Source organism: Eupeodes corollae, chromosome 1 (assembly GCF_945859685.1).
Source record: "Eupeodes corollae chromosome 1, idEupCoro1.1, whole genome shotgun sequence".
NCBI lineage: Eukaryota > Metazoa > Arthropoda > Insecta > Diptera > Syrphidae > Eupeodes > Eupeodes corollae.
The window spans coordinates 10,141,595-10,378,249 of NC_079147.1; the positions used below are offsets into that span (position 1 = coordinate 10,141,595).

Here is a 236,655-nt window from a genome sequence, read left to right on the forward strand (position 1 = left end):
TTGCAAAAATATCTATAAGGCCTATCACAGAATTTGTTTCTCTTATACAACGTGCAAATGGTTCGTTCATACTATAATTTCTTCTAAAGAAGTTCTCCCGTAAATGAAAATTTACACGTGTAATCCGGCAAGGAAAAAAGAAATTTATGCGCTCCAATAATTGAGGACAATTAGTACGATTATTAATTAAGTCTTTGATAAGCATTATACAAAAGTACTTTCTTCTAAGATCAAGTGTTTGAATATTAAAAAGCAGACATCTAGTAGCATAAGAGGGAACTTCAATAGACCAGTTCAATTTGATAAATAAAAATCTGGTAAATCTTCTTTGAACACCTTCCAGTCTTAAAGAGTGGATTTCATAATAAGGGTTCCTAATAATGCAGCAATAATCAAGAACTGGCCTAACTAGCGAAACGTATAATATTTTCAATGTGAAAGGATCAGAAAAATCCTTTGAGTTTCTTCGTATGAATCCAACCATTTTGTTTGCCTTATTAACAACATAATCAATGTGACTCGAAAAAGAAAAACGTTCATCCAAAATAACTCCAAGATCTTTCTTAACAAATACTCTTTCAAGGACTATATTGTTAATAGTGTAATTGAAAATGATGGGCGACATTTTCCGATGACAAGTGAAACTTTGACATTTTCCAACATTCAGAAACAATTTATTATCATCACACCATTTTGCCAGCTTGTGAAGATCTTCCTGAAGAAGAAGGCAGTCATTTGAAGATTTAATAGACCGGTATACTTTGACGTCATCAGCATACATCAGATTTTGTGAAAATTTAAAATTGGAGGGAATGTCATTAATGAAAAGGATGAAAATCAACGGTCCAATATGGCTTCCTTGAGGAACACCTGAAGTAACAGAAATTTGTTTGGATAAATGTGTTCCAATTTTAACATACTGAACACGATTTTTCAAATAAGAAGAAATCCATTTGATGAAGCAAGAATGAAAGCCAAGTTTCGATAGCTTAAAAATCAGGATCTCATGGTTTACCCTATCAAATGCTTTAGCAAAATCTGTGAATATAATGTCTGTTTGCAAGCTGTTTTCAAAACCATTAACTACCGAGTCACATAAAACTGCAAGATTTGTTGTTGTAGACCTACCGGCAATAAAACCATGTTGGGAATCAGAGATTATGTTTTTAATAGTATAACTCAATTTTTGGGAGACTAACTTTTCAAACAATTTTGGAATCACTGAAAGTTTACATATTGGTCTATAGTTCATTACATTCTGTTTGGGCCCAGATTTGTGTATGGGAGATATATATGATATCTTCCAATTATTCAAAAAAGTTCCAGTCAATAAGGATTTATTGAAAATCAAGCATAGTGGTAGTGATATTGAAATAGCACAGTTTTTTAACACAACAGGAACCATTCCATCTGGTCCTGCGCTTTTATTAGTGTCCAAATTTAATAACGCATCAAAAACATCTGCTTCATCAAAAATCATGTGTCCTATATCAACCACATCAACCGGTGAAAAGGGAGGAAGTTCACATGAATTTGGAATTGAGTAGACAGATTTGAAATAATCAGCAAAAAAATTACATATAACATTCAAGTCACTGGAAATGCTTCCAGAATATTCCATACAATTTGGAAGACCAGTGGTTTTTCTTTTAAGTACACTATTAGTGTTCTGTCTCCTTTAGGCACACCTGACCTTCAAATTTCTCATGTCAAAACTCTCCAGTTAAAGAAAGAGCTCCTAGGAGAACCGTTTTGGAAATACGAGAACGCCAACTTGGAGGCTCTCAATAATTATTTCAGGATCTTTAACTGGTCACTATGCTTCCTCGATATTGAGGTTGACACCAGCAATGATATGGTCACAAGTTTGATTCTCCTGGGGATGAGAACTTTTATCGCGAACAGGTTTAAAAGCATTCGACTTTAGGAAAACGCATGGTTCGATGCGAGTTGTAAAAAGACTATTAGGGCAAAAGAAGTAAGTTCAAGCAAGCCAGCAGGGCCTTTTATGCCCATATTCGACGGACCAAATTTTTGCATGACCAAAAATCACTTCTAAAAATACTGTCCCGAAAGCAGTTAAAATTTGGCCATTTGTAAAAACCTCTTCCTTAGTTTCTATGTCATTTTTAATAAAACTCCATTTGTTAGCTCTTTAGAGAAAGTTATCTGTTTGCTAGGCAGTTCGCAGCCAATCCTTCGCTGAATGTGAGTGTTATGACTCCAACTGTACTTGAGCGAGTTAGTGATTCTATGGGACCAATCTTTTTTCGCACTAGAACTGTACCACTGCGTAATCATTTCCATCTCTCCTATTCTACAGGTCTCTTTCCGAGTGGATGGAAAACAGCATTTGTCCAGCTTGTCCCTAAAAAAGACAAATCCTCCTCTCCCTCTAACTATCGTAAAATTGCACTCAAGTCAGTTCTTTTGAAACTCATGGAAACTGTTTTTAATTATCAGCTCAAGAAATGACCGTCAGTACAGCTTTCGAAGCAATAGCTCCATTAGTGATCTTATGCTTCATCTCAAGAGTGAATCAAATCTTACATCATTTTGGAGAAATTAAGATTATATGCACTTGGTATTTCAAAAGCATTTGAAAGGGTTTGGCATCAGCCTTTCTTATTGAAAAATGCGTTATTTTGATTTGTATGAATAAATCCTCCATTGCATTACCTTTTACAAGTATTATTAGATGAATCCAAGTCTGAAAACCACAAAATGAATTCTGGTGTGCCACAGGGTTCTGTTCTATCTCAAACAAATTTTTTCATTTTTATTAATGATTTCCTATCTGCAACTCCTAATCCAATACATTATTGCGCTGACAACAGTACTCTAAGCTTTTCATATTCATTTTCAAACTCACATCTCCCTTTTTCGGATGTGGAACTGCAACGACAAAATATGATAAGCTCATTAAATTCCGACTTAACCGCATTTTACAATGGGGAATAAGTAACCGAGTGTAATTTAATGCTTCAGAAACCCAATGCTGTCTTGTATCGTTAAAGTGAGATATACCCTCCTTGCCATTATCCATGGATGGCACTTGCATCAATGAGACTGAACATCTCGATATCCTAGGTATGTATGTCATATATACATAGATCGAATTTACCTCTCCTTCTGATCTGGCTGTTATTTTCACGTCCAAGACTTGAGTATAACTCCCATCTGTGCTGGTGCTCCTGCAACTTACGTAAGCCCTTTGGAAATAAAATCCGCAGAGTTCATTTACTTCGCTTCAACATTGCCGTAAGGATTGTTATCTAACCTCAAACAGTTCAACCGTAATACTCGCGGTCCTAGGAATGCTCATCAGAATACCCTCGAGCCCAACTTTGGTTGTAGATGTGTTCTTTAGCCGTGCAACGCGAATGTGGAATGCCTTATTCTGTCTTAATTACTTAAGGTGGCGCTAAAGTCCGGGGCGGATCTGGGCCTCAACCAACATGCGTCTCCAGCCAGCTCGATCCCTAGCTAGCTGTCTCCAGTTTCGCACGCCAAGTTGGTTGAGGTCCTCTCTTACCTGGGTGCGCCACCTGAGTCGCACCCTCTACTGCGCCGTCCCTCGGGATTGGATTCGAAGACCTTCCGGGCTAGAGCGTTGATGTCCATCCGCTCTACATGACCTAGCCATCTTTGCCGTTGGACTTTAATTCTGCTAACTAGGTCAGTGTCGCTGTACAGCCCGTACAGGTCGTCGTTATATCTTCTCCTCCATTCTCCATCTATGCGTACGGGACCAAAAATCACCCAAAGAATTTATCTCTCGAAGCATCCTAAGACGCTCTCATCTTTCTTTGACAGGGTCCAGGCCTCAGAGCCATAAATGAGAACCGGGATGATGAGTGTCTTATAGATGGTGACTTTAGATGCTCGAGAGAGGACTTTACTTCTCAATTGCCTTCTAAGTCCAAAGAAGCAGCGATTTGCTAGAGTTATTCTTCGTTTGATTTCAGCGCTGTTGTCGTTGTCTGTATTATTAGCGGTGCCTAGGTAGACAAAGTCCTTCACTACCTCAAAGTTATAGCTGTCCATGGTGACGTTTTGCCCAAGACGTCGTCGTTCAGTGTCCTTTTTTGATGACAGCATATACTTGGTCTTGCCCTTATTGACCACTAAACCCACCTTCTTCGCTTTCGTCGCAATGCTCAAAAAACGCTCCACTGACATCACGCTCTGATCTTTCAATTATGTCAATATCATCTGCGTATCCTTTGGAAGATTGTGCCTCTAGTGTTGACGGTTGAGTTTTGCACAATTCTTTTTACAACGATGTTGAAGAAGTCGCATGACAGTGCATCGCCTTGTCTAAAACCTTTTTTGACATCAAATGCATCGGTAAGATATTTTCCGACCTTGATAGAGCAGCGTGCATTCTCCATCCTCCATCTCTTTCCTAGTCATTACAATATTCCGGATTTCAAAACCAATTTATACCGACATCTTCACTTAAACCCTCACTCCTCTCCGTTTTGGTACCATAAATTCCTTAAATCTATGTAATAAATAATAAAGAGATAATATTACCACGGATTTATAGTTACAAAATTAGCGAGCCTAGAGTCATTTCGTCGCATTAAGAAAGGGAATCAGGCCTTTAGTTTTCATTTTTTTTTCTTGTCTTTTATACCCATCCGAAGCTCGAAATTCTAGGAATGGCCAGGGCAGGACATTTGCAGAGAAGGTGAATTACAGTTTCCGTTTCATGTTGGTTTCCGCAACTATAGCAGTGAGTATTGTGAGCGATACACAGCTTTGCTGCATGCTTTCCTATCGGCCATTTCCCGGTGCATATTCCAACGACCCTGGCTTTATTATGCCTGGGTCTGCATAGAAGTTTGGCAAGTGGACTATTAGGGGTCCCACGCACTCATCAGCCCGTTCATTTCCATCAATGCCAATATGACCAAAAACCCAAATAAGAATAACACGGGGGTTGATGTCGAAGCTGGATAATTCATTCCGACATTGTTAGACCAGTAAAGACGATGTTGAGGCCGAATTGATAGCAATAAAATCCATCTGGCTGTCAGTGCATATAGCCGTGTTTCTATTTTGGTTTAAGTTTGATTTGAGAATCTGAGTGCTAGTAATTTCGCTTGAAATACACTGGCAGAATCAGGCAGCCGAAAAGACTTAAAAGCTTTTAAGGACTCATAGAAGATTCCCAACGCTGCACTCTCCATTTTTTACCCGTCAGTAAAGATAGTGGTATCGAAGTCTTTCGTATACATGTCATCCTCTCAATCCTTTCTGGCATAAAAATGTACCTTAAAATCTTTACTAAGGTTCAAAGCAGAGGTGAAGTAGTCGGAGTCCGTCAAAAAAAACATCCGCTGGGGCCAGTTCGTTAGTGTTGAGATGTCCATAAAAATTAAAAAATAAATTATGTGGCGCAACAGTCCGTTGAGAACTAGGGCCTAGTGACTTCCAATTCTCAACCATTTCTGTGTGCGAGTTATGTCGTCAGAGATAAAAGGAACCTACAGTTTATATGTCAAATCCGATCGACTAATTTGAGAAAGCACTTTTTCATGACAAGAATAACACTTGGAGGATTTGTCAATTCCTCAAGAGGCAGTACCCGTGAAAAGACTTTAGATGGCATAGGCAGGAATCGAACCCAAGATCTCTGGCATGACAGTCCAACGCACTAATCATTATGCCACGGGTTGAGATGTCCATAGGGTCTGGAAAACCAACAGTTTGGTTCTTTAAGCCTTAGCACGATGCCCTATACTAAATATTTTATGTGCAGGTCTACTGGTACGAAGTGCAGAATAACGAAAATCAAAGGGCCCCTGTACAGTGCGGACTCTAGTTTTTTTTGGAACCTTCCTTGGTTACTCGTTTATCCTAATCCTAAGTTCGTTGTCCTTAAATCGTTTGACTGGGTGGTTAACATTGGATCCGTCCTTATTTTAGGCTAGTTGGTGCTTCGTAACTAACTTGTTTTTTTTATCGTTAGGGAGTCACCTTGGCGCCTGACTTTCAACCTAAACGACCAGGTCCTTGATTTGAACTCCAAGACTGCGAGCCCGCATAACTCCTCCAACTGAAATTCTGACTGTTTCTACTACTTTAACTCATTCAAACTTTCGAAACTTAATAACATTTATTAAATGAAAACCAAAGACATTTTAATACACTTTTTTAATTCAATAATTATTCATATTAAGTGGTACTAGTTTAACCCGGAATCCACCCTTCGGCATCAAATTTAAACCGGTAGCAACTAATTCAGTTGGTAGTATGGTCTTTGGAGAAATCTCGATACGGAAATGGCTCAAAATATAAAACAACATGGCCTTGGCTTCTATTAAAGCAAATCTACTCCCTATAAAGACAAAAAGAACATTGTTCAGTAAAACACGACCTCCTTAGAATTATTAACAAACATACCTATGCAATTTCTTGGTCCAACTCCGAATGGCAAATAGGTGAAAGGCTTGATGTTGGACTTATTCTCATCGCTAAATCTCTCTGGATCGAATTTCAACGGATCTGGAAAGTAGTTCTCATCGAGGTGATAACCAACTATTGGAATCCAAATTGCATCACCAGCCTTAATAGTTACATTCACATCATTGTCCTTGTAAGAAAAGTCCTTATTGCAACGCCGATCCACACTTTCCACTAAAGGCCATCTTCGAAGTGTTTCAGATATCACCATATCCATGTACTTCATCCCATGAAGAGCTTCGTAAGTGAGAGGCTCTCCGTCGAGAGCTTCTATCACATCAAGGACTTCTTGACGAAGTTTCTCTTGGCAGTCGGGATTTTTCATAAGTTCAGTGACAGCAAATGCCATCAAATTTGAAGTTGACTCAAACCCGGCAAAGAAAAACAAGAAAAACTGTGCCACAATTTCATAATCACTCCACTTTCTGTTTGTTGTTGGCTTATGTTCAGCTTCATCATCCTTATTCTTGTCAATGAAGATACCATTTGCCTCCATCATCATGTTGACCATATCGGGTCGCATTATTTTGTTCTGTTCCCTGTATTTCATTGCATCCAGCACAAGACGCACAAAATAATCCGAATCATTTCTGTCAAACAGTTCGATTTTCAAAAACTAAAAAAACACAAAAAAAAACAATATTAATCATAAAAATTTTGCGATATCAGAGTCGAAAACTTACACGCATGATGGGTTTGAAGGTGAAAGATAAGAAAAACTTAATATTCTGCAAGGCTGTGAATACTGTCACTCTTTTCCCCATCTGATAAAACTCATTTTGTTCTTCCTTAAAAGAATTTACTTTCAAGCCGAAAACTGCTGAAGCAATTGTGTCGTTAGTGAATTTTGTGAAAAAATCTTTGATATCAAAATCGATTTCCTTTGGGCGTTCACATTTTAATTTCAAGAAATCAATTGATTCCTTTGCGACTTCATTGATAAGGACAAACATTTGACGCATTTTACTCCCGGTAAATATTGGTGTTAAAGTTGAGCGCATATCTTTCCATCTGTCATTTCGCATAAAAAACAAGGAATCGCCAAAAAGGCCACCATCTTCCGGTTCGAAAGTCGGTCGGTGATTTTTGAAATGATCAAAGTCTTTTACGGTAATGCTTTTCAGCAGAGCTGGGTCACGGATGACAAAAACTGGATAGCGATGTTCAAAAATTCCAAATATGCTGAAAAGATAAGTCATAAATTTGTTTTTAACAGTAGTTTCAATCTATAATTTATGGAAGAAGCACTTTGAGATCAAATTGAGATCAATTTTATTTTGAAACTATGATTTTGACATTTGGTGCATTTATTTCTAAGAACAACTCCTTGATACACTTGAAATGACCAGTAAAGTTTATTCTATAACTTTATTTTTTTATTCCTTGAGGATTAGTTTGAAAAACAGATTATGGATCAAATTGGAGAAATGACAGAAGTAAAATATTCGTACAGAAATAAATATTTAAAAGCAAACTTTCTGTCAAAAAATGTTAATTAAAATTTTAATATGGAGGAAAATACATCTTTGCATCATGTCTCATAATGAAAGATTACCACAGATTTTTCAAAGTTAAATCATTTATTAAATATGATTGTTAGTTAGTTAAACATTTCTGGAAGTGTTTATTTAACACAAATTTGTTTTTAAATTGATTAAAATTCAAGAATTAGGTGCAAAGAGCTCCAAATGAGAACCACATTGCAAGTTGTCTTCTGTTTTCAAATAAGCTTATCAATGACCTTTTTTGGTCGATATGACATCGCGACTGTGATAATTACAAAAGTAACGATGTTTAGATTTTTGTTAAACTTATAAAGATTGGACAGCATCTTCTAAATTTGACTTAATGGTGTAGAAAAACTAATTACTAAGCACTTTCAGACTTACCTTGTGTTAAATTTCTTATAAAGATTATTTACACAATCGAACATAGAAATTTTACGAAAAACAACATTATTTAAACATCCAAATGGAGGAAATGGTTTAGCATAAGGAATCCCGATCTTTTCAAAGAATCCATGGTATGCAGTTAACCATTTGTACAAGAGAAACAGAGTTAAGCCCAAAAGAACCAAAAACTCGAAAAGCATTTTCAAATTTAAATTAAAATCACAAAATTCAAAATATTGAAAAGAAACACAACTTATAAAACCAAATCAGTGGTCTTTTATATTTAAACTAAGTTCTTTGGATAGGGCAGACTTTAAATTTATAGAAACTTCAAAGCTTTTTGTGGAAGACAAGCAATCTTTCATTCAACGAAAATTATTAATTGATTATTATTGTTTAGTACTCATTTACCTGAATATTAAGATAATGTCTCAAGAGAGCGAGCGATAAAGTTAATATATTAAAAATCCCTTTACATTATCAAAGCGTACGGTCAGTGACATTTTATAAACAAATTATAAACTATGAATGTTTATCTAATTGTTGTATCTCAATCGAAAACAAATTGCCTGTTGCAATAAGGCAGCTAGAAAAGTCAGCTAAATACCTTATTGAGAAAGATAAGGGAAATATATTTCATAATAATTTCAAAACTGAAAAGAGACATATTCGTACCACTTCAGAGTAAAATTTTAATGTCCAATTGTATTTGAATTTTATCAGTTAAATCCAACTCTAAAGTGTTTTGTTAGAAATATGGAAATGGTTGCTAAATAAACTTTCTGTTTCTCAAGCAAATATGCTTGGCTTCAATATAAATTTGTGGCATTGTTTTTTTGGGAGACTGTTTGTGCTTTAAAGGCTGTTTTTTAACTTTCAATATTGCTCCTTTTAGTAAATAAGGACTCATACTTGATTTGAAATTGAAATGAATTTGAGGTTTTATTTCGTAACTTTCGGTTGTAAACTTATTCACTCGAAAATGTCATTTACAACTCAATAAGGTTTTTACCTTTAAATGTTCTCAGCTTTAAAAATATAAGATAATAAGCTACTTAATGTTTAATAAAATACTGCTTATTAAGATGTGAAGACAAAAATCTTCCATGCTTAGAAGTCGATAAATAAGGCGACCATACTTTTATTTACACAATTTTCCTATAAAGTCTCTTAAATGTGGTTAAATTTTAAGGGTCCATATTGATTTTGAATAAACCACAAATTATTTAGGATATTATTGTCATTTCTTTTTATTATGATCGTGTTCTGAGCTTGTTCAAAGCGTGCTCTAAGAGCTCAGAACAAAATAACTGAGCAGACCGAGTTGAATGGTGAATACAAACATTTGGCAGGTGAAATCGAAGAAAAAAAATCAAACAATTAAAATGGCACAAGAAAATAGTCGGGTTGGTGCATAATATAAGTTTATAAGAAATAACAAATAAAATACATTTTGTTAAGTCTTGGTTTAATTTCAGGAGGTTTGAAATGGACGAGAAATATGACTGCCCTTTTAATGCCTTTAGTAAAGAAAATTGATGTTCAAATGGTAGACATGTACATTGAAGAGAACACAAGAGTCCACATGTTTTTCTCACAACCCTCCTCTGTCTATCTCCCTACCCGTGGTGAACATTGGGTGCCTAGTACCTCAACTGGAGATTGGGTTCCAACCCCAGTGGAAAGTAGTTGGGGGCAGCAAACTAGAGAAGGTGGAGAGGTCTTTCCAATAAGGCACCTTTCCTTATCCAGACGGTAGCGAACGAATATACCCGTCCTTGGAGTTATACTAAGGATCTTATCCTCCAGGTTGGGGGTTGTGCCGACGGGGTAACTTCCTGACCACGTACAAAATAAATTAGTTGCGAAGCAAAACAAGCCTCGGATACGGACGGATTCACTGTTGACAACCCACGCAAACGAAATAAGGACAACGAACTTCGGATCTGTACGTGGAAAGTTAGGTCCCTTAGCAGACCACATGCAACCGAACAATTATCGGAGGCTCAAGACTGCTATAAAGCAGACATCACCGCCATGCAGGAAATACGATGCAAAAAGATGATGAAAGATGACAACACCAAAGATATGTTCTTCGAGCTCTTAGACAAAACATATGAGCGGGGTCCTAGCTACGATATTAAAATATTCCTGGGCGATTTTAATGCCAAGCTAGGAAGGGAAGACATCTTTGGTGGAATAATCGGGAAGAACAGCCTGCACGACAACACTTCCGACAATGGATTCAGGCTCATAGATTTTGCTGCGGGGCGAAACGTCGTGGTAGATAGTACGCGTTTTCTACACCTCAAAATCCACAAAGGAACTTGGAGTTCTCCAGATCAATCTACCGTCAACCAGATTGACTGTTACACCCTGTAATTAACATCATATAATTGCCCATGCAAATTCAAGTAATGACAATAAGTCAAAATATGTAAATATTATTTCATTGGTATAATACTTGTCATATATTCTTGGAGATTCGTTTTCCCGCGTATTTTGTACTATATAAGAAAACTAAAATTGTCAATCTTCCTATTATACTTTAAGTCGTTGAATTTAATAAAGTTCCTGAATTTCTTAAGTATATAAAACTCTTCTAAAATTATGTCATTGACCATATTGCTATCGATGCAAGACACGCTTCCAGCATCATGGATGTACGAACTTTCCGAGGAGCTAACCACTACCTCGTTGTAGCCAAGGTAGCACTTCAGATTTCCAGACCCAAGGCAAAACAGGGAGGTGCTGGGAGAAGGTACAACGTCGAACGGCTACAATCGCAAGAGATCGCCAAATCCTTTTCCGACCGAGTTACAAGCAACCTCTCCCGAAGTTCTCTGTCGCCAACACAATGTATAGAAAACCAATGACAAACATTGCCAAGATGCAATTAGAGAAGTCACCTCTGATATTCTAGGTTTCAAGAAATCACTAATAAGGAACCCCTGGTGTGATGAGGAATGTCGGCAGTCAAATGCAGCCAAACAACAAGCACGCAAAGCGGCACTGCATAAAAGGACGAGAGCTGCTCATGAGCTCTATGAGCAGAAGAGGCGAGAGGAACATCGACTTCTCAGAAGGAAAAAGATGGTACATGAGAAGCGTGCGGTCCAAGATGTTGAGACGTTTAAAAGCAGGAATGAAGTTCGAAAGTTTTATGAACAAGTGAAACGAAATTCACAGGTACATAAACCTAGAACCGAAGGTTGCTAAGACGAAACATCATAGTGGAACCGCAGTCAAGGCTGAGGATATGGAACGACCACTTCTGTAGACTGTATAACGGCGACGGAGAACTGAATTCCGCTGTCAGGCAGGATGATCCATTCGATATAGACGACGAAAGCCAACAATCCCGTCCTCCCGACTTAGACGAAGTAAAGATTGCCATATCTAAGTTGAAGTCTAGTAAAGCCGCTGGAGCACATGGCTTGAATGCCGAGCTCTTTAAAGCAGCTGGAGATAAGTTGGTTAGGAGCATGCACCAACTTATTTGTGCGATATGGTCGGAAGAAAGCATGGCAGATGAATGGAACCTCAGTATTGTTTGCCCGATCCTGAAGAGAAAGAAGACCCTATAAACTGCACCAACTATAGAGGAATAAGTCTACTTAACATCGCCTATAAAATCTTCTCTGCCATAATATGTGAACGTCTAAAGCCCATCGTCAACAACCTGATAGGTCCTTATCAGTGTGGTTTTAGACCAGGAAAGTCCAGTAAGTTCACGTTACGGCAGATCCTGGAAAAAACTCAAGAGCACCAAATCGACACCCACCATCTTTTCATCGATTTCAAGGCCGCATATGAAAGCATCTACAGGGACGAGCTGTATAGAGCCATGTCTAGTTTTGGCATTACTGCAAAACTCGTTCGTTTGTGCAGGATGACCATGGAGAATTCACGCTGCTCCATAAAGGTTGGAAACAACTTAACAGAACCTTTTGATATCAAAAAAGGTTTTTGACAAGGTGATGCGCTGTCATGCGATTTTTTTAACATCGTGCTTGCTAGCTCACACGTCAACACTAGAGGCACTAGCTTTCAAAAGTCTGTCCAATTACTGGCATATGCTGATGACATTGAGGCAGAGGCGGCAAAAATGGGTTTAACGGTTAATGAGGGCAAAACAAAGTACATGCTGTCGTCTAGAAAGGACATACAACACCGACGTTTTGGTCAAAACGTCACAATCGACAGACGTAACTTTGAGGTAGTCAAGGACTTCGTCTACCTAGGCTCCGCTGTAAACGCAGAAAACAACACCAGCTCTGAGATCAAACGCAGAATAACTCTTGCTAACCGCTGTTTCTTTGGACTAAGAAAGCAATTGAGTGGTAAAGTCCTCTCTCGAGGGACCAAAGTGTTGCTATATAAGACCCTTATCATCCCCGTCCTGCTATACGGTGCAGAAGCATGGACCATGACAAAAGCGGATGAAAGCAATTTGGGTCGCTTCGAGAGAAAAGTTCTTCGTGTGATCTACCGTCCCGTATGCATCGAAGGGGAGTGTAAGAGAAGATGGAACGACGAACTGTACGGGCTGTACAGCCACGTAGACTTAGCAAGAAGAGTAAAGGTCCAACGACTAAGATGGCTGGGTCACGTAGAGCGCATGGAAACCAATGCTCCGGCCCGGAAAGTCTTCGAATCCGCACCCACAGGACAGGGCAGTAGAGGAAGACCGCGGATCAGGTGGCGCGCACAAGTGGAAGGTGACCTCACCCAACTTGGAGCGCGAAACTGGAGACATCTAGCTAGGGACCGAGCTAGATGGAGAAGTTTGTTGGGTGAGGCCCTAGTTCACACAGGACTGTAGCGCCACCTTAAGTAAGTGATAGATTGAAATTTGAATTTATCAAACACGTTTTTCTTAAACTCACATGAAAATACTATAAATAATAATTTTGAATGCGTTCCGAACCTTTAGAACCGAAGAACCTATGTTTAAGCTTTTTCTAAATCAAATATAAACAAACTGATTGGGTAAATCAAGTTAAAAGACATTTTATTTGGAAACTGAAAATCGAAAATTAAAATGTCAAAAGACTTAGGTAAGCACACACATATAAGTACTTTGATATTTTGCTGCATGTTGGAATGCTACCAATTAACAAAAAACGAAAGCTCTACCGTGGCATGATGGTTAGTGCGTTGGACTGTCATGCAAGGGGTCTTGGGTTCAATCCCTGCCTGTGCCACCTTAATTAAAAAAAAATAATTTTCGCGGGTACTGCCTCTTGCGAGGAATTGAAAAATCCTTCAAGAGTAATTCTTGTCATGAAAAAGTGGTTTCTCAAACTAGCCGTTCGGATTCAGCCTAAAATTGTAGGTCCCTTCCATTCCTGACAACAGTACTCGCAAACAGGAATGGTTGCGAGTTGTAAGTCACTAGGACCTGGTTCACAACGGACTGTTGCGCCACCCCATTTGATTTTTGAAAGCTCTACTTAGCTTGATTGGATCCCTTTGAAATACATAGATGAAGACGATTTGGATAAAAGGTATCGATTCCAGAAAAAGTTTATGATTGATCTTCTAAATATTATAGATCGAAATTCAATGAAATGTTTGCTAATATCTGCGTGCTTCCAAGTCTTAAAACCACCAGCCCGACTTCAGAAAATTTCTCAACTAACAGCAAACAAAATATTTTAAAAGGTTTCAAAGATTTTAGCAATTCATTTTGTTAGCCTGTACAAGCGATTTTGTATAGGTTTAAGTGAAATTTTTTTAAATTGTAGTAGAATATGCCTTAAACCTATTTCTAACTTAACAGAGCTGACAAATCCTTTATGAATGTGTCTAACCTATATGTGGCGACATATTCATAGATGTTTACTAAACTCTTGCTAAGTTGCTAGTGCAGAGTGCAGCTATTTATAAATAAATTTAAACCTTAGTTTAGGGCTTAACCTGTAGATTAACTATAAACATAGGAAATGCTGGGTTTAAGTAGTTAATATCACAGACAAATGTCATATTTGATTTCTGTTTGTGAATTGAAAAGCTGAAAAGTAAATTATATCAAATAAATTGTATGTAAACTTGCTGTCCGGAAAAATGTCGATTGATATCGCAATTGAAGAAGATATGGATAGAGGAGTTAGAGTTATTTGGTGATCTGCAAAATATGCCCCCAAGAAAATGAAAAATATAAAAAACACGGCTCAATCCAATTGAATCAAGCGACAAGAATTTTAAGGAATACGAGTAATACCTATCGTTTGGATAAAGAAACAGTCACATTTTTTAAATATTATTATTATATTATACAACCAATTTGAGGAATGACAGCACAAAATAACATGTTTAAAAATATAACATTATTTTTTTGCTTTGACCTGTCATTTGAAGTATAATTACAGTAGAATACAACCTTAAACTGGGGTTTTACTAAAAACATCAGGAAAATTGACTATGAATAAGAGCTGTGTTTATTTAATCAACAAGCCTTAAACTACAGATCAAGAAATCACGATTTTATTAATTTTCTATGAATACGCCCCATATTGTTAAGTCTTGGTTTTCTTTCAGTAGGCTTGAAATGTTCTTTAATTTCTTTGGTAAAATTACAAATTGAAATGTCAAATAGTGATAGATAGCTTAAGTGTTCAAGTGTGTTTTAAAAATGATTCTGAACGCTCAGAGCATACTTTGTTCAGAGGATGTTCGAAGCATGCTCGATGTGCTCGTACTCTGTTCAGAGCTCTATTCTGAGTTATAAATGAAAAACAGGTTATGATAACATTGGATTTGTTCAATTATGTATGCAACAAAATATCGGCCAAATAGCCGTGCGACCTCAGCCGCACACCTCAATGCGATGGTCCAAATTTTCGAAGCCAAATTTTCTTCCTCACTTCTCACTAATCTACTTTAATTTTTCTTATTTAAATAAGCAAAGTCTGCGTCTGCTCATTTAAACAAATTATTCCCTTTACGGAGAATACTCAAGAACTTGAAATCGAAATTATCTATGTACATACATACTAATTTACTCAATAATATTTCTTAAAACTTATAGTGACGTTATTTGTATTTAAACGATTTTAAATTTGTTTAATTATTTACAAAATACATAAATGAAACTTTCACGGAGCCATAATGAACTTTACTGACCTTTTTGCATATAAAACCTTTGGTACTATTATCGAAAGCCTTTGCAAACGGGGCATCGAGTGGCTATTGCATAGACTATACAGTGGCCCTCAATGGCATTTGCTATAAACAGCAACGAATACCGTACCGTAGAAGATATGATGTCTTATTTCGAAAAAATCCTGCAAAGCTGTACATAGAAGAGCAGAAAAAGGTAGAGGAACAACGACTTCTCAGAAAAAAAACGAGAAGGCATCAGAAGCGTGCGAACGAAGATTTTCAGAGGTTTAAAAGCAGAAACGAAGTTTGAAAGTTATATATATAAGCCAGGCGAAACAAAATTCACAAGTTCAACAAAATGGAACCGAAGGCTGCAAAGACACAAGTGGAAAAATCGCAGTAGAACCGCAGAACTGCAGAATGTATAACAGTTGACGAACCAAATTGCCCTGCCCTTGATCCATTTAATATCTACAACGAAAGCTTACAATTCCTTTTCCCCGACTTAGACAATGTAAATATTGCCATATCTAAGCTAACAACAGCAGCTGGTAATAACCTGGTTGGGAGCATGGACCCTCTAATCTGTAAAATATGGTCAGAACAAAGCATTCTTGATGAATGGAACTTCAGTATTTTTTGACCGTTTCTGAAAAAATAGGACTTTGTCTACCTAGGTTCCCCTGTGAACAACAAAAAACAACACCAGCGCTGAAATCAAACGAATAACTACTTTTCCTAACCGCCGCTTCTTTCGTCTAAGACAACGGTTGAGTAGTAAAACCCCCTCTCGAGCAACTTAAGTGTCGATTTATATGGTCCTTACCATCCCCGTTCTGCTATCCTGTGCAGGAGAATATGCTATGACGAAAACGGATGGAACCACTTTGGGTCGTTTCATGAGAATGGTCATTTTAAGCAAAAATCTTATTCCTTAATTTTATTAAAAATTAAATTAAGTGGAAAAAAACGGTTGGATAGATTAAATCTCCTTAAAGTTTTTGAGGATATATTAAATTGTAGAAAGCATACTTAACCTCAGTGCTTTTGGTACTATTTCTGTTTGATTTTCCAAAAACTACGCAAAAGCCTCTCTTAAATAATACCCGGGTTTTTTTATGGAAAATCTATCAATAGTATAGTAAGATTTTACACGAATAACAAAAACAATATTCGCTGTATGCAAACTACCGATAAAAGTTAAAGTAGAATCTTACTACGGATAAGTTTTGACATTAAAACGAGTCTCGAATGGATCTTATTTTGTTTCGTTCTCAAATGTTGGTACGATTGATATTGCATTTGTATCTCGATGGCTGTGTTCGTTGAGTAGTTGTGCATTTGGAATCATTTGTTTCCCATTGGGGAAAAAATCAATCTGTTACTGTTGATATTATTTAGTTTTGTTAATGAAAATGGACTAACTGGGCTCATTTTGCAAGAGAAAACAATAGAAAAATAGTTAAGTTTTGCTATGTTTACACCATAAGTTTATCTCAGTTTAGATTATATACATCTTTTTGATGTTTCCACCGCACAAGAAGAATTAAAAAATTCTAACTTTGACAGCTTTTTCTAAAATGCAAATGGTGTTTCGATGTTTCTTATGGAGTACAAGTGAGATAGATTGATTCGTGTTCAACAATGAAGAACTGAATAGTTCAGCACCATATAAGAATATGATACCTACTCCATGTGCAATTTTTTTTTAATTTGACTAAAACAAAACTATATTATTAGTCTACGAACAAACCCGCTTCTTGAAGTTTTTATTTTATGTCAAATTATTTTGTTAAAACTTTGAAATCGACCTCCAAGATGTTTTCTTACCATTTCTTCTTTAAAAAAATTACATTTTATTAGTTTTAGTTTTTTTTCTGTTGAAGTTAATTTTAAATTTGTATTTTCACAAAACTTTCGTATATTGGTGTTTTTTTTTATTATTATTCTGATAGGTGTTTTTTTCAGTTGTGCCAATTTTAAAATACAAAAATCTGGTTACTGCCGATAGATTTTTTTGGGAGTTTTCTACTATATTATTTATAGAACGCAAAAAAAACTGGTAATTTATTCAAGTTTTCAATAATTATCTTCAATTTGTTTTTAAAAAACAAATTATACTTTTCTCCGAAGTCTTCCAAAAAGTTACTTAATTTCTCATTTTTAACTATTTTCGTTCCGTAATATTAAAAAAGTCAATAGATTAACATTCTACCCTTAGAATTTGTTACAAAGTTCTTGAACAAACTGATCTAACACTTTTTATTTAGAAATTCTTGAAAATTTCGAACAACATTTAGTTGTAAACAAGCTTGCCAAAAGGTTGTCTATTACACATTCAAAACATTCCCAAATAACAGTATACACAACTCCATGAGTTGGAATAGTATTCACCTTTTCTCAAAGCTCAATTGGCTCGTTCACGAGCTTAAAATTTAAAAAAAAACGTAGGCTCTGTTATTTTATCGATAAATTTTATAAAAATTTAATTCATAAATATGTATAAATAAAGAACAAAACTTAAGATTCATTTGAAAGTTGCACCAGTTTCATCCAAAATCCGTTTTTCGGTCCCAAATTGATACCTCCAGGAGTAAGTTCCATTGGAATTGATGATTTATGCGAAGGTTGGATCTCAAATTCACTTAGCAGATAGAATAAAATAGATTTCGCTTCTAACAGAGCAAATCTATTGGCTGCAATGTTAAATAAATTAAATTTTGAAATACTAAACAATTTAAAAAAAAACTTACCAATACAAATTCTGGGTCCAATGCCAAATGGTACATACGTGCAAGGCTGAATGTTTCCCTTATTTTCGTCGCTAAACCGTTCAGGATCGAATTTCGTTGGATTTGGGAAATATTTTTCGTCCATATGATAACCAGCAATAGGGATCCAAATATAATCACCAGCTTTGATGGTAACATCAACATCGTCGTCCTTATAGTGAAAGTCCTTATTGCATTGGCGGTCGGTTACGGTAGCTGGAGGCCATCTGCGGAGCGTCTCAGAAATAACCATATCCATATATTTCATTCCCTGTAGAATTTCATAGGTTAGAGGTTTGCCATCCAACGATGCCTTCACCTCTCGAATTTCCTCACGGAGTCTCTCCTGACAATCGGGATTCACCATAAGCTCATGTGCAGCAAAGCACATCAACACTGAGGTAGGCTCAAAACCAGCGAAGAAAAATATGAAGAATTGAGCCACGATTTCATCATCCGTCCATTCGTTAGATTTCGAGCTCTTCTTGTCCTCATTTACAAACAGACCCCTGGCTTCCATCATCATGTTCACCATATCAGGACGGAAGATTTTATTCTTCTGACGATAACGCATCGCATCCATAACAAGATACAAAAAGTAGTTGGTGTCCTTCTTATCGAACAATTGAATTTTGAAAAACTAGATGAGAAAAGAAGTTAAAACGACTTTGAAAACAAGACCTTACCGCGCATTTTTCTTACCCTCATAATTGGTTTAAGATTGTGAGCCACAAAAAATATCATATTCTGCCAAATGCTAAAATGTGTGATCCTCCTACCCATCACATAGAACTCATTGGTATCCTCCTTGTAGGAGTTAACTTTGATACCAAAAACCGCCGAGGCAATGACATCGTTTGTAAACCGGGTAAAATAGTCTTTGATATTGAAATCGATCTTAGCTTCTCGGTTCTTTTTCAAAAACTCCATAGACTCTCGAGCGACTTCGTTGATAAGCACGAATATCTGACGCATCTTACTACCAGTGAACACCGGACTGAGAGTCGATCGCATATCCTTCCACCGTTGATCTCTCAAATTGTTTACGGCCTTGTCCAAGAGGCCGCCATCTCTGAAGGCTATGCGATGATTTACGAAATGATCAAATTCTTTGATGGTTATTCGTTTGAGAAGTTCCGGATCACGAATGGCATAAGCCGGAGAGCGCAGATCGAAAAGACCAAATATTCTGAAAAACATTTTCAAAAATCGTTTACATATGGTTAGATACTTTATCTTTTCGTTCTTTGTTGTTTTCTCACTCACTTGGTATCGAATTGATTGTAGTGATTTCTCACATTGTCGAACATTGACACTTTTCGGAATATGAAATCCTTTTGGTTTCCAACAAACGGCAGAGGTTTCTTGTAGGGAAGATTGCGTTTTTCAAAAAAATCAAATGTCGACGTAGACCATTTGTAAATTAAAAAGGCTGCTAGCCCAACAAGTACGATTAATTCAGCAATCATGATTTAGTTATATTTATTTTACTCAGAAAAACTATCAACAACTTTATTATTGCAACTGAAGTGAATTTATTTGTAAACAATTAATAAAAATAAAACCATAAACAACCGTGGAAGCAGGTGGAAATATATAAAGCTCAAGTTCTGTCGTTACGATCATTTATATTTCATTCAAAAATACAATATTCTTCTGGATTCTCGAGTGGTAATTTACTTATCAGCTGCTCATCTTTTATCATTATTTAATATGCATAAAAATGTACATCAGGAAATTAAGTCTAAAGCTTAAGATAAGAATTTTGAAACAAAATATTGCAAATAATGCAATGAAGCTTTTCTTCATTGTTAAACAATATTTCGTCAGAATGCAAAGCTTGAAGTGGTTTGCTAGAGTGCATAGGAGAATATTTTCGATTGCAGTGATTTTAATTTCACAGGAAAGCCAGAAACAACGTTAGATTCAATCTGAAGTTTTAAAAAATAATCAAATTGAATTGGATATACAATCATATAATTCAAAAGTTTAGTCAATCACCCATTTTCCATATTACGAGTAAGAACTATTTCTTTTCAAAATTCTACACATTTTTTAACTGTTTGAGTTTTCTTGCAAAAATTCGGTTTGTATCAAAAAATTGTTTAAGCAATGGTTTTGACAGTAATTTATTTAATGTTCAACCCTATCAAAAAGTCCATCATGGGCTCATATCAAGGAACTTGTGACAGCAAATCATGGTGTGTCTTTTATTCGAATGTTCAAAGCCTGTCAGCCTTATGCACTGCCCGCCCCCTGCAGGCTTACATTTTGTTTTGTTCTGTCTTATTTGCCTTTGGTAAAGGTCGGCCGGAATTTTCCTGATGATGACTAGCTCGAGTTGCTAGACCTACAAAAAATCCATTGATATTGGCAGCCACCACCACGTGAGATATCATCATCATTGAATTTTTTTTTCGACTATCAATCTTGGATTATCATTTGCCCAAATGCTGCAATTTTGCTTATTTTAATTGAGGTGAAAATTGCCTCATCACTGGCCATTTCTTGCCAACCTTCTGATCATAAACAGCGGTGCGGTACTTGAAATGGTCAAGAGACTTCAGTTCTTGAATCAGTCGCAGTCAGGTGCCGGTGTGCATTGATTTTAAATGTCTGAACATTGCAATGACAGGGAAGGATTGAGCGTGGCAAGGTGTTCCACATTCGCGTAGTACGGCTAAAAAATAAATCTCTGTACTTCATAGTACGGCCGAAGTTGGGCTCAAGGTTAAACTGACGGGCATTCCTAGAATTGCAGGTTACGGTTAAGTTGTTGTAAGGGGAGGAATTTAACTGGCTATTTCAGTAGAGCATGGTCCTTTAAGATAACGGTAAAAAAGGGTAAGACAAGAAACCTTGCGCCGATGTATAATGTTTATCAAAGATGAGCGTAAGAGGTGCAATTGCAACTGAATTTAAATATAATTTAGTTTAATTTTAATTTGAATCAAAATAACTCCTCAAATTTAAGTGCATACAAAGTACAAACACAGTGGTTCCTCACATAGGTCGAAAGTCAAAATTTCAATCAAATTGTTTATTTCTAATGCAGTAATTATCTACGATAACGGGGGAGTGAAATTAAGTGGTTTAGTCCAGTTAATAAAGGTTTTCACCTCAAAAAAAATCCAACCGTTTTGAAACTTGGCACATTTACTAATGCCTGGTGATGGCCCAAAAAAAAGTCCCCAAGAATGTCACGTGAGCTCTAGTGGCAGTTAAGAGAAACATGGAGATAGTTTCAGTTTTTCATGTTATCTCGAAAAATGTTCTTCCACAAAATTAAAGCTCATTAAATTTTATAAAAAAAAAGCTTTGATGATTTGTTTCGTGTCTGTTATAGTTTATAAAACGGTTTTCGGGTTTATCGAGTTAATTTTGAAAACTATTTGCGGTATCAAAAAATAATATTCTACAAAATTAAAGCTTATTAAATTTCCTAAAAATTATGGTATGCATTTTTTCGTGTCTGTAATTATCAACAGACAAAACTGGAGTATTCAATTTGTATGTCCCTTCTTACTTCTGAAACTCGTTGGCCCACTGGGTCATTGCCTGCATGCCTAGAGAATAATGCCACTCGCTATTGATATGATTTCATTTGTAACTTGAAATGGAGGATGACTTTGGAACCAATTTGACAGCTTTGCAATGTCTGTTTTATCTCTCATTTAACGTGCCTACCCAAAATCTTCATGTTGCTCACTAGTAGAAAAAAGAACGTCAGTGAATTCTTCGAGTGATGAGAAAATTTCATAAGAAGCAGTCAGCCCTAGAACCCATTTGCTAAAAAAAGCCACCCATACTCTTTATTCCAAGCATTATAGTTTGTTCAATCCGACCACACCCCTGTCCAAAACCGGTCACTTCTTCTCATAGTAAAGTAATCCTTTTGCACAAAGTTTTTAAATTCATCTGGCGTCATCACAGAAGGCACAGGTGACATAATTTGGCGTACGAGAAGTGTCCGGCGTTATAGAAATATGGAATCATATACTTCACACAGTTAATATGGGCATTCCAATCGCCAGACCGCTAAGCGTGAATAAAATCTTTAAGCAATGTTATCATATTAGACAACAGGATCCATAAGGCTGCTGTTGATCCATTAGATTTGAGATTGTCAAGATTTGTTTGTAATGTCTCACTATTGGATCAAATGAGGGTTGTTTTAGTGCTCATAATGAAGGATACTCATCAAATTTTTCATGAGATTTTGGATTTCCTCTAATTCATGTTGGCTTATGTCGACTTGGACCATTATTACATTAGCTAAAGATGTTTGTATTAGTATTAAAACACGAACTGCTCTAGCGAAAGCTTTTCCTTGCAGCATCTTTTCAACAGAAACCGGGCCGTATATAGTACTCATTAACTCTTGCAGGCCACTTCAACTCATCAGAAAATCTATTCGAACAATATAGAACATTTACAGGTGAAATACACCCAATTTTGACTACGCATTTTCATAGACGGGACTCAGATGAAGCTGCGGCAACGATTTCTTTACTTTGTATTTAAAGAGGCTGGTCAAATGTTACCACCAGGCATTTTTGGTCAAATTTGTAACACAAACTGCCAGCATAGTGCAATGCATTGTTTTATAGTCGGACGGTGGAGACTTTATGTATGATTTTAGTGTTTGCACTAATAACGCCTGTTTTTATTGAGTGCATGTACCCTTTCCATCCCGGAATATCGAAAATGCCAATAAAGTTTGATGCCAACCAAAGAGTGACGTATAGTTTTCGCTGTAATATTTCTTTCAAACACGCATTCACATTCTCAAGCACTAAATTTTGTAATCCGCCATATTTTTTCTGAAATGTTTCCAAAGGAAGTACTCCAAGCTATCCAGTTGATTTAGCACAAGGTTGTTTTTTTTGCTTTTGCCTACGTGTCCGTTTCTTTCCCTATGTGTTCAACGTGAACAGCTTTCATTTAGGACTCATTTCACGGTGGGCCTACTCACAATATCAGGGCCAAGAAAAGTGTTGGTCAACACCCCTATACAATTTCACAGTCATTTGTAAGGCATCAACTGCACCCCTTGTTGAAGAGCGAGGTCTATCTTTCAATTCTTGTATTCTTAGGGCCATAGGTGTAAAAAAGAACCCTTAGAACACCTTTTAGCTCCGCAAACGGCGACCACACCACACACTAGGTGGCCTACCTCTTAGACAGGCTGAACCAGTCCTTCCCAAAATTTAACGCTTTTAACCATCACAATAAGATAAATAAAAATCATATTTTTTTTCTTCAACTTTACAATAATAATAGCATAACTTTATTACATTGTAAAAAAAATATATATATAAACACTGTTACGATATACTTAAGTTATAAATTAGTAACATAAGTATCTTTGTATAGTTTAAATATAAAGAAATTTAAATAAGAGTAATTAATTAAAATTGTTACTTTATTCTTAGTCAAGTTCAACTAAAGTTGACACAAATGAAAGCTCTGCTCCATTTGAGAGCAAAATCTGGAAATTCTTTTCAGTCCAACAAAACGTTATGAAAGTAACCCAAATCTTAGCTTTTTTCTCGATACAATAAGGAATGAGATGCAATATTATCGAAATAAGTAATCTTTTGAGTATTCACAAAACAAAAACAATCTTTTTGAGGAAAGAATAAACCGCTTCTTAGACTCATGTTTAGATAAGTGATACTTTACTTAAGTTAAGCTCCAGATCTTCCTGGACATATTGTATCAACATTTTTAAGGATATCATAATTTGTTCCTCCTGGTTGAAGTTGTGCAATAAACGCCGAATAGCTGCGGTGTCGAATTCGTCTATTTCAGTTTTCTACTTCGTATGCTGTATTTTTTAGTTGGCGACTGCAGAATTCCTATCTCTTTGTATTTCTTAATAATCCTTTTGATTGAACGTTCGGAAATTCCAGGAGTTTCCACGGTTTGCGGGTTGCGTAACTCACAGGGTTTTCATAAAACGAATTTTTTGCTACTTTCAGTTTGTCATTACATATCTTAACAACTATCTTACGCGCCTGGCTTCCAATTAGTTTTCTTTTTCTGAATGGATCCATTAAAATTTCTTGTAAATGTATTTTGATGTATAATTCTGGTTGTTTTTTTTTAAATTGAATTGAAAACCTAAGCAAATATCATTTTAATATCTTAATACCCTCTGATGCAAATATTCATTCTTAAAAACTCGTAGGTAAAAATTATTCAAACTCGTAAACACTAATCTATCTGCTCAACCATAATCTACAATTATTCCCGACCCCACAGGTCAACAAAAAAAAATAATATACTAAGACCAGAAAATAAATATAAACATAACGCCCCCGGAACCTTTGTGTTGCTAAGCCACAAATCATAATATACAATTTACATCCACACTTTATATACAATTTTTACAGGTCACTTTAAACTTTTACTTGAACAGCATATTCAGGAATTGGTTTGACTGAGTTATCACTGATACAGTCTTCCATCCACTTGACACTTATATGTCGACAATCTTTACTATAATTTAATCTAAAAATATAAAAAAAATTAAAGGAATAAAATAATTAAATAAAAAAACATAAACGATGATATTAACTCATTCTAAACTATACCTGCTTTGGCTAATTGATTCGACAAAATTATCATCCTCATAGAGGACAATATTGGCTTTTTTCTTATTTAGCGTCACGCTCCCAGTGTTCTCTTCGAATTTTTTCAAATACTCATGCAAGGTTGGACCTCTTTTAACTTGAAAATAAGCCGTATAGCCAAAAAATATGCCACCTTTTCGCTGTTTCTTTTTAGGAAGTACTGAATCTTCATCCTCATTTGAATTTTCTCTCTTTACCGTTGGTTTTTCTGTTTTTATTGGAGTTTTTTTGATTTCACAAAGTGCTTTCTTTGAAGTCACAGGTTTAACATCATCATAATCGTCTGCGTTCTCCATTTTTATTTTCAGTTTTTCTTTTGATTCGGGAGATTCAAGTTTGACTTTTTCCAATTTAATTTTCTTGTTGGGACTTCCGGCCATACTTGTTTTGATATCGATTTCCGTATCATCGTCGCAGGTCTTTAAAAGCAAATCAACATTCACGTTGTTCTTAGATGCTGTGTATAGATTTTGCAATTCTTGCAAACTTGTCGCCTCGTTGGGTGACTTATCGTCTCGAAGCTTTGTAATGCGTGGAAATCGTATTGAAATTCCATTTGCAGTGTGGGCATTTGAGTTGGTAAATTCAGCTCCTGTTATTTCCCAAACTGGCATTTTTGAAGGTGATATGGCAATGTAATCCGGCACCAGGGGTTTATTACAAATGAACCAGGAAGGCAACTTTTTCACATCACTACGTTCCATTTGGGGCATAAGTTTGTCGTGAATCTCTTCCATGGTTGCATCATCCAGCCCTGAGTGAACTTTTGTTACTGTTTTCCAGGCATCGGTTTTCTTATCCAGACAGCCCATTAGATAAATACTAAGCATGCCACCTTTCTTACCAGAACCAAACCAACCACCGAGAACTACCAAATCCGCCGTATCTGCCATTTTACCTAAGGCAAAAAGATTTTGAGCACTCAAACTCTAAAAGACAAGCTTTTGACCTTACCTTCAAAAAGATAATCCTTTTTTACTTTAAGCCATCCTCTTTTTCCCGGTTGATAAAGTCCATTGGCACTTTTAAGTACAATACCTTCCATGCCAGCTTTAAGGACCTTTAAATGAGAAGAAAACATTTTATGATGCATTTAAAAAGTAAGCCACATTGTTTGGTTTTTACCTTCGCTGTCATTAAGGACAGCTCCTTTTTCGTTGATAAAAAATGACTTTCGGATAATTGAACATAAGATTTTATCGGAATAATATTAGCTTCAAGGATTTTTCTTCTCTCACGAAAGGTTCTGGAAATACATACATTTTTTTAAATGGTTTTGAATTTCAAATATATACCACAGTCTTACACATTTTGGAGATCTTTTCCGTTAAAATATATGCAATCGAAGACAAAAAGACAAACTTCCGAGTTTCTGTGTTGTTGCTTCTTGTGGACACCTAGCGTTCCAAAGGGAAGCATTTCTCCAGTATCAGTATCGACCATTATTATTTCTGAATCAATTATTATATCCGATGCAGTTGGAAAAGCCTATAAAATAACTTATAACCAAGATGATCATCTCCCACACGTCATCATCAGACTTACCTTTGGAATTATTTCTTTGAATCGACGAACCTTATGATCCATAACAGGTTTGAGATTCCTCGAGAAGAAAAGATACTCATTGCCTTGTTTATGAATTTGAACTCTTTCACCGTCGTATTTTATTTCACTGAACAGTCCACCTGGGTTCTTTTTGAAAGCTGTATCTACCGAGTTACAGGCACTTGCAAGCATAGGACTTATCGGGGTCATTATTTGGACACCTACCGAACCAGCTGCAGCCTAGAGAAGTGGATTATTAATTTAGAATTTTGAAATTTTTAAAGTCTTCTTACCTTTTTGCCTTTTAGTGGGCTTTTGGCGGGAGTTTTTGAGGAAAATTGAATGACAACAGCATCAAGATCACGCGAGGATTGGTATGCGGGATAAGCCTCCGGACCAAACGCGTCCAGTACGTGCCTCTCTTTCGCATTTATTTTTAAGTCTTGTTTAATCAGGCGAATTACCTTAAGAAAAAAAAATAAGTTTTAGCACTTTATTGTAATATATAAAGTGGATTAAGTCAACGTTTATGGTTGAATTAACTGGGTCTGATTTAGTATACTTTTGGGGTTATGAATACAGTTAAAATGTTTAACCCAATGCGAGCAATCAGCAAAGTGGGATATGATTCCAAAGATTTACCTATGCATATTAAATTTCAATGTTTTTAATGTGAATATGAATTATTGAGACATGCAAAGCATTCCAGATTCGTATAGTGCGGCTAAAAAAAGAATATCTGCACTTCTCATCCGTCTTAAATTTGGGTCATGGGTAAACTACTAAGCATTCTTAAGGGGACGGATTTGCCGGTTGAATTGTTTGCGGGGGGGGGGGGCTGAAGGTGACAATGCAACTTCAACAGAGCATTGATTATGCTAATACTTACTTACTTACTTAACGTGGCGCTACAGTCCTGTGTGAATTAGGGCCTCACCAAACAAACTTCTACATCTAGCTAGGTCCCTAGCTAAATGTCTCCAGTTTCGCTGGTGAGGTCAATTTCCACTTGTGCGCGCCACTTTATCCGCGGTCTTCCTCTATAGCGCTGTCCTATGGGTGTGGATTCGAAGACTTTTCGGCCGGAGCGTTGGTTTCCATGCGCCTTACGTGACCCAGCTATTTTAGTCGTTGGACTTTTACTCTTCTGGCTAAGTCTACGTAGTCTATGCTTCTGCACCGTATAGCAGTACGGGGATGATAAGGGTCTTATATAGCAACACTTTGGTCTCTCGAGAGAGGACTTTACCGCTCAATTCCTTTCTTAGCCCAAAGAAACAGTGTTTAGCAAGAGTTATTCTGCGATTGATCTCAGCGCTGGTGTTGTTTTCTGCGTTTACAACGGAGCCTAGGTAGACGAAGTCCTTGACTACCTTAAAGTTAAGTCTGTCGATGCTGACGTTTTGACCAAGACGTCGGCGTTGTATGTCCTTTCTTGACGACAGCATATACTTTGTTTTGCCCCCATTAACCGTTAAACCATTTTTGACGCCTCTGCCTCAATGCTGAAAAAAGCCCCATTGACATCGAAAGGTTCTGTTTCCAATTTTTATGGAGCAGCGTGAATTCTCAATGTTATACTGCACAAACGGACGAGTTTGGCAGAGATGCTAAAACTAGACATGGCTCCAAACAGCTCGTTCCTGTAGATGCTGTCATATGCGGCCTTGAAATCGATGAAAAGATGGTGGGTGTCGATTTGGTGTTATTTATAGGTTTTTTCCAGGATCTGCCGTAATGTGAATATTTGATCGACAGTGGACTTTCCTGGTCTAAGACCACACTGATAAGGACCTATCAGGTTGTTAGACGTTCATATATTACGGCGGAGAAGATTTTGTAAGCGATGTTAAGTAGACTGATTAATCTTTAGTCCTTTTAAGGATCGGGCAAACAACACTGAGCTTCCATTCAACGGGCATGCTTTCTTCCGACCACATCTTACAGATAAGTTGGTGCATGCTCCCAACTAAATTATCTCCAGCTGCTTTTAAGAGCTCGGCATTCAAACTATCTGCTCCAGAGGCTTTTTCATCTATGTTGAATGGATCATCCTGCCTGACAGAGGAATTCGGTTCGTCGCCGCCGTTATACAGTCTGCAGAAGTGGTCCTTCCATATCCTCAGCATTGACTGCGGTTCAATTATGATGTTTCCACTTTCGTCTATGCAGCCTTCGGTTCTAGGTTTATGTACTTGTGAATTTCATTTCACATGTCCATTAAACTTTTGAACTTCATTCCTGCTTTTAAACCTCTCAACATCTTCGACCGCACGCTTCTCATGCTCTGTCTTTTTCCTTCTAAGTAGTCGGTGTTCCTCTCGCCTCTTCTGCTCATAGAACTCATGATCAGCTCTCGTCCTTCTATGCAGCGCCGCTTTGCGTGCCAGTTGTTTGGCTGCATTTGCCTGCCGACATTTCTCAACAAACCAGGGGTTCCTTGTTGGTGGCTGCTTGAAACCCGGCACGTCAGAGTCGGCTTCTCTGATTGCATCTTGGCAATGTTGCCATTTGTTCTCGATACATTGTGTTGGTGGTAGAGAAACGTCGAGAGAGGTTACTTGTAACTCGGTTGGAGAAGGATTTGGCGATCTCTTACGATTGTAGACCTTCGACTTTGTATTTTCTCCCAGCATCTCCCTATTTTGCCTTGGGTCTGACCATCCAAAGTGCTACTTTGGTTACAACGAGGTAGTGGTCCGAGTCGATGTCAGCTCCTCGGAAAGTTCAGACATCCATGAGGCTGGAAGCGTGTCGATCGCAATATGGTCAATCTGGTTGACTGTAGATTTATCTGGAGAACTCCAAGTTCCTTTGTGGATGTTGAGGTGTGGAAATCCCGTACTGGCTACCATGACGTTTCGCCGCGCAGCAAAATCTATGACCCTGAATCCGTTGTCGGAAGTGTTGTCGTGCAGGCTGTTTTTCCCGATTATTCCACCAAAGATGTATTCCTTACCAGCTTTTCATAAAATCGCACAGTACAATTTTACTATCGTAGCTAGGAAACTTCATATGTTTTGTCTAAGAGCTCGAAGAACATATCTTTCGTGTTGTCATCCTTCTCTTCTGTGGGGGCGTGTGGGCATATTAGGCTAATGTTGGCAAAGTTAGCCTTGATGCGGATGGTCATGAGTCGCTCGTACTTTGTATTTTGTTTCAAAAAGGAAAATTTCTAAAAAAAAACGAATATTGTGCTCTCTCTATTTCGAACGCGGAATGAAATTTTCTACTTTCGAAATGGCAATTCTGAAAGAGGTATTTTAGTACCTGGCAACTCGTTTTCGAATTTCAAAAGCTGTCTCAACCGAAAAATTTGTTTCTATATCTAATTTGATAACGAAATTGAAAGAAAAATTTAAGTTTTTGTTGAAAATCTTAATTAAAATAACATTTTAAGCAAATAAATTTCCCTGCAATAGAACTCGATGTGGTTTGCTGTACTATGCCTACTTGCCCTAAACATTTTAAGGTGGCAACAAGTTTTCAGATGGCTAGAACGTCAGTTGACTTTAACGGAGTAGAAGTTAACTTTGTATTGTATTTAAGACCTACTTCGTGTCTAGAAGGGTGAAAGTTCCGTACAAAACTAAAATAATTGACAATACTAATTTGGAATCTTTTTCAAGAATAAAATGTTACCTTTAATCAAATACATCCATAATATTTGATTTTTTAATTTATCAATTAGACCTCAAAATCTGAAGAATTACCACTTTCGAACGCTCACAACCGGGATAAAATTATCAAATTAAGAAGTTACTAACCATTTTTAAATCATCTGCAGTAGCTTGCTTGCATAGTTCAGTGAAGATATCAACTTGATAATCTTCCTTTCCCGAGATTGTCAAATCTATGAGTGTTTTATCAACTTGTTGCAGGGTAAGGGTACTCTTAGCGCTTGGTGAAATTCCTTTGGATAACTCAAAGTACTTGCGTATCGTTTCAGAGACATCGCCTAAGAGAATGAATGAGATGAATGTTACATTAATATACCAACTTTTCTATCCTTACCTTGCTCCAAATCAATCAACATATCCTCGGTATTTGTACGAAATATCCTCGAGAAGAGTTTGATGATTTGTTTGTTTTGCAGATTGTAAACCCTTTGGCTGGCTTTTGGTAGGAGCATATTTACCCACAAATTGATATCTCCTTTGAAACCTTTCCCACTGGATCCCTGCAGGAAGATACATTTATTTATTCTCCACATTATAATCAAATAAATATTATATTTTATTTAAAACCTTTTGAAAGAAATCCTGCAAAATATTTGATTTACTGATGTAACTCGAAACATTTGCCACTTTGTCACAGACTTTTATAAAAGTCTCTAAGAAATTATCTTTGTTTGAAGACATTTTGATGAACAAAAAAAGACTTATAATAAACAATTAAAGCAAAACCAAATTAAATCTAATTTCATAATATGAGAATAACTTTTGATGACAACTTTATGTAAACAACAAGCAACCAAAGACACTCTATATGAAGAGCGGCATCCTATCTGTCATTCTGGTTCGCCGACAAGTTGAAATGTTGATTTACACACACACATCTATAGCTAAAATCAATATACCGCACACGTTGCAGCTTATATCAGTTTCTACGAGTTTATAACAGATTCATGACAGTGTTCAAAAAGTACGAAAAGGAGAACAACGAATTTAAAAGTGCTTACCTTACCTTAAATGGACAAGTTTTGTGCAACAATTTGTGTATAAGGAAAATGTATTAAATATGGCGATTACAAATTTCTTTGGATGGGCTTCATTTTGTGTTATTTTTGTACAATATATTAATATATATGTTTTCTTTTTAACCTACAAATCGTTTTCATTATGACGGGTAGATGGCAATTGGGTGTTTTAAATTGTAACGTAGTGTGAACTGTATTTAAAACAAAAGAGGCAGAAAATGTTTGAAAAGTAAACAAGCATAAGGAAAAAAGAGATAGCTGAAGAAAATGAGAAAAAAGTAGGAATACAATCACATATCAGACAATTTTGAACTTTTATTTTACTTTTTATTTATCGATATATTATAAAAACCATTTAAAAATTTCAAATTAAGACCTTGTTACTATCCATGTGACTAAAACAAAACAGGGAATTGTTATAACCTTCTTCGGAAAAGCCACCATAAAACCTTGCAATATAAACTTAATATTAATTCCACATTTTGGTTCTTTTTCAAAAAAACCTAGGGGTATGACAAACAACATCAAATAAAAACGATAAAAGCTTGTCCCTTTCCATGTAATACACGAAGCGTATACTAAGCTTGGTGGTTGTCACATTTGACTACAAAATGTAACTATCAGTTATCACGTATGCCGATTCTATGTAGAATTATTTATTTAATATTAATATTAATATTATAGAACTGAATTCCGCTGTCAGGCAGGATGACCCATTCGATATAGACGACGAAAGCCAACAATCCCGTCTTCCCGACTTAGACGAAGTAAAGATTGCCATATCTAAGTTGAAGTCTAATAAAGCCGCTGGAGCAGATGGCTTGAATGCCGAGCTCTTTAAAGCAGCTGGGTATAAGCTGGTTAGGAGCATGCATTGTTTGCCCGATCCTGAAAAAAGGAGACCCTCTAAACTGCACCAACTATAGAGGAATAAGTCTACTTAACATCGCCTATAAAATCTTCTCTGCCGTAATATGTGAACGTCTAAAGCCCATCGTCAACAACCTGATAGGTCCTTATCATTGTGGTTTTAGACCAGGAAAGTCCACAGTTGATCAAATATTCACATTACGGCAGATCCTGGAAAAAACTCAAGAACACCAAATCGACACCCACCATCTTTTCATCGATTTCAAGGCCGCATATGACAGCATCTACAGGGACGAGCTGTATAGAGACATGTCTAGTTTTGGCATCCCTGCCAAACTCATCCGTTTGTGCAGGATGACCATGGAAAATTCACGCTGCTCCACAAAGGTTGGAAACAACTTAACAGAACCTTTTGATGTCAAAAAAGGCTTTAGACAAGGTGATGCGCTGTCATGCGATTTTTTTAACATCGTGCTTGAAAGAATAGTGCAGAGCTCACACGTCAACACTAGAGGCACTATCTTTCAAAACTCTGTCTAATTACTGGCATATGCTGATGACATTGACATAATCGGAAGAACTCAGCGTGATGTCAATGGGGCTTTTGTGAGTATTGAGGCAGAGGCGGCAAAAATGGGTTTAACGGTTAATGAGGGCAAAACAAAGTACATGCTGTCGTCTAGAAAGAACATACAACACTGACGTTTTGGTCAAAACGTCACAATCGACAGACGTAACTTTGAGGTAGTCAAGGACTTCGTCTACCTAGGCTCCGCTGTAAACGCAGAAAACAACACCAGCGCTGAGATCAAACGCAGAATAACTCTTGCTAACCGCTGTTTCTTTGGACTAAGAAAGCAATTGAGTGGTAAAGTCCTCTCTCGAGGGACCAAAGTGTTGCCATATAAGACACTTATCATCCCCGTCCTGCTATGCGGTGCAGAAGCATGGACCATGACAAAAGTGGATGAAAGCACCTTGGGTCGCTTCGAGAGAAAAGTTCTTCGTGTGATCTACGGTCCGGTATGCATCGAAGGGGAGTGAAGGAGAAGATGGAACAACGAACTGTACAGGCTGTACAGCGACGTAGACTTAGCCAGAAGAGTAAAAGTCCAACGACTAAGATAGCTGGGTCACGTAGAGCGCATGGAAACCAATGCTCCGGCCCGGAAAGTCTTCGAATCCGCACCCACAGGACAGCGCAGTAAAGGAAGACCGCGGATCAGGTGGCGCGCACAAGTGGAAGGTGACCTCACCCAACTTGGAGCGCGAAACTGGAGACATCTAGCTAGGGGCCGAGCTAGGTGGAGAAGTTTGTTGGGTGATGTCCTAGTTCACACAGGACTGTAGCGCCACCTTAAGTAAGTAAGTACGAAAGAAAAATATAAAATTTTAACTAGACTCGGCTAAATTTAAGCTTGACTAAGTTTTGGAGAGAATTTGATATAAAGAAGCTACATTTAAGTTTGAGGCACGTACCATGCTTAAGCAAACAAAAGTATCCGATTAATATTTTCTAAAAAAATTACTTTAAAATTGTTGACAAAAATACTAATAATTGTTCATCATAAATGTTTTAAGATTATCAAAATACATCAATATTTATCATTCCAAAATAAAAAATGTCTCCTTGGATTTTAAAATTTTTTGTAGAAATTTAAATTGTAAACCTTATATCAATTTTTGTTTGATCTTTTATTTATTGTCATTTCAGAATATGAATGTGATAAAATTTTCGACTCAAAAACCACCAAAAATGGCACAATCAACTCTCCACTTTACTCAGAATCAGGCTTCTTAACATGTCGTTACGAATTTAAGGCAGAGGAACTTGAAAGAGTTCAGGTAAAAAACTTTGGGTTAATATTATGTGTATGAATTAAAACTATTCTCTTTTATGTTTCAGATCAAATTCTTCGAGTTCAGCTTACCCAAGCAGTCAAATCGAAGTGATTGTGAAAATGCCGATATTTTACAATTATTTCTGCCTCAACGAAGCCGATACGAATTAGAAGATACATTTTGTGGGTCAACTATACCAAAGCCAATTATGTCTGATGGATCACTTATGCTTCTCAAATACATGAGCCGACGAATTGGCAAAGGGACTCGTGGCTTTAAGGCTGAATACAGGTTTCTAAAAAGTAAGCTGGAAGTGAAAAAAGACAGATATATTCTCACAGCGTTTTGTTTTTTATAGATTTTGGCATTACTACTGGAGAACAAATGTCAACTCACTGTGTTTTCGCGTATAACAGTTCAGTTGATAAAACTGGTTGGTTTACATCTCCAAACTTTCCAGGCTTCTATCCGAAAAACTTAAAATGTAATTACTATTTCTTTGGACAGCCTGGCGAGCGAGTGAATATAAGATTCACGTATTTTGATGTGGAAGGCATTTATCCGTAAGAAATATATTTTGACATTTGGAAGGTAATATTTTATTTTTCTCCAATCTATTGACAGATGCGAAGACATCACAGCCAGTGATTATGTAGAGTTTTCGAATTTCATGAGTACGGATAGGAAATTTGCAAAAATGTGTGGCAAGAAGGACGAAATCAATGTTCGATCGGATGGACGATTCTTTCGGATATCGTTCAATGCCAATGACAGATTTGATAAAACTGGATTTCGAGCTTCGTATGAGTTTGAGACAAAAATGGTCACCACCGAGAACACCTCACTTAAGGGTTCACCATCCAGAGGATCTCCCATTTGTTTAACAAGTAAATATTCTATAATAATGGATTTATGGACGACATAAATATATATTTTTGGTTTGTTTAAAACTTATAGGTCTCTTATGGGCAATGATGTCTCTGGTCTTTTCTCATATTCACAGCAATCATTTGAAAGGGAATCTCTGACAAGCATTTGCAAAAATCAAAAGTCTAGGTTTCAATTTAGTTTAAGTCAAGTAAATAGTAAAATAAAAGTATATTGTACGTACACTTAATGTACATAAGAAGTCTTAGAAAAAATTGTAAATGTAAATATAAAGTAAAATAAAGAGTTTTGTGTTTTTATAGCTGTAAGTTTCATGTGTTTTTATTAAATGTTTTGTGTAGGTTTTCTATTGGGAGTTGAAAATTTTAAATCAATGTTAACATACCTTTAAGACAATGGCCAAACTCTCACTAGTGGACGCTAAGATTGAATTAACATAAACAAATGCCAAAACTCATTCCACAAAAAACAACAAAAATCAATACAAATCCAGTTACAGTTACATTACCATTAAACAGCGAAACAGCTACATTGAAGACCACAATTAAAACTGAAGACACTATATATGGAGTAAATTTGATTAAAATAAAGAATGCGACAGATATACAATATCAAAAAGCAATTCATAAATGTCATCAAATTAGGCGCCTATAAAAAAGTTTGACAGAAATTATTAAGTTTTTTCTTTGAGTTACGCGGGTTTTGGTTTTTAGTATCCTAACTAAATTCTTTAAAAATTTCAAATAAAAATGTTTTATAAGGACTTATTTTAAATGTTTTGAATGGAACAAATTAATAAATTCATTCATTTCTATGAAGTATAAATATTGTATTTAATCTTATTGATAACAAATCATTTTATTTTTTTTACTTTACCTACTTATCTTGTTCTGACATTTTCCTGCAGAGCGGCAAAAAAAATTTGATGACTGCAGGTTGGATCACATTTCAGCAGTCAGACTGTTTTTTTCGAAAAGAGTTACCGACTGCAGTAATGCAGTGTATTTTTATTTATGAACGCAAATCTTGCATTACTGCTGCATTTTTCCATTAATGAACTTACCCATTTTTATTTTAAAATGGCCAATAAATGTCAAAACTGCTTTTGCAAACAACTAACCTGGCAGCTCTTTTATTATTATTTGAAAATGTTGATATTGTATGACGTTAAACAAAGCACATTTTACATAATATTTACTGTCAGAAAAGTCAACTGATGATAAAATGATGACAGGCCTTACAATAAATTTCGGAAGTACACGATTATCATCTAGCATACGCTAGAGTTCTTTACAATTAATTGTTGAAATGATTATGGCAATCAAATTATAGATCTTTCGATGACATTTGATCCTTCAATTTAAATCCGACTCCAAAATCACTCTTTTTAGTCAGATTTTCGATATATTTCCTTTTTAAATTAAAAAAAGCACTTTAAATTAAGGCTTTTGAGGCTATCTTAATTCATAAAGTTTTTTCTTTTCGAAAAAAAATTGGTGATGTTTTCTAATATTCAGTTTAGAATTTTAAATATTTCATAAAATGTTCTTAAAATCTTTATAAAGTTTTTTTACATATTTTACAAAAAGAACTCACGAACTGTTTATTCGCGATAAACCGGATTTAAAATCAGCACTAAAAATTTAATTTAAAAAAAGGTTTTTTTCAGATTTCTCAAAACCTCATATAGAGTCAACTAAGAACTAAGTTAAGTTGAGCTCAGAACAACTTAAAATAGATAGATAGATACATAATTTTATTTTCAAAAAGATTTTACAAAAAATGAGTATTGCTAGTTTAAAATTAGTTTTTACAATAACTTTTAGTTGCCTGTCAGGTTATAAAGAAAATTTAAAAAATATATAAGCTTAGTATCAGATCAGAGATGTAAGTTTCCGGATTTATAAGGCCAAGCTAGAAAGACTTGCAACGGCTACATTCGACAAACCAAATTTTCGCATGAACAGAAATAAAGGCAAAAAGTACTACAATGTCCCAAAGGTTGTAAAAATGTCTGGTCATTTGTAAAAAAACGTACGAAACACCACGTCATCCTCGGTTTCAACGCTTGTCCACAATGACAAGCTCCCTATGTGAGCTCGATCGATAAAGCCAATTCGCTTGCAGCACAGTTTGCTGTTACTTCGACGCTACCGGAGAGTGCCATGAGTCCTCCTGTCCTTGAGAGTGTAAACGATTCTATGGGACGAATCTTCTTTCGCACTCGTGCAGTTGCAAAAGTACTGAGAGACCTTGACATACACAAATCCGCTGGCCCGGATAGTATTCCCCTTATTGTTCTGAAGAGATGTTCTTCAACGCTGGCAAAACCACTGCGTAAGCTTTTCCATCTATCCTATTCTACAGATCTCTTCCCGAGTGGATGGAAAACTGCATTTGTCCAGCCTGTCCCTAAAAAAGGTGAATCATCCTCCCCCTCTAGAAATATCTTGAAGTACGGGAGCTTCTTAATGACCGGCAGTATGGCTTATCTCACCGAACAAATCTTTACATCGTTTTGGAGAAAGTAACAATATTGCACTTGATATTTCAAAAGCATTTGATAGAGTTTGGCACCAAGCTCTCTTATCGAAAATGCGTGCTTTTGGTATAGAAGAATCCCTTCTTCGTTGGGTTAGAAATTACCTTTCGGACCGTTCAATTCAAGTAGTGTTGGACGGGTTAAAATATGATATTCACAAAATAAACGCTGGTGTGCCCCACGGCTCCGTTTTGTCCCCGACGCTCTTCCTCATTTTTATAAATGATCTTTTGTCTGAAACTTCTAACCCACTAAATTGTTTCGCTAATGACAGTACCCTCAGCTTTTCATATTCGTTTTTAGATTCTCATCCTTGTCCTTCGGATGTGGAACTTCAACGGCAGCGTATGATAGGCTCAATAAATTCTGATCTCAACAGCATTGTACAATGGGGAATCAAAAACCGTGTAGGATTTAATGCTTCGAAAACTCAATGCTGTCTCCTGTCGTTAAAGCGTAACCCACCACCGATTCCGCTATCCATGAGCGGCACTTGCATCCAGAAAACTAATCAACTTTCAGTACTCGGTATGCATATCACAGATCACATATTCGATATTGCAAAAAATGCTGTTAGGTGCTTAGAATTTCTATGACAGTACAAGAAATTTTTCACCTCTTCTGATCTGGCTGTAATTTATAAAACCTTCATTCGTCCAAAACTTGAAAATAACTCGCAAAACTTAGGCAGGCGTCCCTGAAGCAAGTTTAAGTATCTTGGACAGGATCCAAAAAAGAGCTTTGAAAATGATAGGCTATAGAACTAGAACTAGAACTATAACCGAAACAATTACGTCACTTGAACACCGCCGCAATGTTTCATGCCTTTCGTGGTTCCACCGATATTTTTATAAACAGTGTTCTATCGAATTAGCCAGTTGCATTCCCCCCTAAAACAATTCAGCCGTAAAACTCGTATTTCTAGGAATGCACATCAGTTTAACCTTGAGCTCAATTTCGGACGTATTTTCAAGTATAAAGATTCTTTGTTTAACCGCACATCGAAAATGTGGAACGCTTTACCCAGCTGTGTTTTTCCCCATCATTTTGATATTCAAAACTTTTAGACCAATGTGCATCGGTATCTCCTCTTTAATCCTTCCCTATTTTCCTAACGCTCGCAGTGTGTTTAAACTTTAAACATGTTAAGGGTATTAATAACCCCTTGAGTGCCCGTTTATTATAAAAAAAAAGTAAGTAGATTACGTTACATACATGTGTTATGAAAATTCATTTATTATAAGATTGCAATATTTAATTGACGCTTGTAAAAAGTAATATAAGTTTGAGTAGCAGTAGCCATTAAGAATGTTGAGAAGTTGAGAATGAGAGAGTATATTGAATACTGGATAGGTTCCTATAAAGTGCATGGTATTTTCCGATTCATCCATATTGCATAATGTACATATTCCATCAGTATCTTCTTGGAAGGCTCTTCCATTGATATTAAGGAGCCCGCGGCGTATTTCTAAAATTATGGAAATCATATCACGTGAATTGGAGTCTTCAAAGTAGTTCGATATGCCAGAGTACATCAAGTTGCAATATTCATCGTGATATTGAGACTGTGTCGCACTAACTGTAAATTCAGTCCAGTGTTTTTCTTTCATTTTCAGTAAGAGAATGTTATGTAAGCTGGGCCATTCCAGTAGATTCATATCAACAAGAAAAATCCAACATCCATGGAAAATATCCAACCATTCCTTAGCCCAGAACATTTTCTTTTTAACTTCCCATAGGAAGTTATTGTAATGGGTGCGATTTGTCAAATTGAAAATTTTGACATTTCTCAACGTTTTAAGTTTCCTAGAGTTGAAATAAAAGACTTTTAGAATGATGTCTGTGTGTGCGTGTGTTCGTACGTTCGTATGTGCGTTCGTGACGTTTTTTCGTCGTCCATAGCTCAAGAACCAGAAGAGATATCGATTTCAAATAAATTTTGTTATACAGATAATAAGGCAGAAAGATGCAGAGAGGGCAGTTTGAAAAAAAGGTGAACATTTTGGTTAACAAATCCTTCAAGAGTAATTCTTGTCATGAAAAAGTGCTTTCTCAAACTAGCCGTTCGGATTTGGCCCAAAATTGTAGGTCCCTTCCATTCCTGACAACAGTACTCACACACAGGAACGGTTGAGAGTTGTAAGTCACTAGGCCCTGGTTCACAACGGACTGTTGCGCCACCCCATTTGATTTGATTTTGAAATATGATTCCATCTCCAAAACAATTTTATGCAACGAAGAATAATGTTCTTGACATTTGATAAAATTTTGAGAAAAAACGAATTGACAGTTTTTCTTATAAAAAATAAAAATCTAAAAAAAACATTACTCAAAGTTGGTAAAAATTGAATATCGATTCAAATATCTTTTCAAAAACTTGAAACTTAGGCTTCAAACTTATTTTATCCTATAAGAAATATTGTTTTTCAACATTCTGAAAAATGTTGAGAAAAAAGTCGAATTGACAATTTTTTTACAAAAAATAAAAACCTTAGAAAAAAATTAATAAAAGTTGGTAAAAATTGATTTTCGACTTAAATATTTTTTTCAAAAATTGTAGATATTGGCTTTAAACTACTTTTATCTTTTAAAAAAATATTGTTGTAGACATTCAGTAAAATTAAAAAAAAAATCGAATTGATACAAAAATTAAAAACCTAAAAAATTTTAGCAAAAGTTGGTAAAAATTGATTTTTGACTCAAATATCTTTTCAAAAATTTGAAATATTGCCTTCAAATTAATTTTTTCTTATAAGAAATATTGTTTAGGTCCCAACATCGTAGCATAAGAACCGACCGCAACTGGACCCTCAATGGTTCCAACTTAGAAGTGGGGAAAGAATTTAAATATTTAGGCTACACATTAACTCATAACCTGAATTTTGGTGTTCACATAAAAGATAATGTGAGAGTTGCAAAAACGGCAATAAATTGTTAACCTGTTGTTAACTTGTTAATCCTGAGTGTAAGTTCAAAGTGGTTGAAGCAGCTATTAAAAGTTGTTTGTGTTATGGCAACCTATGGGTCTATGGGTACAAGCAAATAGAAGATATCGAAGCTGTCCAAAGATATTTTTTCAAGCGTATCTTTAGATTCCCAATTAACAAGCCCAATTACAATACATATTGAATCGGGACTTGCTTCAATATTTGTTATGAATTTAAAAGCAAACGCTGATTATATATTGAGGGTAATGCAAAGGTCGGCCAACAATTAGCAAAAGAGGGTCCTATCAGTGTGATTTAGATGCCGGTATACACCATTTAAAGACTGGTATGGTTTGGCCTCGGCACACAACTTTCCTCTGTCTCTATCTGTTGATAGTTCAGATACGTGGAAAAGCGCTCTGTTTTTCTACCATTGATGATCACTTATTCCAATGCTATCTAGATAGGGTGAGGGAGTCTGTGTCTAGATCAATTTACAGTAAACTTAACCTCAGACTCGGGACTTCTAACTAATTTAAAGATACATTTACTGTAATGGAAATGAGCATCAAATTTAAAGCACGCACGGAGATGTTAGAGCTTAATCACAGACCGCACAGAACTGGTAACAACCCACACTGCACTTTGTGCAGCCTTAATCAAGTTGAAAACATTTTCCACTTTGTTGCATTGTGTCCAATCTTGAAGGAAATTCGTCGGCTTTATTTTAACAAGAGTTTTCTGTCACTTGAAGAATGTCTAGATGTTCTGAATGGAGATAACGGTTGGCGTCTACTCATTCAGTTTTTATTAGATGCAGTTTCAAGTAATAATTCTATTAGAATTTTGTTTTCGCTAAACTAAAAGCCTAAATCGCATTTGAAAAATTGCTAAAAAGATGTCAACGAACAAAATATTTGTTCTTTGGAACGATGAAATAATAGAATTGTCATTCAAAGCAACCTCGAAGCAAGGGCACCGTAACGAAGACGAAGCTGAAGCGTTTTTGTGATTTAGCCATAAAGGACTTGATTTCCAGTTACATGCATTCATTGAACGTACATTTTGACTAAGGCTGTTAGTTAGTTTTACAAGTGTCACAAAACTCAAGCTTAGAACTTCTCTTTACTAATCTCTACCTTCAGTTCATAGTACAAAAACTATTAAAAACATTGGTGTCTACAAAACACTCCTCAGGCAAGCTACAAGTCCATCACGATTTGAGTTTTGTGCAAAGATGTATTACGTATTTCTTTTCCAATTTGACAAGCAACCTTGTCACTCAAAATATTAAGTGGAATAATATATATATATATATGGAAATAAGCAATAAAGTTCAGCTTTCATTTGAATGAAAAAACCATGATCAATTGTCATTTTGACACAAGTTGACTTGACTCGATAGTTTTTAAGAGTTTTTTTGACTTACTTTCCAGTGCTTGTCAATCAGATAATGTCACGGATAAATGTGAAGATGAACAGAACAAATTAATTCCGACAACGAGTTTATAAACAAACAGAACAAATAGTTCCTGCAGAGAAGGAAGGTGGCGTTGCAGCTGGCGTGGCGGGAATTTCAAATCAATTTTCATTCGAAGAAGAAATAGAAAACGAAAGGAAACACTTTTTTCCACTTAAAAGTAAGTTGAATTTAATGTAATTATTTCTTCGTTTTAGAAACAAAAAACATTTAAGCTATTAATAAATAACCAATCCCGAACTGTTTTCTTTTTCATCAAAACTATTTTACTCAGTGAAAGATTCTGTCGTGTTCACAACAGATACTAAAAACTTGGCTTACTTTCAAGTCCCTTATGTATATCGTCTGAATCTGCCCGATTTAAAAGAAAAACAATTTTGTAAAATGGAAATAACCTCTAAAATTTCCCTTTCAAACTGTTATACACAATGTTAAAAATCCCAAATGCCTGTTCGATTTCAACTCCCTGCACTGTAAAAAGCTAAAGTTTAACAAATGTCATCTCTCATTCCCTCATTCCACTGTCATTCTGTACACAAAAAGTTTACCTCGATTTCTTTTCATATTTCATTTCAAATGAAAATTTTAAAACTTTTTCTCAGTCGAAATTTTGCACTCGTCGTGTTTGTTTCGTTAAATTGCCGGCGGAGTTGAAAATAAAAACCGAAAAATATTATACTAAAAATTAAACCCCTTTCTATACAAGACTCAAAAGAAAAAGGCAAAAAGAAACGGTTCTAATTTTCGGTCTCTAAAGAAGCTAAACTAAATTTATTTATTGTTATTTTAAATTGAATGAAGCGATCTCATAATCTTCTTAGCTCTTAAAACAAATTAACAACAAAAATGTTCACTCGTCCAATGTAAGTTTTCATTGAAAAGAAAATAAAAACGTATAATTTCTGTATTCATTCATATAAAAATTTCTAATTAATATTTATTTATCGATCGGTGGTTACCTCAATAAAAAGTTGCGAGGCATATACCTCAGACTTATTGCCAGTGTCTTGACAAAATTGCGCTTTTCTTCTGCAACTTCTATTGCTTTGATTTAACGACCTTTTTGGAGGAATTCATTTGAAATTCTTTGGTTTTCTTTAATTTTATCGAGGAAAAGAACATTTTATGTAACTTAAAGTCGACGACGACGACGACGACGGTGACTAAAGGAAGAAGAAGCAGGAGGGAGGTTGAATTTGTTTCATTTCATTTCTGTATAAAAGTTTCAAACACTAGATACACAGAATTTAAGTCGATTTCGATTTTGGTTTCCCTTTCCTTGCTTTGCCATGTCTCCTCCTGCGCAAGGGATGGTTTCTTGTTGGGGTTGGGGATGGTTTTTATTGTAATCTTGTAATACTCTACTCGTATAGTGTTTTTTTTTTTTATTTTTTGTGGCTGCAGCAGCTGCTGCTGCTACTACTGATGATGTGAGGGAGGAAGATGGTTGGGGGCATCACGGTTTCACATCAACAAAATAACCACCAGACATTGGGGCAGCCAGTTGTCCCAAATCTTGTGTTAGCATTGCATAATCAATGAAAAATAAACGAGCGAAGAATTTTGAAATCGAAATGGGTCAACCTCAACACCTTTTTATTTTTATTGAGCATGAAGATGATGATGATGCTTTGCTGGCGAGCGTTCGCGTCTAAAATTAGCGTTTAAATTTCGAAAGTCTTTTTAGAAAAACACAAGAAAATAATAATTCCCAGAAAGTCGAGATGTGATGTGACTGTGCGTCCTTTTGGCAAAACGAAAAGAATCCAAATCAGCTGTGGTGTGGCTGTGAAATTGAATTGGTGTGTATGGTATATCATAAAAGCTCTTGACAACGACGACGACCACGACGACGGTGACGAACGGAAGTGAGAGTATCCGATCCGCCAGGCCTCAAATGACTGTCATTGTTTGGTCTATGACTTGGGTATTGGGTATGGGTAACAACAAAGCTGATTATGCTCTTGAAAACCATAAGCGGCTAATTAGACTGCTGTGTGTCAAGAGGAAGATTGCCTCTTGAATCGGGCAACAATGTCATCATCATCGTCATCATCATGTGTTGGAATTGTGACCGGCAAATTCAAAATATTCTAACTTATATAGTATCATCATAGCTTTGCCAAATGTATTCCCATTACATCACAGTTGAGCTTCTGTTATTTGATTCTCGTTTATTTAGTTTTGTTTTTGTTTTATTTCAGCTTAAATTCTAATTTGGCAAAACTTTGCTCGGTGGCGCGGTGTAACGGTGCTATAACATCGCCAAACAACCAAGCGGCAGCGGCGGCGTCGGCTGGAGGTGCTGGCACCGAAATCGCAACCCGACAATATCATGAAGTTGTCGGTGATATCATATGTCCGTCGCAGGTGCTGGGAATTGACCACCTCAGGGATCCCAGGATGAACAAGGTGAGTAATTAGAGATTATGTTTATGGTTCAAAAAATGAAATAAGAAATATTGATCAAGGTCACTCCCTTAGTTTACTTTAAAGTTGTAGGTATTAGAAGTTAGAATAAAAGAAGAAACTAGTTTTGAATGAACTAGTTTTTTTTTTGTTTTTGCAAATAAACTTGAGTCTGGTTAAATAAGAATTTTGTTGTGAATGGCAACGAAATACGTCATACTTCTTCTTCTTTTTCCACGTGTAGAGAAATATTATGTAGGTATACTTTGTGCTTCTGCTTTTGCCTCTCTACCTACATCAAGATTCCTATTACGGAGGGTATAGCTTCCACCTATAAAATATGATGTACCTATGTTATATCTTTACACTGAGAGTTCAAGTTTCTTGGGATATTATGTTCATGTTGGCAAGGCACTGGCAGCAGAACAGAAAAAGAGGAAGATGAATGGAAAATCCCCAAGACGTTACGTAAACAATACGGACCGATTATTATTATTATTGTGCATATGTCTGAATCTTGCTCAAAGGGGTACAACAAAAAAAAGGGAACATTATGAATGCTCTTCCACTTGTTCGTTTTAGTTGATTTACCTATACCTATCCATTTTCAGTTTTTTTTTTTGTTTGAGTCATTAACGTGGGGCGAATTTGAAATGACGGCAGTATCAATAAAATTTGTAGATTCAATCAATATTTTGAGTAATTAACAAGATAAACAAATAATTAAAGGGGAATTTTTATTTCAATTATAAATTTCCTGGAGAATGAAATAATAGACTGAAACAAAAGCTTTTGATCTCATTAAGACGAACGAAAAAACAAACATGTCAAAAATATTCCATATGGCACTTTTTGAAAACTGTTATAACAGTTTTAATATAAGAAGTCAAAGACAATATTTAAAATAAAAAACGGTTCTACTTTCCAAAGTACTCGTAAGCTTGCTTAGGTATATCAGGACACATGTTTAAAACAGCTTAGGTCATATTGTTTTTTTTTTTAAGATATAATTGGATGGGATTAACAAAATCTTGACTTCGCCACGTCCCAAATTCATACAACTTACTTACTTACTTACTTACTTACTTAAGCTGGCGCTACAGTCCTGTGTGAACTAGGGCCTCACCCAACAAACTTCTCCATCTAGCTCGGTCCCTAGCTAGATGTCTCCAGTTTCGCGCTCCAAGTTGGGTGAGGTCACCTTCCACTTGTGCGCGCCACCTGATCCGCGGTCTTCCTCTACTGCGCTGTCCTGTGGGTGTGGATTCGAAGACTTTCCGGGACGGATCATTGGTTTCTATGCGCTCTACGTGACCCAGCCATCTTAGTCGTTGAATTTTTACCCTTCTGGCTAAGTCTACGTCGCTGTACAGCCCGTACAGTTCGTCGTTCCATCTTCTCCTCCACTCCCCTTCGATGCATACGGGGCGTAGATCACACGAAGAACTTTTCTCTCGAAGCGACCCAAGGTGCTTTCATCCGCTTTTGTCATGGTCCATGCTTCTGCACCGTATAGCAGGAAGTCCCTCGAGAGAGGACTTTACCACTCAATTGCTTTCTTAGTCCAAAGAAACAGCGGTTAGCAAGAGTTATTCTGCGTTTGATCTCAGCGCTGGTGTTGTTTTCTGCGTTTACAGCGGAGCCTAGGTAGACGAAGTCCTTGACTACCTCAAAGTTACGTCTGTCGATTGTGACGTTTTGACCAAAACGTCGGTGTTGTATGTCCTTTGTTGTGCCCTCATTAACCGTAAAACCCATTTTTGCCGCCTCTGCCTCAATATTCACAAAAGCCCCATTGACATCACCCTAAGTTCTTCCGATTATGTCAATGTCATCAGCATATGCCAGTAATTGGACAGACTTTTGAAAGATAGTGCCTCTAGTGTTGACGTGTGAGCTCTGCACTATTCTTTTAAGCACGATGTTAAAAAAATCGCATGACAGCGCATCACCTTGTCTAAAGCCTTTTTTGACATCAAAAGGTTCTGTTAAGTTGTTTCCAACCTTTATGGAGCAGCGTGAATTCTCCATGATCATCCTGCACAAACGGATGAGTTTGGCAGGGATGCCAAAACTAGACATGGCTCTATACAGCTCGTCCCTGTAGATGCTGTCATATGCGGCCTTGAAATCGATGAAAAGATGGTGGGTGTCAATTTGGTGTTCTTGAGTTTTTTCCAGGATCTGCCGTAAAGTGAATATTTGATCAACTGTGGACTTTCCTGGTCTAAAACCACACTGATAAGGACCTATCAGGTTGTTGACGATGGGCTTTTGACGTTCACATATTACGACAGAGAAGATTTTGTAAGCGATGTTAAGTAGACTTATTCCTCTATAGTTGGTGCAGTTTAGAGGGTCTCCTTTTTTCAGGAATTCATACAACTTAATGTTTCGAAATATTTGGTTGCCAATGGCTCCCTTAATGTCTTTAGAAAGCCTTCCTGTTCTTCCAATTTTGCATAAGTTTGATATTTAAAATGAAGAATTATTGCTGGTTTTATATTAAAGACTGTAAAGATGGTTTCACTATACAAATTAATTATAAGATTGGCTAACAGAAAGTGAATTTTGAAAAAGAATATATCCGACATTTCTAAAATGCAGATAGTTTAACAGTTACAATGATTAAAAAAAACTCTTGCAACGCATATACTCCTCGCCACTTGAATAGGACATCCCTTGGACCTTTTTTGTATCGTTCATTTCTCCGAAGCCAGACATGCTAGAGATTATTTTTGTTTGTAAATTAACCTTAATTTAATTCTTGTTATTTAATCAAAAGAAAGATTTAATCCTAAGGCTTTAAGTGTTAACAAAGTATTATCAACCAAAAATCAACAAAATAAGAGATCGAAAATTTGTGCCACTTGAATAGGACATTTTAATGAAAGACTCATTTAAGAGATGTCTGCTTCTTTTTATTACTAAAATAGCTTAAATTGTAGATAACTGGAGTATTTATATACAATCAAAATATTTAGTAGTGTGTTGAGCCACCTTTCTCTTCCAAAACTTTTAACATCCGGATTGGAAAGGATGTCTACAAACAATAAGTGAAATATAAAATATAATTTGATGATTCGGATACACTCGAATATTGTTGTCCTGATTCATAAACTTGACGTGTCAACCAACCCCAAACATTTTCGAAGATATTTAAATATAGAGAACATGGCGTCCAGCTAAATAGATCCACTTTTTGGCTCTGTATATAGGTTTTAACTTTCCGGGCTGTGTACTAACCGCTACAAACTTGTGGTATTCCCAGCTTTATTAGATTATGTAGGCTAGGCATTTAGTTGAAAAATTTTGTAACATTAGATTTGATCTTTTAAATAAAGCCTTACAATTTTGGAAAGTTTCTAAAACCGAAAGAAATTCCAAAAGACTATTGAAAAGAGATTTTAATGCATTTTAAATATCATAAGTTTAGCGACCAAGCTAAAAAATGTGAGCATTTGCAATTTTCTTCCACAATCGGGGCAACATTGGTTAATTGGTCAGATTTCCCTTAAACCTATATTTTTTCAATTGTTTTAAAAGTCGGCCAATTCATCAAATTTATGTTTTTAGATAAAATCTTACTCCAAAGTTTGACGAATAAATATAATTCATCATTTATACATGGTGCATCATTTTTGTGGATAGGACTACAAAATAAGCTGAATTTTTAAAAATCGTATTTAATATGAAATGTTTTGAAGTCAAGTGCAAATTTATTACGATCGCTAAAAGTTTTTAAAACAATTGAAAATTCTCAAATCTATTGTCTTACTTACTAACTTAAGGTGACGCTACAGTCCGGGGCGAACCTGGGCCTCAACCAACATGCGTCTCCAGCCAGCTCGGTCCCACTTGCGTGCGCCACATAAATCGGGGTCTTCCTTTACTGCGCCGTCAATCTGAATCGGATTCGAAGACCTTGTGGGCTGGAGCGTTGATGTCCATTCGCTCTGCATGACCCAGCCATCTAAGTCGTTGAATTTTAACTCTGTTCAGTTCGTCATTATATCTTTTCCTCCATTCTCCATCTATGCAGACGGGACAAAAATTTACCCAAAGAATTTTTCTCTCGAAGCATTCTAAGACGCTCTCATCTTTCTTTGACAGGGTCCAGTCCTCAGCGCCATAAATGAGAACTGTAATGATGAGTGTCTTATAGATGGCGATTTTACTACTCAATTGCCTTCTAAGTCTAAAGATGCAGAGATTTGCAAGAGGTATTCTTCTAGCTGTCCATGGTGACGTTTTGTTCAATGTCCTTTTTTGATGAAAGCATGTACTTGGTCTTGCCCTCATCCATATTCTTCGCTTCCGTCGCAATGCTCAAATCGCTCCACTGACATCACGCTTTGATTTTCGAATTATGTCAATATCATCTACGTATCCGAGTAGTTGGATGGACCTTTGGAAGATTGTGCCTCTAGTGTTGACGGTTGAGTTTTGCACAATTCTTTCCAGAACGATGTCGAATAAGTCGCATGACCGTGCATCGCCTTGTCTAAAACCTTTTTTTGCATCGGTGAGATCTTTTCCGACCTTGATAGAGCAGCGTGCATTCTCCATCGTCATTCTGCACAAACAGATAAGTTTGACAGGGATGCCAAAACTAGACATTGCTCGGTAGAGCTCTTCCCTATAGATGCTGTCATACGCGGTTTCAAATTCGATAAAGAGATGGTGGGTATCGATTTGAAATTCTGTTTTTTTTTTTTTCAAGATCTGCCGTAGTGTGAATATTTGATCGATAGTGGACTTTCCTGGTCTAAAGCCTAACTGATAAGGACCATTAGGTTAAGGAGACTGATGCCTCTGTAGTTGGCGCGATTTAGAGGGTCTCCTTTATTATGTATCGGGCACACTATGCTGGGATCATTCAATCATTCTTTATAAAACCCTCTGATTAATCTAAGACGGCTTCTTGCCTTAGTTGTGATGACATCAATATGTGAGTTAAATAAGAAGTTAACATCAAATAAAACTCCTAAATCATTAAATGTGCCCACGTGATTAAGTAACCATAAGTTCAGAATTCAGAAAACATTAAATACAAAATTAGGTGGCGCAACAATCCATTGAGAACTATTGCCTAGTGACTTACAGCTCTCAACCATTCCTGTGTGCGAGTACTGTTATCACGAATAGGGGGGACCTACAGCAGTTTTAAGAACGCGACCCCGACGCGTCAGTTTGAGAATTGTAAAAATACATTACTTTTCCAATTGATTTACGATGTCACGATAATGTTTCCATTGTTGATCAGCTCCAAAACCCAAACAGTGATTAAACGTGGTGTTTTGGAGTTTTAAGAGTCTCATAACCATAAGTGATTACAATTCAATTACAACTTTGCTTGTTTCAATTTTCAAATGATTTTATTTAATAGTATAACTTAAACATTTGTTGATGGTGCTAATTTTTTAATTTCAAAGTCAAATAGTAGCTTCAAAAAAAATTACGAAGTACACAATTCACTCTTCAATTCCTCATACAGTACTTTGCAACCAAGTGTAACCGATACCTGTAAAAATTAATTTTGTACTATTTTTTATATTTAATGGCAATGAAAAATTAAGAGAATTGATGAAAAAGTCGTGTATTTTTCCATCTGTTGTCTTAAAATTGAAGCGATTTATAAGTCGGCCATTACATCAAATTCATGTTATGAAGTAAAAACTACTCCAAAGTTTGACGATTAACTTTAATTGGTGCTACATTTTTGTGAGAAGGCCGACAGAAAAAAATATGCTGAATTTTTCGAAATCGTAGAAATAGGAAATCAAATTGTTTCGAAGTTTCAAAGTTGTTTTGAAGTAAAGTGCAAATTTACCACGATCACTAAACGTCTTTTAAACCAACAACTGCAACCAATCTATACCGAAGGACCGTATAGAATTAGTTGACCAGTATAAGGAGATCTAGTTAGTTCTAGTTTAGCTGATACTAGCTAACAAATGTTTTTAATAGTTTTTTCTCTTCTGGTTTGATTTCTAACTTTCTCATTTTTAAACCCTTAGTTCTGAAAATATGGAATGGGAATATGACATTATGGCTACAATTTGTGTGTTTCTTTTAATATAACTATGATAATGATATTAAAGTCGACCTGAAAGATACAATTGATATGTACCATCGGTACTTAGGGTTCGGTTGGTCGAAAGACTTAATCAATTGTATATTTAGATGTTTTCAAGACTTCTCATCACATTTTGTTTTACCCAATAGTTTTTGCATCTCAATTACGTTATTAATCACTGTTTTCACAGCCAGTTTGTTCCATTGCACAGTTGAGGTTAATTAAGTTACGTAGGATGATGACAACCTATTCCAATTTTAACTGAAAATTGTGAGGTGGTAATGCACGCAATTCCAGTGAATTTAAAAACCATGTCAACTGATTTAAAAGAAGAAAATTCTGAATGGTTGCCACCAATATTGCTCGTTCATCCAGCTAATTATATATATTAAACTGTTGTCCTATAAAAACACACTGAATAAGCTCTTCCTTTTCGTCTCTGATGTGACACAAATCTGTGGTTACCGTGATAAATCCGGTCAAGGTGTCCGTTGCGTCTTTATTATTACCAATCTCTAACAACTACTTCGAAAACACATTTGTAGTTTCATTTTGTTGTACTTACATGCTTTTTTTTATAATAAGCGAACACTTAAAGGGATATTACTACCCTAATTATGTAAAGACACAGTGTGAGCACTAGAAAAGAGAGAGAGAGGGGGGTGAAAGGAGGTGTCGGTGCACATTGGTTTTGAATTCCTAAATATTGCAATGGCTGGGAAAGACAGAGTATGGCAAGGCATTCCACATTCGCATAGTACGGCTAAAGAACGAATCTCTGTACTTAACAGTACGACCGAAGTTGGGCTCGAGGGTATATTGATGAGCTTTCCTAGAAGCGCGAGTATTACGAACTGAACTGTTTAAGGGGAGGAATGCAACTTTCTATTTTTCTAGAGCATAAACCATTAAAATAACGATAAAAGAGGGTGAGACAAGAAACATTTCTACGATGTTCAAGTGACGTAAATGATCTTATAATGGTAATATCACCAATCAATCTAAATGCTCTACGTTCAATATTATCCAAGAGGCTTAAGTAAGTTGCAGGAGCACCAGCCCAGATATGGGAGTTATACTCAATCTTTGGACGTATATATGTAAGTCTTGTAAATAACAGCCAGACCAGAGGGGGAGAAAAACTTGACTTGACGATACGACCGAAGTAGGTCTCGAGGGTGTATACTGATGAGCATTCCTAGAAGCGCGAGTATTACGGTTGAACCGCTATATCACTTCGCGGTCTAAACCTTGCCAAAAAAAATGAAATCGAAAATGTTTTTTCCGGTTCTTCCGGGAAGATCAAGGCAATAAAATCTACCAGATCCACTTTTCACCAAGACAAGACTTTTACTTTTTGTATATATATTTACATAGATTGATTGTTGAACATGTGTGAAGTCTAAGATTTAAAAAGGTGAATCTCTTTTAGTAATTATTTTCCTTTTAAAAAGAACATTTACATTGCCACAAAATTAGTAACTTCAAAAATGAACCGAAATCAAACAATTCAAACATTGACATCAAAGAGATAAAGCACTGAATTTTGTATTTAGCGCCAAATATCATCATCACCATATTAAATAATACACAAAAACATGTTTTCTTTTTTTGTTTAATCTTTAAAACAAAATCTAAACTAAATGCCAATCAGACATAGAGACAGACAGAATTCTATATTTGCTATTGAAAAAATATTAATACTTTTTTTTGGTGACTATGCAATACAAATTTTTTATACTCTTTTTTTTTTCTCTACGGAAATACATAAACGATTTTATTTAAAGAATTTCGTTATACATTTTATTCAAAATAAACTTGTTCAAACAAAAGAAAAAAAAGACCTCTCGGTGACAGTATTATGAAACTCACATGTATTTCTAGTATATTTTTATATTATTAACTTATCGTATCGGGTGTTTTTTTTTTAACAGCTTGGGAACTTTAAATAATAATACAACACATGTTATATTGTTAAAATGAATTGTCTATATTTCTGTGTAGAAAATTGCTTGGAATTTATTTTTTGGGTATATGTTTGCCGATGCTTTGACTACTACATAGGCCATCCGAGTAGTCCTCTTTTTGACTGATTTACTAATACATTTAGCAATAGGGCGTTTATGTTGGCTTTAATATTGGCTTTCAATGCTTAAAGAGTTGTTACTCTCTCGACATAAAACAATGACTTAATATATCCCCAAAAAAAGTAACTGAGAGGCTTTAAGTCGCACGAACAAGGAAACCAGTTAGGAGGAGCACTTCTAGAAATAAAGTTGATACCAAGCTAATTTTGAAATAAATTGATGGTTAAGCCCGTTGTAAGACAAGCTAAAGTCCAGTATTGAGTTAATTAGTCAGCTAGTCATATTGTATTTGTGATTGCAGTAGTGTTCAAGTTGTTATAATTATAACGATTAATCGTCTTCAAGTTCAAGGAAAGCAACCATAGTGAACTTTATCACCGAGAGAGAATTCGATGGTGCTTACTAATGATTGTAACGCTATTTCCACCGATTTGCCTTTACAGTAGGCATGTTAAGACATAGACAGAAGTCATATATCAATACTTGCACTTAAATAGTTATCAATCAGTCTTTCCAATGTCTTAAGAAGGAATGATGATAGACTTATAGGTCGTAGATCTTTAGAGTTGACTTGCGGGCATATTCCTGCTATATGGCTATAAATACAACTTTCACTTTTATCCATGCTGAGGGAATTGGGACCAGATATAGGTAGGTAGAAATGGCGATCTCAAGGCAACTTAGCCTGAGATTCAATTAGCGCTGTAGTGCGCCGTTTTGATACCAAAAACTCGTTTTATCTGTGATAGAAAGGGAAAGATCTATAAAGAAGCTTCATAGCGATTATGTTAAAGCCATTTTGTCGCATTGAGAAAAAAGATTAGGTCTCTAATCTTTGTCTCAAATAGCTCATCAAGTTCTTGAAAGAATGCTTTTCCAAAGCATTTCATTCTGGTGTTTGCCAAAGCAGGACATTTGCAGAGGAAATGGATTATGGTTTCACTTTCTCTTTGGTCACTACAGCTACGGCAAAAGATGTTGTAAGAGACACCCAACTTCTCTGCATGAACTCCTATATGCCAATGTCCGGTACAAACCGCAACAATCCTGGCTATGTCTTGCCCTGGCCTACATAGAAGTTCGTTTGTACGGGTTTTATTATAGGTGGGCCATATCTTCCTAGATATAATGCAGTTGTTCAAATTGATCCACCTTCGGTTTGATTCGAAAGTGGGAGTAAAGCCTCTGTTACAAATGGTCATGTTAATAAAATCAAAAAGTGACTCACCTCGTTCGTTGATATCAGTACTTTCCCAAAGGGTATGCCGAGCATTTGCGTCGCCTCCGATCAGAAGGTTTGCCTTTTTGATTTTAGCTTCGGTTATGATTTTGCACACCTCCTCCGGAGGTGATGGTGCATTATGGGCTGAGTAAAAAGAGGCCAACAGCAAACCCTGTGTATTCTTATCTTCAAATCTGACAACTGTCAGATCGGTATTGCTAAAATTTGGACATACAAAACCTTTTAAATGTTTCTTAGCTAAAGTACAAGTTCTGGGAAAACCTTGGTCTTGATTTGCGGTTTTATAAAAGAGGTCGTATTGGTTGTCTTGGAGGCCTCGCAGCTTGAGGCCGTTTATCCACGGTTCTTGTATAACGCCAATGTCGAAGTTTTCCTCCCTAAGAAAAACTCTCAGGGTTATGCTTATGCCAAAACTAAGTTTCTACACGGACTTTTCGAGAGCCCCTAGACTTTCCTCGCTAATCTTCAGAAGGTAAGAGGTGCTGGTCTTCTGCGGTTCTTCTGACTTTGATACAGCCCAATCGTGCATGGGGACCAGCGGATTTTGTCTCTGAAGACCGCGGATCAGATCCTGTCCGCTTGGCTTTATGCTCATGAGCGGCAACCAAATGCGAGCCTTCTGTTGTCTAGGAATGTCCTTAGCTGGGATAAGCTTGAGCTTTAAGCCCTCCCAGTCATTGCTAACCTTAGCAATGCTTTCACTAAGGAAACCCCCTGAGCATCTCGCCAGAGTCAAAACTAGGATAGTGGCCCTCACTGTTTGATATAGTGAAAACACCATCGCAGAGAGCTTGCCCTCGATAGAGTTCCACACGTTCAGCAGACCTTTGCTGTTTGTGGAGAGATCATCCACAACTGCTACTTGGAGGTCATCCCTGTCAACCTCAATAAGCGTACGCAGTTCTGCTGTTCCAGAAGATGGTGCTTTCCCTGGCTTTGTCAGGTCGTCAAGCTTGCTCTTTTTCTGAGACGGGCAGATCTATACCTTTTTTTTTTTTTTTTTTATAATAAGCGCACACTCAAAGGGATATATTACCCTTATTATGAATACACAGTGTGAGCACTAGGAAAGGGAGAGAGGGTTTGAAAGGAGATGTCGGTGCACATTGGTTTTGAATTCCTGAATATTGCAATAGCTGGGAAAGACAGAGTGTGGCAAGGCATTCCACATTCGCATAGTACGGCTAAAGAACGAATCTCTGTACTTGACAGTACGACCGAAGTTGGGCTCGAGTGTATATTGATGAGCATTCCTAGAAGCGCGAGTATTACGGTTGAACTGTTTAAGGGGAGGAATGCAGCTGGCTATTTCTCTAGAGCATAAACCATTAAAATAACGGTAAAAGAGGGTGAGACAAGAAACATTTCGACGATGTTCAAGTGACGTAAATGATCTTATGATGGTAATATCACCAATCAGTCTAAATGCTCTACGTTCAATACTGTCCAAGAGGCTTAAGTAAGTTGCAGGAGCACCAGCCCAGATATGGGAGTTATACTCAAGCTTTGGACGTATATAAGTCTTGTAAATAACAGCCAGATCAGAGGGGGAGAAAAACTTCTTGCATCGCCTTAGAAAACCCAAACATCTTGCGGCATTTTTGGCGACATCGCGTATGTGATCGTTCCACAAAAGGTGGTTGGTGATACACATACCAAGAATATCCAGATGTTCAGTTTCCTCGATGCAAGTGCCATTTATGGATAATGGCAGGGGGGGGGGGGTATATTTCGCTTTAACGATACAAGACAGCATTGCGTTTTCGAAGCATTAAATTCCACGCGGTTTCTTATTCCCCATTGTACAATGCTGTTCACGTCGGAATTTAATGAACTTATCATATTTTGTCGTTGCAGTTCCACATCCGAAGAAGAGGGGTGTGAATCTGAAAACGAATATGAAAATCTAAGAGTACTATCGTCAGCGAAACAATGTGTTGGATTAGATGTTGCAGATAGGAGATCATTAATAAAAATGAGAAAGAGTGTTGGAGATAGAACAGAGCCCTGGGGCACACCAGCATTTATTTTGTGGTTTTCAGACTTGAATCCATCCAATACAACTTGTATTGAACGATTCGAAAGGTAGTTACTAATCCAATGAAGGAGGAATTCATGCAAACCGAAAGCACGCATTTTCGATAAGAGAGCCTCATGCAAAACTCTATCAAATGCTTTTGAAATATCAAGTGCAATAGTCTTACTTTCTCCAAAACTATGTAAAGATTTGTTCCACTGTTCGGTGAGATGAACCATGAGATCACCAGTGGACCTATTGCTACGAAAGCCATACTGTCGGTCATTAAGAAGCTTCCGTTCTTCAAGATATTTCTTGAGCTGATAATTAATCAGCGTTTCCATGACCTTGGATAGAAGGGACGTAAGTGCAATCGGTCGATAATTAGATGGTGAGGAAGATTCGCCTTTTTTGGGAATAGGCTGGACAAAAGCAGTTTTCCATCCGCTCGGGACGAGACCTGAGGAGTAGGACAGATGAAAAAGCTTACGCAGTGGTTTTGCCAGCGATGAAGAACACCTCTTCAGAACAATAGCGGGATACCATCCGGACCAGCAGATTTGTGTATGTTAAGATCTTTTAGGACTCTCGCTACAGTACGAGTGCGAAAAAAAATTTGCCCCATAGAATCATTAACTCGCTCAAGTACAGGCGGAGTCATAACACTCACTGGCAGAGTTGAATTGGCGGCGAACTGCCTAGCAAAGAGATTTGCTTTCTCTAAAGAGCTAACAAATGGAGTGTCATTCACAACGAGCGTAGGAACCGAGGAAGAGGAAGAATTCCTCATATTTTTTACAAATGACCAAAAATTTGTACTGCCTTTGGGACATTGCAGTATTTTTTGCCGTAATTGTTGGTCATGCAAAAATTTGGTCCGTCGAATATGGGCGTTGCAGGCCTTCCTGGCTTGCTTGAACTTATTCCGGTTTTCCTCAGTTGGATTGGCTTTAAAACAACGGAAACTTACCTTCTTAACCCTAATAACATCTTTACAGCTCGCATCGAACCATGCGTTTTCCTTAGGTCTGATGCTTTTAACCCTATTCGGGATAAAAGTTCTCATTCCCAGGAGAATCAAACTTGTGATCATATCAGCGCTGGCGTCAACGTCACTATCGAGGAAGCATAGTGACTAGTTAAAGATACTGAAGTAATTGTTGAGACCGTCCCAGTTGGCTTTCTTATTGCCCGAATGTTGAAGCCATGAAGAATTGTGTACAACGAAACAACGATTTCGTTTCACTTTCTCTTTGTTCACTACAACTATGGCAAAAGGTGTTGTAAGAGATACCCAACTTCTCCGCCTGCATAGAAGATCGTTTGTACGGGTTTTATTATAGGTGGGCCATATCTCCCTAGATATAATGCAGTTGGGTATATTGTTCCACCTTCGGTTTGATTCGAAAGTGGGAGTAAAGCCTCTGTTACAATTGGTCATATTATGTTCAGTAATAAAATCAAATATCAAAAGTGAATTCGGTTATGATTTTGCACACCTCCTCTGGAGGTCGTCAAGCTTGCTCTTTTTCTGAGACGGGCAGATCTATACCTAAGATCTGTTTCGCTTAACGGCCTTTTCTCGGCTGGCCAGAAGTTTGTTGTATTCATTAACAACCTTCTGGTACTTTATTTTATCTTGGACGTCCCTCTCACGAATCACTCCGGTCTCTTCATTTTTGACAATCTTGTCAAGAATTGGCCGTTTTGAAGCAGTTTCTGAGAAGAGCGCCTTCCGATCGTTTTTTGGTTCCTCGAGTTGCACTGCTACTCGAGGGTTTCGGTTTTGTATACGGTTTAGGAAGTATAGGAGTGCTATGAACAGCACTGCCTATACTTCCTGTGGTTTTGGGTTGCTCACAAGTGATGGAACTACCAGCGCTAAATGAGCTCCCCTTCAAAGTCTCCTGGCTGGAGGACAAAAGTTCATCCTCCAAGTCTGTGGATGGTTCTTCGTTTGTCATGTCTAGTTCGTCCATTTTGTTTGTTGTATGTTGGTCCCACGAGTAGGTCGAAAAAAAAAGAGGTCAGCCCCGGCAGAGCCGGTATACGGGGGTAATGCGGAAATTAAAACGAATCCTACCAAGGCATCCGAATGAGCTCGTTAGCAACTAGTTTGCCCCCCAGCCTTTCATTCTTCGGCACGGATTATGTAAAACGCTCACATCACCACTGAAATTAGGGACCCCGTATTTATGGTCAAATTGCATTGCTAAGGCTTGATACTATTAAGGAGTAGGAAACTTCAGCAATTCAACCTGACCTTCGCTGATCCTAATCTTGACAACGTGCAAGACAACTGTGGTGATCATTACTGCCCGGTACCCACTAGGAGGGTTTGAAACGAGGATTTTTGTCGGGCTGGACCAGATATAAATAGCTGTTAATATTGAATCAAGGAGTGGTGCAATTATGTCTGAGGCTTTTTGTAGTTTGGCTGGTATTATGCCATCTGGTCCTGCAGGTTTTAACGGTTTTAAGTGTTGAGAGCCCATTGTAACTTGTCCCTTGTGATCAGACCTTTTGGATATGTAACATTGAAACTTAAACGAATTTGAATTGTAAAAGTCTCGGTATAGAGAGCTACCAGGAAAGTGAGTATCCAGTAGTAAAATTTTCTCAATTGAAATCTTCCAGCAGATATCTAGATATAACTGGATTAGTGAAGAGAATTTTCTGTAGTCTGGAGGCCTCGAAAGTTTCTTCTATCGCTCTACAGAAGGGCCCACCGGAAACTACCTTAATTAATTTTTATCACAATATCAGATTACAAACTGTTCCTGATTGTATCGTTTCCGGAATCGTCCTTTCTCACATAAGGGCAAACAATTCTCTACACGACCTTAGTCTCGAACGCGTCTAATAATTCGAAGTGCCTTTTACAGGATTCAGATCAATATGTGAGTAGTGGCAGAGACATCGTCCTGTACAGCAGTAGCTTATAAGCTATGGTAAGGGTTCTGGATATAAAGAGTTTTAACAAACTTAATATAGCTTTAAAAAAGTATTTGAGCGTCCGAATAAGGAAACCAGGTAGAAGGACCTCAGGTGTCGTGTGGGAACCAAGTGGAGTTTTGGCTGATCAATAAGTTAGCTTGATTAGATAGTGCCATTCATCATAGCGGCAGTACCTTCCCACTTTCGAAAGAAATATGTAATGGTGTAAACCGCCCCAAAAGATCAATCTTAATATATGTAAAAGTAATTCCAATGTGGCTCAAGGGTTGTTTTCGCTCCAAACAAGGAAATCTCACATATTGACAAAGTCGTTTATAGCTAAACCACCGTTAAACCCATTTTGCCGCCTCTGCCTCAATACTCACAAAAGCCCCATTGACATCACTCTGAGTTCTTCCGATTAAGCTAGTAATTGGACAGACTTTTGAAAGATAGTGCCTTTAGTGTTGACGTGTGAGCTCTGCACTATTCTTTCAAGCACGATGTTAAAAAAATCGCATGACAGCGCATCACCTTGTCTAAAACCTTTTTTGACATCGAAAGGTTGTGTTAAGTTGTTTACAACCTTTATGGAGATGCTGTCATATGCGGTCTTGAAATCAATGAAAAGATGGTGGGTGTTGATTGGGTGTTTTTGGGTTTTTTCCAGGACTGATCTGCCGTAATGTGAATATTTGATCAACTGTGGACTTTCCTGGTCTAAAACCACACTGATAAGGACATACCAGGTTGTTGACGATGGGCTTTAGACGTTCACATATTACGACAGAGAAGATTTTGTAAGCGATGTTAAGTAGACTGATTCCTCTATAGTTGGTGCAGTTTAGATGGTCTCCTTTTTTCAGGAGTGGCCTGACTATCTGAAAAAATAAGGATATCAAATGTTGATACCACGTTTTCCTTAAGCCAGGTCAATATTTCTTTCATCGCCAGAAGTTCCACCTAGTGAGAGACTCAATTTCAGTCGTTCGGAGTACAAGCCTCAACCAATACTTTAATTTGTTTTTGATCCATCATTTTTGAAGCTAGATGACGTTTTGCAAATTGTTAGGTCACGCTTTATGATATCGTAGAGTCGGTAAAAACCTGCCAATAGCCCGACCAACCTAACACGTGGTTGTGGTTTAGCCATTAACCGAAAATGAGCTTCAACACTAAACATTATTCTAATTCCAAAGTACTCTATAAACTTTACGAAGAGATTTATTTTCTCAAAATCAAAGTAGCCAAACGTTACGGAACAGAAATGTCAGCACTTTTGTCAGTCTCAGCGCATCAAACCATAAACAACAACCATCGAAACTTCTCATGAAGCTTACAAAAAAAAACCCTATTTAACAGAAACAGAAAAAGCGTAATACAATTGCTTAAACAATGTCAATAACTAAAATATTAGAAGCAATTATTATCATTAGACAAGGCACCTGACTATATACGTTTGTCGCTAGTCGGTAGGTCGTCTTGAAATTAAAATAATTTTAAAACACACGCTCTAGCTATTAATAGGACATAGATAGATAAGTAGATATATGTAGAAAAATATAATTTCTCGATCTAATAAATTTGATTTGATATCAAATCAAGTCACAAGATAGTTGGGTTTTTGATTCCTGCTATCGTGGTTGGAATCGATTCAAATCAAACTTTACTGACACTGATAGCAAGACAAGTAATTGAAATCGTTTCACTAACAATAAATTGTCAAACCAGTGGAAGCTCGCTGCTATCAGCAATTTGTTTATTGAAAAAATCTAACTAATGTGTAACAGGAGCTGGAAACACGTTGATATTTCTAGATAAATTTAAACGTCTCCTCGCTGCCACCGAAGCAAACTTGGAGGGTTTTTATTGGGTCATATAAAGTTCTGATTGTTTTCTGAATGATTTATAACACGATTGATACAAAATTTATTCGAAATTTAAAAATGTGGTAGCCCACATAATAAAACTTGGATTTGAAGTTTAAAACAGAAATTGTTGCATCAATTCGAATAAATCTTTAATTTTATATCGAAAAGATTAAAGACACATCACAATCGAAAATTCATACGATTATGTAACTTTTATTATAAAATTTGGCAGTTGGCAAAAGTTGGTGTCTGTCGGATGGAATGGAAGACACACAACAAATAAAACGCCAACGAGAACGAGAATGAGAATCATACTCGATATAAATAATATAGTTTTCCATTCTAATTAAGTTATTATTGCAAAGCTCTAGAAAATCCAAACTTTGCAGAGCAATCGAAATAAGCTTTTATTTTGCAAAATAATCACAAAAGCGGATAAAACAAGAATTGATTACACCTCATTGTGATTGTTTGATAAATATTTTTTATTTCAACGCCACCGCCGCCGCCGCGCCGCTGCTGGCTGCTGCTCCACATCAAGGAGAGGGTAGATTTTGCGTTTGTTTTCTATTCTATAATTAAATTATCCGATGACATGGATACAGGCGAGAATATAAAGAAAAATAAAGATAATTTCCTAAAATTAGAGGTCAATGAAACTCACGTAAAATTTCTGTGCGATTTTTTATTTTTTTTTTTTAGCGAACGAATGTAATATTTTTTATGTTTTTACATTGCTTTTATCAATTAAAGTTGGAAAAAGAAACAGTAGTTGAGTAATTTATTATGGGTGTGAAATATAGTATCTCATAAATTAGAAATATGTTTTTCGTGCTTATTTGGCACTCCATAAAAATTAAATAATTATAAGTAAATGTTTATGTATCTAATGAAAGAAAAAAACAGAGAAACGAAGTGGAAATACGAGTAGACCAGAATAGCAAAGCGGGGAATTTTCCATTTTCCCTTTTTTCACTTCATTTTTGATTTAATTTCGAATTTGAATTTTCTGTCCTTGCATACTTCCTAAATCTAAATTCGTGGTTTTTCCCGGATTTCAGGCGATTTAAGAATAGTGGAAATAATTTTATTTTTTATTTATTAGTGGAAATAATAAAGGATGCATCCTGTAGCAGAAGACTAGTAGCGGATGTGTGCATGGTAGGTAGGTAGAAATGGCGATCTCAAGGCAACCTAGCCTGATACCAAAAACTCGTTTGACCTTTGATTGAATGGGATAGATTGATAGAGAAGCTTCATAGCGATTATGTTAGGGCCATTTTGTCGCATTGAGAAAAAAGATTAGGTCTCTAATCTTTGTCTCAGATATAGCTCATCGAGTTCTTGAAAGAATGCTTTTCCAAAGCATTTCATTCTGGTGTTTGCCAAAGCAGGACATTTTGCAGAGGACATGGATTATGGTTTCACTTTCCCTTTGGTCACTACAACTACGGCAAAAGGTGTTGTAAGATCTACCCAACTTCTCTGCATGAACTCATATAGGCCAATGTCCGGTACAAACCGCAACAATCCTGGCTATGTCTTGCCTTGGCGTGCATAGAAGATCGTTTGTACGGGTTTTGTTATAGGTGGGCCATATCTTCCTAGATATAATGCAGTTGGGTTAATTGCTCCACCTTCGGTTTGATGCAGTTTGGTAGATAGAAAAGATTTTACTCTTCATAGCACCAAGAAGAATGTTAACCATTTCCGCGAGTGAGCTATGAAGGGCCGATCCTTGCCTGGCTAGCTCGTCAGCCCGTTCATTTCCCACGATACCACTATGGCCCGGAACCCAGATCAGGGTGACACCGAGGTTAAAATTCAGGTTCGCAAGCTCATCGCGACATTGCTGGACCAATTTAGATGAGGATATGGCCGAGTTAATGGCTTTGACAGCTGCCTGACTGTCTGTAAAGATAGCCACATTTCGGTTTTGGTTTTGGGTTTTGTTTAAGTATCTTGCATGCCTCCCTTATTGCCAGCAGTTCAGCCTGAAAAGCGCTAGCAAAGTCAGGAAGCCTAAAGGATTTGGCTATATTTAGTGACTCAGAAAAGATCCCAGAACCAACTCCGCACTCCATCTTTGAGCCGTCAGTAAAGATGGTTGTGTCGAAACCTATCGACACGATGTCATCCTCCCAATCTTTTCTCGATGGGAAAATATCCTTAAAACCCTTACTAAGGTTTAAAGTAGGAGTGCAGTAGTCAGTGTCTACCGAGATAATATCTGAGGGAATTAATTTCGTAGTGTTGCTGTGACCGTAAGGTTTTGACAACCAGCTATTTGATTCATTCAGCCTAATAGCGCTGCAGGAAACTATGTATTTAATAAAAAGGTCGATTGGTAGAAGATCCAAAATAACGTTTAAGGCGTCCGTTGGGCAAGTACGCATGGCCCCTGTGGTGCCCACGCAAGCTGTTCTCTGAACCTTTTTTAGCTTATTCATGTTATAGGCTTTGCTAAGAGCAGGCCACCACACAATCGAACCATATGTTAAGATAGGGCGTACTACGGCTGTGTACGTCCATAAAATCATCTTCGACTGAAGTCCCCACTTTTTACCGAAAGTTTTGCTACAGGCGTAGAAGGCAACACAGGCCTTCTTAACCCGTACTTCAATATTTAGTTTCCAGTTTAGTTTAGGGTCGAGTATAACTCCCAAATATTTTGCACTGGAAGACAATGATAGTATTTGACCGTTGAGTCGAGGTAGCGTGAAGGGCGGTTCTTTAGTTTTGGTGGTAAAGAGCAACAGTTCAGTTTTACTTTCGTTAACTCCTAGTCCACAACTCGTGGCCCAGTTGCTAACTTTCTTTAAAGCTGACTCCGTGATTTCACTAATCACAGAGGTGTACTTTCCTGACACCAAATCATCCGCGTAGGCTACCGCCTTCACTCCACATCTCTCTAATTTAACGAGAATTGTATCCATGACCAGAAGCCATAGAAGAGGCGAAAGAACACCACCCTGGGGTGTTCCCCTACTCACGTGTTTTGTTGCGATTGTATTGCCTAGAGAGGCTCGAATTTTCGTATCACTGAGCATGGAAATAATCCATTCTCGAATGAAGTCTTCTACACCGAACTTAACGAGCGATTCTTCTATGGATTCTGTAAGGACGTTGTTAAAAGCTCCTTCTATGTCTAGGAAGGTGGCAAGAGTAAATTCTTTATAATGGATTGTTTGTTCTACAGTACGCACTACCTCATGGAGAGCAGTCTCCGTAGATTTGCCCTTAAGATAAGCATGCTGAGAGCTGTCGAGAGGTCGTCCAACTAGGATTTCTCTAATATGGTAATCAAGAATGCGCTTCAAGGTTTTAAGCACAAAAGATGTTAAGCTTATTGGTCTGAAATCTTTCGCGGATTCGTGACCTCGCCTATCCACTTTCGGGATGAAAACTACTTTTACTTTCACCCGAAGAATTTTTCCCGAAGCATCCTAAGAAGCTCTTATCTTTTTTTGACAGGGTCAGCGCCATAACCTTTGTATATGAAAACAAAGCCATAAGTGAGAACCGTGATGACGAGTGTCCTATAGATGGTGATTTTAGATGCTCAAGAGAGGACTTTACTACTCAATTGGCTTCTAAATCTAAAAATCTGCGATTTGCAAGAGTTATTCTTATTTAGTTATTCCTTAACTACCTCGAAGTTATAGCTGTCCATGGTGACGTTTTGTCCAAGACGTCGTTGTTCAATGTCCTTTTTTGATGACAGTATATACTTGGACCCGTGGCATGATGGTTAGTGCGTTGAACTGTCATGCGAAAGGTCTTGGGTTCCATCCCTGCCTTGCTGTGCCACCTAAAGTTGTAATTCACGGGTACTGCCTCTTGCAAGGAATTGATAAATTCTGCAAGAGTAGTTCGTGTCATGAAAAAGTGCTTTCTCAAATTAGCCGTTCGGATTCGGCTAGGTCCCCTCCATCGCTGCAATTGTTGTTGTAAGTCACTAGGCCCTGGTTCTCCACGGACTGTTAATTTATTTGTATATACTTGGACTTGCCCTCATTGGCCTCTTCTTCGCTTCCGTCACAATATTCCACTAACGCTTTGATCTTCCAATTATGTCAATATCATCTGCGTACCCGAGTAATTGGATGGACCTTTGGAAGATTGTGCTTCTAGTGTTGACGGTTGAGTTTTGCTCAATTTTTTCAGAACGATGTTGAAGAAGTCGCATGACTGTCATGCACCGCCTTGTCTAAAACCTTTATTGACATCAAATGAATCGGTGAGATCTTGAGACCTTGATAGAGCAGCGTGCATTCTCCATCGTCATTCTGCACAAACGGAGAAGTTTGACAGGGATGCCAAAACTAGACAAGAGATGGTGGGTATCGATTTGAAGGTCCTGGGTTTTTTTCCGTAGAATTGCCGTAGTGTGAATATTTGGTCGATAGTGGACTTTCCTGGTCTGAAGCCACACTGAAAAGGACCTATCAGGTTGTTGACGAACGGCTTCAGGCGTTCACATAATACGGCAGAGAGGATTTTATATGCAATGTTAAGGAGACTGATGCCTTTGTAGTTGGCTCAATTTATAATGTCTCCGACTTTCTTCCGACCGTAATGTTCAGGTTAGGTTTAGTCGATGGGCTGGCGATTGATAATCCGGAGTCATAACCTAAATTGTCGAACTTCCCTAAAAGAAAAAGAAATAATAAAAACCTATGATGTCTATGGATTGTCTAGTTCAATTCTCTTAGAGTTATTGATAAAGTCTGATAGGCTATTTCCGGAAATGTCTTCGAGTTGTTCAACATTATCAAAGAAGTTTCTGCCTAAGAGTTTTTTTCTAGTGTGACATATAATCGGTAGTATGCCGCAGTGGCTCAGGTTTCAAGGCTTTTCGATATTTAATTAGTTTTTTTAAGTATCTGTTTTGGTTCGCAGGATGGGATATTTATTCTTGATGCTATACAGAATTAGTCCAGTGTTGTATCTATCCTCGCCAGTTCATTAGTTAACTCGTTTCCAGATACATCTTATGTTATGCTATGATCTAAGAACCGTTAGTTCTTGGGAACAGTAATGTATAAGCTTTGATTTGATCATTGTGGCAGACATCGAGTTTATTGCTGCTTAGCTATTAATGAAATCATTTAGGCCTGTTTTGCAGCGTATGTCACTGCCAATACCTCGTCTTGAAAGACACTGCGTTGGTCGGCAAGTCTGATAGATTTGGCAAGATTGAGTGCTGCCGTGGAACATCGTTCACCCTTTCGTTCCTATCAAGAAACATAATACTAAAAGGTTTATTGAAATTCAGACTTGATGTCAAGTATTCGGCGCTCCCATTGTTCCGTATGTATTCCTGTAAAATCTGCTCGTGTGGTTGGCACTGTTTTCAGCAGTTTCTTGTACACATAAGTTCAGTGTTAAAAGATTAAATATTGCTTCCATACTTGCACCTGTTTCACCTGTATATATATTAAGCTTTATCTGATAATTTCAGTGGGATTCCACCTATGTTAGGAATTACATAGTCTGATATTTTCCTCTTGTTTGTAAAGAATTCTAGGTCTATTTTAAGGTGGTTAATCATCAAGCTTAAAGTAGTTAAGAATTTCCTTGTTGCCAGTAGAACTACTGCTTTGGTAAGAATTCCATTAATTACCAGAATCCAGAGAAGTAGTAAGAGTACACCTACTTGAAACGTTGCTCTGGGCTTTTTTATCTTAAACTCTGTACCCCTATAGTTCTCGATTGATATGTCTATATTTTAACATACACACAATCCAATTTATAGTGATGGTTAGTGCGATGGACTGTCATGCGAGAGGTCTTGGGTTCAATCCCTGCCTATGCCACCTAAAGTTTTTCTTCACGGGTACTGCCTCTGGCGAGGTACTGACAAATTCTCCAAGGGTAATTCTTGTCATGAAAAGTGCTTTCTCAAATTTGACGTTCGGTTCCGGCGTAAAACTATAGGTCCCCTCCATCCCTGACAACAGTACTCGCACACAGGAATGGTTGAGAGTTGTCAGTCACTAGGCGCTAGTTCTCAAACGGACTGTTGCGCCACCCAATTTATTTATTATTTTGTGAAGTAGATATAAATTCAGAGCTGAGGTTGCTTCGGATGTGAATGTCTAAAAGTCCCTCCAAGCTTTTAAGAATTAACGATGTGAGCATTATTCTTTATCATTAATGTCGCTAGGTTTACTAGCTTTTAGTATAAAAACTACTCTGACCTCGCGTCACAGCTTTGGAACATACCCCCGTTTGAGCCTATTAAGGAATGGGTTTCTAAAATGTATCAGTGGAGATCAGAAGTGGGTGTTTAGCATGAGTTCTATGCTTTCGTGACACGATTCTGTCAATTGGCCACTGGGTTTTCTTAGTGATCATATTGGTTTGGGTTCTAAAGATTTCACTAGATTGTTTAATTCATAAATAAATTATTTAAATGAATTTGATTCATAATTAGAATTTATTAAATAAATAAAATACAAAAAGTATGTCCATAAAGTTTATCTTTTGAAATGTTATACTTTTGTTTGTATTCTAAAAGCATAATATGTAAATGAATAATGATAGCAAATAAATAAATAAGTCATTAAGTTTAAAGCTGTTTTAAGAATTTAATTAATAACTGATTGTGTCATTAACTGGTTCAAGGCATAATTTCCATTCTGTGCTATGTTAATGGTTGACACATAATATACACATGATTGACTTCCTTTTGGAACTTTTTTTTCACCTATGTTAGTTTTTATATTCAATACGCCCTCCTCGCCGGATCTAGTTCTTGAACGGCTTATTATAAGTTGATTTAATCCAACCTTGACAGCATTGTTAAATAGTGCATCAGCCTGTTATCGTTAAAACATATCTACCACCTTTGACACTATGGGTGAGTTGCACTTGTTTTAATGAAACTGAATAGCTCAAAATTTTCAAATGTTTGAGTTTCCACAGCGATGCAAAAAGTATTTCACCTTGTATTTATCTATTGAACTTATATACGAGTATGTCTTATGTATAACTCCCATCAGCAAAATGATTGGTAACATCATTTATTAATTAACGTTGTCTAAACGCTGCTAAAATAGCTCTTTTCTCCAGAAATGCTTATCAGAATAGTCTCGATTACAAGTTCTTTTCTACTGTTAAGCTTACGTAACAAACAAATATAGCTGCAAGCTCTGCTATTCGCCTCAAAGCTTCGTCGCAGTGGACTAACAACAACATTGGCCACTCCGTAATTCTTAGGCAATTAGAATCAATTCCAAAGCACACAGACTACACCGTCCCGCAACTGCAATTCGACAGAAACATCCAGATTTCGATAAAGGAAGTCTTGTCCTGACTTAAAGAAAACGTGATATCAACATCTGATATCCGTATTTTCTCAGATAGCCAGGCCGCTATCAAATTTCTGGACTCTATTGCAGTCCATAACTTTCGATCATCTCTAATGGAGATGGTGCAACAGTTTAATATTCACATTTGTTGGCTGCCGAGCCATAGAGACATTAAGGCAGATGAACTCGCCAGGAACGGTACAGTACATCCCATCCTACCACGGGCTACTTGTAAACTGCTACTAATGCAAGACGCTGTGAGCAGGGCAAGCACCATTTGGAACAACATCACCATGTGTCAAGTCACAAAAAACATCTTGCCAACACTGGATTTAAAACGTTCAAGGTGCTTTCTCATTTTAAGCAGATCTCATATAAGCTCGTTAATAGGTGTCATAACCGGACACTGTCTAATATGAAAGCACGCCACGTGACTAGGCGTATTCTCAAATGACTTTTGTATGGACGAGGAAAAGGGGGAAACAGTTCTTCATCTTTTCCGTACATGACCTGCTCTGGCTCAAAAACGGAAGACTTACCTAGGAGAATTCATCTTTAACGATCTAAGTCATATCGGTATAATCAGCCTCTTACGTTTCGTAAGGGACTCAAGCTGGTTTCATTGAGCTTAGGAGGAAGCCTCAAGATTCATGTGGTATCACAATGAACCATTAAACTGGCCTAAGTGTGTCCGTTTCCATCTTGGACAGCCACTATAACCTAACCTAACCTAAGGTTAACTACAAAGACAGAATGTGGGACACTTTCTGTCACAGCAATATTAGGAAATTTGACACCAATTTCGTTTCCTTTAGCTGCTACTACACTGCACCTCTGGCATAAAAAGAGTGCTAAAACCCCCCTTGATTGCGCTTGTTATAAAAAAAAGGAAAATAATTGTTGAGAACTGCTATCCTCAGGTTGTTTTGGTATCTAATTTTTGTAAAGTGATTTTTTATGACTTGAAGTAGATTTTCAAGGCAAAAATGCATTAACCAGCTTTAATTCAAAATATGTTATCAAAATTCGATCCTACACCACAATTAAAACCTGGTATAACGAATCAACTTCGTGTTCGAAGCATTTCCAAAGAAATGGACATGAGCACCTACCAAAATTGTTACAATCTCCTCCACTGATTAAGTCGACCATATAAAAATCCTCATTCAAAACCTTAGAACCTTATTGAAAATATAGTCACTTCTTCTGATAAGGTTTTTAAACAACTAGTAGCTAAAAAAGGCAAGAAGTGGTTCCATAGGTTACTGTATTTAACTGGTACACCTTTAACGAATCCGTATGCTGAGCTCTTCAGATAATACATTGGTATTTACGGTCGTTTCTATCCATTACTATCTGCGCGGTACATTTTGGATATTTCAGCTATTAGTGCGAATTTGTAGCAACGAAAACGTAAAATAATTGAGTACAGATCATCTTGCATTATCGGACCTTTCATTAAAATATCGTTTAATGATTTACCGGATGAAGTTTTAGCAATACAATCAAAAACCACTTTAAGTTTTGTAGTTGTTGAGTCCGGTCTAAGAACGTATTGATGAGGGCAAAAGTATTTCATATTCTTAGCTTCAACAAGATTTACCTCCGTCATATGTCCTAGAACCTCATACTCTTTCAAAAACTCCGCGTATTGATCTTTCACAACGATGTTCTTTTCAAGCCTCCTTCCTAAAGACATGAATCTATTCTTTGCTATTTCAAAGGATTCTCCTAAAAATGATGGATCTTCTTGAAACGGAAAACTCACAACATATCTACCTTCTTCATTTTTGGTTAACGTATTTTTAAAATGTTTTTCGAATATTTCCTCTTCAGGATTTAGCCGTTCAGAAGATAGAGGATAGTTTTCTATTTGCCAAAATTTTTCAACAAGTTCATGAAGACGTTCGTCTTCTGACTGCTCTTCCCTTCCCTTCCTACCAGACAAACTGTCCTGGTTGACACGTCAGAAAAATCATATGAGCCTGATACAACCTATTCAAAAAGCGTCTTTTGAAGAGTAAGCTTCTCTTCCAACTTGATTTGCCCAATAGATAGTAATTCAACGAAATGATCTGCGCTTATCAACATGTAAACCTTAGCTGCTTCATTGAAGTTTGGGTCAGCTAAGATAATATTTTTGGGAATTTTCCAATAATCTACCTTAAATGATTTACAAAGGATTTACAAGGAGCTCTAATTCGGTCTCAAATTCTGCTATCCTAGATCTACAAATTGACTTTGTGGTGTATCAAACATTTGTAACTTCGTTACCTATTCCACTTATTTATATATTTGACTTTGAAGCATACTCTTGGTAATGAAATTTGAGGCGGAATCTAACAAAACACGCACAGATTGAAATTTTCCATGATACTCTTTAATTAAAACAACCGCTGTGGCAAGAATTGTCTTGTTAGATGACCTACCTACTAAGGCAGCTGAGCGAGACGTGCCCTGGCCTTTATTGTTATTGACATTGTTGATTCTAAATCTGTGAAGCAGCCGATCATGAGGCAACGCCGCAAATGCTGCACTTTGGTTTGGTACAACGACGAATAGAATGATCCTTTCAAAAGATCCGTTTTTTTGCTTCTAGAAACCTCCTTTCCACTGGCAAGCTCAGAAAATCTGAGGAATAAATAGAAATAAAATAAAATGAGAGAATTCAGTTAGTTAAAGTGTTTACTATTAAAATTAGTTTAGTAGATACTTTATAAGAATTAACTTTATTTTAATAATCTAATAATAATTCTAATTATAATAATAGTATAATAAATAATAATATATTCATGGTATAAATATAATATAATAAATTCCATGTTAATTTGCTTAAGGTCATGCAATATTCCTCGGATCCAAATGGCTTCAGATGTAGCAGCACTAAGGGCTATATACTCTGCTTCACTTGAAGAAGTCGCAACAGTAGTTTGATTTTTGCTAGACCATGACACAGTACATCCATAAACTTTAAACGTAAATCCAGATACTGATTTTCTATCAATTACATCACTTCCCCAGTCAGCATCAGCATATTCAATCAAAGGATTAGATCTACGTACTTCGAAAACAAGTTTTTTCTTTTTGCCAATGAATTTCTGATGGGTTTTGTTGGTATCTTGCCATGTATCCAACTGGAAAACATATATCCGGTCTAACGCACATCATAATATATATTAAGCTTAAAAGCAATTCTCTGTTGGGCTTGTCTTTTTAAGTTGTAGTCCTTTATCCATCGGGGTTCTAGTAGGATTACATTCTTCCATTCTAAACTTGCTTAAAACTTTTTCAATGCTGGATACTTGCGATAAATGTATTTCGTTTTCATGAACATCAATCTTAATTCCAAAAAAATATTTAAGATTCCCGCAGTCTGACATCTTGAATGTCTTTTCCAAATTTTTCTTTAATTGCTTTATTTGTCTCAAGCTTTTTCCAGCAATGAGTAAATCATCAACATACAGAATAAGTATGATGATGTCATCTTCTTCTTGTCCCATCTTGGTGTACAAACAATAGTCGTGAATGGATCTTTTAAATCCCAATTGAAGAAGAAAATCGTTAAACTTTTTGTTCCAACATCGAGGTGCTTGCTTTAAGCCGTAGATGGATTTGAGTAAGTCACAAACATTTCCATCTGCTTCGGAAACCCCTTCTGGAACAGCCATATAAAGTTCTTCCTTCAACTCACCATGTAAAAATCCAGTCTATACATCGTATTAGTGGAATATCAGGTTTTTGTACAGTCCAACAGCTAACACAATTCGTATGGTTGTCAATTTTGCAACGGGTGAGTAGGTTTCGTCATAATCGATTCCAGCCTTTTGTAAATATCTCTTCACTACGAGTCTGGCCTTACATCTTGTCGGCTCAAAATCTTCGCATTCTTCGGTTTTCTGACCACTTGCCAAACTTTGTTTTCGTCCATTGAAGAGAGTTCATCTTCAATAGCCTTATACCATTTTGCAGCATCAGAGCAGGAATTGATTTCAGCAAAAGAATTCGGAATACCTGCTAAAAATTCATCCGCAGAAGTTGCTCTATAACTCATGTAATAATCATCAAACTTACTTGGAGGTCGGCGCTCCCGTTCGCTGCGCCTTACAGTAGCCTCGCCTTGAAGATCACTGTTGTAATTTTGCGAAAGGAACGCAGCTGCACCATCTCTGACAGTATGATGTTCATCTTCCAAGTCTTCACTAACTCTATCTTCAGTTATGATAACCAGAGTCTTCAACAGTTTCATTTTCACACAAGTCATCAACTAGTTGATCTTCTGTTTCATATTGGTTAAAATCAGAACCGACGAGTATTTCAGATGACTCTCCCTTAATTCCAATTTCGTCCGGTTTTTTTCCCAACCATCAACATAGGAAAGACTTGCTGTCGATTAAATTCGAATTAAATTTGTTTGGAATCTCTTGTTTCTAAAATAATTCCTACGAAAACGTTTAACTTTTTAAGCACATTTCAAATCTAAACGACACAAGTTGACATAGTCAAGGTCAAATTTTCTATACTAATCGTTGTTGACCAATAACAAAAAAAAGTAAAAGTTTGTTTTGGTTTCGTTTTCTTTTCAAAGCTTAATGGTAAGCGTTTTAAATTAATTTACTTAAAAACAACAAAAACAAAAATTGCGGCTTTTTGCCAAAAATCTTTTGTTTATTTTCAAAACAAAACACAAGCAAAAAAATCCTTTGCAAAGATATTTTTAACAATCAATCGTTCGTTCTTGAACTGCCACAGTCCCAAAAACCAAAACATCTGATCTGATTTTACGAAAATGTGTGTGAGTTCAAAAAAAAAATTATTTTGGAAAATGTTCACTCTTCCATTTTTTCACATCGAGAAGCTTAAGTTTATCTTATGATTTATAAATAAATTATATACTTTTTTCTATATCCAAACAATTATCAGCTGCAAATTAAATGTATGTTTGTTTGTTCTTGAATTAGTTAGCTTTACCTTAATTGAAGGTTGAGACCTCAAGTCATGCGTTAATCACATTTTTTCTTTATCAAATCAAATCTGTTTGTTATCAACGAAAAAAAAAAAAGAAGACAAATATTAGATAAGATTTCCCTAACTCATTATTTAACACTTGCTTTTTAGCTTATTATTGGCACTTGTCTAGTCAACAAACCCACTTATTGAATGATAACAGATTTATGAAATTATTAGTTTAGATTTCAAGCACCTATCGAGTGTTGTTATCTACGTGTGGGTACTTTTAAGATAAATCGATTCGATAACATCGAAAACACTTCGGCGGAATCAGTTTGTCAGGGGCCTCCCTAAAACCGATTATGGTTTTATTAATTTAAGATATCATTTTACTGTCTATGGCTTTTATTGATCTTTTCCTTTAGGATTAAGTCATTAGCTTTATTTAGTTTTCGCTGTCTGTAAAGCAGTTAAGTCCTCTCATCTATTACGTCCGTCAAGTTCATCTTACGGGAAACAGGGCTTCCTACGCGTGATCTTGTACGATTTTTGGAAATATATTTTAGCTCTTTCCAACTCTTACCAAGTAGTCGGCGAATTCCTGTTTGAATGTTCTTCGCCAAGTATTTCTAAATCGCCCTTATGCCACTTGTGTGAGCTCCTGTGTAACCAGTTTCCACTGTATCGCTTGGCCACAACACAACGGCTTATAATTGAAATCCTTAACTTTAATTGATCTATGATCTGAAGATGTTTAAGAATTTTTTATAATAATAAAGAATTTACACAATTTTGTTTTTTTTTCACAGGGTTTGGCCTTTACATTGGAAGAACGACAAGTATTGGGAATCCATGGTCTGCAACCGGCTCGTTTCAAGACACAAGAAGAACAACTGGAACTGTGTAAAATATCAATCAACCGCTACTCTGTAGATCTAAACAAATACCTGTACCTAACCGATCTGCATGATCGTAATGAGCGTCTCTTCTTCCGATTGCTATCGGAAAACATTGAAGATCTCATGCCTATTGTCTATACACCAACAGTGGGTCAAGCTTGTCAGAAATTCGGTCTCATCTACAGACGTCCCCGTGGATTGTTTATTACAATCAACGATAGGGGTCACGTTTTTGATGTCCTTCGTAATTGGTAAGAAAATTATTGGCTCATGTCAAGTTAACAAAAATTATCTTTGATATTTCTCACTAGGCCCGATCCAGATGTTCGTGCAATTTGTGTAACAGATGGTGAACGTATCCTTGGCTTGGGAGATCTGGGCGCTTGCGGCATGGGTATTCCGGTGGGAAAACTTGCCCTCTACACTGCCTTAGCTGGTATTATGCCACATCAATGTTTGCCCATTCAAATCGATGTGGGAACAAATAACCAGCAGCTTCTTGAGGATCCCCTCTATGTGGGTCTGCGACAGAAGAGAGTTACAGGAAAAGACTATGAGGAACTTATTGATGAGTTCATGGACGCCGTTGTGAAACGTTATGGACAAAATACCCTTATTCAATTTGAGGACTTCGGCAACCAAAATGCATTCATGTTGCTGGACAAATACAAGAACACTCATTGTACTTTCAATGATGATATCCAAGGAACAGCCGCTGTAGCAGTTGGAGGATTGTACGCTTCGAAACGTATTACTGGCAAAAATATCGCCGACAATAAGATCTTATTCGCTGGAGCTGGTGAAGCTGCAATTGGTATTGCGGATCTTTGTGTCAATGCTATGATGGCTGAAGGTCTTTCACAAGAGGTGAGTTAGTTTTTTGTATGTTTTTTTAATAAAAGTATATTTTTTGGTATCTATTTTCTTTCTGTTTTTCTCTCATGTGTCAATTCATCTTGTGACTTATGGGAATCCTTTGTCAGACATAGTTTTCTGTTTAGTATAACAACATTTTCCTACTGTTAAAAATTATGTAGATATGGGGTAAACATGTTTTATGTATTTACTTCTCAAAATTTGGCAAACCTTTCTTCCTTATTCAGTTCGATATTCGTAATCATCAAAACTTGAATTTGTCTTTGCTAGATATTTGATGTTCAAAACATGTTTAAACGTTGCCAAATATTTCTACGATGTTGTCAAACATGCAAACGAGACACCTCATTTATTGCACAGATATTTTTGACGAAATACACGTCTCAGGAATTGTTCCCTTAATTAAGTGAAAGTAAGACGGTAGTTAAATGTTTCGTCACATTTATTGTTTGCTCAATTGTAATATAAAATAATTGAGTAATACTTATTCAAGTTCTCACACCTATACAATATTTGTATATAATCCCTAGCGGGACATAAGATCTCAACTACTCCTACGTGCCATTGGTTAGGGGTTTTTGGCGAGGTATTAGCGCTTTATCTAGTTTTCCCCAAGGTCGAAGATTCTTCCTCGACTGTTGTTTTTCACGTTCTTCTCACAATTCCGTCTCCTCTGAGTTCCTGAGTCAGTTGATTTTGCAAGGCAGTTATAATCTTTTCAAAGCGCGTGTCCAATCTACTGCCACTTGGGCCTTCCTATAGTATTGTCAATGGGCTCCTTACTTGTTTTCTTATGTTGTTCTTCGTTGTAAATACGATTGAACTATAAAACCCATGAGATGTTTCGTAGACACTGCCGCTCCACTGACATCACGCTTTGATCTTTTAATTGTGTCAATATCATTTGCGTATCCGAGTAATTGGATGGACCTTTGGAAGACTGTGCCTCTAGCGTTGACGGTTCAGTTTTGCACAATTCTTTCCAGAATGATATTGAAGAAGTCGCATGACAGTGCATCGCTTTGTCTAAAACCTTTTTTGACATCAAATGCATCCGTGAGATCTTTTCCGACCTTGATAGAGTAGCGTGCATCGTCATTCTGCACAAACGGATAAGTATGACAGGGAGCCAAAACTAGACATTGCCCTGTAGAGCTCTTCCCTACGTATGCTATCATACGCGGCTTTAAAATCGATAAAGAGATGGTGATTAGCTCCTGGGTTTTTTCCAAGATCTGCCGTAGTGTGAATATTTGGTCGATAGTGGACTTTCCTGGTCTGAAGCCACACTGATAAGGACCAATCAGGTTGTTGACGAACGGCTTCAGACGTTCACATAATACGGCAGAAAGGATCTTATGCAACGTTAAGGAGACTGATGCCTCTGTATTTGGCGCAATTTAGAGAGTCTTCTTTTTCATGTATCGGGCAAACTATGCTGAGATTTCACTCATCGGGCATGCTTTCTTCCGACCATATTTTGCAGATGAGTTGCTGCATGCTCCGTACCAAGTCATCGCCTGATGCTTTGAATAGTTTGGCAGCGATGCCATCAGCTCCAGCAGCTTTGTTTAAATTCAGTTTAGATATAGCTATCTTCATTTCGTTTAGGTCGGGTAGGCGGAATTGTTGATCTGCGTCGCCAGGTTGAGTGGTTTTATCTCCCTTACAGCGGAATTCGGTTCGTCATCGCCCTTATATTATCTGGAGAAGTGGTCTATCCATATTCTCAACATAGACTGCTGTTCTACTACGATGTTTTCATGATCGTCTTTACAGGCTTCGGTTCCTGGCCCCTGGTAGTTTTTTTACCTTTTGGTAAAATTTACGAACCTCATTCCTGTTGTGATATCTATATCTCCTCGATCGCGCGTTTATCATGCTCTCTTTTTTTTCCATCGTAGAGCTCGCGAGCAGCTCTAGTCCTTTTGTACAGCCGTGTTGTATGCCTGTTGTTGCGCTTGTCGTCAAACCAGGGTTTTCGGTTTTGGTCGTGTGAAACCTAGCACTTCAGTGGCGGCATCTCTAATGGCTGCAAGGCAATGTTGCCACTGGTTTTCTATGCTTAATGCAGGCAGCATAGGACTCCTTAAGAGGTTATTGGAGACTCGATCGGAAAAGGACATGGCAGTCTCTTGCGATTGTAGCCGTCTAACATCGAATCTTCTCACACTACTTCATTGTTTTGGCTTGGATCGTCCTTGTGGATATTGAGATGCGTGAACTGCGTACTAGCTACCAGAACGTCTGGCCCCGCAGCGATCAGCCTGAATCCGTTGTCGTAGGTGGTGTCGTGCAGGCTGTATCTCCCGATTGTTCCATCAAAGATGTCTTTTATTCCTAGCTTGGCGTTAAAATCTCCTAAGAGAATTTTAATGTCATAGCCAGGGCACTGCTCATATGTCTTGTCCAAGAGCTCGAAGAATATGTCTTTGGTGTCTTGATCTTTCTCCTCTGTTGGGGCATGCGCGCATATTAGGCTTATGTTGGCGAATTTAGCCTTGATGCGGATTGTCGTGATGCGGTCGCTTACACTGTTGAAACTCAAGGCTTTTTGCCTGAGTCTAGTTCCTAAAACAAATCCACACCCAAATAGACGCTGCCTTTGTTCTCGGTAGAAGTCGCCGTAGTATATATCGCAGTCTTTTAATTTGCGTTTGCCCGGTCCATCCCATCGCACTTCTTGGATGGCGGTTATATCTGCCTTGAAGCAGTTTAGGGCTTCCGCTAATTGTTTGGCTGCACGTGGTCTGTTTAAACATCTAACATTCAACCTACAGATCCGAAGTTCGTTGTCCTTATTTCGTTTGTGTAGGTTAGGTTGTCAACATTGAATCCGTCCGTATCCAAAGCTTGTTGGTGCTTAATTTATTTTTACGTGGTCAGGAAGTCACACCGACGGCACAACCCGCAACCTGGACGACCAGATTTTTAGTATTACTCCAAGGACGGGGAGCCGGATAAACCGCCCCTTATAAGCCTGGGTTCCGAATAAGTCGTAGAAGCCATCTAAGGTGTCACTAAGTAGTTCAACCTTACTGGAACTGTAGACGCCACCGTTGATTCCATCTCGGGAATTCCTGCGCTGCCGTCTGGATAAGGAGAGGTGCCTAAGTGGAAACACCTCTCCCCCCTCTCTCGTTTGCTGCCCCCCCAACAACTTTCCACAGGGGTTGGAACCCAATCTCCAGTTGAGGTATTAGGCACCCGATGTCCACCACGGGGAGGTGAGAGTAGGAGTTGATAGACAGAGGTGGCTTTTGTGAAAAACAAGTGGACGCTTGTGTCCTCTTGAATGCACATATCAGAATTTTAACTACCTTCACGTAATTAATCGCGAGTGAAGAGCATAGGTAAGGATATACGGGGTGTTGCATCCGTAAAGGACGGGGAACAACTTACTTGGCACTGGAGGCATTGGGTAATGTACAGGAAGGTTGGTGAGGATTTAGGTTGAACTGGGAAAATTTCAGAATGTTTCTAGGTATCAATTCCAAGATACTATATTAAATATTTGTTTTATGTTGTCATTCTTCTTTTGGCTAGGCTTGGACATTTGCAAATAATTGGATGAGGTGTTACCCATTTAATTCATGTGGATGCTCAATTTGATCCGTTACGATACCTGTCAATAAGTCCTACTGAGCCCTGTTTCAGAAACCAGTATTTTTGCTTGAATGACACTGCAGTAATCTGGTAGCTTAATTGATCTTCCTAGTAGAGGATTATATAAAAAACATACCAGAATCCCCCTTTTTAGAACCATCCATAAAAACAGATACATTAAATAATAAATTGGGTGGCGCAACAGTCCGTTGTGAACCAGGGCCTAGTGACTTACAACTCTTAACCATTCCTGTGTGCGAGAACTGTTGTCAGGAATGGAAGGGACCTACAATTTTAGGCCCAATCCGAACGGCTAATTTGAGAAAGCACTTTTTCATGACAAGAATTACTCTTGAAGGATTTGTTACTGGGTATTTGGTAAAAAAGGAAAGAGCTGTATATTCATCGTTCATGCTTTTTTCCCATCAGACATATGTTCGCTCTTCATTGCCTCAGCGACTGTCTTTGGATCTTCATCATTGTTGCTGGCCACGTACGATAGATATCCATATCTTTCAGTTGGATTTCTTATTCTGGTAGATTGTCTTATTCCTCTCTCAGATATGATTCCTTCTGAAGATTCTTCAACAATGATATAATCTTGGGCATCCAAAAAACTGTTTTCACTTGCATTTTCGTCACTTATTTCGATTGGTATTTCATTTATTGAATTCACTGATGGAATTATGTCTTCATTCCCCACTGAATCATATTCTGTAAAAATATCACAATAAGATGTATCGTGTGTCTCACCATCTTTTGGAAAAATTTGCTCATAGAAAACTGTGTCTCGACTTATTCTGACTTTTTTTTTTATAACGTTCTAGCGATAACGTTGCAGTGTCAACATTTAGGACCCTTAAAGTTCTTATTCCCAAAGTTTTTCTTGTACTTGCATCCAAATTAACGTCTTGAAGAAGTTTGGGTTTAATACTGTCTCCTGTAATAAGAAGCCCAGAGCTTTGGATTCCCATTATCATTGGCTTGTATTATTCGGGAATACCAGCTAAAAGCATTGATCCTCTCCATTCTTCATCTAGGTTAAGGCCAACAGACCTGAGCTTGTACGATGAATTTAAAACATCGTTAACGTACCCATCTACGGTAGAGAAATCTTTTAATTTTGTAGAACAAAACTTTTGGATGAGCCTAACTCTCCTCACAAGACCAGAATCTTAAAAAATTTTCTGAAGAAAATCCCAAATGTCCTTAGCGCTTTTGCCATGTCTTATATGAGAATAAATTGATCTTCCAACAAGCAATATAAGCTCCGATTATCCTTTTAAAAGCTTCGTTGTATCCTTCGCCGTCTCACTACCATCAGAAACAGACTTCCAAAGTCCTTTTATTTGGAAATAGGTAAATAGAAATGGCGATCTCAAGGCAACCTAACCTGAGATCCAATTAGCGCTGTAGAGCGCCGTTTTGATACCAAAAACTCGTTTGACCTTTGATTGAAAGGGATAGATTGATAGAGAAGCTTTAAAGCGATTATGTTAGAGACATTTTGTAGCATTGAGAAAAAAGATTAGGTCTCTAATCTTTGTCTCAGATAGCTCATCGAATTCTTGAAAGAATGCTTTTCCAAAGCATTTCATTCTGGTGTTTGCCAAAGCAGGACATTTGCAGAGGAAATGGATTATGGTTTCACTTTCTCTTTGGTCACTACAGCTACGGCAAAAGGTGTTGTAAGAGATACCCAACTTCTCTGCATGAACGCCTATAGGCCAACGTCCGGTACAAACCGCAACAATCCTGGCTATGTCTTGCCTTGGCCTGCATAGAAGATCGTTTGTACGGGTTTTGTTATAGGTGGGCCATATCTTCCTAGATATAACGCAGTTGGGTAAAATGCTTCACCTTCGGTTTGATGCAGTTTGGTAGATAGAAAAGATTTTACTCTTCATAGCACCAAGAAGAATTTTAACCATTTCCGCAAGTGAGCTATGAAGGGCCGATCCTCGCCTGGCTAGCTCGTCATCCCGTTCATTTCCCACGATACCACTATGGCCCAGAACCCAGATCAGGGTGACACCGAGGTTAAAATTCAGGTTCGCAAGCTCATCGCGACATAGCTGGACCAATTTAGATGAGGATATGGCCGATTTAATGGCTTTGACAGCTGCCTGACTATCTGTAAAGATAGCCACATTTCGGTTTTGGTTTGGGTTTTGTTTAAGTATCTTGCATGCCTCCCTTATTGCCAGCAGTTCAGCCTGAAAAACGATAGCAAAGTCAGGAAGCTTAAGGATTTGGCTACATTTAGGGACTCAAAAAAGATCCCAGAACCAACTCCGCACTCCATCTTTAAGCCGTCAGTAAAGATGGTTGTGTCGAAACCTATCGACACGATGTCATCCTCCCAATCTTCTCTCGATGGGAAAATAACCTAAAAACCCTTGCTAAGGTTCAAAGTAGGAGTGCAGTAGTCAGTGTCCACCGAGATAATATCTGAGGGAATTAATTTCGTAGTGTTGCTGTGACCGTAAGGTTTTGACAACCAGCTAGGTATTTGATTCCTTCAGCCTAATAGCGCTGCAGGAAACTATGTATTTAATAAAAAGGTCGATTGGTAGAAAATCCAAAATAACGTTTAAGGCGTCCCCTGTGATGCCCACGCAAGCTGTTCTCTAAACCTTCTTTAGCTTATTAATGTTATAGGCTTTGCTTAGAGCAGGCCACCACACAATCGAACCATATGTTAAGATAGGGCGTACTACGGCTGTGTACGTCCATAAAATCATCTTCGACTGAAGTCCCCACTTTTTGCCGAAAGTTTTGCTGTTTAGTTTAGGGTTGAGTATAACTCCCAAATATTTTGCACTGGAAGACAATGATAGGATTTGACCATTGAGTCGAGGTAGCATGAAGGGCGGTACTTTAGTTTTGGTGGTAAAGAACAACAGTTCAGTTTTACTTTGGTTAACTCCTAGTCCACAACTTGTGGCCCAGTTGCTAACTTTCTTCAAAGCTGACTCCCTAATCACAGAGGAGTACTTTCCTGACACCAATAGCACCAAATCATCCGCGTAGGCTACCGCCTTCACTCCACATCTCTCTAATCAAACGAGAATTGTATCCATGACCAGAAGCCATAGAAGAGGCGAAGGAACACCACCCTGGGGTGTTCCCCTACTCACGTGTTTTGTTGCGATTGTATTGCCTAGAGAGGCTCGAATCTTCCTACCACTGAACATGGAAATAATCCATTCTCGAATGAAGTCTTCAACACCGAACTTAACGAGCGGTTCTTCTATGGATTCTGTAAGGACGTTGTTAAAAGCACCTTCTATGTCTAGGAAGTATCAAGAGTAAATTCTTTATAATGGATTGTTTGTTCTACAGTACGCACTACCTCATGGAGGGCAGTCTCCGTAGATTTGCCCTTAAGATAAGCATGCTGAGAACTTTCGAGAGGTCGTCCAACTAAGATTTCTCTAATATGGTAATCAAGAATGCGCTCCAAGGTTTTAAGCACAAAAGATGTTAAGCTTATTGGTCTGAAATCCTTCGCGGATTCGTGACCTCGCCTACCCACTCATTTGGAAATAAGCTTCAACGGAAAATTTCCAGTCTCCGAAGATTTCGCTTCCCCGAAGCTTTTCAATACTGAATTTCGTTTCAGACATCTTTTCCCAATACAATTTCCTTATTGTTTTGTATTGAGATAGTGATAAGGCCCATAACCTGTTGATTTTAGAGCCAATATTCAAAGTCAAGTCGAAAAATCTTTATTTTTGCATTCATCTTAGCGTCTATGGGAAACTTGAATCTCTGATTACAAACCAATTAACAATTCTATGGGAAAATTATAATAGTTTCTTGTTTTTCTTCCTTTGTCTTTGCGAACTCCAATTAAGGCGTTCACAAAATTCACAAACAAACAGATACAAATCTGTTGTAAGTTTATTAAGTAAGTGATTTTCCTATTAGACATGCTTTAAACTTCTTTTAATCTCTGATCTAATAGCTTCATTCGAGAATTCTTCTATATACAATAAATATACGACTTTAAAATTGAAATTATTCCTCCAATTACTTTTCCCCCGTTTTAAGCAAGCACCGCCTTTAAACTGTTCTTCCTCTCAACACTACACACGCAATATTTGCAGCGCAACATTTAATCACTTTTTAGAACTTGTGCAAATTTTATTTTCTCACTTGAATTGTTTAAAAAATCAAATTTTAACTTTGTTTTATATATTTATGAAATTTAAGGAAGCACGTAACAACATTTATATGGTCGACATTGATGGTCTTCTAACAACCACCCGCAAAGTTGGCGATTTAATCGGCCACAAAGCTTTCTATGCCAAGGATGTTGAACCAGAGAAGGATTTACTTCAAGTAGTAAAAAACGTTAAGCCATCTGTAAGTCAAATAATCAAATAAACTCCACACAGCTTTTGAATTTAAAAAAACAATAAATTTGATTGATTTTAGATTCTCATTGGAGCATCTGCTGCAACTGGCCTATTTACCAAAGAAATTCTCAACATTATGGCGCAAAATAATGAACGCCCCATTGTGTTTGCCCTCTCAAATCCAACAAGCAAAGCTGAATGCACTTCCGAGGAAGCATATTATGCCACCGAGGTAAGGAATTTCTTAAACAATTCTTCAGCAAGCTTATTTTATGATGATTATATAATTAGGGTCGTGTGATCTTCTCATCGGGATCACCTTTCCCACCAGTTGAATACAACGGAAAGACATACTATCCCGGACAGGGTAATAATGCCTACATTTTCCCTGGTGTTGCACTTGGAGTTATTGCAACTGGCACACATCATATTCCCGACGATATGTTCCTAATTGCCGCTCAGGAGCTGTCGAATTTTGTCGAACAAAGTGATCTGGAAAAGGGATCACTCTACCCACCGCTCAGCAAGATCAAAGAGGTGTCTATGCGAATTGCTATCGGCGTAACAGAATGTGCCTATGCTAAAGGTAATTTTAACCCCAGACTGATTGAAATGTATCGTTAAAAAACACATTTTAAATAATCTAGGACTCGCATCGACTTATCCCGAACCCAATGACAAACGCAGCTGGCTGGAACAGCAGCTCTACAACCACAACTACATGAGTTCCATGCCGGTGACATGGCCCTGGCCCAAATCTCCCGAACTCAAAACACGAGAATTGCAACCCACCCAGTTGTTCAAAGATAAATAAGTGCGTTCTATATGGCTCATCAAACTAAAAAAAATAAAACAGCTAGCTAGGCCAACTTACACTCTCTCATTTTTATTTATTTTTTATTTAATTTATTTAGTGTAAAGTAGCCTTAAGCTTATCTTTAAAAAACAAAACAAAAATCAGAAAAGTGGTACGGTCAATTGAATTCAGAAGTCGAGGAGTGAGAGACAATATCAAAAAAAAAATAGATAAAACTAAACAAACAGTATTCTTTCATTCATCGAGTTATAAAAAAAAACAAAATCTTTAAGAAAACCAATAAACAATAACAAAAACGTCGACCACTACTACTTCAAGCCGTCTAGCGGCGTTAAACAAAAGAAAAAGAAACAAAAACCTAGTGATGTTTGTGTCCTTAGAATATAATTTATATTAAAATCAAGCAAATTTTTATTTTTAAAATAATTATTAAATGACTTGCCAGTGAGTATTTTTTCTTTTTTTTTTTTAATTTTAATACTTTATTATTTTATTTTATTTTATATGTTTAAAAATGTGTTTTTTTTTAAATTATTATTTGTAAATAACTTTCAGAGCTAGAAGAAAGAAAAGAAAAATGTGAAGCTCTTGATTATCTCAAATTAAAATTGATACAATCAAAAATTGTAAGTGTCCGGTCACACATAACAAGTTTAACTAATTTAACTAATTTAAATTAAAGAAAGAAGAAGAAGAGATATAATAAACAAACACACAACATACACAAAACAAATACACTTTAAACAAAATTGTTTATTTAAAAAAATATAAGAAACAAAAAAACTGTTAAAAATAAAAAGCAAAAGTGTTTTCATTTAGAAAAATTGGATTAATGGTTGAAACATTGCTGAAAAAAGGAGTTGAGGTCGTTGTTCTTAGGCGCTGCCTCTTGCAAAAAATTGTCAAATCCCTCAAGCCTAATAATTCGTGTCGTGAAAAGTTTCTCCAGATATATTCTCCTCGATGCAACGAACCGACGATGATGTAGTTTTACGCACATTTTTTACAAATTCCTTGGAAAGTTATAGTATTTTGTACCGTCAATTTTAATAATGCAAAAATTATTGTGGCATGATTTTAAGTGCGTTGGACTGTCATGCCAGAGGTCTTGTGCTCGATCCCTACCTATGCCATCTACAAATCTTTTCACGGGTACTGCCTTTTGCGATGAATTGACAAATTCCAAGAGTAACTCTTGTCATGAAAAAGTGCTTTCTCAAAATTAGCCGTTCGGATTCGGCATATAAACTGTAGGTCCCCTCCATTCCTGACAGGCTTGCCAGATTGGGCTATTTATCGGAAATTGGGCTATCTTTTTCCAAAATTGCCGACAGCAATTTCAGTATGACAGCCCAATCATAATTAGCCCAAATCTAATCTTTGACGATTTTATTTTCCGTACACATCAATGATTTATATATAAATCACTTTTCTGCCTTTTTAAGAAAATTTGTTATTTTACGAGTAGTCTGAATGTATGCCTTTACGAAAATCAGCCAAGTTTTAAGGATCTACACTTGGAGATAATACAAAAAGCAAGAAAACAGTACAGAATATTCAAAATTTGGAAGAACAATGGAATTGGAGTCCATTTTTTTCCTCTAAATTTCCAACGAAATTTGAAGAATTTTGGACAGAGTTGGCTCTGAATGTAAAAAACATTTCAGGTGTATTAGTTTTCGGAGATTTGGCGTATTTCGTAATACAATTATTAACTTTACCTGTGAGCAACGCTGTAGTAGAAAGAACATTTTCTTTCATGAATTGTGTAAAAACAAAACCAAGAAATCGTTTGACTACAGCATCGCTCGATGCAAATATGCGCTTACGTATTGATGCTTCAGTTAAAAAAAATTGTAAAGATTTTTTACCCTCGAATGAAATGATAAGTAAATTCAATCAATCAATGTACCAGTGTGATAAAAAAGCCCGTGACGATGACGATAGCTCTGATAAGATATCGCTTTTCTAGACTGATTTGCAGCAGTTGCCCTAATATGTTAAATATGATAATATGTAAACTCTTCTTTTTTTTTATGGACTTATGTTTTTTTTTGTATTATAATATTTTTTTGTTTTTAATAAAAATGAATTGTGATTGAAGTTTTAAGAAATGTTCTGTTTTTTATTGGTATTGGGCTACTACTTGGGCTACTTTTTCGGCTCCGATTTTGGGCTACAAACATTTTTAAATTGGGCTATGAAACTAGTTCAAAAAATGGCAAACCTGATTCCTGACAACATTACTCGCACACAGGAATGGTTGAGAGTTGTATGTCACCAATTTATTTATTTATTTTTTATGAATGTCTCCGTTAAAGGTTTTTCTAGATTGTTGTGTTGGCTCAGAGGTAAGAGACAAGATTAGGGTGTTGTCGGAGTTAGTTAAGATAATAACTTACAACAATAACAACTGACAGTTAGCCTTAATTTGGTGGCAAGTTCTTACACTTGCTTCCCTTGACCATTGTTTTTTCGCTTAGTTTTTTTTTGAAAATTACCAAAAGAATTTACGCAAAGATTTATCCTCCATTATACACATAAGAAGAAAGAAGAAACCACACCGGTGGGCTTCAGAGCTTGACTCGCTCAGGAAAGAATGCAGAAAACTTTTCAACCGGCCAAAGCCGAAAGACTTGCCTCTCACTGGGACTCTTACAAAAAATCCCTAAGAATCTACAAGGAGGCACTAAGGAAAACAAAGCGATCTTCTTGGCGATCCTTCTGTGGCACGATAGAAGAAACTTTTGAAGCCTCTAAGTTACGGAATATTCGTTCAACTAGTCTAGCGATTCCAAGCTGCTTGAAAAATGCAGACGGCTCCTGGACAAATTCAAGTAATGAATCGCTGAACTTACTACTGGACACTCACTTTCTCTGGAAGTTCTCTTACCGAAACTTGCAACAATTATATATGTTCAAGTTCAAATACAACTTATCCACAAGGTCTGATCATAAGGGACAATCTACAATGGGCTCTCAACAGCTTCAAAACATTTAAATCTGTAGGACCAGATGAAATAATACCAGCCGAATTACAAAAAGACTTCTGACATAATTTCTCGGCCATATTTTCTCGGCATGAAGAGAAGTTAAAGTTGTTTTTATATCCCTTTTAGGGCAAGTATTGGTACAAGACGTCTGTCTTCGTCTCAACATGCCTACTGTAAAGGTCAATCGGTGGAAACTGCATTACACACTTTAGTACACACCGTCGAATATTTCCTCCATCATAAAGAGTTCACTATGGTTGCTTTCCCTGACATTGAAGGTTCCTTTAACAACGTGGACACATCTGCAATCACATCTGCACTAACATCTCTAAATGTAGAGAGTTCGCTTAGGGAGTTAATTCATTTAATGCTTACTAGCAGAATAATTAACTCAAAACTGGGCAACTCTTCTAGTAGACGATTCGTTAGTAGAGGGACACCGTAAGATGGTGTTCTATCCCCTCTCCTCTGGAACCTAGTTGTGAATGAAATCCTAACTGGTCAGAATGCGGAGGGCTTCAGAGTGATAGCCTATGCGGACGACGTTGCTATTGCAGTTTCAGAAAAGCATCTTAACATCCTAAAGGAACTCTTACAAAATGCCTTGGACAGACTAATACTTTGGGCTGATCGGTGTGGTCTGGGTGTTAACCCACACAAAACCGATTTGGTCTTATTTCCGTGGAGATACAAAACTCCATTTGTCAACCCTCCCTATATTAAAAGGAATCCAATTAAAATTCTCAGACAAGGTGAAATACCTGGGTCATGTCTTAGATAAAAAACTAAATTGGAAACGCAACGTACAGGAAAAAGTCAAAAAAGCTACGGTAGCTCTCTTTTCTTTCAGACCGATTTTAATGTACGGTGTGGCAGTATGGTGGACTGCTTTAGAGAAAAGTATAAACAGGGATAAGCTAAATAAAGTTCAACGTTCAGCTTGCCTATGTATAAGCGGATCGCTTCATACGACCCCATTTGCGGCACTGGACACCTTACTTTACCTAACACCTCTTGACATTTTTAGTTAGAATAGCTGCTAGCTCTTCTATTTGCCTCAAAGCTTCGTCGCAGTGGACTAACAACAACATTGGCCACTCCGTAATTCTTAGGTATTTAGAATCAATTCCAAAGCACACAGACTACACCATCCTCCAAAGGCGGAACTTTTGGTGATAAAGGAAGTCCATAACTACTGTCGATCATCTCTAATGAAGATGGCACAACAGTTTAATATTCACCTTTGCTGGGTGCCGGGCCATAGAGACATTCCAGGTAACTGTAAGGCAGATGAACTCCAGGAACGGTACAGTACAGCCCATCCTACCACGTTTAGCAAGTATTGGCATACCAATCACTACTTGTAAACTGCTGCTTATGCAAGACGCTGTGAGGAGGGCAGGCACCTGGTGGAACAACATTCCCACGTGTCAAGTCACAAAAAACATCTGGCCAACACTGGATTTAAAACGTTCAAGGTGCTTGCTCTCTCTAAACAGATCGCATATAAGCTCGATAATAGGTGTCAGGACACTGTCTAATAGGAAAGCACGTAACAAGACTAGGCGTATTCTCAAATGACTTTTGCAGTAGCTGTACAGACGAGGAAGAAACGGTTCTTCATCTTCTCTGCACATGCCCTGATCTGGCTCGAAAACGCAAGAATCACCTAGGAGAATTCTTCTTTAACGATCTAAATCATTTCGTAAGGGACTCAAGAAGGATCCATTAAGCTAAGGAGGAAGCCTCAAGATTCATGTATCACAATGGTCCATTAAACTGGCCTAAGTGTGTCCGTTTCCATCTTGAACAGCCACTATAACCTAACCTAACCTTATCCTCCCTTATTTGGCGAAATGCTTCGAGTGAGTTCCGCTTTCTAAGCTACCAAGACATAACAAATGCACCTATTTGTTAGCCTTTGGTCTTTGCTTTGCCCAGCTATATATTGATTTTTCTGGGTAAACAATGAAAAGCCAATTCCCTATGCATATAGGATAAACCACAGCTACCACGATACTCTCACAAGGAGGCCATCCCATATATGTACCTGGACTTAATCAGGGGGCTACAACATATCCCGTGATACCGCGTCTACAGTGGTGTGTTAATTTAAGTCTTTGATGAAGTGCCATCTAGGGAAGATAACCCACTTCTAGGTCGCCCGGCATCATGTGGGACGCAATCCACCTAGCTTTATCTACAATCACATCATTCCTAAAAATGATATTTACTTCCACTTCAGACTTATTTTTGCCTTATATGAAATACCGATGATAATAGTTCGATCTGGAAAGTCAACGTACTCAGGCCAGTAGTTGGTCCGATGTAAGACCACATAGATATAAGGATTTTTTTGGCTTTTTTAACCATTAGCTTATGTCAATTATTGTCAGCAGATTCGTTTAAAGAAAAAGTTTTCAACCAAGTAGAAAGAGTTTTTTGTAGTACCCGTGGCATGATGGTTAGTGCGTTGGACTATTGCGAAAGCTCAAGACGCTAGAAGTTTGCGTTGTATGCATCTCTCTCCCTCAAGGGAAGCGGATGTATATGATTGCGGCTTATGCGGCTGGAGCTCCGCAGGTTACTTACTTTGCATCAGAACTCGAGATTGTTTTTAGGGAACTTAAACTGAGCTTGGAAGAAAACTATTTCATCTTGGCCGGTGATTTTAACGCAAAACATGAAGATTGGGGAAATCAACATAATAATCCCAGAGGTAACCATCTTTTTAATTTGATGAATCTTTACAGCGTTGAATATGGCGTCGACCTGCTGGCTACGGAAAAGCCATCGTATCCAAGAAGTACGACACCAGACTGACAGTTACAGACAAAGTGGGTAATCACCCTCGAAACTGCTTACAGACAGTCGAGTACAACAGTGATCACTGCGGATTGGCTGCTGTAATGCAGAACGAACGCGTGGAATTGGAGGAATACGTTGCAACGCACTCTTACAATTACAGTAAGATGCGTTGGCCTCGTTTCACCAACGCCTTAGCGAGAGAAATTCGTTCGAGTGCCATAGCCCCACCAAACAATAGAAACGTGACAAATACAGAAATTGACCAACATTTACAACAGATGGACGAAACAATAAAACGAACGATGGAACGGACAATCCCAAAGTACAAAGAACGGGACCAAATGGACGCTTACAGAAACGCGACAATTGACGCACTGCGTAGGCACAAGAGTGGCTTACTAACAAGACTCAAAAATTTGCACAGACGACTTACAGACCCACGCGACTTGGAGGTTAGGACACTGAAATCGTCAATAAAAAATGTCAATCTGTTGATTAAGGAGAACCACAGGCTATCAATTAACAAGTACTGGGACCGCAAGATCCGGTCAGTTAAGTCGAGTGACCCTAGTATGTTCCCAAAATCAACAAGATATTCAGGAAAAAAAACGACAATGACCTTCCGTGTCTTAAACTCCAAAGAACTGAAGAGAACAGAGACGTACTCAGGACAGCGCAAATAGATCCAGAGGAAGCCATCTTTGACGATGACTTTTACATAATTGAAGATCCGAAGGAAAAAGTGGAGGCGGTGGGAGCTGCTTTCCAGCAAGTGTACAAGGTGAATGTTAGCATTCGCCCCAACCACGACCTGGAAAACAGAGCCCTACTTAATCACTTTTACCTTCGCAATGATATGACACAATGGCGATCTGAGAACCGCGGTTTTATGCGGTTCAATGCGGTTCAATGACGATTCCTTGGCCAATGCCATAATCGCCGAGCAAACGGGAGCAAGTCCCTTGTTAGTGACGAAGGTTGAGCTTCAGCTCATCTTCAATTCAATAAAAAAGAAAAAGTCAGCAGGTGTCGATGGTATATCCAACGTTGTACGAAGACATTTACCGATGGAAGCAATTGACATTTACACCCCACTCTTCAACAATGCACTGAATAATGCATATTATCCAGTGCATTGGAAGACCGCTGTGGTTCATCCTCTCCCGAAAAAGGGAAAGGACAACTCGTCAAATCTTCGATCGATGAGTCTTCTTCAGAGCATCAGCAAAGTTTTCGAAAAGATCATTAATAGGGCTCTGACTAAGTGGGCTGCGGACAACAAAATTATTCCGGATAAACAGTTCGGGTTCAAGGCGGGTCATGACACAATTCATGCTGCGTCTAAACTCGTTTCTGATATCCAATGGAATAAATCAAAACAACAATGCACAGGTGCTGTTCTAGTTGATTTGGAAAAGGCCTTTGACACCGTATGGTTAGAGGGTCTTTACCTCAAACTGAGCAGGCTTTGGATAAGCAAGCCATTGTTGTATATACTTTATGATATGTTCAACGGTAGAAAGTTTGTTGTTAAAAGTGGCAATGTAATTTCTACCACAACATTCTCAATTAAAAATGGTCTTCAACAGGGAGCGGTGAATTCGCCGATTCTCTTCAGCATTTACACCAGCGATCTGATAGGTAGTCTTACAAAGGCAATTGCGTAAGCCGACGATCTAATTGCGTACAGAACGGCCCGAAAGGTTGAGGTTATTAGAATTCTCTTGCAGCGTGATTTCGACAAGATTCAGCGATTCCAGAAGTCGGAGACAATTCTGTTCCGTACCTCGTTGGCTAGAGCCACGAGGGATACTCGCAAGAATTGGCGCAAGATGGTCATTGTTGATCTTCAAGGGCAGCCCCTAGCGAGCAAAAGTGTAGTGAAGTACCTTGGTATCTGGTTAGATCAGTATTTATATTTCGACATACATATAATTACTGCTCTGACCAGGGCCAGAGGAGCCTTCGCTCTGACGAAACGGCTGTTTTTTAGCAGTCGGCTTGACCCCAGAGTAAAGGTAATTTGCTACATGGCCCTCATGCAGCCAATGATCGTTTATGGTTGTCCTGTGTGGTTCAACGTTGCCCCTTCCCAGATGGAGAAGTTTCGGGTGTTCGAGCGGCAGTGTTTACGACGCTGTACCGGTTTATATAGAACAGCCGAGTCTTCTTATGTGCATTACTATTCCAACGAGGTCCTATTCAACGGGGCTCGAATCAACAGAATTGACAATTTCGTGATAAAACTCGTTCGAGGTCACATTGAAAGAGCTGTCTTCGACCAACAATTTAATTTTAGGGGCGTTCTATCCGAACGACGAGTATTTTGAAAGTGCTTGAGCGGCTTCATTCCACCAGAGGCATTCCTCTTTTTGGACAAATGCGGTCTGATACAGGATAGATTGGCAGTTCCATTAATCTATCACGTCAGACGAAGAACCGTGGATAGGCGACTCCCATACAATCGGGACGTCATGGCAGAAGGCGGAGCAGAGCTCCTTCGGTTCAGTAGGGCTGTGTCCGAACGGGATCGAACTGATAGGGTGAAGCAGGAGAACCAGTTTTTGTGGCTTCAATCGTCACTTGATAGTGGGTAGTCGGGATGGGGTTTTAATCCTTGGCCGGCTTCTAAACTAATTTTATAGTTTAAGGGTTAAGTTTGAAGTGGGCAAAAAAAAAAAATAAAAAATAAATAAATAAAATAAAAATGTTATAGTTGAACTTAGAGTGTCCGTATGAGACCATTAAGTTAGTTGTAAGTTATGGATAATTAGGCTAGTTTTATGAATTTATAGCTTTAAGATAGGTTTAAGAATGAACTAATAAAAATGAATTAAAAAAAAATAAAGCCACGCAAGGGGTCTTGGGTTCAATTACTGCCTGTGCCAAATTAATTTAAAAAAAAAAATTTCGCGGGTACTGCCTCTTGCGAGGAATTGACAAATCCTTCAAGAGTAATTCTTGTCATGAAAAAGTGCTTTCTCAAATTAGCAGTTCGGATTCGACCCAAAATTGTAGGTCCCTTCCATTCCTGAAAACAGTACTCGCACACAGGAATGGTTGAGAGTTGTAAGTCACTAGGCCCTGGTTCCCAACGGACTGTTGCGCCACCCAATTTTGGAAAGAATTTTACTAAGCGAAAAAGTGTAAGCGACTAGTTCGTTTTGAAAAAGATTTGAATAGAGTGATTTTGTTCGACAATGTTTTATTCAACATAAGAAAAGTGATTTTTTGAGAAGAAAAGGCCAGAAAATATCTCTCCTTCATCCATGGCTCTTCTGCAAGAGTCTTGCAAAGAAAATCGCAATCTACTTTCATTTGTCAGAACCATAAAGAGGACTTATTTACATTCCGGGCCATCAACAAAAGCACCAAATAAGCCATATTTGCCAAAAAAATTGATTCACAGTGAAGGAGGGCATTTCCCCAAAAAAAATTCAAAATCAACTACGATGCAAGATATGCCACAGCAGAGTTCCATGGATATGTGAGAGGTGCCAAACTACTCTTTGTATCGAAAAAGAGTGCTTCAAAATATTTCATAACTAGGCAAGGAATGTACCCATATCTGGCCAGTGTACTCGTTTGAGTACACCCTTCTAAGGACCAAACTAAACAAAATATGTTTTTATAGTGTATTTTTGGTCAAATAAAGAACTTATTAAACATACATACGTTAATACACCCATAAGTAACACCAACCAAAAATTTATTTTATGTATTTAGTAATTTTTTTTGATTGTTTAAAAAAAATCTAGCTTATTTAAAGCTGCATAAATTTCGTCTGTTGTGTCTTCAGACTTTTGCAAATACAAATTTAACTTATCCAATGCATCTGCCACAACACGCTTTGAAGGCTGCTGAATAAGTTACTCTTCAACAGAAGTCTCGTCATCACTTTCAGTATTGATTGAAGTTGGGTTCAACTATCCAGAGCTACACTGCTTAACAATATCCTCGCCTGAAGGAAAGGCTGACGTACAAATATCGTTATCTACCTCCATATAGTCATCTAGAGTTATGTCCGTTGCTATATCACTCTGCCTTATCCATTCATCATATTCAGCTTCCATCAAAGCTCGATCTTCTTCAATATTATTGAGAAAAACAAGAGGAATGTCATCCTCTTCGTCCCATGTGAAAAATTGGCCAAAACCAGCTTTTTTTGAAGCAATTAGCTATAGTCTGACTTTTGACGTCAATGTCCCAAGTTTTTCCAACAGTATTGATACACTCAAGTAATGCGATATCGTGTTTTTTCCTGTATCCATATGCTTCAAAGTTTCTTTTAAGACTCTGCGGCGATAATGACATTTTAAATTTTCAATCAATGAAGAGTAAAACTTTTCTCCCTTTTTCTGAAAATTGCTTATCTAACTTAAAAAACCCATTTCTCAAAAAATTGTCCAGTCATCCACGCCTTGGAGTTTGCCTGTAATCAACAGGTAACCATTTAACACCGCGAAAACAACGAGGCTTGTTCCTTTTACATATTAAAAGGATTTTGAGTTTTTCAGATCTATCCATGTTTGCAGCCAACATTAAAGAAATCCGCTGTTTGCCCCCGTGACATTTTTCATTTTTAAATGTTAATGTTAAAGTATTTTCGGGTAAGCATTTGAAAAACAATCCCGGTTCATCAGCATTAAAAATATCGCATTCATCATACTTTTCTAAAAGTATTGGTAAAACGTCATTCTTCCATTAATCGCAGTCTTCCTCAGGTACGTCATTGCTTTTACCACAAGTTTTTTTTATGGCGCACTCCATGTCTAAAATAATGAGAGTTTACGTTGACAAACTAATGAATGCGTATTAATGACGTTTTTATTCGGTACCTTCGCTTTCAATTATCAAGCCAGCCAGTGCTTGCCTTAAAATCCGGTTTGCCTAATCGTCTTGCAAATTCGAGGGCCTTTTCTTTTATTATTACTCCAGATATGGGCAAGTTCTAATGCCTAGCTGCTGTAAACCAGTCGATGACTGCCTTATCCACATTTTCAACAACTGGTTTCTTAAATCTTCTGCCTATTCCAGATGACGTCCCAGATTCGATTGCTTATATACCGTTATAAAAACATAGAGTTATCGAAGTTTCCCTGCATTTCAATAATTTTTAAGAAGCTATTCGAAATTCGAATTTCAAAGTCAACATAATAATTTTTAAAATTTTTGATCGAAAAATGTTTTCGGAGTTAAAACTTGTAAAGCTGATTATAAATTTATGAAGTGTGATTTTTTTTAAAGGTTTATTCGTGTCTAGGCAGTATTGCTTTATAAACAATAATAATTTTAGTATTAGTTACTTTACTGCTTTTCAACATATTTTAAAAGAAAATTAATGCCATTTTTCCCCATTAGATTTCGAAACTTATTTCTTGCGTAAAAAATCGCGATTAATTTTTAATGGTTGGTAATTAGGAAGTCTCTGGTTGTCAAAGATCAACATATTTTAAAAGAAAGTTAATACCATTTTTCCCCATTAGATTTCGAAACTTATTTCTTGCGTAAAAAACCGCGATTAATTTTTAATGGTTGGTAATTAGGAAGTCTCTGGTTGTCAAAGAAAGCCTTTGTAAGGGATGACTCAGTAATTCAATGAATTTTCCCTTAAAAATAATGATTATAAATAATTTGTTTCAATTATTATTCAATATTAAACTAATTTTAATTGAAGGCTTCAGCCCTTTTTGTAATTCAATATTTGTCATATTTCTTCAAAATAAGCTAAATCCCAAAAAACTATATTGAAAAGGACCTTAAAATAGTCAACATTTGTTATGTTCTGGAACCCTCTTAAGTGTACACTAGGGCGTCCCGTAAATTTTTTTTGGAGTAACTTAACGAAAGACCCCTCAAAAGTTGAGTATATTATGGAAAAAATAAGAAAAAAAAATTCAGGGGTACTTTTGGGCCTCTACCGCGCCCTGAAATTTATTAAAATATGCAATTTTTCTTTCTATTTTTGTATTTTCAACATATTTTTTTTAAAGTTAATCCATGTTGACAGATGTAAACTTTATTTTATTTAGTTATTTAAAAGTGTCTTTAGCACTTGGGGCTAATATTTTGAAAGTTTGTAGTACCATTTTTTTTTTGGTTTTTATTAGACTTAATTTCTTAAAAAATGGTTAATTTGTCCTTATTAGGTACCTACCAATTAAACTATTCGTTCGTCGCAAGATTCCTTGATATTAATTTAGTAGTTATAAATTCTTTTAATTCGTATTCCAAAAAAAAAGTATAACGGATCTACCTAGTTAACTGGGGTCGCAAATTCAAATTAAAAAATATATCGATCCGGCAGCCACAAACATAATTTTTGTATGTATTTGTTCGATTCCCTTCATCGCTAGTAAAAAAAAGCCGCCTACTTGATTCTTTTTAAAAATTCAGTTTTCTGTGACGTTTTCTATAAAAGTTTTTGCAACTAGGAAAACTAACGCTTCGTGTTATAATTGGGTTTTATTTTTACTATTATTTAATCGTCTTTGTTAAAATGAGTTCTGGACCTCGTCGACAAGAAACAATGTGTCCCTTTTTCTGGCCCTTTAAAAAAAATCAGTTACCAACAGTGAAAGAAGTAATAAAATATGTTCTTTTGTCACAAAGCAATCTGAAAACAAAATATAATGGTAGAAATCCGACGAATTCCGACGAATTCCGAAGTTTTTCATTTTGTGAGTACAGAAATCGAAAATATTTGGAAAAGTGCGTCAATTCCAGTTGTGTAATAGTCGAATCTTACAATTAATCAAAATTCACTTCGATAAATATTTGACTCTTAAAAGATATCCTAAATCGAAAAAAATGTAAGCTATAACAGCAAATTGCAAGACTTTATCAATCTTTCAAGTACAAAATGGTTTGACATTGCAATTCAAAACAAACAATTCAGTGGAACCATCCGAGACAGTCTATATATCAGAGCCATCAACATCATCAGGTAAGCGCAATTTGCTTGATCTACCATCTGTAGCAAGAGTTTGCGACAGATACGGCCTTTCTGTCCGATCTGCTGCAGCGGTGGCTTCAGCAGTTCTCCAGGACGTTGGAATTATAAAAGCCAATAATGCCACTCTTGTTATTGATAAAAACAAAATACATCGAGCATTGTTGAATTCAAGAGACAGTTTATCAAATCAAAATGATATTATCTTACTTCGAAGTATATATTTTGATGGAAGAAAAGATAAGGCTCTTATTTCAGAGAAAAAAGATGGGCTTCATTATCAAAAACAAGTTCTAGAAGAGCATATTTCAATTCTTGCAGAACCACTATCAATATTCTTGGGTCACGTAACTCCGAAGCATGGTACAGGAAAAGAAATATGCAATTCAATTTTATATGTTTTTTAAAGATAAGGGATTTGATTTACAAACTATTCACTGCATTGGATGTGATGGGACTGCCACCAACACGGGTTGGAAAGCAAGAGTAATTCGTAACATGAAAATGGAACTAGGTCGACCATTACAGTGGGCAATATATTTACTTCATGCGAACGAATTGCCACTAAGACATCTTTTCACCAACTTAGATGGACCTACTTCGGGACCTCGTGAGTATTCTGGTCCGATTGGTAAGGCATTAAATGATTTTGAAAACACCAAAGTTCTTCAGTTTTCACCTGTTGTCGGAAATGTACCTGACATTGACCAAAAAATCGTAGATCATTTGAGTATAGAACAAAAATATCTCTTTGAAATGTGTCAAGCTATCAAATCGGGTTACTGCTCTCCGGGATTAGCAAATCCACAGCCTGGGAAAATGGCACATTCAAGGTGGGTCACAACGGCTAATAGAATACTAAGACTCCATGTGGGTTCCAGTTCTCCATCTGAGAATCTAAAAGTGCTTGTGGAATACATAGTCAAAGTGTAAGTACCAGTTTGGTTTTCTGTTAAAAACAAACCGTTATTGATAGATGGAGCCAATCACATATTTGATTTAATATTCTTCTCAAGATGGTTAACGCAAAATTTGAAATTAATCATCTATGCTGTCATTGAAAGAAATGCTTTTTATGCGCACCCCGAGAACCTTTTAGTGGCTATGCTCTTCGACAAAAGGCTTTATGTCAGAGAACTTGCTCTAAAACGGATCTTTAAGGCCACACAAAAGAATATATCGAACCGTATATTCAAACCACCAAATATAAAATTTAACGCTACTAGGCAAAAGCTTTCACTGTTAGTAAAACAAGAAGAACTCAAAATTCCGGATTTCCCATGTCATACACAAAGTGTTGAAAGATGCATCAAATCTGTGACTGAAGCAAGCCAATCCGTCATAGGAGCAAAATCAAGAGATGGGCTCATAAGGAACAAAATTGAATCCAGAATGAAAATGCCTTCTTTTAATTTCAAGGGCGAATTTAAAATGTGATGTTATATGTTTTTAACCGTTTTCAAGCGTTTCCAATATTTCTATTATTTCTTTATATATACATACATATATATTTTTTTTAAGAAAATACTATCTAATTTTTAAAATCAAATTTAACTTTAATTTTATAAATAAAACCATGAAGTAAAATTATAAAAAAAAATATAGTTGTTTTTTTCTTTTTAAAAATTTTCAAACGTCGGTAGAGGCCCAAAAGTTATGTCCGATTCAAAAAGTAAGTACATAGTCAGAATCTACTCGTCAATACGCAACTTTTGATACCCCTTTTGATGAAAAATTCGAGATTTTTTTTTCTCCATACAACGACGGGACGCCCTAGTGTACACTTCGCTTATTTTTGTATTTTATAATTTCAGTTATGATTTTCCCAATCAGTTTAAATGTAATAATTTTAAAATGAATTTATTTACTGAGAAGTTTTAAACATTTGTTGCTGAATAATTTCCCTTCCATAGAGAAAAGAATCAGGAACGGGCGTACAGCGCGAATTTTGAATTAAGGCTTTCCAAACATAGCCTCATATTAATGACAAAAATACTGGTTTGTCCTTAACCTAAAGAAAAAACTCATATTTCTATGAATTTGGTGGATTCTTGGATTCTCTTGTATCCAGTATTTTACTCTCACAACTTTTTTAAAATCTTATTTTTTGTTTTCTTTTAAAATCGCAAACAAAAACAACTTTATCTGTGTATTCATTAAAATAAGATAATCTATTTTAAGCATTTTATGAGAAACAAAGCCACAAAAATGAGACAAGAAGGTACAAATACAAATTTAAATTTCTACATTTCTATTTTTCTAGATTCATTTAATTTTTGTGTGTCCGTTTGTTATTTATATTTATTACGAGTATAACCTTAAAAACCTTTTCTTACAAACTATGCAAACAGTCTTTCGAAACACTGCATTTTTGAGTGACTCAGCTTACGCTGTCGCTACCGTCTTCGTCTTCATCTCCTCGACTATTCAAGTCCAAGTGCAGTGCTGGATCTAGAATCTTTTTATCTACTGCTGGACATCTTCTCGGCCTGGTAAGTGGGACTGTAGCCAGTGGAGGGCGGAAGAGGCGATAGAAACTGCACAAACGTCTCAATGTACTTAGGTAAGTATACAATGCTGGAGAAAGTGAAAAGCGCCAAAATGAACAGAAAGAATCCGTCTGCAAATACGTAAATTCAATTAAAAATTCCAGTAGCGTCCAATTTGCTTTGGATGGACATTGGCAAGGCAAACTAACTTATGAGTCTCTTTTCCCAGGGCTCGAACATATAGATGCATGTCACCATTTCGTATTGGAAGTAAAGATTTGAGATGTACTTTTTAATGGAATTGAACATTTTTAACTTATGTTTATTTGAGTGTTTACAAAATAAATAATATCGAGAGTTTAGGGTTATTCGAAGAAGAATATTACAGAAGTTTAACCGAAAATAGAAAAGAAAACAAGAATTTTGTTTTCGTTTTTGTTGTTGAAAGTTGAGAGAATGACAGATGACAGCTGACATTGACAGAGATGGCAGTTGCTTTCGTGGCAGGGTGAGCTTTTTGTGTTTACAAAACAAAAATTAAAGCTTTCTGTTGGATTGTGGACTGCATTGAGTGTGTTCAGTACTTAATTTGATTGTTTTCAAGTTTAGGGTATGAACAAATTATGGGTATTCTTTTACAGTTTTCATTAGCGTAGGAAAATGGCGAAATTTTGAATATTTTTTGACGCAAACAAGTTCTAAATGAAATTAGATTTATTTTAAGCAAACTTCAGTTCTTTTTGCTGCACCGCTTATTGAATTTAATGGTGAGCACAAGTGTTAGTGTAAGCAGCAAACCAAGTTATTGATAGGTGCATACTACTAGGCACAACGCAATCATGCAACGAACGGTGGAAAAACTTGTTTATTTTACTTCCGTTGAAACAAATTGTCATTTTTTAGCACATGCTAAAGGCGTCAAGTAAACATACATTAATTTTTTTAGTTTTTAGTGGTGAGGGAGGGAAGTTTGAGAGTTAATAATGTTTTTCTTTACGCATTTTTGTAAAAGTTTCGTGATTATGTATTTGTATCTAATTAGCTGAGTAGTAGAGAGGTGTTTTCACTGAGGCACCTCTCCTTATCCAGACGGCAGCGGATGAATTCTCGAGATGGAATCAACGGTTGCGTCTACAGTTCCAGTAAGGTTGAACTACTTAGTGAACACCTTATAGGGCTTCTTCGACAAATTGGGACTCCAGGCCTGTAAGGAGCGGTTTATCCGGCTTATAACATATCTTAATATCCACAAGGGGACTGGAAATCTCGTGATCAATCAACCGTCAACCAGATTGACCACATTGCGATTGACGCACGATACTTCTCCAGTATACGGAATGTCCGAACTTTCCGAGGGATCAACATTAACTCGGACCACTACTTCGTTGTAGCCGAGGTACGGGTACTGATATCCCGATCAAAGCAAAAAAAGGAAGACAACACCGGCACATACATTCAGACGGATAAAGAAATTGATGAATATTTTTAGTTGTAAAATAAAACGAAAATTTAAACCTTCTTAGAAAGTAAGAGCAAAAGACCAGATATCGCTCTGAAGAACCAGCTCTAACGATCTCAGTCATGCACAACGCCTCACAAGCCGGCCATGAAAGGACATTTTAAAGTGTGATGAGAAGACAAGTAATATCCTCGGATGAACGGACTGATAATGTTGACAACTCCCCTCGCAAATGAAATCAAACCTGATGTGGAAGCCCTCCAAGAGATGCGATGGAATGGGCTAAGCAGACTGTGATTTCTACTATGGGAAGTGTCTTCTCGATGGGAGGAATCGTTGATTTGGATGTGGCTTTGCTGTCAGAGGAAAACTAAGGTAAAGAGTTTTAAGCTTTCGGGAAGTAAGCGAAAGAAAGACGCCAATCCGCATTAACGCCAAATTCCACCATCTGAACCTTAGCAGCGCTCATGCTTGACGGAAGAGAAGGATGACAATACCAAAGAAGAATTCTATGAGCTCCTCGTCAAAACATATGAACAATGTCCCAAAAACGATGTTAAAATTCTCCTGGGAGATTTTAACGCCAAAATTGGTAAGGAAGCCATCCGGTAGGTTAACCGGAAGACATAGCCTACACGACATCACATCTGGAAACGGACTCAGGCTTATCGACTTCCTAACCGAGAAAAACATGGTGTTGAGTAGCCCAGATATCCACAAAGGTACTTGGCGGTCCCCCGATGATCGAACATGCAACCAAATCGATCATGTTGCTATTGACGGAAAACATTCCTCTAGTATACTTGGCGTTCGTACGTACAGATCAGCCAACAAAGATTCCGATCACAACCTAGTTGGTGCTAAACTGCGCCTACGAATATCCATGAAAGCTCTTAGGCGAACAACAACCTCTAGGGGAAGATTCAACGTTAGAAGACTGAAGCAAGAGGATACCGCAAATGCCTATGCCGACCGAAAGCTCGCAAGCTCTAGAGATGCTTGCGAGAAACCCTACAACGGACGAGATGTTCCCAGAGACCCACTGGCAGCTTTGCAAACAATCCATCAGGAATGCTGCAGAAGAGGTGCAAGGTTTCTCACAGCTGCCCCCCAAGGAACCCCTGGTTTGACTCTGAATGGGCTCAGGCAAACAAAGCCAAAACGGAGGCATACAGATTGCGGCAGAAAAGGAGGACACGATCTTCCCACCAGCTCTACCTCGACAAGAGAAGGGGTGAGAACCGCTTGCTCAGAAGAAAGTAAAAAACTCATGAGCAGCGTGAAGTCGAGGAGATCCAGGGATGTTTTAACAGGTGCGGAGCTTTTATAGAAGAGTCTAGCCAGCCTGGAGCCTGCAAAGATAAGGAGGGGAATACCGTTTTCGAGACGCAGTCAATGCTAAAAATCTTGGGAGATCATTTCAACCACCTGATTAATGGTGATGAGGTCAAAGATGCCGCCAGCGAGCAGCCACGTCAAATCCATTTGGTTGCCGATATAGAGTTTCGCCCACTAGACCAGAGTGAGATCACCAGGCTGAAGTTGAAAAAAAGCGGGCGGTGATGATGGTCTGCAGGCGGAGCTTTTTAAGTACGCTGGAACAGATCTGGTAAGGAGGATGCACCAGTTAGTTACTAAAATATGGTCGGAATAAAGCATGCCCGACGAGAGTGGAACTTAAGCACCATCCATAAAAAAGGTGACCGCCTTCTCTGCGCCAACTGCAGAGGCATTAGCCTTTTAAACATCGTATACAAGATCTTGTACAGCGTATTATCTGAACGCCTGAAGTCATTTACTGACGAACTAATTGGCCCTTACCAGTTTGGCTTTAAGCCTGGAAAATCTACCATCGACCAAATTTTCACTCTACGCCAAATCGTAGAAAAGACCCAAGATCATAACAATAAAACACACCATCTTTTCATCGATTTTAAAGCAGCTTATATACCGTGCCATGTTGAGTTTTGGTATCCCTACCAAACCAATACTTATCAGGATGATGCCGGAAAATGCTCCTTGCTGCGTCAAAATAGGAAGAGACTCGACCGAAACCTTGGAAACCACCAAAGTCCTCTGGTCAAGGCGATGCGCTGTCATATAGCTGCTTCAATATTGTTCTTGAAAGATTGGTGCGCAACACCAACGCCAATGCCAATACAAGTGGCACCATCTTTCAAAAATCCACACAATATCTTGGATATGCAGATGACATCGACATTATGGGAAGAACCAAACAAGCAGTGACGGGTGCTTTCTCTAATGTCGAGTTTGAGGCGAAGAAAATGGGTCTTGACATTAAAGAGGGCAAAACGAAGTATTTACTGTCGTCAAATAGAGTCGATTCACACCGTAGACTTGGTCAAAATGTGACAATCGACAGGTACAACTTCGAAGTGGTAAACGAATTTGTTTATCTGGGCACTGCTCTGTTAAATCTGCTAATGACATCAGTGCGGAGATCAAACGCAGAATTACCCTTGCTAATCCCTGTTTCTTTGGCCTAAGTAAGCAGTTGAGGAAAACTTTAATCATCCCAGTCTTGCTGTATGGTGCAGAAGCATGGACCCTCTCCCAGGCGGATGAAGGATCTCTTGGTATCTTCAAGAGGAAGGTTCTGCGTACGATCTATGGTCCGGTTTGTGTCGACGGGCATAGTAACATCTGGCGGGGAAATTTAATCAGCAGTACAACGCTTAAGATGGCTAGGGCAGGTCGAGCCCTATTATTTACAAATTACAAATTTATATGTTTTTTGGTAAAAATCTGGACCTCGATATCTAAAAGATTGTGTGCATTATGTATGTATGTATATGAAATCTGTTTTTATTTTTTTGCCAGCTACCTCAATAAAGTTGTCTAACACCTTCAATAAGGTATCTCATTAAATTCAACTTTCCAGGATAGCTTATTTAACACGAGATTGAATGCAAACAATGGATTCTTATGAGGTTAGGTTAGGTTATATTGGCTGTCCAAGATGAAAACGGACACACTTAAGCCAGTTTAATGGCCCATTGTGATACCACATGAATCTTGAGGCTTCCTCCTAAGCTCAATGGAACCAGTTTGAGTCCCTTACGAAACGTGAGAGGCTGATTATACTGATGTGATTTAGATCGTTAAAGAAGAATTCTCCTAGGTAATTCTTGCGTTTTCGAGCCAGAGTAGGGCATGTGCAGAGAAGATGAAGAACAGTTTCTTCCTCTTTCTCGTCCATACAGCTTCTGTAAAAGTCATTTGAGAATACGCCTAGTCGCGTAGCGTGCTTTCCTATTAGACAGTGTCCGGTTATGAAACCTATTATCGCGCTTATATGCGATCTGCTTATAGAGAGCAAGCAACTTGAACGTTTTAAATCCAATGTTGGCCAGATGTTTTTTGTGACTTGACACGTGGTGATGTTGTTCCACCTGGTGCCTATCTTCCTCAAGTAGCGATTGGTATGCCAGTACTTGACAAACGTGGTAGGATGGCCTGCACTGTACCGTTCTTGGCGAGTTCATCTGCCTTACAGTTACCTGGCATGTCTCTATGGCCCAGCATCCAGCAAAGGTGAATATTTAACTGTTGTGCCATCTCCATTAGAGATGATCGAAGGTTATGGACTGTTAAAGAGTTTGTAGAGACAGAGTTCAGAGATTTGATAGCGACCTATCTATCTGAGAAAATACAGATATCAGACAGACAGGATATCATTATCACGTTTTCTTTAAGTCTGGACAAGACTTCCTTCATCGCCAAAAGTTCCTCCTGAAACACGCTACAATGATTGGAAGGCAGAATGAGAGACTTAATTCCAGTCGTTCAGAGTACACACCTCCACCAACCCTTTCTTTTGTTTTTGACCCATATGTGTAAAAATGGATTGACTCATCCTCCAAGAATGTAATATCTTCCCAAAAAGATCTGGGAGGTATAGGAATCTGGAAATTTCTGTCGAATTGCTGTTGGTGGATGGTGTAGTCTGTGTGTTTTGGAATTGATTCTAAATACCTAAGAATTACGGAGTGGCCAATGTTGTTGTTAGTCCACTGCGACGAAGCATTGAGGCGAATAGCAGAGCTTGCACCTATTTGTTTCCTAAAAATGTCAAAAGGTGTTAGGTAGAGTAAGGTGTCCAGTGTCGCAGATGGGGTCGTACAAAGCAATCCGCTTTCACATAGGCAAGCTGAACGTTGGACTTTACTTAGCTTATCCCTGTTTATAGATTTCTCTAAAGCAGTCCACCATACTGCCACACCGTACGTTAAAATCGGTCTTCCACCATACTGCCACACCGTAAGTTTCGTTGTAAGATTTCTTTACAACCTCAAACTTTAAAAACGATTGACAATTGGATAACCGTCGACTCAAATCAAGTACACAACACAATTAAAGTTTTAATTCTTTTTAATGTAAAATTGTATTTCTCTATATATATAATTCTTACAATAATCGTGTTTTGTTTTAATTTAAATTTTATAAACAATTAATTATTGACAACTCTATTGCATAAATTCACATTGCTTTTAATTGAACAAAATAATTATAAACATATCCTCACTGTTTTAATTTACAAAAAAATATTTAAAATTCTTAAAAAAATATCTACCTATACCTACTTAAATAATTAATTAAAAATTAAAATATTTTTATTTAAAATAAAATCTACAGTTATATTAAAAAAATTAAATATTCAAAAATACATTATTCTGTTTCTACAAACAAATAATAATGAAGTAAAAATCATCAACATCAGCCTTTGAATTTTAAACATTAACCTCTACTTAAATGTTTATGAAAAATAAAGTTGTTTGTTTTTTTGTGTTGCTTTTTAATTTTTTGATTAAACTAAATAAATAATAATTTATTTTTTAAGAAATTAAGATTACTGTAAAATAAAAAAATATATATGTATATCTTAAACTTAAGAGGGGTGAATTAAAAAAATAACTGGAATTGCATCAAAATTCTTATCTTTTTAAGTTTATAATTATAAATTTTTTAAATAAACTATATACACTTCATAATCGTAGGTACCTATTTACAAAAATATATTTATATATAAAAATATTTTGTGTATTTACAAATTTATTAAGAAATTCTCTTAAGTTAACTTCTGTTTTTTTCTTTTTTTTAAATTCTTTCTTAATTTTAAACTTAATTTTAAGTTAGATTTAATTTTATAATATCACACTCATTAGGATTTGAAAACAATTATTATTAATATATTGCTGTTTAATATTTTTATTTTATTTTTAACTTGAATACTGCGTGAGATTTCTTTTGTTTTAAATTATATTTTAATTTGTTTAAGTAGGCTCTGAAGTATATATATATATAGATGGCGCTTCACTCAACATTGTTTGTCTCTTTCTCTCTTAACTTTTTTAAATGCATTTTGCGAGGAACTTATGTGCATCTCTTCAGTTAATTATACGTTTTATAGAACAAATTAAACAACTTTCGTGCGTATCGTACGAGATCTCATTTTCTTTTCACTTTACTTCATTTCATTTTGTTTTAACAACCCCCTCTATCGGAAGACAACCGGAAACTTAAATATATTACAATAAATATCTAACATTTACAACCAATGACAACCTACGGTTAACTTAAAACTGCGGCCTGTACCATGCGGCCCTTTACTACACATGCACCGTTAGGACATCGGGATCTCCAGTTATGGGCGGCGCAGATTTACAGTTGATTGAGCGTTTTCCAAAGTCCTTGCGCGGACTGTCCAACGAACCGACTGTGTTCTTCTTCATGTCGGAGTTTTGGGTTTTATGCAGCAGAATCTGGGAACTGCGCTTTTGCTGCATAGCCTTGGACGACGAGTCCAGCTCGTGGTCAAAATTCGACTCACACGGTGGATAAATAGGCTGCGAATGATGCAGAGAACTTGGCCCTGCTGCAAGCGGCGGTATACTCGCCAATTCCGGAGCAGGATTAAGACTCAACTCCATGCCATTTGCCCGCAGAGAACTCGTACTCCCTTTTAGGGGATTTGTGTATCGCTTTAGCATCTCTTCGTTTTGCAGATTATTTGACTTTTCTTCCTCGTGTCGCAAAGCGTCAAGCGATGAAGTCAAATTGATACCGGACGTAGTCCGAATGCTGGTCTTTTGCTTCCATATCATGACCATAAAGATTGCGAATCCAATCAAAACTATTCCAATACCACAAAGGATGCCAAACAAAAGACCCGAACTACTCGAGTTCTTCGTGACCAAGGCAGTTTCGACTTTGACTTCGAGAATCGAAATCAAAGGTGCTAGACTGGGTTTTGCGACTTGCTGATTCGAATGAGATATTCCGCTTTGCCGTGAGAGTAATTCGCCGAGAAGTTTGATTGCCAGAGGGAGTTGTGCATCACCAACTTTAGTAGATGACTGTAAAGAAGTAAATAAAAAAGATATCAATATAAGGAAATAAAATATGCTATCAAATAATGTTATTGTTAAATGTCAAAAGATGATATCTTCATAAGTGACATCCAACGAAATAGCGGGCTATTCAAATTAAATCTCTTATTTTAAAACCGTTTATAAATCTATAGGCAATACGTATCTTAATCTATTTAATAAAGTTTTTTAGTTTAATGGAAGCTCCGAAGATAGCGAAACGTCAAAAGTAAGTGTCAAATTTGTACATTCATTTCTGTTAATATTTTTTGATAACTTCCAGGAAGTTCTCAACATTTTAAAGAATTGAATTTCTCATTTTTAAAATAGGACAAAATGCTGACGGCAGATTTTGATAGCCAATGGCGGCCATATTGTTTGTTTTTGATTTGAAGTTTAAGGCCAAATACGTAAACTTAACATTAAACGTCATCGCATATTACTTTAAGTTCATTTTGATAGCCAATGGCAGCCATATTGTTTGTTTTTGATTTGAAGTCTAAGGCCGAATAAGTAAAATTAACATTAAACGTCATCGCATATTACCTTCAGTTCATATTAATAACCAATGGCGGCCATATTGTTTGTTTTTTATTTGAAGTTTAAGGCCGAATACGTAAACTTAACATTAAACGTCATCGCATATTACCTTAAGTTCATTTTGATAGCCAATGGCAGCCATGTTGTTTGTTTTTGATTTGAAGTCTAAGGCCGAATAAGTAAAATTAACATTAAACGTCATCGCATATTACCTTAAGTTCATTTTGATAGCCAATGACGGCCATATTGTTTGTTTTTGATTTGAAGTCTAAGGCCGAATACGTAAACTTAACATTAAACGTCATCGCATATTAAATTAAGTTCATTTTGATAGCCAATGGCAGCCATATTGTTTGTTTTTGATTTGAAGTCTAAGGCCGAATAAGTAAAACTAACATTAAATATCATCGCATATTACCTTAAGTTCATTTTGATAACCAATGGCGGCCACATTGTTTGTTTTTGATTTGAAGTTTAAGGCCGAATAGTTAAACTTAACATTAAACGTCATCGCATACATATTACCTTAAGTTCATTTTTTTGGACGGCGAAAAAAGATTCAAGAGACATTAAACAGAACCTATTTGAGGCAGAACTGTCACTCCAATTCATATTTTTTTCTAAAGTCGTTAAAATTTGGCCAAAGTGACCGATTGTACTCTATCTTACGACTGACTTAAATGTCAAAAGGATAATACGCTTTGTGAAACTAGTTCTCAATTAAAATAAAAACTAATAGTGTTTTTCATGGATTCGGCAAAAATTGACTTTTTTATCGTGGCGCATGGAACACGATTAAGTTTAACTTCGTGTACGTGTCAACGAGTGCGGTAGAGCTGTCAAATTTCCAGAAAAACCTTTGTTTATAATAAAAATATTATAAGTTCAAATAGGGATGAATCTGTCAAAAAATCGAGATCTGCAAATTTGATCTTTATTGCAAATTATTCAATTTATTTGTGTTTTGACAGATATGTGTAGATCAAAAATTAATTGATTTAGTTTTCAAATGGAAAACTCCAAAACAACTCTTATCAAATCGAACTAAATGTTGTTCGTTGTTTCTCAATGACAGTTAATAAATGTTTAAATTTTCGTATAATTAATTTTTGAAAAATTTAAAAAAAAAAGTTGATTATGCACTTTTTAATCAATAAACTATGCCATTTTACTGAAAGTAAGTGTCTTTATTTTATACCAATCATAAACTGTCAAATGTTCAGGTTACTATTACTTTATGGTATCATACAAATTAGTCTACCATAAGTTGTCATTAAATTTGGATTTGCATTAACCGTTATGCCTCGATTAAAAAGAGAAACTATTTTTAAAGCCAATAAATAATCACTTTTTATGGAAAATGAAAACTTACCAGTGTCACTTCGATGGTATCATTCGTCGATGTCTTTAAGTCACAAATTAAAATCAGCATCCCTTCACTTGCTGGCTCGTTGACCATTCTTCCAGCCAGCAGCAAGCGCATGGTCGAGCACAGACTCTCGACCGATGTTCCTTTAGAAAGTCTCTCTAATTCCACAAGAATTGTCAATCGGGCACAGTTCTCATTGAGAACAGCTTGATTTGGCCAACATTCACTTTTGGCCGGCAGTTTCGGAGGAGCCACTCTGCGTGACGGCTCCAGCTCTCGACAATCACCTCTGGGCGAACACGGTGGCGATAAGCAGGACTCCCGCAATGATGGCACACACACTTCATGGCTCTGGCAGACTATTGATGAGTTCGAAAACTTCGATTCGTCACCAACACAATTGGGCAGACCACACCAAAGATTCGTACACTTTCGTTTTCCCTTGACACAAGTACACGCGTTGCAAGATTCCTCCAATGTAACGGGCAGTGTTGTTACGTTAGTGCTGTTGATTAGCGAATTATAAGGTGACAGGGTTGTTATATTCAGGCACGCCGACTGGGGATCCGAGAGGGCTGTGGAAAGGCAAAAGAACACATAAAATAATGTCAGCTTAATGAAGACTTTAATCTAACAACCATCAGTGTAACTTACAAATCTCACAACGAACTCCTTGCCTTCCGGGCGGACAGACACAGGTGTATCCGCCGATGCCATCGATGCAACGAGCACCGCCCAGACACGGTTGTGGCGAACACTCGTTAACATTTATCCTACAATCGGGTCCAGAGAAGCCCTGGGCACACAGACAACGAAACCACCCCGATCCGGATTCACAGGTGCCCCCGTTATGACAAGGCTGACCCTGGCACTGGTCGATTGCTTCGCTGCAAAATTGCCCATTCCAGCCAGGCGCACATCGACATTGCGCCGTTCCACCGTCCGCAGTTACACATGTTCCGCCGTTTTGGCACTGTCCAGCGTAGCACTGAGTCGCACGCTCCGAGCAACGTTTACCTGCAAATAATTTGTTCGGCGTTATGTTCAATTTTCCAGCGACAAGTGGAGACTACTACTACTACAACTATACTCGTCGTAAGTCCAGAGTAAGATTACGAAAAACTAGTTGTAACTTTTGCTTCTATTTTATTTCGTTATTTCGCGCGCATAAACATAAAAATTTCCATCTAAAAAGATTCACGTAGCCGTGCAGTGCAGCAGTGCCACGCCAAGTGGTAAGCCTTCCAAAAAGAGAAGGAGAAAGAAATTATAATCTCTGCACGGACACTGCGTGTTCCACACGGACACGGTATTAATTCCCTTTTACGTTCTACAAGTAGTCTGCCTGCCACAATCAGATAAAGAATACTTCACACACGATTAGGAATTTTTAATTAAAATATTTTGTATTTTTATTTTGCACTGTGCTCCAGAGCTCTAAAGATCTGAGCTCGGAGCTCTGTGCTCTACGCTCTGCAGTTTGCAGCAGCGCAGCTAGCCTGCTGATCGAACAGGCTCTGGAAGACCGAATACGAAGTGGAAGACTCCTCCAAAAACAAAAATAAAATAAATCGAAGAAACCAAGAAACCGATCTACAACTTGGTCTTCAGCGACGGAATAAGCCCGCAAACACCATCAACGACACTGCGATGGCGACGACATGTGAACATGAGTATGAGCCTATTGCCCGATACTGTTTCCTTCGATCATCCTTGGCTGCTTCAAATGGAGATGGCGATGGCAATGGGGATGGATGGCACGGCGCGGCGGCTTGGATCAACGTAGAAGATTCGAATTTGGATTCGGATTCAGATGCAACCAGCAACAGAGCCAAAGCGATATCCCTCTGCGCAGGAATGCAGCACCATTACGAAAAATAACTCTCCCTCTCTCTGACTCTGTCTGCGAGTTGCTACTTGCGATTGCAACTTTGGAGCAGGTAGACATGCCAGCAGGACCGGCACAGAGCAGACCATCATGCACAAGAAAAATTGACTCTTCGTGTGTGACTCTGACGATGCTGATGCATGCAAACAAAAAATTGCCCAAAATATGGGCGAGGAACTAATGAGGATGCGGCGAAAGGGACCTTCCGACGACACCCGGCCAGAGGGACTCATTCACCATCGCCATGCCATCACCACCACCACCGCCGCCACCACTGCTGTTCCAACTCCTGTGAGGAGTCATCGATAAATCCGAGATGGAAAACATTTAAGCAAGTGTGCGCGAGCGCGGGGAACTCGAACGCGTATATTCGGACTTTTACTTGGACTTAAGACTCGAATCGGGATTGGGATTGGAATTGGGATTCAGTGAAGACGAATGTTTATTGGGTTCTTCTTACCTGTCCAACCTGATATGCACTCGCATGTGAAATCACCTTCTCCGTCCAAGCAGATTCCTCCATTGCGGCAGGGATTCGGGGAGCATTCATTTAAATCTGCGGGAGAAAAATAAAATTGTGTGGTATTTTTAATTAGCTTTTTTTTGGTGTGTGATCTCCTGGAAGGAAGTTACATAGGTATTCCAAGAAAGAACAAGAAAAAGAAGACAACTCAGCGCATCAGCATCCGACACACCATTGCCCCGGCCAAGACAGCCGACGAAGACCGACAACGACGACGAGACGAAGAAGCAAGAAGCAAGAAGATGCTCGCTTGCTTGCATGATCGTTTGGTCTCTGGTGTCTCAGCTTAGCAGTCTTTGACTTCTTTTTCTTCTTCTTATACTTCTTCTTTTTGAAGATAATTTAATATCTATAATCTCTTCTTAAATGGGACAAGGGGAATGAGGGATAATGCGTGCTGTCATCTCGTATACCAGGGTATGTATGTGGCATCTCAGAGATTAGTTTATTAGCGGATTAATCAATAATAAATAATTTAACGTACGTATCTTTTTGAAAAGGTCTATAATACAAGACTTTAAGAAAATCGTACACGAAGAACAAGGTTGGATCTTGAACATAAAGCAAGAAAGGGCGCCAAGTTCATGAATCTGGTAAAAGAAACTAAGTTGAAAATTTGTCTATCAATTTAACATAATGTTTAAGGAATTTTGACAGATAAATTTTCTGGATGCTGCTTTGTCGTTAATTTTGACAATGATGCGTCATTTAATCATTGATTGGCTGCGTTTAATCTCAGACAGATAGGGTATCTGGATACCTTTTTGTTAGTGTTTTACGTGTAAAATAACAGCTGATCAAAAACAGCTGAAATGTCAAAAAAGGAATCCAAAGGTATCCAAGAATTTCTGGGGTATATAGGTATCTGACAGAACACCTTATTCAATGAATGGTTGAATTTCAAGAAACTTGAAAATTGATTTCAGCTTTTTGTTCAGCTTTAGTACAGCTGTCAAACTCGTTCGATAAGGTATCTTAAAATCCACATATCCAAGATACCCTTTTAACACGGGATTGAACACACCCATTGAGACTTGACAAGTTTTACAATCGGCAGGTTCAGATGACTTAGGAGATTCGAACGTAAGGCAATAAGTTTTAAGTACCCGATATGCCAATTGCCAAAAAGTTGCTTAACATTTAAGACATATTGAAAGTGACTGATTGGCTAACTTGCCAATCAAAACCTCCCTTACTATCAAGTAAAGTCCACTTATTTCAAAATGACTGCTGATCATGTTTTTTCATTTGATTGAAAGCTGAACTTTATTGATCTGTAATTTATTTATTTTCAAACTTGAAACTTACAATTCAAGATACAGGTCGTGATGGACTTATTGAAGTCCGCCTTAGGAGTGTTTTGTAAATAATAATGATTTTGGTAGTTGACACTTGAAAAACTAACTAGAATGCATTTGACTGCAAATGTAGTCCCTTATGTTGTGTAAAACTGCCTAATTCTATTCAACATTCACTTACATTTGACATATATTTGACAGATGTCAAAATAACAATGGCTTTAATAGTACTTGAATTCACTTTTTAGAATGCAGTGTTTTGACAGATATGTCACAGGAAAACAGGGCTCTTTTTCATCTTCGCCCACTGAATCGAAATGTCGCTATAGACAGACCCTGGCAGAGTCAAAGCACGCACTTTGCTAAAGGATGAAGATGGTATTTTGCTTGGTTGAGTGGATTTTTATTTTATTTGATTCTTTTTTGCTGTTGTAGGTTACTCAAGAGGATAACCGATAAATTTAAACAAGTGGACAAGAGGATGATACTCACTGTGCTCACAGTAGGTTCCTGTACGTCCTGGATGACACTTGCAGTAGGTGCCAACGTCTCCGTTTTCACAATTCCCGTGTCCACTACAAGGAAATGCCGGGAACTGTGTTGAGTTAGTTATGGGTGGTGTACAACTTTCTATAAATAAATAAATAAAAATGAAAAAACCATAAATACAAATTAAAGAATTTAAAAAAGAAAGAAAGAGAAAAAAAAATACAAATTGATAAAATTAATGATGATTTCAATGAATCAAGAATTAATGCTATCGATTAGTTGATGAAATTGAAAAATGTTTGGCCTGGTAATAGTTTAGAAGAAGAAAAATTAAATACACACACTGGGGGTGCGAGTTTTTAATGACTATTTGTTTTCTTAACGTTTTGTAATTTGTACCATGCGAGGAGGTCAAAATCTTCAAATTTAGTAAGAAAATTGAGAGTCTGATTAAGATTTATTGGAAGAAAGATACGAGTTCTAAGGCATAGGTCGTATGTGAAAAAGAATTTGTTTTGTAGGTAAGGTTTGATGTTGGAACTATTAAGCAGAACACACATGAAGCAAACGTTACCCATTTCCATGATTTTAGCGCTTGGTTTAAGCACTATGTTTGATTCTTATGTAACGGGTGCTTTTTATAAGAGTTAAAGAACTTAAAGTTGGCAACATTATTTTAACTAGTGGCCATTTTGTGAGCTGTCAATTGATTTATTTTTTAATTGGTATTTCAAGAATGGAAGCTACGTGATCTCCTTTCAAAGCGTAAGTTCGGGTAATGGGTCCAAAGCAAGATTGCCATTGATCCCACTTTTTATCAGTGAATTTTGTTTAGCGAAGCCCGCAGTATACATATGGTAATGATAATCTCTAAGGTTATAATTAGGTTACGCTAGGTCCGTTTTTTCTTTAAAAAGGATGCTTGCCAGAAAATTATAGAGCTATGATTAAGTACTGACTTTTTCGTTCGCAAATCGAATAACCTGGATGTGCAGAAGCTGTGTTTTCAACAAAATGCGGTGCAACATGCCACACAGCTCGTAAAAAAATTGATTTATTAACAGGAACGTTTGGTAACCGTATAGTGTCATGTCACGGACGGACCCGTGAATTGGCCTCCATGATCATGTGATTTAACGTAGCTTTTTTCTGTGGGGATATGTGAAGTGACAAGAACGAAACGATTGGGCTACAAAATTCGGCCCCTTATCGTCGATATACGACCACAAATGTTGAAAAAAGCCTTTAAAAATTGATGGACCTTCATATTTGACCAAGACTGACATCGCCTAGCATTAGACCTATCTTTTAATTTAAATGTGTGTAATGTTCCTAATTCCACCAAAGAAAATCTTGAATTTAACTTTAAAAAATGCAGACTTAATGAACTTTTCAACCTGTTATGTAATGTTAACTGCAATCATTTGTTTGAGAACTGTGACATGTGCTATAAATTCTACTGTGTTCTCTTTAACTTTTTTATGAGGCTACACTATTGAGAAAACCGCGCAATATTTCTAAATCTCCTTCATGGTTTGACTCTTGCCTAAAAACTTAAAAAACAAGGCCTGGATTAAATATAATATAACAAAAGCTGATTATGACTTGGTAATATACAATGATCTAAAAAATATGTTTATTGACTATTCAGATATTCTTTATAATGGCTTTATTTTAAATATTGAAACCGACATAAAAAACAACACAAGAAACTTTTGGAGCTATGTTAAAAGTAAGAGAAATACTGAAGGGTACCCAAACTGCATGTCTTTCAACAGCGAACTTAGCCATGACTCTGAAAAATTTCAAATATGTTTGCTTTTGAAGTAGCGAACTCCTGTCAAAAGCCTAAGTTATTGGCCCTCTCATAAAATTCCCTCATTTGAATTCAATTAGTCTTTGGATCTCTGAAGTTGAAATCGTTCGCAAAGCTTCGGAACTTGACGTTTGTTCTTATATTTTGAAAAAATGCGCATCCTATTTATTCTATTCTTCATATCCTTTTTAATGAATCGTTCAAATCTTCAATTTTTTCTAAAATTTGGAAGAGTTCGTACTTAACACTGGTATATAAAAAGGGTAGTAAAATTAAATAAAAAATGATCGTCCCATTGCAAAACTGTCCGTCGTACCTAAGTTATTTAAGTCTATTATTTGTAAAGTCATATCGTTTAATTGTAGGTCTATAACTTGTGACAGTCAACATGGTTTTGTTCAAAATAAGTCATCAGTTACTAACCTCTTTCATTTCAGTTCTTTTTGTTTAAATTCGTTTGAAAAAACGGAAACAAGTTGACTGTGTCTTCACAGATTTTCAGTAAGGCCTTTCATAAATTGTGTCATAAAACATTAACTTCCAAACTTAAATCCGAAGGCTTTAACAAATAATATGTTAGTTGGGTTTCGTCGTACTTTTATAATAGATCATACAGCGAAGTTTTTAGGAATGAGCGATCATCATATTTTTATACAAACTCTGGTGTACCACAAGGTAGCTACTTAGGACCTTTACTGTTTATTTAAATTGACTCACTTGACGACTGTTTACTCCTACAAGATGATCTAAATATTTTTCGCGAATGGTGTTTCATAAATAAGCTTTTATTAAACATAGACAAATGTAAAGCTTTGTGTTTTATTCGCAAACAAAATGTTTTGACTTTCAACCATTAATTAGATTCTTCTTATTTGACTTAAGTTATGTCAATTCCTCCTGTGAAAAAAACTTGAGATGTCACAGGCAGCGATTGAATCCAAAACCTCTGGCATGACAGTCACACTCACTTCAAACACCCTTTACAAGTCTTTAAATCCGCAAATGTCGTAAACATTGACATTGAAAACCATTTGGGAAAAAATGGTCACAACATGACAGCGAATCATGTCATATAGCGCATTTAACCATCACTTCTTTTTAGGTCAAACATTTGGTGGTCGAATTATGTCAAGAAATTGATCTGATGTGAATTGGCCGTCTCAGTCGTGTGATTTTATTCTTTTTTAGGATACGTCAAATTAATAATAAATAAAATAATGATTGCACTAAACATCCTGAAGAACCAGAACTTATTTATTTGGGATCCAGAACCATTCCTGTGGCAATAAATGTCAGTGTGGAAGTGGATCTGCAGTATTTATGCCGAATCCGAAATACTTGTAAGAGAAAACATTTCTCCTGACAAGAATTACTCTTAGAGGGTCTGGCAATTTCTCTCAAAAAAATGTAGGTCCCCACAAGCATGGGAATAAACGCAGAGAGTTCTGCACACTGGCTATAATGAATTTGTTGTTTTTGTTTAGGTTAGAATTATTGGTCAGCTTTGTGATGCACCTTATTAAAAATAAAAATGGTTAAGGCGGAAACTTCATTAAAATTGACAGGTGACAATTCTGCAAATTTGTCATGCTTTTCTGCCAGGCCATTTACAGCCTGGTCAGCGGCCTTTATTGATACATTTTCAGATGATGTAGCGTTCGAATCTATGGAATTCCTTTGCAACATTGGGATCGACTTGAAACCATATGAGGAATCCATAGCACATTAAGGGACGAATCAAAGTTTTATACATTAAAAGTTTTGTTTTTGTTTCCGCATGTTTTGAGTTGAGCAGAAGCTTAAGCTTTGCAGCTGCACCCTTGCTATTATTCAAAGCCTTTCTCGTATGAGCGTTCATTTTTAATCTTTTATGGAGTTATTTTATAGATTTTTTTTAGGGGGACGGAGTTGCCGTCAATAGTGAGATTTAGGTATCGACTTTCTCGGACAGCAAGGTGGTGCCCCTTGCCTGCTGCATTGCGAAAGCGAATCAGCTCGCATTTATTGGTATTCAGTTCGATTCCCCATTTCTTGTAGTATGGGATGACTAAGTTGAGAGGGGATCTCACCGAGTTAAGAACTTCGTGTGGTCTCTCATTGGGACAGAACAAGATGGTGTCGTCAGCATAGAAAACTGCTTCAGAGCAGCGATGTTGAATTGGCAGGTCATACAGGTAAAGGTTGAAGATAAGGGGACCAAGGATGCATCCTTGGGGCACACCAGTTTGGATGTTGATAAGAGAGGATTACTTGCCTTCAAAGTTGACTGAGAGGCTTCGGTTTAAAAGGAAGTTTTCAAGATTTGTATATATATTTGAGGAAAATTTAGCTGATTGAGTTTGTATAAAAGCCCTGCATGCCATACCGAGTCAAATGCTTTTTTTAAATCAAGTGCACAAGCCACAGAGCATATTTTAGACCGTAACTTGTTTAAAATTTTGTCTTGAAAGTAAAGGAGCACGTGTTCAGTACAGTGGCCTCTTTTGAAACCAAATTTTACCTGTCCAAGTCCGAGCCGCCGAAGAAGTTGAGGAACTTCGCAAGCATTATTTTTTTAAGAATTTTTCCCAGGTTAGAAAGAAGGGAAATGGGTCTAAAGTTTTCAATATGGTAGGAGCAATTACAATTACAATAAATAATTGTACTAAAATAAATCGTTTATCAATTTAGGTCTTTTCACTGTCAACACTTGACCGTAACTGAGTTTCATGTCGAAATTGTTAATTAAATATTGAGAAATATGCAAATTGTTTTTTTTTTTAATTTTTTATTAAATACAAAAAATGTCAGTACAAATTCGTCGAAAAATTCCTGACAACTGTGGAAAAATACTTCACAATTTATTGTCATTACAATTTCTTTATGAAATTAAAAGATGACTGATGATTGTCGTTTATTTTTCCAAAGTTCTACAAAATTGTCAAATTGTTTATTCAATTACAGATTTTGACAATTGCCAAGTTGTAAGTTATCAAATTGTCACCTGTCTCAATTGTAAATGTTTATGAAATAGGAGCTTGGAAGTGAAGTTCTTAAATAATTCTAAATATAGGTCTGTAAATTATGAAAAATTAAGCCTAATTAAAGATTAAGTAATAAGTCTTAACTCAAAACTTCTGCATCTCATAAATATGTCTAGTCACCAACACATTTGCCACTCACCTACATCTTTTATTGTTGTTTATGTTTTCCATACTTTTGATTTCTTCCGTCGCCATCATCAGTCAAGATCCATATTTTGCTAAACACTACCCTTTACAAAAACACTACTTATGAATAATAATTGACAACTTGACAAATGATGAAAGTTGTGCATCGCATTGAACATAAAGTTCCATCATGATGGAACACACATCCTCCCACAGATTGTAAATTCATAGGTTTGTCAATGACAGTAATTCTTTAAAAAAGTTTCTCTACAAATAACATTCGAACAAAATATTAAGAATCAACTCCCACTGCCTACTTGTCAACAATTTACATTGTTTCCAAAACAATAAAACTAAATTTACTATACACCAAAACTGAGACATCAACGAAGTCAGCAACAAAAACAATATCAACAGGAAAAAAACGTCTTCACGTGAACGCATTTTCACGCATTCGTGCAGTCACATCCATCATTTAAAATCCGATTCATACAAAGATTTTGCCATATTTGTCCAACAACATCTGAAGAATAGCTCACGTGACATGCGTACACAATTTTAATGTTTTGTTTGGTGACAAAAAACCAAAGAACCAAGAAAATTACTTTGCCCCAAAGCATACACCACACACACGGATGGATGAACGGACGGACGCGACGGAACGGACAGACAATGATATCTTTAAAACTATTTTACAAGCCCAGAGTGTCAGAGCAAATAAATCTCTCTTAACTAAACAAATAGATCTTCTTTTGGCCTTTTAAAGCCTTCGAAATGTTCACATTTGTTTGGGGATTACTAACATCGCACACTGATGGTAATATCTATAGTATCTTTCTCCATACCTAGATGAATATATACAATATCTTATAGATACATAATATCTACATTACAAAGTTGTTTTGTTTGGGATATAATATGTATGAAAAGATAGCATCATCTTCGATTTTTGTGTATGTTATGTTCGACTTAAACTTACCATTACAGTGGGGCGAAGAGCAGAGCGGGCGCATATTCTCACAGTGTTTACCTTCATGATCTGGAGGGCAATGACAGTAATATCCACCGGGTGTATTAAGACAGCTTCCCTGAATGCAGGGTGATGGTGTGCAGTGATCCTTGGCTTCCTGGAAATTTACAAGATTATGGTTTTAATATAAATTTGTTTAAGTTATTTAAGTTATTTTTTAGTTAAGTTATTTATGATATGTTGTCCCTAAAAGAAGAGTCCGAAATGAATCTGTTATGAACAAAATGAAATGGCGCCCAGTGCAAGGGTTTTTCTTCCATATTTCAAAGTTACTTCGCGTAATAAAGGTCAAAAGTTCTAAATGGCGCCCAACGTTTAAACGAAAACATAATTTTCGAACTTTTGGCTACATTAAATACACTTATATTTTAATTTGTACCCAACTTCGGAACTAATAATTTTATTTCAACGTAAAATCTGTATTTACTTAAACTGTCACTCTATTGTGTTATGATTTATAGTTATGCATTTTATATTAAGAAATTGGGTTTGTTAAAAGACTCTTAAAATTTTCTATCTATTGCAAAATGGAAAGCAAAAGAAAGCTTTCAACAGGATGGCGCCCAACGTAAATTCTTTTAATAATTACTTTTAAACTGTAACTTTTGTTTAAGCATACGTCAACCACATGAAAGGTTAAGAGAAAGACACTTGAAATGACATTTTAAGATTTGTATTTTAATAAAATGGCGCCCAACGTGAAAATATTATTATATTATTTCTATGGGTAAGCTACTTAGAAATCAAGATAGTTATGCATAATTAAAAATGAAGTAATTTGAATGATGTAAGAAAATAATGCATCTGAAAAAATTGTAAAATATTGAAATGGCGCCCAATGTGGAACCTTTTAATAATTACTTTTGAACTATTACTTTGTTTAGCCATGCGTATGAAATGCCAAGAGAAAGACACATGATATCAAATGACAGGAAATACTTTGTAACTTTTTTATATATATTTTTAAATTTTTATTTAAATAAAATGGCGACCAGCTTGAAAGTGTTTTTTTTGTATATTGTGCGCTCACTAAAGGGATTATGAATACCCTTATAATGATTAAACACAGTGTGAGCAATTAGGAAAGGAGGATAGAATTAGAAAGGAGAAACCGATGCACATTGGTTTTAAATGTCTGCGCATTGTAATGAGTGGGAAATATTGAGTCAGGTAAAGCATTCCACATTCTTACAGTGTGGCTAAAGAAAGAATCTCTGTGTTATTACTTATTTTTAAAACTAAGTTACTCAGAAAATAAAATATCAGGGCAAAAGTGTAAACGAGGTAACTCAAATCATAGAATAAATTACTGTTTCTGAAAGATTTAAATGGCGCCCAATGTAAAACTCAAACAATACTTTTTTATCTTTTCAACGATTACAAATTGGCAATGCTTTATAGACCGTGGCTGGTTTGTGATTAGGACTGTCATGACAGAGGTCTTGCGCTGAATCCCTGCCTATGCCAGCTAAAAGTTGTTTTAATGTGTACTGCCACTTGCGAAGAATTTATAAGTCCTCCATGAAAACTGCCAGTCTCCTTTATTCTTGAAATGACTCGCAGGAATGATTGAGAAATGTTAGTCATGAGGCCCTAGTTCTTAAGGTCTGTTGCTCCAGTTATTATATAACTTTTTGATCCAATTTTAGTGTTTTAAAATGACGTTCTTTGTCCTTTGATCAATATTTCTTAAATTACGATTTGTTCAAAAGATTGATAAAAAAAAAAAAAAAAAAAAAAAAAGGGTGGCGCAACAGTCCGTTGAAAACTAGGGCTTAGTGACTTACAACTCTCAACCATTCCTGTGTGCGAGTAATGTTGTCAGGAATGGAGGGGTCCACAGTTTATGTGCCAAATCCGAACGGCTAATTAGAAAAAGCACTTTTTCATGACAAGAGTTACTCTTGTAGAATTTGTCAATTCCTCGCAAGAGGCAGTACCCGTGAAAAAGCTTTTAGATGGCATAGGCAGGGATCGAACCCAAGACCTCTGGCATGATAGTCCAACGTACTAACCATCATGCCACGGGTACTACAGATTGATCAGAAACTAAGTTTAATTTATCAAAACTTAACGAAGTATTTTGTATATTACCTTAAAAAAGGTAATAAAATGGCGCCCAATATTTGACAACTTGGTTATTAAAACCATAATCATGTGTTGATGTCCGTTTTTCTTGTTAACAAATGATTTATGTGAAACAAAATCTGGGTGCTAATATCCATTAAGATCACATTATCCACAAATCATCATAAATCTCATTCATAAAGATAACGAATGTTTATTTTGAATATTAGCACACAACAAAAACAGAGAAAAAAAACACTGCAGATTTTCTGGTACACTCACCGCAATCTGGCGCCAATTTAAACGAAACAAATATTTATCACTAATTCAACCCTAATTAAGCATTAAAACCAACAAAAACTATTTTTCTAGAGATTGAAAAGAAAAAAAGAATAACGATGTCAAAATTCCTCTTGAGAGATCAAAAAGGACTCCTAATTGGCGGCATCTTATGCATGAACCGTAAAATTAATTGACAATACGTTGTCAAAATGAGAAGGTGACAACAGTTCTATGAACATAGTCATCGTTGTTTCTGTCGTCGTCGTCTTCGGTCGTAGTCGTTATTGCTGCTCGATATGGTCCAGAGTTTCAGCTTCATCGTGTTGGTTGGTTTCCAACGATCACTGCCGAGTGCCGTCGCGACGTTCGCCACCGCGCGCTGCCGCTTGCGTTCCATATTCCAACTTCTACATCATCGTTTTGGTATCCTCCGTGGTTGTCTCTTTATAATTTTTGTTGTTGTTCATTTTCAAGTGTGTTTATAATATTTAGATACTTTGGTTTTATTTTTTATTTTGTTGTACATTTTGCCGTATGTGTCATTCGATACTTAAACGCTGTCGGCGCGGCGGCTGCGATTGCGGTTGCGAAGGCAGAAGGCAGCAGCGGTGGCGGCGCGGCGGCGGCGGTGGCGCGGGCTTCGTGTGGGTTAAGTCATTATGTTCTGTCTTCGGGGTCCCTATGTCGGTTGGTATGTTTCTGTCACATGAATTTAATGCTTTAATACCTGCTATAGCACTAATCGTATTACGAGCAATCAACTGTGATGAGAAAATAATTCAAACGAACTGAATTTCTCACGTTCTCGGTCTTGTCGCGTCGTCGCCTTGAGGTGAGTTGTTTTTTTTTTTTAAGTTTTCATTTTATTTTTGGTTAAGTCTGTTTTTGTTTTGTTTGCCTTTTTTAAAAAAAATAATAGAATTGATTTTGATTTTTGTAAAGATTCTTTATAGGCAATATGCACGCGCGCCAGAGCAGATTTGTTCTCTATATTCTTAGAAGAGAAAACGACGCATGAATGGAATAAAGAGTGAGTGCGAGCGGAACTCAATTGTATACACGGTAGTCTGGGTCTAATTTAATATGACATGATTTTAAATGCAGCCAAGATGAAGAATTCCAAGAAGAAGGTGTTAAAACGAAATCCTTTGAGTGTGAAAATTGAAGCTTTTAAGACGATTCATATAACTTAACATGGTTTTCTACAGTTTGTTGAATATTAAAAATGCATTAGGATGCAATAAAGGAAAAGACATCAAAAAGAAGAATACAATGGCAGTAATAGCTTCTTTAAATTTAGTAGATGCAGCATAACAAAGCATTATGGTGGTCTTATAATTTAACGATTCATTCAGTAAGAACAAACATTATAGTTTTTTCGAAACGCTAAGACAACAAATTAAACCCACTCATTTTTATACATTTTATATAAGGAATTATATGGAGTGTGTTCAGTTTATCGCAAGACTTTGTTTAAGTTAAGAAAACAGAAGTACAATGTTGAAGTCTTTGACTGTTCTTTTTATTGTGCATTTTAACTTAGCTTACCTAAAATGTTTAAATAGTTAAAAGACCTTGCCATGGACGCCATTCAAATTGTGACAGTTATTAATTTTTCAACTTTGCGGTGCGCTATAACACTTAGAATTAAATTAGTGCCCTAACTTACCTCAGTCAAATATTCCTCTTATTTTCAAAAAGCGATTAACTGTGAGGTTTTTTTTTCTTTGTTTGTGAGTTCACATTTTACTCACTTAAAAATGTCACTTTTACATACCTTTATCGAGTTGAACTTTCTAAACATTGGATTTACTAAAATATTGGAATATAAAAAGTTCCACATTGGGCGCCAGTTAAGTTTTGATTATAAAGTTGTTGAAATAATCGTCTTCAACTAAGTTATCTGTTATTTTTGCACATCTTAAACACTTTGCACCTATTTTAATAAATCTCTTCTTGTTATGAAGAATAAAAAGTTCTACATTGGGCGCCAGTTTATCTCCGATACTATGGTTGCAAAAATAATCATCTTCTTCATGTTAATAATTTGTCATTTTTGTACATCTTAAACACTTTTCACCTATTTAAACAATTCCTTTTTGTTATGAAAAATACAAACTTCCACATTGAACGCCAGTTTATCTCCGATGTTGCAGTTGCAGAAATAATCATCTTTATAATAATTATTTGTGACTTTTGTATTTTTGTATCAATTTTTAACTATGTTGGCAAATTTTTTCTCAAGTAAGGTAAAAACTTCTGTTTGTCTTTAATCATGCTAAAAAGCAGGATCAGCAACTGTAAGATGGGGGATTTTCGTACGAAAAGGTCTGTCGGTAGAGGCACTCCGCAAGGTGGTGTTCTGTCCCCTCTTCTGTGGAACATAAGCTTATATCCCTTGAGAGGGAAGGCTACAGAGTGATTGCGTATGCTGATGATGTTGCTATCGCTGTCACAGGACAACATCCAAATAAACTGAGAGACCTCCCCCAAAACGCACTCAATATGCTCACTAGATGGGCTGATCACTGCGGACTAAGTATTAATCCTCAAAAAACAGACCTGGTCTTTTCATTTTTATACAGATGGATCCAAGACAAATGAGGCAGTTGGTAGTGGTGTGTACTCAGAAAAGCTTAATTTAAGCATCTCATTCCACCTCCCTAATCATTGTAGCGTCTTCTAAACGGAAATTTTAGCGATCAAAGAGGTTCTCTCCTGAAACCTAATCATTAAGTTGCAGGCATAATCATCTTTAAACTAATAATTTGGGTTTCTTGCCCTGATTTATCATATTTAATAGGATTAGAAAAAGAGTAAAGAGCATTAGAAAAAGAGTAAAGAGTAGGAAATATTGAGTCTGATAAACCATTCCACATTCGTGTAGTGCGACTAAAGAAAGAATCTCTGTACTTTACAGTGCGTCCGAAATTGGGCTCAAGGACAATCTAATGAGAATTCCTAGAAGAACGGGTATTACGGTTGAATTCTTTATAGGGGACATCTTGAACATTTTTTTTTCTCTTCTTAAGGAAAATAAGAAGTTCCACATTGGGCGCCAAGTTAGCTTTGATTTTCCAGTTTCAGAAATAATCATCCTCAAATTAATAATTTGTGAGTTTTACACTTCCTTATCATATTTTAAACATTTTGACGAATCGTCTCTAATAATGGAACATAAAAGTTCCATATTGGGCGCCAGTTAAGCTTTGATTATTTAGTTTCAGAAATTATCACTTCAATCTAATAATTTGTGACTTTTGCACTTCTTTATCATATTTTAACTTTTTTGACTAATCGTTGCTTATAATGGAACACACAAAGTTTCACATTGGGCGCCAGGTTATCTTTAATCATTCAGTTATAAATAAATAATTTGTTATTTATGCTTCAAGACTTTTTAGTTTCTCTTATTATTGAAATTAAAATGTTTCACATTGGGCGCCAGGTTATCTTTAATCATTCAGGTGCAGCAATAATTGCCTTTAAATTAATAATTTGTGACTTTTATACTCTCTTATCATATCTCAACTATTTTGAAAAAGCTTCTCTTATAATAGTACATAAAAAGATCCACATTGGGCGCCAGGTTATCTTTAATCATTCAGTTATAGCAATAATATTCATTACATTAAAATAACCCAAACTTTATACTTTCTCACACTGACTTTTCATCCGTTTTAAATTCCCATTTTCAAAAATTAACACTTTTCCAATCACTTAAGTTACAAAACAAGAGAAAACTAATTTTGTATCTTTCTTTAAACAAAGAATCAATCGAAAAACGGAGTTTCAGTCCCAAAATGACTTTAAAAAATACCATTAACAGGTAAACATGTAAGCCGCATAGAGGGCGTGTGGGTATTTAATTAAGACTCCAATCTAATTGCATTCTTAAACACCAATTAAGCTTACAAACTGAACACACACACGGTAGTCTCGTAGTAGGCTTATGCATGCATTAGCTTACTACGTGGTTTTCCCATAGTTTCTTTCTAATCTCTTAATTATACAAAAACAAAAAGGTTTCAAGGAAAAAGAAAAAGTAAGAAAAAAATTAAATAAAAATAAAATAAAAAAAGCGTTTGCACTTACCTCACACAACGACCCCGAGTATCCAAGTGGACATATGCACTTAAATTTCCCAATCATGTCCACACACTCGCCATTGTTGCGGCAAGGTGATTTCGCGCATTCATTGATGTCCGTCTCACAGTCCCGTCCTGTCAAAGAGAGGAAGAAAAATCGACCAAAAAAACAACTGGTTATTGAAGTACATTTCTAAAAATATACATAAATACAACGACCGACGGATCGACAACGACAACAACGACAACGACGACGTGTTTGAAGTCGATGTCGTTGTCGATTTTGAAGTCGAAGTCGAGGAGTTAGATAGAACGCACCTGTATAGCCCGTTGCACACGCACAATGATAATCGTTGACCAAATCAATGCAGGTTGCTCCGTTCTTGCATTGGCCTTTGCAGTCGTCCAGGTCTTTGGCACAGGTTGGCCCGCCCCAGCCTTTAAGGCATTGGCATGAGAAGGAGCCCGGCAAATTATGACACTTTTCCGCATTGATGCAGGGCCCCAGATTTGTGGCCGAATTCGATTCACATTCGTTGACATCCATCTGGCATATGTCGCCGGTCCACTCGGGCGGGCATTCGCATCGAAAGCCCCCGACCAGGTCTATACAAGTGCCACCGTGCTCGCAGGGACCTCCGGCGCACTCGTCAATGTCTGTAAGTGAATTGGATTGTGTGTTTTAGTTTTAATTTTTTTTTTATTTTTCTTATGTTTTAATATAAAATGTTGTTGTCCCGTTCACAAATCTACAATCTACAATTTGAACAACTTTATCTCCGGGACCCGATCGCTAAGCATAAATTGTGCTCGCACATCAAAGCTGCTGCGTTCGAAAAAAAACCTCTAAGAGGCTCTGTGGCAGTGGTTAAGAGCCAAAGCCGAGCTCGAGATCAGTAGAACATATGCAATCCCATCATAACCTAAATGTTGGCTGTTTTTTCTGTTCTTTGGTTTCATTTGGTTGAGGCTGTGCTCAGCTCAGATGCGCGTATATCTGGGAACACGGCACAAATTGTTGTAGCTTTGTAGAGCAAGCATCTCTGCATAATTATCTCTGAAGTGGACAATGTTCCTCCTGGCCGCGGCCGTTGAGATACAAACAACCGTCCACATACCGGACAATAGAAATGTGCCGAGATGAGGATGCTGTGTTGGATGATGGGGATAGAGATGGGGTAAACGGTATGAGGTATGGAGATGCTGCGTGTGAGCTAGCCAAAGAGCAAATGTAACCTTTTCGATGATGACATAAATGCGGCCGAGAAGAGCAAACAACTTAAGGTTATGGGTGCTTTGACTTGACATCTTGTTTGCACTTCCACAGAATGGGTTTTTTGTTTTTCAAGTGTTTTAAGACATTTTTCGTGTAATTTTTTCGTTTTTCATTATTTTGATGACGGCCACCACCGCGCCGCCGCCGTAATTGTGTTTGCTTTTATTTGATTTCTCTTTGTTTTCCGGAACGCAACTCGCTAATGGCCCGAGATGGCTGAGCTGAGATGGAATAAATATTCGAATCTTGATTGCTAAGTGTGTGGATTGTGGATGCAACACCCACCACAAAACGATTTGTTTGTTTATTAATTATCGCGTTTGGTTAACTTATGAGGGTAAGCAAACTAAAACTATGCTGAATTAACAAAAGAAGTGAACAGACACGCATCAAGAAAAGGTTCAACGTTCACATATAGTGGGGTTTAAAGGATGACCTAAAATGTATGGTTATGGAACTAATAGATTTTATTTAAGGAAACAATTGTGAATTATTTGCTTTCTGAACTTTAAACATTACAATTTTTTAAAACTATTCAAAATAATTTTTTTTTCCAACTCTATCCCATAGATTGTCCCACTGTGCAGACATTGAGCAGTGAAGTCTTTTGGTAGATATAATCCATCAGTAAAAATGACAGATGAGTGATTGCTCAGATGACCCTCTGAGTGTGTAGCCCTTTTTTTTTGGACACGCAAATGAGGAAAACAATTTTCTCGATAGAAAGAATTATAAAAATAAAAATTGTTTCTTTATTTGAAGGCTGCTAACCTTTTGATGCGAAGGTGGGTGAACATTTTTGATATCATTTGTTTGTATCGATCTAGAATATTTTTTTTTCTTTTTATCCGAATTTAGTCTTTTGGAAGAATTTTTTATTTGCCGCTCCTAGATTTTGATTAAATAGCTTCAAGATCAAAAAGTCAATTTAAACAATTAGTTTTGTTTAAGAAAGTATTAATTTTAGATCTTTTTGTTGGGAAAGTAAATTATTGTTATTTTTTCTAAGGTGTGTCTGTTTTGGAAAAAAAGATTTCAAATTTTCTGGGAATATAAATAAGAATAATAAAAAGAAATTTACAAAGTGCTAACAAGCCTTAAATCAAAATAAACCTGGGTGGTCTTTTAAGTACCAAACGTTTGTTGGGCGCCATTTTCTAGAATTCTTTGTAAGAATATACGTTTATTTATATTTTTATAAGTTATAAATTTTGCCCTTAAAATGATAAATATTATTTTCTCCTATAAGAAGCTTAATACTTTAGAGAAATCGGATAAAACAACTCCGAAGTGAATACAAATTGTTTTGTTGGGCGCCAGTTTTACTTTCAAACTTGCAGGTATAATTAGATTGTGAAATTTAATTAGTATCAAAATCCCAGAAGAACCAGGACTAATGCCACAAATCTAGAAAAATTGGATAAAAGAACTATGAAATGAATAAAAATTGTTTTGTCGGGCTCCATTTTTACATTTAAACCTTTTTTATAACAATCGTTGAAAAAAAACTCATCGATGTCTTAATTTCAAAAAAAGGACTCTGGAGTTAGGAGGAAAATCACGAAGACAAGGAGAAAACATAACAAACATCGTGAATCAAATTTAAAAGAAAAAGACTGGATTATGCATCTTTAAAAATTTCATATTTATGTTAAAACCGTAGAAGTTTCTCTTATTATCTGTAAAAGTTCGTGTGTCAAAGAATTATTCAGCATTTTGTTCCGAAAAATAACTATGGCGACGTAATTCTTCATTCACTCTCCCTGCTAATGGGTATCTAAAATCTTCACTTTGCAGCCGGGATAAAAGCAAATAATATTTGCAAAAACTGTCTTTCAAAACATTAATCTAATCCTCAACTAACACAACAAACTCATGTTTATATTATAATTTTGTGTACCAACGTAGTTTTTATTTTTTTTTTGAAATTTAATTTCATGGAAAACGTCAAAACAAATTGCAAAACATTCCAAATTCCGCAACTTGAATGACAGCTACCACGAAGACTTACAAAAAGCCACAAACGTTAACTCCTTGATCAGTTCCCTGCGATAAAAAATGTTCACTTTGACAACTTTCTCATTAAAAGTGCGTTTGTTGTTTTTATTTGTTGTCTCAAGGCAGGTATGGAGTTTGCGGCGGACTATGGAGTTTGCAGAGAGTTTTGCGGAGTCCGTTGAGTTTAAATCAAAACGAAAAATTGTGTTCATGAGCTTCGAGCGCGCACACTCTAACGCCACTCTAGTATTTGCAAAAACAACAAACAGCAAAAATAAAACAACAACAAATACTAAGATACACTTTAACACGACAACGAAAACAAAGACGAAGAGGACGAGGACGAGGATGAGGAGTAGGACGAAGACAGCTTATAGATACTTACTTATTTCGCATGTGGGACCCGTCCAACCGGGCGCACAGGTACAAGTGAATTCAGCCACAGGTGGAGTGGTTGGACTCATTCTTGCCATAGCACTGCCGCCGCTGCTGGTGCCTCCGTTGGTTGTAGGATTACGGTTGCGTCCAACTGGTTTGCCCATGGAACTCATGCCTCGCATGCCGCGCACACTCAGTCCTGCACCCATTCCCATCGAATCAGTCATTTTTTGCGATTCCTGTAAAATGCAAAAATTCATTTAAAAAAACGGCTTACATATACGAAGTAGAGATACATTTTCATGCAACAACAACAACTTAATGTATAATGTGCAACCGATTGAACAGAACAAAAATAAAATATACAAAAGACTATATCTCAAGACGGTCCAAAAAGTAGTAGAAGAAGTGAATCCATATGCATACCTTGAGCGTGCAAGTGCCTCCATTTTTACACGGCTGCGTCGCGCACGGATGCTCCACAATCTCGCACCGTTCGCCGGAGAGGCCTTCTGCGCATGTGCAGCGATATTGATCAGGTGCCGTATTCTCGCATGTCCCTCCGTGCATGCAAGGCTCATGGGTGCCACAATAATTTAAATCTAAATGAAATAATTAATGTTAGTTGTCAAATTCGCTTCGCTAAATCTTATCGTTTTCGATTTTCGCAGCATTTTTCTTAATTCGACGTCGACGTCGAGTCGTCGTAGTCGGTTTGACGTTGCGTTGCGACCTCATCAGCCAACAGGCAACAAGTCACATATACTTTTGCCCATCTCCAGCTTAAAGAAAAGCAGCCAAAACCAAAAACATCGCATCTCGCATAAACTTACCTTGGTCACATAGGATGCCACCCCAATTTGTATCGCATAGACATTGCCAAGCGATACCATTACATGATCCGTGCTTGCAGCCGGGATAGACCATGCACTCGTTGCAAAGGGGTCCACGCCATCCGGGCCGGCATCTGTAAGAAGAAGAGGAAGGGACACACAAGGCAATAGCCATTATTATTACCCGTTGTTGGTAACAAATTAAACTTTGAACTCTTCCCAAATGAGTTACCGGCTATAGGAGTTGCGAATTAATGGGCTTTTCGCTTGAGGTCTTTCTCGCGCGCCTAATGGCATGATGCACCGTTCGCGTTATGTTGCAAATGGAATTTTTAATAACCCCTCTCCCTAAGTCTATACCTACATACATACATATAGATGTTCTTTTAAAGAAGCTAAGCTGGTGTTCAGCGCATGCAATATATATTTTATCGGTACCTACATATATTGCTTTTGTTGAATGCTGAAGCTGATGCCCGAGGTCTATGGGAAGTGCCTATAAGAGCCTATACTATCGTAAGTAATGCGGTGCATTATGAGAGACTGTGTTCAAAAATATAACGAAATTATTTGGGGGCTTAAATTGCGACGACCCCTCCTCCATTTTGTTTGCCCCCGCCATCAACTTGTGCCATCACAAAAGTTATGGTTTCTAATAGGTTTTATGGGATGATGAGGCCAAATGGCTTATGTGTATTAGGAACATCGCCATCGTCATTACCATCGCAGGTACCGATATAAGTTTGAGAAAATAGAAATCGATAGGTAAATTTTCTTAACAGCATAAAACTATGTAAGATGGTTTTACGATGAAAGCGGTAAAATATGAGGAGAAGCTTGAAAAATTTGAACTTAAGGTCTTTGGGTATGTGTTGTTTGTATATTGAGAGATTAGTAGTATAATATAAAGGATGGTCTGTGGGACATTAAAACATGCTACACATGTCAGTCGTTTGAAGCTTTTATAAAATTGAACAGAACTTATTTTAAGTGTCCATACAAAAATTAGAAGACAGCGTTTTTTTTAATACCAAGATTTAATTTAAGACCAAAAAAAGGCAGATAAAAACGATATCAATGTTTTAAATGGCGGCTCAAGTATTGGTCGTTAATGTTTAAATTATTATGTCTTTTGCATCAACAATTTTTTGACGTTTCTAATTCGCATGGTTTCGTCTCATAATATTGAAATTTTGACGTAAATGGAACATAATACAAAATATAAGTCAAAACGAACTTCAACCCATTTTGAAACTATATTTTGTTAGCAGTTGAGTATTTTTTGTATAGAATCTTTTACAGTTTAATTGTTGACACACTCAAAAATAAGATGTTTATACGTTTTTGACAATAAGTTGTAGACGTCAATTCATTCATTAAAAATAACATGATTACTTTATTTACTTGTGTTGTTCAAACGAGATTGAAACTCTGTTATATGCTTTCCACACCAAACCAAAACTCGGGTTTCGTTAAACTACTAGTTGACCGTATACCTACACTACATACATTAAAAACTTACTGGGAAACGTTATTCGAGAGAAACTAGTTTTCGTAAACCACAAGTTTAATATAAAAACTATAAACAAACAAACCTTTTGAAACATTCAAAAGAAATATTTCACTTTCAATAGCTCCAAAACTGAGGACACCCATTTTTTCGAAGCCATTCACATTTTTCTTAGCAGTTTGTGGATAATGCATCAATAAAATATTTGACAGTCGGTGCTGGAAAAATTTAAATGTCAAACGAAAACGTGTTAATGTGGATAATTCTTCAATACAAAATTTGACATTCAGTGTTGGAAACATTAAAATGTCAAACGTAAACGTGTTAATATTCAGATTGAAAATTTTCGTGTTTTTCAAAACTTTTAACCGAAAGCTTTCAGTGTCGTTTGAAAAGGTTATTAAACTGTGCCCAGTTGATATGACTTGACTCGATCGCACTCGAGGATTTTTGCGACCGTAAACCTGGTCCGAATAGTTGAAACGACAGATGCCTAAAACTGTCTATTAAAAAGGTGTGTGACTTTAAATGTAAAGGGTGATCAATCGGTTATCAATGCAATATAATAATAATAAAATAATCTAAATAACCTTTCTTGACATTTACTATTAAAGGCTAATCCATTCTAAATGGGCTGGTTTAGTCGAATAAGGGATTCGAAAGTTGGCCAAATTTCTAGTATCTAATTGGCTAGCGGTCAAAAAATTGTCTTCAAATTAAGGCAACTTTGTTGGAAAGTTGACTAAAAAGTTGGTTAAGAAAAATGTTCCTAACTATCAAGTCAACTTTACTTATGTCAAAATGACAATTGATCACGAATTCAACTGAAAACTGAACTTTATTTTGATGTGATTTATTAATTAATTAAATAAAGACATATTAAGAATATTTCTTTCCAACTATTAGGTCAAATTTACTTAAGTCAAAATGACAACTAATCATATTTTTTAATTCAACTAAAAGCTGAACTTTATTACTTTGTGATATATTAATTTGCACATTTCCATTTAATGTGTTGTCCACAAGGAAATATTGGAAAAGACACAATAATATTTCTTTCCAATTATCAAGTCAACTTTACTTATATCAAAATGACAATTGATCAAATTTTTAAATTGAACTGAAAGCTGAACTTTATTTCTTTGTGATTTATTAATTTGCGTAACTCCATTTAATGTATTGTGTAGAAAGGAACATTGGAGAATAAATAACAATATTTCTTTCCAATACAAATCGTAATGGACTTGCAGCTTGCCTGAGAAAAGTAGACAATACTTAGTGCTTTTTTTTAGTGTTCCATATATAGTACAGTGAGAAATTTCCAACGAAACGATCCACAGTAGATAGATTTTTGTATTTAAAAATTGGTACAACTGAAAGAAGTTCTGTCAGAATAATAATCAACAAACACACAAATAGGAGAAAGTTTTGTGAAAATCAAATGTTTGAATTAACTTAGCAAAAAAAACTAACTGATACTAATAAAATGGAAAATTTTCAAGAAGAAATGTTAAGAAAACATCTGGAAATTGAGATTCTATAAAAAAAGTTGATTTAACAATTTCTTCAAGGAGGGGGTTTGTTCGTAGACTGCTACATTAACATTTGGTGTTGAAGAGAGCTTGAAGTTCGTCTCAGTTCCTTATGCACTTCATAAGGAACATCAAAACACCATTTGCATTTTAGAAAGTGCTGCCAAACTTAATTATTCTTGTTCGGTGGAAACACCATGAAGATTTATTTCATCTAAACTGAGATAAACCTTTGGTGGAAACATAGCAAAACATAAACATCTTTTGTATTGTTTTCTTTTGCAAAATTTCCATTTTCATTAACAAAACTAAATATTATCAACAGTAATAGATTGATTTTTTCCCCCAATGGAAAACACACATGACTCAAATGCACAACTTCTCAACGAACACAGCTTTCGAGATACAAATGAAATATCAATTGTACCAACATTTGAGAACGAAATCACATAAGATCCATTCGAGACTTGTATAAATGTCAAAAAACCCATCCATATATATATAACTGAAGGCAGAGATTAGTGATGTAAAGTTCCAAATTTGAAATTTATGACACTTGAGAAACTAAGAAGCCGCATTGGTCAAAATGTACGTTTAACGAATATAGTTGACTGCAAATCAAGTCCCATATGTTGTCTAAGCTTGCCGAACGTTGACCGTAAATGCACCAAAATTCGTTCAGCATAGTTGTCAGAAAATCACGTAAAATGCGTGTAAATGATATAAATAGCTGCCATAACTATCAGAACAAAGTTAATTTGAGGTGGTACATTACAAATAGCGCCGATTGCTCGAAAGCAAATATTAACGAGAAGCAGTCGACTATCCATGATGAAACGTCAATGAAAATTGAAAAAAAGCAGATGACAGCTTGAAACTATCCATGCTCCATCTGTCAAAAAAACACTTCTTGAAAAATACCATTTGACAGATAACCCTTTGTTTATTATTTTGAACTCGTATTAGACTGTCAAATTTTTGTTTTTATTTTATGCTTCAAGACGGATGAGCCAAAATGTCATTCATTCGTGAAGTTTATTGAACTCGATTGACATTTGGAACGGTGTTTCCAAATGTTTTAACTGTCAGTTATTTTTTAAGGCTTTGATAAATATTCTTCTACCACTTCGAGAGTAGGCAGGAATGTACACAAACCTCAAGCATCTCCTCAGGCTTCAAATAACTAAGTACGTATCAAACATTTACAATTTTATCTGATGGCCTTGAGTTAGGTTACATTTTTTTGCTGATTTTATTATAAGAAAAGACTTAAAAGTCCTCGAAAAGTTCTATAATTACCTCTAAAAAGTTGCAAAAAAGACATAGCTTGCGAATACACATGCATTATGTCAAATTTGACATAAACAAAAACCGCTAAGAAAAACTAATTTCTGTTTTATTTAATTACAAACAAAACAAATCCTAAAAAAGAAATCCTAACCTAAAAAAAACGAAACAACTCTTGACTTTTTTGTTCCTCTAAATATGTTATTATCGAACAAATCGAACCCTTCACGACTGTCATGTCTTTTAACTTGGTATATTGGAATATAGCTAAAGCACTTTTTAGCCACCCTTGTTGTTGCAGCTCGGGCAAATTTGTTTAAACTAAAAACATATCTCCACAACACAATGAACATAGCAAAACAAAAAAGAAGCAGAACTCCCAAGCTCAAGCTAACATTGCACGATACTTGTGTTGATGCAGTAGCAACAACGTTGCTTTTATAAAGTCGACCCAAAAAGACGAGGCGAGGGTCTCCCGAAAACCGTCACCAAAGAGTTGGTATTGTATTTAAGCAGTTACACTGTGTTATGGTGGAACGTTGTTGCCACTGCCACCAAGACCGCCACCGCCACCACCGCAGCCACCGACGATGACGACGAAGCAACAACATTCCTGATAGTATGTTCCAAGTCAAACTAAAAGTCTTGTACTCGCCCTCGAAGTGACACATTGTGTCCCGTAGTGCAACAAGATTCTCTATTTCCGATCCAAGTTGGGAACATATATAACAACATCAGCAGCATCAGGATTGCAGCATTGTGTTTGATTTTAATTACCATTCCCGATCGAGGTGTACAACGCCACCAAATCCTGATGCTGAACTGGAGGTTCTTATAATGTAGGCTTCCTTCCCCGAATAATCTCAACATTGCGGTGATCATTGTTCTGAGGTGAAATTTGATTTCAAAATAAATCCAAGTGACTGACTTGCTATTTGTGGAATACGATTAAACAAAAAGACCAAAAGAAAATCAAGTCAAGGCGTTTTAAAGATTCTTCGACTTGGAAGTTGGAGATGGAGTTGGAGGTTGAAGCTTGAAGCAGGAGAAGGAACAACAACCAAAAAAAGACGTTGGCGATGATGCGGAGAGGAGATCAGCTAGGAATAAAAAAGAGTAACGCTCAGTTGAACGTTATTTGCATAACAACCACATCACTTTTAAATGCCTCCGTGTTGAAAAACTTAATTGAACAAACGTATCTGCGGCAACTATCGCCGCTCTTGCAACAACTACTATTTTTTTGTTGTTGTTTTTGTTCATTTTCGAAGTGAAGAGGACACATAAAAACACTGACAAAACCAAACCACTATATGTTGGATCTCCTTGCCAAGAGTTAAGTCAAGAGAAGTGAATAGAGTCGTGGAGTGCTGCAAGAAGCGCAATGTCCGTCCGTCAGCTATATGTAGGAACATACAACAAGCGAGCGAGTATCCATATGCTGGAGACCTGATGGTAAGTTGTAGCCTGTCCAATGACGACGAGGACGAAGACGGCCCCGAATCGATTCGAAAAACGGGGTATACGCTAATGATGGGTGATGTTTCCTAGTTTTTGTGGTCGGATCAATTGTCTTAATTGCCTCTGGTAAACGCTGTCTTCACTCCTCCTCACTACCCTCTGCAGCTTTCTCCGTCTCTTTCGTCTCCTTACATCTGGGGATCTTTTGTTTGTTTTTTATTTAACAGCAAAACCAAGACCAACTGTTGGGTTAGAGTTTCAAGTCCAACAACGACCGACCAAATGAGCGACGACGACGCCGACGACGAGGAAGAAGACGGCAGTGGAGGAATGGAATAACTTGGCAGGAACACCAACAACACAATTTCAACGCCACAGCTTCCAATTTCCAACATAAGTAAGTTGAAGCAGTAAAGAAAGAACAAAACACTGCACAGCAGAAATAAATGTTCCACGTAATGTCCTGATGCACACCTGTTTGATTGGTATCTTCATTTAAATTGCAAATGTGACCGGAGCAGTCCATCAGTCAGACGACCGACCGACTATACGACCAGCGGATCGGTGGCGGAGCGGCGCGGTGGTGACGCTAACGCTGAAGACGCGACGCGCCAATGGCAAAAGGACTTATGTGTGTTTATAGTAGGTTTTTGTGCTGAGATTTATGAAAGCCTTCTCTCTTGGGTCGTCGTCCATCATCGATGGTTCTGTGAAAAGCAAAGACGATGACGACGCGACAACGAAAAGGAAGACGCTTAATTACCACGACACCGAATCTTTGCACCTAATTATAACGTCATTTACCACGACAAGTCAGTCGTTGCAATCAAGCTCAGTATCAGCCCACCAATTAACTCGGTTTTGTCACCATCATCACATCACATCCCAATGGGGGTAGACGCGCAGCGCCGCCGTCAAGTGAAGTGATACTCTTCATTAGTGCCAGTTTGCGATTGCATATCGGAATGGAATGGAATATATAGTGACTAGCGACCGCAACGGCAACCACAAGTGCAACCGACTGCGCGACAGTGTCCCGGGTACCCTTTTTTCCATGTTGGCCTTTTGGATAGGGTCCCTGAGCTGCTCTGGCTGTGCTGCGCTGAACTGTGCTGAGCTAACAACTCAATTAATAACAATTTCTCAGAACAATAAAGAAGATTTCACAAATTATCTCCCAGAGATGGATGGGGCTACGGTATCGGTATATCGGTATACTGGCTGGCCTGGCATAGTGCGGCATAGAGCATCACCAGCGTTACAGGTCTCCGATCCGGGCCAACATCGCAACATACATCACTACGTTATCGATATCGAAGGCAATTTCAATTTCGCCAACTAACAAGAAGGAGGGCGAAAGACGTCGACCGACGAAGACAACGACGACGACGACGCCACCGCGCCGTAATAAACAGTGGATCGCATTTAATATTTATTAGAAACCAAATCTAATCCTTTTTCTGTTGTCATTAAAATGTGCTAAGTTCACTCATAATTTTCTGCCATTGAACGAATACGATTGTTTTTTGTTAAAATTTAACGAAACTTAACGAATCACACCTGTGATTCTTGAATGGACATGGTTTATGAGGGGGGCGGGGTTTGTGTTTACATTTTCGGATACGCACATTTGTATTAACTATAGTTCAAGGCGTTAAGCAATGAAACAACTTAACCCTATCGAAAAGTTAAGTTTCGTTAAGTTTTTTATATCGAGGAAACACACTTTTTTAATTCACTTATAATGTTCTGCCATTGAGCAAATACGAACGTTTTTTTAAACTTGAAAGAAACTTCACGAAACTTAACGAATCACACCTGAATTCTATTTTGCACATGGTTTATTAGGGGATTTATGTTTATACACATTCCTGCACAATGTAAACTGTTTTATATTATAGTTCAATGCATTAAGCGATGAAACAACTTAACCATAACCCGAAGTTTACTGTCGTTAAGATGTCCGTCTCTAGAAAACACACTTTTCATTGGTTTTGAAGGGAAACAATTTATTTGAAGGACATCGATGTAGACAGATAAACCCAAACGGGTAAGAGGAAAAATGATATAAAAGGCCTTCTTAAAGTAGGGAACTTTTGGCATTATCAACTTAAGACTTAAAACTGTTGATAATCCGTGAACAAGAAAATATGTCCGACACATTTGACTTTGTCGTTAAGTTAAATTAAGAGAAACTTTTCATGGTCCGATAAATATATCCCGATCATCGAGACCAAAGATGCAAAGGCAAAGGCAGATTTCTATAAAATTCATCAAGTTTTTAGACATATAAAGTTTCGTTAAGTTTCCTACATAAAGTGCCCGATCGAAATAAGTATTTCGATGAATTGTAATAGAAAATGCATCCTTTTTATCCTTCGTCAAAGAAACAGTCCACTGTGTGACCAAAAATAAAACAAAAATTGAACTATTCCGATCTGAACGATTGGTCTACTACCAATATTAACTTTCTGTGTGTCTAAAGCTGCTTAGCGTTTTGTTTCTTTTTTTTTCAACTCATTTTGATTTTGGTGCATGCAAGAGCCTATAGCGCATACCACAGGCCAGGCGCACTATAGTCAACAACGGAATCTCTGGACGGATAGAGAAGAGACGTATAATTTATGATTTCATTAAACAGGGTTTATCTGCGGACGAATCTATGGCATGTCATGTAGTCTCGGGACTCCTCAAGCCTCAACTACTATAAGCTAAGAGAGATCCATAGATCCGAACAACAACGTGCAAAAAAGAAGTAATTTTTTGGAGCCGATAACAACGACGATGGACTGACAACAAAACATCCACAAGGTAACCAGTAACCAGGACGTCGTCGTCGTCTTATTCGTCGTCGACATAGTCGAAGTCGTCTCTAGTCGCTCGTATATATTGCTCGTCCGTCGTCAGATCAGAGCTTGAGGTGGAAGTTAGCAGGAAAAAAAAGAAGACATACAAAAATACCCAATGCTTGTTAAATAGCACAATCGTGAGTACGGTGTTCTCTTTTTGATTGCGATGATGTTGTGAGGAGTTCGAATTTCACACAAACACTGAAGATAGACAAAGATACTTATACGCTATACCTACTTCCACGTTCCACTATCAACTTCTTCAACTATGATGACTGCAGCAGCTGCTGATGCTTTTGCTGATGCTGACGTTGAACTGAACTGAACTGAACCGAAGACCAAACTGATGCTGGAGTTAAAGCTAAAGCTGAAGCTAGATCTAGAGAGATGTATCAAAGCTGCAATTTTCATGAATTGAATAATGGCTGTTGCTGACCGAGTGGTGATGTTATGGTTAGTTGAGTACACTAACGCTCTCTATGGGCCAACTGCCATCGGCTATGCCAGGTAGGTAAAAGGCATATTGTAGGTGATGTACTGTGCTAGGAGGCTTTTCCTGCGGCCATTCTATATAGCCTCTTCCGTCGGCTCATGTCAGACTTTTTATACTGCGCATCCTATTCCAACAAAACTAAAAACCAACCAACCAACCGAGAAAACCAATCACGTATTCTATGTTAAACATTTTTTGTGATGCACATCCCTGTGGCTTGTTTTTTGTTTCGAGCGTTCGGGAAGGCTCTTCAAAAAGTTGAAATGAAATGAAAGACTCTGGCTGTTTCTTATCTTTCGATGGAATGGGAGATGAGTTGTTATAGTTTTTTTTTTTGTTGTTGTCTATTTTAACAAAAGCCGACCTTAAACGAACGGTACTGTTCACACAAAGTAGCTACACACCAAGATCATAGAAACAACGTGTATTTTTTCGTATAGTTAGTTTTGTTCGGGCTGAGATTTTTGGAAGCCTCAGTGCAAAGTTGGTTCATTTGGCGAGAGAGGTGTGGATAGGTTGAAATAAATGAAAACTTATGTTCTGGGCTTTGGGTTGAAGCTTATCTAATCTTACGCTGACCCAAAAGAGCTCTGTTGTTTGCAAGTTGATGTTGTTGTTGTTGCGTCATCATCAGCATCAGCATCAGATAAATTATGCAATTTGAAACTATGAACATTTTTAAAAATTAAAAAGATTATTACTTGAGAAGAGCAAAGTGAGAAAGTCCTGACAAATTGGAGTGTTGGTTACCTCTTACCAATATTATTAAAGTTCTGATAAGAATATCAAAACAAACATTTCGTATTACAATAGATTAGGCAGTAAAATTACTCTGTACCTGATATCGTTTACATTAAATCCGGGTCGAAGGACCAAAATATTTGATCGAAATATAGTTTGGACGGATGAAAGGTCATAATAGATAAATAAAAGAGCATGTAAAGTTTGCTATAAGCAAATACCAAAGCCAATAAATATTACTAACACCAAGATCAATAACTTATTGAAATGAAATGGGAGGCCTAAAGTCCAATCTTTACACCATCCTGTAGTTTTAGTGGTTTGATTTTTTTTTGACTAACCAAATTCGAATAAAAATAAATTCCTGTGAAATCTGTTTCTGAATTCTCTAAGAATTTGAAATTCTACTTTTCAAACTTTTAATCATCGTAGAATCTGCAAATCAAATGACTGTTAGTATTTTTTCCTGCTCGAAGGACCAAAATATTGTTTCGATTCGAAGATAGTAATATATGAATAAAAGGGCATGTTATTGTTGTTATAATCAAATGTTAAATACAATACCAAATGTTACAAAAACTACAATATCAATAAATTAACTTATTTTTCGCCACAACATGAAATGAAAGGCCTTAAGTGAATGATCAAAGTTTGTACCACTGAAGTATAGTGGCTCTGATTTTTGTTGACGAGACAAATTTTAATTAAAAATAAATTCTTGAACAATCTGCCAATGAATTATCGAAGAATATGAAAGTTCATTTTTGGACTCTGCCCACAGAATGGCTGCTATTATTTTTATCCGGCTCGAAGGACCAAAATATTTGATTAAAAAATAGTTTGGATTAGAAGGTTATAAAAGATTAATGTAAGGGCATAAGTTTGTTATAAACCTTCAACATTAGTAATACATACAGATCAACAAGTTAGTTAATTATTCGCCACAAATAAATTCTTTAAACGTCTTTTTTTGAATTCTCAAAGGATTTGCTTGTCAATTTTTGAATTATTATGCTGCCCACCGAATGACTGCTTTTATTTGTATCCGGCTCGAAGGACCTAAATATTATAAAATAGAAATATAGTTTTAATGGTTGAAAAACCATAATTGATAAATGGAAAGTCATAACAAGTTTGCTATAAACAAATATTAAAGTAAACAATAAATGTTACTAATGTCTCAAGATCAATAATTCAACTTGTCATTCGCCACGAAATGAAATGGGAGGTCTCTGGTCTAATTTGTGCACCACCTTTGTTGTGTAAGTGTAAATTCTTGAAGAATCTTTAATAGGAAAAAAACAACTTTTGGATAGAGATACTCAGGCTCCATTCTGTTTCATCAAAAAGATATCAAAAGTCAATTAGAGGAGGACTAAAGTATTAACCTTTTTTGAGAGTTGTTTGGAATAGAAACTGACATCTTTCAAAACACAATTACCTTTTTTCGTTTATTTTCACTTTCTATGCCTTGTTTTAGTACATTACAACATAAAACTAAGCTAAGACTAATGCATTTAATATGTTCTCTCATGTAAATTCAAATTTACAACTTTTCCTCAAGTCTATATAAGTTCAAAACAAAACACCCTTTTAACCTATAATATCCATAATATAAATACAACAACATATCTATTTTTCACGGAAATAAAATATCAATTTTTATTGCTTGAACTTGTGTTCTTTTCGTCCACAAAAAATCAAAAAAAAAGAACGAAAAAAACAAAAAAAAAAATATAAAAATGTTCAACTCATTAAGAAATCACATTTTTTTCAACAATTCCAATAAATAAACATTCTGTCAATACTCAATAAAAAAGATTTTATTCAAATGAGTTCGAATTAATTTATTATGTCCTATGAAAATTTGTCAGATTTATTTAATTTAATTTTTTTATTAATGGTAAATTACCTATTTTAAAAAATTGTTTCTTATTCAAATTTTATCCTTAAGATAAATGTTATGGATTTTATAATAAACATAAATTTCATGCTAAATATTTTAAGTGAATGCAAAAATAGTAGTTGGGCAATAAATAACCATAAATGATACAACTTATGTGACAGAAATCTGTTTATGGAAAATGAAATCTGAATATAGTGAAAGGCAGGGCGTTTTTTTTGGCTTGAAACTTGAATGACATCTCTTTTGGGACAAAGGAATTTACACACGGGTTCTTAGGAGAGCAATTTTCTTTGTGAATTTTCATTTCGAAAATTGGAAAAGTGAGGATAACAATTTAGATTAAAATTGATGCCAAACTAGTTTTGAACGTTCTTTCGTGGCGTGACGGTTAGAACGGACACACACGACATGGAGACAGGTTATCAATTAATAGGACCACAAGATCAAGTCAGTTAATTCCAGTAATTTGTGAATGTTTCCTAAAATCAACAAGATATGCAGGAACCAAGATATCAAAAATGATAATGACTTTCCGTGTCTACAACTCCGAAGAACTGAAGAGACCAAAGACGTTCTCATAACAGCGCAAAAAGATCCTGAAGAAACCATCGGTGACATTTTAGTTGAAGATCCGAAGGAAAAGCTTCAGGCAGTGGGAGCTGCTTTCCAGCAAGTGCACAAAGTGAATATTAGCATTCGGCCCAGCCACGACTTGGAAAACATGGCCAATCAAACAGGACCAAGTAACAAGTTATTAACGAAGATTGAGTTCCAGCTCATCTTCAATTTCATACAAAAGAAAAAGTCAGCAGGTGTCGATGGAGGCTATTGATATTTATACCAAACTCTTCAATAATGCAATGAACATTATTATACCCTGCATTGGAAGAACTATGTGGTTTATCCTCTCCCGAAAAAAGGAAAACGACAACTTTAACCCGTCAAATCTTCGGTCGATAATTCTTTTTCCGAGCATAAGCAAAGTTTTGGAGAAGATCATCAACTGAGCTGTGGACATCAAAATAATTCCTGCTAAATAGTTCGGGTTGAAGGTGGGTGAGTCATGACCATTTCATGCTGCGTCTAAACTCGTTTCTGATATTCAATGTAATAAATAAAAAAAGACGATGACTTTTAAAAGGCCTTTGACACCGTATGTTAAGAAGCTCTTTATCCAAAACTTAGCAAGCTTGGCATAAGCAAATCATTGTTGTATATTTTCCATGATCTTTGGCGGAAGAAAGTTTGTTTTCAAAAGTGGCAATGCAACTTCTATCACAATATTCCAAATTAACAATGGCTTTCAGCAGGGAGCGGTGAATTCGCCAATTCTCTTCAGCCAAGGCAATAATGTACGCCGGGGATATAATTGTGTACACACCGGTCCGAAAGGTTGAGGTTATTAGAACTCTCTTTCAGCGTGATTTCGACAAGATTCAGCGATATTGCGACGACTAGAAACTGAAAATAAACATCTAGAAGTCGGAAGCAATTCTGTTCCGGACTTCGTTGGCTAGGGCTACAAGGGAAACGTACCTGTATTGGTGCAAGGTGGTCATCGTTGATCTTCACGTGCAGCCATTAACGAGCAAAAGTGTAGTGAGGTACCTCGGTATTTAGTTATACCAGTTTTCATATTTGGACAGACAGAGGAACCTTCGGTGACGAAACGATTGTTTTACAGCAGTCGGCTTGACCCCAAAGGGAAGGTAATTTGCTACATTGCCTTCATACGGTCGATGATCGTTTAAGGTTGTTCTGTGAGGTTCAACGTTGCCCTTTTTTTGGGTGTTTGAGCGGCGGTGTTTACGACGCTCTACCGGCTTACATCGAACAGGCCGAATCTTCTTTCGTTCAGTACTATTCCAACGCGGTCCTATACAAAGTTGAATCAACAGAATTGAAAATTTCGTGATAAAAGTCGTTCGAAGTGACATTGTGATAGCTTTATCTTCGACGAGCAATTTAATTTTTGGGGCGTTCTATCCCAATGACAAGTACTTTAAAAAGTGCTCCATTGAGCGGCTTCATTCCACCAAAGGCTATATCTTGTTGTTGCTACATTATTTATTGGCAGTTCCGCTAATCTACCAAGTCAGACGATAGGCGACTCCTTTACAATCGGGACGTCATGGCACAAAGCCGAGCAGTGCTCCTTCGCTTCGGTTCAATAGAGCTGAATTGATTGGGTGAAGCAGAAGAGCCAGTCTTGGTGGCTTTAATCGGCGCTTGATAGTTGGTAGTCGGGATTGGTTCTTAAGCCTTGGCCCTTACATACCTGTTTCATAGTTTAAGGGTTTAGTTTGAAGTAGATAAGCTATGGTTAGTAAGGCTAGTTTTATGAATTGTTATCATTGTTATCATTGGAATTGATAAAACCTCTAAGAGAAATTCTTATCATGAAAAGTGCTTTCTCAAATTAGGCGTACGGATTTGGCTTAAAATTGTTTAACGGCTCAAGTTTTAGTGCATACGGTTCAATGATTTATTACACCAGTTAACATTTAACTGATTTGAAGAATGGAATAAGCTAATTTTTCTATCAGTGTGAAGTGAAATAACAAAGTGAAAACTATTAAACTGTTGTGTTGATGTGTGAAAGCCTTAAAAGTTATGGTCGAAATTATTTCACACTAATTTAGGTACTAGTTTATTATTTGCTTGTTACAAGAGGGAAAGGAAATTTATGATAAAAAATATATTTTAGCGCTAAATTAAAAATTTTCTGGAAATTTAAATTAGATCTCCAACTTTTTCACTTACATTCCTTATTCAAAAAAGTATAGAAAAAAAATGTAACTTTTCACGTACCTTCCTAATTTATTCTAAATTCCATTTGCAACAAATTAAAAAATAAAAGTGAACAAAGTTTAACTAGACAAAGAAATGTCTGTCATGTGGTAAAATGCTAATAAAATTAAAAAAAAATAAAATACTTACTCGCATGCTCCTGGTTGTTCGCATTTCCCATGCGTCGGATCACAGCCTGGTTTACATATCGCCTTCTCGCAATTAACTCCTTGCCAACCATTAAGGCACACCTTCTGACCCTCCGATCCGCATGTATGATGCCCGAACTGGTCATTCCTTGGCCGGCAGAACGTTGTACATGTCGTATTGTAGTATGTAACTGCACACTGAACTCTCACCCGGTATGTTATGCGGGCATTCTTCCCGATGTGATCGAGTGTCTTCCATTCGGGCGATGGTAGGATGACGCCCGAAAAAGTTGCTTCTTCAATTAACCTCTCAGCATCTTTGGTGTAGTATAAGGACGACATCACCAGCACCAGTACCAGCACCAGGACCACCAAAGTGAAAATAAGACGATGAAATCCGACGACATATTCCAAAACAACAGATATATAGATAGACCCACCATCCAACATCGTCGCGTCGTTCGTCGACAAACGTCGAGAAATAGAAAACCGCATCGAGGGAAACATCAAATTCAAACCACCAAACGAAAAACCGAGAAAATAAAAGAAAGAAAAGACAATTGTTTACATTAGACAAGATAGATACTCCTGAGAGATGTTTCTGCTTAAAAGAAAACTCCTACTGGTACTGTTCGAGTGGTGTCTTCCTCCTCCCAGTGCCCTCACTACCCCCGCTCCTTGAACTCGTCCTCTTTCACGTAGGAATAAATTTGGAATTTTAAATAAGGACATCGGCTAATTAATCGTATGTTTTACCCGCATGTGCACATTCAAATGCCAAACGAGGAGCCTCTGGCTGAGCTAGCTGACTGCTTCGACGCGATGACTGGATGTGGTGCAATATGCAAAATAGGCATAACCACATGCACCATGGAAGACTCTACCTACCTATCAGCCTTTAGAGCGAAGCGTTACAGCTTTAGCTACAACAGATAACACTTGCAGCAAACTGCAACTGCAACTGTTGACGCTAACGCTTAGTTTGTTGCATGCACGTTTACCTATTTCTGTGGAAATAAAGCCAAACAACAAAAGGAGGAAGCGCTACACTCGACACAATCCAGTAACAAGTTACAAGTAACAGAAATACAAAAACACATGACTATAGTATATAAACTTGCCAAAGTGGGTATGGCATATTGGCAACAATAATTACCTGGATAGGAGGTGTTGTACATATCCAAGGCTTGTAGGATCAACGTAAACGACTTCTGAAATTGCACAAAAATAGAAAACAAAAATTAAAATAAGTAAAATAGCAAAATAACGAATTAAATGTGGTGTATAAGGGGCATGGTCTTGTTATTTATTTTTCTGTGGCATCGAGCAGATCATTTTGTCACGTCTCGCGACGTTCGTTGTCGTCGGTCGTTGCTGTCGTATTGAAAATAGAAGTAGCAGTTTTTTCCGTTGTAGTCTTTTGTCACCTTTTGACCTGTCTCAACAGTTCCTGAGAATTTATTTTTTGAAGCGCCAACCACACCACAACTTCACTAAAAAAACAAAACAAATAAAACTATCGATATCTCTTGATGATGGAGAATCCGGCAACTCGGTCAAAATTTGTTCATTGGATTTTTTGAAGAAAAACTACACTGAAAAAAATATACAAAGAAAGTGGCTTAAATCCACAAAACCTTTAAAAGTTCAAAAGTTAAGTGTAACTCCTATTTTTGAGCTGATATTTTAGCAGGTTACAGTAATCTCTTCGTAAGCAGAGCTTTTAAAATTATTGGTGACAGTACAGATTCAGTCTTTTTACCGCTATTTAAAAAAACTGTTCCCCATTGATATAAACTTAAGTCGTAATACTGCATTTTTGAAAAGCCTAATACTTAACCATTAAGTACATCTTAATCAATTCTTTGAAGTTCAGGAATTGAATCCACAAAATAACAAAAAACATCGCCGAAAAGAGTTAAAATAATTCATAAAATTGGGATATTTCAAACAATAATTTGACATTCATAAAAAAATAGCTAAACATTGAAAATATTTCTACAAAAAAGTTTCTGCAAATAATATATTTGATACATTTAAGAACTCTCTTATTCTTCCTTTAACAGGATTAAATTATGAAGACAGAAAAGCAGACCAAAAACATAGAAATAATTCACGAAAATATAGAAATTGGAAAATATTGTTAACGGCAACATATTAATAAGAAAAAAAAATATAGAATGTCAGTTTATCTTGATCATCAAGGTCTTAAAAAAAATATAGAAAACATTGCAAGACAGATTAATTGAAGGACACAAACAAAATTTGTGGTGTTAAATGAAAGAACGATTATTATAATATACCCCATTCCAATTGAATAAAAAAAAAGTAATGAACAACTCAAAACCTTCTTTGTAGATTTCTTTAACCTTCTTTTTAACGATGGCTATATACCATCTAGTTTCACTGAAGTCCACATCTGAACCAGCCCGAGAATTTTCTATTCTTAACTCATATTTGCGAGAATACTCTACGAAAGAAATTAGCTGGCGCAACAGTCCGTCAAAAACTAGGGCTTAGTGACTTAAAACTCTCAACCATTCCTGTGTGCGAGAACTGTTGTCAGGGATGGAGGGGACTTACAGTTTTACACCGGATCCGAACGGCACTTTTTATGACAAGAATTACTCTTGGAGAATTTGTCAATTCCTCGCAAGAGGCAGTATCCGTGAAAAAAAAAACTTTAGATGGCATAGGCAGGGATCAAATCCAAAGGTACCAATCAAATAGAACAAAATAACAAACTCTATGTTTTCTTCGTTGATTTCAAAGCTGCATTTGACACGGTTAACAAACAGGTTCTGATATACAAAATAGCATCTAATAATCTATTCTGTTATTCCAATTTCTTAACAATATTAAATTCAGAACTATGGGTTTATGCAGGGGTTCCACAAGGGTGCATTCTCAGCCCTCTACTTTTTGCACTATTTATTGATGATATCTGTAATATTCTTCCTGGTAAAGTTATTTTTGATGAAAAAAGGTGCTATTGAACGTGGATGACCATGTTTTGCTGTCTGAATTTTAAGTTCTCACTTTAACTCCAAATAAAAAGACTCCAGTAATATTGCCAAACTTGGAATAAATAAATGAACATATAAAATTCCACAAAACAAAGACAATGATTTATGAGAGTTGTCAAACTAGAAGATAGCATGAAGAAACTTGGCATCTTAGAAATGATGGAATTGAAACTGTGCTAGAGTTCAACTATTTGGGAGTGCTGTTAAGTTATAATTTAAACTAAGCCGGGTATAATACGGAGAAGAGTAGGGAAGCTACATGGAAAGAAATACATTGCGAATATTACAATGTCAGTATGGTTGTGAGAGCAATACTGTATGGCTTAGAAGATTTCCATTGGATACAAAAATGTAAGCATAGTTAATTTGGCCATACTGAGAATAGTAACGTCGACAAAAGTTAGCCCTTGTGTTACAACCAAAGATTGTGGTACCATACAGTATAGTACATAATCCCATACTTATAGGAGTTCTTGCAAGACAATGTAGGAATATCATCGGTACTTTTTAGTATGGGTCTACAGGCCATACTAGCATTGTCATAAATTCCATACACTTCTTTCCGTGTATGCTTCAACTCAATATGATGTTACGTGATTATATTTTCCAGACAGAAAAGCAAAACAAAAACATAGAAATATTGCATGAGAATATAGAAATTGTTAAATTTTGTTAAATTTTTAATAAAATAATGTTTTTTCGAAGCCACTAAAAAAAGGTAGAAAACATCGAATGACAGAAATATAAAAGGGGTATCAAAGTTTAAATTTAGTTTGTGGAGTTAAATGAGAACACGATATTTACAAATCAAAAAAGGTTCATCTTTTACCTTTCACGTGTTTAAGTACTATCTAATATGTATAGGAAGGAATTCCCGAAAACTGTTAGTACCTTGAGTACAGGGCCGTCTTGTACTTGTTGGTTACCGAATTATTTTTTTCCTCTGTTCATTCCACCATCCACTTCTTCTAAGTGTATGACGGACAAGCTTACGCAAACCATTTATTCTCTAGTTTTCTGCTAGGGACAGAGAGCTTCACTCCTAACCTATTATTCTGTGTTTAACTTTTTCTAGTTGAGCTATGGACATAGTTTGTCCTCTAAGGCAAAGCACTAATTATCTTCTGGTTTGCTGCAAGGGACAGGAAGCAAATTCAGCCCTGTTTTACTCCGCAGTCCACTTCGTCTAAGTGTATGACGGAAAGAGCATAGTCCGACCGTTTATTCTCTTGTTTTTTTTTTTTACAGGGACAGGAAAAGCAATCCCAACCGATTATTCCGGGTTCAATTTCTGAGGAAACCTCGGACAAGCCTAGCGTCGTGGCTAATGTGCCACCGATCATTTTCTAACCTTTGCTAGGGACAGGTCTTAATACTCGTACCAAGTAGTGGTAATATAAATATCAAATAATTTTCATTGGGGGGATTGAAAATGAATCTTATCAATATCCGTGTTTTATTTTCCTCGTTCAGTTATCTCGATAAGATCATCTATTGATTTGCTTTACAACAACAAACCAAAATCCTGCTTTATGCTTGGATCTATTTTTGAAAAATTACTGAGTCCTTAAAAAAATAGTTACAAATCAACTTTACAATGATAACTTATGTTTATTTTCAAAGGCGGAGGTTTTCCTCCGAAGCGTTTTCAATACAAGATCAAATTGTTGAATATAACTTTAACGTTCTTATTTAAACTCTCTCTAAAAACAGGCAAAAAATCCCAGTATATGGAAGAAGTCATTTCTAACACCAATTTTCAAGAAAGGTAACAAGTCAGATATAAGCAACTACAGGCCCATTGCAAAGCTCTCTTGCATTGTGTGTGTTTAAGTGTTTAAGTTGTTTGCGCAAGTGTAGCTTTTTTAGTAAGAATTGTATTTGTAAACAGCAATACGGTTCTGTGAAAAAAAGATCAACCGTTTGAAATCTCCTACATTCCCAAAAATATGTTCAAACGCTTAAGAACAACGTTATGAAGTTGACTGTGTAAACATTGATTTTTAAAGCTTTTGACCAACTTCGCCACGGAATTATTTTATTTAAACTTAAAGCTCTTGGTTTTCCACCACTTTTCTTAGCTTGGATTAAATCATAACTTAAAAAAAGATCCTATGAGGTAAAATTTAGAAATTGTCATTCTGAACCTTTTGTTGCTCGATCTGGTGTTCCCCAGGGAAGCCATCTTGGTCTGTTCATCCTGTATGTTAACGATGTATCGTCATGTCTACGCTCAAGTGAACTTCTCATTTTTGCTGACGACATGAACATTTTTAAAATAAAAGGTCCACCCATGATCGTATTCTTTTACAAGTCGACATTGATAGTTTCACATTTTGATGTGGGAAAAATAGCCTTGCCCTCAACTTATAATAACATAATAGGATAACTTTTACTTAAAAACTAATCAGTAGCGTATTTGACTATTTTATATCACAAAAACTCTGTCGCGTCTCCACATTAAAAGATTAAGGTGTTCATTTCTGTTCCAACTTAGAATTTACACATCACATTAATTTTATTGTTAATAGAGCAAGTTCCATGCTTGGTTTTATAAAACGGTGTATAATTGTCATGTTCGTCCTGATGATGATCAAACCTTTTTTAATTTCTTGATGTGATCTGCTTTGCGAATCATTCTGACAATCGAAACATTTTAAGTAAAATTATCAAATCCTAAAATTTGTAAAAATTTTCTTTAAGTGTATAAATTTTATGTTTTATGATTGTGTAGACCTGAATCCAATAATTCAAGTTGATTTATTGCACTTTCCAATAAAAATCTATTTTGATTGCTAAATGTCGATGGATCATAATATCGATCGCATAAAAACAAAAATACAAAGATACTTTCGAAGAATCTTATGGATATGCGCAGAGCAATGCGTGTGTTGTGCACGGATGAGATAATAATAAATTGAAAGCCCTCTTCCAACCGATTTGTCCATCAGCAGTTGGTCATTTGTTGTTGAGTATACTCAATACAATTATTTATACAAAAAAAAAATATACATTTATATCTAAAAGATACTACGAGTCGAGGATACTAAATAGAAGAAAGACATTTTAATGAGAATTTCCTGGCTTCCAGCTGAGAAACGTCGTTTGCATTTAATTACTATACGAGTTTCAGTTCAGATAGAAAGAGATAGAAAGAGGTAAAAGAGCTACAAATAGCAAATAATGTATAAATATGTATATAGAAGATCATAAGACTCATGGGGCTTCATTTCACAAAACAGCATTCAACAAAAATAAAATAAAAACACAATTTTAATATGAAAAAATAAATAATGATACTCTGCAATAGATCACGGAACGTTTAGAGCTGTGCTCTATACGTGATGGTTTGATCAGAAATTATATAAATAATACACAGTATTTAATCATGTAATTTGTACATGTAAGGCCACCACCGCGCCCTCCCCCCAATTAGGACCAGGGTGTACACTGTAAAGGGATAGATAAACGATCGTGTGTTATGAGAGGTTATGAGGTTCCTACAACTTTATGCCATGTCCAGTCCATCACGATCACATCAGCATAATGAAGGGAACAGACTTATTGACTCTAATTTATGGATATCAATCACGCTGGCGTCACTCTTCTCGCTAATACTTTGTTATAGAATAAAATTCATAGTGTGACCAAGTTAGTTTGAATCTATAGATAGTTTTGGTTTTCCATTTAGTGATCTTTTCTTTGAAGTTTAGAGATCAGGTAAAAATTCACAAAATGTCACTTTGACACACCTAAATGACTACGAATGGTCATATTTGTCAACTTTAAGTAAATTTAGTTTGGTTTTAAAAGTGCCACTTATTTGCCTCTTAAATCATATATGACAAGACAAACATTTGCCAAACACAAACAATTTCCGTGAGTAGTAAATTTAGTTTTGAAGTTTTTATCCTCTTAATTAAGTAAACTTTTTAACATAAACCTAAATATATCACCACTTAAAGCTCTTTGAAAACAAAAATCTGGGATTACTATCGGTTTTGTATAAATTTCACGTAAATAAAACAAAAGACTATTTAGCTTATTTTCACACCCTGCTGAATAAATATCTAATCTTAGGTTTTTTCATCATTTCATTCATTTTCATATCTTCAAAAAAAAAACACACACAAAAATTGGTAGTGTTTATTTAAATTAAGCTGAGATTTTTATGAATGTCAATGTATGAATATGATTTTGGTACGAGTGTCGTTTTATACAAAAATATTCCCATGAATATTTTTAATAAAATATATGAATAAGACAAAAATCGATTTAGCAGATTTGTTACTGTTTTATGATTTTGGCGTTTTTGTTAGTTCGTTACCCAAAAGAGGCTTTGACCGACATTAGGCTTAATTAGGCAAAATGTTCTTTTTTTGTTGTTGAGATTTTATTTGTCAAGTCTGTCTGCTTTGTTTTTGGTTGTTGTAGACTTCAATCCTCGAAGATTGTTGAATTAATTATTTAAATTTATTAGAGAATGGCCGATTAAATACTGAATAATCTATTGAATTAATTTTATATAAAAATGATTCACAAGTTGATGGGTTTTCAGTTAAATAAATTAGTGATTTGTGTCGATGTTAATATTTATCACACAAATGACATATGTATACAAATACATTCATTCTCAAAAAAAGAAAAGGAAGAACTCATGTTTTGAAAGAGTGATGGTTTTTATTTTAAGTAGCAAAATTTTTAAAAATTGTATATATGACCTATAGAGCTAAAGGCAGTGTAAATTAAATTTGTCTTAATTTAACGGAATCTATTAATTTTCTATAAATCTTTCTTTTTTTTGTTGTTTTAATAAAGCTTATAAAATATTTATACACATAATGTATTTATATGTAGTTATATTATTATTAAAAAAGAAGCGTTTTTTTGGTAATTTTTTTGATGGTTTTTAATTGTTAAATGGCTTTGGGACACTTTGTTTTAACGATTTGTTAAAAGATAACATATTTAGTTATTTATAAAGCAAAGTCTCATGGGAAATAAATCAATATGTAATAATGAATCTGTGTCAAAATAAAATATATTCAAAATTTATCTACACACATGCGCCAAATATATTTTGACAAACAATTTTTATGTGAATGACTTCATTTCCATTCCAACATTTTTTATTTGAGTCTTGTTTTTTTAGAAACGTACATTCATTGAGTTTAAAGTATTACTTTAGCTTTTTTATGTTTGTATAGAAAAGAGGAGAAGAAAATTTGTTCAAATTTCAATTAAAGATCTTTAGATCTTAGGAATTTTGAAAAATTTGAATTTGCAAAGCAACTTTCGGAACTTTAAGTAACTACAATTTTGGATTTCAATTCATTTTTTCTTTTTTTTTTAAATTAGTGTTTTTTTTTAAAACACTTTTATATTTTTATGAGAATTTTTAGTCAAGATTATTAATAATAACTTTGAGTTTAGTCAAAATAAAAAGATAATAACCTGTCTTAATCTCAATATTTAAAAAGCAAGCTTTTAAAGTATTTAAAGACGGGTTGCAGAACTTCTTGATTCAAAACATGATCAAATATTGGTCTCTCGATATTTTTTCGAATGAGACGCATATCCTACAAGAGACTTCCAAACTTGGCTAATATTTAAAATATTGATACATCTAATGAAAGGAAACTTCTGCAAAAGTAGAGCTTTTGGGTCTACTGTAAGATTTGATAAAAGCTTTAAAGAATAAAATATTTCCGATCTGATCAATGTTACAAAGGGTTCAGATTTTATTTATGTCAGTTCTATGAGATCAATAATTTAAATCTAAGTTCTTACTTTGAAAATAGGGCTTTTTCATGAACTGAGCTTATTTCTAAAGTATTAGTAGGACCACCGCTGGTGGCGTTTCCTAACAATCTCCAGTATTTTTAGAGAGAAACTGTGCGAATCTCTTCAACAAAATGTGGAGGTGGCTGGCTTAAGGATTAATGCCAGTAAGACTAAGTTAATGCACACCAGCCGAAACCAACAACAACAGGATCCGTAGTGCATTCGGAATGCTTTCTAAAGTTTGGAACTCCGGTACCAAGTTAAAGTTGTTTGAGTCCAACGTAAAATCCGTGCTGCTATATGTCTGCGACACGTGGAAGTGCTCTGCTGGCATCTCGAGAAGGTTGCAAATTTTTGTCAACCGCTGTCTACGTTACATCCTGAACATCCGGTGGACACAAACCATTTCTAATGATGAACTGTGGCTTAGGACTGGGCATACAAAAGTGGATGTTGACATCGCGCAGAGAAAGTGGCGCTGCATTGAGAAAGACGACAACATTGCAAAGCAGTGCTTTCAATGGAATCCTCAAGGTAGAAGGCGGCCTGGAAGACCAAGAGAATCATGGAGATCATCTGTCATGAAGGAAGCTCGGTCCCAAAACTTGGAGACGTGGTCCCAGCTGATGTACCGGGCTAGGAATAGAGAGAGGTGGAAGGAACTGGTTGCCGCCCTGTGCTCCAGGAGAAATTAAAATGCTGCTACTTTAAGCCGGAAACGAAGAAGAAGATTAAAAGATAGTTGTCGATAGATACGTTTAGATGATGATTTGGAGCAATGTGCTAAATTTCGTCGCTGAAAAAACGCGACATCTATGCAGGCTATCGTACAACAATGTTTTTTTATTCTTCCAGATTATTAATTCGTAGTGAGAATGCAAATTTGTACGCCACCTCTTCTAGATAGCACAACTTTTTTGATAGGGCTCTAACTCTTGTTAAATCAGATGTTATAAATTTTTTGGAGATTTTAATCAGGCTCGACGCATTATCTTGGTTAAGTATCTGCATTTGCCTTCAGGTTTTTTTAAAATATTTGTAAAAGGTCGTGTTAATTGTTCTATTTTTCCGAAAAATTAGGCAACATGCTGTTTAAAGCCAATTTCGCTGCTTTAGTTTTTTTCCTTAACATTTGCATGGACGTTTAAGTCATAGATTATTAAATAACCAAGGTATTTAAATTCGTCAACTATTTCAATAGCATCATTCCCAAGAGGCCTATTACGACTATAATCTAATGACCTGTTACGAATTTGGAAAACCATAATTTTTACAATATTATGGAAGCTTTGTTAATTTCTAGCTGTAAAGTAAGTGGGTTGTCAGACAAGATATCTGAATTGTTTGTGCAAAGGACAATTTCGACAATTTCAATACCGATCCGAGTTTGGATTTATTTCTTGACGTAGCAACAATTTTGTTCACATTTCGAGTACCCTAAACGCAGCCATTAGGAAACAGGATTAGAATTTGACTGCATTGTTAGAATTATTGTCCTTTTGCTACAAAAGTCATTAAAAAGCTTCTAAGATATTTACTAAGCTGAAAATTATATTATATTTATAACATTGGAAAGAAGAGTCGTAATTGAAATTGGACTGAAGCTATAATGAGAGAAGTATTCGCTTGTTTTTGGCGTTTTGTATACATTCGGATAAGTACTTGTACAGAAGGATAGTTATAAAATCTTGATCAGTGGATTTCGACAACATTAAACACCAACAAATGGTATACTATCCCGGCGAAATTTTTGGTTTCAAGGTGCAAACAAAAATCGTTCATTGAAGTGGAAAATTGTTTAAAATTCTGGGAACAGGAAGAGCGTCAAAATTAACAGCCAACTGGCTTATCAATCGGGCGTTGGAGATTAAAAGATGCTTGAATTACTGTCTGTTTGAAATTTCAAGAACAGAAAATGTTTACCTTAACATTTGGTTTGTGACATTCAAAACTAGAATCGAGCTTAGAAACCTGTCGGTAAGAGGCAACGAGATAGAGCTAAAAATAAAACACTTTTAAATGTTTCCTTTTTTTATAATAAGCGCAAACGAAAGGAATTCATGAATATCGCAATGAATGGGAAAGACAGAGTGTGGAAAGCATTCCACACTCGCGTAGTTCGGCTAAAGAACAAATCTCTGTACTTGACAGTACGACGGTTTTAGATTAGATTAGATTTTGATTTTATTGAAACATACATTTTTAGCAATAATTTGGTTAATACAATCAATATGACGCATGGCATTGACCTGATTGACAACTAAAAATATACTCGTAGCTTTATATATGTAAAGAAAATGTATTATCTTTAATATAATATTTTATCCGAATCCGAACCCTAGTTAAGAAATGAAAGCAACAGAACTCTCTTCTGTCAAATTTATTAAAATATAACAAAATCAAATAAGAATTGTCAAAGAAAACTAAAACGTGTTTTTGTAGAGAGGGAATATTAATAGTTAAATTAAATAAAAACTTTAAATGTCGTTTCTGTATTTACAGGTAAATAAAAAATTGTAAATTAAAAAACAAGAACAATAAATAAACTCTGTATTTACAGCAACTTAATTAAGTTTTTATTAATTTTGAACAACATTCCCGGATAGTTTATTACTACATTATATATAAATTAAAAAAAGTTTAAGATTAAAAAGCTTCATTTAAAATTTGGTGTCTATATTTAAGTGCTGTTTTGCAATATGCATATAACTTTGTGACATCCAATCTGTAGAAGACTTCTGATATCAGTATTTAAAAGAAAGTCACTGCCTAGGATAAGTCTTCTTATTTCTCTTAATATCGTACATCGTCCAACAAAATTAAAAACATCAATGCGCTTCCTCAAGTTGCACAGGTTACATAAAATCGGTAAGTCCTCACTGTGAGGAATGTAGTTTAGATTAAGGAGTTCTCTTCTTAGTCGGAACATGCACGAAACTCTACTCTTTCACCATTATAGTGCCATTGTTATCTTGCACCCGATCTTCCACCACCATCACTTTGGAGAATGCAAACAATCTTGGACTGAGTGCACAGCCCTGTCTAACTTATGATTTCGTTTGGAATCATTCTGATAAGCATTGGCCATTGCACGCTGATGATTTGGTAGTCATGTATACATTTTGCAATACTGTATCGAACTTAAGCGGCATTCTTATTTCTAAATAAAACGAGTCTGGGTTTAACAATTGCGCGAAATATGCTTGTAGTCTATTTGAACTAAGATTCGGGCTAATAGTAAATTGTAGACCGAATAGTCTTTTTTCTTTTTTAGGCAGAGAAGTTTATAATTCTGATTATTCTCCATGTAACGGCCCTTTGAAAAATTTGTATTATACTTCCGGTATTTCTTCAGCCAAGCTTAAGAAAGGCTTCTCGCCTTTATGCATTTTTTGTCAAACCAAGGTTCTCTATATTCAGTTTTTCTTTGACTGATATTCGGTATATGGTATGCATAAAAATAAATACAAATGAGAACGAGTGTTGGAGATAGAACAGAACCCTGGGGCACATCAGTTTTTTGATTTTCAATCCATCTAATACTACTTGTATTGAAAGATTCGAAAGATAATTACTAATTCAATAATTTCTACAAAACAATGTAAAACATTGCTCCACTTTTTGGTCTTTATTTTGCAATGATCGTAAGTAATTCCTTATATATAATTGTTCATTGATTTTCTGATTGTTTGCAAAAGGTACAGTTTAAATATGTATATATATTTTTAAAATTTCTTAAAACTTAAAAACAGACCATGTATCGCTGTGTGTCATGAGCATAATACTTTTTATTAAATCTAAAACTAAATCTGCTAAAAAAGCTAATTTTAAGCATTAAACTCGTTGACATTTATTAATGTCAGAAAAGGTGCTTAAAGCTTATATTACGCTTTGTTTGGTTTGAATTTTTGCCTTTTCTCAATTCGTTTAAATTATATTTTTTAAAACTGTCAAAATTTACTTACTTAACAAATATTATGTAAAGCGTTAATGTATGCATCTCCAAAAAGGAATATGTGGCGTATACGCAATATTTTTAAAGCATAGATAATTTTAAGAGACATGAACTAGTCCTCTTCTTTTAACTTTAAATTAAAAACTCTTTCGTCTTTGGAATAGGGACATCGTTATAAAATTCCAAGACCATACATAGTAAATCTTCCACACAGAAGTTGCGGTTATAAACTAATTTACATTAAAATAATTGTCAAATATCTTACAATTTATAAAACTAAGTAAAACTTAAATTTTAAAACTTTACATGTGAAATGTATACATCGTTTTAATATTTTTTATTATTTATGTATTTAAAACCATGATTGATTTTTTTTAGTTAAATTTAGAGTATTTCCTTTAAATGTACATTATTTTAAAAAGCATTTAGTTACTTCCATCATCCGCCCTAATTTAGCTGAAGAATGTTTGTTATTGTGCGAATTATAGCTAAACGTTTATTAATGTTTCGTCATCACTCAATGAACATTTCTCAGAAAAATTACTTCTGTCCATAATGTGTATCAGGTGAATAACCCCTCATCATCATGCCTTATTGTGGCAAACTTTAGGGCCGCACTATAAAAAAAAAACTAAAACACACATGATGAAGGATGCCCTTAGATTATATTTCCTAGATAAACACTATTGGTATTTGTAAAAATTTTCTCTTGATTTGCTGTAATTAGTTGAAATTATCACGACTTACAGGTTGGGCTGAGCTGAACATGCCTCATCTTTATCCATATAATATACTCTCTACCATAACCGCCACCACATCGAAGTGCAGTGCAGAGCACTACCGACAAACGTATATTATAACCTGGAGCTGGCCGGTGCAGTGGTGGTGTTCCCAGATGCATCATATATCGATCGATATTCTTCCTCCATATATTCCAGCCATTCGTAAAACACCAAATTAAAGTGCATTACAGAGGCAAATCAACACTAAAAACAATCCATGCACAACAACTTGGTTATACATAAGTACAATAAAAAGCAGCAAAATATAACAAAAACAACAACAACATCAAGAAAAATGAAGAAGATCACATCGGATCGGATCGAAGACGAGAGAGGAATCACCGCGCCGAGTCGTCGCTGAGCCTCACCGGTCGGCCGGTCGGTCGGGTGGTGTGGTGCTGTGTTCTTGAAAATAAATTACTATGCCATCGAGTTATTTACAGCTGTGCGCGAAGAGATTTTGAAGACCATCACCGACTTACCGACGGAAGACGATGTCGTCGTCGTCGTCGTCGCCGTCTTCGTTGTCGTCGTCATCATCTTCATATTCCATGTTCCATGGCATTGACCATAACTATATCTACCTGCAAATAGTGTATAGTCAACACTGTATCTTGCCAGTTCATTACCTGAAAACATACTCCATCTGTGTGAGAGGCTTTTATCCATCCATCCATCCATCTATCCGTCCATCCATCCATTCAACGAACCATCCATCCGCATCCCCAGTCAAGCCATCCGCATAATACAAGATAATCGCGCGCAAGTTCAAGAGAAAATGAAGCAGCACAGTGTTTCCTTAAGTCCAAGTCGAAGCTAAAACCAATCCAATCCGATCCGAGCGATCCACCTGTGCGCTCGGCTTGGCACCAGTCGTCCAGCTTATAACCGACCAACCAACAAACCAGCCGACCAACATCTCCTCTTCTTGCCCTAGGTCAGCGTGCTATCCACGTCTGCGCATCTTGGAGCGTATCCGTGCGCGATGCGGCTGCAGTTATCTTTCGTTTTGTGAAGTTTTTGCGCTCGCAAAGAAGTTCTTAAACAATTTTCACGTATAAAAACTCCACAAAACGTTCTCAAGTCGTTTTCATCTTCGTCTTAGCCTTCGTCTCCGTCTTGATCTTCGCAGTCGTCGTCGTGCATAGATATTATTTTTTTTCATCCTTTCCAACACTCCATCATACACATGTGGGGCGAATGAATGTATCTTGCATCTATAGCCATACATTTTTGCAGAATTAGTTTCAAGTGCTACTCATCATCCCAGAGAATGGTCTTCAGCTTCAGCTTTAACTTCTGAGTCTTACATAGTCAGCCACCAAAGCCATCACACACATCACACATCCAGCAGCAGCAACATCAGCGGGGGTAATACGTATGAAATAAACGTTCCAACGGTCGGTCGTTCGTTGGCTATGATTTTCCATTATTCTCATAACTTGAATTCATAATCCGCACATGCAAGACTATTTGCAGTCGCGTCCATTGGACTTGCAACACTGGACAGGCGCGAGATGGAGAATTGACAGCAAGGCACAGTGGGACCAACGAAGTGGTCATTTAATATAGCTTTAATTATATTCCAAATATTTCTCAATCATAAAAGTCGAGATATTTTGTGATATAAAACAAATCGAAGCATTTGCTTAAAAATGTGGAGCAAATGCTTCATTTAGAACGAGCATAAACTTTAAGCAAATGCTTAATTTTTTTTTTGAGGGAAGAGGACAAATGTACCTGAAAATCTATAAGTAATCTGAATGTTTTGGATTCTTTCTCATATTTGAAACAATTTCTAACCTTTTGCACCCCACTGTACAGAATAAACGTCTTGAAGCCTTCAATTTTGTACACACTTTAATGTACTCAACAACGATATGAGAGAAAAAGAGAGTCAATGCCCACGATGCTTATGCTGATGACGATGATGACAACGATGATTCCTGCTGGACGAAGCAGGAGCTGAAGTCCACAATGCTAACGCCGCCGCCGGCTTACCTGGCCTGACCAGCCGCCTTCCACCAACGAGCGACGGCAACAGCCATGGTTTAGTCGAAGCTCCTGAAAAGAAGGACACAAAAAGTAGCCCAAGCAAGAAATCAAATCTCCTCTTGGCCATCGGATAAAGAACTGAAGCTGCTCCTGCTGAATGGTCCGCTGATGGTGCTGCTGGTGCACTGGTGCAAGCCCTGGTTGCATCCAAATAAGGGAAGGCGACGATGCATCACAATTGATATGGAAATATCGCGCGCGCATTTCGTATGCATCGAATGTGAGTATCTTTTACACATGCGGATATTGTGTGGAGGAGGTGCAAACCAATGGCAATAGCAATGGGAACCGACTCGACGCGACGCAGACGATGGCGACGAGGGACCCTGTGAAATTACAATTTAATTGTCGATTTGTATCGTCAATTTGCTTTGAATTTTGCCACCAAGATGTAAACACCTCATTTTCTGATCACAATGATCGATTTTGTTTTGTATTCTTTATCCGATCGATGATGATTGTTGTTGTTGTTGTTGGAGACGCACGCGGCGGTGGCGGTGATCGGTATGGCGATATGGAACGCGGGGGAGGAGGAAATATTCAGCTTGATGGGAATTTTCTGTTTCTTATTCGTCTTTTATTTTATTTTTATAAATTGGGTGTAGTGAGCGGTGTGTTTCTTTTATTTGAAGGTTAGTCCATTACATTTTATGGATAAATCCGGTGTGGGATGCATATCTAACTCAAACTTCAATCAAATATTTTTCAAAACTTTATAGCTTTGTGTGTTCGAGAAGAGGAAGGAAGAGGAGGATGGGGTTAGGCTGTAGACCATCATGGGTACCTACCTCTATTTCGTGTTTTGCATATTGTTCTTTGTTTACTTAGAGGGGGGCAAAGTTGTAAAACACTTGTGGATTCATTAATAACTCGACGAGAAATCAAAACAGAAAATTAGTTTATTTTGATTTGGAATCATAAACATGATGGCATCCAAATAATAAATTGGTTAATTTGAAAAATTTGTTTCAAAGAAATTAAATTATAAATAGTTATAAATTTGAATGCCTTCATATATTCATGTAAAGAAGAGATGTAAAGTTTAATTGGAAAAATGATGGTAAGACGGTTAAGTTGGATAGAAAAAGGTTGAGGTTTTCATGAGTCATGCTGGTATTATATTTTTTCTTAAAGCTTTTTTTTGATTATTTCATTTCTGATTGTTATATATTTAAGTTTGTCAAATATAAAAGTACCTAAAAACTGAAGTTTTGAAATTTGAAGTTTACTAAGCTTAAAAGACGTTTTTAACATTTGATCTTTTTACATTTTGTTTAAGTTAAAATCACGGATTTAACCCTCCAACGCTTATCTTTGATGGATATTTTGCTTTTGCACACGTACAAGGTGCAACTGAATCAAGAACCAAAGCCAAACCAGTGAACGATAAATTTTCGAAGACCGTCATCATCAGTGTCGAGGCACATTTTCATCTATCGCCAATAGGCAGAATTGGCATTGGGAGAAAAACAATTCAAGAGTCGAAAAACCAATGCACCTACAAAAAGTGACTGTTTGGTGCGGTTAAGGGCCTGGTGGCATCTTCGGCCAGAATTTTCCAAAATGAGGCCGGTCAGGTAGTAAGTGTGAATGTGAGGCACTCTCCTTCATCTGACACCCCTCGACATCTTCAGCAAACAAATGGCAGCGAGTACAGCTATAAGACTCAACGTCTCATCTCAATGGACCAACAACAATGTGGGGCACTCGATCTTTTTGAACCTCTTTGATTCTATACCAAAGTACATAGACTACACTATTCCTAAACCCCAATTTGGAAAAAAACTTCCAGGTATCCATTCCATGCACAGATGAATGGGAAGACAAGAAACTATTGGATGGCTAAAGCATTCATTTTTATACAGATGGATTCAAGACATATGAGGGAGTTGGTAGTGGTGTGTACTCAGAAAAGCTTAATCTAACCATCTCATTCCGCCTCCCTAATCATCAGACGCTACGTCTTATAAGCGTTAATTTTAGCGATCTCCTGGCTAAGAGAAAACGTGATATCATCTTCTGATATCCGCATCTTCTCTGACAGTCAGGCTGCTATTAAATCTCTTGACGGTGTCTCCACCAAATTCCAACGGCCCTCGATTGTCGATCGGCTCTTATGGAGATGGAGCAGCAATTTTACAATCACCTTTGTTGGGTGCCGGGCCACAAAGACATCACGGGAAATTGTAGAGCCGATGAACTCGCTAAAAATGGAACCGTCATACCTATTTCACCTGAAAGGGAGAAGGTAGGTATACCGATAGCTATATGTAAACTTCTGCTAAAAGAAACAGTTTTTCGGTGGCACAATTTACCAAACATGCGCAGCCACAAAACCCATATCCAATTCACTGGACCTAAGGCTTTCTTAGGACTTGTTATCTCAAAACAGACTTCATATTACCTCCCTAATAGGTGTCTTTACGACTTGGTGTAGCCTCAAATGACTTCTGCAGGAGCTTTATGGACGAGGAAGAAGAGGAAACAACGCAAAATTCATCTGGGAGACTACTCTTTTGATAAACCCAGTGAACTAGCTAAACAGGATATCAAATAACTCCTTCGCTTTATAAAAAGCTCAAAATGGTTGGACTAGTGGGATGTAACTCTCTAGATTCATGTGGTATCACAATGGGCCTTTTCTTTTGGCCTAAGTGTGTGGACTCTGAATCTGCAGCTACTTTAACCTAACCTAACCTTGGCAAATAGTTAGATGACAACGAACTTTTTATGTACGAAAACGGAAGATATGTTTGTGGAAGATATGGAGCTTCAACAGGACGAAAGGTGTCACTTGCCGCACAGCTAATGAAACATTGGCTCAATGGCCGTATTATCTAACGTGTTGGCTAGGTCAATTGGCCGCCAAGATCATGTGATTTGACATAGTTGGACTTCTTTATTTTGAGTTATTTGAAACAAGGTCTACATCGATAAGCCAGCAACAATTTAAGAATCAAAAGGATTAGATAATTGGACACATTCGAAAATTTGGACTAGTGGATGAAGATGTGCCGACAACGTCGCGTTGGTCATTTGGCCTATATTTTAATCCATATATAATCGAACTATATCAATATTATCATAACAAAAAGAAATGTCAATAATTTTCTAAATAATTCATGTTTTATACAAAATCAATATCGGGCCTTAAAATTTAACCACCCTTTAAAAAGCAACACGAAAAAATTCTTTAAAATTTTTGGTCCCTAGTAAACTGCTTAACATTTAGAAAATTGTCATTTTGGAAAATGTTCAGTTCTGAATAATAAGCTATTTCAAATTTTACTAATAATGTCAATTCTTATGCAGAATGCGAATTTGAGGAGCTCTTTTCACGACAAAAATTACTCTTGGATCAGTTAAAGTTAATTCTTCGCAAAAGGCAGAAAACAATTTTTATATTGCATATGCACGACGTTTTCTACGCTTTGTTTTTGCTTCCATGCTAACTTTGTGTCCACTTACTCCTAAATAAGCGTTTAAGAAGCCTTAAATTTAAAGTTTGATAGTCTGATGGTGCACATTAGTCTTAAAGTTTTAATTATTAAAATCAGAGGCAAAAACAGAGTTGGGTAAAGCATTCCACATTATCGATGTGCGGTTAAAAAATGAATCTCTGTATTTGACACTACTTTCGGAATTGAGCTTAATGGGGAACTGAAAGGGAGGAATGCAACTGGCTAATTTTACAGAAAATTGTTCTTTAAAAACAACAAAATTCAAGAAACATTGGGGCTGTTCGAGTGTGATGTTAGTGTTTCGGTTATAGTTCTATTGAATATCAACATCAGAAGTCTTTTTTGGATTCTATCTTAAAGACTTAGCTTGTTTAAGGGTCACCTATCCAAATATTAGAGTTATAGTTGAGTTTAGGAAGAATGACGGCTTTTTAAATTACAGACAGTTTATAAGAGGTTCAAGTTTTCTTCTATCGTCGGAACCCAGCAGCATTTTTATGAATGTCGAATATGTGATCAATCCATAAGTGGTGATCGGTGATCGCCTACCGAGTACAGCAAGTACTCCGCTCATGGATAGCAGCATCTGGGGTGAGTTACACTTTAACGAAAAGAGAAAGCATCATTAAGTTTTTGAAGCATTTAATTCTACACGATTTCTGATTCCCCATTGGATTATTCTATAAAGATTAGAATTTAAAGAGCTTATCCTACCCTGCCGTTAAAGTTCCACGTCTAAAGGACAAGAATGTGAATGTAATAATGGGTCAAAATGGTCTAATGAATTAAACGTGGCAGACAAGAGATCATTTATGAATATAAGAAAGAGTATCGGAGACAAAACGGAGCCCTGAGGTACACCAGCATTTATTTATTGAATTTCAGACTTGACGCCATCTAACACAACTTGTATTAAACATTTCAAAAGGTAGTTTCTGATCCATAACAATTCATCAAAAACAAAAGCACGCATTTCGATAAGAGAATTTAGTGCCAAACTTTATGAAATGCCTTAGAAAAAGTAATCTTAAGTCTTCCAAAACGATGTAAGGTTTTGTTCCACAGTTAGGTTAGATAAACCATAAAATCACCCGTGGACCCATTGGTACGAAAGTTACACTGCCAGTTATTAAGAAGGTTTCGATCTTCAAGATATTTCCAAATATCCAAATAACTGATCAGCGTTTTCTTGATCTTGCAAAGAAGGGACGTGAATGAAATTAAACGATACTTATAAGGGAGGAATATTCGCCTTTTTTAGGGACAGGCTTGACAAATGCTGTTTTCGAGTTAAAGATTTATTAACTGCCAATAAATAAGCAATATAAAATTGAACATTAATATTTGAATGATTTTGAAAGAATTCTTTGAGATTATATTTCATATCATTGAAATCATAATTAAGGGTAGTACCCGTGGCATGATGGACTGTCATGTTAGAGGTCTTGGGTTCGATCCCTGCCTATGCCATCTAGTCTTTTTTAAGGGTACTGTCTCTTGCGAGGAATTGACAAATTCTATAAGAGTAATTCTCTCCTTGAAAAGTGCTTTCTCAAATTAGACGTTCGGCTCGGTTTAAAACTGTAGGTCCCCTCCATCCTGGATAACAATACTCGCACAGATGAATGGTTGAGAGCTGTAAGTCACTAGGCCCTAGTTCTCAACGAATTGTGGCGCCACTCAATTTATTTATTTATATAATAAAGGGTTAAAAATGTTAAATTATGCAACTCCTAACTTTTCCATCGATAAATGTTGGATTGCTATGTTGACAACCATGCAAATTTCGAATGTTATGGCACCTGAAAAATGTGAAAAATCTCAGGTTTTCTTATCTTGTGAATATTTCTATTACATTTTATTTAGCACAAGGATCAGATCTTCGGAATTCTTAAGTAATTTTTGAAAGAATTCAAATATGAATATATATTTGTCTCCTTTTCTTTGTTTACAAGTTTACAAGAACCTTAAAGAGAAAAGGTAACCCCAAGACAAATTAAGATAAGGTTATTTCAAAAGCTGATAATTGAAAATTCTACTAATCTCAGAAAGTTGAACAGTTCTAACAGAAAAAAGTTATTCAAATTGTTCTGTCAAAAACCATGAATGATATCCGAAATCTTTTGATGTGCGTAATAGAAATTATTATCAACCCTTTTTACAACAACCAGTGAAATCAGGAAGAAGCCTTTATATCTATTTTCATACTGCACTTTCTCATTTAATAACTTAAACTCTCCCCACACTTCCAAAGCTAACTTGAATTCCAAGAATCTAAGCAAAACTGCATAATTCCAACACTAACCACCCCATAACTCCACTCGCCACCACAAAAATCTAAAAATAGAACAAATTCCATTTGAATCTATAAAAATATCCCGCAATAAGCTTGTAATAATTAATTAACTCATGTATATTAATCTGAAAAATTCTTGGCTATACCACAACCCGGCCATAAACCATAACTACAATCTGTCATATCTCTACGAACCATGGACTTCTGTGTTCTGTGATGTCATATTTTTCTTATAGAAAAACTACATTACAAAATCTATTAACCAGAGCATATGTTGTGTTGGAGATAGTCATCGAGTAAGTTGCAATTTTCCCACGATCAATAATTGCCATGTCAAGCCCACTTCACCAAGGCGCACTCGCCTCGTAATTTTATTTTACACTTTACACTCTATGTTGCATGAGAGTATATAGGAAAAGACACGTTCAAAGCTTTAAATGTATCTAAACATCAGACATCAGGCGGCACACCCACCAAATCACCTCAACGGCATCTATTGGCACGGATTAAAAAATACAAGATGACGATGACAAGGTGATTTCAATTTAAATATAATTTAATACAAGATCGAAGTATATTTGTGTCTTTCTAATTTCTTAAATATTTTTACATTTTTACTGGAAAAGGCTTAAAATGCTAGACCTAGTTTTGTCGCTTATTTTTCTGTGATAAATTTTGAAATTTCTATCCTCGATTTTATGGTTTGTATAATAAGAACATGATGTCTGTGGTTGGGTTCGGATTCGGGTTCATTCACTGATGTTTATTGTGTACTTGTGGCTCAATCAATCGATTGAACGGGAACAACAAACAAAGAGCTAATCATCAAAGTCTCAACAACAACAAAAACAACAATAACACTCTATCGATGGGAATTTGTATCCATGAGATACAAATTAAACATGAATTCCGATCATCATCATCAGCATTGGATTGGATTGGATAGGATGGCGGAGCGAAGACTTCTGCTTGTCAGCAGCAGCTTCAGGCTTCAGGCTTCAAGCATCAGCATCAACATCGACATCAACAGCAGCTGTATATAAGCCAAAGTCAGCCAACAGGCCTCAAAGGCAGATTTGAACCGATGACCGTTCCACAATGTTATTGAATACACACTTTAAGAGGCTTCGCGCACAGCTCAGACTCCATCATCGGCCTTAGCTCTGGGTTCAACTATATCTTTCCGCGATCCGCGCACACTTTACTTTTCCTTCTCTTTCCATTTTGTTTTTGTGTGTGTTTTTCTTGAAAAGCTCTAGAGTTTTGTTGGGTGCATGAAACTATAGGATGGAATGACTTGATGAAATCTTTTCCATCACCAATTCAAACCATCGCCCCCTTAACATCTTCACCACCTTCCAAATGATGTATACCCGATATATACTGTACACACTATGTCGAACAAGAATAATAACAACTAAAAAACAAAAACAACAACAGAAAACACGACGCTCCTTTAAAACATTGTTAAGTGGTACTCAGGGATGTTTGTAGAAATCAGTCTTCTCCTCTCCAGAAGAAAAAACTAAAATTATTTCCATTTTTTCTCGATTGATATACAAGAGTTTGAGATTCAAATTCTCAATTCAAACAAACCCACTACAACTAGGAACCTTCCCTACTACTCGTCGTCGTTGTTGTTGCTACAACCTACAACCTGTGTTATGGCTTTCTATCGAAAATATTTTTGTATCCATCGGTTTATAGATCTTTTTTATTTTTTTTAAGGTTATTATCACATCAAACGTATCTTTCAGTTAAAGTAGCAAAAATTCAGCTTGAGGTCCTCTTTGAGTGATTTTTATAAGAAACAACAATAAAAAAACAAGTGAAATGATTCAAATAAAATGAGGAACACACTAAAACCAATGAATTGGTCCAACTATCTATTTATTTTTTTTTAGATTTGGATCTGGTTCCCTTTTGTTGAAATTTTAAGAATTAAGTTTTTATCAGTTTTAATACATAAATTCATGATAAATTTAAATTACAAATCAATAAAAGCTATTTTTAGGTTTAACTTGGAAGCAGAAACTTAAAGAAAAAGAAATTTTAAATAGAGTACCACAGGATTCCGTCTCTGATCCATTATTATTTGAAATTAGTAACTATTTGTTTCTATAGAAATATCTCAATAAAGAATCATGGTTCTTAATAGGCTAAGGTTCAAGAAAGGGTATATTCTTATCTAAGAAGCCGCTTACAGCAATTGTATACTCAAATATTAAGCAAATAGTTTTCCTTGAGAAAGATATCTTATTACAATTTTTAATATTAAGTTTAAGACCATTGACATGGCACCATCAGGATAAACTATTGAAGGTTAGATTGAAATTTTTGACAACCTTCTAAGCTTTTTACTATTAAAAACAATTTAAGATCATCTTCATACCTCAGACAGTTACAGTAATTAATCACTGAAAGAATATCATCAGTAAAAATATTGAAAAGGAGTGGACCAAGATGGCTTTCTTGGGGAACACCTGACATACATACGTAAATTATTTGAACTTGTTGAAATCTATTAGTTAGTTATAAAGATAACCAACGAAGCATTTCTGAATGAAATACAATTTTTTAAGCTTTTTTATGAGTGTTAGGAGGTTCACTGAATCCAAAACATTACAGAAATCGCCATTGATTTGAGATCAACCGGTGACAAATCCGTGCTGTTCTGCAGTTAAACATTCACTTACTTACTTACTTAGGTCCTCAGGCATAGAGCCTCTCCTCCGCCTTTGCGCCATCGTGTACGGTTTCCGGAGATGTGTTTCAGTTCCTTCCTACTCTTGCCTAGTGACGCTGATTCCGCCTCGACTGTCCTGCGCCATGTGCTTTTGGGTCGTCCAGCTCTTCTTCCTTCATGTGTGAGCGGATTCCACTGCATGTCTGGACCTGCAATACAGTCGTTACCTTTTCGAAGCGTATGTCTAATCCATTGCTTCTCACGTCTTCGTATTATAGATTCTATAGGTTTCTGACCTCCTATGAAGAACCTCAGAACGATGCGGTTTGACCAAAAAATCGTTTTTTTTACACTTCAGAATTTCAGAAAGTAATAAGCTTATAGCAAGCGTCAAACTACGATCAGAGGCTCATCATAAGTGCATGTGTTAGGATGTTACGAAGACAGCCTATCTATTCAATAATGTTTGCAGCTTTCTTCTTATGGCTGAAGTAACCTTCTAAGTGCTGCACCCATAAAGAAGCACAGATTCGACATTTGTGCGAAACATTCGTAGCTTTGTTCTTAAGCTGATAGAGTTATTCCTCCAAATTTTCGACAGCATCCCGAACGCCACTTTTACTTTACCGCTGCGGCAGATGACGTCTTGTTCGGTTACGCGTTCGATCGGAACGATGCTTCCAAGGTATTGAAAGCTCTCCAATTTTCCACAATATTTATTTGAGAGGATGGTCCGGTTCCGAGGCTGATCATTTTTGGCTTTCCGGAATTAATTTTCAGCCCCACAACTTCTGCTTCTCTCTCCACACTTGTTGTCATTTGATGGAGATCCATGATCCTATGAGAGAGTAAGCAAACATCGTCCGCGTAATCCAAGTGCTTCAAATAGCATGTCAAAGTCCATTGGATCCCTCCGCTACCTGACAGAGCTGAGCGCAGAACATCACTTATCACCAACAAAAACAATATTGGATACAGAATACAGCCTTGCCTGACTCCGCTTCGGATTTCAAAATCATCTGACAACCTACCATTGCATCGTGCAGAACTTGACACTTCGATCCATCATATGTTGCTTTAATAATAGCAATTAGTTTTTCTGGGATGCCTCTCCTCCGCAAAGCTAACCAGATATACTTCCTGTTGACACTATTAAAGGCCTTGTCGAAGTCGATAAACAGCAGCTGTTCAATGATCCGCAGGGTGTTAATATGATCAATACAGGAGAATACAGCGCGGAATCCTGCTTGTTCGGCATCGAGTGTGGCCTCAAGGTGTTCTCTAATGTACGGCTTTTGCTAATATTTTGGCAACGTCAGGCAGGACGAAAATTCCTCTCCAATTTTTGCAATTTGTGAGAACTCCTTTTTTTGGGAGCTTGACTATAATTTCCTTCTTCCACTCATGGGGAAGCTTTCGGTGGTCCATGCTTCTTTTATGAGCGGATGAAGCAGTTCGGATTGCGGGAATTCCATCAAGTAATACCGCTTTGTTTTTCCTAAGTGCTTTAATTGGGGCAACGATCTCATCTTTACTTGCAGGTGCGGTGCGGATTCGGAAATTAGTTTCTTCAGGTGCTTCAGAAGGTATCGGCTACACGTTGTTTGCAAACACTCGGTTTAAAACCGGAGAAAAGTAGTCTTTCCACCTACTGACTTGCTCATCCACCGAACTTATCACAGTACCGTCTACTTCTTTCACCAGTTGTTGCTTTGAGCTGTGTGTACCGATCAGCTCTTTGTTTATTCTGTAAACGATCCTGTTGTCGCACCTGTTTGCAGCATCTTTTGCTTCTACTTATGCATAAGAAAATCTTGCTTCATTTCCAATAAGCATTCAAATAATTTGGGAATTGCAGAGAGTTTCCTGAGCAGCACCCGACTTATGAATGGGCACAAAGTACGAAACTTTCCACTTATTTTAGAAGTTAGCCTCCAAAAGATATTCATTAAAGATAGTGAGATTGATATTTTGGTACACTTTGAATTTAGAAGGTCCATGAGAAGGAAAACTCAAATGATATCCCACAGGATTCCAAATCTGGTTCAGTATTGTTTAAAAATCTGATTAACTCAATTCCAATCCATACAAATTTGTGTTCATTCAGCCATTGTGTCAAACAATAGTAAAACTGACCCTATTCATTCAAATGGGAGTGTATTTTCAGAAGTTTTGTACCAAACCCTCTCGAATTTAGACCAGACTTGTTGACAGCTTGATGTTTTGTATGTAAATTGGATTTGGATTTTCAATTTTTTGTGTTTTGTTTTTTTCTTCATCTCTCTTCGGTTGAAGATACATCTTTTGTAATTAAAAGACCGCTCTATGAAGTGCTATACACCTTCAGCATCAGCTTTCGAGTATTTAATAGCAACATCGCTGATCATTTTTTGTTTTTTCTTCTTCATCTTCACGCAGCAATCCCGCGGTTGAAATTTGAAATTTGGTGTGTCATGTTATTTTGGATCGCTTCACCTTTCACTATAAATATATATAAATACAAAGTTGTCTGTCTTTTTGATTTGATGCGGCGCGTTTTTCTTTAATTTAAATGTTTAAAAAGTTTTTATTTTTTTTAATTAATCCATAGGGGCCACAGGAAGTTCATATGTAACATACAATAACATATAAACTACTTAAAAAAGGTAAAGATACCTCGGCGCATGTGCGCAAGAGATTGTTTTTCTACCATTTATGTTAGGTTTTGCCTATAAGGCGAGTTAGATATCTTTTAATCGAATTATTTGCCCCCTGGTGGACAGGTATAGGCTTGGATAGTTTAATTCCGAATTCGTCAATTTTTTGACAGATGAATAGGAGATAAGTCAAACGATGTTTGTATCGAACCTTTCACTTTTTAATAGGTTAACATTCAAAATTTGAATGACTTTTCAAAAAAAAATAGAATGGGATGGAATGGATTCAGTTTTATAGCCACTGTATTGAAAAAACTCGGCCAAAAAAATTCCCAGAGTTTTTATTTTTCATAAAAACAGATGTGAAATTTCAAAATTTGAAAAAAAGAAACATGTTAAATATCTTGCAAAATACATATACCTATGTGCTGGAAAAGAAGATTTATGATTGGTTTTTATATAAAAATGATGAATAGCTGCAGATTTGTTTTCATGTTTTACATTATTGAGTAAAAATGATGACCATTTATTAATTAGATGGATAAAACAAAAATGTTTATAATCTAATACTTAATTGGATTTGGGAAAAATCAAATAACGTTTATTATCATTAATTAAAATATTACATTGAATATATCACAAGTGCCGCTTGGTTGGTCCTATAACAGATAAAAAAGAAAACAAACTTTCAGAAGAGATACAACTCCGTATTTAAACACAGCTAATTGTGAAAGTAACTCACTTACGGCGTATTGTGACCTTACAGCCTTCATTTCACATATTTTAGCAAGACGTTTAAGGCAAAAATACACGTTAATCATCTTTAAACATCTTTAATTTAATTTCAATAATTGTTTACGTTGGGCGCCATTTCTAAAATAAAAAGTGATTGTTGTTAAGTTTCTGAATGCAATGTTGTTCGTTTAAAACAAAAGTTTCAAAAATTGACGAATTCACCTAAAGAACTTTATTCTTACATTCAAATTTAATAAATTCTAACATTGGGCGTCAATGTATGGACAATTGGACATTTATGTAACAATGCAATGGTGTTTTCACGGAAAAGTGACCAGTGACAACATTTATCTCAATTTAACATGATCTTTCATTGAGTTTTACAAATTCTTGCGTTGGGGCCATTTCCAAAAGAAAAAAGGTTGAATATTCTAAAAAAGGTTCTAAGATCTTTTGGTCTATCTTATCCTATCTTAGCAACACATTTATAACAAAATTCACTTTAGTTAAATCATCATTCAATTTCAATAATTGTTTACGTTGGACGCCATTTTTAAAATTAAAAAAATTAATTATTGATGTTTACTTTGTGAATGAAATGTTGTTCTTTTTGAACAAAAAGCTTTAAAAATTGACAAAATAACTTTAACAAATTTAACCTTTCATTCAAATTTATTAAATTCCTACGTTGGGCCCCATTTAAGAAAAATAATAATTTGGAGTTTGGAGATATTTAAGAATGCAATGGTGTATTCTAAAAATGGTTTTCAACAGTGACAACATTTATCTCAATTTCATTTCATTTCATTGCATTTCAACAAATTCTAGTGTTGGGCGCCATTTACGAAAGATAAAAAGTGTTGAATGTTCTAAAAAAGGTTCTTAGATCGTTTGGTCTTGAATTTATCTATCTTAGCAACACAATTATGGCAAAATTCACTTTAATTAAATCATCAGTCAACTTTAATAATAGCTTACGTTGGGCGCAATTTTTAAAATTAAAAGTGAATGCTGGTAACTTCGTGAATGCAATGTTGTTCTTTTTTAACAAAAAGGTTTAAAAGTTGTCAAAATTCACCTTAACTGCTTCAATCTTTCATTTAAATTTATTAAATTCTTACGTTGGGCGCCATCTCAAAAAAAATTTGGAGTGCATGTATGGACATTTATAAATGCAATAGTATATTCTCATAAGGAGTTCAAAACAGTGACAAAATTTATCTCATTTAAACATAAATCTTCAATGAATTTCAATTAATTCTCGCGTTGGGCGCCATTTCCAAAAGAAAAAAGTGTTGAATATTCTAAAAAAGATTCTAAGATCTTTTGGTCTATATTATTCTTTCTTAGTAAGACATTAATAACAAAATTCACTTTAATTAAATCATCATTCAATTTAATAATTGTTTTCGTTGGGCGCCATTTCTAAAAACAAAAGCGAATGCAGTTAACTTTGTGAATGCAATATTGTTCTTTTTTAACAAAAAGTTGCAAAAGCTATCGAAATTCACCTTAACAGCTTGAATTTTTTATTAAAATTTAAACAATTCATACGTTGGGCGCCATCTGCAAAAAAAAAATATCGAGTGCATGTATGGAAATTTATAAATGCAATGCTGTATCTTCATAAGAGGTTCCAAACAGTGACAAAATTTATCTCAATTAAACCTGATTCTTTACTGAATTTCAATAAATTCATGCGTTGGGCGCCATTTACAAAACAGAAAATTTGTTTAAGGTTGGTAAATCTGGATGTGGAATATTTTTTCTTTTCGTAAAAGGTTCTAAGGTTCTGGCTGTATAATAAATTCTTCTATTGGATTTGATTTCTAAAGGGAAAACTAATTGAATGATGGTAAATTTGTTAATTCAATGTTGTTCAATTTGTTAAAAGCTTTCATTGACAAGTTGTATTCTATCTATTCCTAACAACATTGACACAAAATGTATTAAATATTCCAATGATGTTTACTCCCCCATTACCAATTGACATAAAGAATTTGACACAATTTCCCTTCTAAATGCTTATAATCAAAACAACGGTCACATATGTTAACAAACTTAAACTGTTTATTGTTCTTGAGGTTAACTCCAACCAAGCTTTTAACACTTTCTTAAGTGTTTTCAGATATCTTACTTAATTTTATTACTCTATGCTTTTGGGTACTCTTACCTAACCTTCTAACTCCTTATTGAACAACATTTTCTTCTAAGATATAGTTTAAGATTAGGTCGAGAGTACACACGTTTCGTTGGGCGCCACTTAACCACATTTAATGAAATCTCTAAAATTCCTTGATTTCCTATGTAAATTTTCGTTTCTAAATGTGGATCAAATTACTCAAAGTCTAAACATCATATTATCATTTAGTAGATAAACACGCGACTAATAATTTACTTAACTAAGAACTTAATTCCAGAGAATAAAAAACATTTTTATGACTTAATTTATCGAAAAAACTGCATTGTTTTGCCTGAAGATCAACCCAAAAATGCCTATCTAATTTCAAATAACCAAGCTATTTGGTCACAGCACACTCTGCCCATCTGCCCATTATTGTTTACCCCAAGTCACATCATTCTTTAGCAAGTAAATTTGTGATGCTTTTATTCTTGACAGCTTAGACCAATTAACCTGATGGAAAAAGAAGAAAAAGACAACTCTAGGAATTTGTGTTATTATTTTTTGTTCTATTAGGAAGAATGTTTATTTGTGGGGAAAACAAAATGCGGCACGGCGCCAAATGGGATCTCCCTCGCTATGGATGTATTTTGTATCTGTAGGAACCCACAACTCTTTATACAAATAAATACATTAAATAAAATGTAGGTATCCATTACTCAATTAGCATATTTAGTCGATACAAATAAAATTGAAGTGGAAAATCGATTAGAGCCTGACCTCAAAAAACCGTGAACGCCATTCATATTTATTTTTTCTCATCAAAAGATACAATTTCGTTTTGTTTTTCATCAATCGATGAATATAATTATTACTTGTTTTATGTTTATATTCCTTTTTGTTTTTCGTTTTTGAAACGGTATCTGCAACTAAATGATTCAATATCTTTACCTCTAGAGAGATTGGAGTATCATATTCAATGTGACAATAAAATCGAATGCATAGCCAAATAGTTCGATTAGATTTCATCCCAGGAGAGTGGGTTCGTATCTTCTTTGAATATAATATAGAAAGAAACCTTTCCATTGCACCACGAAGCGCTATGCTATTAAACGATGGTAATAAATAAAATTTCTCACTCACTAAGCTTGGACGAAGACGATACGACGACGGATTCTAATGCTCCCTATAAACTGAAACGTGTTCGAAATCACAACCAGAACTCAGGCAGAACAAATCAAAAACGATAAGTGTCAAAGGTTTTCGACATTGAAGACGGCCCAGGAAGGCAAAATATATATTCTCGTGTTGTGGGACCTGAGCGGGTTTTTTTCATTCTACGGCAGCAGAGCGGTGCGCGGACGTGTGAAACTATATCTACAAGAGCAGAACCTCCGTCTGTCCTAGAAAATAAAAAAACAGCAACAAAAAACTCACTAACAACCCATCTAGACGATGAACCCATTCCGATAAAGACACATACCGCACAAAGTATTCCCCCAAGGATTCACTACGAGAGTAGATACACTCTAGGAAATCCATGCAACACGATCATCCGAAAAGACGACGACGACAACGATGTCTGAACAACCACGAACAGAACAACAAAAGTACTAAGAAGGCCGCATCACAGAATCCCCATCATGAACCATAACAACCAACATTCTCTTCAGTGGAAGTGGAAGATCACTGTTAGTACCTTACCTTAATATAGCTCTGGTTTACCTGGCATCGCATCATCGAGAAAATAAAAAAAGAACGTATCGCACATTCACCTGCGCAATTCCGATTTGCAAGGAATTACTTGCATTTCCAATTCAATTTGCATGCTCTCGCACACATTTGAATATGTTTTGGGTTTATACTGATTTTACGTATGAGTTTAGGTACACTCTATGTCAGTTGATTGGGTTCTTTGATTATAATGATTGATAATGAAATTCTCGCGTTGGGCGCCATTTAAGGGTTTTAGAGGAAATAACTTTAAATTTTTTAAGTTTAAGATGTTGGGTGACAAAATTTAAATGAAATGATCTTTTAAGACTACTTTAACAAAAGGAAAGTCAGACCTTCGTACAATATTAAGGAAGCTGGGATTCGTAATGGCCTTAGTTTTAAAATATTTCTTCGATCTTTTGGAAGTTAATGGAAGAAGTCGAGCCTGTTTTCGAAGCATGTATTTTTAATATTACTTTGTGCAAATGTTTATTTACACAGCTCTGAAAATGTCAGCTGATTCTTTCGGCTAAAACGCTAATAAGCAACACAGTAATATCTTGATGAACGGTGAAATGACACAAACAAGGTAAGAAAAGTTAAAGGTCAACGAAGCCTGAGGTAACTCAAGTGTTTGCTTAAGGTATCCAAACGCGATGCCAAAGGTACAAGAAACTAGCTACTTAAGTGAGGCACAACGATGGCATCAACAGTTCCAGTTAGGTTAGACATTTTCGGAGCTCAAGTCTGTAAGGAGCGCGTATGTTGGCTCTTGCCCTTGGAGTTTAAATCAAGAACCTAGTCTTTCGGGTTAAAGGTCGTGCGTCAAGTAACTTTCAGATCACATTAATAAAAACTAGTTGCTTTAGTTGCACCAAAAAGCCTCGAGTGGGTACGAATTTATGCTTCCCTACCAAACTAGTCCGTTTTTGCAACATGACCATGGAGAATTAGACGTGTTCCATAAAGCTTGGAAACAGCTTTAACCGAAACTTTCGTTGTCAAAAATGGCCTTAGACAAGGTGATGAGCAGACATGCCATTTTTTTGAGGTACTAACTAGTTGCGAAGCACCAACAGTCCTCGAATAGTGGCAAATTTTGGCATCCCTGTCAAACTTGTCCATTTTTGTAGGATTGCAGATTGGAGGTTGTAGGCTTTAGACAAGGTGATGCGCTGTCTGGCGATTTCCTTAACATCGTCATTGAATAAGTATTGAGACAGAAGGGCAAAACAAAGTACAAGCGGTCTTCAAGAGAGAACCTACAACATCGACGTCTCGGTCAAATCGACAATCAATCGACAGACTTAACTTTGAGGTAGTTAAGGACTTTGCCTTCCTTGGCTCGGCTCAACTTTGCAGGCGAAAAACAACACCACTGCTGAGATGAAATGAAGAATTACTCTTGCTATCTACTGCTTTTTTTGGTCTTAGAAGGCAATTGAGTAGTAGCCTGTCGATCGACCAAAGTCACTCTTATCACCACCGTCCTGCTTTACGGTGTAGAAGCATGGAATATGACAGAAAAGTTCTCCGCGTGATCTACGGTCCCGTATGCATAGAAAGTGAGTGGAGGAGAAGATGGAACGACGAGCTATACGGCCTGTACAACCACGCAATCTTTGCTAGAAGGATAAAAGTCTAATGATTGAGACGACAACGACGTAGAGCGCCTGGAGAATAATGCTACGGCCCGGAAACTGCAGTAGCAAGTTACATCACCCGAACTAATTGGAGAAGTTTGCTGGGTAAGGCTCTAGTTCACACAGGTCTGTAGCGCCACCTAAAGTAAGTAGGGTAGGTAAGATAAACAACAAAAAGTAGTTAAAGAAGGTCTTAAACTGCAGTAAGTTCAGAACGGCTCCCTGAAATTACGCCATAGGAAATTACACCAAAAACTGTTTTGGAAAAAAAGCCCAAATAATTTTGGCGTAAAAAAATAGGAAAAAGGGCCCAAAAACAAAAAGGAAAATACGCCAAAAAGTGTGGAAATTACGCCAAACATTTGGAAAAAGAGCCAAAATACTAAAATGGAAAAAACGCCCTAAAAAATAAGAACTTTTTGGTGTAATTTCCAAATTAGTTTTGGAAATTAAGCCTTTAAAGAATGAACAAAGCTTTTCCTGGTTTAATTTTCAAAATTAGTTTGGAATTAAAGCCCAAAAAGTCTATAAAAGAATCTGAACGTACGACTTAACATGGAGCGGCGCGGTGCAACCCGAGTGGCGCGGCACCGCGCGCGGCGCGCCGCAACGGCGACCGCGACGCGTGCGCGCCGCCCCCCTCCCCTCAGCCGTTGATTATATCATAGGTACTTGTTCATTTGTTTTGTAGAACACATTTTCTTATACCTTTACCTTTATTTCAATTTGTCAATTTTTGTGTAGGTATTACATACAAAAATTACATGTAAACGTGAAGGACATCTGCCACATTTTTCCGACAACACGGACATTGGTCAACGAAGTTCTTTGCTTTTACACACAATCCATCACTTTTTACTTTCATCTTAGCGCCACAATTGTTAACATAACAAATGTAAAGAACATCTTCTTTATACACACATTTTTTTATAATATATCATAATCAAAACTTTCCATTTTGTCCATCGCTTTATCAAAATGCTCTTCAAAATTCGTGAAAAACATGTAAAATACTGTTATTTGCCGTTATATATTTCTGTATACCATATGAATACATTCGACTAACATGTACTTTTTTGATTTTGAACAACGAACGGTTAATTTTCTGGCTTTTTTTCCTTATTCGATTAGGAAAAAAAGCCAAAAAGTTTGTTTTGTGGCGTTTTTTGCTTTAAGATTTGGAAAAAAACTAAAAAGTTTATTTTTGGGCTTTTTTTCCTTTTTTGTTTGGAAAAAAAGTCCAAAAGCAAATTTTTGGCGTTTTTTCCAAACAAACATTTTTTGGCCTTTTTTCATTATTCTAAAAGGAAAAAACGCCAAGAAATTTTCGGAAAAAATAGCCAAAAAATCCGGAATTAACACCAAACTCTTTAGGTTCTTTTTCCTAGGAAAAAAAGTCAAAAAATTGTATGGAGAATTTTTGGCGTTTTTTCCATTTTATTTTTTTGGCGTAATTTCCTATGGCGGAATTTCAGGGAGCCGTTCAGAACTATTAACGTTTGCGAGCTTGAAATTACTTTCATCATTATAGAAGAATTATTGTAGATACTTCGCTTTTAAGAGGAAGAAAAGTAAACAGTGCACACAGCCTTTGTAATAACTCATTTGTGGATACCTCAAGACGAGTGAGTTCATTTCCTCGAGATAATATAAAATCTGCTTAAAAATATCATAAATTAGAACAATTACGCTTTAAAGAGTTGGTTAAATCTGTTTTGTTGCTTCCATTGTGGCTAAGTTGCTAAAAATGAAATGTGTTCTATTTTTTGACCAAATTCCTCAGCTGTACAATTTCTAAGAATGTTCTATTCAATTCTCTGTAGCCCAGTAGAATTATTGTCGAATCTTGTGGTGCTGTGGCATTTCCTGAAAATTTAAAGTACTCAAGAATTAGTAAAGACAGAGTCATGAGATACAAAAGTAGACTGACTATTTAAGAAAACCCGGATAGCAGATGTTAAATCGAGTTGTCATTCAGCAAACAAAACTTCTCTAATCGACGAAAGTTTTGAAAATTAGTGTCTGATATAAATTATGAATTCATATTACCATGGGATATAACTGACGACTTTGAAAGTCATTTTCTTCGGGTTAACGTGTGGTTGTTTAAAGTAGGAAAGTATTTACCAAAGCAGAAGTATTTAATAAAAAAAAAATAGGTGGCGCAACAGTCCATAGAAACCTAGGGTCTAGTGACTTATAACCTAAGGGACCTACGGTTTTTAGCCGAATCGAAACGGATAATTAGAGAAAGCCTTTTAATGAGGGATTTTTCATTTCCGCGCAAAAGGCAGTACCTGTAAAAATAAGACCTCTAGCATGACCGTCCAACACACCATCCATCACATTACGCGTTCTACTAGTCTTTAATACCAGTTCTTAATAATTATGAATCGTTAAAAAGAAACATTACGATTCTTCCTGTCAATGTTTCGAATCTCAGGAAACAGAGTGTAAATATTTCCATAGATTGCAAACATACTCAATATCCAGTGCAAAACGATCACCAAACGAAAAATGTATTATTTATTGCCATAGATATTTTTATGTTTCATTGAAAACTGCTAATCGTGACTTATTCTCTAAACGCGCGGTAAACTGGTGCTTCTGCGCTCCCCAAGTCAAAAATCAAAAAACAAGAACTTGAAGCACCAATGTTTAGTTCAATTCGAAATGAAAACAAAAGCATTTCAGTCGTCGTAGTCGTAGTTCGTCGTTCAGCGTTCAGGGTTCTCCTTGAAGATACTATAAGTTCTGCACAACAGTTGGAGAGTTGGACACAACTGATGTAACACCGCGAGCGTGTACTATTTTTGGATATGTATACATCACTAAAAGGTACTTTTCGTACATACCTTTCTTATAGTATAAAATATACCGAAGTTGAGTATAAAGCCTTGAGAGCGTATAAGGAAAATATTAAAAGCCCGCGCGCACCGATCATCGATGATGATGATGACGATGATGGCAATGTTCTTTTGAGAAACAAGAAAACAAGAGCTGCACTTCTTTTTGCTTCTTCATACATTACATCGCGTCGTCACGTCGTCGCTTTGCTCGTCGTTTGGTCGTACTTAGGAAGGCTATATACTATACCGACTTCTAGAACTCGAGGTCTTCTTCTATACTCATACTCTTCACTTTACTTCAAGAGTTGACTATGGATCTAGCTTGTCGTTGGCGTTGTTGTTATTGTCGTGGTCGCCATCGTCAGCTCTTCGAAATCTGCACTTCATATAAGTTTTATTTGTTTTTGTTAGTCAAAGTTTGGTCATGAATATTAATAAGTTTTTTTTTTTTTAAACTTCCACTACTGCTGTTTCGAACAAATTTGCTGTTTTTATTCTTGGAAAGATGTAGACTACGCTTACAACTACGAAATCGTGGAAACCCCTACTATAGATAGGCATAGGTATAAGGAACTGCTTATATACCACCTTCACCATCGATTGCGCCATCCATCCATCCATCCATCCATATATTATAAATACCTGTATGAGTTATCCAAGTTCTTGAAACAATGAATCGTAGGAATGAGAACAAAAGATACTTCGATCCGAGAAAGCCACTTCAACAACAACAAGTTTAGGAAAAAGGAGCAAAAAGACATGTCCACCGGATGCCAATCATCTTTTTTGTTTTGTTGTTGTTGTTGGTTTGCATGATTTGTTCAATGTGTAGCTGCCTTGAAGGAGCGCGTAACAAGTGAAGTACCTGCTGTTAAGTGTCATCGTAGAAACAAATCAAAGATACAAAAATCAAACCTTTTGAAGATACTTTATTCAGAATTCAAACAATCTTGATATTTCGAAGAAGGGGTAGAGTAATGTTGAAGGGGGGTTGGAAGGGGATATATATCAACAACTACTTCTTGCTGATAGTTTCTACCATCCACATCAACATCCAAGCTGGATAAAACATGCTTTGTCAAGATTTCTATCTTCAAGTTGTTGTCTTCTTTTCTATTCATCGGGTTTTGATGTGCTGGAACAATCTCAATGTGCGTAGGAAGATGAAGTTGAAGATTGAGATAGTTCAAGCCATTGTCTTAGAAGACAAGAACTATAACTATAATAGTACCTCCGAGTAGATATACAAAGCTCTTTCTAGGCTAGGTCATGGAAAATGGAAAGTACTTGCGTCTATAGATACAAGTATATTCCTCGCATATTTTATGCAAATTTTATTTTATACAAAATGTGATCCATATCACATCCTTTCTTCATCATGAGAGCCAGAGCCGTACTAAATTGAAGACAAAAAAATGATATCACATTTCGTTGGTAGGAATATAATTGGTTCAGGAGGTCTTAAAAGTAAATGAAGATATATGACTTTTTGATGAAGGAATTATGCTAATTGAAACAGTTTAAGGTGGTTTCGAATATCATTTGCTTATCTTTTTTTTTTGTTTTTGTAATTTGTGCCAATAAATAAAAATATATATATTTCAAGAGAAAATACGTGAGATACATTTTTGATCACACGCGGATAAAATACGACGCCAAACGGTCACAAAAGGATTGGATCTGTTGTGGAATTTTGTTGTGGAAACAAATCATTTCAAGGCATCAACGGATGTTAACTGTTGGTGGTGTTCGTTAAATGTCAATTTGATTGGACCTCCCAAAAGAAATTTAACCTTTTCAGTGAATTTTATTTTAGCTTGAAATGTCAAGAACTAATAAGAAGCCTTGTGTTAAATTTTGAAGGAGTAGAAGAAAAACAGGATTAATAAGATTATGTCTTCATCTTATAAATCCGTTTCACTTAAATTTTTAGAATTTGAGCAGAGTAGAATCCATATTTTTGTAATTATTCGAAAATTTGAAAATATATTTCCTTTCAGCCGATTTAGAAAACTTTAGGAAGCAAACAATTTCGAATGGCACAGCTAAGATCAATTGAATCTAATAAGGGTGTTTTTTAGACGTCATACACCTGGGCCTTAAGTTATAGATCCCGCCAGCTAACTCGATCTGTAGATCCCTGTCTCCAATATCAAATACCAAACCAGGGTTTGTTGGCCTCAACTTGATCACTGCACCGGAGATGAGGTTTGACTCTGCTTCTTGTTCCCTCATTCTTCGCGTTAAAGGTCCTACGGGCTGGAGCTTCGATGATCATTGGCCTGACGACACAAACCGGTACAAATATCGTACGTAAAACATTCTTATCGAATATGTCAAGGGATTTTTCATCTACCTGGGAAAGAGTCCATGCTTCTGCACTATACAGCAAGATAGGATTATCAAGTTTTTGAACAGTTTCTCTTTGATTCTTCGCGATAGGGTCATTTTTCTCAATTGTTTAAAGGCCAAAGAAACAGCCATTAGCAGGAGTGATTCTACGTCTGATATCAAAGCTGATGGCATTTGTAGAGTTAACAGCAGTATCCAGATAGATAAATTCATTTACCACCTCGAAGTGGATAAACCAAAGTAAGAAGTAAAGCCCTCTCTCGAGCATCTAAAATCACCAGCTATAAGACACTCATAATCCCGGTTCTCATTTATGGCGCTGAGGCCTGGACTGGTAAAAGAAAGATGAGAACGTCTTAGGATGCTTCGAAAAAAATTCTTCGGGTGATTTTTGGTTCCGTACGCATAGATGGAGAATGGAGGAGAAGATATAACGACGAATTGTACGGACTTTATAGCAACTCTGACCTAGTTCCAACGGCTTAGATGGATGGGTCATGTAGAGCGAATGTACATAAAAGCTCCAGCCCGGAAGGTCTTCGAATCCAATCCCGAGGGACGGCGCAGCAGAGGAAGACCGCGGCTCAGGTGGTGCACTCAGTTGGATGAAGACCTCAACCAACTTGGCGTGCGAAACTAGAGACAGCTAGGTAGGGACCGAGCTAGCTGGAGACGCATGTGGGTTGCGGTTCAGGTCCGCCCCGGTCTGTAGCACAACCTTAAGTTAGTAAATAAGTAAGTGGATTAACCTATCAATGGCCGAGTATAAGTTGGGAAACGACTCTATTCGTTGACAGTAAATTTGTCCTTTCATCCTCGTTAATCACAAGACCTATTTTGTTGACTTCAAACTCGATACCGGAAAACGCATCCGTAACTGCTCGTTTGGTTCTTCGCATAAAGTCATCTGCATACCCAAGATATTGTGTGGATTTTTGAAAGATGGTGCTATTGGTGTTTCGCATCACTCTCTCGAGAAAAAAATTGTAGCAGCTACATGACAGAACATCGCCTTGTCGAAGTCGTCTGGTGGTTTCGAAGTTTTCGGTTAAGTCACTACCTATTTTGACGCAGTTAAAAGAATTCTCCAACGTCATTCTGGTAAGTCGTATCAGTTTGGCAGGAATACCAAAACTCATCATAGCAGAGTTTAGTTCGTTCTTGTTGTGTCAACAGGCTGCTTTGAAATCGGTGAATAGATGATGCGAATCGAAGTTATATTCAAAGGTCTACTCCGGGATCTGGTGCCACACTGATAATGGGTAATGAGTTCATCTGTGAATGGCTTTAGGCGTTCACATAATACGCTAGACATGATCTTGTAGGCGATGTTCAAAAGGCTGAGACCTCTGCTGTTGGCGCAGAAAAAGGCGCCCACTTAAACTCGTCCATCATTCTTTGTTCCGACCTGATTTTGGTTATGAGTTGGAGCATGCTCCTTAATAGATGAGCTTCCGCCTTCGTCTTGAAGCTGGTGATAGAAACTCTGATCTTAATCAGCTCGGGTGAGTGGAACTCTAAAGCATCTAGACCACTTAGAAGATGTCTGTCTAGTGTGGAAGAAGAAGGATAAATCGTGGAACTGAAAATCAAAACGGGAAAAAACTTAAAGGCTCAGCTTCGGTACCTGTCTAATAAACATTACTCAACAAAGAGTAGAGAGTTTCCAATATTTCTACTGAAGGCGTGGGATCGAAGAGAATTCGAGGAAATTTGGAAAGATCTTTAGTGATACATCACCGAGTACGACTTACGATGACGCGTAGCTGCAACTAAGGACATATTCCCACTAGGGAACATTTACCAACATAATGGGTCTGAAGCCCTAAGCAAAAAAGAAGCTGGGATGCGACCCAAACTGATAACTTCCAATCCCGTTTGTCTATTTATCTTGCTTACAAATTTGTAGGTTTTTGGGTTGGGTTAAAAAAGTTGTTAGTAGAACTATTCTTAAAACTTTTACAATTATTAACAATATTTTTCAGAAAAAAAAGTTAAGTTAAATAAATTTTTAGTCGTAAAAAAATGTTTACCAATTTTAGTAGCACTTCTGAAATTTTTACGAATTGAATGAATGAAATTAATTTGAGAGTTATCAAGAACCTAACATCAATTTTTACCAAATGTTCGTACTATTTCTTGTAGATTTTATTTTTTTATATGAAAAAACGGACTGTTGGATTTTAATAAAAAAAATCTAATCTTTAATTTTTGAAAAGCTATTTGAGTCGTAAGTAAATGTTTAAAAGTTTTAGTATTGTTTTTTTGTTAGTTTTTATTTTTTGTAAGAAAAAAAACTGTCAATTAGAATTTTCTAAAAATTTTACTGAATGAAGACAACAATATATTTAAAAAGATAAAAGAAGTTTAAAGCCAATATCTCAAAGTTTTGAAAGATATTTGAGTCGAAAATCAATTTTTACCAACTTTTATTAATTTGTTTTGTCTTAAATTCAATTCGATTTTTTCTGAGTCTTGAGCTATAGCCAACAAAAAAACGTCGCGAACGTACGAACGTAGCGTACAAACGAACATACCACACGCACGCACAACCATGTTTCTAAAAATCTTTTATTTCGACTTTAGGGACCTTAACCAATTACTATTGTCAATTAAGGCGCCGTAAATCTTTTGAGACTTACTGACAACCTGCTGAAATCACTGTAAGAAGCGTCATAGGTCATCATTGAATTTATCTATATTTTTAGAGAAAAATGTTTGGATTTTGGAATTCATAAAGCCCGGAAGGTATACGACATTAATTACTTTTGAGCATTAACTTTCATTTGTGCGAGAATAGAGCCAAAGTTTTGGTAATTCTAATAAACGTTGTGTGGTTTATTTGTAAAATATCTATGACCATAAAAATACAACCAACGTAAATGTGTCTTATGAATCTTTTAACTAAAACATATAGAGCTAAGGGTTGGATTAAAAGTCAGCTAATTGCAGTTTTAAATTTAAAACAAGCCATCAATAAAAACGATGACAAAACAAATGGAAAATATTTTGTCAGCCTTATGCCAGCTTCAAGCACGTTGCTTATAAAATAATTCAGAGGCACTTTGTTAAGTAAAATCAACGAATGTGCGTATATTTATTAAATAAAATACAAGCTTCCACACCTTAATTATTCGTTTAGCTCCAAATCTAGTTTCACGATTAATGATACCTTCCTAAGGCTCGCAAAAACGAAGCTAATTTAGCTAAGTTACACCCTTAGTTCCAATATACTTATATGTAGGCTCACACTGGTTTTCGAATTCACAAACGATTTTCATTAAAATTCCTCACAACCGTTCATCGCTCCATAACGTTCCAAACCCCGACAAGAAGTTTATAATGAAGACAAAATCAAAAAAATAGAACGCTTTTGATTTATTACCACCTTTCTATACTTCATTTCGGTGTTGGTATAGTCAAAAACAGAACAAGTTACCGCTGCAACTTTTGTTGAAATATTGTTTAAAATAAAATAAAATTAACTCAAAAATCAAGTTCGCACCTAATGCACTAAAATGTCTGCAAAATTGGCCTCAATCTGTCTGGTGGAGACAGCTCGTAAACCAAATCGGCCGGCTGTGGCACGGCGGCGCGGTAATGCAGCCAAACCTTAATTTTTTTTTCTCTCCTCGGCTCTAAGGCGATAGACTTGTGTTGTACGTTATATTCAGCTAACACCGTCGTCGTTTGCGTCTCTGGCTGTTTGTTGGTTGGAGTTTTGAACCAGCCAACCATTAATTTCATATTTTCACCTCTTCATAAAATAATAATTTTTTGATATTTTTCTTCTGCACTGCTGGATTCATATGCGGAATATAAAACTGCTGAAATAAATTTCTCAGAAATGAAGGAAGCCTCTGTACCTGTACCTGTACCTGGGTATATCTGAACCTGTAACTAAGCTAACTTCGTTTCGCATGAGTTCTGAATTTCGACAAAATTCGAGCGAATCTCCAGCAGTGTGATGTGTGTTGACTCCAAACAAAATAAACCAAAAACAAACTCATAGTGTTCCAGGTTCAAATATACTCTTTTTCTTACAATCGAGCTTTCCCTTTGGGTTTTATTTTTATTGTTAATTTTTTGGCCATTTTTCTTGTTCTCCAATAGTGTTGCATATATAAAGTCCACTCCACTTTATATAAATGTACCAATATGGAATGTAGCTTACATCCAACTGTTCTATCATTTTTTGGTTCACTTCATTTCCTAAAGATTATTCCGACACGAAATAGCATTTCATTCATTTAACAGGTTCCATTATGAAGGCAATGTTCCCACGAAACAGGTTGTCTGTGATGTGGCTTACAGGTTGTTTGCCCAGGCCCCAAACAGCGCTAGCTACCTAGCCAGCCAGCCATCATCATCAACATCATCACTATAGCTAGCCAAGCCAAAGCCATAACCATATCAGCCATCAGCCACCAGCCACAAGCGAGCACTTGGATCTTGTGTAGAAGTCCAGCAAGAGCAAAACCACGGCAGCACCACCAAACTGAGGAAAACAAAACGAAGATGAAAAATTTCAAAGGAAACAAACTTTTTGAACCAACTCAAGACCAACCATAGATCTTGTATAGTTCAACAGGTAAGGTTGTTCCATTTTGGCACAAGTAAAAACATGAATAATTTTAACCAACCCTAAAAAGTTAACTGTCAAATATTTTAAAGTGTTGCGCACATTTCATTTCAAAGATGGCCATACATTCAAATTTTGGAACAATCATTCAAATATTAGTGATTGAACAACAAACCGTTAAAGATTTGAAGTCTCTAAATATGCTTAATTTTTATAAACCCTGAAATGTCACCTGTCAAATGTTTTTCTTACAAGGATTGCCAATATTTCGCTTCACAAAATGGCGGTTAATACTAATTTTTTGGCAAAGATTTGATTATTTCTTATGGTTGAGCGTCAAATCTTTTAAAATTTGTAGTCTTTAATCAAGCTTTCAGGGGTTGCCAAAATTCCACTTTGAATCAAATGTTGGGAGAGTTCTTTAAGGACTGCGGATTGAACATCAATTTTTTGTTAATCATTTGCAGTTTAATAGTTTGGCAACGCAAGCTCCCTATACTACAAAAGACTATCACTCTTATTTCCTTAAAAGGCAATCTGGTATAGTAAATATAAAAAATGGAATTATAAGTCCCAAGCCTTATAGCCATCAGCTCGAGATGATGGTTATGGTTTCAGCGGCCAGGCCGGGCCATCACAGCTCGGACTTGCAGTCGCACATAAACTTCTTCAAATCACTCACTGAAGAGTGTATTAGTAACACTGAATCAAGAGGCTTTAAGTCCAGTTCAGGCCCAGCTTTTAAATCGCTTTGGATACGCGAACGCGAGCTCATGCCACGAAATGAGTTTAAATGGTTAACGTAATTAATTCGGCTTACACAAGTTTACTTAATTTTTTTGCTGTTGTTATTTTTCTGAATTTTTTCTTTTATTACATTTTGTTTGTTAATATTTTTTTCTGGTTGAAGCTCAATGGAATTTAATATAAGAGATTTTGAGCCATGATACAACCGAGAGTGTTGTGTTTCTACAAGATCCAAAACATGCTGCTCACAAGTTGTTGTTTAATTGAGCAAGCAGGCATAAACGGTGAAGGGCGACCGCAACGACAACGTGGCATTATAGCAGCTGCTGGTTGGGCTTTTTGTGGTTGCGCTTGGGCCAAAGCCCCGCGTTTTTGACTTTATTTTTGGTGCGCGCAACTAATCCTTAATCGCATTTTGTGTAAACAGAAATCACCGAAAGTGTTGCTACACTTGGACATGATGTTGTGGAACCTCGGACGGATAACATATTTGTGGAGTTTCACGTTACACTATTGCTTTATTCAATGAAAGAACTACCTTAGCTACCTGTACGGTCTTTACTGCAAAACAACAAATCCATGAAATCATAAACAACACTATCCCCTAATAATAATAATTCCCGCGTCAAAGAGGAAACACAAAACAAGGGGGTTAACAACACTATAGGTAGGTTCCATAACCTATAGATACATCTTTCCTACGGCCAGTCACAAAAAAGATGTGCGGTCTTGATGACCTCTTTCTTTTTTCTTGAGGAGCTCAAAGCCGGTCATAATATCGTCAACAAAGTTGGTTTATTTTGATTTTCACTAAATTACCAACTCTCTTTTTATTTTTGTAGGACGGATTGGATTGTATAGAGTTCTATGCGGGATGGTCTAAAGTGATAATTTGTTACGGAGCACACAGTTTAATTGACGTTATGTTTTCTTTAGGGAATTATTATGAGAATTGGGACATTATTATGTTTAACTTCATGGTCGATTATAAATTTAAAAATAAACATCAATCAATGGGGATTTCTTTGAACATTGACTTAAAGACTTTCGACGGAATCGGGATTTAGAAAGAGAGTTGTTGCTATCTCTCTTTTTTTTTTTCTGCTTCGAAATAGATTGTTTTTTTTTTCAATTTAATAAAAAACTATTAAAAATTAAAAAAAAAACGGTACAATTTTAAGTCACTTAAACTTTATTTCTTAACTGAGTGTGGAAACGAGTTTTCCACACCTCAACATCCACAAAGGAACTTGGAGTTCTCCAGATCGATCTATCTTCAACCAGGTTGATTATATTGCGATGAACGCTAGACACACGTTTTTAAAATCATGGATGTCTGAACTTTCAAGGAAACTAACATCGATTCGGATAACTACCTCGTTTTGTCTAAGGTAGCACTTTTGGTTTCAAGGCAAAACAGGGAGAAACTGGGAAAATATACAATGCAAGATATCTCTCTCCGATCGAGTCATAAATAACCTCTTTAGAAGTTCTCTGTCGTCAACACAATGTATAGAGAACCAGTGACAACAATGCCAAGCTGCAAAAAAAAGAGATATGAACACCGACTTCTCAGAAGGAAAAAGAGAGAGAGCATGACAAGCGTGCGGTCGAAAATGTTGAGAGGTTTAAAAGTAGTAATGAAGTTCAAAAGTTTTATGAAGAAGTGAAATGAAATTCACAAGAACATAAACCTCGCACTGAAGGCTGCAAAGACGAAAGTGGAAACATCATAGTGGAACCGCAGTCAATGCTGAAGATATGGAAGGAATGCAGACTGTATAACGGCGACGACCAACCAAATTCCGCTGTCGGACAGGATTATCCGTTCAACATAGATGATGAACACCAACAAACCCGTCTTCCCGTTTTGCCATTGAAGCCGCCGGTGCAGATGGTTTTAATGCCAGGCTCTTCAAAGCAGCTGGATATATCTTGGTTAGAAAGCGTTCCCGATGAATGAAACCTCAATATTGATTGCCAGATTCTAAAAAAATGAGACCCTCTAAACTGCACCAACTATAGAAGAATCAGTCTTCTTAATATCGTCAACAATCTGATAGGTCCTTATTTGTGTGGTTTTAGACCAGGGAAGTCCACAATCGACCAAATATTCACATTACGGCAGATCCTGGGAAAACCCCAAGAACATCAAATCATCGATTTCAAGGCCGCATATGACAGCATCTACAGGGACGAGCAATTTAGAACTAAGTCTTGTTGTAGTTGTCCATTTTTGCAGGATGATATGGAGAATTTACACTGCCTAATAAGGGTTGGAAACAAGTCAACAGAACCTTTCGATGTTAAAAAAGGTTTTAGACAAGGTGATGCGTTTTCCTTAACATCATCCTTGAAAGCACTAGAAGCACTATCATTCAAAAGTCTGTCTGATTACTCCCATATGCTGACGACATTCTTTGACATAATCGCAAGAACTCAGCATGAATTCAATGGGTCTTTTGTAAAATAATGAGGGCAAAACAAAGAACATGCTGTCTTCAAGAAAGGACCTATAACACCGATGACGTCTTGGTCAGAACCTAACCATCTACAGACGAACTTTGATAGTAGTTAAAGATTTTGTCTACCTAGGCTCCACTTTGAACACGCAAAGCAATACCAGCGCTGAGATCAAACGAAGAATTACTCTTGCAAACTGCTATTTCTTTGAGCTTAGAAAGTGATTGAGTAGTAAAGCCCTCTCTCGAACCAAAGTGTCGCTATATAAGACCCTCATCAGATGGAGAAGTTTATTGGGCGGTTTACACAGTACTGTAGCGCTACCTTAAGTAAGTCAGTAAGTATGGAAGATTACTCGAATTGTCTAATCAACGAACACGTCTATTTTGAAATTGTTCTGACAATTAATGTCAAAATGAAAATCGTTTACTTATTGGGGTTTTTATTTTTCCAATTAAGTGGAGTTCGTTTCAGTCGAAAACCTCGTACAACTGTTAAATTTTGCCTTTTTTTTAGTGTGCTTTCTGCATTTAAATATAATTCTAAATCTTAACATATTTGACAGTTCATTCTGTGTTGTAAAAACAAACAGTCCTAACAAAATGTCAAAGTGAAAGTCTGTTACTTATTGTGTTTTTTAGACGGTGTTTACATTAAACTCTTTTAAAGTGACATATTTTGACATTTCATCATGTAATCATAAGTTTCCTGTCGTTTTTAAGGTGTCAAATATGAAGAACTGAGATGAAACTTCAAACTTTAAATACGGAAGCATTTTAACGAAAGATCTAAAATGAAACTGTCAGAAAATTCTGTGAACTCACAACTGATATTTTAAATTAAACAAACAATCTTAAAGCCTTTAAATTCTTATTGAATACGAAAGAGAACAGGCAACAATAAATAGGCTTTCCAAATAAGTAATGACTCTTGATGACAACATTTTCTTCATTTTTCTAAGGAAATAAATTTAAATGTCTAAATTAACAACAAAGAAATAGCCTATAACAATTAAACAACAATTTATTACTTGTTTTCTCACACTCGTGAGTATTTTTCATTTTCATTATATGGTAGACATAGAGGTGCCCACATCTTTCTATACATGAACCATTGACCATTAAGCACGGTAGCTTTAAAAGCCATTACACCTACTATAACCATAATGGTTAAAAGCTATTTTCTATATCACGTTTGAGGTATTTATGTTTCCTTAAACAAAAATTAACACTTTTTTCTAATCGCTATAAGATCTCTAACATCCGTCCAAGCTACTTCGACCTTGTGTACATTCATTCCATCCAACCAAAATAACAAGCTGAAGCTCAATAGTATACAATCTTTATGTACAGTCTATATGTTCCACCTTGCTCACATACAGAATACAGTGTGTTGGATTGTTGGATAGCTCGTGCTTATTTGTGGTTTTTGGAGCGTGTTTTTCTCCTAAGCGATAGCGATAACGATGACGCAGACGGACGTTAAGAAAAATGTAATCAGTAATGTCAAGTACTTAGTATATTGCTCTCCTACAACCACATAATATTTTGTTTTGGAAGTATGTTGGTATAAAATGTAAAGATAGTTTGTATTGACTTACCGTCCAGCGAAATGTAAATGGCAGAACAATAGCACCGATTCCGGGATCACTCAGCACGAAACTAGAGCCTCCAAGGATGCCCGTACTCGAGTTGCCAAATGAACACCCGGCCGTAAAGCTTTCTGGCGCCGAACTCTGGTACTCCTTGAGACACAACCGGAACGCCGTCGAACATGGCGGACAATCTGCAAAATGTAAACCATCTCGTTAATTATGTTACCTCTTATAAATATAAACAAAACCAATGCAATGGTCTAGTTGTGCAGAGCCAAGCAGCATCAACATCAGCTTCAGCTTTAGCAACTTTAACTACAAAGAAGCAGCACGTATAATAACCAAGTCAAGTACCCACCTGTTGTTCTCGTACTTCTTATTTCTAAAGGAACACCACAGCAATAGCCGCTCATCAGGTGGCTGTTTGTGTTCGAGATTTCTAGTAGTTCCAGCTCAAAGTTGCCGGCCGTTGATACCTGTTCGTTCGCAAAACATAAAAGAAACAAAAAAAAGAGACAAACAACAAAATTAACATTGCAAAAAAACGAGACGACAACGAAAATACAAAATGTAGTTACATGACAAATAATTTCAGCAAATTAAAATATAATGTCCGCTCTAATAGCAAGTCTAATTAAATTGCCTCGAACAGAACTGGAATTTGCTTTGGTTAGTGCACACATTTCTTGTTGCAAGCTACAGACTACAAACTGCAAACTTGCGTGGACGGAACGCGACGCACATGACGTTTATATACGCGAATGTCCGTGTGCATGATATGCGTTAGCGTTAGAGTTCGCTCGAATTCGCGCCAGGATTATGTAATCTTTTTCAGCCAGGATGGATAGTGATGGTGATGTTGATGGTGAATTGTGCAGAGTTGTAGAGAACTCGAGCTCTTGAGGTCTTGGCACCCCAATAGTTCAACTTTTATCTTACTTAGACTTTTGGGATAAACGTAAAACGTGGACTGAATCCAAATGTGCGTATAGTTAATTTTTTCAAGTGGGCATTTGTTTCCGCGCGTGTTGTAAGTGTAACGTAGCTTGTTTTATATAACGGTTTTTCATTGCGAAATTAATTTATTTGGAGGTCTACTTGGAGAGTATTTAATCAAAATTAGCTTAATGGAGTTTTATTTTTTGTATACTGCACATTTTTTTATTACAAAAAATTAAAACAACTTAGGTAAGATTTCATTTTGAAAGATGGAAAATTTGTCAAGCGACCTTAGGTGGTGAAGTTAAGTGACAGTATATAATAAAATATGAAGTAACTGGGAGTTTTATGACATGGTTAGGTTTAGATTAAAGGCCAAACAAGTCTTAGCTGAAATTAAAGGAATTTTTAGGTCATATAATCGTAACTCATACAACATTTAAATTATGACTTTCAAAACAATTTTTGTCACTTAATTTGACAGAGAAACAAATTTAAAGTTGAAGAAAAAGACTAATTTTTGTTCAAGTCATAAATTAAAAACTAAACTTTGCTTCATAAGAGTCGTCAACTTGTGCGACACTTTAAATCTTGGCCGAAAAAGAATATGTCATCTGTCATGTTAGTCGAACTTGCAGGTATCATAAAAAGTTGTGTCATATACAAAAGGAGAACATGAGCATTTAGGTGAAACTAGAAAGGGAATTTAAACTTTAACATTAGAAATACCGTACTTTATTGCATTAACAGTCGTACATTTTTCGTTTAAGTTTCTTTTTAAAAAAGTAAGAAAATCTTTTTTTAGAGAAACTGTCTGACAGATGACAGTTATTAATTAATAACAGCTACAGAGCGTAAGGCCAGACGGGGCCTATGATTTCTAATAATATAATTTACAATACTGTCCGACATTTACTTTTATTTGCCACACAATGTTACATAGAAACAGGCAAAGAATTTTAAAAACCTAACAACAATTTGGGAGTTTAAATTTCGTGTGTTATTTTATGGGACTTGCCGTGAATATCCCTGCAATAAAAAATTGGTATTTCAAAGAAGTCAAGTGTTAGAACTGACTTACTGACCTTTTTGGGAAATCGAAAATATTAAATGAAACCATTTTAAGTGTAATATTTGGACTTTAGAAAAGTGTGATCCCGATTCGTTCATTGTCACTTCGTCAAAAACTCAACCTATTTTGTTCCGCTATCACCGAGTTCGTATTAGGTGACTTGCATTTCGGACTATTTTCCAAATTTTAGAAACCGCTTATAGGTTAAACGAATTGAAAACTGCAACCTTCTGAATGATAATGTAGGGTTTGACGGTATTGTTGGAATTTGTGGCAACATGACTACTTTTACTTTAAGCTTTCAAGTTAAAATGGTGGCTTCAAAAATATTTCCGGTGATCTTTTTGATGATCAAACGTTTAACGTTGAATATTTGAGGTGGTTTTAAATTTCACAGCAGGATAAAATAGGAACCCGTGGCGTTATGGTTAGTGCTTATGGTGTTGGGTTCTCAATCCCAACCTGTGCCATCTTTGGTTTTTTTTTTTTAACGAGTACTGCCTCTTGTGAGGAATTGACAAAGTTTCAAAGAGTAATTCTGGTCATGAAAAGTGCTTTCTCAGGTTTGATTTAAAAACTGTAGATCCCCTCCATTCTTGTCAACAGTACTCGCACACAGGAATGGTTGAGAGTTGTAACTCACTAAACCCTAGTTCTCAACGGACTGTTGCGCCTTAATCTTTGATAAAAGATTATTACCATCTTTTAAGTGATTCTGTCCTCGGCTGGGCTAGTTCCTTAGGCTATCTTAAGAGTAATTTCTAGTTCAGTACGCGTAACACGTTCTGTTAGAAATGTATAAGGTCTATGGTTTGTGAGCGGTACAAGATCTTGTAGACTGTAGTTTTTTTATTTTCAATAACACTGGGTCGATAGGAACTATCTGAACTGTATGCTTGCCACTTCTTTGCGAATGTATTTGCAATTCTTTCTGGATCGTTTTGCATTTGTCCTACAAAAAGCATGAAAGTAAATGAAAGCATTGGCCTTCAAAATGATCTGTTCAAAGCGAAAAGGTCCACATCTTTAAACTGCACTGCAAATTGCAAAAACTTTATTCTCTGATTAAGAAATATTATCAATATTGACTCAGCGATCAACGATTGTTTTCGAACAGCCTCTGGAGCTTTAAAAGCCACAAAAATAGAAGCCTTAAGATTAGAAGCAGACTGTTAATCTTTTAAACGCTTTGGAAAAAAAAAGAGCAATTAACCTTATCACCAAAACACTTACAGATTCAGTCCATCCCCTCTTCAAGGCTGCTGAAGATGTCATAAGCACTACAAAACCGATTAGGATGCAGAATCAGCGAACAGCTACATTGCAGAGTTAACAACAATTTATAAAGGCATATCTGTAGCCCAAAAATACTCTAATCGATCGCCCATTGTAACCGATAATCTTGGTATCCTCATGGGTCTTAAAGAGTTAGAAAAGCTATTTTTAACACTCAACATTACTATAAAGCTGAAGATCCTGAGCAGTGTTCGAATTGTGAAACGATACTCTCTGTTTGGCATATCCTTGTCTAATGTCCTATATCACGCCAAATTGAAGACATAGCGCCATCTATTGAATACTTACTCAATTCAGTCGACAGATGTCGCCATTGTGATCATGAATTGAGATGTAAGCTGTCCTATCTTTTACATTGGATCAAACTGCACACGGTGTACAAATTTGATTGAAATCAGTTAAGAAGTTTAGGAGCCCATCGCGGACAAATAACGTGACACGTAATTTATTTATATTAAGATAGGATTTAAAGATATAACCTTGAAATAATTTAAGTTATTTGGTTATTCACAACATTTTACGGAATCTTATTTATTTTGCAATGTATTTTATAAGCCACATTCTGAAAATTAGGGAGTACTCGAAGCACTGGTACTTGAATTGAATTAAATTAATTTTCCTTTCAGAAACAAAATTAATACCAAGTACTTATAAGTTCCAAGTTTCAATGTCCTTTCAATTCCCCCCATGATTATGTACCCTAATATTAAGTATGAAACAAAATGTTGAAGTACTTGAGGATTTAGAATGTAATACTCAATTACATTGTATTACAATTTAAACTTAATTTGTGAAATTTTAAGTGGAAGTCCTGTCTTCAAAACTCCAGTAATTTCTGTGAATTGATTTCATGCTTTTAAAATTGACGCAGTTAAATAATTAACGACTCTTAATGTTGGTTAAACAAGATTTGGGAATCAATAAACTCAAAGTCCCATCAGCAGGTACATATATTAACATCTCTGTCAATATTCACATCTTCACCTGATACCAAACTGATTTGTTTTCGTGCCTGTTCATTTGGTTCCCATTTTCCTCATAGCCCCTTCAGCTTTTTGGTTTCCTTCCCAAAAGTTGAATGAAAGTGCCAAGTCCAATTTAATAATTATCATTTTCAATTTCCAAAATGAATATTCTTAACTACTTAAATATAATGACAAACCGGTATCTCAGCCCAAAAATATGAATAATCATGGTTTATAAATTATGATAATTGTTACCATACTTTTGCATAAAATTAAATAAAACTCATAATGATTTCCTCAAGTATTTTGACCCTTTCTATTCTTATATTCTAAAGCTGTGTAAAGTTATAAAAATAGACAAATTCAGTAGCTCACATCTTCATTAAGAAAAACGCAAAACCAAAAAATTCCCACCACACGAAAGAAGATACAAATCATTGAACCATCTGAATACCGTATTTCCTGTTTTCTTATTATACGAGTATCTACGTTTTGAACCTCATATTGAATGAAAACTTTTTTAATTTTAAAATCGGATCTATAAATATTTCACTGATTTCGATTAGACTTTTGATATTGTGAATGAAAGAAACAAACATAAAGAAAAAATCAATTTGTCAGTTTATCACAATAGATTATTGGTTTGACTTTTGATTTTAGTTTTTTTAGTTCTTTAGTTTTCTATCCATAATTCAATGGAAAAGAACGAAATCAATTGACATATCGATGCGGGTTTTCAATTCTATGAATGTATATTACAATATTCAATTTGTCGTACGAATGAAAATCTTTAAAGTCAATAATAAACATAACCTACAAATCTTTATCGTTTTAACGTAAGATACACATAATGTCATTGAATTTATTCTTTTCCATATGAGAAGATAGATGGAGTATGTATCTATGCATTTTCCAAGACTTTAAAGAAATTGATCTATAATCTTCTATTTTATCCATTGTACCTACACACTCCCTTATTGACATTTATCTAATTTATGCTGTTTTTGGTTTGGAATTTAGTTGAAATTCTATACGCCACTCACATAATAGAAACGTCAAAATCTTCTTTCTTTAGGGAATGCCATTCTGTTGTGTCAAATAAATATCTTGATTTAGATTTAGATTTTTTTTAAACGTCAGATGTTCTGCAAATACCTTTGGATGGATGGATCATTCATTCCTTTTGTACGAATTGATTATAATACGATAATTTTTCAAGAAAGCCCACCTTACGCGTTTCTTTTTACAAACAAACAAAACAAAATTGAATAAATAAATAAAACATTTTACAACACGAAAACCGTTAACAAAACCAACAAACTAATGTCAACTAGTCTTATAAATGTCAAACTGAATGATTGAAATTGAAAGACTTTTGAAAGGTTATATCATCAATTGACCCTCGTCTAAATTTTAAATGGTTCTATGGAATAGCTTTGGGCCAATTGTTAAATGGGCTCGATTATAATTTATTTTAATAATCTTTTTCTAAAATCAAATAAGAAATTAAAATTTTAGTTTAAATGTTTAAGATAATAACTTAGTTTCGGGCTATTTTCAAGTATGTATTTATGTATGTTTATCGCCAAATTGGTGAACAGGTAGATTGGATTTTATACATTTTTTAATCTTTTCAACTTTTTGTTAATAATGCATTCGATTTTGATGTTACATTGTTTATTCAATCTTTTTGTGTAAAATATTAACGAAATATTCATTTAAATTTTTTTTTCTTTATTTCACACTATTTCAAATGATTCGTTGGGAACTTTCTTTAAAAAAAAGACAGATGACAGATATGGCGTGTTCAAATTTCGGAGTTAATTTTGAATGCGTTTTAATTCTAACTGATCCCGATTTTTAATATTCAGTTGACGTTTGGAGATACTTACATCATATGAACATATATTGTTTCGAAAGTGATATTGAATGACGTGTGGATAAGTTTATGCAAACAAATATGGCAGATAATCCATTAAAATATACTCTGATAATTTTATCCAATTTACGTAAACAATTTGCTTTTCGAAATTTGACAGTTCATATTGAAATTTTCCAAATGTTAAATTAATTTAGTGTTTTAAAGACGTTGCACGAATACCCTTTACAATGCTTTAAACAAATTGGGATTCAAAATCGATATAAAGTTGGTAAGCTAGGCTGATAAGTACAAAATAAATTGTTCAGCAAACTGAACCTAAAGAACTCTTTAAAAATCTATCAATGTGACAGTCAACACATTTTAAAACTGACAAATGATGATTTATAATTTCAACGTAAACTTCTCCTGTCTGTTTATTTCACAAAATATTATAAAAGATGATTTTCTTTATTGCTCAGAACTCTTAACTCTTTTAAAAGATACATTCAATATACTGAAAATATGTTTTCGAAACGCATTTGAACACTTAGCTCTGTTCGGTTTGATTCGGCTTTCCAGATTTTAAAAATTGTCTTCGATTAGTGAAACCAAATATGATTGATTGTTGATTTGTGTGCTCTGTCTTTTACTCAGAATGCTTGTACTTGTTTGCCTTGAAAATTCTAAAACCGTTGTTTTAATGAAAAACATCTGAAATTCATTGAAGCCTTAAACGTACTTAACAGAAAAATACACATTTTTTAACTTTTAAAGTTCTATTTTGGTCCAGAACTCTTAAAAAAACAATTAAAGGGTGGTTAAATTTTAAGGGCCGATGTTGACTGTGAACCAAACCTAAATGTCAAATCTTTTTCTTCACTTTATTTGACATTTCTCAATTTCTGATTAATTCAATTTGAATCATAGAAAGATTCGCAATCGAGCAAGTTGTAATTAAATTTATTTGTGCTTATTATGAAAATGGGCGTTCAAATCAAAATGTATATTTTTTATTCGTTGGAATGTGAGTGCAATCGGAAAAATTCTGCAAATATTTGACCAAAAGGGTGCTGATAGATTGGCAGAAGAGCTCAACACGTCGTCGTGTCCAAAAATTGCACCTCTCGCGCTCGTCGTTGATACACATTTTATGCATAAAGGTGCAATTGAATCAAGAACTAAAGCCTCTTGACCATTTCAAGCGTCGTCAGAATGGTGGCAAGAAATATCAAAAGTAGATGATCAATTTTAGAAGAAAATCAGCTTCAGTGATGACGACCTCAGTGGATTCGACAAAAAGCAGAATTTGCGCCATACTAGGTCTGTTCAAAAAGTCCCCGGAATTTTTAAATGTCGAGGGGCTGGAGAGTCAAATATTTTTGTATTGTGTTGGCATACAAGCCCCTAAAGTATGATGCAATTAAGAACTATTTTCACTGTTTACTTTGTCTGTGGGAGTGGCTAAGGTTCGAAGTGCTTTTATGACTTTGGCGATTTTTGCTTGTTTAAAAAATGGAAGAATTGAAGAGTCAAAGAATTTGTATTAAAATTTGCGTTTTAAATGAAATAAATTGTAACAAAGTGTGTGGAATGTTACAAAAATCCTATGGGGAGTCTGCTATGAAAAAAAACAACAAGTGTTTACGAACGGTAAAGCGATTCCAAGATGGCCGCAAACACTTTGAAGATGACGAACGCTCTGTTCAATAATCGATGAAAATGTGAAAAAAGTGGTAAAATGGTTATGAATGATCGCCGAATCACAATTAGAGAAGTTGCTGATGAACTTGGCATATCAATTGGCTCATCTTATAACATTTTTTCAAATGTTTTGGGCATAAAACGAGTGGCAGCAAAATTCATTCTAAAACTGCTGAATTTTAACAAAAAAAAAATCGCATAAGAATGGCTCAGAAGCTGTTAAATGACGTCAACAACGATCCAAGTTTTCTTGAAAGGGTCATAACTGGTGATGAAACATGGGTGTACGGCTATGATGTCGAAACGAAAGCACAGTCGTCCACCAGCAAGCATCCAACTTCAGCAAGATTGAAAAAAGCACGTCAAGTTCGATTGAATGTGAAGGTTTTGCTTACTAATTTCTTCGATTATAATGGAATAGTGCATCAAGAGTTCTTAATACAGGATTGTACAGTTAATAAGGAGTATTACCTTCAATTGATGCGACGTTTGCATGAAGTAATCCGAAAAAAAAACCGCTCGCATTTATGGCTTTTGCACCACGATAACGCACCTGCTCACTCGTTGTTGCTTGTTCGTAATTTTCTGGCCAAAAACAATACCGTGATTTGACATCGATAGACATCTTTCTTTGACTTTATTAAAAAGTTAAGGTGTATTTCGATAAGCCTGCAAAAAGCTAAAGTCTGATAAGTTTGACAAGTTTACCAAATTTTCTAACATATGTACTTATGTATGTTGTTCAGTTCATATGCTGAGATCCCTGAGGTCAAAGTTTTGTTCATTTGAAAAAACATACTTGAATTCCAAACTCATTGACATAAATTTCGCTGGATTTATTATGTTTTTTTTGTAAGTATAATTTCTTTTTTTAAAGCTCAATGACCTAAGAAAGTTTTTAGACAGTTTTTAGACAATTATCATTTCAGATTTAAATGTCTTAATCTCAAGACTTCCTTCCAGAGTTCAGTTATAATTACCTCATAACAATAAGTTTTACATTTAATATTGTGAACCCTTCAAAACAATAGCATCTTATATAAATCACAACATAGTGTTTTTATTTTCCGCTCAAAGTTAGATATAAAATAAATAACTCGAAATTATTATGTTTCTAAATATTTACTGTGTAGTGTAATAATAATTCACTTTGTTTATGTTTTTAAATAAAAGACAAACAAAAAAGCTTCAGAAGTTTCATACAAAAGATCATAAATTGTTGTTAAAGTGTACACCAGGGGAATAAAAACAATACTTTGTTTATATTTTTTTGTTAATAAAATGTCTAGAAATTAACAAAATTAAGTCATAAATTAATGTAGAACATAAACAAAAACAACAAAAGTACGAAATATAGATGCTAAATAAGTTAACTAATGAAGAAATTAAGATAACAATACTTAAGGTACCTCCCTTTGATGATGCCACAATCACAACAACACCAAGAACAACACAGAAGACCTAAAAAATTACTACACGATAAAACTGAAAAGATTGGTAGGAGATTTCAAAAATCAGTATTCTAAGATAAGAAAAAGCTATTATTTAACAAATGAAGGAAGAAAAAAAAACTTTATAAATAAAATAATAATCAACAACAAAGAAAACCTGTTGTGTGAAAATTATGACAACCTGTAGACCAAGAAAAGAGATGCCTCGAAATAAGTAAATTCCAAAAACCAAAAACAAAACCCAAAAAATAAAAGCCATGCATTTGTTTTTTGTTTCCTTTTGACTAACGGTTAGTGTGTTTAAGTGTCTTAATTAAGGTGCATTATAGCTTGAAGGCAAGACTTTCAAAGATTTACATTTTATGAATGCACTTTTATTGGGGTAAGTCGTAAGTCTCTGAACTGAGCTGAGCTGCGGAAAGACAATACACCAATAAATTCAATTCAAAAGTTTGAGAAAAATTTGATTGTTTTGTTTTTTTTTTTGTGTTTTTGAAAATGGAAACGTTAAGTTTTTGATGAGTGCTTCATACTACAAAGAAACTGTTTAAAAAAAATAAAATAAAATATTCTATAATGAAACATTCTTAATTGCTAGATATAGTTTTATTTTCCTCGTACTGCTGCGCAGGAGATTTTTAGATGAAGTGTACTTTGATTGGCACCCTTGACGTTCAAAATTATTTACTCTTCATTAAAAAAGAAAATAATAAAGTTGATAACTATTCAATAATATTATTTTATATAAAAGTCATCATTAAACTTGAATTATTTAAAAGTTTTAATTGGACATTGTAAAGTTTATGGACTTCTTTTTTTCTAGAAATGAATCATTGATCAAAAAGATAAAAATATATACACAGTATTATAAAATATAAATGACAATTCAACAAACTTTTACGACTTTACGTTTAATCTACTGAAATCGATTTCAAGATTTTACAACTGATCTTTTGTTCCATGAAATAAGGAAAGCATTAAAATAAGGAAGAAAAAACGGGGAAGAGCACTAAAGTAAATTAACAAATTACAAGTATTTTGGTTAAACAAAATTCAAAGATTGAAATGTTAACAAGATGTTGAGAAGATGTTGACATTTTAATACATAAGAAAGGAGACCCTATAAATTGCGCCAACTACAGAGGGATCAGTCTCCTTAACATTGCACACAAGATCATCTCTACCGTACTATGTGAACGTCTGAAGCCGTTCGTCAACAAGCTGATAGGTCCTTATCAGTGTAGCTTCAGACCAGGAAAGTCCACTATCGACCAAATATTCACACTACGGCAGATCTTGGAAAAAACCCAGGAACTTCAAATCGATACCCACCATCCCTTTATCGATTTTAAAGCCGCGTATGACAGCATCCATAGGGAAGAGCTCTGTAGAGCAATGTCTAGTTTTGGCATCCCTGTCAAACTTATCCGTTTGTTCAGAATGACGATGGAGAATGCACGCTGCTCTATCAAGGTCGGAAAAGATCTTACCGATGCATTTGATGTCAAAAAAGGTTTTAGACAAGGCGATGCACTGTCATGCGACTTCTTCAACATCGTTTTGGAAAGAATTGTGCAAAACTCAACCGTCAACACTAGAGGCACAATCTTCCAAAGGTCCATCCAATTACTCGGATACGCAGATGATATTGACATAATTGGAAGATCAAAGCGTGATGTCAGTGGAGCGTTTTTGAGCATTGCGACGGAAGCGAAGAAGATGGGTTTAGTGGTCAATGAGGGCAAGACCAAGTGTATGCTGTCATCAAAAAAGGACACTGAACGACGACGTCTTGGACAAAACGATGGACAGCTATAACTTTGAAGTAGTTAAGGACTTTGTCAACCTAGGCCCCGCTATTAACACAGACAACGACACCAGCGCTGAAATCAAACGAAGAATAACTCTTGCAATCGCCGCTTCTTTGGACTTAGAGGGCAATTGAGTAGTAAAGTCCTCTCTCGAGCATCTAAAATCACCATCTAAAAGACACTCATTATCCTAGTTCTCATTTTTGGCGCTGAGGCCTGGACCCTGTCAAAGAAAGATGAGAGCGTTTTAGGATGCTTCGCTAGCTTAGATGGAGAATGGAGGAGAAGATATAACGACGAAATGTACGGGCTGTACGGTGACACTGACCTAGTTAGCAGAATTAAAGTCAAACGGCTTAGATGGCTTGACCCGAGGGACGGCGCAGTAGAGAAAGACCAGGACTCAGGTGGCGCAAGCAGGTGGGTGAAGACCTCAACCAACTTGGCGTGCGAAACTGAAGACAGCTAGCTAGGGACCGAACTGGCTGAAGACGGATGTTGGTTGAGGCCCAGGTCCGCCCCAGGACTGTAGCGCCAGTTAGTAAATAAGGAAGTACAATAACTTCCTATGGGAAGTTAAAAAAATATCAACGGTTAATTAACGATAATTCATAATTCACTCAACTAAAAAGTTTTTCGCAGCAAAAAGTCTTTAAAAACTTACTAACTAAGGAAAGCTGCTAGCTAGAATAATATGCCAGATAATTCCTTTAAATCGGTTTTCTGAAATTGTGATCATCACTTTCAGGAAATTTTTCTTGCTACATTACGATTGTTTTATTGCTTGTATGGCAATAGCCTCATTTTGAAAACAAATAAGATCTAATTACACAGTTAGCCCAAGAACCGTATCAAACAGGGAAACAATGAGGATAAGAAGGCTTTTGAACAATCATTCGAAAAGGATTTTCCGAGCGATTTTTGGGCGAAAATCCAAATCATTTTGCTGCATTTCAAGGACCACAAGCGAAGACACCAGGTTGCTGAGAAATGTCTGTTTTGAGTTTTCTGTGTTCACTGAAGTTTAGAAAAAAAACTTTGAAATTTTAAAGGTCGATGAGAAATTGTCTAACCTGGTCTTTCTTTACTGCTGTCTACAACACTAATATCTTAAGTTGTTCGCTTTCGATTCCTTACATCATTAACTTTTCTCAACAACCCAAATTCGTTTACCAGTTTGACTATCATCATCTATGGCTCGACGGCCATTATCTGGTCTTGGCCTTAATTTATCCCGATCGCTAGATAACTCCATCCAGCATAAGCATTGTCTACCATGCTGTCGCCTACCATAAAATGTACTGCAAAGAACTTTCCGAGCTGGTCCCTCTTTACTGATATAAGCTAGGTGCCCTGCCCACTTAGACTCGAGCTAAATTTTTTGTCAGAATATCAGCTTCCAGATAGATTGCATACAATTCATGATTGTAGCGTATCCGGATTTGTTTTTCATAACATAAGGGTTAAAAATTCTCCTCAAGACTTTCCTCTCGAATGTTTCTAACAGGCCGGAATGCTTTTTTTCAGCAGCTTAAAAGTTATGGTAATGTTGCAGATTTTAAGAGGATTTGAAAAAATGAAGTAGGCTCTGTTCTTCTTCTTCTATTGTGATAACGGGTGCTACTACTGTCCTTAGGTATTTCAAGGATTGAACTACTTCAAACTCATGTTTTACTACCTTGATTGTTTGACCAATTGCCGGTCAAAAAGGTTCTTCACGCACGACGACCTAACAGTTTAAGTTTTTCGAATTGAGACTTTAAAAAATTCACCATTTTTGAAGTGAGTTCGAACAATTTCAATACATTGTGGAATCCTGCATCGATCTGTATTATTGTTAATAACGTAGTAGTCAGCTGCTAGATGTTCGGATTTGGTATAAAATTGTAGGTCGCTGTTTCCAGTTTTTAATTAAAAAGATCCTTATCCAAATCAAAAGTCTCCATCGTTTCCCAAATCAACGAAAAATATAAAAAAATCATTCCAATAAACAACACATCAAATTCGCCTAAAATGTCAAAACTTGCATTAATCAAAGAACCAACAACAATGAACTTATAATTCATTTTATTTCTTTACCTTGGTTCACACGTATAAATTAATCATCTCCACAGGAGAATCAAATGATTGACAGTTATACTCTGCAACTATTTTCTCATAAAAAATAAAACAAAAACAAAAAACAAATGTATCTTATCAAATTCTAATAAAATACAATTTATTGTTCCTCATTATTTATACTCCTTGAGTTTACGGCAAAACTATCTCATCATCAGAGAGAAAGATAGAAACCCATCACAAGGAAATGTTAATACCACCAGCAAAGTTAATAGATCACGACAGAGTATATTAAACTTTTTAATTATTATTCCAAAAAAAAAACTACTAAGTCTCTTAAAACAAAAACAAATAAAAAAGGTTAAAAAAAGATACACGAAAAAATAAACCAACCTCAATAAATAACATTAATGAATTCATTTTCCCTTCCGATGCGATCGTCCGTTGATCGTTTTGTTGTTTTTGTTTTATTTTTATTGTGCGATCGCACTCTCTCTTCTCTACACTCCACTGATGCTGATGCTGGGCTGATCTTAATTTCAAGGTTCCCAACCTCAATCAAATCCATTCCTATGAAATATCCTCATCCCTCGGCATCAACATCAGCATCGAACAAGATCATCGATCGATGCGGAGCGGTAGTGGTGGCAGCGGCAGAGGCGGCGGTGATCGCCATGTGTGCGATCAGGATGATGGAGCGTATGTAAGTTTAGGGAAAAAGGCCTCTTTAAACACCATTCACATGGATAAACGCTGATGCCACGGAGAAACACCGTCATACATCTTCCAGAAATGACTTGGGCTGTGATTTCGTTCATTAATAAAACCCAAGGGTCTCTGGGATGGCCTTTGGCGTTGGTTCTGATATTGATTCTGATTCTGAGTTGTGAGTTCTGTTTTCTGGTTCATGGTGTATCAGCATCACACCGTGTATCAAACCAGACGAAAGCTGAGATCACCGATCATCGATGATTGCGTTGAGAATACCTATAGAGGAAAATCCATGCTTCAAAAGAAGAGATAGAAATAGAGATCGTACAAAAGAGAGACAAAGAAGATCAGCAAATCACATAGAAATCCAATGGAGGACAATAGGGACGAGGCTAAAGGGGATAGACAAGAAAAAATAAAAGATACAGATACTGTAAAATATTCATCACAGAACCTGTTTCAATATTACCAATCAACATAGCAACACAACTCACAAGACAACACTAACTGCAGTGCAACAAAACAGAGGCGCACAGGTGGGAACATTTTCCCGCATCATCATCTTCATCGATTTCGAATATACGATCGTATGTTGGGATTTCTGGGATCACCGCGCACAGCTAGCTGAGTTCTGAATCCGAAAGAGGGACATAGGAGAGAGGCAGCGATAACAACAAATCGTTCAAAAAGGATACATACAGTCAAAACTCTCTATCTCAAAAAATTGAAAAAGTATTGAAATAAACAGATTTACGTAAAATAAGGAAAATGCTTAATTTATTAGGGGGATAGGCCGTGACGGTTGGTTAAGAAACTCTCTACAGAGGCTGCATAAGGACACAATACGTCTAAGCCCCTCAAAAGATTATCAGTAATATTATGCTATACGTTCACTTGAAAATCTGTATTCTGGAATTTTTTCTGTCAAATTTGTTTTAGATTGGTTAAAACTTCGTTACAGAGTAAATTTGCCAAATGCGATCAACTTTTAATTCTAAAAAGATAAGATTTATCAAATACACCACCAACGGAACCAATTGAAAAATTTATATGAATCAAAATATTTCTTTGAATCGGATAACCGATTATGCAACTCTACATAATGTTATTAGGCTTCAAGATGTGAGTTTCCGTTGTTATAAGGCCAACCCCACTGGGAAAAATCGGAAATAAGTTCAAACATGCATGAAACGGTCATATTCGACGAAATTACCGCAAAAATCTTTCAATGTCCCAAAGTTAGTAAAAATGTCGGGTCATTTGTAAAAACATACCATTCATGCTCGTCCACAGTGCACTCCAAGCAAGTTCGATTGATAAAGCCAGTTTTCTTCCAGCACAGTTTGCTCTTAATTTGGTGCTATCAGAGAGTGTCATGAGTTCCCTGTTCTTGAGAGCTTAAACGATTTTATGGGACGAATCTTCTTTCCTCATCGTACAGTTGAAGTACAGGTATTAAAAGACCTTCACATACACAAATCCACTGTCCCAAAAAGTATCCTCCTTTGTTCTAAAGATGTGTTCCTCAAAGCTGCCAAAACCACTGAGTAAAGGTTTGCATTACAGGCTTGTCAAAGAGACCTATTGAGCAGGAAAAACGGGACTCTTTCCGAGCGAATGGAAAACAGAATTTGTCTCTCCTGTCCTCTTTCTGAGCTAATGGAAAACAGAATTTGTCTATCCTGTCCCTAAAAAAGGCGAATCTTCTTCCTCATCCAACTATCGGCCAATCGAACTCACGCCCCTTCTTACCAAGGTCATAAAACTTCTTAATGACCAGTAGTATAGCTTTCGTAGCAATGGGTCTACCGGTGATTTTATGGTTTATCTAACCAAACAGTGGAACAAATCTTCACATCGTTTTGATAGAGTTTTGCAATAAGGTCTCTTATTAAAAATGGTTGTTTTGTTATTGATGAATCTCTTCTTTTTGGATTAGAAATAACCTTTGTAACCATTCAATACAAGTTGTTTTGAATGGTTTTAAGTCTGAAATTCAAAAAATTAATGCTTGTGTTGCCCAGGCCCTTTTTGTCTCCGACTCTCTTCCTTTTATTTATATCCGATCTTTTTTCTGTCAATTTTAATCTATTTAACTGTTTCGCTGACGACAGTACTCTGAGCATTTCATAGTCGATTCTAGATGCACATTCTTGTCCTTCGGATATGCAACTTTAACCTGACCAACCCCAGATGCGACTATCCATGTGTGGCACTTGAATCCAGGAAACTAATTAACTTTCAATACTCGGATAAGGATTACCTCTTATGGAATGCTTAAGATTTCTCCGACCGACGGTTAAATGAATTGTTCACCCCTTCTAGGAATTTTCAATTCCAGACGTACTGTCAAGCATAGAGATTTTTTTAACCGATCGAGAATGTGGAGTGCCTTATTCACCTCTGTTTTTCGCTACCATATTGATGTTCAACACTTTAAGACACTTAAAGGAAGGATTAAAGAGTATCTCCTCATAAATCCTTCCCTGTTTTCCTAAAGTTTGCACAGTGTTTAAATTTTAAACATTATAGAGGTTTTAATAATCCAATGTTGTTTGTCCATCAATATTTCGCATGTATTTTTAAAAACAATAGGTCCCATAGTGAAATATATTTTTTCATCGATCCCCACCCCTCAAACGTAATGCCCCTACTTCGAAAATGCTATCAAGTATAGAGCTTTATTTATGAAGCGCACTGCACGAATGTGGAGTTATCTGTCCGCTTAAATGTTTTAAATTCATTGCAATGTGCAGTAATACCAAAATGCATCGTTTCTTCTTGTCTCACTGTACATAGCACTATAAGGGTACTCATAACCCTCTTAGTGGGTATAATATGAATAACATTTAATTTTAATTGAGAAAATCATTTTTAACCTGAAAACCCGGGTCATCTAACGACTTGATTGAATAAGAAATATTTTTGGAGAGCAATCCCCAAAACTTAGTATTTGAAATCTAGGTGTCCTTATAAATTGGTAAATGTGGTAGTCGGTTTTATGAGAGAAGTGAGTTTCATAAATTCAGATCGTTCTAAGACCCAATCAATAACATTTCAAGAACGAAATCCTGCAAACTAGAGGTCAAGTAAAAAAGGGTCGAATTTTAAAGCCCAAGCTTTTAGTCATTCAAATTGAAGCTTAGTTGGAATGGCATTTGAGTCAAACTCATCAATTCTGATTTTTCTTTCGCATACAATTTAAAACTCGTTTTAAACCCAAAACCAAACACAAATCTCTCCCAACTGTCAAGATCAACACATTCGTCGGATTTCAGTATTAGATGAGATTGATTTGCGAGCTATTAAAGTCGATTTAGGAATTGGCATAAAAAACAAATTTGGAATTCAGATTAATATTTAAAAAACCTGGACGTCACGTTTTCCTACACTAAATGAGAGTTTTCACTGTAAAAATAAATGTTTGTCTTGGCCAAAGTAGATACTGCGTGGCTCACAATCGGTTCAGTGGATGGATAAAAAATAATAAAAATTCCAATCGTTCGTTCCTTCGTTCGGTCCTCGTTGTTGAAGTTGAAGTTAAAGTTAAAGAGTCGAAGTATAGTAGAAGAAGAAGAAGAAGAAGAAGAAGCGTTTTGTATTTCGGCTACTTTTTGATTTAACAACTTGCTTGTCATTGCTGACGATACGCGCGATTGCAATGCAATGCCAATGGTGCTGGAATAAATGGTAAAATTGTGGTGATGGTGATATTTATAGCAGTGGGGTTAGGTGGGGCGGTACAGGGTAGATATAGGCATATAGATGGTACAACAGGATGTTGCGTATAAAACGCGTATTCTGTACAAGTGCGAGTTTTAATCCTTTTTCTTTCAACAATATGCCGCCGCGATAAGAAGACACAACGCGACGACTGACGTTGAAAAAGAAGTAACTTAAGTTGCACACCACCGTGCCGCTCAGGCCGACCGATGCGATCCGATCTGAAGCGATGGATGGATGTATGTTAGCCTGGCATTGGAATGCGCTTACGTTACGAGAACTCAGGAAAGAAGAGCCCAGAACTCCTGAGAGCCAGAGGAACAGCCAGAAACAGAGCCAGAGTCAGACAACGACAACCTGCAAACAGCAAACAACTACGACACGACACAACGATGGAAAAGACGATGGACGAAACGGACAAGCAGCGGATGGATCGGCTAAACGCACAGAACGTGATACAAAACGAAACTCGATGGTCAAGATTCTACTAATGAAGATAATTTATTATGAGATTCCGTTTAATTAAAGTCAGATAAGCAACAAGCGCGGCCCAAGATCACGGCAAACCGAAATATTCACATCACCAGGCTCAGGCATCATCCAGGAGTATACGAGGAACCCTTCCGTCCTCCATCTAAAAAATTTGTCGGTTTGTTGGTTTCTCGGTGGTGATCTTTTCCTCCTCCACATCACCTGTACCCCTACTTGATGAGATTCTGAAGCCGAACAAAATGAGTGGTGCTATGGTATTTTGGGGTTTTCTGGGAATTGCGTCAGCGTCAGAAGAGACGCAATGCAAACGATATACCGGGACAAGTTTTATTGAATTCCTCCGAGCTCTCTGATGAGGCTCCGATCTTGTGTTATGTTCAGGTGCATGTTCGGGCATCCATATGTTAATTAATTTTAATTGATTCCATTTCTTCTTGGTCTTTTCTCATCGGGGCGACCGACAGCCAAAATACAAGAAAGTGTAGCCATTTAGGTGGATGTACTCGTATAAATCCATGTCATGAAATTTTTGGAAGCGTTTTTTCAGTTCCTTTTTGTTGACTCATTTCGAGCGTCCATGCCGGCGCGGCGGCCGGCGTTAAGAAGTCTTTTAATTTAATTAAAGTCTACTCGGTTTGTTTAAAATATAAATAGGTTTACATTTATTTATGCAAATTTTTTCGGCATCTTTAGTTGAGAAACAAAATTTAAAAACAAACAAAATAAAGGAAACATATGGAAGTCGTCTCTTAAGCATCATTTAATTCGGACAAAAAGTTTAAAAAATATAAGTAATAATTTTATTAATCGATTCATTTGTTGATTTCAAGGTAAGTAAGTGACTGACACAGGAGGAGAGCGCATTCAGAGAGAAGGTTCAAGTTGTCTACACCACGATGTGGTTTTCCAAAACCCAGCAGGACACCAGAAGTTGTCAAATAAAAATAAAAAATATAACTTGCTCCTTTTTATTAACTGCTGACAGTTGCGTTGTTGTTAAAATTAAAAAATATCGCTTGCCGTTCGCATTTATTCAAGTTCTTATAAGAAAAAAACGAATGAATTGATTATTTATGGGTGCGTTTTATTAAATGTATAATTTTTGTTTCCTTCAATTTTAATCACCACTTATTAGAGCTTGAGCTTGAACCAACAACGACGACGCGACGGATGCGATGTAGGTTTTAAAAAAGTTCGACTCGACTTAATGACAAACCATTTACCATGTTACATTTTGTAAAATCTTATCTGTGGAAATTATCTGGCAATTGATTAGTTCAAGCTTTTATCTAGACAAATAGCAAGAAGATGGATTCCTGTGGTTTAGGCCGGAAAAAAAGATGACTAAATTTAGGATAAAGGTTAAAGTGAGTGGAATGGTAGGAATGACGATGAATTAGTATGATAATGGTGTAAATTTAAAGGTGAAGGGAACTGGATTTTGAGAGATTTTGATTAAGTATTTCGAAATGTTTTGAAACTTAATAAACATAACTTTGTAAGTGTTTTCGATGGGTGCATTTTTTGGTGACTAATTTTGTGACAAGAATGGAATTGGGCTACAACAATTGACTCCTTTTGATCAAGGCCTTGACAAATGGGGTTTCCAATACAATGTTTAATTTTCATCAATAAATTATTATTTCATGGCAAAGACTTCTTCTTCTTCTTCGTTTCCGGCTGCTACTAGCAGCACTTAAACTCCTCCTGGAGCATAGGGCGGCAACCAGTTCCTTCCATCTCTCTCTATTCCTAGCACGAAACCTCAGCTGGAACAACGTCTCCAAGTTTTGGGACCGAGCGTCTCTTGTTCTTCCAGGCCGCCTTCTACCTTGAGGATTCCATTGAAAGCACTGCTTTGCTATGTTGTTGTCCGCCTTCCTCAATGTATTGCCAATCCAGCGACAATTTCACTGCGCGATGTCAATTTCCACTTTTGTTTGCCCAGTCCTGAGTCACAGTTCATCGTTAGATATGATTTGTGACCACCGGATGTGCAGGATGTAACGTAGACAGCGGTTGACAAAAATTTCGTCAGCATAGTCCAAATGGCTTAATGTTTCTTTCAGGCGCTATTGGATACCCAGTTTCTCGTGTTCACCCACCGTAGCAGTCATAACATCATCAATAGCAAGCAAGAACAGAATCAGTGACAATACATCACCCTGAGAGCTATCCATTGCGCAAAACGAAACACCTTGCGTTGTTGCAACAATTTTATCAGGAATGCCTCTAGCAACAAGCGATCTCCAGATAACATCACGACTAACGCGACCGAAGGCCTTTTCAAAATCGACGAACATGAGATAAAGTGGCGATTTTTACTCCGGCGATTGTTCAAGAATAATTCTCAAGGTATTAATGTGGTCGGCAAATGATAGACCACTGCGAAATCCCGCTTGATGCCTCTTGAGCGTAGACTCAATCGTAGATTTTATCCTCTCGAGAATGATGTTTGCCATTAACTTTGAAAATAACTCCACGCGAGTTATTGCAGTTCTTAAGATCACCTTTTTTTGGTAGCTTGACGATTACCCCGTCCTTCCATTCCCTGGGAAAGGTTTCGTTTTCTCAAACAGCCAAGTCGGGATCCACTTTGAGGAATTCGGAGTAGTATGCCATCCAGCCCAGTTGCTTTGTTGTTCTTCCAAAGGTGTATCGCGGTTCTTATTTTCGTGAATATCGGGGGGTCAATACTAATGCCTCTGGTAGATCTACGTATGTCCGGCAGTTGATGATTTTCATTTGCAATCTGGTCATTCTTCAGCAATGTACAGAAGTGCTCCTTCCATTTCCGCAATTGATCTTCCATAGACACTTAAAGACTACCGTTCGTATTTAGAACAGTATGGTTGACAATATTTTGTTGGCCTACAAGATTTTTAGTGATTATCCTCTTCTTGCGGCTTCCTCAGCGCTTTCTGCTGTCTAATCTGGCCCTTCTATCTTGTCTCACACACTTCTGCACCTTTTGAGCTGTTCTACGCTCACTTCGCAAAACCGTTTTCCGATGAACATCAATTTCATTATTTATATTTATTTTGAGTGCTCTGCGGTGTGTAATTTTGTCCCAGGTGTCTCCATAAATCCTTATCTCTAGATTGCCTCGGTACCGTTTCAGATGCAGCGTCAATAAAAACTCTTTTTATCGTGCCCCATAACGTCACAATGGAAACATTTGCGTTTAACCCCTCATTTGAGTTTTTGCAAAATCACGACAAGTACTTGGATCACTAAAAGCGATTTTATTGCCTAAAGTGTGCCAATAAAAATGGAAACAATGGGTTATTTTCTAAAAGAGCTGACGAGCTTGACCTAACCTTTGAGATCGATAGACGTCTAAAGGTGTTACATCAAAAACTCTAGGAAGCTAATTCAATTAAATTCTTATTTCTTTTTTTCAAATGAAAGATGTATGAGGTCTATAATTTAATTTTATGACTTTAGTTCTTACTTTGAAATTAAGGCTCATTCCTGAACTAAGCTTAACTGAACTAATAGCATTGCTAAAGTAGCTTTTTACCCCAGTCGATAAATACTTCTAAATGTTAAACTTCTTTAACGATTGATGATTCGAAGCATCGTGTTGAAACGTTTTTAATTCTTCCGGATTATCAATTTGTAATCAGATTGCAAAATTGTGCGCCTAGGTCGTACCAGTTATAATTATTTTATTTCTAAATATTCTAAAATCTTGTCAAAACAGATCTTGAGGATATGTTTTTGGAGATTTTGATCAGACCTTCATGTTTCCACTTGGATGGCATAATCTGTGGTGTTCTTTGAAAGTTTACAATATTTTTTTTTTTTCAAAAAATTCCGCTCAACAGTTGCCATTGCAACAGAATTAACAAATAAACTGGAGGCACTAGTTTATTTGTTAATTCTCGTATTCATACACTTCATTGTTATAGCAATAGGTATTTGAATTCCACAACTGCTTCAATAGCATCGTCCCCGAGGGTCCAATAACGACTATCACCTATTAAACTGTTACGCGAACATAATTTTTGATTTTGAGCTAAGGATTTGTAGGTCCCAAGTATTACAATATCATGGAAACTTGTTAATTTGTAGCTGTTAAGCAAGTGGGTTGTCAGACAAGATAACGCTTGTGTAAAGAGAAATGTGTAAACCGGGAAAAAATCAAAGGTCTTAAGATATAACTTCGAGTGACTGATCAGAATCACCCTTTCAAGAAGTTTCACGTTCAGAATACAAATTTGTCTAGTGAACTTCAACTATGTCATCGGATTATTATAAAGACTGTATACCGTTCCATTTTCAGTAATGGCTTCTTTTTTACTTCTCACGTGTCTAAAGATAAAAGTTGCTCCAATACCGGCCTATTCAAGGAAAACCTTGTTTTGAAAAACCTCATAGATTGGTTTTTAAGATCACGTCAATTTTTCACAATGAACATTAGTCAACTTTTGACAATCTTTAGGCGGGAACTGGGAACTCAAATTTTGTTTCAACAAAAAATCAATGATTGAGTTTTAAAATTTATTTGGTAAAAGTTGTTACATTCTCTTTTTTGAATATAGAACGACCCCATTTTTTATAGAATTAGTTAAAATGTTAAACTTCTTTAACGATTTCTATTCTCAATGTGTGTCACCTTACCTTGGCTGCATTTTATAGACATTTTGTCGCCATGAAGTTACATTTTATTTCTTAATTGTGATATTCTCATCTTTTATACTTAAGTTTCATATCTTCTTCACTTTTGTTGTAAGTTCTTTAACATTTCAATATAATCAACTAATCTTCTTATTTTTTAAACATCTATTTTAAGATCAATTTCAAAGAATGATATCATTCAAAATGAATGAACTCCTCATAAGAATTCTTCATCAAATTAAAACCCATTTTTATGAACTTCCCAAAGAAAGAAGTTAACAAAAATCCAATAGGTTATTGGATTCATCTAATCTAACCAAACCATTATACTTAATTTTAATGGCATTTTGACGAGATGTGCTTTTTTTTAAATTTATTTTTATTAAATGCTTCGTTTTTTATGAATGTCATCCTATTAGTATTTTTTTCCATAAAAAAGAATCATTTTCAAACAATGGATATCAATAAAATGTACCAAAAGATAGGTTTTTGATAAAGTGAGAATCTGAAAACAACAAAAAGTAGAACACGGAATTTGTTTGTATATAGATTGAATTTATTTAATTCCTTTTTATTCAAAAATGTATTCATCAAAATTCTAATGTAACCATAAAGTGTTGTTTTATTGCTGTATAAATAAATTAATGATTCCTTCAATTTTATTCACTTTTTAAAGAAATGCATTCAAATAAATTTAATTCAAATATTTTTGAAGAAAGTCGTTAAAAGTTTGTTTTTGAATAATAAAAGTCTATTGGTGCAGTTTATTAACGGTCATTTTACATGGAGCAAACTTAAAGAGACGTAATAGCGTTTTATATGTTTATTTATACTTTTTAAATGTTATGTTATGTATAGTTAAGAAGTTCCATTTTTTGAGTTCTAGGCATAATATAGCGAGCATTAACTCTGTATAGAGTTACCGCTGTATTCAATTAGTTTTTTGACGAGAATTACTCTGTAAATAAAACAAACTTTAGGTGGCACAGACAGGGATTGAACCGAAGACCTCTGGCATTCTACCAACGTATATTTAAGATGCTGGCAATTCTGCAAATCAATTGATATTGAACCATTGTTCATTGTTCTTTTTTGATACAAAAGAACTTGGCTCTGTTTTAAACACTTAAATTGTTTTTGTCAGTATCAATTAGATATGGCTTATGCGATTCTGTACATCCTGTATCTCAGAAACTACTCATGTTAAAAGGTTGAAATTTGGAGAAAAGAATATTTTGAACCAGATTATTTCTTTAAAAATGGAATAGTGTCACAACTTAGCTGAACCTTAATTATTTCTTAATGATATTTTTGTATTACCAATTGACAAAGATTTTTCTATCAAATATTTTTCCAAAACTACAAGTTTTTCTTCTGATAATATAATTTCAACTTTTTGAAGCAAACAAATTTAAACGAAATCACTTACTTCATGTAACATTCAGGCCTTATTTCTAAGTTCTTTGTTAAATCATACGCCTTGATAGTAAAAAATGGCCATTACATTTTGGTGCTGATTTATTATGTTTTGAAACATAGAATTTGATGTTTATTTTCTGATTAAAAATATTTCTGGAGAACTTGTAATTTTTTCTATTAATTCAGTTTTAGAATATAACGCGAGTGCCAAGTTTGAAAACAAAGCATATCCCGGTGATTTTTGGTATCACCATGTTGAAAAATTGAGAGCCTTGGAAATTTAAAAATATTTAAAAAGAAATAAAGAACGTACAAGACTAGAAAGCTTTACTTTGAGGTAGATTTATGTTAATTCTAGAGGCCTTGTGCTCAGTTTCCTTTATAACTCCATTAGAATTCATATTTAGAGCTCGTCATACCTCTAATTTTTATAATAATGTATATGCTATGGACTACTTAACACAGTATTTAAACAAAATGAAAAACAAATTAAAAGTATGGTTACATTAGGTAACCCATAAAAGTTCGATTAATAAAATGGGATAAAATTCTCCATTTTTTACTTGACCAAAAATTTTGTTTAATTTTATCGTGTGTAGCTTCATTTGCCACCCATAAAGATTTGTTGGGTTAAATTTGTGTTAACATCACGTTTATTGTTCACTTATGTACTTATATATAGTATCTACTTAAATATGTGCTTTAACTTTAAATTTTTAGTCTTTTTGAATATATAAAATTAAATAATAAAAACACTCTCTAAATGGGAAAACTGATATCGTTTAATCTTGAATACTTTATGGCCTTCTGATATGGTCAAAATTAATGAGTGGACACACTTTTAAGAACTGCTCTACTCTGATAACAAGAAATTCTTTTATCTTCAAGGCATTTATTTTTCTCTTTTCATTTACATTTTTCTGTTCTGGTGTCTGATGGCCTACATATTATTATAATTTCAAAACCCATACTAATAGTAATAATAATAATCTAACATTGTAACTAAATGTTGTTCTCGGTTCTATTTTTAAAGAGCATTTGAAATTATTAGTGTTTAAAATTAAGTCTTTATGATTACAACTTTATATAAGGAAGCCGTACTTTGAAATTGGAATAAATAAGGAAATAGTTCGAGTCAAGAAGTGAATCATTTTAATTGTATTACTTTGTCTAAAATCGAGATAAAGGTATAGTGCCAAACTAGACATTAAGATTGAAATAACACTTTTAAGCCATAAACTATAAAGAGTGGTTATATTTTAAGGTCCGATATTGAATGTAAACAACACCTAAACGCCAAGTTTTGTCTGCACTTCGTTTGGCATTTCTCAATTTTAGACTAATTCAATTCGAAAAATACAAAGATACACAGTCAATCATCGCGTTAAAGTTTTTCAGGCTTATTGAGAAATTAGGCCTTTAAATCAAAATGCATATCGAGTACTTCGTGATTTTATTTGCGTTCAATCGGAATCGCTCAAAATTTAGAGAAAATCGGGTCTGTTTGAAATTTAAAAACACCTGTGCAAGCTCGTAATGCAGATAATGTTGCTGCTATTCAAGCTAGTGTTTCTGAAGAGCCGACCAGCTCAACTCGTCGTCGTGCCCAACAATTGCACCAACCACATTTTCACCTAAAAAGATTCTTGTTTGAGATCATTTGAAAGAAAAGGTTTACGTCGATAAGCCAACAACAAGAGGTAAAGGATAAGCTTAGATTTTTAAAATGTCTATTTATTGAAAATTATAAAAAAGTAATTGATAACAAAGTGAAAATTGTCAATACTATTGAATATTTTTAATAATAAATACAACAATCAAAGATTGAAGCACAGAAATGACTTAAGGGCACTCCATAAGAACTAGGGTACTTATTTCTATCATTTTCACTGGAATAATTAAACGAATTTTGACATTTATCACAATGGTCAGCAAGGTTATGTACATGGCAATCAAATTACCACACAACTTTTTCTACGATTTTTGGCGGTCTTAGTTCGAATTCGACTTTAAAATCAATCGATTACGTAAGCTTTTTAAAAAATATCCTTTCATAATTCGAAATTAACTTTATAGCTTGTAGAGGCTGAGTAAATTCATAATGGAGTTTTTGTTCATTAAAATTTGTGATCTGTTGAAAAGTTTTAAGTATTTTACTTATTTTTCAAAAAATGCTCAATAGTTGTAAGTCTTTAACTGCCATACATTCAACTTAAGACAACGCTGAAGTATTTATGCTAAATCAGTTTTTATCAATCAGAAATACTCAAAACAGTAATTTTGTATATTATTATGAATTCGTAGTCTTAGGGTTATAACATATAGTTTTTGAAAAAAAAAAGAAAAAAATAATGTTGAAAACAAGCGTTTCTGAATTTGAGCACATAAGGCTGAACTTGGAGTTCTTATTCGCAATAAGCAAAAAAAAATTATTTAGAAAGAATGCTTCCAAGGTTTTTCAAACCTTAGGATGAGTTGAATGAACCTTATAAGTCATCTCACAAAAATAACGAAAACAAGTGAGATTCTAAAATGATTTAAAATATTTTCAAGACAAAGATTTTTTCCTTACAAAATCACCATACGATTTATTGTTAATAGTTACATTTGTGTCCTAACTGAGCCTTAAACACCCCTTTTTTGATTGGCTTTAGCATTTTTAAAGGGAGCATATTCTAAAAACCTTATCGTTATAGAAACATTTAAAGGTTGAATTTGAATTCATGCAGCAGGGAAAAACTTTATTTTGTCGACCAGTGGAATGAATACAAAAAGTAGTTTGAAATACCGTCATCAAAAGGCGGTAGTGGGCGGGCTTTTATCAAAAATATTTATTCAAATGGCTTAATTCATATTTCAGGGAAGTGCGTGTCTGTTTATTTATCTACCAAGTCTATATTTCAATTCTAGTCCAGAAATAAATTTAAAATTTTGTCTTCCAACGTTTTAGCTACCTATCTAAACAAATATGTCCGCATACTAAATGAGTTGAAATGTCATCACATTTTATGATAAATTGTTTAAATGTTTATGGGATTTTAATTAAATTCTAAAACAGTCTAGGTCAGTCTAATGTCGTGCATTGTATTTATTTAAATAAATTTAAAAACCCAATAAAAATTTACCACATAAATTTTCAAAAAAAAATTTAAACTTCTTCCACTTCATCCTCAACTTGTGTTGGAACCTTCCTGGTGGCTGTCATATTTAAACAAACAACAACAAAAAATCAAATTGGAATACTTAATTCATTTTATTGATTTGATTGACAAGCCAAATCCAATTCATAAAAACCAAAAGGCACACCATCATGACATCATATTAATCAAGAATATCCGCCAAAAAAAACCTAAAGAATGACGAACTCTTGTTTTGGTATTTATTGAATGTCAAAGATGAGTTATGTTTTGATTTATGTTGAATCAACATTACATGAGCTAAATTAATTGCATGAACATAGTAATATAAAGAATACGAAATTAATTAAACAGTTTTAAACACAAATTATTATTAAATACAAGAATGGTTATGAAGGTTTTGAGTTTGGTTAGTTATAATTTATTTTAACAGTTCTTAAATTATTAGTTTATACATTTCTATCGAAATTATAAAGTTACTTTGAAACATGGTGAAAAAATTAATAAGCATCCTTCTTAAAGTGATAACAGATAAATTAAATACATATTTTTATATATTTGGTGAAAGATACATTTTTAAATGCTTTTTAAAGCTGCATATGTAATTGAATCCTGCTGTTTTATCACCAGAACAAAAAGAACTACTTTTACCACCATTGAAGTACCGTATATCTATCAAAAAACCATATTTTGACATAACTTTTCACTTTAAAAATAATCAAAAATAATAATTCCTCTCCGCCCATCCACAATTAAAAGAATCGACTTCAATTTTGAAGAAGAATCACCTCACCACCAATCGAATACAAAAGCCCAAGATGCTTATTTTAATTACATAAAGTAGTTAAAGAAAAGCCTAAAACTATCATCTATCTACCCTTTTATGTTGTTCAAGGCAAACATTTGAACAATAAAAGCAGCAGATGACCAGAACGTCTTAAAATATTAAAACTACTTTGCATTGATTAAAACCAAGTATCGAAATATTAGTTAGGTACATTTTTTAATAGTTAATAATTTTTGTTATTTTCTTTGTTTATATCCGAACAAAAGAGAGGCCCGCACTAAAATCCATTTTTATTTCCAATTTTTATTCGAATTCAGAAAAAAAACTATCTAACTTAAACTAAAAATGTAAATTTTTATTCGATTTTATTTAAAAGTTTTTAATCTAATATTTGTACAAAAACAACCGTAACACACTTAGCACTCGCGTATTCAACACCCGCTTCTTTAAGACCAAAAAAACATAAGAAAAAGATTTTCAAATTAATCTCGAAGGGAATTATAAAAACCACTCACTCTGCGGGACAAAGAATTAAACAAAACCAAAATCAAACTCAAACCCAAACCCAAAGTAATAACAATAATTTAATAATGCACCCAACTGTATCGTATAATATTTAGATAATATAAAATGAAAAACAACACACAGCGTAGGTAATTAATTAATCAAACAAATAATAATAAATTATGATTTTTTGTTTTCTCTTCCACGTAGATTCGTATAAATTTATATTTTATGCATAATCAAGTCGAATAAGAACGCATTCAATTCAGATTGCCTGCACATTAATTAAGAGCGCATTCTTTTCCTATCGTATCTACTTTTTCTTTTAATTCGACGACCGAACGATGATGATTTTTGAGAAGAACAAGAGAAGAAGAACTTCCTTCTAATGATGATGATGACCCTCAAAAATGAAGCCCGACTGTAGGCCACTCCATGACAACAAACTGTCATAATGATGCTCGCGTCCGCGTCCGCGACTCGGAATCGGTCTCGGCCTCAGACTCGTACTCGGAAACCAAGCTTGAAAAAGGAAAACTAAATAAATTTCCATAAAAATATAGTAGTAAATTCTTTTATGTTTTCTTTTTTATTTTGGTATAGGTATTTATTGTGTTCAGCTTGTCGTTAAAGTCGTCGTCGTAGTCGTCATTCGCTTTTCATTTCATTTCCATTCCATTTATGTGCTGATAACCGCGCCACCACCACTACTCATTCCCAATCTCTGTCTTGAGATCTCAATGAAAAGCGGCTACTGGTGATGGCTCCAGCCCCCATCTTCCTGTGTTGATGTCGGCCGGACTAGGTGGTGTTTAGGCCTTCTGACAGGTGAAGTAAATTTTAGTGTGACTTGTTACATCTGTCAAATATTTTGACGTTGACAGACGATCAATAAATGGGTTAGTGTATGACAGCGAAAAACACAATGGCTGCGTTCACGTGTAAAATATTAGCTGATCAAAACCAGCTGAGATGTCAAAAAAGGAATCCAATGGTATCCACGAATTTCTGGGGTATGTAGATAAATGACAGAACAGCTGATTTAACACATGGTTGAATTTCAAGAAACTTGAAAATTGATATCAGCATTTTGTGTTTGTTGGTAAACAAAAAGATACAAAATGGTAATACATAATAGACGATGAAGAAGCTATTTGCCTCCGATTTTAAGAAGGTAATTATGATCTATTTTTTTAAACATCAAAATTGACTTATTTTGTGCTCGTTTTGTAGATGACCAATTTGCTTGGGCGTACCTCCAGTCCAGAGGGATCGACATTCTTCCAAGCTATATCTAGGTATTGTCACTTAATGATAATCCTCGTTTCTGTAAGGATAGTTTTCTGTAAAACGTAAATCGTTTAAAACCGAAGATTTCGCAAGTAAATTATTAATCGTATTGAATTCCAATTGATCTGAGAGGAAATTTAACATAGATTACAGATTAAGGTTATCTTTTATTTATTAAATTGTTACGCACCCATCAATTCATCATCGTCCAACAAATCAGTTGAATTATCCATCAAGTGTTTTATCTTACAACAATTTTGACTTCGAAACATTAATGTTTCTCTGCTTTTTGTGAACAGCTGAAAATTGATTTTATTTTTTGACAGCTATCTCAATACAGCTATCCAACTCGTTCAACAAGGTATCTAAAAATCCACCTATCCAAGATACAGTATCCAAGACGAGATTGAACGCAGAAAATATTTTATTTTCGAGCACAAACTAAATTTCAACGGACAAAAGATTTAAAACTTAGCTAAAACTAAAAGTGACGGCAGAATTAGGTAAGGTTAAAGTGGATGTCCGAAATGGAATAGGAAATTATTTGTTCTATTGTGATACTACATGCATCTTGAGGGTTTATTTTGAGCTCAGTGAAACCAGCTTCAGACCCTTGCGAAACGTGAAAGACTGATTATGTTAATATGATTGAAATATAGGAATTATCCTATAGGTGAAGAACTGTTTCCTACTCTTAATACACCTAGACGGGTAGCGTGCTTCCCTATTAGACGGTGTCCAAAAGAAAGTATGCTTTAAAACTAGTGTAAGAAAGATGAACCCGGCATGTGGTGATGTTTGCCTTCTTTATAGCTTCATGCATTAGCAATAGTTAACATGTAGCGATTGGTAGAATGGGTTGTACTGTACTATTTCGGGCGAGTTTATTTTCCTTACAATTTATGGAATATCTCTGTGGCCCGGTACCAAGTAAAGGTTAATTTTAAATTGTTGGTCCATTTCCATTAGAGATGATCGTCAGTCCAGAGACGTGATAGGGACCTGATTATCTGAGAAAATACGAATATCACATGTTGATATCACGTTTTCTTTAAGCCAGGACAAGACTTATTTTATCGCCATAAGTTCCGCCTGGAACACGCTACAATGACAAGGAAGGCGGAATTAGATACTTAATTTTAGTCTTTTAGAGTACACGCCCCCTTTGTTTTTGATCTATCTGTGTAAGAGTATTGATACCTCTTCTAGGAATGCCCTATCCTTCCAGAAAGATCTTGAAGGTATACAATTCTTGAAGTTTATGTCGAATTTTTGTTGGGCGATTTTGTAGTCTATGTGCTTTAAAATTAATTCTAAATACTTAAGAATTACGGAACGGTCAATATTGTTATAAACCCACTGCGATAAAGCTTTGAGGTGAATAGCACTTGTTTGTTTGCTAAGTATAGCAGAGGTGTTAGGTAGATAGGGTGCAGAAGATGTACAGCTGTTGAGCTGTCAGACAAAGCAAATGTTCAGATAATTGAACTAGAGCTTCCGTTTGGAGTCACATTACGTTACATTACGTTCTTTTCCTTATGATTGTCAAACGAAACGTGATTTCGAAGCTTCATTGTGATAGCGTGCATTGAATTTCATGGCTGAACTCGTAAACGTCAGGCGTAGCCGAAGCTGAAGCTTGTTTGTGATTCAGCCATTACTGACGCATGATAATGGATTTATTTTTGCTACCGCACGAATAGCTAGAGATTTGCTGAATTTGCTTCATGAAACCCTTCCTTTTGAGGGCTACCTCAAAGAGAGAGTTAACAGCAACAATCTCCGAACTCTAGTGAACCTAACACAAAGCTCCGTTTTGAACAGTTCGACTCTAAGGAAGACATTTGGATGACGTTATGTTCAAGAATTTAAATCCTAACAAGTTTGTCGTTAAATATTTCAAATAAAACAATATATCGATTATATTTTTATATTTAATTTTGAAAATATAAATCTGCCGCCAGAAACCCTGTACAAAGCAGTCCGCTCCTGTAGAAAATAGCTGGCAACCTGTCTTCCTGTGATTGCGCGAATGTGTTTTATCGTCTTTTTTCTTAAATTTTTATATTTTTATTTTTGATCCGAACTTGGCTGGTGGCTATGAATGAAAAAGAATAATGTCGAAGTGTAGCCATCCCGTAAAGCATGCGCAAGACTCACTTGCAAACACATGATACGGATACTGAATAGAGAGTGTCATGCACACTACTAGTGTAATTGGCCCATTAAGAGGCACAATGAGTTTTTTTTTCATCATCATTTCTTTATTTTGTTCTTTTTGATTTCAATAAACTTTGCCGGCGGGAAATTAACGAAGAGACTACGACGACGACGATGACAACAATCTTAAGATACACAGTCAAGGCGAAGAAAACAAGAAGCAAAGAAATGAACATCAACAATAACAACAACAACAACAAAACAAAACTGATCAGTAAGACAGCTGAATCACCCGGCCATAGCCAGAGTCAGAGTCAGATTCAAAGCCAGACGAAGACGAAGACGACACACCTACCTCATCTGTAGCCGATCGTGTGATTTATATGTTAATCATCAAATCATCCCTTTTTGGGTTTTGTAACGACGCGACGATGCGATTCTACGGTGACGAAGACTGCGATGATTTTAACGACACGATACGATTTTGACGTATCGGCTGCGGTACGGTGTTTGGTGTGGACTGGGAGTAAATCATCAGACATCAGCCATCTGGGTCAAGCTGTTTAAGGAGTCGTTTATATCGAATTGTCAGTGTTTTATTGACAATAAAGTGCTTCTTTTCACAGGAAACTCGCACATTCTTATAATTCTCTTTGATGGTTTTTTAATAGTTAAGCCGATCATATTTTCTTTTTAATGCCAAAGTTTCCCATCCCATCCGAATCTAATCCTAGACTTGATTTTGATTTTTAATTTTGAAGCCTATCATATATGAGAAGGTCAAGGAAGCTCAACAAAATAAAAAAAAACAAGTCTTAAATTTTAATCTTACATCCCTCACTAAATTCGATTTTAAAATTTATCTCCGAATTAAAATTTACGACATTCATGTCAAAGCATATGAAAAAGTCCATTTCAACACAAATAAAACCCATATTCATAGCAAAATATTCAAACCGCCGCGCCGCGCCGCCATTCTGACAGCTCGAATAATAATATAATACGCATATCTACAAAACGATGACATTTCTGAGTGTTTCACCGTTTCGCCGCCATGACACACAATTTATATCCTCAACATTGCTTGTTTTATTTAAATTAATTTTTTTGTTCATCATCATCTTGCCATAACACCCTCTCGGTTTCTTTGTTGTTAATAGACTTAGAGACTTCCAAACAACAACAAAAACAACACAACTCTCTTGTAATTTATGTTTGGTGATTTGCGTTTGACATAATAAAATTGATTTTTTTGAAATTTCCAAAAAAAAATGCACATTTTAATTCGAATTAAAATGGCGATTTGATGCTAATGTGAAAAATTAAAAACAATATGATGATGGCCAAATAAAATGTATTCAGCGCGAGAAACACTAAAAATGTTGTTTTATTCAAATTTGACAGGAGAGAAATATTTGTTCAGGTGATATAACCTGCAAAAATTAAATTTAATTGCAAATCCAATAAAAATTCAAATAAATATAAAAATAAAAATACAAATAAAAAAATAAAGAAGCTCAATTATCTTTAAAAAAAAAAAAAACAAGAATTGATTTAAAAATTTAGGTAATGATAACGATGATGGCGGACCAGATCAAGACGCGACTACCGTAGTTGTTAATGTTTTATTTTATTTGCTTTGCTTTTGCCGCTAATGTCACATTGAACTGTCATCTATTCCAATGATGGCTGATACAACATTTTGTTCTTCGTTTGCCATCATCATCATCATAATGATGGGTGACGTTTTGTTTGTTGTTGTATTTTCGATGAATACTGGAGAAGGAATAAAGTGGTGTGGTCAACTTTGTTGTTATTTTCTTCTGGTTTTCTTATTCTTGGCTTATTGTGAACTCAGCTTTAGAAAAATGAAAGAATGAACATTTATTTGTTGTTGCGTTACGTTGTCACGCAGTTAATCCGATTTAAAATAAAAAGAAAAAGAAAAGCATGACAGCACATTTTTGGGTCATTGTTTTGTTTGGTGCATTGGGTGCGTTGACAAATGCCATCATAACCTGTCGTCAGTAATGTGTTTAAAGTTTTATTACTTGCTTTCTGGTATTTATTTATGTTTCCATCTTAAAGAAAGATGATGGAGAAGTTTATAAACCAATGAAGAATTAAATACGAATAAGTAAAGGAAAAATAAAGAGGAATATTATTGAATTCACTGGGGATTTCGGAGGACCATTAATCTGGGTCGAAGCGTCGTCGTCGTCCCATCGCTTCGGTAACTGTATCCGGAAGGATCGATGTTCGGTTATTTTCTTAGCTGATTGACAATGATTGTCAGAATTTTTATTAGTTTGATTTGATTTCTTATTGCCGTTTCCGTTGTGGTTAATGATTTCGACATGGTAAAAGAAATCAATGAATTTGATGTATAAGGTATTACGGAAAGGTTTAAATGATTTGACATTTCATAATCAAGACGTGATACATAGATATATTAAAGAAGGTATTTAATACTACAGTCGAACTTCCTTAAGTCGAATTTCTCTATAACTCAAAATTGTATTGAGAACTTTGATTTTTCAACCTTATTTGTATAAATTTTGGCCTCCTTACTTCGAACTTCTGTAAGTCGAATTTTTTCTATAAATCGAATATTTTAGATTCTATTTGATACAAAATAGTCTCTTTAACTCGTTTGTTCAGTAGATACATTCTAAAATCTTTTTTTCTCTTATTTGGGAAACCCCCTTTTGTTTCAATTTTTTGAAAAATAGGTACTTGAGTCTAATGTGATTAATTTCTGTAGTTTTGTTTGAAAAAGAGGAATGGCTATTCAGAGTTTGTATGTTTTTCATTTGAACTTCGGTTTTGAACGGGTTAACTAGTTTGTACGCGCAAAAGTTCCTAGTTTTGTTTATTTTTTTAGTTGGAAAAGCAGCAATTCACGAATTTAAAATGTCAGCAAGAAAATTAAAGCATCTTACTTTTGAACAAAAGCTGAAAGTTTTAAATGACGTTAAGAGTGGTGTCAAAAAGAAAATCGTAGCCATAAAATATGGGTTACCACAAAGTACACTTTCCATCATATCGAAGAACAGAGAAAAAACAAAAACAAAATGCTGAAACTTTACGAAACGAAAAACATTTAAAATATGATCGTGTTGACAAGGCTGTCTCCAAATGGTTTACGGAAGCTAGGAATGAAAACCTCCCAATTTCACGGACAATTATAAAGGAGAAGATTTGCAATTGAAATAGGAGAAACTGATTTTGCTGCAAGAACAGGTTGGCTTGATAAGTTCAACAAAAGGTAGGTTCGACATGACAACAAATTGCACATACAGAGTTTTTATGTATGTTTGCAATTTTTGTTTCAATTAGAAATGGTATTGTTCAAAAAACACAATCTGGAGAGAGTGCCAAGGTATTTTTTAATCAAAAACGATAAATCCTTCATTTTGTTGACAGCTGCAGTGCCCACAAATCACCAACAAACTTAAAGTCTATTAAGCTTGTTTTTTTTTCCACCAAACATGGCAGCCGCCTTACAGCCAATGGATCAAGGTGTTATACAGAATCTTAAGTGCTTCTACAGAAAGAAAGAAAAAGAAAAAGAGTCATCAATGTTAGTCCAAAAACTACCTTACTGGACTGCACGCAGACTTCGGTGTGCCCATAAATAAGTTCAGAGAAATGCAAGAGGCTTAACTGTGCAGCTGAAACAAGCTAAGGTCCATGAAGCCTATAAAACAATACGTGATGCTCTTCTTACTGAAAACAACACGCCAGATCGTTTAACGTAATTAACGAAGTTGAATTTCTTATAAATTCAAATGCAATAAAAAAAACCAACGAATGACAACTGATTTTTTTAAAGAAAATTTGTGATCGAATGGACCCGCTAGTTCTTTAACTTTAAAAGTGCTTTGAAGATGGCTGGATCCTAGAGAATAAGGAAACTCGTAAATAAAATGTTACTTGGAGATAGAAATAACAATGATTTTTTTAACGTTAAGGTTAAGGCTGTTTGACTTACACCAACATAATAATTTATCTAAATCCATTTGAAGTTTAATGCAGTCGTATTCGCTTGTTACCTTAAAAAATAGGTCATCAGCATATATTAAACATTGGCTAAAATTATCAATAAATATTATAAACAGCAAAGGACCAAGATGACTACCTTGAGGGACACCTGAAGTACATTCAATAGGCCTTGAAGTGTATTCCTCTATTTTTACTTCTTGCACTCTACCAATTAGGAATGAGCCGATCCACCGAAGTAGACTTGAGTGTATGCCGAATACTTGAAGCTTACGGAGCAATATGTTGTGACATACAGAATCGAAGGCTTTGCTGAAGTCAGTATAAATAGCATCAACTTGGGTTTGGGTTTCAATAGATTCAACCACGAAAGAAGAAAAACAAGCTAAATTAGTACCGGAAAATGATTTCAATTCATCCCAAAATATTCCGGAAGACAAAGAACGGTTAAAAATAATAAGCAGAGGTAGGCAAAAAAAAATTAGAGCATCGTTTAAGACAATCGCAGGATGTCATCCACACCAAGTTTAGCGTTGGGTTTGAGACTTTGTAATCCTTCTAAAATATCAGCAGAATTAAGCTGTATGGACCCAATATCCACTTTGAGCTGATCATTAGAAGGAATGAAAGCATATCCATGCGCCTAAGAGTATACGGATTTGAAATACCGAGCAAAAAGTTCAAGTGTCTTACTAACCTCAGAAGATTCTTTACATTTAAAATTCATAAAGTTGGGAATCCCAATTGATTTCCGTTTAGAATTAATAAAAGACCATAATCCCTTTGGGTCGCATTTTAAGTTCACTTCAGCGTTCATGACACAATTTCTGTGCTAGAATTTACTAAGAACAATGAACTCTTTACGAAGCTTAAGTTTATAATGGATTCTGTGGATGTCGAAGAAGAGAACTTAGACAACTGAAACCATTTTAAGTTATTATAAATTATAAAATCAACCTTTTGTGATCTTGTACCAGAAACAATACGATGATTTATTTGTTTCTTATTATGATGACTTCTCCCGATTTTTACTATAGTTAAAGTTAAAACAAATCATTCGGAAACCATCCGGACCCGAATCCTATAATCTTCCTGATTATTTTCGGAACATGTCTTATGGCTAAAATCAGTATTTTAAAGTGGAAACCGAAAAAGTAATTCAGCTAGGTATCCTGTTTACCTACAATTCTTTGAATTTTATATTATGTTTGTCATCTTCTCTTATGACTTAAATTGTTTAAAACTTTAGACTAGAGTAAATGAGACATTCAATTGAATAATGCCACAAATTATTTGAAGCTAAAGATTACTTAAAAAACGTAAAAATTAAACAAAAGATATGTTCCTGAACTTAAAGACCAATGTGCACCTCTCCCTTTAAATCTTTACTTATTCTTCTAACTTTAAAACGTGTCAAGCGTAGTCATAATTTCTTTTTCTATCCTTAGTATTACAAGAATATATCGTTTCCACTTATTTTAAAACAAAACTCAAAAATGCGTGTATCCCTTTCCTTTCGTTTATGAGAGCTTCAAAGTAAACAACGTCTTTTATTGTCAAGTTTTTAGTCGAAAATGCTGCCAAGCTTAATAAATAATAGCTACAAATAATTTATTTAATTTCTCTAGATTTATGAATTTGGTAATAAAAATCAAAGAACTGAAGCTTTTTCAGGTAAAGTTTGGAATTTTGGATGGTTTTTTTGGAAATTTCCACTTTTGAATAATCATGGAAACTTACGATCAAACCCCAAGATCCGAAGAACTTACTGCTATAAAATAAAGTAGATAGTTAGGAATTTCAAAAAGTAGATTTCAAATCAGAATTTATTTCCTCCCAAAAGTCAGAATGACCAAATTCCCAATTTCAAAACAAAAAAAATGTTCAATCTGTCAATTTTTGTTATACGATGGCTATTAGTGTGATATGTATTTCAAAAACTATAACTTTACGATTGACCTAAAACAATTCCATAAATTCCTTACAAAAAAAAAAGAATCAAAAACAATCTTTTAGTCATCAGATACTTTAGCTTTAATATGTGATAATGTGTTAAATATTAATTTTTGACAGAAAAAAGACGACCACAGTTCTTAAACATCATATAGGTAGGTATATCAGCACATACATATATGTATAGATGTGATACTGAGATGATGAGAAGTAACTTGATATCGTTAACCATACCTCAGTATATTTTATACGTATAATCTTCTCAATCATATACATTATTATGTTGGTATTTATCTTTGTCTTGTCAAATGTAATAAGAGAATCACATTTATGATAATGAGCATAAATATTCAAATTTTCTTTTAAGATAAATACGTACATACAAATCTACAACATAGACTCTTTTCTAATTATGTCCAATCATTACATTGTTTTGTTCAGAAGTTAGAAATTCTTCTGTTTTGTCTTTTGTTGCTTTTTGTTTGTTTGTTGGCTTGTTCTTCGTCAGTTCAGTGAATTTGGGTCAAACTTAAGAATCATCTGAACTTTAGGCTTGTAGTACCTATACCAAGCAGCTTTCAAAACTTAAGTCAACAAAATGTCTTTGACATAAATTTTGAATTTAAGTATGTAAATACAAATCCAAAAAATTAAGCAATTTGTGGAAACCAAGCTTTGGTTTTGTATTTTTTTATTATTAAAGGAGTTACTTTGTTTTTTCATCATGGATTCAAAATTCACATAAATTAAACGGATTAGATATCATTAAAGTTTATTATTCTATGGGATTTACACTTGTATAAGTTTTAATTTTTAACACTGGCGAAATGCAAGATATGTTAGTAAAACAGCCACATTTAAATTCAGTCACTTTTGATGGTGTTCACATCGGACTCTTTTGAGGTGACCTTTAGACGTGTTTAAATTACATCTCAAAGTAAGATTTGATAGTTCAGAAAAGCCAGGAATTTACGACCAATATATTTAATTATTACTTTAAAAACTGAAAGTGAGAAAAATAATGAAATTGAGTTGTCGCAAAATATTTGTATATTATTAGCGTCTTAGATCGTGTTTACTTAAATCTGACATTCGATAAAAATAAGTCCAATTTTTTCGGACTATAAGAACTCTACAAAACTCATTAAGGAATGTGAAAACGTTGAGCTTAAATATAATTATTTTAACACCGTTTACTGATTTTTAAAGGGTTTTTATTCTATATCGTATCTGCTACTGAAATAATTTTAAAAATGCGCATTCAAAACATTTAAAGTTCTTCTTTTTATTATGAACTGATTCAATCTTGAGTGCTCCTACATATCAATAAGTTCTCATAATAAATTAAATCAAAAACTTTATCTGCTACTATTATTTCGGTCCAACAAAAATAAATATGTATTAAAGAAAACAATTTTAAACAGAAGTCTCTACAATCTCACATTTTTATCCACCAATTTAACCACATATATGTGTTCTATAACTGACAATTAATAGCATCTCATAAACTAATCTTTAGAAGCTAATATAAAACTAATAAATCTCTTTTTTATTTATTCAAAAAGACGTAAAAAAAAATAATAACCTACCTATCCTATGCCACCATATTGATTGAGAGAGGGATACCACTCAACCTACCTACATATAAAAAAACACAAGACTTCAGGCAAGCCTCACCGATTAATAACCATACTTGCTTCGCTCCGCATCTGAACGGAGCCGAATACCGCGCCGCTGCTGCGGCCGGAGCTATATTAAGCGTGGGAACTGAAAACCTGTTCAAAACGTCCATGCCTAGTTCGATATAATAAAGTGTGTCGCATTTTTGGCTGCATTTTGAACAAGCAATAAGATTGCAGTTCAGTTGTTGTTTAATGTTGTTAGTTCACTAACCCAAAGTTTCAAATGAAAACAAAACACAAAAATTATATAAAGAAACACCATTTAAGAAATTAATACAAAATGATAAATATAATTTATTAAAATCAACTCACTCAACTATACACACAGAGTATAAAAATAAAAACAAAAGAGTTTTCCAAAAAAAAGGTAATAAAGCTATCACGTGAGCACTTAATAAATTAGTTATTTGTTAATCGCATTTATGATAGATTATAGGGTGCTGTACAACTACTACATGGTTGTATACTAATATTTAAAAAAAATCGTACCACCAATAAATTAATAAACATATAAGCCGGCATTAATGTTTATTATTAGACATGTAATTTATAATGAGATTGTGCGGTTTTGTGTTCTGATTTAACTTGTGTCTATAGGACTTAAAGAGATATACATATATAGGTCACTACCTTTTTATAATTATGAACACAAATTTAGATGTTTCTCGTACAGATTTGGCTTGAGAATCTGTAAAAGTTATTGGTTCTCACCAACAATCAAAAGAAGTTAAGATTTTGTGTGTATTTGATTCGATTTTAAAATACATTAGTAAGAAATTTCTGAAGCGTATTCATAAATTAATAACGTATTTTCGTTTTTAATTTTAACTAAAACAATAAATAAAATATTTAGGGAATGGACGGACCTGACGATTTAAAAGAAAATGTCTCAAAAAAGATGTTTTAGATTGATGTTTTCATTAATTAGACCTAACACGTGCTTTCTTACTTATTTCTATATACTCTTCCCAAAACGTTTGAATTCTCTAAACCGTATAGAACTTAATAGTCCCGCTGTTATAGTAAAAGACTTTCCAATGAGACGCCCGCAGTTTGGAAAGCGCAATTAAAATTGTTAAAATTCACTAAATGACATAAAAACAACGAAAATGAGCAATTTGGCAATGCAAGAAAAGTGTTGTTTATGGAATGAGCAATCACAATTTGGTATCCAGAGCTCATGATCTTTCTATGTTTTTAATTATTCATGAAGTTATAAAGAAAAAACATCCAAAATAATGCGGATTGGCCATGGTTAATATTCTTTATCATTTTATTTTATTCAGCTTACTCTTTAAAATGATATCCAACTATTGCTCCCAAAAACAAACGAGTTTTTTATATCAAAATGAAATACCCTATACCACTTTTTAGAGAAAAATATTCTAATTTAACATTCCCAACTCTGTTTAAAGCACGAACAACGAGGAACAAACAAGCACAATGTGTTAAGGTCGTCCTTGAATTTGTGGACACTGACGTGATCTGCCACTCTTAAATTAGTCTTAATAAAAATAACGGTAAAAATCCATTTAATCGATATTTACAATATGATCAACAATGAAATTTTCCCATTATAAAAATAAAATCTAAATATCCTCATTGAGAAATATAGTTAGCAAGAAAAGTAAAATGTTCGTTCTTGTTGATTCTCATTCATTTTAAAACCTAAAATTCGTTCAAATCTAAAAATGTTTTAAGGACGCATTGTTAAACACTAATTTAACTTATAATGTTAGCCTCAGATATAATATTTAAAAAATGTATACTTCAAACTTAACTAAATACCTAAGCAGAGCTCCTTCTGTGCTGACAAATTCTTATTAATGTCAGCTCGTTTCTCCAAATTGTACAAAATTGTCTAAAAATGTTTTCCCATGTGTCTCTATTATTTATGAAATATGTACGAATGCATGTTCTAAAATAAAGACATGAAAGTAATTAGATAACTTTTTGCATAATTCTTTTAGAAGAAGAACAGAAAAGAAGTTAATAGAAACAAAAAGTTAAGTTTAACTGCAATGTTCCAAGGGGACGATATAATTTTTTTTAATTGCATCAAGTTTGAAGGATTCAGAATCTTAAATAGGACTTATTAGAAAATGATATATGATCAAATATGTGATGTAAGTTGCCAAAATAATGGACGAAATTCAACCAATTCACGATTTACACAAATAAAATCCATTAAATAATGTCAAAAATGTATAATTTTGCTCATTATAAGAAATGTTGTTTCCTTTTAATGAAAACATTGTTTTAAGAAAATTAAGAGTTGTATCTTCAAGCTTTTGTATAATTTCGAAGTTATAAGTATTTAAAAAACAAATTTCAGCACTGTAGATAAATAGACTTTCATTACAAAATAAATTGGGTGGCGCAACAGTCCGTTTGAGAACAAGGGCCTAGAGACTGACTACTCTCAACCATTCCTGTGTGCGAGTCTGTTGTCAGGGATAGAAGGGACCCACAGTTTTAGGCCGAATCCGAAAGGAATTAAAAATTATAATTAGAGTTTGGGTTGTTTCGTTCATATTTATTTGTTTTTAAATGGAGCACAAGAAAACGCACGTTATTATCCTTCTTTTTAGTTTGATGATTGCCTTTTATTTATTTTCCAATATCATTTTTGAAGGATATGTCCACTGGGAAAATTGTCTTCTGTTGGATAGAATTTGCTTACGTTAATTCTTAAGGCTTTAGGGTACCTTTAAAATTCAAAATGATGCACAACGTGTTGTCAAATGAATAGAACCAATTTACTTTGTTCTCCTCAAATATAAAACATGGATTTATCGTTCATTTGGAAGCCTCATATAGTGTCTCGGCATCGTCTAGGCTTTTATGACAATACTCAAATTTCCTCGCCTTGTGGCAAGTATTATAAATCTGATGTTAAATTTCTCAGACATTCTGTCGCTTAAGCATGCCGGAATTTCAAACCAAAATAAGGCTCTAAAGATTTGAATAGAAACACAGAAAACCATACATAATGCGCAACGCACTTTTAAATCAAGAAAATATGCCCAATTCCAGTTCATATTTAGAATTCTTTTATAAAGTTTTAGTACCTAAATAAATGTAACTCATTTTGATAGAATAATCTTTAAGAAAATAAAAATAACAATAAAATATATACAAACCTTATTAATTAAAAACACAACAATGTATGCAACAAGTGTGTGCATATCGCTGTGCGATAATAATTTTCTCCTGAAATGTTTTGTAAACATTTTTAACATTTAAATTATTATAATAGAATAAGATACTATAGGAGCTATAGCTCTCTATTTATGTTGTTTCTATCTATAGATAAACGTATGTAGAATGTTATATGCTGATGCTCGGTCGGTGGTGGCACCACAGCCACTATATGTAGCTGATGTTTTATAAATAGTGCCACTATACAAGTCCACACAGTGCTGGCTATAGCAGCAATCTTTAATCCAATTTGTCGACAACGACGACCACGAGCGACAACGCGAACGGCGACGGACGACGCACGATGATAGTATATAGTATAGATGCAACAGACGCCCAACGAGGGGGTGTGCAAAGTACATAGATATTTTCTACTTGCAACTGCAGCGCGTAGGGCCACTGTTTCTGCTGCTGCAATTGTAGCTGTTGCACATTTTTACTAATACTCCGGGGGCGCTTATCATTGCCCATGCAGGCCTATGTACATTATGAGATGGGTGATGTTGCACTCATACACCGCTAGGCGTCGCCTTGTGCGTCCCAGCAAATTATAACAACTTGTAATAAATAATTAGTCACCCACTTTATGTTACTTAACACCATCTACAACAACAACAAGATCAGGCTATCTTTCACACAAAAATAAAAAAAAAAACACACACAATAATGGACGGATAAAAAATATCTAAATATTTGTATGTACAACTTGTTGCTTGTTAGAATATTTTTTCAAACTTATTTTGTTTTCGATTATATTATTTTGTTGCTTATTTGTTTATCGCCTATAAGCGTTAAACTCCCGAGATGACACTAATTAATAAACAATTAGGCTTGAGGGCGCCCTTTTGCTTTCTTTCCTGCTGCTTTTATTTTTGTTTAGATGATAAAACTATTGTGTATATTTTGCGTTTGCGCGTTTGTTTCCCGTTATGCGTGCACAAATGCAATTCAATTAACACCAATTTGCTCTCACTCACAATCTAACTGTGTATATAGCAGCGAAAGATGATGATAATAATATTTCTTTTTTATTTTTTGTATTTTTCTAAATCATGTGTTGCATATGGAAATGGAGGGAGACATTTGTCGTATAGTAGACGATAACCGGATACGGAAGTCGACCAGTACAGAGAAGTGAGCAAAAACACACCATATATCACTGCAACAATAACAACACATATACCAACGATATATGTACACGAATTACGGTATTTTCCGCGGGGCACAATAATATTTTATTTCCTTTTTGTTTTCTTAATCTTCATCACACTTTATAAACATAAAACGAGAAAAAGTAGTTAATCCTTGTTTCGTCTCCCAAAGGAGCAATTCCAGAATTTATTATCCCTTCAGGACATCAATTACCGTCGTCGTCGTAGTAGTCGGTCTTCTCTCGTTCTTCGTGAGTCGGTCTCGGTACGTAAAAAGTTGATGGAGGATGCAGAAGCAACCGAACCGAACGAACGAACAAACAACGATCGGGGGGCCTGATAGTGTTTGGCCAATTTACACACGACAAAACAACGATCGAAAATAGTACAAAAGTGCAGACATGCAGACCCACAAAGCCACAAGTGGTTAAAGGAGGCACAATGCAAAAAAAGAAGGAAACACAACAACAACACAGAACACACGGTGTTTCAACAATATACCGCACGATGCGATGGCGTTCGTTGACGATGACTATGGTAGGTAATAATAATAAAAATATAATTTTTCACTGCGCGACGACGACCACAACTTCACAAAGGGCGACGCTGAACTGCGGCGCTTGGACCCGCGGCAATTACCTCCGGGCTCTGGGCGGAGCGTCATTTGCTTTGGCCAACACTTTGCCTGAGGTCAAACGAGAGTTTTTCTTTGGTGGTTGCTCTTGCTCTCTGGCAACTCTCTCCGAAGGGGAACAAGCAACAATCTGATTGGTGGACCGGTTTAATAAAACCCAATTAGAGAGTCCATTACTCTCCGTTATACCGCGTGCGGTGTGTGAGGAATTGTGGATCGTATCGAAGCTTGCCTTGTGGTCTTGTGGATGGTAAGACTTTCATAGCATGGTGGTGGTTTTGGTTTTACAGCTAGATTGCTCAGAGCTCGCTGGGTCGATTTCGCATATATAAATTTCCATCTTTAACCACTTTGCATCTTTTTGAGTTTGGCTGTTTAGTTTACCATTGCCCGATTGCCGCCGAAGACAGTCAAGGGGATCGGATAAAACGCTACAAGTGAGTTTTACCACACGGATTTGCGGTTTCAGATAGAAACATGGATGCTGGAGCTGGATGCATGCGCCGCCACCACGGTTGCTGTTGGCACCGCCGAAATCGAATTAAGTGCGCGCGATCGATGATCGCTGCGATT

At 36.0% G+C, this 236,655-nt stretch overlaps 6 protein-coding genes across 6 annotated transcripts; 2 read left to right on the plus strand and 4 right to left on the minus strand.

The window, feature by feature from the left end:
* Positions 1–6,152: 6,152 nt before the first annotated feature.
* On the minus strand, positions 6,153–19,851 carry LOC129942964 (uncharacterized). Its single transcript, XM_056052147.1, has 8 exons — positions 19,511–19,851; positions 18,947–19,433; positions 18,227–18,884; positions 17,995–18,169; positions 8,364–8,618; positions 7,158–7,656; positions 6,415–7,090; positions 6,153–6,349 (listed from the first exon to the last, which is right to left on the minus strand). Exons 1-8 carry the CDS (start codon positions 19,711–19,713, stop codon positions 6,171–6,173), a joined length of 3,132 nt encoding a protein of 1,043 aa, XP_055908122.1. The 5' UTR covers positions 19,714–19,851; the 3' UTR covers positions 6,153–6,170.
* Positions 19,852–24,606: 4,755 nt separating this feature from the next.
* LOC129953730 (DNA ligase 3) lies at positions 24,607–30,892 on the minus strand. Its single transcript, XM_056067123.1, has 10 exons — positions 30,675–30,892; positions 30,442–30,607; positions 30,195–30,385; positions 26,721–26,891; positions 26,428–26,667; positions 26,189–26,370; positions 26,008–26,128; positions 25,837–25,942; positions 24,844–25,780; positions 24,607–24,760 (listed from the first exon to the last, which is right to left on the minus strand). The coding sequence occupies exons 1-10, from the start codon at positions 30,786–30,788 to the stop codon at positions 24,649–24,651; spliced, it is 2,340 nt and encodes a 779-aa protein (XP_055923098.1). The 5' UTR covers positions 30,789–30,892; the 3' UTR covers positions 24,607–24,648.
* A 376-nt stretch (positions 30,893–31,268) lies between these two features.
* On the plus strand, positions 31,269–34,866 carry LOC129942974 (suppressor of lurcher protein 1). Its single transcript, XM_056052164.1, has 6 exons — positions 31,269–31,275; positions 33,711–33,841; positions 33,903–34,140; positions 34,197–34,401; positions 34,463–34,725; positions 34,796–34,866. The coding sequence occupies exons 1-6, from the start codon at positions 31,269–31,271 to the stop codon at positions 34,864–34,866; spliced, it is 915 nt and encodes a 304-aa protein (XP_055908139.1).
* Positions 34,867–42,269: 7,403 nt separating this feature from the next.
* Positions 42,270–83,501, plus strand: LOC129938444 (NADP-dependent malic enzyme). Its single transcript, XM_056046004.1, has 8 exons — positions 42,270–42,538; positions 43,880–44,087; positions 73,391–73,731; positions 73,792–74,347; positions 82,181–82,333; positions 82,406–82,558; positions 82,618–82,912; positions 82,974–83,501. Exons 1-8 carry the CDS (start codon positions 42,522–42,524, stop codon positions 83,138–83,140), a joined length of 1,890 nt encoding a protein of 629 aa, XP_055901979.1. The 5' UTR covers positions 42,270–42,521; the 3' UTR covers positions 83,141–83,501.
* A 14,535-nt stretch (positions 83,502–98,036) lies between these two features.
* Positions 98,037–98,853, minus strand: LOC129939658 (serine palmitoyltransferase small subunit B). The gene is made up of 2 exons (XM_056047758.1): positions 98,595–98,853; positions 98,037–98,516 (listed from the first exon to the last, which is right to left on the minus strand). Exons 1-2 carry the CDS (start codon positions 98,692–98,694, stop codon positions 98,359–98,361), a joined length of 258 nt encoding a protein of 85 aa, XP_055903733.1. The 5' UTR covers positions 98,695–98,853; the 3' UTR covers positions 98,037–98,358.
* A 6,253-nt stretch (positions 98,854–105,106) lies between these two features.
* Positions 105,107–236,049, minus strand: LOC129939847 (protein serrate). Its single transcript, XM_056048015.1, has 16 exons — positions 234,240–236,049; positions 191,818–191,935; positions 191,466–191,650; positions 145,132–145,186; positions 143,977–144,292; positions 129,258–129,391; positions 128,851–129,026; positions 128,432–128,663; positions 125,091–125,429; positions 124,780–124,907; positions 118,285–118,432; positions 112,344–112,481; positions 110,491–110,586; positions 108,797–109,159; positions 108,146–108,717; positions 105,107–106,221 (listed from the first exon to the last, which is right to left on the minus strand). The coding sequence occupies exons 1-16, from the start codon at positions 234,336–234,338 to the stop codon at positions 105,475–105,477; spliced, it is 3,846 nt and encodes a 1,281-aa protein (XP_055903990.1). The 5' UTR covers positions 234,339–236,049; the 3' UTR covers positions 105,107–105,474.
* Between the last annotated feature and the right edge of the window lie 606 nt (positions 236,050–236,655).

Coding starts and splice junctions, on each gene's coding strand:
- LOC129942964 (XM_056052147.1), bottom strand. CDS start 19,713: ATGATTGCTGAATTAATCGTACTTGTTGGGCTAGCAGCCTTTTTAATT. Junction 8,619..17,994: donor CAACTTTCAAATGAATCTTA/AGTTTTGTTCTT, acceptor TGGTTTTATAAG/TTGTGTTTCTTTTCAATATT. Junction 7,091..7,157: donor CCTTCAAACCCATCATGCGT/GTAAGTTTTCGA, acceptor GTGTTTTTTTAG/TTTTTGAAAATCGAACTGTT.
- LOC129953730 (XM_056067123.1), bottom strand. CDS start 30,788: ATGTCTTCAAACAAAGATAATTTCTTAGAGACTTTTATAAAAGTCTGT. Junction 26,371..26,427: donor TCAAAGAAATAATTCCAAAG/GTAAGTCTGATG, acceptor GTTATTTTATAG/GCTTTTCCAACTGCATCGGA. Junction 26,129..26,188: donor GGAAAAGATCTCCAAAATGT/GTAAGACTGTGG, acceptor ATGTATTTCCAG/AACCTTTCGTGAGAGAAGAA.
- LOC129942974 (XM_056052164.1), top strand. Junction 33,842..33,902: donor AGGAACTTGAAAGAGTTCAG/GTAAAAAACTTT, acceptor TTTATGTTTCAG/ATCAAATTCTTCGAGTTCAG. Junction 34,141..34,196: donor TGAATACAGGTTTCTAAAAA/GTAAGCTGGAAG, acceptor TGTTTTTTATAG/ATTTTGGCATTACTACTGGA.
- LOC129938444 (XM_056046004.1), top strand. Junction 74,348..82,180: donor CTGAAGGTCTTTCACAAGAG/GTGAGTTAGTTT, acceptor ATGAAATTTAAG/GAAGCACGTAACAACATTTA. Junction 82,559..82,617: donor AAGCATATTATGCCACCGAG/GTAAGGAATTTC, acceptor TTATATAATTAG/GGTCGTGTGATCTTCTCATC.
- LOC129939658 (XM_056047758.1), bottom strand. CDS start 98,694: ATGTTCAATTCCATTAAAAAGTACATCTCAAATCTTTACTTCCAATAC. Junction 98,517..98,594: donor CTGGGAAAAGAGACTCATAA/GTTAGTTTGCCT, acceptor ACGTATTTGCAG/ACGGATTCTTTCTGTTCATT.
- LOC129939847 (XM_056048015.1), bottom strand. CDS start 234,338: ATGTTAAAAATGTTTACAAAACATTTCAGGAGAAAATTATTATCGCAC. Junction 129,027..129,257: donor TGGCATCCTATGTGACCAAG/GTAAGTTTATGC, acceptor TATTTCATTTAG/ATTTAAATTATTGTGGCACC. Junction 124,908..125,090: donor GTGTGCAACGGGCTATACAG/GTGCGTTCTATC, acceptor TCTCTTTGACAG/GACGGGACTGTGAGACGGAC.